At 46.4% G+C, this 288,358-nt stretch overlaps 3 protein-coding genes and 4 pseudogenes across 4 annotated transcripts; 3 read left to right on the top strand and 4 right to left on the bottom strand.

The window, feature by feature from the left end:
* Positions 1-5,004: 5,004 nt before the first annotated feature.
* On the bottom strand, positions 5,005-9,024 carry LOC149354340 (serine/threonine-protein kinase PLK1-like). The gene is made up of 4 exons (XM_089575965.1): positions 8,914-9,024; positions 7,606-7,713; positions 6,037-6,149; positions 5,005-5,281 (listed from the first exon to the last, which is right to left on the bottom strand). Exons 1-4 carry the CDS (start codon positions 9,022-9,024, stop codon positions 5,005-5,007), a joined length of 609 nt encoding a protein of 202 aa, XP_089432091.1.
* Positions 9,025-25,298: 16,274 nt separating this feature from the next.
* On the bottom strand, positions 25,299-43,078 carry LOC149354339 (serine/threonine-protein kinase PLK1-like; annotated as a pseudogene).
* Positions 43,079-44,532: 1,454 nt separating this feature from the next.
* On the bottom strand, positions 44,533-54,273 carry LOC149354338 (NFATC2-interacting protein-like; annotated as a pseudogene).
* Positions 54,274-55,726: 1,453 nt separating this feature from the next.
* Positions 55,727-63,319, bottom strand: LOC149354337 (uncharacterized; annotated as a pseudogene).
* A 10,309-nt stretch (positions 63,320-73,628) lies between these two features.
* Positions 73,629-115,791, top strand: LOC149354336 (cytochrome P450 4c3-like; annotated as a pseudogene). The gene is made up of 9 exons (XR_016289337.1): positions 73,629-73,675; positions 83,958-84,157; positions 90,019-90,085; positions 99,527-99,653; positions 105,091-105,273; positions 107,847-108,020; positions 109,678-109,744; positions 111,261-111,440; positions 114,236-115,791. The product of XR_016289337.1 is annotated as a cytochrome P450 4c3-like (transcript).
* Positions 115,792-124,675: 8,884 nt separating this feature from the next.
* On the top strand, positions 124,676-190,810 carry LOC149354335 (cytochrome P450 4V2-like). The gene is made up of 10 exons (XM_089575964.1): positions 124,676-124,798; positions 159,271-159,353; positions 160,397-160,596; positions 166,328-166,394; positions 173,234-173,360; positions 180,175-180,357; positions 182,993-183,166; positions 185,785-185,851; positions 187,350-187,529; positions 190,641-190,810. Exons 1-10 carry the CDS (start codon positions 124,676-124,678, stop codon positions 190,808-190,810), a joined length of 1,374 nt encoding a protein of 457 aa, XP_089432090.1.
* A 7,916-nt stretch (positions 190,811-198,726) lies between these two features.
* On the top strand, positions 198,727-273,430 carry LOC149354334 (cytochrome P450 4c3-like). Its single transcript, XM_089575963.1, has 11 exons — positions 198,727-198,795; positions 207,323-207,707; positions 238,907-238,986; positions 239,554-239,636; positions 240,691-240,890; positions 257,478-257,542; positions 261,966-262,148; positions 266,268-266,441; positions 268,459-268,525; positions 270,037-270,216; positions 273,261-273,430. Exons 1-11 carry the CDS (start codon positions 198,727-198,729, stop codon positions 273,428-273,430), a joined length of 1,656 nt encoding a protein of 551 aa, XP_089432089.1.
* Positions 273,431-288,358: the final 14,928 nt, after the last annotated feature.

The following is a 288,358-nucleotide window of genomic DNA, read 5'->3' as shown; positions in this document are numbered from 1 at the left end:
TAAGCTCGTACTTCTGGCCTTCATTCATGTTCTCGAGTACTATCTTGCACTCCATGGGCAGATCGTAGATGATCTTCTCGAGGATCCTACACTGACATCTGTCCGATGTCTCCGGTCCTTCTCGCTGTGTTCCAACCTTTGTTTCAAATCAGATACGGCGCGCGTGGTGGCAATGCAGGCCTCGTTGAGGGACCTCGATGCATACTCCGCTGCGCGGAGCGGTGAGTGCTGGAACTCTTTTTCAAGGTTTAGCCACGAGATTGCCAGCTGAAGAATGGCGACCTCCTGCCTCAAATTCTCCACTTGTGCGGTAGCCTCCTGGAGTAGAACCTGCCCAGCACGCAACTGGTCCTTGCACGCATCTGCAAGAGTCCAAGCTGGCATTGCTGATCCTGAGAAGTCATTCTCGCGCATCAGAAGCAGCATTCTTAGCCTTAACTGTGGAAACCTCGTCCTGCAGGGCAGTTCAAAAAGCGGTCTTCTCCTACAGCTCCGGCTCGGCTGTTCACTTTTCTGCAAGTGTAGCATTGAATTTTCTCTTGGTGTCTTCAAAATGGCTGGGAAGCTCAGAGTTGCCTCGAGCCATTTCTTGGATGTCTGTTTCGAGGCACTTTGTTTTTGTACCGGCGTCCTGCAAAGCATCCTTCAGTGCCACGTTTTCGGAATAAGGCCCTTCATGCAAGGAAGCTTGCTCACCACACTTTTCTTCCAGTTCACGTGCGGTTTTCTTTTCCTGTTCCAAATGAGCCTCAAGTGCTTTATTTTGTGCAGAGTCTTTCAATGCACTGCCGAAGCCGGCCACATTCCTCAGCCATCTTCTCACTTTGTTCATTCTATGCACCCAACCCGCTTTTAAGCTCTTTGTGAGACTGAGAGCGCAGCCAATTATCTTCCAAGTTGAGCATTTTGCTCGCGAAGATTCGAGGCACTCGAGATTCGAGAACAGCCGTCTTCAAAGCCAGCGCCTGCTTCTCTTCCCACAGCCTGCCAGAAGCCACAGAGAAACTAGCATGCTCTCGTTTGCCCTGCGGTTCCGCGTGCTGTACCAGCTGGTTACCTTTTTCCTGCTCAATTCGGCTGAACATTTCCTGCAACTCCACACCAGAAGAAACAATCTCTACCAGCTTTGATCGTGTGGCAGCGGCGAACTCTTGCAGCTTTGCATCTTCTTCTTGAAACGCTGAGAGTTGAGACGGCAGGGACTGCCCTCTCTAAACTTCTTCGCACAGCTTCGCTGTGCGCTGCTTCGTCGCCTCGTTCAAAGATTGCGAAATTACACGCTCCTCGGACAATGCTTTGTGGTGCCTCTCATTCACGCCGCTATCTCGCACAGCTGGCTCACGTACTCCCCCTTCTCTACTTATGACGAGCTCAAGGCTTCGTTCAGCTCCTCGGTAGACATGAGCAACACTGTTCGAGGCGTCGCAGCTCTAGGACTTTGCATCGAGCATGCATGATCTCTTAGTGTTTACTCACGAGCTCCAGCCTCACATTTTTCGCCTGGATTGCTTGGATGGAAAGCTGAGACTCAGGCTTGGCAGCTGCCATCTTCGACGCTTGCAGATCTGCCTCCAGTCCGGCAACGTGACCCTCTAGTTATGAGCATTGGTGTCCGTCTGGAACTGCGTGTTGACTGCTTCGAGCTCATTCTGTGAAAAGTGAAAAAATTGGAGAAACAGCAGTATTTATACTGGCATGAGGAGAGTAACATCCCAAAGCACAACAAGTCTGCTGTGAGGTGCCCCGTGGTGAAGGGCTCCGGAACAATTCAGACCAGTAGGGGTTTAATATGCATCGCCATCACAGTGTTTGTGTTTTCCTCTATCAAAATGTGTCTGCCGCAGCCTAGATGTTGCCACATCCTAAATGTGTTTGTCACAGCCACGAGGCGGCAATGAACGCTTGGTGCGTTGTTGAGCAGGACGATACGTGTGTTGTCAATGAAGACCAGTCCAATGCTGCCGTCGCATAGCTGGTAGCCCATGGCATACTTGTCGGTGTAGTCCGCCCATTTGCTGATCCAGAAAATTGGCGCGGAGGCAGGGTCCTCCGCCTCGTCGGGCCGATCGAAGCAGGCACACGTTCTAGAGTTTCCAGATGACGAGGCTATTCTCGTTCAGTGATTATTATTTTGGTCGACTCACCTCGTTCGTCGTTTTTTGCCATAAGAGGCGGGCGGTCGGCGATGGTCCTGGCGGTATCAAGAGTGTCAAATCGTGGTGGTATCACCAGGTAGGACGTAGGGAGGCGGGAATGCAGGGGCCCTGCACATAATAAGAGCACTGCAACGAAGAGCTCCATCTTCCTAGCGCGATGGTCGAAATTTCGATTTTGGTGCAGGATCGCAATTAAGAAAAAGAACAAGAAATCAAGAGAACAGTCTATGCCGAGATGACCTTCATGCAGAGATGGCATTGCTATTGGCACAGTCTTGCTACAGAAGAGAACAGCAAGACACCGGTTGTTTTGCTCAAGCGGCGAACACATCCCCGTTTTCCGTGTTACGCGCCTATTATATATTTCTCTTTGGTCTCACTGTTTGCACAGTAATAGCCACAATGGCGCGCCGTTCACTCCTGGTGGCAGGCCCACCCTCAGTATCGCTAGACCCACGGTGCTAAATTTTTGGAATAGGTGTATTTTTTCTAAGTATGTCAGCCTGGCACAAACGTGATAACACGTGGTACCAGCTTGATTGTGAGCTGCTGGTATGTGTATTCCTTTCATCTGAACACACGCATTTTCATATCAGGATAAATATATTTCAAGCATATGAGGTTACGAAGTGATACACGGCATGAGCAGTACTTAACTACCCTCCGATTTCCTCAGAGCAGGTATAGTGACAATCGTTGCGTCGGGGACAAACTACAACACATTCATCGACGTCCCAAGCTACTCCCACCTGTAGCTCCGAAGAGGCGAAAGAGACTCCCTTCCTTTTCGGACCACGTGCTTATTATTTTCAACCTTGCCTTTTTCTACTCACTCGTTATAAGCACTCTATTTCATTCTTCATTTGGTGTTTCATACATTTAATCGCAGTGTTTTATTATATTTCTATGGTGCTCCACATACACCTCCTCTAGTGACATTGCACAGAACCTTCAAGAAGTAATTTTTGGTTGAGGTAGCTTTAGAACACGTTAGACAGAAAGCATCTACCGCCTATTAAGGACGAAACATTTCTCAGAACACCTAAAACCTGTGGTGCCAGAATTAAAGCGCCCTAATATGTACCCGTACATCTACGTTTACGGCAGCAGTGACGCTCACTTCCGCGCAAAATATCCCTGCAATGAGAATGCGCATTAAAATACGCACCGGAGGTAATGAAACCATCCTCCAGGATGTCCTCAATGGTGGGTCTCCTTTTTGGATTGTGCTGAAGGATGCTTAGGATGAGTGCACGGGCTTTGGAGCTCATCGTCGGAGGCATGCTGTATCTGTTCTGCTTTATCCGGGCGTAAGTTTCCTCCACACTCGAGGCCTCGAATGGAGGGTGCCCCACAAGCATCATATACCTGCAGAGGACAGTACCTCAGGGACCAATGACGGCCGTGCACTTCATTTGCAATACCTTACGTGCACTGCATGGTTTTCTTTGGAAGGAAGCACATCAGTGATAGCCCGGAAAACTAGTAAATATAAACACTCTACGCAAGCGTTATTCGCTTAAAATGCAGTGTATCGAAGAAGACAGATTGTGACGTCAGAAATATGAAAATTGTGTCTCTTGAGCGACCCTAGGCGCGCGGTTATAGTTGCTTTTTTACTGCACAGTGACATCCAGTGCAGTCTGTTATAGGAATGGGGCGGTTGCTCTGCTTGTCGCCTGCGAAAGAAAAGCTCTTTCGAGACCATTTTCAGTCACTCTACCATCCGGTCTTCCTGTTCCTGCTTCACATTTTCATTGCACCACTCTTGGTGAGATACTGGAGCATTGCTCCGGCGCGAGGTCGCTAGCAGGAAATAATGCCTAAGACGCCAAGAATCCGAGTGCAAATTGAATATTTTCTACAGTCGCAGCTCGAACAATGCTCTGCCACTCACCTTTGCAGGGAGCTGACGCTTTAGAGTCGGAAGGGCCTGATATTTTTACTTCTGCGCCCGCCGGCATTTGCCGGGAAAACGCGCGAACACCTGTCGACATGCAGTCTGAGTCGTCCAGATACGCTCCTTGTCTTCTCCATCTTCCTTTGTGGTGTGCCACGTGACTCAATCCTTAGGTTGGCCGTGCGACCCGCGAGAACCCATAGTCGTCTTAGCTCCGCCGCAAACGCATGCAGTCATTGCTTTGACCGCTGGGTACAGCTGGTCTGCTGTCGCATAGAGTTGCAGAGCTATATGTTGTACTGAGGTGTGGAGGTTTGTGCAGTTTTTGTAATGCAGCTTTCCGTCTAATAAACACTTGTGCAAACATTAACTACGCCTTCCTTCTATAGAGCGCGGTTACGCGGCAAGTTCTGGCGATGCCTTCAGCTTCCATTGGCTTTAGAATACACGTCATGTGAGCAACGCATATTATCACCGGTGATTATCCTTCAATGACTGCACTAAACTTCTCTACGCAGTAGTTTTCAGTTCTGAGTCACTACAGTTTAGATATTTGTGACATTTTTACAGTCCAAGAAAGACATACTCTTTAGTTACACTCCTTATCCCAATCACATGTCAAACTCAATAAGGTTTTTGTGTACTTAAGCTTTTTTTTAATAGTAAAGTGTTTTTTTTTACTTATATGAACACGCGAAGATGTTCCGAAAGAATATTCGAGAATTTTTTGGCGGAGGGTGAAGCATGATCCCGAAATTTCCTGTGATACTGCCGGTGACAACTGAACTGCAAATCATCTTGCGCAAACAGACATCTAAAAGTACTTGTTCAGAAGTCGATCTCGTTTCAGATTTTTCGTCTGGCTTTCACCGGTGCTGAGCAGTGTTTATAAAGCAGTGGGGAGGCCTCTATGGCGACGTAGAAAACTCACAGGATGCATCCGTTCGATCAGACGTCCACTTTGAAGCTGTGCCCCTTCTTCAACAGTACCTCCGGGGCGATGTAGTTCGGCATTCCGCAAAGAGTCCTCTTGCGCTGGCCCTCATAGTTGACGCGGGTGGCAAGACCAAAGTCTGCCGCCTTCAGCTCCATCTCCTCGTTCAGCAGTAGGTTTCCCAACTTTAGGTCCCTGTGGACGACCCGCTGCTCCCTCAGATATTGGCAGGCGAGTAGAAGGTGATGGATGAAGTACCTTGCCTCGCCCTCTGTAAGCTTGCTCGAGTGACTGGAAAAAGAATTCCGCAAAACAGTTTATCTAGCCCCGCGCAGCGCTCCACTTTAGGCATTCGGCTCTAAATGACTGCCCATTGCAACACCCGAGCTAAAGAGTTATCCAGTGGTACTGAAGTAAGCAGTCGAATTTTCTCACTAGAGTCAAATATTCGCTGCACTGCATTGCATTGACAACTCACGCGAGCATGTGTTATTTTTGACGCAAGAGCGTTATCGAAATCGTTCCGCAGAATATCCCGCGTCGTCAGTGTCGGCGTTGTGAGCTAGAAATCCCCGGAAATAAAACCTCGGTGCGCCACCTAGGTCGTGTGACATGGTAACATCAACACAACCTACCCGCCAGATTGTGAGCAAGCTGACCATCGTGGCAGGTGGCGGCTAAATTAACGACTATAGGTCGCGAGCGGTTGCTCGGGAACAGTAACGTAGTTAGCCGAATCCCCACACGTGGCAGCACCTGCCGTTGCAGGGCAGTGGCACACCGCTTAACCACTGCACCACTTCGCAAGGAGGGGCATGAGGACTCCAAGGGATGTAGAATGTTAAGTCGAGAACGAGCAGTTCCATATATATGGGCATTAACCCATTAACGCTATCGCATCCTATTTTTAAGGCGGAGCTAAGTATCGCCTCCAATTTTTCTTATGGCCTGTTTACTTGCGCCGCTAAATATAAGATTGGTACCAAACTAGACCAAAGGTCTAAAGATTCTATCCGCGAGAAACAAAGGAAGCTGTTCATACCCGCCTGCAGCACAGCTCAAGGACGATGTACACGTTGTGTTCATCCTCCAAGTAGGTGTGTAACCCAATAATATGCTTGTGATTGAGGTTCTTCTGGATTAGGATTTCCTGGGAGATCTGTGGAGAACGAGCATAAGATATGAATCATAAGAGGAGACGCACTACACAAATGCAGGGCGATGACAAGACTTGAAGACAGACATTTTAAAATATAATTGTCTAAGCGCGGACCAAAGGACCAATAACAGTAGCTCGAGGTAGATATTACAACCCCGTTTTGAGGCAGAACGCGTCCGTTCTTTGTGTGTTACTGCCCGAGAAAGAAGGGTCGAAGTGTTTGAGAGCTGCGGGCACAGCAAAGTAATAGTATACAGGCGAAGCAGAAGCCGCTCCTCCGCCTTTGAGAGTCTTTTGCATGGGCGGGGATAAAGGCCGTGGTCAGATTGATAAAGAAAAAACAGTGTTTTTGAAGGAGTAAGCTGGAGTGAATTCGAGTTCCTGATCGTTGGGGTTGGAGGGGAATGTCGGGTGAGAGAGCGCGCGGGCGGCGGCGTCAGCTGCCTCATTTTCCTCAAGGCGCGTGTGAGCAGGAGCCCAAACGATACGCCGGTGAGCGGGGTCCTCGGTGTAGACGCTGTTTTGGAGAATGCGGTAGGCTAGATACGGTACCCAGCCCTGCTCGACGTTCCGACATGCAGACTAGGAGGAACGCCGTAGTGGTCTCCGGAAATTTCGACAAACTGGGGTTCTTAAACGTGCAGTGAGATTGCACAGTGCACGGGCCTCTAGAATTTCGTCTCCAGCGCAATTCGAAGGACTGTACATGAAAAACTAAATCCGACGAATTTTTTTGTGTGTAGGGAGGGGGGGTGGATATGCTTACATAAGTACTGTCAGTTAAAAATGAAATGCGATCAAGAAAATTGAAAGGCCAACTCTAATACACGAACATATCAGGTCCTGGAGAGAAAATAAAAGCAACGTTGATTACCACTTCTGAAAGATAAACTTCTGCTTTCGAACTGAAATTAATCTGCGCTAGAAATAAGCTTCCTGCGGGGAAGATATTCTCATTTCATTCCTTGCTGATTGTACATACGGACCGCAGCACATCGATGTTGCTGTAAAATATTCTACCGTTCTTTACTGCCTTGCCAAAATATGCCTTAACTGTACTGTTATCCTTATTGTATGGGTCATAGGGACACGTCAGTAAATAGATAGTAAATAAGCAATGTAACCCATGCCTTGGTTCGGTTTGATTTATGTGGTTTAAGCGGCTCAGGCTATGAGGGGCACCGTAGTGAAGGACTCAAGAAATTTCGACCACCTGGGGTTCTTTAACATGCACTGATATCGCATAGTGCACGGTTTTCTAGCATTTCGCCTCCATCGAAATGTGACTGCCGTGGCAGGGATCGAACCCTCGTCTTCCGGGTCAGCAGCCGAGCATCATACCCACTCAGCCACAGCACCAAGAGGCATAACGTACTTAATCATGTACACGAACAAGATAAGGAATTATCGCCATATCAAAACAAGAAAGAAAGCTGGCTCAGTACATAATACCAACCTTTGCTTTATACCAAGGTTTCACGAGAAGCGCCTTGGAAACTACCTTGCCCGCGAAAACTTCGTTGTTCTCCTTGTCCACAAACTCGTAGCATTTGCCAAAGCCTCCCTGGAAATTAGAAACAGACTTCTGTAGGATACTTTGTAGTCCACTCATTTAGCGGGAACATTGAAGGTAAGAAAAAGTTTAATGTTGCGTTTGCAGCCACGTTTAAGGAAATAATTTTCTGTCAGAACAGGAATAAGCACGAGCACAGCATTTCACTACTAATCATGGTAGACGTAAGTGTAACGCACATTTTATGCACCTTAGATCTATTGAAGCACTATACCACTCCATCTCTCTACTCAGATAAAAAAGATGTGCTAAATACAATTCCGCGGCAACTGGCTCCGTGGAATTGTTTCCAAACAAGTTTGGAAGGAACTGCCGTCGTATTGTATCAACAGCGAGCATCATAAGGGGAAAAAACTTTGCTGAGGCGCTCAAGCAACAGGTGTCGAAAGAAAAAAATTGGAGGCTTATCAAGGTTAAGCCCTGTGGATGCGAAGCTAGTCCTTAGCGTTTGGAGCATCTTGACCGCATACACGCCCGGCGCAAAGACGCTGGCGCGGTTACGGGCACAGAGACTGACGCGACGGCGGGCGCGCGCCGCCTCATCCCTGGCGTGACGTCACATATCACGTGATGCAGCGATGGTGGCGCCTCCGCCGCGTCGCGCGCGACGGCGCGAACCGAAGCGTGGAGGCCTCCGCCAGGCGACGTCCGACGGCGCGATATGAGGCCCCATCTGCAGCCGGTGTGACGTCATCACGTGACGTCACATCATGTGATGTCACTTCAAGGTCAATGGTGGCCACCGCAGGGAGACGACCGACGGCGCGATATGAGGCCCCATCTGCAGCCGGTGTGACGTCATCACGTGACCTACTTGAAGGTCACTTGAAGGTCAATGGTGACCACCGCCCGGCGTCGCGCGAAGGCCCGAAACCTACATTAATGTGCTTCGCATAATAAAATCCATTGGTAATCCTTCAGCTGGACCGCGGTAGCAGCTCAGCGACACGGGGTGATGTGCAGTACGGGGCTCAAGAAGTAGAATGCGAAGCCCTAAAGCACAGATATCTGCCAAGAAAATGGACTTACTAGAAAAAGACACCAGCAAGCACTATGGCGTCACACAACCTAGTGTAACCACAAACGTGGCACTGCACAGGATTATTGGTCGTTTGCATTCTGGGTGCCGCGAACTAAAAGAGCATGGTCAGTGGTATCGACCACTTCGGTGCAGGTTGTCAGAGTGCTTACTTTTCCGAGGAATTTGCCTCGGACGTACTCCTTCTTGGCTCGAGTGTCGATGATGACGTCCGGAACGTCCTTGTTGGTGTCAGAAGACCTTTCCGGAACTGCGGATGCCATCGTGTGCTAGTGAACCGCTTCTCGCAGTTCAATGCACCAGCGACCACAGGCCAACGGTTTTCGAACACTGGTTCACCGCCTTCCGCGAGCGCTTTTGTCACCGAGGCATCAGGCGCATTCGCCGCCGCGTGCGCTTCAACTTTTTCGAAGCAAACCAGCGACCCTCCTCCCCTTTTCTTTTACTGGGACTATTTTCTGTAGGGTGGTGGATCGGGCTAGTTGGTGCGTATACGGGATTTCAAAAGCGCTGCAATCTGACACGAACACAAGCCGACAGACAAGGATGGCCGCTACTTTCAACTGTTTTATTCAGTGATGCCCTCACGCGTTTCATGCGTGTCCTCAAGACCAGGATGCTAGCGTCAAAAAGAAAACAAGTGACAGGTAACGTGACCTCTTAGCACCAAGCTCCTTCCGACGAACAAAATATTTTACAATACGTTAAGTCATATGAAACCTAAAACCAACACTAAAACACAAGCTCTTTTCTTGATAATGGACCGTGAACCGACGCAGTTTCTCCCAAATTATGTTTCTTCGTTTAATACGGTACTGATCTGAAATGGGGATTACTGCTGAACATTCTAACTTTACTGCAGGAGAAACCCCTGTTTCAAATAAAGCTAAGCTGAGGTATTGCTACCTTTAAAGAGAAATAGCTATTTACCACTGGCAACCAAGGCGGCTGCATAGGCGTGGCATTCGGCTGATGAGTTCGTTAAACTTGCAAGTTCATGAATGAACCCCTTTATTGATCTCCGAATGAGGGGTTAGGGGAATGAGGGTCTTGAGCACGTTGGCTGTGTTCCTTGGTTCAAGAATCCGTTGGCCTCAGCTGCAGCCCTGACCCGTTTCACCAGACAAAACTGCTCTTGCAGGACTGAGCTAGTTAGGAGGACCTCCCACTGCTCTAAACTATGGCTGAGAATTACAGCCGTTAATGGGCTGTCTAAGGTAAAGTCTTGTAGGGAAGCTGTGGCTCCGCCCCGGACACATTTGTTATTGTATTGTAAGGGCCGTATCGTGCTGTACAGTGCTTTGTTTGGGTATGTATATGTGTGTACGCTCCTAAGTCTAGTGGCTTGCTGTCGGCTAAGTTCTTTGCGCGCGGGTGCGTAAACTCTACGTTTAAGCTTCCGCAAGTTTATGGCCTCCACATACGTGTCTGGTGTCTCGAAAGCTTCCGCAATCTTCGCCGTCCTCCTGAACGTGTATCCTCGGACTAAAGCGTCGACTTCGACGTTGCGATCGATCCCTGAGTGCGCAGGGGTCCATAAACTATCTTGCTGGTCGTTCGTGTTTTAACGCCATAGCGTTAAGGAACTCGCGTCGCAGAACATCAGGCCAGTTTCTGTACTTCATTAGCAGGCTTGTCTTTATAATGCCATAGTTGTCTGCGTCCTGTTTAGTCAAGCGGGAATCACATCAGCGGCCTGACATCGCAATAGGGTCAGCAGGCACTGTGGCCACGTTACTTTGCTAAACCATATCTTCTCTGACGCGCGCTAAGCGGTTAGCAAAAACAGATCTATGTCCTCTCCTCTGCGATAGGACATAATAACTTGCTTCAGTTTGAATGACGCGTTCTCCTTCACTAGATGCTACGCTGCCCTCACCACTATTCAGAGCGTGTGCATCCGAAGGTTCGAGGCGCTTCGTCTCAAGATTGTGCTGCTTGCACTTTAATCTTGGCGAGCCTGAGTGGGAGGGAGGATGTCGGCCGCACTTCCTGCCGTGTTTTATAGTGATTTTCTTCGCTAAAAACTTTAGATGGAGGCCGAGCCGGCCGACGAAGGGGTCCCCTTTTCGCTGGCCGTACTGTATTTCTTGGTGGCTTCAGGCCTGTCGGTGGCATCAAAAGTGGCGCATAGCCCGCATAGGATCGCGAACGCGCAGTGCGCTCTGTGCCTCGTTCGCGTGCAGCCGCAAGAGTATTGAACTCAGCGCTTTTTTCGGCATAGCATTATCAGTGGTGCAGTACCTCTGAATGCAGCGTTGCCGCGCTATCTAGCAGGGTGGTTAAGCGACACTGAGCAGTTAATTTTCTAACTGTCACTGTTAGACTCATTATTTATTGACAGGCGTGTAGCCCACGTGAAGTAATACCCATATAAGTTATTAGAATTTCGAAACTGCAGTTACCCTCGACGCTCTCGCCGAACAAATTTTGGCTAAATGGCGCCAAACATATGCGCTTTCGAAAAGCTCGAGAAGACACCTCTCCATTTATTTATTTATTGCAAATAGCTGCAGCGCCCGTAGGCGCTATTGTAGGAGGGGGAGGAGGGGGTGAGGATACATAAAAGAAGAATAGGCCAGAAAAAAGAGAAAGAAAGAAAAATAAAAAAGGCAATTTACAACAAGGCATGACACAGCAAGTAAAAAATGAATGAATATGAAGAAACAACAAGTAATGACAAAAAAAAAGCCAACTCCGCACTCATACATCCAACAGCAACGAGCAGAACATAGGTTCCGAACGGCACTCAACAATTTCATCGGGCAGGCGATTCCAGTCATGAATGGCAGAAGGGAAAAATGCATTTTGATAAGTGTTAGTTTTTCATTTTATTTCACTAATCTTCCATCCGTGGTCAAATCTAATTGACCTGAAATGCTGTGGAAGAGAATAATTTTCTTTATCTATTTTTATTTTTCGGTGCAAGATTTTATACTACATTTCTAACCGCGAGTTCCTACGGCGTTTTTGTAACAGCTCCCATCCCAGCGTTAGTTTAATGTTAGTAACACTGCTGTTAAACTCGTAATTACTTGAGACAAACCGAGCGGCAAACTTTTGTATACGCTCAAGCATGTCGGTTAAATTTAATATTGGGGGTTGCCAAGCAACACATGGATACTCCAATATTGGCCGAATATAGGTGAAATAAAGAAGCTCTTCAACTTTGAGTGTTTCCATTTTAAAATTTCTTCTTACAAAATTTAGCATGCCATAAGCTTTAGCAGAAACGTGCTCGACGTGCTCGTTCCAGGTGAGAGTGGGCGAAAAGAAAACGCCGAGGTATTTATAATGAGAAACTCTAGAAACTCGTGTAGAATCTTGTTTTTGTATTCAGCCAGGAAGGGGTGATGCTTGCGTTTGAAGGAAATAAACTTTCATTTTATTGGGTTGAGAAACATCTGCCACTTCACACACCTTTGTTGTATGTGGTCCAAGTTGCACTGGAAATGATAAGAATGTAAAGATTTATTAATAGCATGGTAGATAACAAATCGTCAGCATCTAAACGTATTTTAGAAGCCATATCAGTGCACGTAAATCATCGCATTGTTGCACCACACGGCCTAGCGCAACAAATTTTGCCTCAGCGGTGGCCTTCTGGAAGAGCATCCGCCTCACATTCGTAAAGTTATGGTTTCGATCCCCAGTTCCGCCAGGGACTCAGCAGTTTTATAATGGGTGCTGGATTTACCCGGCCTGGTGCTCGGCTTTTCTGGGGTGGCCAGCTTCGAGAGGAAGACGCGTGAGGGAGGGCGCCTTGGCCAGCGTCTCCAGCGCTCTGCTGATTAGGTAGTGGTTTGCCGGCTCCACGGCGTACTCAGTGGCCAGGCGGCGCTGGCGTGCTGCTGGCAATCTGCCCTCCACCTCAACTGTTCATCGATCTCGGAGCTCCTACGTGACGACAGGTGCTGCTCGATCAGGAATAACTCATGCTTCACGTGGCGCGACCACGGATCCAGGTCGCCCCCCCCCCCCCCCCCCCCCCGCGTGGAAGCCCCCTCGTCCACGTCGTCCAGCACGAGCGCGCAGATCCACTCAGCAGTGGTACAGTGCCTTGACACACTTCGAATCCAGCGTGAGTGCTTGACGGGCGCACTTCACGGCTCGCTTAGGATCGCGAATTGAACTCAGCGAATCTATATTGGCACGCGGACAACGCCTTCGATGCGATATTATTACATAGCTGGTCGAGTCCACCTTCTGCTGCTTCTGTCTCTCACTGGGGGAGTTGACAGCCTTGTCAGTCACTGGAGGAAGCTTGAAGTCATCGAATCGATGTTGTCAACAGGACAGTGCCTTACATGCGATATTGTTGCATTGCTGGTCGAGTGCTGCTTCTACTGCTTCCCGGTATGGGACTGGGGCCTTTGACTGCCTTCTCAGTCACTGGAGCAACCTTGAAGGCAGCGAATTGTCACGCGGACAACGCCTTCCATGCCATATTGTTGCATTGCTGGTAGTGTCCAGCTTCTGCTGCTTCGCAGTGTGTGACTGGGAGCGTTCACAGCCTGGTCATTTGCTGGTAGGGGCTTGAAGTCAACGAATCCATTTTATCACTTGGAAAGTGCCTTACATGGCATATTGTTACATGGTTGACTGAGTACTACTTCTGTTGCTTCCTGGTATGTGACAGGGGCCTCGACAGCCTTCTCGGTCGCCAGAGGAGGCTTGAAGTCGACGAATTCATACTGTCACGTGAACTGCGCCTTTCATGACATATTGTTACGTGGTTGGGGAGCCCTACTCCTGCTACTTCCCCGTATGTACTTGGGTTCCTGAGAGGCCTGTCAGTCGCCAGAGGAGTCTTAAAGTTAACGAATCCATATTGTCACATAGACGGCGCCTTTCATGCCATATTGTTACCAGGTCGGTTCAGTCCAACTGCTGCTGCATCCCCGTATGTTACCGGGGGCCTTCTGATTTGCCGGAGGACGCTTGAAGTCACTGAATGCGTAATGTCACGTGGAGAGGGCCTTCCATCTCATTTTGTTACGTGGCTGCTCCAGTGCTTTTGCTGCTGCTTCCCCATATGTGGCTGGGGGCCTTGAGAGCCTTCTCGGTGGTCGGAGGAGGCTTGGAGTCAATGAATCTGTACTGTCACGTGGACAGCGCCTTACATGTGTTTTTGTTACATGGTTGGTCGAGTCCTGCATCAGCTGCTTCCGCGAATGTAACCCGGGGTTCTGATTTTCTTCTCAGTCGCCGGAGGAGCCTTGAAGTCAACGAATCTTTATTGCCAAGTGGCAGGGAGAACGCCTTAAACAATGCCTGAGGCAGGCTGGCCAGGAATTCAAGCTATTTATTGGACTGACTTGCACAGATAAAAAATTCAACGATTCGATGGCGGCGGTAGGAACAAGCGTGCTTTTCGATCTTCGAACAACAGTAACACCATTCCGGTCGGCGTGCCTCAATTTAAAGGTGACGAAGAACTTTCAAGATGAAGCGCGGAAATCAGGTACTGAATTCTCGAAAAGTGTAAAAGCAGTTGTGCGCAGCTTCAGTGAAAACAAACAAATCTGCTTTCATCATGTGTTACAGAGAAACATTACAAATCTTCGCGTCATTACACCCGCTTCTTAAAGCAGCATCTCCCGATATTTAGAACAAAAAGGAAGGGGGCGAGAAGTGAACGCGTTGAACGCAAGAAGAGAGAATGAAAATGCTTCACTTAGTGTGGCATAATGAGGGTTAGGTGCACAACATGCACAAATGGGCGTGCGCGGCGCCTCTGGGCTGCTGTGAGTGCTCTGGAAACGAATTTGTGGTCAAGTTCTCCTATTCGACGGTGGATCTTGCACGGGCCGAAGTAGTAGCGCAAAAGCCCGCGTCGGAGAATGCGTGGCGAACAAACACGCGGTCACCCCTTTTTTATGCCGTGTTTTGTCTGCTTAGTTTGTAGCATCAGGTGTCTGAGCTTCCTCTCCGCGCTGGAGGCAGGCGGGGACTACCAGGTTCTTCGTTATTGAACGCTAAATTTTCCACACGGCTTAAAAGGTGCTTTCACTAAGTAACGATAGGAAGCGTTACAAAAAAATCTGCAGTCTGGTTATATGTAAAAAGTCACATATTGATTGAACATAAATGTTTCTCTTTAACACGGGGAAATGTGAGTAATCAGGAGAAAACAGGCCTGCCTTGCGACGAACCCGAGCGCGCACCATCGAAGTTCCTGTGCATGTCCACAGTAGGTTGTGCGCAGTGGTTTCGGAAACGGCTACTACGCAGTGAGGGCATTTGTTTCGCGCTGGGATCTTACTTCACCACTGGCGCAGAACTGCAGGTGTAAGGGCCACCCGACTTTCCGCCGCCTTTGAGAGACCTTCGAGAGGAACACGTATAGCGTCCGCAACGCTATTTCTATTGCAACTTCCCAATATTTTTCCGACTGTCGCACTCGATTTCGAGATAGCACTTTTTTTGTCGCAGATTATTCTGGCAAGTGGTATTGCCATCTCCTCTGTCAATCTTAACGAGTTGACCTGCCCTTTGGCCAGGGCCAGTCTACTGTGGTCTAACCCACGCACCATACAGGCAAAGCAGTAATTTCAACTTATTTTTGCGGCAAACACATAAGCCACTCGTGCATCCCATTTATCTTCATATTCTATGGCTTTCACTACGGCCACTGTATTACCACTAATCCGCACTTGCTGGATCTTTTGGAGGGGTTGCAGAATTTGTAGTCTCTGGCCCAATTTAAAGCACGAGTACAGAAAAACCCTCTGCAGTATTGATATAGAAGTATTTTTCATGGAGAGCCTTTGTTTTTAGGCTGTTGTGTGAGCCTCTATGAGCTAATTTAGGGCCGTAATAGATACTGTGCTTGATTTATCTTAATCAGTTGTCCTGGCTACCTTTACAGTACGGCGGGTATAGTACTGTCCGGGGTACAGCGGACACTCTTTCAGGTAGGGTCAGACTCGGTGTCTCCAACACTAAGCGCCGCTTGGCGGGTTGTTAGAAGCGTTCTGAAGTTCTGTGTTGTAAGTTGATGTTCTTGTAAGTAAGTGTTCAAGAGTTTGGAAGCTTCTGTTGTCGGCGAAAAACTGTTTCATACCTAACATCATGAAATGGACATCCGCGCTTCACAACACGCACTGAAATTCTTCCAATATATCCAATCACTCTTTTTGGGTGCTGATTGCGCGACAGTAGTAAAAGCTGTGCTCTCCTTCTGCAGGACGGTAGTGACTGTATCCAGCACATCACGATTAATTAAACTAATTCCACGTCGCAAGGTGTTTGGTTGATTTTGACTGCACTCAGGGCTGCTGCAGCATGATCGAGCTCGACGTCAGTGGCAGGCTCATGATTAGGCATCCATGCTTCTTTTCTCTCGTAGGTGCGCTCCAATCGCGTCCAGAACTGAGGTAGACTGGTAACAGGTAGCGCGGAAGGATACGGAGGGGCCTGGCTTCATGTCTTCAAGTTTTATGTCCTGTGTAACCTTTGCATCATGTTTCCATGCTTCTGGGGCGGAGACATTCAGTAGGCTGGTGTGGGTGATGTCACTGATGTTCAGGTTGATGTTGGGACTGTAGCATCCGCTCCTTTCATCAACCAAGCTATTTAAATCGATGCTTCACGGTGGCGAATAGCCCAGCCCCATCGGGAGGCTCCCTTCTGCTTTCGCGGTTTAGTGGCGTGTACACAGGCTGTCCGGTGGCAGAATCTCGGTAGTCAGTCGCCTGCTTAGCAGGTTGGTACGAAAGCTGCATTCTTCGCAGGCACACTGCGTCCTCCTCTTCAGTGCCGTAATCCATCAGCTTTGGCGCGCGCACAGACATCACGTCCTCCTGAGTTTGAAACCAGACGGAGACTATCGCCGTATTTTTGGTTGAGTAACGAGCCCTGGCTATCCCGGTGACAGACGCAACCCGCACAAGAGTGCAACACAACACTCCTTTTTTAACAGAAAATCTTCCACACAAGACAAGAAGTACGCTGCCACTACTACGCGGGCTAAATCCTGCATGATTATATCGCCCAGGCCGAGGAGAAATTCTTCGCGCTTGCTACTGCTGTTGCTTAGCCTGTCCATTCTAGACTACGCCAGCCAACTGCCGTCTTTCCGCTACTAAAGGAGACATGTGCCTACTATCGTAGCGGCAACCGTGGGTGTGTGGCCGGGTGATTTTGCGGGACAACGCCTCTTTGTGGACACATATGCTGTCTGCTAACGGGTGAAACCGCATAAAATACACCAGGTCCCCCTTACTCCACTGCGAAGTGTTCGAAGTCAAATTGCGCTCGCATGTGCACATACGCACTATTGCTCACATATAACACTCACATGTTTGAGTGTAGTATTAAGACGTAAACACACTAAGAAAGTACAAAGCACGGAGAGTCGAAATAAGCTAGCTGTGTGAAAACTCAGCCGTGGAAGGAGGATATGAGGGCGCAGTCGCATACCGTCTTGCTCGAACAGTGCTCCCACTTTAGGGTCTTCTGCAGAGCGCTCTTTTACAATATCTTGATCATTGTTAGCTGATGCTTACAATACGAGCACGGCTTATACAAATACAAATGTTCTCGTGTTGCACACTCTGCCCCGTGTCGCTACGGGCTATCTACGAATGCGTGACCACAAATGCTCGCAGTGACGCGTAGAAGAGGTCAGGAGAGTTAAAATTTCGTGGCAATGCCGCAGCTGCGAAGCAAGCTCAGGTTTTGCTCTCGCTGCGCTCCAGGTTATGTGTGTACGATGACGGACTAAACGGACGTTACACGCACTGGTTATCCCTCCTCCGAAAAGTCCATAAATATATTAAGGTTTAAACTTTTAGCAAAAAGTTTATAAAAAGTAGTACGTACTAGTACGTAGTAGCATTATGTTGTAAGTAGTAGTATGTTGTAAGTAGTAGTTATACGAAGCAGTAGTACTTTGTAGTCTTAGTAGAAGCAGCACACTAAGATATGCAGCACTGAACGGAGAAAGATATAAAGGGTGTTTCACACACCAATCATACAAATGTTGAAAGATAGGCTTTTTGGTTAGAAGAGCGCTTTTTTCGGCATAGCATTATCAGCGGTTCAGTACATCACAATACAGCTAAGACGTGCTGACTAGTGGTCTTGTTAACTAATATTGAATAGCTAACTTTTGAACTGTTACCCTTAGTCTCCTTAATTGTTGAGGGCCGTGTAGCATACTGTAATATTCTTTGGAGTGTTTAGAATTTCGAAAACGCAGTTACCTTCGGCTGTCCGGCCCATCTTATTTTGGCTATTACGACGATTTACGTGCTCTGGAGATGTTGCTTTGCCAGGAAGCTTCTCGAATGCTCATGGATTTCATGCCACGTAGTCAGAATTTATTGGCCCAGAGCGCCGAATTTAACTCCGTTTTCGAATTTCTAAGAACTAATATCGATGTTACTTACGGTGGGCAACAGGCCCCTAAATAATAATGGAGCCTTATGGTAATAGTTAAGAAGTTAACTAATCTACATTAGTTAATGAGCATGCTAGTTAGCGTGTTTTAGCTTTAATCGTATGCACTACAACGCTTACAATGCTAATGCGAAGAAAGCGCTCTACTAACTAAAAAAGGCTATTTTGAAAAATTGTATATTATCTTAGGTGAGACACCCTGTGTACATAAACGAAACATCACGACCAACTGTTGCAGTTCAAATCTGAGAGGGCTCGGCTAATTGAAAGAAAATACAGTTTTAAACAACACGGCACATAAATAAAACTGGACATTCTACAGAACAATACACATGTTCCAAGCTGCAAGTCCACAAAATGTAGCGTTTTTCATACCACGTGTGAATGACAGTATACCTTCCACTTGGAAGAAATCGTCGGATTTCATTGTTTATAATGCCTTCTGTCGTATGTTTTCATCTTAATACTAAATTTTGCGATATATAGATGCTAAACATACAAAAGTAAAAGGTCAGTAACACTGGAAATCGTTGAAGACCTTAAAATGGTTGGCCTTTTTCAGAATAAGAGTGTTTTGAGAGAAGCTTGCACAATACTCACTTGGCGTTACCTATGTCAAATGTCCATCAGGATAAACAATTGTCGTGGCAGTCGTTGTCCTCTGCGTCAACTACCTGGCCACCCCAGATGTACATGCGGGTTCCGATAGCGGACGCCGCGTGGAAGAAACGCCGAGCCGGGGCCTCTCCACTGGTCGTGACGCGATGCCACTTCATGCTTTCCAGGTCTAGAAAACATACATGTTGCGAGGAATCCATGCCGAAGCCATCAAAGACGTACATCCGCTGACCCAACAGGCATGCCGAGTGGGCGATGTACGGTCTAGGCGCTTGCCCGTGCATATATGGACGGCTCCATGCCATGGCATGGGTGTCGAAGCGGTATATGCCGTTAATCCATGGCCTGATGTTCGATTTGCCCCACACGTAGGCGCAGTGGCCGTAGGCTACAACGCTGTGGATTACGAAGTCAACCGGCCCACCGTCAAGGGGCGACTTGGTCCGCAGCATATCCCACCGGTACGATGCGGGGTCAAATATGCCGACGTCGATGAGGTAGCCCGAGATTCCATCCAAGACCGCGTGGTGGCTGTCGAATGAGTAGACCTTCCCTTCGATGGTGACAGACTTGCGGTTGACGCAGTTTGGAATGGAGCTTAGCCGCACCGTCCACATAGTGCGATAGGAGCCACTGTTTTCCGATGGTGCGTCCGCCTTCTTTCTGTGTTATACTTAACGCGCACGCATGCACTGGGTTCCAGCAAGTCGGGTAAGTGTTGTCTTGCGTTCCTCAAGCCTTTCTTAGTTTTAGTGTGGTAGCTGCTAATGCACCGTTGGACGCTACCACGGCGTGGCATCTGTTCCTGGGTTCACGCGCAGGAGAAGGAAAGCGCGTTAGAAGGCTGTAATGGTGAGAGGGAAAAGGCGAGAAAGGGAACACGCTGAGCACTTGGTGCGTGCGAGGGGAGACTTTTTTTCTTCAGCGCTGCTGAACGCATCGTTTCATGTAAGTGTTTGACGCGCTAGAAATAACTTGCCGCTTGACTGATAAACAGTTTTATGACTGTTTCAGAAGACACGGACATTTCGGGCGCTGTGTACGACTAAAAAACTGTGCCTCTCCCGTAAACGAGAGTAGAGTAAGCATGAAATGTTTACGGGCCTAATGTCATCTCGGTGGACACCCGAACCGCACCGTACAGGAAGGGAGGAACGCCACCACCCGTTCGGCGCGATGTCTTGCCCTTTGAACGCAGCGCTTCTCCCCCGGATCACGTATCACAACGAAGTGTAACATGGCATTTATGTGCTTTTTGCACGCGTTATTAGAAATCGGAAATTATAATTCCGTGCATTATCAAACCCACAGCTCCACTGATATCTTGATAAACATTGAGAAGGCACTGGCAGCAGTTATTTTTTGTCTCGTTTGGAGACCAACCGGCGCTTGCATGCCGGTCGCGTAGGAGGGCTTAGAGAGTCTCGTTATCTCGTACGGTGCCCGGATGTTCTCGTTTCAGAGCCCGGATGACTGGAATTCAGTGCCCGGATGAGTGGATTTCAGTGCCCGGATGAGTGGATTTCAGTGCCCGGATGACTGGAATTCAGTGCCCGGATGACTGGATTTCAGTGCCCGGATGAGTGGATTTCAGTGCCCGGATGACTGGAATTCAGTGCCCGGATGACTGGAATTCAGTGCCCGGATGACTGGATTTCAGTGCCCGGATGATTGGATTTCAGTGCCCGGATGATGGCTCTCGGTCTCGGCGTGACGTCACCACATTGCCGACAACGGGGGCTAAAAGCATTTCATGCTTAAAACATGCAAATATTTAATAAAAATCTTATAAAATGCTGTTCACCGTCTTCTTGTATAAGCGGCAGAGTGAAATCAGCTGCACTGAGCAATCTAACTGTACACAGACAAAACATCAGGGCTGTTAAGTTTAGTCCTTTGTTTAATGCAAAAAAAAAACAGCGCGAACAAACGGGTACGAGACGAAGAATACACAGGAACAAGCGTATTCTTCGTCTCGTCCCCGTTTGTTCGCGCTGTTTTTTTTCATTATGTATCACCAATTCGCCCGCTTATCTATCCCATTGTTTAACTTCTGCGTGATCCCAGAAATGCGCTGTTACGGGTCTCTGGCTACCTTGCCGGCCGAGACGATGTATACGAGCAACTGAGTTGCATTGCAAAGCGTATTTTTTCTCGAAGACATCAGAATGAAGTGCGAAATACCTTCATCTTCACAGGAGGTCCATCTATGTTTATTTGCGCACTTCGATCTTGAAGATTAAAAAATTTCTTTTTCTGCCATGCCAACGGATCTTGCACGGACGTGGTCGAGTCAACCAGAAAAACTGCCTGGGGGATATTTACGCTAACGTCTTTCAAAAGTTCATCCAAAGAACGCCGGCGCCGCGGTGGCTCAGCGGCTATGGTGCTCGGCTGCTGACCCAAAAGACGCGGGTTCGATCCCGGCCGCGGCGGCTAGAATTTCTTTGGAGGAGAAATTCTAGAGGCCCGTGTACTGTGCGATGTCAGTGCACGTTAAAGAACCCCAGGTGGTCGAAATTTCCGGAGCCCTCCACTACGGCGTCTCTCATAGCCTTAGTCGCTTTGGGACGTTAAACCCCATAAACCAAACCAAACCAAAGAACGCCGATTTGAATGAAAATAGCGTAAATGTTCCCCGGACCCACTAAGACGGGTTTTTATTTCTAGTCAGCCATTAAGGATGTCAGCCTGTTTCTCCAAATACTGCGGCACCTACTGGAAGTGACAATCCACCTCAGCAGTGGGTGTGGAGTTTCATGTGTTCAGAAGTCAGGGCAAAATCCTGCTTAGACCTCGTGGAAGAAGTCGGCTTGCTCTTGTTGGCGTGGGTCACACGGGCGGCCGCCATTCGATCCGTCAGTTTGCACAGTGTTGACGTGAGAGAGATACGCCTGAGGTTGGCCGTTATGTTGAGGTACATTATACGCCTTGGAATTGGCGTTACTTCTTCGCGTATTGACTCTCCAGATGTTTTTTTAAAAAACGGAGAGGCGAAGGTCATCTTTCTGGATCAGCCAGAGGTGACGGAGCATTCTTCAGGCCAAGCGCTCCTTCTTTCCCCATAGCACTGAAACATGAACCTGCACCAAGGCGTTGACTAGCTCGGTGAAGGTGAAACTGTTCTCGGAAGCGAGTGTGGTGTCAAGGGGCTTACATTTGTAAGCAAAGGATGAAGATGTCCCAGCCTTGTTGCTACGAGGCGAAAAGACTGCACTCGCCGATAAGTTGAGAGCTACGCTTGTCACCTTTGTACATCGAAACCACCCTGGAATTGTACGAACTAAGCATAGGCTGCGTGACCTTTATTGCGGGCCTCGCATGGAAGAACAAGTTGGACAAGCTATAAGCCACTGTCACATTTGCCAGACACTTCGGCTTTTGTATCGGTTTCAGAAAGAAAGCGTTTGCATCTCAACTCTGGAATGCTCACGCATGGTACGCGGGTTCAGGAGGACAATTTGTACCGTGATAGTGCGTGGAAGGTTATCTATAGCCTCCAGGGACCTGTGTTCTTTGATAATGATGCACAATTCTCTCTCCAAGCCTCCATCAACACCTCTAGAACATGGGAGAACTCTGCACTTTCAGAGCGAGAAGTTGCGAATTTTTGTCAAACATAAATGCACACTGTTCTTGCACCACTTTCTGGTGAGGATCTAGAAATGCCGTCTGCTCTGCATCTTTTTGCTGATATGAAAGAGGTCAGTGACGTGAAGCCTGCTTTGGCGTACCTGGCATGGAGCTGCCCGCGAATAATCTACGAATAACAATGAGGTGGTATGGAGCACGGCCGTCCGCCTCCACCTCTGCCGCCCACGATATGCCTCTGACCTCTACACCGACGCACTCAGTCGGGGTGGCTGCCTTCCGGTCAGCCATGTATAGAATGTAACAATCATATGCTAGTTACATGTATGTGAACACTGTGCAGAACTACTAATATTACTTTGTCACCAGCCCTCATTTTAGGGAAAGTGCAACTGATCTGTGGAGAGAAGAAAATGGTTGGAGACTTGAATCAAGCAGTTTCTCTCTGACCACTCTTTAAGCAGACAGCGAATGGTATTTCATTTTAGAGAGCACCCCGGGCGTCAAAGTCATGCACAATTTATGCAGGGGTGGATCCGGTCTGTTTTCCGGGAACGTAGATGGCATTTGAAGTCATGAGTCGCGAGTCATGGGTGATGATGACGGGCGCACATAAGGTGTCAGTGCAGGGTTCGTATCCACTGATCGCTGTGAGCAGTGGAAAGATTCGCGCCATTCATGCCTAGAGTAGAATGTGTCGAGGTGTTTTCGTCTTATTACGCGTCTGTAGTACAATAGATGGGTTCTAGATGGTCTCCAAATACATGAATTTAGGAAAAATCCCGAATCCAATAAGAATTCATCACAAGAAGGCGCATCCATGGGTTTTTTAAATCATAGTCCGGGTATGATTCACGTCCCTAAAGTATAATGCGTTATGCTGATCTGTAGGACAAAAGGTGGCTTCTAGACTGTCTCCAAATTTGTGAATTTTGGAAAAATCCAGAGTGCAATAGGAATTCATCATAACATAGCGGTTCTATGAGTTTGTTGATTACACTCTGAGTATTACTCACCTTTTGCTTTATCGGAGTTGTGAAACTTTATGTTAGAGTGTTTCCGCTGACTTTGAGTACTAGATTAGCAGGGTTGTCTTTACAATGCCATAGTTTTCTGCGTCCTGTTTAGTCAAGCGGGAATCACCTCAGCGGCCTGACATCGCAATAGTGGCAGCAGGCTCTGCGGCCACGTTAGTGTACTAAACCATATCTTCTCTGATGCGCGCTAAGCGGTTAGCAAAAACAGATCTATGTCCTCTCATTTGCGATAGGACTTCATAACGTGCTTCATTCTGAATGACGCGTTCTCCTTCGCTAGAAGCTACGCTGCCCTCACTACTACTTCGACCTTGTGCATTCTAAGGTTCGATGCGCTGCGTCTCGAGATTATGCTGCTTGCACTTAATCTTAGTCCCACGATGGTGTGGGATTTTCTGCGACACGAGCTCCCTAACGCTATAGCGCATAAAGGGTACCGTAGCGATGACCTAGTAGTTTTAGCATTTTCATCGCATGCAGGATGTGCGGGGTTCGATCCACAGCACCGCCGGGTAGCCACCGGTGATAAAATGGATACAATCTTTCCCCCAGGCCTGGTGCTCGACTTCTTTCTGGTGAATTGCATGGGAGTAGACGAGTAGACGAAAACGTTGAGTATACGACCAAACCTCGTCTGGCGCGCTTTGGCCACAGATGCGCTTGCGACATAAAAATTCATCATCATCATCAAAAGGGTACCCTGGCACTGACAAGAAGGCGCCGTAGCCAAGCACGGTGGGAGTTAACTCCTCGCCTTCTTGCTCGTGGCAATACCTAGCTAGCTTAATACACAGCCTATCATAATTCTCTCCCATTTTTGACAGTACAACAAAAAGGTAAAGATACATTTCTCTGGCGCTGTGTTGTATTCGTCGCTCTTGCGCCTATAAACTCCTATTTAGCACCTCAGTCGTGCGACTCGCCTCCGCTGCACCCTCTAGTTTCCCGTGTTTGGCTTCAGCCTTGCGCTGCCGCAGCTTGGCGTCTACCTAGCGCTTCCATGGCATACACTCAGCGTCCTTCGCCTTCACTGTGGAGTCACACTGCTAGGTCTCGTTCATCCACGCAGGATTCTGACAGCATGCACCGTCGCTTCCGTTCAGCAGGTGCCGTACCCCTCTTCATCGTTGGAGTCAGATCCCGCGACGAGGTTGGCTCCAGTTTCATGAGGGGTCCGTACTTAACGAAGATGGGAAGAAGGCTGGCTATACGGCTCGCTCTCCGCACGCTCATCAGTTGCGAATGGCTCGGAAGAGCGCCGAGAGCTTTCTGACTGGCTCTTAGTATGCTCCGGATGGATTCGGATAATGGCGTTTTGTGACGTCTTACCTCAACAATAATTGCTTTTGTGTCCACATGCACTGCTAAGGTATATATTCACAGTCTGCTTTTTGAAGACACAATTTTATATCATTCGGTGTTAAATCATCATATTTCGTGAAACTGTGTGGTGGTGTGACATCAAAAGCGTTTGTTGGCTTCCGGTTTTCTGTTGCAGGGGTCTTGTGTGGCCTTCAAACCCTCAAGATGTGCATAAGAGGACAATGTCCCTGTGGTCGGAATTGCGCAAAATTTCACGGGGCTGCCAGAGTTTGGGGTACCCTCCCGGCTCGGATTTTCGTTCGCCTGATGTTATATTTTTGTTCTGCGTAATGAAAGTCTCTCACCGTATTTAAGCTAATGAAAGAATGTCAATATATTTAGTGTGCTTACAATCAAGTCGTCAAGTGCAGAAGCTATTGCCTGTGTCTACATCTCCTTAACAAGTATGAAAATAAAAGAAACATGCGGTAGAAAAGCATCCTTACAGTAAATCTATATAACACGTGAAACCACGGTCGGTCCATTGCATCCCACCAGTCTAGTAAAGCAGCGGCCCTGCCCAACTAGCATGACTGAGTGGCCATTTTGTCCAGGATAGTGCGGGTGTACTGAAGGAGCGAGAGCAGCTTCGGCGGGCAGCCACGCTGAAGTGTTTTGAGCCTGTATGTGTGAAATGTGCCGGTGGGTTTGACATGCGTCACCGCGGCCATGCGAGGACGCAGAATGAGCTTCGAATGCTCCTGAAGAAAGTTGACCTGCAAAGATGACACTCTTTGAAAAGGATGTTGTGCTTTAGGCGATGAAAGCCATCTTTGACAGAAATATTTGTCACGTATAAAGTAGCGTCGAAAATTCGCAGCTTGTATAATCTAAGACACAATAATAAAAAATACACTTTGCTCTAAGCACGACCGATTTAGCGGAAACGAGCTGTGACGTGCCATGGATTGCCCTTTCGCATCTTCTTATCCAATCCACCTTTGATGCTTGCACTCTCCTGACACATTTTCACGAGAATGGAAGCAGAAATAAATCCACGAGAATACAAGTGAAATTTTCGCATGAAAGTTTACACAAAACGTCGTGCACGTGACGAGGCTGGCGTTTCATCTTCTATATATTGCGTAGTTGGAGTCTTAAGCGGCTTTCACTGCGTCGAAAACCTAAAAAAATACGTACGATCGAAAAGGTAAATGTTACTACGCAAATTTACATGAAAATGCGATTGGACAGAAATCGCGTCGAATTCAGCCTCAGGCTTGCTGGCTCGTTCGCTCGCGCCTTGGATACAGTATGCCACAGCGGTAACGTGGCTAACCACTCATGCAAATAAAATGCTTAGTCGCGCGGCGACTCACGCTTTTGCCAAACTCATTGTATGCATCAACTATACATTTGCAAACATGTCACCCCGTTCAGTATTTTTTTTTTACTTTTTATAATAACTGCGCGATACAGTAATCTAAGGAGACATAAACGTGGCCACGCCTACCTGTACGATCCCATTAGTGAGGTAGAAAGACATGGCTGTACGGGTGCGGAGCCACGATCCCAACACGGGCAGTCTGAACAGATTGTCGCACTCGCGCGGACTGACGTCCCGACCCTGTCTTCTGGAGCTTCGACTCCATGTAAGTCGAGAAGTAGTTCAGCAGTTTGGTCTTCTTCTCAAGCGATGAGGGGTAGTCTTCCACGGTGTGGTAGTGCTGAGTACCGTCCTCATCCACGTACATCATACTCCTGCAAAACACGGGTGACAGCATTACGGGCGTAATATTGCATAAATGTGCAAAATTTTCCTCAACAAAATGAGCAGTTTGCTTTTTAAGCTTCCAGAAAGTAGGAGTGGGGGATGTTTATTATTAAGTACAAACACGCCGTATTTCTCATAATCAAATTACGCAACCAGCGGTTCCAGGAAACTATAGTACAGTTCTCTGCCGTTGGCAAATACATCACTTTTTCACGAGAGAAATAGGGTGAAGCCGTCTACATCGCAAGATCCGGAAATCTAGCCATTAATATTGCATGCCCAAGGTCCACAACCTTTTACCCTTTTATTGGTCCTCTCAAAAAAGAGGTAAAAAACATAAAAGAAAGAGAGAGGATGCCTGGACCAGCAATGCTTTGCCAGGCTTAACGCAAATTCAAAATAAATAAAAATAACTAAATGTTCCAAAGAAGAAAAAAAATAAACGAAAAACAGAGCATTAAAAAAAACTCATAAGAAAAGAAAAGAAAAGAAAAGTCTCGTCATAATAAGTTAGACGCAGGCAGATAGCCAAAGCACAGAGTGCAGTCCGCGGAATAAATAATAGTAATAAAAAAAGAGAAAATCCAAGTCACTGCAAAGTCATTATCACCGTAACAGTCAAAGAAAGCACTGAGCACTGAGTCTTCGAACACCTGAAATGAAGCTTGCCTGCCATAATGCTCAACGTACTTGTTAACACCCATGACTTAGGGCTTTTTGGCAACATTCTTGTGACACTGAAGTTGAACCCCAATGTACGGAGCTCAATCAAGAGTTAATCGGGCGACAAGGCCTGGTGAATATGAGCCAGAAGACACCCGTCTCAGTCTGGGTGGAGGGACCAACGGCTTGGTGCCACGGAGATGTAATATAACCGAAGGATTTTACTCCGCTACCGCTAAGAAACGCTGAGTTCTGAATGCGTTGTGACACTATTTAGCAGCACTGCATATCCTCAGCCATTTGATGCCTCTTTTTTTCTTGTTTCGAGCACCTAGAGCAAGCATTTTTGCCGTCAGTGTTGAGAACAAGCATTGCAATGGGGACAGGGAAGAATATGAAGCAGCACATTGACAAAATCATTAGCAAACACAGATGAAGGCGCGTATCTACAGCATAGATAGTGCTTTGGAATAAGGAAACAAGCTGATAAATGCAGTACATCCGCGATTACAGGTCTATTAATACCATTACCACTTTAAAAATACGTTGAGATTACAGTTTATCAAGATCACGCCAATGATATCAAGAATTGAATATAGAAGAACAGTGAGAACAGTGAGAACAGTGTAGGTCAAATGTTTAGGGGAATCCCCCAAAGTGGAGTAAATTCGTAATAAGTGAGTAATTACCCATTGGCATCCACCCGAGCGCAGCCATACGGCTACAAAGGAAAGCTAGACAGCTTTCCCAGAAAGCTGTTTAGCTTTCCTTCGTGACCGTATGGCTGCGCTGGGGTGGATGTCAATAAGTAATTACTCCCTTATTACGAATAAGGGATGCATACAAATATTTTGTACCCTATAAATGAAATCATTAATTCAACTTGAGCAGTGCATGTAATATGGACACCAGAGCGTTTCTGGCTTTCTGGGATAAAAAAGCGCAATAAACGGAAAAGAACACAAAAACGTCAACGGCAGATGGCGAGCTGAAGACAAGGTTAAGAAATTTCTTGGGGCAGTCCAGCCCCGTTGAAAAGAGCATTGTCATTTTTTTCATTCGTTGAAATTTCGTTTCAGACAGTAATTATTAAAAAAGTTAAACATTAAAAGTTAAAAAGCGGAAACCAATACCTTAAACGAAACTGACGATATTATTAAGGTATTAGCTTCAAACCCAACGTGACACAATAGTACAGTTGACAGCAGCGCTGCGCACGCAATAGACGCTTTGGGGCACAATGAGAAAAATAGGCCTAATCCTAAAGCTTAAGTATGCATCACATAGGCCCGTTTCTTCACCGGATCAGTATGAAAAGGCCAAAGGGTACAGTACATGCAATACTCCGATTATATGTTTTCGCGGGAAATAAATTGTCGTCCCATTTTATAATTACCGGAGCAACAGGCTGCTCCATAACTGTGCAGCTAGAGTGGGACCAGAAATGTTACTTACGTAGCTTCGACTTCACGCTCTGGGCCGGTTTTTCATCCTTTCCCTGACGCTTCTTCAAAGGAGTAATCGTGGCCTCCAGCTCTGCAAAGCAAAGGCGCGCAATGGAAGTGATATTTTCGTAAAAGGTTAGCTGGCCAGAAGTACGACTACATTTCTTTTTTTCTTCTGTTGCCCTGCTTCAGCACGCATTCCTAAGTCAATAATGGCTTGTTCTAAAGGGAAATATTCTATTCCAGGAATGCCAAGAATGTGGCTAACAGGAACAGATTGAGAAATTTAGCGAGGAAATGTTCACAAAAGACAAATATCGTAAGGGTATTCTATAACTTTGAGATACAGCTCAAAAACATTCTTAGAAAATTCCTTCACAATATTCTCAATACCCTTTCGCAAATTTGAAACAGGCCCACCAATATTATTTACTGGTCCTGCGACGCCCATGAATCACTTTCTAGAAGATTTGATCCCTGTTTCAGCTTTCGTAAGTCGCAGAACTGACGTATTGAGCCCGTTAGCATAAGTTTTCGTGCTTACAATCACTGACATCAATTAGCGGTGGACACGCCATAGCAAATGGTAGTGACCTACAGCAATTGTGTGCACTCTTATGACTTCGGTTGTGAACGTTTGGGCCGCAGCGAGTACTGTTTCATCAAGACACGCGTGCCCATCCAGTTGACCGGCACACGTTCTAGAGTTTCCGGATGACGAGGCTATTCTCGTTCAGTGATTATTATTTTTGGTCGACTCACCTCGTTCGTCGTTTTTTGCCATAAGAGGCGGACGGTCGGCGATGGTCCTGGCGGTATCAAGAGTGTCAAATCGTGGTGGTATCAACAGGTAGGACGTAGGGAGGCGGGAAGGCAGGGGCCCTGCACATCCCCTTATAAAAAATACCAGAATACCTGCTCCGCAATATCGATAGGAGATAAAGAAATTGAAGAAGTTAAAACTATTCAGTACTTGGGTGTAACCTTAGACGCTGCATTAAACTGGAAACCGCATATCGAAAAATTGCGCAGCAAACTATCTTATGCATGTTTCGTTCTGGCCAAAGCTCGGCGACATTTCGAAATACACACACTAAAAACAATATACTTTAGCTTTTTCCAGTCCCAATTAACTTACTGTATAGAATCATGGGGGTTCACTTACATCACTTACATTGAACCTGTTTTACGCCTGCAGAAGCGGGCACTGAGAATAATGACTTGCACAACACCGTATACGCCTTCTCGTCCTTTGTTTTTTAGACTCCAAATAATGCCGGCATTGCAGCTTCGAGATTTTCGCGTTGCACTACTTGTACTAAGAGTCCTCTCCGGCACCTCCCCCTTTCCTTTGAACACATTCCATAGAGCCCCAACTAACAGCCGTTCAGCAGCACAGGGAAGATTTCTGGTTCCTACATCTCGCAATGACTATGGCCAGCGCCGCTTCGAGTATCAAGGGGTAAAAACTTGGAATAAAATCCCCTGTGCAGTCTTTGCAACGTCTAATCCTTATATTTCACTGAAGACCTTTTTTCTGTCACAAATAATTACCTGATTTACAATGCAAATCGCTTTGTGATTGTTTCTTATTATTCTCTGTAGTGTCTATGTTGGGTTTGCCATTTCTATGTCATTGAATAATCACTTCTAAGGCAACTGCGTTTATTTTGTATAAAGAATGCTGTTCCTGCCTTCGTGTTTTTTTGCACACTCTTCTATTTTTTTGTAGTGAGCCCTCTTGTATTTCTGTAATTTGAACCCTCTTGCTTGTACGCTTTTCATTTTTCCACCATTCTTATGTGTATTATTTTGGCATGCATGTAGAAAGCATTTGTCCTCACTAATATCTTTGCTTTTATTGCATGGATCCATAACTAGCCTTTGGCTAAGGATCCAGACAGTGATGTTATGTACTGTGTTGAAGAAATGATAATAAAAAGAATTGAAAGAATTGAATTGAATAATAAGAGCACTGCAACGAAGAGCTCCATCTTCCTAGCGCGATGGTCGAAATTTCGATTTTGGTTCAGGATCGCAATTAAGAACAACAAGAAATCAAGAAAACAGTCTATGCCGAAATGACCTTCATGCAGAGGTGGCATTGCTATTGGCACAGTCTTGCTACAGAAGAGAACAGCAAGGCACCGGTTGTTTTGCTCAAGCGGCGAACACATCCCCGTTTTCCCTGTTACGCGCCTATTATATAATTCTCTTTGGTCTCACTGTTTCCACAGTAATAGCCACAATGGCGCGCCGTTCACTCCTGGTGGCAGGCCCACCCTCAGTATTGCTAGACTCACGGTGCTAAATGTTTGGAATAGGTGTATTTTTTCTAAGTATGTCAGCCTGGCACAAACGTGATAACACGTAGTACCAGCTTGATTGTGAGCTGCTGGTATGTGTATTCCTTTCATCTGAACACACGCAGTTTCATATCAGGATAAATATATTTCAAGCATATGAGGTTACGAATTGATACACGGCATGAAGGTACAGCACTTAACTACCCTCCGATTTCCTCTCAGCAGGTATAGTGACAATCGTTGCGTCGGGGACAAAGTACAACACATTCATCGACGTCCCAAGCTACTCCCACCTGTAGCTCCGAAGAGGCGAAAGAGACTCCCTTCCTATTCCGACCACGTGCTTATTATTATTCAACCTTGCCATTTTCTACTTACTCGTTATAGTTTGCTCTATTTCATTCCTCATACGGTGTTTCATACATTTAATCGCAGTGTTTTATTATATTTCTATGGTGCTCCACATACACCTCCTCTAGTGACACTGCACACAACCCTCAAAAAGAAATTTTTGGTTGAGTTAACTTTAGAAAACGTTAGACAGAAAGCATCTACCACCTATTAAGGACGAAACATTTCCCAGAACACCTACAGCCTGAGGTGCCAGAATTAAAGCGCCCTAATATGTAAACGTACATCTACGTTTACGGCAGCAGTGACGCTCACTTCCGCGCAAAATATCCCTGCAATGAGAATGCGCGTTGAAATACGTACCGGAGGTAATGAAACTATCCTCCAGGATGTCCTCCATGGTGGGTCTCCTTTTTGTATCGTGCTGGAGGATGCTTCGGATGAGTGCACGGGTTTTGGAGCTCATCGTCGGAGGCATGCTGTATCTGTTCTCCTTTATCCGGGCGTAAGTTTTCTCCACACTCGAGGTCGCGAACGGAGGGTGCCCCACAAGCATCATATGCCTGCAGAGGACAGTACCTCAGGGACCAATGACGGCCGTGCACTTCATATGAAGTTTGTGTCTCTTGAGCGACCCTAGGCGCGCGGTTATAGTTGCTTTTAAATGGGGCGGTTGCTCTGCTTGTCGCCTGCGCAGAAAAGCTCTTTCGAGACCACTGTTAGTCACCCTACCATCCGGTCTTGCTGTTCCTGCTTCACATTTTCATTGCACCACTCTTGGTGAGATACTGGAGCATTGCTCCGGCGCGAGGTCGCTAGCAGGAAATAATGCCTAAGACGGCACGAATCCGAGTGCAAATTGAATATTTGCTAGAGTCGCAGCTCGAGCAGAGCTCTGCCACTCACCTTTGCAGGGAGCTGACGCTTTAGAATCGGAAGGGTCTGATATTTTTACTGCTGCGCCCGCCGGCATTTTCCGGGAAAACGCGCGTACACCTGGCGACATGCAGTCTGAGTCGTCCAGATACGCTCCGCGTCTTCTCCATCTTCCTTTGTGGTGTCACACGTGATTCAATCCTTAGGTTGGCCGTGCGACCCGCGAGAACCCATAGTCGTCTTAGCTCCGCCGCAAACGCATGCAGTCATTGCTTTGACCGCTGGGTACAGCTGGTCTGCTGTCGCATAGAGTTGCAGAGCTATATGTTGTACTGAGGTGTGGAGGTTAGTGCAGTGTTTGTAATGCAGCTTTCCGTCTAATAAACACTTGTGCAATCGTTAACCACGCCTTCCTTCTATAGAGCGCGGGTACGCGGCAAGTTCTGGCGATGCCTTCAGCTTCCTTTGGCTTTAGAATACACGTCATGTGAGTAACGCATATTATCACCGGTGATTATCCTTCAATGACTGCACTAAACTTCTCTACGCAGTAGTTTTCAGTTCTGAGTCACTACAGTTTAGATATTTGTGACATTTTTACAGTCCAAGAAAGACATACTCTTTAGTTACACTCCTTATCCCAATCACATGTCAAACTCAATAAGGTTTTTGTGTACTTAAACTTTTTTTTAATAGTAAAGTGTTTTTTTTTTACTTATATGAACACGCTAAGATGTTCCGAAAGAATATTCGAGAATTTTTTGGCGGAGGGTGAAGCATGATCCAGAAATTTCCTGTGATACTGCCGGTGACAACCCACAACAGTTATTCAAAATTATTTAATGATAACGCTCCAAAAGTCTCTATGCTCGAACAGTCAAACAGTACATGCAGGGACACCTGAACTGCAAATCATCTTGCGCAAACGGACATCTAAAAGTACTTGTTCAGAAGGCGATCTCATTCCAGATTTTTCGTCTGGCTTTCACCGGTGCTGAGCAGTATTTATAAAGCAGTGGGGAGGCCTCTATGGCGACGTAGAAAACTCACAGTATGCATCCGATCGACCAGACGTCCACTTCGAAGCTGTGCCCCTTCTTCAACACTACCTCCGTGGCGATGTAGTTGGGCGTTCCGCAAAGAGTCCTCTTGCGCTCGCCCTCATAGTTGACGCGGGTGGCAAGACCAAAGTCTGCCGCCTTCAGCTCCATCTCCTCGTTCAGCAGTAGGTTTCCCAACTTTAGGTCCCCGTGGACGACCGGCTGCTCCCTCAGACATTGGCAGGCGAGTAGAAGGTGATGGATGAAGTACCTTGCCTCGCCCTCTGTAAGCTTGCTCCGTCGCCTGTGCATTTCCGCGAGTGACTGGAAAAAGAATGCCGCAAAACAGTTTATCTAGCCCCGCGCAGCGCTCCACTTTAGGCATTCGGTTCTAAATGACTGCCCATTGCAACACCCGATTCGCTGCACTGCACTGCAGTGACAACACACGCGAGCATGTGTTCTTTTTGACGCAAGAGCGTTATCGAAATCGTTCCGGAGAATATCCCGCGTCGTCAGTGTCGGCGTTGTGAGCTAGAAATCCCCGGAAATAAAACCTCGGTGCGCCACCTAGGCTTTGTGACATGGTAACATCAACACAATCTACCCGCCAGATTGTGAGCAAGCTGACCATCGTGGCAGGTGGCGGCTAAATTAACGACTATAGGTCGCGAACGGTTGCTCGGGAACGGTAACGTTGTTTGCAGAATCCCCACACGTGGCAGCACCTGCCGTTGCAGGGCAGTGGCACACCGCTTAACCACTGCACCACTGCGCCAGGAGGGGCAAGAGGACTCCAAGGGATGTAGAATGTTAAGTCTATAACGAGCAGTTCCATATGTATGGGCATTAACCCATTAACGCTATCTCATCCTATCTTTAAGGCGGAGCCTAAGTGTCGCCTGCAATTTTTCTTATGACCTGTTTGCTTGCGCCGCTAAATATAAGATTGGAACCAAACTAGACCAAAGGTCTAAAGACTCTATCCGCGAGAAACAAAGGAAGCTGTTCATACCCGCCTGCAGCACAGCTCAAGGACGGTGTACACGTTGTGTTCATCCTCGAAGTAGCTGTGTAACTCAACAATATGCTTGTGATTGAGGTTCTTGTGGATTAGGATTTCCTGTGAGATCTGTGGACAACGAGCATAAGATATGAATCATAAGTGGAGACACGCTACACAAATGCAGGGCGACGGCAAGACTTGAAGACAGACATTTTAAAATATATTTGTCTAAGAGCGGACCAAAGGTCCAATAACAGTAGCTCGAGGTAGATATTACCATCCCGTTTTGAGGCAGGAGGACTTGTGTCTGAGCTAGTTGGTGTGACATACTGGAAAACAATAGCCAACAGACGGACGCGTCCGTTCTTTGTGTGTTCCTGCCCGAGAAAGAAGGGTCGAAGTGTTTGAGAGCTGCCGGGCACAGCAAAGTAATAGTATACAGGCGAGATCGCGGTAGTTTTTTCGCGAATTCTGTTAGTTTTTTCTGGCAAAATGAGTGGCGGGGGAAAAATCGTCAGACACGGAAAGTTGTTTGCCACTTAGTTTAGTACGGAGGTCTAACACTTTCATTCTGTCTTTTAAGGAGGAAAATTTCATGATAATAGGGCGACATTTTGAGGGTGAAAAAGTGGCGAGACAATGAGCACGTTCAATGCTTAGCTGTGTGGAATCGTCGTCAAGTACTTCCGACAACACAGCAAGCGTTTTCTTTTCAGTCTCATTCCATGATTCGCTTTCATCAGGAATGCATGCAGGATGAGATTATTCGTTCTCGACTGGTCTTCCAGGCTGTCTAGACGAGACTGCAGTACCGCTTGGTGCGATGTCAGACGTCTAGTAGTGTCCTGAATTGAAACCAGCTCAGGCTGGATAGTATTAAGAATGTTAGTTATTGATTCAAGAACTTCAAAGCGATTGAATACATCTAGTATTTTGCTTACCAGTGATGCTTGATTGTCCGAAGCGTGGCCTTGTGGTGGAGCATCCGCCTCGCATTCTGGAGGTGCTGGGTTCGATCCCCAGTGCCGCCGGGTACCCACCGGTTTTCTTTAATGGGTACAATATTTCCGCTGGCCTGGTGCTCGGCTCTTCTAGGTCGAAATGCTTGGGAAAAGGGTCTGAGACCAAACAGTTGCCTTGACGGGTGAGTGATAAGTTCCCCCGCCAAGCAACCATAAGTCCACCTCGTGCGGCATAAGCCCAATTTGTGGCTCTTTTTTTCTTCTCCATTTCTTGCCCAAGGTTGGCGGCCGCGTGAATAAACTCAGAGAGAGAGAGAGATAACTTTTATTTTTCAGCTCAAGTCCGAGCCTTCTTATCGGCCCGTTTGGTGGGCGTTATTTATCGGCGGTGGCGGAGTGGGGCCACGTGTCCCTTGGATGTGTTGGATGTGGGCGGCGAGGAGCGGCCAGAGGGTGGGCTGCAAAGAGGTTGGTGGAGCAGTCCATCGGGTCCACGTGAGGTGAAAGGAGGGAGGCAAGGTATGCGAGGAAGGTATGGTGGGAGAGTTAGTGGCGCGGGGGCATAACCAATATGTATGAATGTTTGAGGGATGCTCTCCGCACACGAGACAGGCGGGTTTACCCGGTTTATGAAGGATATAGTGGGAATACAGTTCGCAGGGAAGGGAGTTATTCTGTGCCTGTCGAATTAGAGTGGCGTCAGCACGGCAAAGGAAATGTGAGGGTGACGGAAGGGTTCGTCGCATGTGCCGCAAATTGCGGTGGTGTTCGCGGCGGTCCTGTCGGTGAGTAGCGCGGTCTGCCTTGGGATTATAATGGGCTGGCCAGGCAGTCGGAGGGCCCGGTGGTATTTTTTCCCGGGCCAGAGCATGAGCAAGCTCATTCTCCGGTATACCTTGATGACCAGGAATCCATTCAAGGCGGACATAGAGCGTAGGGTGCGCTGTTAGGTATTGCAGCAAAGTGTCTAGGATATGGGGAGGGAGTTTTTGAGATACGAATGAGCGTACGGCAGCCTGAGAGTCTGCACGTATGGTGATGATGGAGGAAAGGTGGTCGTGAGGCGTAATCGCCTCTGCTATGGCCAGAGTTTCCGCGTCAGTTGAGGAGGGCACTCCTGTGTGGAGATGTGTGGAGGTGCTTCGAGGGCCGACTACTGCAGTAACTACTTGGTGCTCGAGGATATGGGCATCGGTATAGTAAGTGTCGTGGCCCAGTGCGGGTAAATGGTTCGCCAGTGCTTCACGCCGCCAGGGATTTATCGTTGGAGACATGTGGCGTGGAAGGGGTTTTGCAGTAAGACGCGGGAGGCTTATCCACGGGGGAGCAGATGGTTGAAGCCGGGGTAGTTGAGAAATGGTGTGTCCGAAAAGGCTGAGGAGGTCTCTGCCTTGCTCGGAGGAAGAGAGACGGTGTATCTGGGCTCGGTGGTGTGCTGCTGCGCGTTCTTCGAGGGAGTTGAAAATGGCGCCGTCTGCGATCAGAGCATTTGCGGCGTAGATGGGAACTCCCATGGCTAATCGAGTGAAGCGACGCAGAGAGGCTACCAGTTTGCTTACTTCAAATGATGTGAGGCGTTGATAGGGGTAGGCGTACATGACCCTCGAATAAACGAGTGCTTCTATAACTCGACGGAGCGCGTGTTCTCTGAGTCCATGCTTTTGACGAGATATACGGGACAGCATGTGGCGAATTTGGTTCAGTTGTTGCAGGAGTTGGCTAAGCCACACGTTGCGCTTGCCATCTTGTTGAAAAGTGAAACCAAGGATCTTGATGTGGCTCCGTCGGGAATGAGGGGTTTGCGCGGGAAAGAGTTGAATGAGTTCGCGGTAGGAAGAAGCGGTTTTTTGAGGAGCGTTAGAAACCACCATGTATTCCGAATTTCGGTGTATGCTCCTGAACGACGTCGAGGCCTTGCTGCAAAGTGGATTCTAGTTCCCCGGCGTTTCCTGTGGTAGACCAGAGAGAGATATCATCCGCATATATAGCGTGGCGTAGGCCAGGAATTTCAGCGAGTTTTCGGGGCAGTACTTTCATTGCCAAGTTGAAAAGCATATGTGAAAGAATGGATCCCTGTGGTGTACCTGCGGTGAGGGGAAAGGGGGCGGAAGGTGTGCCGTCGGGGCCAATGATTCGGAGGGTCCTGTCTGTAAGAAAGTCTTTGATGTAGTTGAACATGCGGACCCCAGGGCGAGTGCCTGCCAGGTTGGTGAGAATTGCGGAGTGGGCGACATTATCAAAAGCCTTTTTGATATCCACGCCGGTCAAAACTCGAAGCTGTGCGCTGCTTGGGAAGGCGTACAAATCCTCATAGATTTGCCGTCAAATGTCTTGTGTGCATACGTGGGTGCGGAATCCGACCATAGTGGGAGCAAGACAGCGATTCGTAAGCAGGTGCCTTTCGAGGCGGGTAAGGGCCATCTTCTCCATCAGGTTCCCTAGGCAAGAGGTCATGGATCTAGGTCGGAGGTTAGTGATGAGCGCAGAGGATTTTCCTGGTTTCGGAATCATAATTACGTGTGCCTCTTTCCATGCAGCGGGAATTTTCCCGGAGCGCCAAACAGTATGAATGATCTGAATAACTTCGTCTAGTTTTGAATCGGGGAGGTTACGGAGTATACCATAGGTAATTTTATCTGGGCCGGGTGCTGTGTTTCGCTCAAGGGAGCGTAGAGCAGCCTGAAGTTCAGCGAATGTAAAGTCGGAATTCATTCCTTGCTCGTATGCTTCTTCTTCGGTGTAAGGGTATGACGGGGAGCTGGCAGGAGAACTAGAGGATGGGTAAAATTGATTTCGGATTTGCTCAGCCAGCTCTTCTTGTGAGATGGAGAGGGCCAACTGTAGCTTTTGAAGTGTGTTACGAGGTTTACCCTGTCCAAGTAGGGTGCGCATAATGTGCCAGACTTTTGGAGTGTGGAGTCTCTCGACCATGTCATCGCAGAGCTGAAGCCAGTTGTTCGTGGCTAGTTAGTCAGCGTATTCTTGGGCTGCTTGTGTTAGTTCAGCAACTTTTCTTTTCAGTGCGTGGCTAGATCTACAGTTGCGCCAAGCTTATATGGCCCGGCGACGTTGTTTCCATAGCACAAGTAGGTGTGTGTCAATGTATGGATAGTCGGGAGATCGGTGGATATGTTTGGTGTGTTGGGAGACGGTCTCCATAATGTCGCTACACCATTTTCGGGGTCCTTGAGTGAGACTGATAAGGAGTCGAGGGCCGGCCGAGCCTTTGGCCAGTCTACGAGCATAGTGGGCGGTAGATGTGTTCCGGGTGATCTGAAGGGTCGCTGGGACGTGAGCGTTATCTGAAGAATGCAGTAATCACTCCCCATCGTGTCACCCGTATTACTTCAAGAAGCGCGGAGATCGCTGCGAATCCATGCAAGGACGGGGTTTGTGTCGGATTGTGCTCCACATCCTAGACGTGTAGGCATGAACGTGTCATTCAGGAAGGTGAAATGATGAATACTGGCGAAGCGGTCGAGTTTTCGTCCGGAGGCTGAAGTACGGTCGTATCCCCATGCAGGGTGTGGGCAGTTGAAGTCACCAAGAAGGACGAAAGTAGTAGCGGCATTAGAGGCAGGGAGGGCCATATGCAAAGGTGGGATGCTGGTTTTAGAGTCGGAGGGAGTCGAGCAGCAGTTTAAAATCGTGATACGGTGACCCTGATAGGTGGAGTGTGTCAGGACATGCTCTTTCGTCCCGGAGTTGAGGTGGGATGTATCTTCCTGAATGGTGGGCATCGTGCGCCGTATGTATGTAACCGTGAACATCGGCGGAGGAGGGGGCGTTTGATGTCCTTTTCTCTTCACGACTATACTTGGCTGAGTAAAATGGTCTTAACCTGGAAGAGAAAAGACACCGTGCGTTTGTTGCAGTGCGATGACGTCTGGGTTAACGCCAGTACTCCGCATGTGTTGCAAGAGGGCATTTTTCTTGCGACGAAAACCGCGGTAGTTCCACTGCCAAATAATTAGAGGGTTTTGGGGTGGGGATGTGTGTCGCATGATATCACTCATCATGCCGGTCTTCCTCCTTTGTGTCGAGGTTAGGCACTAGAGGGGCGCTTGCGTGCTTTCGAGGGGGAGCATTGGACTCTGCGTCGGGAGAGGGTGGGGCAGAGGACGCGAGGGAGAGGAGATGGTGCTCTAGTTGCTCGACGCGAGCCGTCAGTTGTTGTAAGGCCAATAGGACGGGAGCAAGGGATTGCTGTATGAGAGCAATAGCATTGTCGGTAGGGAGGGGTGAGAGTGGAGTATGTGTGGAGGGACGTGAGTAAAACCGGTTTTGGAAGGACGGGGGAGGGGGTGCGATGGATGTGGGAGATGGACCGCTCACCTGGTGACTTGGCGGAGTATGTGACTGCATCACGGAAGCTTGCGGTTTAGTAGACGAGGTGGAGGTACTGGTTGCCGCACCAGAAGTGGTGGACTGTGGCCGCTTTTCAGAGGGCTTGGTTCGAGATTGACTTCTTTGCGCGGTCTCGTGCCACGGGCTGTGACTGCTGCTGCTGCTGCAGGAGAGCTGAAGGGCCTCGTAGCGGTTCGAGGTAGGCAGGGGCGGCCAGACGGTCGCGTCGGCTTTAGGGGGTGGAGGGGCGGCGCGGGCGCGATGGCGTCGTCGGGCGCGGTGCCACTTTAGGACTGCAGCGTCGGCATCTTTCTTTGCGGGGCACTCAGGATGAGACGGTGTGTGGTCGCCCTTGCAGTTCCAGCAGTGTGGTTCACATTCATGTGGGGTAGTCATTCGGTCTTGGTCAGGAGGAAAAGGTTGGCTGCAAATCAAGCACCGAACAAGGCTAGGCTTGTTAGGACAGACGTCGGCACGGTGTGCTATGGCGCGACAATGCGTGCTTTGTTTTGCTGTGGGGCTTTTGCGGGTTGACGCGGTTCACTCCGCTGTAGAAGACAGCATAGCGTGGTAGACGGGGCCCTTCGACGGTGAGCAGAAGTGTGTTGGTACGTCCGAGACGGCGGGCGCTTAGGAGTCGGGTGCCGTCAACACGAAGGTTAGCGGCAAAGTCGTCTTCGGTAAAGTCCATGGTGATGCCGTATATAACACCACGGGCGTTAAGGGGGTCGTTAGCTACGTACAAGGTGACTTCGTACGGGGCGTTGTTCAGGGAAACTTGCTTGAGTTGGAGCAGCTTGTCAGCAGCGGGTCGGGCGGTAGGTATCGATGGCCAGGATGTTTTGCGAGGTGCGGAGTTTGATGTAGGTATTGTCACGTTCAGTATTGGTAAGGCGGGCGGAATACATGACGGACCGACAGAGCACAGGGAATAAAGTGTTGCCGAGGTTGAGGTGGTTCGCAAATTTCATGACGATCGTGGCTGCGGTGGCTTGCCGGGGCGCCGCGGGAGCACAGTGCTTGTGATTCAGCGCCTGGGCTGCTGACTGGCTAGGCGAGCTCCCCGCCGTTCTGGCTGCGAGCATGCTGGCGAGCGCGGGGGGCGTTGCCCCGGCGGTGCAGATGTAGGCTTCGCTTAGCGTGCCCGGCGTGGGCGGCCAGCCAGATGCTAATGTGTCAGAAAAGGCGCAGAACGCTTGAGATTTTGATTACCAGGCGTACAGGCGATGAAGTAGCACTCCTATAGACCGGTTGGTGGCGATTCGAGGTCAGGAACCTGGACGTAGACTTGATATTGCTGGAGCTCGGTGTGCCAAGAAACTCAGAATTCATCCACTTTCATAACATGCTTTCTATCCACCGGTTTACAAGTTCGTAAAAAATGAGCAGAAACAAAACTCATTCACTTCCATAACATACTTCCTATCCTCTCCGGTACAAGTTTACAAACAATCGAGCCGAAACAAAGGTCATTCACTTTATCATAACACACTTTCTATCCTCCCCTTTACAAGTTTATAAAAAATCGAGCAGGAACAAAGCGCGTTGTCACATTCAGCCTTGGCATAACAGTTACTGCTTTCGAACTGGCGTGAATGAGTGACACCAGGTACGACTGGTGTGCCAAGTAACCGACAAATGACTTCTACTCAATCCTGAATTGCATGTGTCAGAGTTGGTCGCACACCCCTGATGTGCGCACAAACAGGTGGCGTGACGAAAATGGACTGCCCTTGCTTTGAGAAATGGTCCGACTGCTTGTTACCGAGGCTTAAAACAGTTATGTATCTTCACGCAGAAACTGAAGCAGCCTGCAGCTCATGGCTATCAGCAGAGCACAAAACTCAAAGATCTAAAACTAAAATGACAGAAACAATGTGATTACTGTTACCTAAAAGTTTCTGTATCAAATGTGTGACGCGTACAAGTAAAAACATATATACATGACAAGCTACTAGACCTGGGACAGGCCACTCACTGCTTGGGACAAGCCACTAGACCTTGGACTTGCCAGTGAATTAATACATACGTACAAATAACACTACACACTAAAAACCTGAAATTTCTGACTTAAGCATTTCTTAAAGCATTTTGCAATCACAGCACACGGCAAAATAAGTAGACCACTTTTTTTTCTGAGACAAGTTCGATACGGCTTCAGAACATCGCCAACTCTAAGGTATTTGGCTATCTGACAGCAGCAATCATCATTAAAGGCATCTATCTGTGTGTGTGGTGTTGGAGAGCACTCGACTTCTCTCCTAACAACATTTGTTTGGAGAGACGATAATGATCCAGGACTTTTCAGGACACAAGTGTCCTGTTCCAACCACCAGTCTATCTTGATCCACCTGCAATTTTCCTTGCCATAAGCATGGCCACAAACTAAAAGGTCACAGGTCCAGTTACACAGAAAAATAAGTCAACCATTGACTCTTTTTCTGAGACAATCTCAATACAGCCTCAGAACACTGCTAACTCTAAGGTACTTCGCTATCTGATAGCAACAAGCATCATTCAAGGCGCCTATCTGTGTGTGTGGTGCTGGAGAGCACTCGACTTCTCTCCTAACAACATTTGTCACAACAAGGTAGTTGCAGCACAAGTTCTATTCTGCAGACACCAGCAGTTTACATGGGTCTGCTTGGGTGCCTTCAGTGGCCTCAGTTGCAAATGGGAGGGAGACTTTGAATAAAATAATTTACTAAGCCTCCGCAGAATCCCTCGTAAAGTACGACCCCAAAACAAACTGCACAGCCCAGGTCAACATCTGCATGTTCCACCGAAGTGCTTCACAAATACAGACGGATCCACTACCATGTGGCGGGTCTGCGCAGATCGTAATGTCCAAGATAACATGGTTCTCTTCTGTTGCAGTAGCTAGTGGCTCTAGGGCAAATGAACTTATGACAGCATAAAAGATACATTCAAGAAAGTGCAGAAACCAAACTATACCTTAAGTAAGGCAGCCCGGGACACACTCACTCTGGTTGTTGACCAATGTCGATAAGAAGGAAACACACTAACTGTACAAAGCACAGGGAGCAAATATTTATTGACTGAGTGAAAGCTCAACTGTGGGAGGATGATATTAGGGCACAGTTCCATGCCATCTTGCTCAAATCAGTGTCACCTGAGATGCATCCACACCGCACTCCTCAGCTACCTTCTCCACGATATCACACGAAGGTGCTTCCGGTGATGTGGAGAAGTTCAGCAAAGTGGCCTCGCATTTCACAATGATCACCAATTTTTCCCTTGTCACTGGTGAGACCACTTCGACAAAACATGAGGCGCTGTTGCATGACTCATACCATAGGTCAATGCAGCTAACCTTCTCTGCCTTCTGCAATATCTGCAGCGTCTCCTTCGTGTGTTGAACCTCATTATAGGAATGAACATGGCTGCAGCAGATTTCGCTGACCTTTGTGACATTTTGAAGGGACTTTCTGGACGTGTGCTTCCAGTGCTACCTTGCGGCAACACAACACAGTCCTTGTCTGAATCACACTCAATGGCAACAACTTTGTGCTTGCGAGTTTTTTTTCCTTTTTCTTGGATGATGGGTGACAGACCCACTGCACTGCTGGGCATTGTCATGAGATTGCTGCAACCACTTTGTCAATCGGGAAAGCAACTCCTCCGAAAAAATGTTTGCGCTGAACAGGCCCTTGCATAAATCCATGTGAGTTCAGCACCTGATTTTCTTAATTTCTTCCAAAACCCGTCCAAATCTCTGTGTTCTGCTTTTTAGCTTTAGCCGTCTTGAGAATTCCGGACCACAGCAAAACAATTGAATGTGGAATATAGAATACATATACATATGTGAAAAAGACTGACTGTCTTTGCTTTATAACTTTATAAATATGTAGACTGATTTATACCAAGTTGCAGGCATTTTGAAAACTATTATTTCTGTAGCACAGAGCCAAATTACCTACGCTTCCAGTGAAGCTGCTGGAAGAACAGAAAATTACTGTTTTCGTGAACAGCCTTCTGTTAAGGATGTTTAATACATTCTTTCTATAACAACCGAAATTTTGTGTAAAAAGAACTTTAGTGTTACACACATTTCTTACAATCAGGAGCAGAATCGCAGACAGCGCCCATGCGAGTGGTGCCATGTCAAGGTTAAAACTAGGTTCACTGCTCCGTTCTCTGCTCCAGAAGTGCATTGTCATGTGGTGCCTGTATGTAGTGCAACACAATTAGGAGCTTGGAGTGCCAGTCAATTACTTTTGTCTCCGAGATTGAGGAGAGTAGTAGACGAGGCATTAATTAATGTGAAGCATATTGAGGGCATATCCCTGCATATCCTCTGAAAATAATAATAAATATCAATAAATAAACAATAACTAAAAGAAACAACGTGACATGTGTCAAACATAAATGAAATAAAACCATAAAAATTGCAAATTTTACAGCAATACACTTAAGAGGGGAGCCTGGTATTGAAAAAATTTTGCAATAATCTAGTAATAATTGTGAAATCTTCAGTGGAAATGTATTTTTCTGTGCCGATTATAAATATATCCTAGAATATTATAAAAACAAATCCCCGAACACTTATATTCTTGTTATGCAGGCCCTTTGCAAAGAACTTCCAAGAAAGTTTGCCTTCGAGAACCTGCCAAAATGCATGCCACTAGTTTTCCCTGACACTGAGGAATGCAACAAGGGCAAAACTATCATCCTGCCTATCAGAGAACTTTAGCCACAGGGCACAGAAGCCGCCACCTCAGATACAGGAATACAAACTTTCATTTGCATTTTTGAACTGGCAACCCGAAAAACCCTCAACTAAACCACCATGATAGGCAGGAAGACCACCCCACAATCACTGCACTCCCCCATGTCAATAGAACACATAACATACACCCAAGCAAGTACTCTGCCCTCACCCCCCCCCCACCCTCCTCTAACAGCTCCGAACAAAAACTCAAGGAAAACTCTGAGGGAAACTCTGTACATGAAACTAAACCACATTTTTTCAAGACCCAACTCCTCCCTTAATGGAAACAGCGATAATAGCCATCCTCAGTGAATATTTACATCTGTGACCGAATGCAGACACTATCACAATCATTGTCCTAGATTCCGAGCTCTTTTTGTGTGCTACTCAAGTCTACACATTTGCCGTCAAATATGAATTTGAGCTCAGAGATATGAAGGCTCAGTTTCTTACCAAGCAGCATGGCTCGTACCCTTAGTGGTTCCATGAAACTGACTTATATGTGTTCTTTCTTCTGCTTGTTGGAGCACTGAAACTTGATGCATATTGTGTTCTTCCTTTAGCCTGCCTCCATGTACTTTGTGACGACACATTCTAAAATTTCCGCTGCTGCCAAATGAAGGCTCTCTGGAGTGTCTGCTGGTCTAACTGACCGGCCATTGAAAATCAGTGTCATCTGGGATGCATCCACACCGCACTCCTCAGCTACCTTCTCCACGATGTCACACAAAGGTGCTTTCAGTGATATGGAGTAGTTCAGCAAAGTGGCCTCGCATTTCGCAATGATCACCAATTTTTACCTTTTCACTGGTGAGACCACTTTGCCAAAACACGCGAGGCTGTCGGACGACTCGTACGATAGGTCAATGCAGCTGACCTTCCTGGCGTTCTGCAACTTCTGCAATATCTACAGCGTCTCCTTCGAGTGTTGCATTTCATCACAGGACTGGACCATGTGTTGGCTGCAGGAGACTTTGCTGACCTTCGTGACCTTTTGGTGGGACCTCCTCCAGGTGTGCTTCCAGTGCTACTTTGCGACAACACATCACGGTCCGCGTCTGAATCGCGCTCGATGTGAACAACATTGCCCTTGAGAGTTTTTTTCATTTTTCTTGAGACACAGTGACAGACCCACTAAACTACTGGGCATTGCCATCAGATTGTTGCATCTGCTTTGTAATCCGGGAAAGCAGCTCCTTCGAAAAAATGTTGCTTCTGAACAATCTCGGCCTGGTTCCTTTCATCAAATTCTTGATGTTGAGTAGGTGTGCCCACTGGGCCTTCCATCCATTAATGTCAGTTCAGTGCTTGATTTTCTCAATTTCTTTCAAAACACTTCCAAACCTGGTTTGTTAACTTTATCTGTCTTGAGAATTCCAGACCACAGCAAAACAACTGCAAGCATAGCATAGAACACAAAATCATCAGTGAAAAAGATTGAGTGTTTTCACTTTACAACTTTATAAATATGCAGACTGATCTATACTAATTTGCATGCATTTTAAAAACAAGTATTTCTCTAGCACACAGCCAAATTACTGGCACTTCCTCTGTAGCTACTGAGACATTCTTTCTATAACAACCGAAATTTTATGTAACAAGAACTTCAGTTTTACACATTTCTTACAGTGAGGAGCGGAATGGAAGACAGTGCTCGCAGGACTGGCACCGTGGTGAGGTTGAAATTAGGTAAACTGCTCCGGTCTCGGCTCCAGAAGTGCATCGTCATGTGGTGCCTGTATGCAGTGCGACGTGATTAGGAGCTTGGAGTGCCGGTTAGTTACTTTTGTCCCCGAGATTGAGGAGAGTAGTAGACAAGGCCTTAATTATTGTGCAGTATTTGTGGGCATATCCCTGCACACCCTCTGAAAATAAATAATTTCCAAAAATCTATGTACACAATAACTAAAAGAAACAAGCGTGACATACGTCAAACACAAATGAAATAAAACCATACCAATTGCAAATGCTAGACCAAGACCCTTAAGAGGGGAGCCTGGCAATGAAAAAAAATTTGCAATAATGTAGTCACAGTTAAAAGGTCCCAGAAAGGGGTATCTGAGGTTGGCAAAAAAATACTTGCATTATGTAGAGCATAGGCCACTGAACGTTCATGCCGCGTACAATAGACCTTATGCAAAATTGCTGCCATCTATCGGAGCTTCAGCGAACCACCTATGCGACGCCATGTTTAAGGGTCGAGTCTCCTGTGCTGCTGCCGTCGCGCTAGCAGCGTCTGTTTTGTGATAGCTTTATCGCGACGTATTCTTGCATTCGGAGCAGAAATAAGAAGCTCTCACGCTCTAAAATGACGGAGGAATGGAAGATAGACTTGTCAGTGCTGCCGACGTTTCCATTTGACTTTGTAGAGCGGTACTGCGCTTCTAAAACTTCTTCGGAACGGCAGCAGCAGCGCAGCTACAAGCTAGTGACAGAGTCATATGTATGTCTGCCGACGCTCAAAACGAAGAAGTGCAACGGGTGAGTAAACTTTGTTTATTACTATTTCATGCATTTCATCAAACATCTTTGGTCGTTGCTTTACGCCCGTGTTAAAAAGAGCCGTTTTTGCGGCATATGTGACGATCGTTGACCATCACGAACAGGTGAAAAGGCCTGCTTTGTTGATTCATAGCGTGAAACCTTGCTAGAAACGACAGAAACTAGTGTAAAGGAACAGCTTCTGGGTCATATTTTTTTCGTGTTCTGTCCTCTGCATTTTGTCGGCGATTACGCTGTTTCTTCTCAAGGGGCAAGCAGCCGCTCTCGTAGCAATCTGTTCGCCGCTCTCGTAGTCATCTGTTCTCCGTTGTGTGTTCGTGCTGGCGCCGATGCAGTAGGGGCGGAAAGAAAGAGTAGCAGGGTATCTGTCGTTTACCGCTCCTTTTGCATGGCTTTAGCGCTACGTCTCGCGCAATATTTAGGCAGTTCGAGCCGTTGCGACATCGTGGTACCTATGCCGTGGTGGTATGCCCAGCAAAAAATGCTTTGTTTATCCTTGCCTTTCACACAGTTTTCGTTAGGCGGCACGCGTTCTTTGCTACGTATTCGATACATTATGATACCATATGCTGCCGAGTATGTGATAGCGGAAGTATTATTTCGTCATTTGTTGAATCTTTGATTTAAGCGCACAATTTGATGCCAGGCATGTATCATGTTTTTCTGGTGTTTAGCTTGTTGTGAATACCATGCTTTGAATTAACTGATAAAATTGCGCTTACCAATTGACCTTTAAGGCAGTAATGAAGTCATGCTTATTCATTAATGGAACCTGTATTATTTTTTCACAGTTCAAGTGGACCTGCTGTTGCTGTGCAATGTGTTTGCAACAGGAGCAGAAAGAAAACTGCAAACCCATATAGTGTACAACTCGTGCTTGCGGCAGACTGTCTTGTGGAGAGAGCACATTGCAGTTGCCCAGCTGGATCTTCAGGATACTGCAGCCATTTGGTAGCTCACTCTCCGGTATACCTTGATGACCAGGAATCCATTCAAGGCGGACATGGAGCGTAGGGTGGGCTGTTAGGTATTGCAGCAAAGTGTCTAGGATATGGGGAGGGAGTTTTTGAGATTCGAATGAGCGTATGGCAGCCTGAGAGTCTGCACGTATGGTGATGGTGGAGGAAAGGTGGTCGTGAAGCGCAATCGCCTCTGCTATGGCCAGAGTTTCCGCGTCAGTTGAGGAGGGCACTCCTGTGTGGAGATGTGTGGAGGTGCTTCGAGGGCCGACTACTGCAGTAACTACTTGGTGCTCGAGGATATGGGCATCGGTATAGTAAGTGTCGTGGCCCAGTGCGGGTAAATGGTTCGCCAGTGCTTCACGCCGCCAGGGATTTATCGTTGGAGACATGTGGCGTGGAAGGGGTTTTGCAGTAAGACGCGGGAGGCTTATCCACGGGGGAGCAGATGGTTGAAGCCGGGGTAGTTGAGAAATGGTGTGTCCGAAAAGGCTGAGGAGGTCTCTGCCTTGCTCGGAGGAAGAGAGACGGTGTATCTGGGCTCGGTGGTGTGCTGCTGCGCGTTCTTCGAGGGAGTTGAAAATGGCGCCGTCTGCGTTCAGAGCATTTGCGGCGTAGATGGGAACTCCCATGGCTAATCGAGTGAAGCGACGCAGAGAGGCTACCAGTTTGCTTACTTCAAATGATGTGAAGCGTTGATAGTGGTAGGCGTACATGACCCTCGAATAAACGAGTGCTTCTATAACTCGACGGAGTTCGTGTTCTCTGAGTACATGCTTTTGACGAGATATACGGGACAGAATGTGGCGAATTTGGTTCAGTTGTTGCAGGAGTTGGCTAAGCCACACGTTGCGCTTGCCATCTTGTTGAAAAGTGAAACCAAGGATCTTGATGTGGCTCCGTCGGGGATGAGGGGTTTGCGCGGGAAAGAGTTGAATGAGTTCGCGGTAGGAAGAAGCGGTTTTTTGAGGAGCGTTAGAAACCACGATGTATTCCGAATTTCGGTGTATGCTCCTGAACGGCGTCGAGGCCTTGCTGCAAAGTGGATTCTAGTTCCCCGGCGTTTCCTGTGGTAGACCAGAGAGAGATATCATCCGCATATATAGCGTGGCGTAGGCCAGGAATTTCAGCGAGTTTTCGGGGCAGTACTTTCATTGCCAAGTTGAAAAGCATATGTGAAAGAATGGATCCCTGTGGTGTACCTGCGGTGAGGGGAAAGGGGGCGGAAGGTGTGCCGTCGGGGCCAATGATTCGGAGCGTCCTGTCTGTAAGAAAGTCTTTGATGTAGTTGAACATGCGGACCCCAGGGCGAGTGCCTGCCAGGTTGGTGAGAATTGCGGAGTGGGCGACATTATCAAAAGCCTTTTTGATATCCACGCCGGTCAAAACTCGAAGCTGTGCGCTGCTTGGGAAGGAGTACAAATCCTCATAGATTTGCCGTCCAATGTCTTGTGTGCATACGTGGGTGCGGAATCCGACCATAGTGGGAGCAAGACAGCGATTCGTAAGCAGGTGCCTTTCGAGGCGGGTAAGGGCCATCTTCTCCATCAGGTTCCCTAGGCAAGAGGTCATGGATCTAGGTCGGAGGTTAGTGATGAGCGCAGAGGATTTTCCGGGTTTCGGAATCATAATTACGTGTGCCTCTTTCCATGCAGCGGGAATTTTCCCGGAGCGCCAAACAGTATGAATGATCTGAATAAGTTCGTCTAGTTTTGAATCGGGGAGGTTACGGAGTATACCATAGGTAAATTTATCTGGGCCGGGTGCTGTGTTTCGCTCAAGGGAGCGTAGAGCAGCCTGAAGTTCAGCGAATGTGAAGTCGGAATTCATTCCTTGCTCGTCTGCTTCTTCTTCGGTGTAAGGGTATGACGGGGAGCTGGCAGGAGAACTAGAGGATGGGTAAAATTGATTTCGGATTTGCTCAGCCAGCTCTTCTTGTGAGATGGAGAGGGCCAACTGTAGCTTTTGAAGTGTGCTACGAGGTTTACCCTGTCCAAGTAGGGTGCGCATAATGTGCCAGACTTTTGGAGTGTGGAGTCTCTCGACCATGTCATCGCTGAGCTGAAGCCAGTTGTTCGTGGCTAGTTGGTCAGCGTATTCTTGGGCTGCTTGCGTTAGTTCAGCAACTTTTCTTTTCAGTGCATGGCTAGATCTGCAGTTGCGCCAAGCTTATATGGCCCGGCGACGTTGTTTCCATAGCACAAGTAGGTGTGTGTCAATGCATGGATAGTCGGGAGATCGGTGGATATGTTTGGTTTGTTGGGAGACGGTCTCCATAATGTCGCTACACCATTTTCGGGCTCCTTGAGTGAGACTGATAAGGAGTCGAGGGCCGGCCGAGCCTTTGGCCAGTCTACGAGCATAGTGGGCGGTAGATGTGTTCCGGGTGATCTGAAGGGTCGCTGGGACGTGAGCGTTATCTGAAGAATGCAGTAATCACTCCCCATCGTGTCACCCGTATTACTCCAAGAAGCGCGGAGATCGCTGCGAATCCATGCATGGACGGGGTTTGTGTCGGATTGTGCTCCACATCCTAGACGTGTAGGCATGAACGTGTCATTCAGGAGGGTGAGGTGATGAGTACTGGCGAAGCTTTCGAGTTTTCGTCCGGAGGCTGAAGTACGGTCGTATCCCCATGCAGGGTGTGGGCAGTTGAAGTCACCAAGAAGGACGAAAGTAGTAGGGACATTAGAGGCAGGGAGGGCCATATGCAAAGGTGGGATGCTGGTTTTAGAGTCGGAGGGAGTCGAGCAGCAGTTTAAAATCGTGATACGGTGACCCTGATAGGTGGAGTGTGTCAGGACATGCTCTATGTATGTAACCGTCAAAATCGGCGGACGAGGGGGTGTTTGATGTCCTTTTCTCTTCACGACTATACTTGGCTGAGTCAAATGGTCGTAACCTGGAAGAGAAAAGGCACCGTGGGTTTGCTGCAGTGCGATGACGTCTGGGTTAACGCCAGTACTCCGCATGTGTTGCAAGAGGGCATTTTTCTTGCGACGAAAACCGCGGCAGTTCCACTGCCAAATAATTAGAGGGTTTTGGGGTGGGGATGTGTGTCGCCTGATATCACTCATCATGCCGGTCTTCCTCCTTTGTGTCGAGGTTAGGCACTAGAGGGGCGCTTGCGCGCTTTCGAGGGGGAGCATTGGAGTCTGCGTCGGGAGAGGGTGGGGCAGAGGACGCGAGGGAGAGGAGATGGTGCTCTAGTTGCTCGACGCGAGCCGTCAGTTGTTGTAAGGCCAATAGGACGGGAGCAAGGGATTGCTGTATGAGAGCAATAGCATTGTCGGTAGGGAGGAGTGAGAGTGGAGTATGTGTGGAGGGACGTGAGTAAAACCGGTTTTGGAAGGACGGGGGAGGGGGTGCGATGGATGTGGGAGATGGACCGCTCACCTGGTGACTTGGTGGAGTATGTGACTGCATCACGGAAGCTTGTGGTTTAGTAGACGAGGTGGAGGTGCTGGTTGCCGCTCCAGAAGTGGTGGACGGTGGCCGCTTTTCAGAGGGCTTGGTTCGAGATTGACTTCTTTGCGCGGTCTCGTGCCACGGGCTATGACTGCTGCTGCTGCTGCAGGAGAGCTGAAGGGCCTCGTAGCGGTTCGAGGTAGGCAGGGGCGGCCAGACGGTCGCCTCGGCTTTAGGGGGTGGAGGGGCGGCGCGGGCGCGATGGCGTCGTCGGGCGCGGTGCCACTTTAGGAGCGCAGCGTCGGCGTCTTTCTTTGCGGGGCACTCAGGATGAGACGGTGTGTGGTCGCCCTTGCAGTTCCAGCAGTGTGGTTCACATTCATGTGGGGTAGTCATTGGGTCTTGGTCAGGAGGAAAAGGTTGGCTGCAAATCAAGCACCGAACAAGGCTAGGCTTGTTAGGACAGACGTCGGCATGGTGTGCTATGGCGCGACAATGCGTGCTTTGTTTTGCTGTGGGGCTTTTGCGGGTTGACGCGGTTCACTCCGCTGTAGAAGACAGCATAGCGTGGTAGACGGGGCCCTTCGACGGTGAGCAGAAGTGTGTTGGTACGTCCGAGACGGCGGGCGCTTAGGAGTCGGATGCCGTCAACACGAAGGTTATCGGCAAAGTCGTCTTCGGTAAAGTCCATGGTGATGCCGTATATAACACCACGGGCGTTAAGGGGGTCGTTAGCTACGTACGAGGTGACTTCGTACGGGGTGTTGTTCAGGGAAACATGCTTGAGTTGGAGCAGCTTGTCAGCAGCGGGTCGGGCGGCAGGTATCGATGGCCAGGATGTTTTGCGAGGTGCGGAGTTTGATGTAGGTATTGTCACGTTCAGTATTGGTAAGGCGGGCGGAATACATGACGGACCGACAGAGCACAGGGAATAAAGTGTTGCCGAGGTTGAGGTGGTTCGCAAATTTCATGACGATCGTGGCTGCAGTGGCTTGCCGGGGCGCCGCGTGAGCGCAGTACTTGTGATTCAGCGCCTGGGCTGCTGACTGGCTAGGCGAGCTCCCCGCCGTTCCGGCTGCGAGCATGCTGGCGAGCGCGGGGGCCTTTGCCCCGGCGGTGCAGATGTACGCTTGGCTTAGCGTGCCCGGCGTGGGCGGCCAGCCAGATGCTGATGTGTCAGAAAAGGCGCAGAACGCTTGAGATTTTGATTACCAGGCGTACAGGCGATGAAGTAGCACTCCTATAGACCGGTTGGTGGCGATCCGAGGTCAGGAACCAGGACGTAGACGTGATATTGCTGGAGCTCGGTGTGCCAAGAAACTCAGAATTCATCCACTTTCATAACATGCTTTCTATCCACCGGTTTACAAGTTATGTACCTTCACGCAGAAACTGAAGCAGCCTGCAGCTCATGGCTATCAGCAGAGCACAAAACTCAAAGATCTAAAACTAAAAGGACAGAAACAATGTGATTACTGTTACCTAAAAGTTTCTGTATCAAATGTGTGACGCGTACAAGTAAAAACATATATACATGACAAGCTACTAGACCTGGGACAGGCCACTCACTGCTTGGGACAAGCCACTAGACCTGGGACTTGCCAGTGAATTAATACATATGTACAAAAAACACTAGACACTAAAAACCTGAAATTTCAGACTTAAGCATTTCTTAAAGCATTTTGCAATCACAGCACACGGCAAAATAAGTAGACCACTTACTCTTTTTCTGAGACAAGTTCGATACGGCTTCAGAACATCGCCAACTCTAAGGTATTTGGCTATCTGACAGCAGCAAGCATCATTAAAGGCATCTATCTGTGTGTGTGGTGTTGGAGAGCACTCGACTTCTCTCCTAACAACATTTGTTTGGAGAGACGATAATGATCCAGGACTTTTCAGGACACAAGTGTCCTGTACCAACCACCAGTCTTTCTTGATCCACCTGCAATTTTCCTTGCCATAAGCATGGCCACAAACTAAAAGGTCACAGGTCCAGTTACACAGAAAAATAAGTCAACCATTGACTCTTTTTCTGAGACAATCTCAATACAGCCTCAGAACACTGCTAACTCTAAGGTACTTCGCTATCTGATAGCAACAAGCATCATTCAAGGCGCCTATCTGTGTGTGTGGTGCTGGAGAGCACTCGACTTCTCTCCTAACAACATTTGTCACAACAAGGTAGTTGCAGCACAAGTTCTATTCTGCAGACACCAGCAGTTTACATGATTCTGCTTGGGTGCCTTCAGTGGCCTCAGTTGCAAATGGGAGGGAGACTTTGAATAGAATCATTTACTAAGCCTCCGCAGAATCCCTCGTAAAGTACGACCCCAAAACAAACTGCACAGCCCAGGTCAACATCTGCATGTTCCACCGAAGTGCTTCACAAATACAGACGGATCCACTACCATGTGGCGGGTCTGCGCAGATCGTAATGTCCAAGATAACATGGTTCTCTTCTGTTGCAGTAGCTAGTGACTCTAGGGCAAATGAACTTATGACAGCATAAAAGATACATTCAAGAAAGTGCAGAAACCAAACTATACCTTAAGTAAGGCAGCCCGGGACACACTCACTCTGGTTGTTGACCAATGTCGATAAGAAGGAAACACACTAACTGTACAAAGCACAGGGAGCAAATATTTACTGACTGAGTGAAAGCTCAACTGTGGGAGGATGATATTAGGGCACAGTTCCATGCCATCTGGCTCAAATCAGTGTCACCTGAGATGCATCCACACCGCACTCCTCAGCTACCTTCTCCACGATATCACACGAAGGTGCTTCCGGTGATGTGGAGAAGTTCAGCAAAGTGGCCTCGCATTTCACAATGATCACCAATTTTTCCCTTGTCACTGGTGACACCACTTCGACAAAACATGAGGCGCTGTTGCATGACTCATACCATAGGTCAATGCATTTAACCTTCTCTGCCTTCTGCAATATCTGCAGCGTCTCCTTCGTGTGTTGAACCTCATTATAGGAATGAACATGGCTGCAGCATATTTCGCTGACCTTTGTGACATTTTGAAGGGACTTTCTGGACGTGTGCTTCCAGTGCTACCTTGCCGCAACACAACACAGTCCTTGTCTGAATCACACTCAATGGCAACAACTTTGTGCTTGCGAGTTTTTTTTCCTTTTTCTTGGATGATGGGTGACAGACCCACTGCACTGCTGGGCATTGTCATGAGATTGCTGCAACCACTTTGTCAATCGGGAAAGCAACTCCTCCGAAAAAATGTTTGCGCTGAACAGGCCCTTGCATAAATCCATGTGAGTTCAGCACCTGATTTTCTTAATTTCTTCCAAAACCCGTCCAAATCTCTGTGTTCTGCTTTTTAGCTTTAGCCGTCTTGAGAATTCCGGACCACAGCAAAACAATTGAATGTGGAACATAGAATACATATACATATGTGAAAAAGACTGACTGTCTTTGCTTTATAACTTTATAAATATGTAGACTGATTTATACCAAGTTGCAGGCATTTTAAAACTATTATTTCTGTAGCACAGAGCCAAATTACCTGCGCTTCCAGTGAAGCTGCTGGAAGAACAGAAAATTACTGTTTTCGTGAACAGCCTTCTGTTAAGGATGTTTAAGACATTCTTTCTATAACAACCGAAATTTTGTGTAAAAAGAACTTTAGTGTTACACACATTTCTTACAATATGGAGCAGAATCGCAGACAGCGCCCATGCGAGTGGTGCCATGTCAAGGTTGAAACTAGGTTCACTGCTCCGTTCTCTGCTCCAGAAGTGCATTGTCATGTGGTGCCTGTATGTAGTGCAACACAATTAGGAGCTTGGAGTGCCAGTCAATTACTTTTGTCTCCGAGATTGAGGAGAGTAGTAGACGAGGCATTAATTAATGTGAAGCATATTGATGGCATATCCCTGCATACCCTCTGAAAAAAAATAATAAACATCAATAAATAAACAATAACTAAAAGAAACAACGTGACATGTGTCAAACACAAATGAAATAAAACCATAAAAATTGCAAATTTTACAGCAATACACTTAAGAGGGGAGCCTGGTATTGAAAAAATTTTGCAATAATCTAGTAATAATTGTGAAATCTTCAGTGGAAATGTATTTTTCTGTGCCGATTATAAATATATCCTAGAATATTATAAAAAACAAATCCCCGAACACTTATATTCTTGTTATGCAGGCCCTTTGCAAAGAACTTCCAAGAATGTTTGCCCCCGAGAACCTGCCAAAATGCATGCCACTGGTTTTCCCTGACACTGAGGAATGCAACAAGGGCAAAACTATCATCCTGCCTATCAGAGACCTTTAGCCACAGGGCACAGAAGCCGCCACCTCAGATACAGGAATACAAACTTTCATTTGCATTTTTGAACTGGCAACCCGAAAAACCCTCAACTAAACCACCATGATAGGCAGGAAGACCACCCCACAATCACTGCACTCCCCCATGTCAATAGAACACATAACATACACCCAAGCAAGTACTCTGCCCTCACCCCCCCCACCCCCCTCTAACAGCTCCGAACAAAAACTCAAGGAAAACTCTGAGGGAAACTCTGTACATGAAACTAAACCACATTTTTTCAAGACCCAACTCCTCCCTTAATGGAAACAGCGATAATAGCCATCCTCAGTGAATATTTACATCTGTGACCGAATGCAGACACTAACACAATCATTGTCCTAGATTCCGAGCTCTTTTTGTGTGCTACTCAAGTCTACACATTTGCCGTCAAATATGAATTTGAGCTCAGAGATATGAAGGCTCAGTTTCTTACCAAGCAGCATGGCTCGTACCCTTAGTGGTTCCATGAAACTGACTTATATGTGTTCTTTTTTCTGCTTGTTGGAGCACTGAAACTTGATGCATATTGTGTTCTTCCTTTAGCCTGCCTCCATGTACTTTGTGACGACACATTCTAAAATTTCCGCTGCTGCCAAATGAAGGCTCTCTGGAGTGTCTGCTGGTCTAACTGACCGGCCATTGAAAATCAGTGTGATCTGGGATGCATCCACACCGCACTCCTCAGCTACCTTCTCCACGATGTCACACAAAGGTGCTTTCAGTGATATGGAGTAGTTCAGCAAAGTGGCCTCGCATTTCGCAATGATCACCAATTTTGACTCGTACGATAGGTCAATGCAGCTGACCTTCCTGGCCTTCTGCAACTTCTGCAATATCTACAGCGTCTCCTTCGAGTGTTGCATTTCATCACAGGACTGGACCATGTGTTGGCTGCAGGAGACTTTGCTGACCTTCGTGACCTTTTGGTGGGACCTCCTCCAGGTGTGCTTCCAGTGCTACTTTGCGACAACACATCACGGTCCGCGTCTGAATCGCGCTCGATGTGAACAACATTGCCCTTGCGAGTTTTTTTCATTTTTCTTGAGACACAGTGACAGACCCACTAAACTACTGGGCATTGCCATCAGATTGTTGCATCTGCTTTGTAATCCGGGAAAGCAGCTCCTTCGAAAAAATGTTGCTTCTGAACAATCTCGGCCTGGTTCCATTCATCAAATTCTTGATGTTGAGTAGGTGTGCCCACTGGGCCTTCCATCCATCCATGTCAGTTCAGTGCTTGATTTTCTCAATTTCTTTCAAAACACTTCCAAACCTGGTTTGTTAACTTTATCTGTCTTGAGAATTCCAGACCACAGCAAAACAACTGCAAGCATAGCATAGAACACAAAATCATCAGTGAAAAAGATTGAGTGTTTTCACTTTACAACTTTATAAATATGCAGACTGATCTATACTAATTTGCATGCATTTTAAAAACAAGTATTTCTCTAGCACACAGCCAAATTACTGGCACTTCCTCTGTAGCTACTGAGACATTCTTTCTATAACAACCGAAATTTTATGTAACAAGAACTTCAGTTTTACACATTTCTTACAGTGAGGAGCGGAATGGAAGACAGTGCTCGCAGGACTGGCACCGTGGTGAGGTTGAAATTAGGTAAACTGCTCCGGTCTCGGCTCCAGAAGTGCATCGTCATGTGGTGCCTGTATGCAGTGCGACGTGATTAGGAGCTTGGAGTGCCGGTTAGTTACTTTTGTCCCCGAGATTGAGGAGAGTAGTAGACAAGGCCTTAATTATTGTGCAGTATTTGTGGGCATATCCCTGCACACCCTCTGAAAATAAATAATTTCCAAAAATCTATGTACACAATAACTAAAAGAAACAAGCGTGACATACGTCAAACACAAATGAAATAAAACCATACCAATTGCAAATGCTAGACCAAGACCCTTAAGAGGGGAGCCTGGCAATGAAAAAAAATTTGCAATAATGTAGTCACAGTTAAAAGGTCCCAGAAAGGGGTATCTGAGGTTGGCAAAACAATACTTGCATTATGTAGAGCATAGGCCACTGAACGTTCATGCCGCGTACAATAGACCTTATGCAAAATTGCTGCCATCTATCGGAGCTTCAGCGAACCACCTATGCGACGCCATGTTTAAGGGTCGAGTCTCCTGTGCTGCTGCCGTCGTGCTAGCAGCGTCTGTTTTGTGATAGCTTTATCGCGACGTATTCTTGCATTCGGAGCAGAAATAAGAAGCTCTCACGCTCTAAAATGACGGAGGAATGGAAGATGGACTTGTCAGTGCTGCCGACGTTTCCATTTGACTTTGTAGAGCGGTACTGCGCTTCTAAAACTTCTTCGGAACGGCAGCAGCAGCGCAGCTACAAGCTAGTGACAGAGTCATATGTATGTCTGCCGACACTCAAAACGAAGAAGTGCAACGGGTGAGTAAACTTTGTTTATTACTATTTCATGCATTTCATCAAACATCGTTGGTCGTTGCTTTACGCCCGTGTTAAAAAGAGCCGTTTTTGCGGCATATGTGACGATCGTTGACCATCACGAACAGGTGAAAAGGCCTGCTTTGTTGATTCATAGCGTGAAACCTTGCTAGAATCGACAGAAACTGGTGTAAAGGAACAGCTTCTGGGTCATTTTTTTTCGTGTTCTGTCCTCTGCATTTTGTCGGCGATTACGCTGTTTCTTCTCAAGGGGCAAGCAGCCGCTCTCGTAGCAATCTGTTCGCCGCTCTCGTAGTCATCTGTTCTCCGTTGTGTGTTCGTGCTGGCGCCGATGCAGTAGGGGCGGAAAGAAAGAGTAGCAGTGTATCTGTCGTTTACCGCTCCTTTTGCATGGCTTTAGCGCTACGTCTCGCGCTACATTTAGGCAGTTCGAGCCGTTGCGACATCGTAGTACCTATGCCGTGGTGGTATGCCCAGCAAAAAATGCTTTGTTTATCCTTGCCTTTCACACAGTTTTCGTTAGGCGGCACGCGTTCTTTGCTAGGTATTCGATACATTATGATACCATATGCTGCCGAGTATGTGATAGCGGAAGTATTATTTCGTCATTTGTTGAATCTTTGATTTAAGCGCACAATTTCATGCCAGGCATGTATCATGTTTTTCTGGTGTTTAGCTTGTTGTGAATACCATGCTTTGAATTAACTGATAAAATTGCGCTTACCAATTGACCTTTAAGGCAGTAATGAAGTCATGCTTATTCATAAATGGAACCTGTATTCTTTTTTCACAGTGCAAGTGGACCTGCTGTTGCTGTGCAATGTGTTTGCAACAGGAGCAGAAAGAAAACTGCAAACCCATATAGTGTACAACTCGTGCTTGCTGCAGACTGTCTTGTGGAGAGAGCACATTGCAGTTGCCCAGCTGGATCTTCAGGATACTGCAGCCATTTGGTAGCTCACTCTCCGGTATACCTTGATGACCAGGAATCCATTCAAGGCGGACATGGAGCGTAGGGTGGGCTGTTAGGTATTGCAGCAAAGTGTCTAGGATATGGGGAGGGAGTTTTTGAGATTCGAATGAGCGTATGGCAGCCTGAGAGTCTGCACGTATGGTGATGGTGGAGGAAAGGTGGTCGTGAAGCGTAATCGCCTCTGCTATGGCAAGAGTTTCTGCGTCAGTTGAGGAGGGCACTCCTGTGTGGAGATGTGTGGAGGTGCTTCGAGGGCCGACTACTGCAGTAACTACTTGGTGCTCGAGGATATGAGCATCGGTATAGTAAGTGTCGTGGCCCAGTGCGGGTAACTGGTTCGCCAGTGCTTCACGCCGCCCGGGATTTATCGTTGGAGACATGTGGCGTGGAATGGGTTTTACAGTAAGACGCGGGAGGCTTATCCACGGGGGAGCAGATGGTTGAAGCCGGGGTAGTTGGGAAATGGTGTGTCCGAAAAGGCTGAGGAGGTCTCTGCCTTGCTCGGAGGAAGAGAGACGGTGTATCTGGGCTCGGTGGTGTGCTGCTGCGCGTTCTTCGAGGGAGTTGAAAATGGCGCCGTCTGCGATCAGAGCATTTGCGGCGTAGATGGGAACTCCCATGGCTAATCGAGTGAAGCGACGCAGAGAGGCTACCAGTTTGCTTACTTCAAATGATGTGAGGCGTTGATAGGGGTAGGCGTACATGACCCTCGAATAAACGAGTGCTTCTATAACTCGACGGAGTTCGTGTTCTCTGAGTACATGCTTTTGACGAGTTATACGGGACAGCATGTGGCGAATTTGGTTCAGTTGTTGCAGGAGTTGGCTAAGCCACACGTTGCGCTTGCCATCTTGTTGAAAAGTGAAACCAAGGATCTTGATGTGGCTCCGTCGGGGATGAGGGGTTTGCGCGGGAAAGAGTTGAATGAGTTCGCGGTAGGAAGAAGCGGTTTTTTGAGGAGCGTTAGAAACCACGATGTATTCCGAATTTCGGTGTATGCTCCTGAAGGACGTCGAGGCCTTGCTGCAAAGTGGATTCTAGTTCCCCGGCGTTTCCTGTGGTAGACCAGAGAGAGATATCATCCGCATATATAGCGTGGCGTAGGCCAGGAATTTCAGCGAGTTTTCGGGGCAGTACTTTCATTGCCAAGTTGAAAAGCATATGTGAAAGAATGGATCCCTGTGGTGTACCTGCGGTGAGGGGGAAGGGGGCGGAAGCTGTGCCGTCGGGGCCAATGATTCGGAGGGTCCTGTCTGTAAGAAAGTCTTTGATGTAGTTGAACATGCGGACCCCAGGGCGAGTGCCTGCCAGGTTGGTGAGAATTGCGGAGTGGGCGACATTATCAAAAGCCTTTTTGATATCCACGCCGGTCAAAACTCGAAGCTGTGCGCTGCTTGGGAAGGCGTACAAATCCTCATAGATTTGCCGTCTAATGTCTTGTGTGCATACGTGGGTGCGGAATCCGACCATAGTGGGAGCAAGACAGCGATTCGTAAGCAGGTGCCTTTCGAGGCGGGTAAGGGCCATCTTCTCCATCAGGTTCCCTAGGCAAGAGGTCATGGATCTAGGTCGGAGGTTAGTGCTGAGCGCAGAGGATTTTTCTGGTTTCGGAATCATAATTACGTGTGCCTCTTTCCATGCAGCGGGAATTTTCCCGGAGCGCCAAACAGTATGAATGATCTGAATAAGTTCGTCTAGTTTTGAATCGGGGAGGTTACGGAGTATACCATAGGTAAATTTATCTGGGCCGGGTGCTGTGTTTCGCTCAAGGGAGCGTAGAGCAGCCTGAAGTTCAGCGAATGTGAAGTCGGAATTCATTCCTTGCTCGTCTGCTTCTTCTTCGGTGTAAGGGTATGACGGGGAGCTGGCAGGAGAACTAGAGGATGGGTAAAATTGATTTCGGATTTGCTCAGCCAGCTCTTCTTGTGAGATGGAGAGGGCCAACTGTAGCTTTTGAAGTGTGTTACGAGGTTTAGCCTGTCCAAGTAGGACACCCTGTCCAAAGCATAAAGGATACACACGGTTGCTTCGCAGCCATTCTTGCACAAGCAGCTTCTTGTGAGCATGTTGAAACACAAGCTGGGCCAACTTTTGTTGGCTCAGCAAAGTCCATTCATTTGCCCCTTTTGCCAACCGCATTTGACTGCTTAATACCATGGAGTCAGATTGCCACATCAGATACAGATCTGCTGGAAAATGCTGAACCGTACAGGTTTCGCCCTCTTGACCATGGCTGGTGTCCACCTCCAGAACTGGCAAACAACCAAATCATCGAGGTTGGGCATTTTTTTATTTTCAGCATGTTTGTTACTCTTGCATGTCATAATGTGAATTTGATGCTTATGATGGCTTTTTATTGTTGAAAATGAAGATAGTAGTTGAGAAGTTCACCAGTTAATATTTTTGCAACCATATGTTGCATCTCCAGCGGTTGCAGATCAGTAACGCAGATGCTACAGCACTGGAGCTGAACTCCAGGCAACAAGTGGGCAGTTCTACCTGGAGAAAAGAAAGGCTGAACAGGCTGACAGCATCAAAATTTGGTGCCGTGTTAGCAAGGAAGGCTGCCTGGACAGAACGTGGTGTCGCAAATGTCATGAGGCCAAACGCGTTTAGAAATCCAATAGTGAGGTGAGCCCATTTAATATTGATTACATGTGTACTTAGCATCCAAAATAAGAGTGTTTTGTACCACTGAGTGTTGTTCTTTGCCATTCCCTGACTGTTAATTGCCAACAAGATTTACCTTGCACAGTAACCTTCTTGTACTGTCCTTAGCATTAGTATCCAAACAAACACATGAGATGGTAGCTTTTTTGAAATTAAAATGGATGCAACCAGGAAGCAGTGGCTATTTAACCTCAAAGCGGGCCTTCTTTTTGTGCTTGTTTACATGCACATTTGGGTGTATCCTAGCTTCTCTTGCCCCTTGACCAGTTACAGAAAACTAATGAAAATTATTTGCCTTTTCGTAGCAACAGTTTTCTTAGAGAGAGGTTTAAAACCCGTGTGTTCTTTTGGCCCCTAGTCCTACACAGTTAAAAAGTATTGCATATAAATTACCTTATAGTCATGCAAGTTTCTGGATTGTAGGCTATTTCAGCATGGTTTCATTACTATTTTGAATTAGCTTCTGGAGCACTTGGAGAGCAAATGAAGGACCCATTTAATAAGAATTATGAAAAAAATTCATCCATGCAAGCCTTGCAATTTTGTCCACTCTTGAATATTTGCAGGTACGGAACAGCAAATGAGCCACGAGCTGTGCAGCGCTACATACAGTGCATGGAGCATATCGGCCACAATGTCACTGTAAACACGTGCGGGCTCATGGTGCGTCCTGAATCTCCATGGCTAGGTGCAACACCTGACCGCGTCGTATACGATTCCCAAGAAAACCCTCCCTGTGGGCTCATTGAGGTGAAGTACCCATGGAGCAAGGGGACCACTACCCTTCAAGAAGCAGTAGCATGTGAAGACTTCTGTATTGAAATTGTAGACACTGTTCCACACCTAAAGCAATCAAGTACATATTACGAGCAAGTTATGGGGCAGATGTACTGCTCAGGGTTACAATGGACTCATTTTGTAGTTTTTGCAGAGGCCTGGATTGTAATTTGTGGAGTAGAGTATTCTGAGAGGGCCTGGATGGCAATGAAATCAAAGTTGGATGCTTTCTACTTCCAGCAGGCTGTGCCATATCTAAATTCGCTGCAAACATCCCAGCAAAATTAGCTTTTTTCCTCAATGCATCGTGTGGCAACTGCCTAGGTGTTTGCAAGAAACATACAGAGAAGTGGTTTTCAACTTACTTGTGTTCCATGCTAGTTCCTACAGGGCATCTTTTAGTTGCGGTGCCAGGAGTTCACCGAAAGGTACAGCCTTTGTCAGAAGTTTAGAGCCCAGGGGGTTTGCTTCTGGGCCACACTGCTTTGCTCGTAATGCGCGCTCAGCGTCCCAAATCTCATGAAGGTAAGAAGATTTTTCGTCCTGCTCCCTCCGATGCGTAGGACTACCATGAGTGCTACAGGAGCGCCACAATAATGCTTTGAAGCAAACCCCCTGGGCTCTTAACTTTTGACAAAGGCTGCACATTGATGAGCTAAGCTAAGTCCACTGCACGACAAAAGCATCTCCCATACCGTGCCAATTAACCGTTTTGCGCAACCTGCAGCTGACTTAGCTAAGCAAACTTCCCAATGTTATCCACCCTCTGCTTCACTTTCCTTCTCCTGGAATCCATTCTGTACCATAAAGGACCGCAGGTCACCTTACTGTCTCATTTTCCTTTCCATAGCTTGCTGCATTGTCAATTCTACTTCAACCCTTTTCTTTGGCCTCCAAGTTTCAGCCTGTATATGTGAACTAGTAAGCTTTAGGTTATATACCTTCCTTCCGAGTAGTACTGGTAGACTTCGTTTTTATCGAAATGCACTCCACCCAATTGTTATTCTCCTAATTAGTTCTTTCATGGTCTGCATCTCCAGCGTCTACCTTCTTTAAGTAGACGTATTCTTTTACCGCTTCCAATGGTTGTCTGCCTATGTTACTGTCATTCCCTTCCTGAAGCATTGAACATTATTCTAGTTTTCTACCTGCTAATTTTTGCCTGTCTACGTTTCAATCATGCTCTCATTCCAAAGTCATTGCATAACACCCAGGCCCAGACATATCGGACACACTTCTGTCTTAAAACTGTACGCATGTTCATTTATGATCATTACCAAAAGTTTCCAGGCGACTACCTTTGCATCTAGGTTATGTGGTGGACTACTTTTAGCACATTCAGCACTAAAGTTGCAAAAGTGTCTGGAAAAACTACTTTCGCTAAAGGTTTGTTTGATTTGCTGGAAATGCTGCATGATGAGCATTGAAGAGCCCAAATATAGGTGCTGTGGCTCGGTAACTGCAGAGAATAGCAATAAATTCTGGCCTCATTGTTACTGCTTTTCATTGTTTGCAACAGCTCAGTTGTGCAATGTAAATCCGAACACTCTTAGAGGAACTATTCATTCTTTGTAGGAAGCACAATGTGAGTTGAAGTTTTGGTATTTATTGACACCTGAAACAGCATTCAGAAGTACCTTCAGACAGGATTAATGAGCACCAATTACAACGGCTTCATCAGAGGTGTTTGGAAGTTTGTCAGAAGTGCACACACTGTCCAAACTTGATTAATAAGTGGTGCAATAGTTATGGGGATCCTCCTATCAAATATATGAAAGCTCTTTGTCCTCTGAATGTGCCTCTCAACGTGGATGCGTAGTGATGCTATTGCTTCTGTCACTGCAACCTGCTCCTCGGTGAACTGGCCATTAGTCAGAAATGGCGGCATGTTCAGGTGTACTCCTATGGGCTCCAGGAGGTCCGAGACGCATCCTGTTACTAGTGGCGAAACAAATGTCAGTGTACCATCTGGGGTAACACCAATCAAGCCCTTAAAGGTGTTGCTCGATTTGTAGTTGGCATCAATAATTATTCGAGTCTTGGGGTACTTCAGCTTGAATTCTTCAGGCATGTAGTGGTCAACCACTTCTCTCGATGCCCATAAAGGCATGTCTCCTAGCCGCATGAACAAAAAGTTGATCCACTTGTTAAATATGCGGCTCACTGTGCTTTGGTGGATGCTGAAGCGGTGGCCGATGTCATTCTGAAACAATCCCAGTCTCAAGGTCACAAGAACTAAGCATAATTCGTTCTCAGTGCTCAGAATAGCAGGGCGGCCAACTTCTCTTTTTTGGTTGCATGTGTTATCATCGTGCTTCATTGTATTGACCTTCAAATAACACAGAAGCTTCTGGAACACATCGTACGATGGCAAGCCGGTATAAAATTGAATGTCGTCATCATTGTCTCTGAATTTTTCGACTGAAAACTGTGCTAAGGAAGCCGCCAGGTAAGCACAGTGCTTTTGAAGAACAGCAATTCTACTCTCCAATGCTGCATTTTTTTCTTTTGCTTCCTTCAGTTCTTGACGGAGTTGAAGAATTTCAGTCTCTTTTTTCATTATCAATGTTGTGGATGAGTTCAGGAGTGGTGCAGGCGTCATCCATTGAAGACTGCTCAGAGTCTGTCCCAGTTTCTAGTACTGGAGACAAGGTCGGTGACTGCACTAAGAAAACAGGAAAATTCTTTTGCTTGGCTGGGGCTGAACGAGGCTTTGGTGGCTTCCTTTGCTTGTGAGGTTTCTTGAAAGCAAAAACTGATGGCACTGCATTGTCGTTCAATATTTGACGTCCACTGGCAACATTCTTCACGAAATCCTTCTCTGCAAAATGTTGCGAATACACACGGGCTGTCCTAATGTTAAACGGCGGCTCTCTCTTGATGGCCACCAACCATGCTTTGCGAAGTCCACTGTCGTTGGGAATGCAGTGAAATGACACCTGAAAGAACACAGATGTCATGAGTGGGGACTTCGCATGCATGAGATTCTTTTTGGACATGTTGCAGAAGATCAAACATTACATGCTAGCAGCAATTCAGTGAAGTAATAACTGTACACTGTACCTGGCATCATGGGTATTTATGCCCAAAATAAAGTCTCAAAACACACGCGTGCGCTCAGCCTTGTTTCTCCTGCTGGTCGCAGCAGCAAACCTCGCAAATACTGCTAAGCACGGTAAGTCTCCCTACAAAGGATTGCTCTTTGAGTGGTCGTAAACGGTTCACAGTTTCAATCCCTACCGCGACGACTCTGTTTTGATGGCGCGCCGTGGAGGTGAAACGAAAAACCGACCTTATTTCGGCAATATACAGATTGCAGGAAGCAAATCTGGCGCGATCCAAATTAATCCTAAACTCCCTACGAGGTTCCACATAACGCACAGGAAAAATTCCTCTCGCACTGGTTTGAGAAACCAAAAGTAAACAACACGACGATCCTCAGTGCATCTATGGCAGTCATGCGAACTTGCGCTAGCCGAGTGCAGCTGGCTGGCAAAAGCAGTCGCGGCCACCTACATCTGGGTTTAGTGCTTTTGCAAAGCATGTTCTTGAGAAGCACTTCAGTAGCTGAACCCCAGCTTATAATCGATGATATCCGATTCATCGATGTGTCAGATGCGTGAAGCGATAAAAATTTCACACTCGCTTTTAAGTGAACAGCTTAGCGCATTTTAAAGTGCCGCAGCTTGTTTTATTTAGATGTATGTAAAGAATTGTTACATATGCTCGACAGCATGTATGATTCAATACAAAGTGAGCGCAGTAAGCAAATCAAGGGCAACTTTCATTCAATGCTCTTGCAGACACTCCGCTGTATGTGAAAAGCAACGTTACTCCGTCTTCACACCAACGTAACACAGCATTGGCGATATATTTCATTTGCCTCGACACCGAACACAATTTCCGATCTTTTGAAACAGGCTGGATTAGATACCGCTGAAGAATTTAAGCACGCCGTTGTTCGAAAGTGCGCCTACATCACGAGAACCGAGCGACAACAAATTGACGCAAAATAAAGAGAAAAAAGAATGCAGGAATGGATATAGCTTCCTGCTTACCTTTTTTCTTTTGGCATCCTTATTTCCACTTTGCGTACAGCACGGAACACAGCAGTACGTCGGCATTATCGGCGACAACGAGCGCGGCCACACAGCTTTCTACTGTGACGCCTCCGCTGCTCTGTTCAGCTACGCTTAAACATGGCGCAAACGTGCGCGGCGGCCACTAGATGGCAGCACTTTTGCATAAGGTCTATACATCAAAAGTGAGTACATAATTTAAAATACATTTTCAAAAACCACCGCTCGCGAGGCTCGCAGCAACCAGCGGTGCTGAACTTCCGCCCGAATCCGCGCTCATTACATCAGATTAGTGCTCGTTATGTCACCAGCACAGGGCTATCATTGGTTCATCGTGCAACGTGAAATCACGCATTTAACAATCTAAAAGCTCTAGATACTTCACATTCTTACTTTTTTGGAAATATTTTGCATTTCAGCAAGGAGAGTTGTCGTTTATATGCATGTTTACGCGGTTATTGTGTGTTCGGTGTCAGAAATTAGTACTGCACTTCTGGTTTACAATGTTGTCATCTGCTCGTACCGCTTGTGTCACTCCGCCGGCACCGCCGTCGAATCGAATTGAGAATCGAGGTGCTATTCGTAGTCACCGCGGTACTGATTTCTGTCGTTACCTCCGTCGTATGCACAACCAAAATGGATCGGCCATGCTGTGTTGTTGGTTGCAAAGCCCGAGACCGGCAAGATGTTGCCCTTCGGCACTGTCTGCCGAAAGATGGAAGCGAGCGAGCTGTCTGCCTTCAGCGCATCGGATTGCTGCATTCGGACAAACGCCAGCACCTTCGCGTCTGTGGCCATCATTTTACGCCTGACGACTATAACTACAACCCCGAGCTCATACGGCGGTCAGGTGTGGGATTGATGAAGCTGAGGCTGAAGCTGAGAGCCCTGCCCACACTGTTTCTGCCAAGCAGAAAGGTAAGCAATCCTGTGCACAAAATGCAATGCGACACTTAGCACGCCACGTGGCCACGTACAGTGCAGGTTGCTCAGACCAGTACATCACCGCATAATGATGCATGGTTAAAAGTATGCCTTGTGGTATAACAATTAAAACATCGAGCCCGCTGTTGTGCGTTTGTGACTGTCAGAAACGCACAACACAGCGCACCGCTAGAGCACTCGACATGGTCCGCGAACTTTGTACAGTCATGGAAAAAAGTTTGCTGGATGCAGATTCGCGAAAAAAAAAATTTATTGCATGGAGGTAAAGCATAGCAGATCACGGAAATGCATATGCACATGAGGAGACATGCGTGCTCCATCTGCTACAAAAATACAATCTGCCTGTCTGCTGAGGCAGCGCAGAAATAATTTTTGTTCCCGCAAATCCGCATCCCACAAACTTTTGTCCTTAACTGTACCTATTGCATCTATGCAACTGAATTTTCAGTAACTAACAAATATTTTATTCACTGCAAACGTTACGCAAAAATTGAGGTGCAACGCACTGCATCGTTATTTGCATGATCCATGTGTGTTATTCATAACAGGAATACAACATTACACAAGGGGATAATTTTTTCTTGCATGATTTGGTGTTGGTCCACCTCTCTTTCTGATATTTTTGGTCTACTGTGTTGTCAATTTCGTCCTAGTTTGCAAGTTTTTGACTATGTGACAGAGATTGAGTAGCGTACCTTTGCTAAATATGTGCATATAGAGAGTATATGAATGAACCATTTTGACATATGGTGCTGCAAATGAGAGTTGCCATTTTACTTACAGCACCCCACCTGACCACAGTCTGCAGCAGAAAGCAGTGAAGCTTCCAGTGCATCTGCTAGCCAGGTACGAACAGCAGTAAGTAGCAACACACATTGGTTGCCATGTGATGCAAGCTGTGTCCTAGCTGGTAGAACTTTTTTTAATCTGCTGCTTGATGCATCAGAGTTCCATTGTTTAGCATCATTATAACACATTATGTGCTTCACGCACAACAAATAATTACATTTTCATTGCCTCTGTGCTGCTGACAGTTGTTTCATGGCATGAGGTAAACGCAGTGTAGTCTCACTGGAATGGCCCCCATCAGGCAAACCATGTTGGTTTGCCTGATGGGGGCCTCTGGCTTCTCCGAACTGCAAAGTAAATCACGCCGGTATTCCACAAGAATTTTCACCGCTCAGGAAAGCTGACTGTTCCCGCGTGTACCGTGTGAGGAATGTTTCAGACGAGGGCAGTGAGCTCGCCGTATACTTACTGCGAGGCTGCGTTTTTTGGACCCAATTTCAGTGAGGTTAATCCTGTGACGCTGGGCGAATGACTCTGAACGCGAGTGTCGCTCGTTTAAAATGATTATTTGGCCGTGTCGCAGGAGTATTACGGCCTCGAAAGTTTAGGAGCTTTAGCGATTAATTTTTGATGCGTTAAAGTACAAGCTACGAATCAGTCGCTGTGAAAACGCTGCACATCACTTCGTGTGAGTGCGGTTGCGCGTGTGAAAGGAGTTTTGAGGCAATGAAGATTTATTTAGCACTGTAAAAATCAGCTGTGCTAGTCTTGTACAAAACATAAAATGGAGGATGTTTGGACTAGTGGTACCCTGGAAATAAAACCTACCGTATGTTAATTCGCTGTTCCGAAAAAAATCGATTGTCTTCGTATACGTGCGACTATTAAATCTATTACTCCGCTCTAAATAAACACTGCCACGTATGAAGGGAAAGATAGTTAAGCACGTATGATATTTAGTGCTGTTTATTCCGCTCCATAGACGGATGTAGTACATATGTTGTTCGTATTCTTCTCTTAAGTTTTACCTATCAGGAACAATGAGCTTAGGCGGGAGAACACTCGCATTTAACCGAGCACCAACGGCCGACAATGGCGTACCTTTATCTGTAAAGGCACAAAAAACCACACACACACACAAGACAAGAGAACGGGACAGAGCTGGACGGGGCGCTCTGTCCCGTTCTTTTGTCTTGTGTGTGTGTGTGTGTGGTTTTTTGCGCCTTTACTTTACAATGAGTTACCAACTAGCCCAGCAAGAAGTTCGCTTAACCTTTATCTGGTTTGACCCGCTAATATTTGCTGTTTTACTTAAGTGCTCAGCATGGCGTGAATCCTAAAGTGGTTTCGCAGTTTCGTGGGGCATATTTTCTTATTGTTACGATTTGGCGGGTGCGCAATAACATTAATCTTTAAAAATAATAAGGAACATATAAACCTGTTGCGAAACCAATTAGCACAGCAAGAAGAAAAAACTCAACTGCTTCATGAAGATGGAGGGCATAAAATGACCCGTTCAAACTGCTGACTGCACTGTACAATTGTTGGGCGGCTGCGATTACAGCAGCGACCTGTTCGTAGTTGTGTAACACGGAACTTAACGCCATCGTCACTATGTTTAAGTTCTCTGAGTGCTTATTTTTTCTTTATTCTTTAAGAAAGCCCTGCTGAGGTAATCATTCAGACTAGAGCACTCATCGCATTTCATTTTTTCTTTCAAACGTAGCGCTGTTAAAATTTTCTTGAAGAATCTTCAAAGGGAAAGTAAGGAACATAGTTTTGAGCTGAAAGATGTTTTACAGCACCCGGAATGCTTTTGATTTCATCAGCGAAGGGAGAATAGGTTTGGTTTGGTTGATGGGGTTTAACGTCCCAAAGCGACTAAGGCTATGAGAGACGCCGTAGTGGGGGGCTCCGGAAATTTCGACCACCTGGGGTTCTTTAACGTGCACTGACATCGCACAGTACACGGGCCTCTAGAATTTCTCCACCAAAGAAATTCAACCGCCGCGGCCGGGATCGAACCCGCGTCTTTCGGGTCAGCAGCGGAGCACCATAACCACTGAGCCACCACGGCGGCGAAGGGAGAATAAATACAGTGTTAAAAAGAGTGAAGTTGTCTTGCTCTGACAGTAACGCTTTCATTGACTCCGTGCAAAGAAGTCACTAACCAAGACCTTTTTTGGCAAAATCGTGCTACTAAATTGATCCACTAAAGAAATATAGCAGAATGAAAAAAAAAACTAATTGATTTCATCGGTCACGCACTTAAAGGGTTACGAGGCTTTAAGGAACATCTTTATTTTTTGATTGATTGAAATGAAAATTTTTGTCCGTGTTAGCAATGATCTTAAGACTACTTGTACAAAATTTTAGTATTATATCAAAAGAGTATTTGTGCGCAATGTTTGCGATGTTTTGTTGTGAACCTTTTGCAAAGGCTAAAACACAATAAGATGCGTCAGAAATTTGGAGTAACATTCATTGTATTCGTGTACACATCCTACAGGGCCTGACATGCTTAGATTTTTTCCAATAATAAACCGCAACAAATAGGCACATTTCCTTTTTTCTAATGAAATGTCCGCAGACTAATCTCGACTATGAACAAAATTGGCTCTATCGGTCGGTTGGTTGGTTGGGTTTAACGTCCTAAAGCGGCTCAGGCTGTGAGGGACGCTGAAGTGGACGCCTCAGGATAATTTCGGCCGCGTGGAGCTCGTTAACACGCAGTGACATTGCACAATATACGACCTCTAGCAATTCGCCTCCATCAAAATGCGACTGCCGGGGCCAGAATGAAACCCGAGTATATCGGGTCAGCAGCCGAGCACCACAACTACTGAGCCACCGCGGTGGCAAGGAAAATAATTTCATAGGAGGAATGTGTAGTTCATAAAAATAGAAAATTAAGAACCTCTTTAGAACAGTTGTTGCGGAACAATATAAACGCGCTCTAAATAACAGAAACAGTCAAGAAGATATCGGTTTGCTAAACTATAGGCACATCACGTCGCATTACAGATTGGATCATAGACTGGTACCCCGCAGACACGAAATTGAACAGAAGACAGGTAGTCTCGTGGAAGCGACTGCAAACCTATACGCAAACGCACCCGGTTATGGTGAACCACAGGTTCCCCGAGTCCAGGATAGATAGGGGTAATCGTTATGGGGTCAGAGGGACCTTCGACCACTTAATATGGGAATGCCTGTATATGTACTCTACGGAAGGCGGGGGGGGGGGGGAGGAGGGCATAATATAGGTACCAGGGAAACCTGGGAGAGTTTGCTGCGCAGCTCAGACCCTGAGCTCCAGCTCCTGCCCGCCCATCTGGCTGAAGAGGCCGCCGGGACCTAAGACCTCCCGACCAGCGTCTAAAGTGGCACCCCCTGCCCTGTCGACCGCGCGCTGCGGGGGAGGGGTAGTGCAGTTGCCTTTTTCTGCTGGACAATAAAAGTTTTCACTACTACTACCACTCATCGAAAAGTGAGCACCAAGCCTCAGAAACGATACTGAGAAAAAGCGTTCAAAGCCGAGCACAACATTTGCTTCTGTAGCAGGCTGTACGGTACTAGTCCTTGGAGCCCTTTTGAATGCGAGGTTTTTTTCGCCCTTTTCTCCCCATGACATTGCTTTTCAACTGATTGCAGTCGGCTGTTACGTGATAGAGAGGGCGCCCGCATAGCTTGGCTGCTCAACCATCCATGAAGTCCACCTTGCGTTTCTCATCGCAGATCAAACATGCACTTTCTTTAGGCACGCCACCCGTTTAGCCTGGAGTACTCGGATGCGGGTCCGTGACAACCTCAACGACAATTTCACTCGCAGCAGCTCACATAGGGGCCTTCATTACCACTCTTGGCCGTTGGCGACTTTCATTCACGGCTGCTGGAATAGTGCGCCGATTACTACTTTTCTTTTTTTTAAAGCAGCGTCCGTCTTAGACCGCAAAAGTATGAACCACTTCAATACCAGGTGCTTTTTTTTAGGAGGCCCGAAATTCTTTAAGTATTCTTTTTGAGGTCAAGATAAGCTCTTTGGGGCATATTGATACTACCATTGGCAGAGGTTAAAAGCAGGCGAATCATGCTAACTGTTGAAGTGATTAACTCAATTCTAATAGTTAACTTGCTAACAATTATCGATAGGAACCATATTGCAATTATAAATTTGTAGAAGGCTGTTAGTAATAGCTATATCAGTTTTTAGATTATGAAAACTCGATTACGCTCGCCGTTGTGGTTTAGCTAATTTGGGCCTCTTCTCGCAACATTCGAACAGCGCCCGTTTTCGGGAGGGCTTACAGCGACGTCAGTCACATCGCACGCACACCGTGACATTCTCTGCCCTGCCCGAACTGGAGCAGCCAATTGGGAGCGGGTACTGCTGCAGCACGGGTGAGGCTGAAATTGTAGCGTGGCGCATGCTTCACAAGTCCTTGAGATAGTCAGCAAATAAATTTCATTGAGGAAAGGTGTCAGGCAGGGAGACATGATCTCCGAATGCTATTCACCGCCTGTTTACAGGAGGTATTCCGGGGCCTGAAATGGGAACAGCTGGGGTTAAGAGTTAATGGAAAATACCTAAGTAATTTACAATTCGCTGATGAGCTTGCCTTGCTAAGTCACTCAAGACATGACCTGCAAACCATGATCAATGAGTTAGACAGGCAGAGCACAACGGTGGGGCTAAAAATTACCGCGCAGAAAAGCAAAGTAATGTTCAACAGCCTAGCGAGAAAACAGAAGTCCACAATCGGCAGCGAGGTGCTGGAAGTGGTAAGGGAATACGTCTACTTAGGGCAGGCAGTGACCGCTGATTATGAGACGGAAATAACTACGTAGAAGAATAAGAATGGGGTGCAGCGCATATGGCAGGTTCACTGAGATCATGAAAGGCAATTTGCCAATATCCCTCAAGAGAAAAGTATACAACAGCTGTATCTTACCTGTACTCGCCTATGGGGCTGAAACATGGAGGCTTACGAAAAAGGTTCTGCTTAAGTTAGAACAACGCGCAAGCTATTGAAACAAAAAATGATAGGTGTAACGTTAAGAGAACGGAAGCTGGCGTAGCGGGTGAGAGAACAAACGCGGGTTAATAACGTCCTAGACAAAATCCAGAGGAAGAAACGGGCTTGGTCGGGGCATGGATCGGAAGAGTTAATGGATCGTCGCGTAGAGCACTTCCCAAAGGGTACTGGATACTCCTCAGAAAAGGAGTACCTGTTCTTATCCTCAGTCAGATGTATTCAGAGTTTTGATGGGTTAAAGTGCTACCGCTCTCTTGACAAGAGTTTATTTCGGAGTAAATGTTCCTACCACACAGGAGTTATTACGGCAACTAGTAGAACTATCATGCCCTCTTTTACAGCTGACTTGATAGTGCTTTTCAGGAGTATGTGTCCGTTCCTTTTTTAGTAGTAGTTTTTCCAGCAAATCTTTGGAGCAATTTATCTTGCTATATGCTGGCATTTATGACGTTGAAAGCAATACTCTTCATAATAGAGCTCATTTCATATGCACTACTCCACATGGCAGCCTCATTTCAGAGGTTTGAGTTCCACAGTGAATGCTCCAAGTGAGTCAAGGGTGACCGATTTCAAACAAAATTTTTATTAGGCACAAAACATTATAGCCAATTGTCCGACAGCTTGCTTTAGATGTTTGCCGAGGACCAATGCCTTGGTCCCAGTAGAAAATGAAAGGAGTGCCTCACCCACGTTCTCTTTAGATATTCAGTTAGAAATAACGAATGGAATTAAAATAGAGATGCCACCCTTGCAAGCAAGGAGGGTACTTCGAAAAGCTTTGTGGTCAACATACAGGAATTTCTTGCTATACCTGATTCCAAGGCACGATTTTGAACGAGGCTCCTTCTGAAGGAAAGATTAGGACAAAAATAAGCACATGAAAACAATTACACCTCTAAGCTTGAACTATGAAACTATGAGGAGCTTCAAGTGTAGTTTGATTCAAGTTCAGACAAGCAATTCAGACAAGACAGATTTCAATGAATAGGCATTGTTGAAGTTTAAACGTTTTTCACGGTAAAAGATTAGCTAGTTGTATAGAGTAGCTAATCAACTAGATAGTACACATCTGTATCCTGGCGGCTGATGGCGTGTAAACGCGTTTTTTTTTAAGGCAGTGCAAGTTGAGAAAGAGCCGCTATCGTTGCCGTCAATACAATACGGCGAATGGAAAGTAGGTCGATCGGGTACGTTTTTGTATAAAACATAAAACTGCAAAAAGAAAATGATCTTACTGAGCCGCTCACGCATTCGCAGTGCCTTCGCCTGCTTTCTTGGACTGAAATGAGCATTTCGACATAATTTTTTTTACTGCTCAGAAGGTTCCTCATGCGTTCCAGACCTCAGAACAAAAGTAATCATTGAAATCGGAGCATGCAAACAAAAATTGGCTGATGGTTTAGCATGGCTAAACCTGGTAAAAAGCGATAGCTTCATCTTCGGTCTCTTCTCCAAGGGCGGGAAAGAGCAACTTACAAAGCTGGGTGAGCTAAGCTTTATTGTAATTTCCTTGGCATTGTTTAGAATAGAAGGCCACCATCGACCCACATCGCTCGGGGTCGGCAGTTTGATCCGCAACGCTTGCCTCTGCGATAGTGTCATATCAATGGAAGGTATTCGGAAACTGGCAGCGAAGAGGAAACTGCTTCTTTTCTCATCTTTGTAATTTGAAGAGCTTACAAGATAGCACATTTTGGAACTATAGACGCCTAACGAACAAAAAGACAGCGCTCAGATTGATTGACACTTCATGTCAGCGGCTCAGGAATTGCTGCTACGTTTCGACACCATCAACCCGTAAATTGCGAGAAAAAAACAGACGTCGAACACTCAGAAAGATCGTTGTTGTCGTTTCGGCTTCCAGTACGGAATCCTAGTTCACAAAGACTGTGAACAAGACTTCCGGGCTGGAAGCCGAAACGGCAACAGCGAGCTTTTTTCCTGCCCCGCCCAGACGGGACTCCGTCACACTCTCAACTCCATAGGCCGTAGATTATAACAATTTAGGCAGTTTCCCCGGGCGCTAAGGTAGCGGTGTCCTATGATATGAGTACAAAGAATAAAACCGCTTGCTTTGTTTACATCGCAGGGCCCTCCTAAAAGACACGAAATGAAGCAACCGATTAGGGCAGACGAGACTTTGTTCTCATCGCTGTTCTTAATAACGTGACAAAAATTCATAGGCCCCAAAGAGTTCCGTGCATTTTCACCCTTCTCATTACATGGACAGCTTTTCCACATTCATGGCGTGTAAATGCATGGAGAAAGTTTGGTCCCCAGAAAAACTGCGTATACTTCCAGTTGTACAGTGCACGTTGACGTAACAAGCCACGACTACACTGCCATCAATTTTTTTCAGCTGGACGTAAAAATAAATTTATCAGATATTCGCTTACTGACCGCTGTGTGAATTGGCTCCTCGGGGTGAAAATAAAGCATTTCCCCTCGGCGTCCCCAAATTCCTTGCGAGGCTCACAGCATGTTGCCGCACACCGAAGATGGAGTGGTGTTTAGAGCATGCGCGTCAGTGTCATCAAAGGAGAGTTCAATGCTGCTTACCTCTGTACACAACGATGATAGTCCGGTATTAAGTATCCCTTCAGGCGCACGTGAACCAACAGGGAACGAACAAGGGGCCGTCGTAGTCAAGAAAATTGATGCGTCACACGCACACCGCCATGTTGACACGGAGAAATGGCAGCTGCTAACATTTGTATGATGCGCAGACAATGAATGGCCAGTTGTTGCTGCCGCACGTATAGACGGCTTGATTTCGACGTTCAGTGCACCACGTTGCTGCTACATTTAATATTTAATGCTGTCCAGTCTATTATGTCACGGCAAGTGCGCGTAAAGGAGCGGGTGGTAGGCTGGCGGCAGCATGGAGGCCGACGACACACCGCCATTTTGACCCTGCGGAGCTAGGCCTCTCGAGGACTCGCGGCGCAGGTGAAGCAGCGCCACGCGTTCCTGGAACATGCTGGCGGCTTCAGAGGCGGAGTCTGTACAGCGCACTACCGCGCAGAACAGCAGTGATCCGGTTCCTTGCATCATTACAAACGTGCGTGAAGCAACAAGAGCAGAGGCGAACAAGCAGCGACCAGGAAGCCGGCGTCGTCACTTGCAAGAGAGCGGCGAACCAGCAGCTCTCCCTAGGTGGCGCCCACACACTAAGAAAGGAGTTTTTTAAGTCTTTTAGGGTAGGAAAAAATATTCAAGCTTCCTTCCTCCCGTTGGGAAGAGTAGTAAAATCATGTCAATGTTCTGTTTGCCTCCCTGGTTTCGAGACGGCAGTAAAAAAAGGGGATTTCTTCATTTTCACCTCTTACTGCGGCTACACATTCATGATCATGAGTTTAAAGGTGGACAGAAACCATTTGTGCTCCTATTTGGGCTAATTTCTGTTTATGCTGCATTTTTAAGCATTTAAGACCTTTAAAAAGAAACACTCGGTATATCGCGTGTCGATCGAAGAGCGTAAACCTAGCTAGCCGAGTATGAGGTCAAATGCCACGAACATTCACGAACGGTCAAGAACATGTTCACGAACGGTCGTTCGCGAACATTCCGCCAGCCACTGGGTGTAACTGCGGGAGAGATCTATATGGCACCGCGGCTCCCATGGCGAGACCTCGAAACTTTTCTGCCTGTTCATGTCTGCACGTGGAATTGACCTGGAACGCCAGAAATCGCCGCTCCGTCGCTGCGCCGCAAGAATGGCATCTTTAACGAAATGCCTATTTTCCGACAATTGCAAGCATCACCGCGGCTCACAAGAAAAAAAAAATTTCCAGTACTTCCCGGCAAAGACTTCGGGACAGCATAAAAAACGAGCTACTCCAGCGGATAATTTGACCTTTGATGAATATAATTTTTTTGTGACTTTCTCTGATTTAAAACCCGCGTAGCGCCCCCCCCCCTCCTCAACTCCCTCTTAAATTTTTTTTTCTGCAGCTGATGTGTCAGCGTCCTTGTCCGCAAAATTTCCGAAGTGTCAGGCGTCTGTTCCCGTAATGGTCGCTGTTTTTGTCGCGCTATTTTTTCTTCAGCTTTCAAGAAGCATATAACTAACAGGAAGGCATAGAATGAACTGGCCTGTCACCCAAGTTCAGATTAATGGTTTGACACGTTCACACAAGTATTCCTACGACGGCTCAAGAGCCCAAAACGTGGAAGCAAAGTGGAAGCAAAATGTTCCCTTCAAAGATAAATTGTGGTCATTTCTGTGGGGCGGGCGAAAAGAGCAAGGTGGTTTGAAAGCTCGTGGTAGAATCACGAACAAAGAGGGGCCATCCGCAGTGAATCTTGCTGACCTCAGCTTTTTTAGCAAACGGATTTATGCCTTTTACAATCATGAATTTCAGCACAACAGAAGAAGCTACATATAGGCACATGAACGGAGTGATAACTACTCGCCTGTGTGGGCCTTGAAGTGTTATTAAAATTTTATCATTTCAAAGGATGAACCAACCAGAAGAAGAAGCAAACTATTGCTTCGTGTTCACTCTAAAAAGAAAAATCGAATTCATTCTGCTGTCCCAGAAAGTTTGAATGTTGGCCTACTTGCGCGCTGTAATAAGACGCCTTTAAACTTTGCCTAACTATGCCGCAGTAATTAGGTCAGTTAAAGTGTTCTAAAGTGTATCTTGCTTTCAAAGGATGTCTTTTAAGTGAGACCTTTTCTCCCTTCAAGTACTGCGATATTACCATCTTTCTTTACCAAAAAGCTTTCGAGGTGTCTCTTTCCTATTGATCCGAAATATTTAATAAAAGAAATCTAACTGTACTTCACTTCGAAAAAAAATGAGGGAGGGATGAACAAACGCGAACAGTCGCAATTATCAGATAGCTTAGGCACCAAGACTAGAAACGCAAAATGAAAGTTGTCAAATGGAGTTTTGCGAAAAGATGCAGTATCTTTGCTTTCTCGTCGAAAAAAGATAACCACGAAGAACTAATAACCACAATCTGTCCTGCCTTTGTCTAAACCATTCAGACTACATTTCATGCGACTACAAGAGCAATAAATTGGCCTCAGCTGTGTCCCTGTGGTTCACTCTGCGTTGCGTGGTGGCAGAAAACGAACCTGAGCGCTTTTTTATTCTCGCTATTTATTCGGAGCAACCTAGAACGCTATTTATTCGGAGCATAGATAGCCTGGACAGCGAATTTACCTCATGTGGCGCTTACATTGTTACGTGTTTCAAAAGTTGATTGCACGATAATTTTAACCATTTTTTAACAAGTTACCATTCCTATAAAGGCTGGCGGGTCATGGCTGTGAACAAAAAAGTGTTGGCGAACCATAAACATGCTGACCTTTCGCAAGTATGACGCATCTCGGGAAACACAAACCTCGCATTGCTATATTTGTCACTACTTTCACTATTTCAGGTGCCTTCAACTTTCTGCATGACTTGTTCAAGCAATACGAAGGGCAGACGTTCAAAACATACTTCGGAGTATCTCCCATCATAGGTATACACACGCCTGAAGCTGCACAGGTGATCGCATTCATTGTTGCTTTTAGCATTTTCAATAAAGTCAAAATAAACCAATTTTTTATTTTGAAATATACGTGAAAACGCAGAGTTGCTCAGCCGGAAGCTTCTAACGAAAGCCCAGAGGCTTAACTAGGTCTGCAAATTATAGACTAAAATGGTGGTATAATCTTTTTTTTAATCAGTAACAGTTTTCTGCGACTTTTAGCAAGCAAGAGAGAAAAGGTTGTTGCGTCCCCTTTCTTTCACACCATTCTTGTTGCATTTAAGTCCAATCAAATGCACCCTGCCACTTCGAAATTTCACGAGTGGCCTCCATTGCAAGTCTTAAAGCAGTGATGGTGATGTACTATTTGCCGAGTCCGAATAAGCATTGAAGCCGCATGCAGGCTCTAAGGATTTTAGGGTGTCTTGATTAAAATTTAAAATCTCGTTAATAGTTTGTAACACTTAAAACGTTCCAGGCCGTCCTCACCTGCAAGAGCAAGAAACCCTTATTCTACAGTTTTCTGGCCTCATGGATCGGTAGGAGAAGCATCCTGCTGAGGCGAGTAATTTCATGTGCGTTTTAACTAAATCTGTTTCATCTGTATCACAATGAAGTTCAAAAGCCTCCTTTTTAATGTTTTATGCTTTGAAACAACGCAACCTGCAGTCGTGGTTCAGAAAGATTAAAACAATGAGGTCACCAGAGTGGAGAAAATCGCAACTCGCGACTGCTGCGACGCCGCGCTTTGCGAACACACCTGGCACTTTCGTTATCGGCGTGTTCGCAACCGCAGCACCAAGCGTTGGCATCCGCCGCTCCTGTGGCACGTCACTAGTGTTACCCTTTTTGAATCGTGACTCTACTTCAGGGCAAAGTACATGTAAAACTGTTTACTAGGGGGGTTTATCGTCCCAAATCCAGTCAGTCTATGAGGGACGCCGTAGTAAAAGGTTCCGGAAATTTCGACCACCTGGGAATCTTTAACGTGCACTGACATCGCACAGCACACGGGCCTCTAGAATTTCGCCTTCACCGAAATTCAGCAGCCGCGGCCGGGATCGAACCCGCGTCTTTCGGGTGGTGGTGGTGGTGAAAACATTTATTATGAATGAACAGGAGGTATGTTTGGATCAGCCCGTAAGGGACTGATCCTTACAAACACTAGGTGGAGGTCCCTAGTATGGGACCCCAGTGGCGGTTGCCGCCGCCCGGGCGCGCCCGACTAAGGCTTGTTGGGCCTGTAAGTCGTGGCAGCCGAGCAGGGTCGCCTCCCAGTCCTCCCGGGTTGGGTTGGGGATGGGAGGAATAGCGGGGTTGGAAGGGCAGGCCCACACCATGTGATAGGTGTCAGAAGACACCGCACTACACTGTGGGCAGCTGCCGCTAAAGGAGGGGTCAAAATATTTTAGCGCTGCCGGGCACAGCAATGTATTGGTGAGAAGGCGGAGAAGGAGCAGCTCATCCGCCTTCTTCAGGCCTTTACATGGGCTAGGGTAAAGGCGATGACAATTTTGATAATATGTTGTAATATCTTTGAAGGTATAGATCGGATTGGGATCGGGTTCCTGATCGGCTGGGGAGGAGAAAACAGCCCGGTGAGAGAGCGCGCGGGCGGCTGCGTCTGCTGCCTCGTTTCCTGCCAACCCCTGATGAGCAGGGGCCCACATGAGGGAACGGTGTGCGGGATCCGTATCCCGTATGCAATTTTGGTATATTCGATAGGCTAGGAAGGGAGTGCAGCCTTGTTCGACGTTCCGACAGGCCCCTCGCGAGTCGGTTATTATGTATTTTGAATTGGAATGTGAGGCCGCGAGAGCAATCGCGACCTCTTCTGCTTGTGTTGCACTGCGGGCTCTGAAAGTTAGGCCGTTAACTGTGTTGCTGTTGTGAACTACCGCGGCCGTGTACCATCCCCCGTGGTAGAGGGCCGGAGGCGTCCACGTAGTATACACCTGTTTTGTTGCCATAATATCGGGCTAGCGCTTCTGCTCGTGCCAGGCGCCGACCATTATGGTCTTCATGTGACATGTTTGCTGGAAGAGGCCGCACGTGGAGGGCACGTCTCCACAGTTCCGGGATGCGAAACCTGTCTTCCATTGGGGGGGTGTGTTGGATATGGAGTCGAGCAAGAAGGCGGCGACCCGACTCCGTTAGCGACAAGCGCGTGTACTGGTTTGTAAGGTGCGCCTCCCGGAGCTCCCGGAAAGTATTCACCACCCCAAGAGCCATAAGCCGGCTGTTTGAAGTAGTGATGGGGAGATCAAGGGCACGTTTAACAATTTTGCGAAGGATGACCTCAAGGGCGTCCTCCTCTTGTTTCCGTAGGTGGAGATAAGGAGTCGAATAGAGAATTCGACTAGTTACGAAGGCGTTTGCCAGCCGCAAGGCATCCTTACTTCGTAACCCTCCGCGTTTGTTGGAAACCCGGCGGACCATGCGGCCCACCTGGTCCCCCACCTTACGGAGTTTGGCCAATGTAGTGTCTGGCCACCTGTGTTTGTGGATGTAGAGTCCGAGTACCCGTATCTCATCACTTTCGCGTATGGGACCACTCTCAAGAGAGAGAGATATTTTAGTTGTGCACTTCTGTGAGGGGCGGAGGTGCACAAATTCCGATTTTTGAGGGGAACATTGAAGACCGCAGCGGCGGGCGTAGCGGTCTACTATTGTCGCCGCTGTTTGCAGGCTGGTTTCAATGTCTCCTGTGCTGCCCTGCGTGGCCCACAGAGTGATGTCATCGGCGTACAGGGCGTGCTGCACGCCGGCGACACCACTCAGCTGGGCCGGCAGGTGCATCATGGCCAGATTGAAGAGCAGCGGGCCGAGTAGGTAAGGACCCCGCGTGCCGAGTAGGTAAGGACCATGGTCTCTATCTTGAATTCGAATGTAGGATTGACGATCCATTAAAAATTGGCTTATGTATTGGAATGTGTTGAGGCCACAGTCGGTGTGACTTAGGTTAGTGAGTATGATCTCATGTGTTACATTGTCAAATGCCCCTTTAAGATCCAAGGCGAGTGCTACCCGGTCATTATGGGGGCATTCGAGGGGGTCAAGGACTCCCGATTGAGTTGCAGGAGGACATCCTGTGCGGATCTGTGTGGGCGGAATCCGAACATGGTGCTCGCAAAGACCTGTTTGTGTTTAAGATATGTAGATAACCGATCCCGCACCATCGTCTCCATTAGTTTGCCCACACATGAGGTGAGAGAGATGGGGCGGAGGTTATCTGTGTCAATTGGTTTGCCAGCTTTAGGAATAAAAGTGACCAAAGCCGTTTTCCATTCGATTGGCAGGGGGGTGTCCCCGCGCCAAATCGCATTGACGTATTCCAGGAGGGACTGGTATGCCAAGTCGGGCAGGTTCGTCAAAAGCTTGACGGTGACCTTATCCCGTCCTGGCGCAGTGCCCCGCTTCATTTTGGCGAGAGCCGCCCGCAGATCATGGAGCTGGAAAGGTTGATCCAGCTCTATGTTCTCTCTGCCTGCATAAGAGTACGCAGATCCACGGGGGTCTTGGGCTGTACACAGATACTGGTCCCGAAGTTTCTGTGCCAGTTGAGTCGTGTTGCCAGGAAAAGCGTGCATGGCTTGCTGCAAATGTTTTTGTGTTTCGGTTCGTGTTTGGGTTGGGTCGATTAGGGCTCGAAAGAGACGCCACGTGTTTCGGCTGGACATTTGTCGCGCGGCCGTGTTGCATCTATCTACCCAGTTGGAGTCGGCGAGTTGGGCCGCGTACTCTGCCGCTTTCTGGGTAAGCTCGGCAATTCGAGCTTTAAGCTTTCTATTGTGTTTCTGGCGTCGCCAACGGCGGACGAGGCTGCGACGGGCTTCCCAGAGGTGTAGAAGGTGGTTATCCACGTCCGTGACCGCCTCTGAGAGCTGGATGTGTTTTTCATGCGAGGAAAGGTGTGCCAGCAGCTGTTGGGACCATGCTGTGTAGCCTTGTGCGGAAATGGGTGTATTATCAAGTGAGTTAAAATTTTGCCTGAATTTCGTCCATTCTGGGAAATGGGCTTGTGTTCTGGGACGCTTGAGGGGGCGTGTGCGTAGTGTGGTGTTAATGATGCAGTGGTCGCTACCGAGGGTCTCCTTGGTGTTGAGCCAGTCTGCGTGTCGTATGTTGCGAGTGAAGGTTAAGTCCGGACACGTATCCCGTGTCACGGAATTTCCTAGCCGGGTTGGGTGGACAGGGTCCGTGTGGAGGGTGAGGCCCAACGTGGAGGCAAGCTCCGCCAGCTTACGCCCGCACGACTCCTCCTTGCGATACCCCCACTGCTGACTGGGAGCGTTAAAGTCGCCCACAATCAGCAGGAGATCGCGGCCCGCTACTCTTAGCGCGCGGCTAAAGAGGTCCGCAAAAGTCACTCGCTTTAGTTTGGGAGAGCAGTACACGTTGAGTATATGCAACGGTGGGTCCCTGCGGCGGACTGGTAGGAGGGTCACCATTACATAAGAGTACTCTAGTTGGAGGTCGAGATCCACTAGGTTGGCTGTGTAGTCTTTGTGAACGAGAAGACAAGACGCGGGATCCTGTTGGAACGTCGTGTAATTTGAAATTGTGTTTCGGGTCAGCAGCCGAGCGCCATAACCACTCACCCACCACGGCGGGACGCATGTAAAACTGTATGTTCGTAGCGCATGATCCGAAGATGCAGGATATGAGGACATTATAGCATGATGCATTTCGTAAATCTGGTTTGTTCACATGGTAATGCTTTGGGAATAACCAAACAGTCATATCGCCTCTCTCCATTCCAGTATTGTCACTTCAGTTCGAATTAAGTTTTCCGGAACGTCTTCATAATTGAACGTTGTCGCTGTGGTTGCCTGATAGTAGTCTATGTTTTGCATGAGAGAAGCGACATTAAAAAAAGGTCTGCTCAGCTTAATACATTTGTTTCTATCTCGGCATAGAAACTTTCTTCCAGCTCGCGCTTTCTTTTAACGGATGCAATCCACCGTACATGACTGAAGCCGGCGGCATACCGGTGTTACGTTCTCCTGGGAGGCAGAACACTCAAACCATTTTAAATGTGACATCTTTCCATTATATTATATAACAAAATCTTTTCAACCCAGGGGAGAAAACACAAAGTAGGTCGTCCATATTTTGGTTCTCTTTCTCAAGCAAAGTTCATGTTTTAAATATGGCTGCTAACACTCACGCTCGGGCATACGATCTACCTAAAACCTTACTGCCGAAAGGTAAGGCATGGCATATGTTTGATTCCCTCTGAAGGCTAGATGTTTAGAGCGCTTATTGTTGAGCTCGTGGCATAATTAATGCCAAGTAAATCTTTCATGCCGTCTTTCTTGCTGAGCTTGCTTCTTTTCTCAGGACCGGCGATGACTGGAAGATCAAGCGCAAGAACATTCAGCAAGCATCACGAGGCAGACCTTTGGACGGCTATTTAAGCGTCATGCAGGAATGCGCAGACGCTCTGGTGGCCCGTGTCGAGCATTTGCTCGCAAAGTCATCGACCGAGCCTATCGACATTGCGGGGAGCGTGCACACCTGCAACTTGGACATACTTGGGCGTGAGCGTGTAACATACAAAAGAGACCTGTTTATTCGTATAAAAAAGTGGTCCGATGGAAAACACCGATCACTGTTTGTAAATATATCCAGGAAGACTTAAGGACCGTGTAGTAAAGGGTTCCCTGAATGAATAACTATGAAAACCAAACCGCTAGGTAGCGTGTGGCGTGGACGAAAATGCGTCACCAAACGTTAAAGTTAAAACTTATCGACTCTTTTGATGACTGCTGCTGCTCACGTCGGTTTTCCAAAACTAAATGCGGCGAAGTTAGATGAAGTTATCTCTAACATAGCGTTCCTAAGAAACGTTCGCCTCTAACGAAGAAACGTTCTAGTCAGATTTCTGGGCTATGAACGGCATCAGTGACCGTGACAGCATAGTCTGAACGATTTCTGGTTCTTTGAGACAAAACGTTCGTCCTTTTGGGGTCGAAGTGCGTTGCGAGAAGCATTTGTTCTTCAGGCGTTAGCCGTTTGTCTGCTACGAATGATCCCTGAGGGCTTAACTGTTCGTCCAAAGCGTGCTGCGTAGATGTGTGAATATTCGCCCAAAGAGAACTAGAGCTCTAAGAAAGAAAAATTGTACGCCCGTAAAGGGAATCGAACCGTTGTCTACTCCAGTAAGAACCGGGCACGCTATACACCAGAGCACGACTTCTTATGTTTATTGATGTGGTGTGCCATACAGTGATGCAAGTTCTGTGTACAGGTGCCGTCAGAAGTAAATGGAAGGCAATATTAAAGAAAAAAATTTAATCATTGCCCCCTATGTTCATGCATCCTTGGAAACTTATGTGCAGCCTAATTGTGATTTTGCAAATTGCACTGTGCACCACCAAACATGAACCATTAAGCTTTAGATTTAAAGAAACTAAATTCTTTTCACAAAGTCGCCTTCCATTTACTTTTGACGGCGAGTGTACATGATCTGTTTACAATGCCTATGACAACTGGCATCAAAGTAATTCAAAAAGCGAACACTTTGCGGCTACAAATCGCTAGAAGGAAAGCGAGGCCAAGCCTGACATCAAGAGGGAATTGCACTCAGCTTTGAATCTGTCTGATCATACAATTCTTGAAGATGAAGAACCACTGGGATGAAATTTAGTTTTGTGGAGAGAACGGGTTCACAATACCGGTCCATCATGCTAGTTTTCATAAGATGTATAGTCCAATGAGATAGAACATCTCCAAGTGTTCTTCGTGATATGGAAAAGCGGTAAGGTTCCATCCACTCTGAGGAGTCTCAATCGCTTTTTGACTGTCCGGTGTAGCACATTCCCTAGTATTTTTAATCTTTGGAATGAATGGAGCAGTGTTTAGTTGTTTCCAGTACGTCACATAGGCGGATATCAACGGATGGCGCGAAAATGCCCTTTTTTCTAAAGCAATGTCTTAAAACGCAAGATCTAGTGGTGCTTCTTTAAGAGAAAGTCGTGGTGTACACTGAAACTGACATATTTTACCCATCCGTACTAGTACGTGATGTCCAGCTAATTCAGAATACACAGAACGGTCAATTGGCGTAGGGAAAAGGATTGCGGCAATCCCCTATACCAGCGTTTTCGCGACACAAACAACAAAAATTCAGTTGAAAAATTAACTACTAGAAAAGATACATTTAATTGGAAGAACGCACGAACTATCGGGTGTGAGGCGTTTCGGAAGAAGATTAACCGGAAAACATACGCGCGTACATAGAGATGGACGAAGCCAAGCCCAGCAGCGCTAACATGTCGGAAAAGATAATCACGCCTCAAGGGACGAACCCCAAACAAACGTGGCAATTATTCTATAAATACGGTTGGTATAGAGCCCAACGTGATTGATCTGCAAAAGAATAGATTTTTCTTCCCAGAAACATGATACAGGCGGTAGCCTTGCCAAATATTTGTAGACCAAGTGGTACGAAGGTCTGAGCATGGCGTTGGAGAGTTAATGTGCGATCTTTCCAATAGATCGCACTGTGCTTGTATGCGCTTAGTGCGACTCCAAGGCATGCACATGGTCGCTACACACGTCCACACAACACTTGCGTATTGAGATGGCGAAGACCTCCCAAACCAAACCATAGGCCACTAATCTATGAACGGTTCATCTCCGTACAGGAAAACTGAGCCAAACTCCTCAGTGAATTAAATAACATCATCCATGCTTGATTTGTCCACGCAGAAAAACGCTTGACCATCTCCATATCCCAGTGCCATGAGTTCTTTATTCAAGACACGAAATACTCGGACAGAGCTACTCAGCAGAATGCTTGTACACAGCGGCTTTCAGTAAAGTGCGAATAGAAGCGAGGATAACGGACATTATTGCCTGACAGATGGTGGAGAAGTCGTTGAAAGTCTAGAATTCAGGATCAAGTGTACAGAGCAGTCATTGCAGCAAAGGCATAACCACGTGTAGGGAATTGAACCCACATTGACGCGTTCTAAAAGCAACGAAACAGAACTGTGACGGACACGATCAATGGCCTTCGCAAGGTCGATTCGAAGCATTGCTGGTTGTTCCTGTGAGTTGATGCTAAAGTGTAAAACTGTTGGCGCAGTATATGGGCTGGTTTGAATGCAACGGCCCTTCAAACCTAGTGTCTGGTGAGGTCCAATGACAGTAAACATCGCTAAATGATGCCGGACTGAAAAGACTTTTTCCAAAGTTTTTGCCAATATCTGATAGCATGATCGGGTTTGAGAGCACGGTTTTTCGTTATCATTGATTTTGGCATTAATTTAATGCGACTTTCTGCGATCGACTGTGGAGGAGCACCGACATCAAGGCTCGTCGTGAAAATCTGAAGTAGAAGAGCGTACTAGAAAGACCTGAAGACCTTGTAAAATTCTCCAGAAAGGCCATACAGCCCAGTCGTCTTTGAAAGTGGCAACTGATCAAGTACATGTTCTAATTCTGCCAAAGTTAAAGGGGCACTTATTGTCGAGCACTCATCCCCTAAAAGTTGATTTACAAGAGATACGAAGCGTGCTACATCCTTCTCATCGGCCCTGTGCGAAGTAGCGGCAAAAGGTGACATGTAGTATTTCTCATATTCTGATATGATTGCATTTGGGCTTGTGACTAAGGCACTGCTACAGTAAAGTTATGGAATGTGCTTGGAAACTGCTTGGAGGCTCTAATCAATCACGGCCTGCCGAGTCCGCTGCGCAGAGTACAGTGCGCTATTGGTGCTAGAGCGAACACGGGCAGCCGTGTAGTGTTCCGCGCCAAACGTTTGAAGTTGGCACTTCACACTCGCAACTTCCTCTGAGTACGAGCCAGGATTCTCATATTCCAACTGGTAAAGGTAATAAAGTAGTCGAAGGTTCGACGGCATACCGTCTGCTCAGGAATCATGGCTTGATGAGATTCACTGCTCACTGACAATGGACAAACCATGAAATTAACTGGGACGAAGCAGATATCGTGGCAACAGAAAAGAATGTATCAGCCCGCCGAAATCTCGAGGCACTAATCATCCAGGCTACGCCTAACACAATAAATAAGAATGATGGCACATTGCACCATATCTAGGCTAAATGTCTAAAAACGATACGAACCGCTACAAAAAGCCCGGGACGTCCAGCCGGTTGCTCATGGTGAACAAGGGAGCCGTAGCGCTCCAGAAACGTCATTTGTGTTTGACCATGGTCAGTGACCAGTGAATCTCCCAAAGGTAAAAAGGATTTTCGGCAACTTCCTCTTCAACTTTTTTAAAGTTGGACACTATTGAACGGATTACAATGGCTCTACGTCGGACCTCTTGCATGAATACCTGCAAAGCTGCGTGTAAATGCATACTCTTGGGGAAGCAAGACTGAAAGGCTGTATTGACGGGTGCTTCAAAATCATCGCTTATCAGCGCACCATTGGATTTTCAAGGAGCCCATCTGGGTTGGAACTTTAGGCGGGCGCAATCACCGATAGACAGGATAACCAAGAGGTGTTCAGAAAAAGAAACTGGCCTGCGCGATAAGCGACGGATAAGGAGTGCTACAGAAAAATACAATCGGTTTAGACGGGCATGGGAGTTGCCTCTGATACAGTTACAGAAGCAAGATGTCGGCCATGTAAACCCGGTATCTACACCTCTTTGATAGAAGATAGCCCTCCTGAACTTCTCTCTGTACTTTGTCTCGGCCCTGAACGATCATTGGGCTCTCAAATGCTGTTAAAGTTCCCCATCAGCACAACATGACATTTGCAATCCAAAGCAGCACCAATGTTTTCTAAAAAAAAAATGACCGCACGTTTCCCCCTATAGTTAAATACGCTTGCACGACTACACCACCGCTATTTTTTACTTTTTCCAAAATGGAATTCATTACAAGCTTTAGACCGCCACAACGTTTTATATTTTTCTTTATTGTCCACCGCTAGAACTGATCGAGTCTTTCGAATATGTGTGCTATGTGGTCCTTTTCAGTGTTTGCTACTTGATGAACGCACAGGCGTTCTGAGCTGTCGTGGCCATGTAGAGTAACGGGGCTCCGTGCAAACCGCCATTCGGAACGCACCGCGCACAGCCCAGTGACGATATGGTTGCGCTTAGAACGGTGGATGTGAACAGGTGCATATGAACTATGGAAGGGGGCCAGTCTGACCAGTCGCCATTTATCGCATGCATTGCTTTTATGTCCAGCAATACGTGTCTGATTTATTTTTATACGCTTCCGCGGCAGGCTAAGCCTTAAAACATAAACGATGCGCTTTTAACAGCGTTCTTCGCGCAAAAAATGGGATCGAGCCGCGTGTAAATTGACGCATGGTGCTTCGCAGTCGGCACTGCCATGTTAGTGGGAACGTTCATTCAATCCCTCTCGGTCCCGTGCCGGGCGGTCTTCTTTCCTTGCCGACGACGCGTGTGTATGGTTTCGTAATTCCGCCTTGCAGAGCTCTACTGCGTGCAGCGACGTCGTGTGCACGGTGACGCGACGACGACCATCCCTTTCTCACTTCAACTACGGCAACGCTGCCAGACTGTGTAATGCCATATACTTACAGCAACAAAATGAAACTTCATATATCCTTCACGCGCACTATGCCGCTCACCACCATACTCGTTTCGAAAGGTGCCCTCAATGTAAGGCACTGTTCTTATTCGCCGATCGCTCCGATGTAATTAAGCCTTTCTTGAAGCTGTGTTCTTGTTCTACGCACGGGTAGCGATGGGGGTGTTGTACGCGAACAACCTTATCTCGAACAACCTTATCTTTTTGTTTACTTGATGCGTACTCTCCCCGAGTCATATTACAAAAGGCTAGCATTTCATAGGCAGCTACGATGCCATCAATATTAAGAGTACGGGGACTAAAAAAAATGTCGTTTATCCCTCCTTCCACCTCCAGGGACTCAGGGTCGTCGTCACTCACGAAAAGACGAAAACTCGCTTAGAGGGAAGAAACAGCAAATGTTATCCTGCCTTTGATTCCTTATATTCCAGAGTTCCCCGCTTTCAAAGCGGTATAGTGAATTTCCCAACTACTGTATTTCACTCCTTACGCGGTAAGCTGCAGTACCGAAGTGATTACTAAGCAGGACCTTGCTAATTTTTGCTGAATGAGCGAACGTTAAGGCTCGCTCCGCAAGTTGAAGAAAACGCACGTGTTTCTTTTCCCCCTTTTTTCGGGCCACGCAATATAATTCTAGCGCCGAAATATATTAAGTGAAGTTTACTTTCATTACGAATAATCTGTGCATATTTTGCTGAGCTCGTGTGAACAGTTGTTTCTACTGATGAAAACACTCGCTGGAAGAATACAGCATTCTCGAATTAATGCCATTCTCGAATTAATGCTAAGCATGATGGTTGTATAGCCCCACAAAGACAGGTTTATTTCGTTTCACAGCTCAATTTTTATTGCAGGTTCTACTATGGGAGCAAACCTCGGCAGCGAAAGAGAGCACGGAAATATTGGCGCCTACTGTAAATTGTGAGTCACTTTTCCCTCTACACTGTTGTCACTTTTATGGCAGTGATAATTTGAAATTGCAGTCATAACAGTTGCTTATGTTATTGCTATAATTATATAGTTCTTACACTCACTCCTCTCGTAACGCTTAGGTCTAGCTCATGTGTTTTTACCCGAATTCTACAATAACTAAAGCTAGAAACCAGCACATGAGACGAGTAAAACTACACAACGTAATCTTAAGTGATCTTTCCTTCAGTGATCTTTCCTTCAGTAATCTTAAGTGATATTTCCTTCAAGTTGTCTTTCCTTCAGAGAGTGAAGCGCTCTAGGAAAAGTCCTGGAGGAAGGAGAAAGAGATGATAAACAAAAAAAAAACAATGCTGGCCTGGTGTGGTGCAGAAGAGCCGTAAGACCTTGCTCTTTCATTTCAACAAAGGAAACTGACATATCTGAAGCCATCAGATCGCTCAACTACCGATTGGAAAGGAAAATTATGTTACTTATTACTGCAATGTTGAGCGTTTTATAGCCTCAGTTTCCTGTCAGTCATTAAGCGTCCACGCTAATCTTAATTTTCTGGGATGTGGTTATTTCTTCCCGGTTTCTTTCGCACGCCATATGTTCAGGTAATCCAAATGGTCAGTAAAATTTAGGCTTTTTCAGCGGACACGTGATGATCGCTTTGCTAAAATAGGGTGAAGGGACCTGAATGTGTAGTTCTGAAGCACAGTTAGCTGCAGCTGTGAGAAATTTTCCCGGAGACCTCCACTATGGCGACTCTTTCTCACTTGCTTCTTTTTCCCCCACCTTCCTCCCTTAACTTACGGCAAGGTTCAGGTGTCCACCTAGATATGTGAGACAGATACTGCGCCATTTCCTTTCCTCAAAAACCAATTTACCAAACTTTAAAGAAAGAATATGGTGCATGGGGAAGACGCAAGAAGATGATGGCAGAAAGCTGCTCGCTTCAAGTAGTTACATAACAACAAAATGCTGGTGTAAAGTGGCATGCACGTGGTTTTAGTTCGACGGAACGTTAGCGACTGCATGCGGCTGCGCTTTACATTCTAGGACAGAATGACGACAAAGTATGGTCGCGCTGCTTCAGGCCGAAAGTTCTTGCATGAAGGTTCCTTCTGTACCACTCCTGTTCTGAACCACTAGATACGTGGATCGTTACTAAGAGACATAAATGCTCAACTGTGAAGGTAGGAAGAAACTGGCCTGTTGAAAGTCACAATCATTCCGCTATTAAAAGAGAAGCCACCTCTGCCCGCCAGCAAAGTTGTCCTTTGAATATTTGTTTAACCAGAGACTCTAAATACTTAAAAATGATAAAATTTGCGCACAATAAAAGAAGCAAATGATCTCCAGGCATTTTCAATGCAGAAAGATCACTGTATGTGGGAGCCCATTCCGGTTTTCCCTTCCACATGGACCAGCACTCCACAAGACTCTATCAAGTGTCTTTACTGATGTGCTACAAAAGTCGAGAGCGCAGTCTCGTTGTGCGAACTAAGGATAGTGTGATATGGGGTCAATCTGATAAGAAAAACACAAAGGCAAAGTGTATGCAATTAAGTAAAAAGGCTCACCTTACCCAAAAAAGAACGTGTCAAACCGAGAGCTGTCAGGTTAATGCTTAGAGTGTTTCGAGGCCAGCTGGCAAGGGTAATGGAGTATTTGTTTACATGGGATGCATAGTGAACACAAAACCATTAAGAAACTTGCTCTAGCTGTTCTCAAAGGAGGTGCGAAGTTTGCGTTGTGTTTGTTGACAATTTACGTCCAGTCTCGTATAACTGCATCGAGAAGAGGAAAGACAACGCTTTGGTTGTCAAGACACTGCGCACCTTTTCATTCCCAAATGCAAGTTTGTGAAGTTTGTGATTCTTCGCTTGGTATTTGTCATCAACTTGCCCAAACCATTACGCACCTTTGTGCGCAGGCCTAATCGTAAAGAGAAGAAAAACTTGGAGGATGTCTAAGCTTCGTCTTAAAGAGTAGAACGCGATAGCGCTACTGGGCCTGACTCTCCTATTGGTGGCAGCCGCGCGGGGGGAGGGGTTCGCTTTCTCCGCAGTAGGCCTACATTTACTCTATAAGTACCTAGAGTTGCGCGCTTGCTTTCCCTGCGCCGCTCGCGTCTCTATTGGCTAAACGCGATCACAAGGTTCAAAAGCATCTATGCATTGCGGAGAAGACAACTCCTTTGCATGAATTAGCACTAGACCGCCCCTTACAGTCCATGCGCGCACCTACTGTTCTCGTGCTTCGCGACATTTTATTTTGCCTCAATGCACATGTTCACTGTATATGCGATGTTTTCTTATCAATAACACGCAATTTTATTACAAGTGTTCGCCGATTGTTAAAGAGAAAACGTTATTGATTTTCGTTCTCAAAAGATAGCGCCACCCATCCACCGCATGGCGAGTATTTGGTTCTAACTCACTGAGACCTGCCTTGGTGCTGCCGACGCAAAACTGACAAGGTGACAAGGTATTGAATGTAACAAATATTACTGGAATAAAGCAAGTTCGGCAGCCTGAATCAAGAGGATTGACTCTGCATTCGCCGTAACCACCGCATTAAGCCCGCCTGTTGCATGCAAGAGTTGCGGCTTTCCCTCATAACTTGGATGCTTGGGGGAGCAATATGGCGGACCTACGCGCAACTCTAGGTACTATACTGTAACTCTAAGAAGGACGGGATCGCAGCGTCCCTCGGCGGGCTCTTCGACGGATGCAAACTCTCCACCAGACAGGCGAGACCTAATGCCAAATAAGTATCGCATCAGCACGTGGCGCCACGCTCGGCGGCCCCACGGCGGTTGTATACCTTTCTCTCTTTACCCGGTCAGTGATGCCCGAGTCAAACCTTACACATCGATACGTCACCGATACAGGCGCATCAAACCATTCCAGTACAATGAAGCATCTCGTAAAATGAATTAATTTGACTGATTAACCTAATTACTAATTAGCACACTGACAATTATTGATGCAAGCATCTGTACATCTCCTTAAGACACCACAGAGAGTCAAAGACCATAACGCACAACCAGGTCCAACGGTTTCGTACTCAAACCAACGAGCGTTTGTGGCCTTCGGGTGGCGTACCCGACTCGCTTTCTGAAGGTCGTGATTTCGAATCGCACCTAATTAAATCATATATTTTTCGCCGCAATTACTTTTGCCTGCATACATAAATGTTCCGAAAACGTTTGTGACCAATCCGAGCATGCTAGCAATTTTGACCGCGCCGGTTCCCCGCGTTGACTAAGCAGCATGTAGACCAGAACATGAAAAAAATTGGGTGCCCTCATCTTGAAAGCGGTGTGGTGCGATCTGTTGAACGCGGAGAGAAGCACAACTTTCGCGCTTGCAAGCGAGGCGACACGACATAAGGTCCATACAGGAGCGGGAGCAGCGGCAAACGGCACACGTTGCATGTTGAAGTAATTAAAGACATAATTTGAAGCGATCGAGTCCATAATCCGGCAACATTCACAGAGGCCGTTGTGTCCACTGGCGATCGCTTTTGCAGGCCCCTTGTCCGCCACCGGGCCAGATGCCTCCTGTGAGTGCAAGAACGTCGCATGCGATTTTCTCAAACCACGTGTTAGAGGACTGCGAAATGATGAGACAGGCTTCAGTAATGCAGCGAGCATTGCAAAAAAGTGCGTATCGGCATGCCTTGCCTTTGCGCGATAATTCGGGAGTACCTGTGCAGATAGTGTGCGATATGGTTTGGTCAAGCCACTATCTCAAATCTTCCGAGGATGACACTTGTTGCGAGCCAAGCATTACGGACATGCGTAGCCGCGATGTTACGAAATCCATGGTTTATGATAATTGGGGCACCCTGACATAGCGTTACCTATTTATCTAGCGTTTGAGCACTCGACATACAAATGCAAGCGAGGCGGTTCCATTGATCAAAATAAGCTCGTTGCGGATCGATCTACTCGCCCAAATTCATTCCCTTCTATTGCTCATACTGCTAGCGAACGCGTTATTTCAGTGCAATTACATAGACGGATTCCGAAAAAAAAAACAAAGCTGTAGCTGCGGCTGCACTCGTCGTTCTTGTGTCGCCGAGCAGCAGCATTGGTAGAGGGTTTCACTCGGTCGGTGTCGCTTATGGTTTGGTTTATGAGGGTTTAACGTCCTAAAGCGACTCAGGCTATGAGGGACGCTGTAGTTAAGGGCTCCAGAAATTTCGACCACCTGGGGTACTTTAACTTGCCCGGACATCGCATAGTACACGGGCCTCTAGCATTTCGCCTTTATCGAAATTCGACTGCCGCGGCCTGGGGTGGGTGTTCTATTTACTGCGGTGGATGCAGGCCATCAACCACCGTGGGTTGGAGCTTTACGCCAGCCGAAGACCTCGACCAGGCTTCACCGCATGTACACCAGGGGACCGCTGCGCGGCACAAGCAACCTCGGCAGGCAGGGAAGCGGGAGATCTGCTCGCAGCAAGGACGCAGGCTTCCAAGTCCACACAGGAGGCGTTTATTCATTTTAAAGAATAGGATTTAATTTTGCTGACTGTGGCCAAAGAAGGTGGGGTCAGCATTTTAAACGGGAAAGTGTAGTTGTCAAAAGCATCGAAGGCCTTCCGATCTTCCTTTGACTTACGCAGTGATGTTTCAGTTTGAAGGCAAAAAAGCAAGCGAAGAAAAAGTTCGAAAAAACGGAACTTTCAAAAATCTGAACCTAAAAAACATACACTTGGCATGTTCTTCACGGCAAAAACGCATAAACCTGGCATCCTACTTCGTGTTATATTCTCAGAAACTGGAACATGGCCAGATTGTGTAGGAACGTTTCTGGAGCAACATCTTCAAAAACTGCACCTCCAAGATCTTTTCTTAGCAAAAAATACGGGCTGCGTTGCTCAGGTTTTGACAGCACAGAAGAGCAAACCACATTTAGGTTTTTCAGTGGATGTTAAAGATTTATATTATTCCATTTTCGATGACGACCTTCTCCGATGTATCAATCAGTTTATAGAAAATTTCAATGCCCTTGCCTTTCGAAACGAAAGTGGCATTCCTATTGAAGGATTCATGGATCTCCTATCAACTTACCTAAAATCAACTTTTACGACGTGGAATGACCGTCTTTTTTTGCAGAAGGAAGGTACAGTCTAGCCCGGTTATAACGAAGTCGGCGGGAACCGGAAATCGCTTCGCTATATCCGCTATTTCGTTATATGTGGACTACGAAAAAAAATGCAAACATCGGCATACCGATTTATTGCCGCTGAAAGAAGTCGTCCAGCGTCCCCTGAACACGTTTCGCGAGCGCTGACTTCAGGATTGCGGCTTCCATACCATCCAACTGCGAACCAAAGATCTGGTCGAACTGCGCGATAACGCGATAACGATAAAAATGAGCAATGCTTCCAACATGCACAATGCTGCCGCGCTTTCTCCCTGCCTTGCGCATCGCGGCACCGACATAAAACAAAGCGCGCGCTGCCACACCTCCTGCAGACTGTAGTCCAGCTGTGGCGCCGACTGCCTGGGAGAAATAGAGAACCAAGATTGGCCAAGACGGCCGCTCTCTGCGACGTCATCGAAAAAAAAAAAATCGTCTCTGTTCTTTTTTCTATTTTCCCCCTGCGCGGCGTGCTCTACCGCTCTACGCCGTGACGCCGTTCAAGGACGGCGCAACACGAGACCGGCGTGCTTGGATGCAGTGAAGCAACCTTTCGCTTCGCAGGAGAGCAGACGACGCCACGAAAGGACGCCGTCAGCCGAATTTTGCTCTTATTTTCGCGGAAAAAATCGCCTCAAGGACGCAAAAATGTGTTGACTGGCAGATTATTTTTCGGTTGGTATTAAATCTCTTCGTTATATCCGCTGACGCGCTCTTATTTACTTCGTTAAAACCGGACCCAAAATGTATTGAAAATGCAAAAATGGGAATGGGAAATTGAAATCCCTTCGTTATAACCGCTATTTCGCTATAAGTGGCTTCGTTATAAACGGGCTAGACTGTATTTGCTTTGGTTCTGTCACTAGCCCCGTTTTAGGCAACCTCTATCTAGGTAAACAAGACAATTGTAATAAAGATGAAGTGTGGCAGGTGCGCTCCACGCACTCGCGCGCACGGGAGTAGAGAAGACGACGAAGTAGGAGAATACAGATCGGCTCGACCGTATGCTACGTGTACTGTTTAATTGCTAATTATCATTACTTACGATACAACATATTTTGGCGACGAGGATGCTGTTCAGGACCTTGACGTGGACAGCTCGACGTCCGTCATGAGCTTTTCTGGGCTTAAGCCACCACCGCCCTTCCTGCCGACTCCTGGTCGTCCTGCCCTTCCATGGGAGCAATGGGAGCTGGCGTTCCGGAATTATATGCTGGCCTCAGGTGCCTCTACTGTGGGTGCGGATAGGCGGAAGGCCATCCCGCTGAATTGCATCGGACTGGAAGGTCAGCGCATTTTTTATACATTGGCGCCGCCGTCGTCCACTCCAGCGCCTACAGCTGCTGCATCGCACTCCGGTGACCAGGCGCCCCGCCTTGACGAATTTGATGCGGCGATATCCATCCTGTCGAAGCATTACAAATCGTCCGTGAATGTAATCGCCGCACGTCATCGCTTTCGCCGTCAAGTTCAGGCTCCAGGTGAGACAACCGATGAGTACGTCGCTGTCCTTCGCAGCCTTGTCGGCGATTGCGGGTTTGGGAACATGGTGGACGATATGATCAGGGACCAGCTGGTGGAGAAGACCTCCAGTTGCCATCTGCGTGAGCGCCTATTCATGGAAGGCTCCTCTTTGACTCTGTCGCTCGCCGTGCTCCTTGCTCGACAGTGCGAGCAAGCTTCCCGTGAAGCCAGGGAATTGGCTGAGGAGGTCGCTCCAGTACAGCGTGTGGGATGCGAGCGCGGATCAAGACAAACACCACCTCAGGTCCATTGCTGCAAGTGCCAAAGTCAACCATCGCAACCTGTTGCTGCAGTACCAGAGTGCATGTGCTACCGTTGCGGTTCTACGGCCCACCTGGCGAACAACCCTGTATGCCGAGCCCGCAACCGCAAGTGTCGTCGGTGCGGCAAGATGGGTCATTTAGACTCTCTCTGCAAGTCGTCCGACCGTCCTGTTCAAGTCCAGCAAGTTGAAGATTCTGCTGACACATCGTTGATGCCGGATGGCTCCAGCAGTGCATCTATTCTCAATGTTGAAAGTAAAAAAAACGGAATTTTCACCTCGGTCCTAATACAACTTCAACACGATACGATGCAACAACAATGTTATCATTAGCCGGCTGAAACGAACGAAGACCATGGAAGTTTGTTAGTGAAGTTTGTTCAAGAGGTTTGTTCATGGCATTCTTGTGGGTGATTCCAAGAAAGATCAACTGCTCAGATGTATGAAATTTTTAATTTCCTATTTTATATAGAATGCACACATTATGCAGTAGGCCAAGAGTGAATTTCATTTTGGGAAAATGCTAATAGTTGAAAAGAAAAAAATATAAACGGCGCCGTTGCAGGGGCAGCGTTTTCTAGCATGGCTGAATTTCGCCAATTTGCAATGACTTTAGAATCGTGTATGAAAACCATGATCGATATATTTTTTGTGCGCTAAAAGTTCAGATGAGAAAGAATATCTCACGCTTATTTCTGCCATTGTGATGAAATTGTCGATTGCTAGAAAAATTTTCGAAAACGACATGTCTCAAATGCGGCTATTTTCAAGAATTTGTTCCTGCGCAGATATTAAGCACGTCCCTTTGAAATTTGCACAATATGTAAGCATCGAAGTGCTAAACGAGTGTACGGAATTGCATTGCTATGTAATATACGGAAGTGCAAAAAGTATATCTATAAATCTGGCATTTTTTAATATAGTAGTGTTTTTCAAGAATGAAAAGGAAAAAAAACCACGTCCCATATATATTTTCAAAACTCCTGAAACAAGCCTCTAGAAGGAGGCGAAAAAGAATAAGCGAGAACATGTTGCAGTATTCTGTTTCTAACAATGTTATCCAAGCTCAAACCTGTAGCTTCCTGAGCATTGGCAGGAGCGCCTAATTGAACTGGCGGATGCAGCAAACACGCCCTCCGCCGCTCTAGATTTTCCACAAATCCCAAGACTAACACGGTTTCCATCAAGAAGAGGATACCTACTTACTTTTTTATGGACGAACATAGATCTGTGACTTAAGCAGGTTTCGATGGCGCCGCTTTCGCCCGGTGCGGGTAACAGCTAGGAATGCGGCCCATAGGAAACAAATCCTCTCAATGCATTTGTGACTGCAAAGTTTACCTATGAGGTTGTCTTTCATTCAAAAAAAGCCGACTACATCCTAGAAGGAAACGTCGAAGTGTACAACGCAATTTTAAAGGCAATAGTTTTTTAAAACATCACAATATGTACTTGCCAGAGGCGTTTTACAAATACACATTTTGTACTATAGGCTCTTATCGTCGTTTATTAGTGAAGGAGGACCTCATTTACTCATTCTTAAATTTCTGTGATAGGCAAAAGCTTAAAGAAAATTGTAAATAAGTTGAGGGAATGACTTCTCCGGCATAGCTATAACCAGTCTAACCAATCAAAATTAGCCGCCGCGGTGGCTCAGCGGTTATGGTGCTCGGCTGCTGACCCGAAAGACGCGGGTTCGATCCCGGCTGCAGCGGCTGGAATTTCTTTGGAGGAGAAATTCTAGAGGCCCGTGTACTGTGCGATGTCAGTGCACGTTAAAGAACCCCAGGTGGTCGAAATTTCCGGAGCCCTCCACTACGGCGTCTCTCATAGCCTTAGTCGCTTTGGGACGTTAAACCCCATAAACCAACCAACCAACCAATCAAAATTAATGAACAGCGGCAGAAAAAGAAACCGATACAAATGCATTGGTTTCTTTTGCAATACAAAAAAAAATCTATACAAATGTCAAGCCAGGCGTTTGCTCTATTTTACGCTCTCACTATATATAGATTTCCTTCTTTATTGTCTTTCATTTCCCATTTTCGTCCTCAAATGGGGCTTTGAATTTGGCCTCTTCCATAACCATCGTTTCTTCCTGAAGGTAGTCTGCTCCGAAAAGAGCAAACTAATTGATCTGCAAGGAGAGATATGCCTGCAAGCGTTGCAATCATGAGAAGCAGAGGAATAACCCTCGCAAACTTTTCTTTGTAGTTAATTTAGCCCAGTTCCCCAACAACTACTCGTCCGCACTAAAACGAACTCTCGCTGGCAAAAACAGCCAAAGGCGCGAGATTCATGTCATGGACAGTGATAACAGGTATTGGACTCTTGTCTTGAAATGTTCGGTTTCCATCGTAGCGTTGATATCAGCACTGAGGATTTCTTTACTTCATTTCATCTGACTGAATTTTCTTCCTTGCGTAATTTTTTTCTGCATTCGTTTTTCGAGCAAGCATGCGTTGTCATTGTCTTGTAAAATTTCTGCTCCGTAATTTACAGATTGACGTGCCTGCTAACTATGCGAATATTTCAACTGTGGCTATGGTTGGACGCTGTCTACGACGTCACGCGCAATGGACACTTATTTCTGAAAACAGCGAGGAAGATTGATGGCGTCGCACGCAGTGTAAGTTCTACTCGCAGGATCATAGCCCGCAGTGGCATGCCATCTACCTCGCGTCCACACAATATGCGTCCTCTACGGCCAGTGGAATGACCCCGCATGTGTTTATCTGTATAAATCTATCCAAGTATATCAAGAAGTCACCTGTACTCAAAGAATGCAAAACGGAGGCACTAATACTGGCGGTGATAAAGCGCGAGCAATGGCATTTCTAATAGCTTCTTCACGATTGAACTAATTAAAAATCAAGGTAATCAAAATCATACTAATCAAAAACAGAAAAGCGAAGACAAGTAGGTATTTGTGTCAGGTAGACTCTTCGCAAATGGATAAAAAATCTGGAAATATGCTTGTGCTAGCGCCGCCGTCCTCATTGCATGCAGCGCCGGAGCAATCTTACCTGTCAGAAACTTCCCTAATTCCAACCACCTTACGCTGAATAATGCGTTCAGGTGGCAAGCTTAGCGCTACTCATTTTTGTTTTCGCATATCTAACTGAGATTGTTCCCCTGGGTAAATAACGCGCTTTTGCGACCTTTCTTGTTTTATGTGCAATTTCGCTCACAAATATTACCGAACTGTTACCTGCTATCGTCGCAATGCGCTCAGAAAATATAAAAATTCTAGCTGAATTGTAACACAGTGAAATTTCGTATTATTAAAATTTTCCAAATGCCTCCTTTTTCCTAGCCGTCGGGGCACAATCAGACACCGTTCATAATTTCACACATTCCTAATTTTTCCAACGAATGTAGAGAACGTGTGCTCCGTGGACAGCGCCACGATTTTGGTGAACCTACCCGCATGAGAAGCGCAGTATCCGGACAGAACCCGGAACTGTTTTGTTCTATAACCTGCTCACTAGGCAGCTGTTCAGACGGACTTTGTGTTTTGGCTACACGATCCTTTTGAATTTTCTGCCTTATCGTCAACATTTTTCCGTCTCATTGTCACAACTCTTGTACTGTCACTTCGGCCCTGTTCAAAGTACGTGTCCAAAGAGAAACTTTTGAAGGGTATTGTATGTCAGATCGAACAAAGGTTGCTCTGTTGTCAGAAAGTGTTGTACGATGCGCTGGTTTTACCCGCAGGAAAGAGCGTGCAATTTAGGGTCTAGAGAATTTTAAGTAGTTACCGACCTTCACATTCTTTGATTTTCTTTATTGTTACACAGTAAGCATCTCTAGGGGCATCAAAACGCTTGATGCCTCTGGTGCTCCTTGATAATTCCCAAAGCTTTAGTCACGTCTTCTTCGAGCCACTCGGCAACTTATGTTTTAGTTTTCTAGATTCGAATGACCCTAGAGAGCTACAGGCCATTGTCTCTATTTTAAGTCCTGTAGAAACTCAAGATATCGCCTTTTGCACCAGATGGAGCCTGCCACTAAAATAATTTACTTTTAATAACGCGAGGAGCAAACAACCTTTGTAGTGTGCCAACTGTGACAGGTTCCGCTACCGCCATGCGCCGACACTACGCTGCACCTGACGACGACGAATTTATGCGCCGACACTACGCTGAGCCTGACGACGACGAAGTTGCCCCCCGCTCTCTTGGTGCTGGCTACGCCCGTCTACGCTGCCAGACACTGCACGGCGGTTCGGTCTCTTGAGGACGCCTAATAAACGCACCCCTACAATTGGTGCAGGTGCTGGGCTCGTCATAGCTCTGGCAAAGCTTAATAACCTCACTGCCGGTGGTAGGATTTTTCGCGAGGAGCATCTGAAATGCGTCGTCAGCGATGCCTTTGAGGATGTGGTGGATCTTGTCCGCTTCTGGCATGGCGGCGTTGACACGTTTGCAGAGGTCAACGATGTCCTCAATGTAACTTGTGAAGGTATCGTCGGTGTGTTGAGTGCGGTCCCGTAAGCGCTGTTCGGCACGGAGCTTGCGCACCGCAGGGCGGCCGAATACTTCCGCAAAACTCTTCTTAAATACGGGCCAAGTGGGTAGGTCCACCTCATGGTTTCGAAAGCAGAGGTTCGCCACGTCCGTGAGGTAAAAGATGACGTTACTCAGCTTGATAGTGTCATCCCACTTGTTGTAGCTGCTCACTCGCTCATACGATGACAACCAATCGTCAACATCTTGGTCGGCAGTGCCACTGAACAGGGCAGGGTCACGCTGCTGGATGGCTCCAGAACAAATGACGGTGGTTGAACTGGCCGCCGGTGTTGGGGCAGTCTCATTTGGCATGGTTGACACAGGCGGCAGCGTACGGCTCCGGAGTTCCAGGTTGGTAGGGGACGAACCCAGCACCTGCACCAATTGTAGGGGTGCGTTTATTAGACGTCCTCAAGAGACCGAACCGCCGTGCAGGGTCTGGCAGCGTAGACGGGCGTAGCCAGCACCAAGAGAGCGGGGGGCAACTTTGTCGTCGTCAGGCTCAGCGTAGTGTCGGCGCATAAATTCGTCGTCGTCAGGTGCAGCGTAGTGTCGGCGCATGGCGGTAGCGGAACCTGTCACAGTTGGCACACTACACCTTAAACTTTGCACAAGATAAGACTGATAACTAATACCATGAATGAATACCTATGTTAATCAAGGACCTCAATACTCTGAGCTGCACAGTGAACAAAAATGGAGAGCGGAAAAATTGATGCCTTTATGACCACTTTCTCGTTCACCAAAACTCAGTTCAAATCTTTTTTTTACAGAGATAGCTGTTAAAAGAAGGTTCCTGGCATTCGCGTAATAGTAGTAGTAGAAGTGGTACTAGCAGTAATAGCAGCAGTTGCAGTAGTAGGAGTAGTGGTAGTAGTAGTAGTAGCAGCAGCAGTTGTAGTGGCAGTAGTAGCGGTAATATTAAGCAGTAGTAGTGGTAGCTGTGGTAGCGGTAGCAGGAGCAGTTGTAGCAGCAGTTGTAGTGGTAGCCGTAGTACTAGTTGTAGTGGTAGCGGTAGTATTAAGCAGCATTAGAAGTAGTAGCAGTACGAGTGTAAGCGAAAAATTGTCTACACTTCTTAGTGTCTACACTTTCTCCTTCTACAAGAAGGAGAATTTTCGGTCGTGTAGCCGTTTTTGAATCGCTTCCCAACCGTCTAGGTTTTTGGACAATCGACGACCTCTAAAAGCAACCTTGAGCCGCTTAAGCAGATGTAAGTTAGAAAGACAGAGGTCTGGACGGCAAGAAGCGTGTCACAGGGGCATAAAAGAAGGTGATGAATATCAACCCCTCTCACATCTTCAGACAAGAGAAATGGGCTCATTACTGGTTGTTACTCCTTGGTACAAACTGCTACCTGAGCGGACATGTTACACGAGTTGCGAAAGACGGGTCCGGGATAAAATTGCACACGTTGGACCACAGGCGTACCAACTCGATGTCTGCTTGCGCAGACGGCAGTATGACAACCGAAAACACAGTTGGAAGGAATACGCAAGTTTGGCCTACTGGTCCAAGTGCATTCAAAAGTCAGAAAACTGTCTAGAAGACTGATGTCCAGATGCTCACGATTCCATTGTATGTGCAATGACGCCTTCCCTATCGGCAATGAAGAAACATTGTTTGTCCATCAGAAAACCCACTGGCGTCCCCTACAAGCATGTAAGCACCTTAGCTGGCAATTTGAATTGGGCAACGTGCGAAAAATATCAGAAAGCAATACTGTGCTGCGCTTATTTTTTTTCGCACGTGTACATGTCTTCCACCTATCTTTATATGAATAAATTGTAGGAAGACAAGTGTAGATAATTTTGCCTTACTCTCGTAGCCGTAGCAGTAATAATAAGTTGTAGGGGTAGCAGTGTTGTAGCAGTAGTAATGTGAAGTAGCAGTAGTAAGAAGAGGAGTAGTATGTACTTGTAGCAGTGTTAGTGGGGGCACTAGCAGTAGTAGTGGTTGTAGAAATAGTAAGTAGTAGTAGTAGTGACCATACTGCGTCCGGGAGCACGTGGTCACTTGGCACGCACAGCCGGAGCCTGGCGCATGGCTATCAGGTGGGCGATTCTTCATCAGCTGATGCACGCCGAACGCCTTGAAACGGCGCTCATGCTCAAGATAACCTGAAATTACTACGTGACACGGCATCCTGCTCGCATAAGCAGTTCTGGTTCAGGGTGCTTTACCGTTCCAAAGCCACTGAGACTATGAGGGACGCCGCAGTGAAGGGCTGTGGAAATTGCGACCACCTGGGGTTGTTTAACGTGCACTGACACCGCACAGTACACGGGCTTCTAGAATTTCGCCTCCATCGAAATTCAACCACCGCGCCAGGGATCGAACCCGCATCTTTCGGGTCAGCAGCAGAGCGCCATTACCATTGATCCAATGCACTGGCTGCCTAAGCAGTTCTACAGATATTATGATAATGCCTCCAGCGCAAATGTGTCACATCAATCACGTGGCGGGATTTTCGTCGATTCAGCTGAGGTGGACAGTCGTGCTCTGAAGGCTGCCGGCACGCGGGTTATCAAGCGTGCCCATGACTGAACTGCAAAACATGTTCAAGCATGCTCCAAATGTTGCCGTAACATTTCTCACACCATACAACACCCGTTGCTACCCGCCCAAAATAGAAGTATCGAATATCAAGAGGTAAAAATTTGGAATAAAATCCCTTGTGCAGTCTTAGCAACGTCTAATCCTTCTATTTTACTGAAGACCTTTTTTCTGTCACAAATAATTACCTGATTTACAATGTAAATCGTTTAATGCTTATCTCTTATTATTCTCTCTATTGTCGATGTTGGGGTTTGCTATTCATATTTATCATCGAATAATTACTTCTGAGGCAACTGCGTTTATTTTGTAGAAAGAATGCTGCTCTTGATTTCATATCTTTGTTTTTTGTCATCAGCCCTTGCACACTCTTCTATTTTTTGTCATTATCCCTCATGTATTTCTGTAATTTGAACCAGCTTGCTTATACGCTCTGCATTTTTCCATTGCATTCATATGTGTATTATTTGACATGCAGTAAAAAGCGTTTGTCCTCAATAATCTCTTTGCTTTTATTGTATGCATCCACAACTAGCCTTGGGCTAAGGATCCAGACAGTGATGTCTGTATTGTGCTGAAGAAATGATAATAATAAAGAATTGAATTGAATAAAAACAACGTCATCAAACAATAACGCGTGGCAGCAGGTTTTAAAGTAAATTCAGTTGATAAAGCACAAGGTGGAGCAGCTAGCAATTATGGCCGCAATGCCAGGGAGGCCATTGCCGTATAATTTTTTTCTGTGCTTGCAAAATGCTGATGTTTTCTTTTCTAAAGTTGAGTTGCAGTGTGCTTAACGGGGCCAAGCCTGACAAAGATCCGATTTGATTACACGTATAAAATTTATAAGGAGTACCAGAATGTTGCACTTTTCCCCATAACTTGTTTCGCCCCACTCTGCCCTATGTTTCTGTTCTCATGAAAGAAAAAGTGAAAATATTGTGATTCATTGCGGCTTCTCAAGCTTTATTCTACAGTTATTTCATTTTTCTATGCAGGTGATCAAGGAAAGAAAGAGCACGTTCCACAGGCTTTACAAAAGCTACCCTGCAGGAGATGTCAGCGGGGGCGACGGGAATAACAGCTGGTTGTTGCTGGACGGTTTCCTGTTGGCCCACATGAGAACGCCCTCATACACGCTAGAAGACGTTGAAAAAGATCTGGCCTCCCTGTTGTTCGCAGTGAGCTTGAAGAATATGCATTCTTCCCATTCGCTTCATGCTTAATGCAATGTCATACGGATGCACAATCATAAGCAAAAACTATATTTACTCTGTCCATGGAACAGAGGCATCACCCATATTAGTCCAAATAACCGAATACTGCGGCAGCTGCAGCCATATTTTTCCACAAACTTCCATATCCCATTCGCCCACATACCCAGAAATTCTGAGCAAAAGCACTTTTCAACGGGAAATACTTTTAGAGCAATTTTTTACATATTCTAACATTTCACTTTAAGAATCAATATATCCATAGATATCCCCGTGTCAGGCTTGATATTTTTGCTATTAACGTTTTTCTATCGTCGGAAACGTTCTTTATTAGCTTTTAAGGCGGTCAACTACTCGATGCTAGCGATGAAAAAACTTTAAAAGAAAAACTTGGCTACTCATTGGAGGAACGGACCATTGCCTCCAAAATTTCTATAAGAGCACATTACACTATTTCAATATTAACAACTTTTGTCCAAGTATGCTGGAAATTCCTTACTTTCTGCCGTAGCCTGCTACGCTCGCGTTCTCACAGTTTGGACAACTTATGATTCTATTATTGAGGCTAGCAATAACGCATAAGCTACGCGAAAAGTCAAGAAAAAACTGCATCGCGTCATAGAAACAGGCATCTTGCCAAAGAAATAGTTGGTTTATTATCAGAGTGCAGCTACCTCCCTACTAAAAGGCACTGTGATAAATATCGGCTAAGGAAAGTGCAGGGTACCAGTTTGGGCAACGAAAAGCATACAACACCCATTTTTCTTGTTTATTTGTTTCTTCCAAAATCCTAATGCCTTCCTGTGGCTTCGACGATCTGATATTTTCAGGGCTGTGCATTTTTCCTTTTATATTTTCTATAGCACTGGAGGTAAAAACCTGGTGATATTTTTTAGTTCAAATTGGTGTTGAAATCAGGTTATTAAGCAAATATTTCTAACACTGGAGCATTTTCAGGTCATGTTTTTTGCAGCGAAAATCAGTTTCTTATCAGCGCTCATTTCCTCTGGGGAAAAAAATGCCCTATTTCTGGCTGACTATTTTACAAACTATCAGAAAATGACAGTTTAACGAGAAATTTTGCTCGCCGAAAGAAAATTTTTTTCCTAACATATTGTAAATATTTCATTGCCTACACTACTTACTATGCAACACTTACGCACGTGTGCTATAGACCTGCCTCTCTAGTACACTGCGAAACCACTCAATAAATATCACAGCGGCCGGTTTAAAAGCGCAAGAAATCTTCAACATGGCACCGTTAGCCTGAATAGCACTTGATAGAATGATGACGGTTAATTACCTCGTCAGTGCACACGTTTTCCTCTATCGCCTCTAAAAGGTATTTTTCTTCTTCAGATTAAACCACATCATCAATGAATGAATAAATAAAGCTTTTATTGCAAGGGAGGGATCGCACTCGGCCGCTGTTGAGGAATTCGGAGGAGGGATGGGGGCTTAGGTACGAAGGCTGCTTCTAGTTGGTCGTCCTCACAGCCTTCATAGATGTGCATCGTAATTCCGTCGATCTCTCTTGCACAGCTCGAAGCAGGCCGCTCTCAATACCCTATGCTGCGATGGCACATTGTGCTGCGGTGCTTGATCGTATCTGGAGTGCTAGGGTGGCCAAGGCGTGAAAAGCGGTTTTAGAGCATCAGTTGATCAAAGACACTTCTCTTAAATAACCAAAAGATATCCGGTACTTTTCGTGGTTCTCTTCCGCTTTGTCACGGAGAAACGTCTGTTGCGGAGGTATTTCCATTCATGTGTAGTATAACGAGCCCCTCATTCCCCTGCCCTAGTGTCTTCTCTAGGAGGTGCGTTTTCAGGTAGAAGCCACGTTTAACCCGATTTTTAGGGAAATCTGTTCGTGGTGCAAAATTCACCTAAAATCTCCAGGTTTTGCCCGAAAACGGCGGGCATTAGGCATGGTCCGGTTCATCCACTACACCATGGTGTCAGACGATGGTTTCTTTTTGAACGACTGTATGTGTTAAGACACCAACAAAGTATGAATAGATAACGCGTGAGGATAGGCCGCTTCTTCCTTGATGTTACTGCCTACTACGCTCTATAAATAATATTATAATATATATGAAAATATTATAGTAATACAGACTAATATTAGGGGATAAAACTAAACTCCTTCTACCAGAGTAAAATTCGAGTGAGCGGTCTCAGTGAGGGGTACAGAGGAGGTTAATTATGAACTGGAAGCTACTGGCTGCCCATTGAATGCACTACTGTATTACGGCAGTAATTTTCAGTCGGCTAAGCATGAAGAGCTGTGGCCGCGAAGATAATGCAAAATATACTATGAGGTCATAGGCGCCGCACACGTACACTTTCAGTTCTTTAAGCGCGTTACATCACTAGAAGTCGGTTTATGAAAAACAATGAACAATAATGCATGATAGAGCTTTACCTTCACTTACAAAATTAATATATCGCATTTCGACACGAAGTGCACCCCATTTAACAAGCTTCGGGCATTAACTCGCTAATGTTTCCTACTTCTACCGGTGTAAAAATATTTACAGGGCAGTGATTCCACTTCGTGCGCCCTCATCTGGTGCCTCTAACTCCTCGGCCTACATCAGGAAAAACAGCGAAGAGTGCAACAGGAACTGGATGATGTCATGGGTGTCGACGCCAACCGGGTTTATACAATGGATGACCTGAAGAATTTACAATACATGGAATTCTGTGTAAAGGCATGTATCATATATGCATCAGCTTGTCTCTGTCTCGAACAGTCCGTATTTTGCGTTGCGGTTAGCTGATCTGTCGCATAGCCGCGGAATGCACAACTGCTAAAACATGTATGCCATTAAAGCTGGTTTTACTTGTCATTCATGATTCTATATGGAGAATACGGTGAGTGACGGCATGTAAAACATAGAGAAATTCATCTTTATTAAATACTCATCGTTCTTGACGGGAATAAAAATCAATACAATCCATAATAAAAATTGTTTTGCACCTTTCGTACAGCAATTTGGCAAATTAATTCTATAAATTTTATCGATTATTTTATACCATGATTCATTACATTTAGGGGTTCGACTTTTCTGTTTTCATTTTTTTGAGAATTCGGAAGTCTTTTTTAGGCGCTCATGTCAGATCGCAGTCTTATTTCTTTTTTTCGGCGAATAATATTTCCGACACATTAATTCTTGTTCTGTGATATAATGTATTCCTGCGCGTTTAAAAGCAATTTGGAGTTTAAGTTCCCTTTTTTTTCAGCCAGAGCATTTGGTCTACAAGTGCTATACGCACAGCTGGTCGTATTTAGAGCTGTGCAAATAAAGATAACTATTATCCCCCTTTAAAAAAGTATCGGAATTTAATACATGGAACCTTCAGACAGCCTCAAGGGGAAATCGGGGGCTAAAAAATGATAGTTTTCATGTTATCGTTGGGTTGTTGCGCGGGCTTAGCTAAGGACGGGTCGTCATTTTACCTGCGTGTTGACGGCAGCAGTAAAACATCCACTTAACTGCAGAGGAACGCAGAACATGACATTTTTTTGTCACATCTATTCATGGTTTAGCAAGGAGGAAACCTACTCAACTAAGTAACTACCCCAAGCAGGTGATGACAGTGAACAGCGCTACGCAAGCTGACGGCGTTTTTCGCGGTGGTCGAGCCTCCCACGCAGCACAACCACACAACCTAGGACAGCAGTATACCTCAAAACGCTTGACTGCGCTACTTAATTCATCGGTACCACCATGCCATCAGTGCTCGTCTTGCGTACTTTCTTAATTATCTGCTTTGATTACTCCTACCTAACGGTGAGCTGCTAGTGGTCTAGGGTGTTGACCTTTTTTGGTTTAATTTCAATTCAGTTTGAAATTAAAAGTTTAAAATTGAATTCGCTGCAGTTACGTTTTTTCCGTTTAAGCAGAAAGTCCAACTCCTACATATAGTGTATTCGTAAGTAGATAATATTTTTCAATTTGCTGCATGAATCTAACAGCCAGTCAGCGAATCAATCAATGAATGCATGAAACTATCAATAATTAAAACAAAGAATAAATGTTATTAATTTTAATATGTGCTTGCACGGTACCAGGCCAATACAAGATATACAAGACTGGGACCCAAAAGTCTGATATTTTAAAACAATGGTCGGGAATCTACCGCGCTGTCTGGAAAGTGTGCCTGACGATTTGGCAAGATGTTGGATACGCCGTTCTGATCAAAGCATTGACGTATTGGTAGAGCTTGCTTAATATCTCAAGGATTACACACAATTGCATAGTAGAACCAAGAGGGTAGGAAATTTACGAGCTACGTTCCAGTGTATAAAGAGAACTTTTTTTTTTTAATTTTTCTTGGCGGTTACATGTGGGTCTTACATTCCAGGAGGCTATGCGGCTTTTCCCACCATTTCCGTTAATCGCAACTCTACTAGACGAAGATGTGACCCTAGGTAAGGTTCCGTTTGCTTACTGAGATCATTCGAATTTTAAGTGGTATCTTCATTATCACCAGCTGAACTGAAACATCAGACAGCTTCAATCGCGGCACGTTAGCAACAAGAAGTGTAATTAGCTTGAAAGAATAAACATTTCCAGTCCTATTTACCCCGTTTTGTTTATCTCCTCCAGAATGCATTTAAGAAATCCGCACCATCGCAGTGCTAGTACATGTAGTTGGTTCCACTGTCAGTTATAATCTTAGCACAGCACTCTTGGAGATCCACTCCGTAATACATGCCACAGATGAACTTTCAAAACTTGCTCTTCGCCTCATCAAAGCCATATCTTTCAGCAAATTCTGTGTGTCATTTCATTCGCGGAACAATGCAAAACCGATGCAGCAATGATAATTTACACTGCAACCTTACTAACGCCTAGGAAAACCTAGAGCACGTCGCACTCACAGTGCACAAGATATCCAGTCACAGAGCTCACAGGCAATCAGATAGCAGATCACATTGCCCGACGAGAAATTCACCCATGTCTACCTGTGATCCCCTGGCCAACGCAGACGACTTGTGAGCTGTGCCTGCATTAGATACAACTCAGAGGCCACTAATCACATCTACCAGGGCAACTTACTATGCACATTCCCAACTAATTGCAACACAAATAGGAATACTTCCTCGGTTTGAAAGAAAACACTTATGCCCATAGTTGATTCCGAGAAAATCTCCTATATAAAATAGATGGAGGGTAAAAACGATCACCCCTAAGATTTCTGTGGCCTGAGTTTTCGAAATGCATAAAGTTTTCATGCGTTCACATTTTTTCTGGAATCCTCGCTTGAACAGTCGTTGCACGCGCTACGTAGATTTGTTCTTCCAATTTCGTAAGAAGCGTCTCATGTTTCTTCCCCTTGGCCGCGATCATCTATATTTGCCGCCTGCTTGTTCCATATGTCATAGTCTGCTTACGTCGCATTCTTAGGTGCAAATGGCATTTGCCGTGAGATGAATAGAACATTTGAAAAGTAGCTCTCTAGCATTTACATTTACTTACACATACTAGAAGGTGACTACCGTCAGCACTGTTTTGTGGATTAATGGCACTTAAGATTTTTGTGGCCTCGGTGGCGAAGTGGTTCATATTTCCGTGTATCCACAGTACTGCTGGAAATCCTCGCCCGACCATTTCTCCCGAATGCGTAAATTTGTTCTTCCAATTACGTTATCGGCGTCAAATGTTCCTCCCTGTTGACAACGATTCTCTCCCTTATCCTCCTGATTGTTCCGTGTGTCATTGTCCGCTTACTGCGGCCTTGGTAACTGCACAGTGGAATTTTCGTTTAATGGAATACTAAGCATGAACCGTAACTCACAAGAACGGGAACTGCTATTTGCAGCAAGGTGGCTACCGCGATCACTGCCTGTGTGGATTACTGGTGCCAGCCAACATCTCTATTGTTGTCAAGCTTATACTGCATGATGGAAAGCTGTGCATGTAGTGCAACCATTTTTTTTTCAGACGGCATCACGTTGCCAAAAGGTATCTGCTGTATGATCAGCGTCTTCAGCTTGCATCGAAATCCGCAGCAATTCGAGAGACCAGATGAGTACATACCGGAGAGGTTTATGCAGGAGGAAAACAGTCGCCGGCACAGATTCAGTTACATACCGTTTTCAGCAGGTCCGAGAACATGCATGGGTGAGTTTTATTCCGAAGAAATAAAGGCAGAGCGGCCACCACTACCTGACCTTCTGGCCACCACTTTTGTACACGTCGTAGCGCCGAGGTGCTCACATGGTGACTGTAAGTCCGTGCTTTGGCATGTGCACGCGCCAAGGGAACTGGTATTGCGCCAAAATAGCAATGCCATCAACCATGCATGTCTCCAGGCAGTACCTAGGGAGGTCAAAAGTGGCGCCCTTCCTACCGAATGGAAGCAGTCTTTCTAGCCCTTCCTTTACCCCAGTCTCCCTCCGGAATGGCGCAGGTCAAAAGCGTGACTTAAAAACTTAGTTTGGTTTATGGTGTTTTAACGTCCCAGAGCGTCTCAGGCTAAGAGAGACGCCGTAGTCAAGGGCTCCGGAAATTTCGACCACCTGGGGTTCTTTAACATGCACTGACATCGCATAGTGCATGGGCCTCTACAAGTTCGCCTCCATTGAAATTAGACCGCCGCGGTCGGGATCGAACCCCCGTCTTTTGGGTGAGGAGCCGAGCGCCATAACCACAGAGCCGCCGCGGCCACAACGTGACGTAAAAAGAAGGATTGCAGTTATAGTGAACGGCGATTGTCGTTTGTCATGCACGTTCATTTTGTTCCTTCGCGATAACGTTTTTCCTCTTCAAATCAACTGAGCGCATCCATGAAATCAAGCCAGCACTAAGTAATCCGATTTCGCATGGTTTTCATCCCTTTCCATATGTCTTGCAGGCTTCAAGGAAATAGGTAAGAGCGAAGGCAGACCTGCTAATTTTGAGCTTACGGTCTTAAGTGCGCCGATATGCCACTTTTCGCACACACGAACTGCACAGTTCCTGACTGTGTGACTCCCATATGATCCGAGTTCACGTTAGAGGCTGCCGATGGAGCCTTAGGGTTTTGATCTTCTGAACGGAAATGAAAAAAATTGTTTCGTCACCCACCTCGGAAGCACGAGGAACTTCGAACGATACTGCAGAGCAGAAGGAAATTGAGTGTGTTGTTAAAAAGCTGTACGGAACAGTCGGATATACAGTTAAAAATGAAACGGATGGACGCTTTCCGGAAATTTGTTTCCTTCCTCGTCCGTATAGGCAAGCTGCAGCGCTCAAGTGATGCTGAAATTGTAGCACTGAGTGAATATAAGATGCTGCCGTCAGCCACTTGGGCAAGTACAATTACGAGATCACATTTTGAACGATTAGAGGCACGCGTTTGGCTCAAAAATTCGTAGCGGAGTTTCTATGTACATTGCCCAGTTAGTTGGCGCATGTCAAGAGTGGCTTGGGTACAGCGCAGAAGCTCTCGCTTATGACTGAAAGAACGTTACTGCGCCTAAAGACGTTGGCGCTACACGAAAAGAACACGTCATGTGCATGCCTTGTTCTGTTTGTGTTGTGTCTCGTGCTGCGTTTTTTTTTGTATTGTGTCTCGACGTATTGTAGCGCAGTGACGTTCCCTCTGTCACCAATTTGCCCAATTTGCTGGCTCATATTCTTTTTGCATCTCGCTCTGGTTTCTCTCTAATCCGTGCATGTCCTGTTTTTTTTTTGACAACACAAAACAAAGTGAACCATGGTTAAGGGGGCAACCTTGGTGTTGTTAGCCAGCGTTTTGACAGGAGGACTCGTCTCCATCTGTGCGGAGCGTTCATCTTTGGCGGGGGTTAACTAACGCCTTCACTAGGAGAAGGAAACCACGGTGAGGGGCAGGTGGGTGTGATGTGCGAAGGGTGGCGGGATGCACACTGTGAACTTGAATACCTGTTGTCGAGGCAGGATGGCTGCTAATAAGGATTAGGCCTACTGACATGCGAAAGTGTGATAAAGAACAATACCAGCTTAGCACAGCGAAATGTGGCGGGTGTGGACCGTGGACATACAGCGACCGTGGACTTGAAAGCCTTTGTGTCCAGGTATGGAGAGCTGCGAGCGGGTGGGTTACGGCTGTGTTTTACGGTTCTGCACGTGATACGGAAAACTTCTGCGCAGGTTGCTTCTTAATCTATTTCGCTGTTGCCAGGTTAAGCTCCGCAAGGCGGAAGATCGACATAGGGTGCGCAAAAAATAACTTTGCGGACTTTATTACGGCTTTCTTTGAAACTCATGATTAAACTGCGCGAAAAAAAACTCGGACTGAGACAGAAAATACATACACACATAGAGCGTAGATCACACATAGAGCGCAGTACACACATCTGCGCTCTATGTGTGTACGTGCTTTCTGTCTCTGTCCGAATTTTTTTTTCGCGCAGTTTAATCATGAACGCCAAGCACCAACTAGCCAGCCAGAAAACCCGTCTTTGAAACTTAAGGATTCTTAGAGAACGCTAAATGAAATTAGTTTATGCGTCATGCATAAACTAAGGCGTGAGTAGAGAGCGAGTACATTTGGAAATTGCCGCAATCGCACTAATACTCTCTTTGTTTTCTTTATCTCCACAATCCACCGTGGCTGGGCACCTACAGTGTCGTCTGTTTCAGTGTTCTCCGCTAAGCACAAGCTTTGACGCGGCAGGCGCATTTTTCTGCACGTGAAATAAAAATGCTTCTGGCTTACAGAAATTTCGGACCAGAGTAAGATACTGACCTTGGTAGAATTAACATCGAAGCTCGACATGGCAGCATTTTTTATTTCCCTACTATCACAGAATAGTAATATATAGAATATATAAATACTGTATTGAGTGAAGACACATATTCACTCTCAGAGTAATATTTACCAACAATATCCAAGAAATTTCTGGGCTGCATGCGATATATTTTATCCGAACTGTCTTCCTTCTATCTTTCAGGTCAGAAGTTCGCCATGATGGAGATGAAAGTTGTGCTGGCGAAGCTCCTCACCAAGTTCAGCATAGAAGCTCCGCGACCACTGGAAGAAGTGCAGATGACTTTTCAGATCGTTCTCAAACCAAAAGGGGGACTTCCAGTGTGGTTAAGGCCACGCGGTCATTCATAGTAATCGTGGGAATCCAGCTACGCCAAACTATAAATCTTTTGTTTGAAAGAAAACTATGTTTGGATATTTCGGTGCCTGGGCAAAATACAATTTCGCTGATGTCACTGGCGGCTTAAACATCGCTTATAACAGGTTTCAAACTCCAGCATTAGCGAACAATTTCTTTCTTCACAGAGCTGTCCTCCTTTCGTAGTTCAGTGCTTTAAAATTTAAAAACTAACTTAGCGCGAATCGCAATAAGTCAGAGTTGCCAGGGAAGCGACGCGCAATAATGTTAAGCAGAAGAGAAATCAGATTGGTAGCCTTGCATGTTGCGAAGGAACACAGAAATAAAAAGTGAAAGAATGAAGCGCAGTAGGGAATGCTTTGACGAAAGGCTGACGCAATCGACTGGCCGGGAACATTGCCATAACTGTACACAAGACGCAGAGCAGTTTGTAGAGAGACCTCGCTGCTGACGTTCCCTGAAACACAGTCCAGATATGCGGTTTTTTGTTTTAAGATAGTCAAATGCGCACCAGGGCTCTGTGTTTTTCTGTACAAATCCAAGCGCACCCACAAAGCGTGATAACGTTAGGCTACCGCAGGAGAAAAAGCCAGTGCACTCCGGTATAGTGATGAGAAAAGAACATTGTGGTTGTGGTTGATGCAGTTTAATGTCCTAAAGCGACTCAAGCTATGATGGAGGCCGTTGTGGAGGGCACTGGATAATTGCGACTACCTGGGGTTCTTTAACCGGCACTGACTTTGCACAATACTGACGTCTCTAGCATTACAACTCCATTAAAATGCGACCGCCATGTCCACAATCGAGCTCGCGTCTTTCGGTTCAGCAGCCGACCAGCATAACCACTTAGCCACCACGGCGGCCAGGAATGAGCATCGATCCATAAGCGAAATCTAGATATGAAGAAATAAGTGTCGTCATTTGTTGTGGTAAGGTAAGACGGTTTATTCCTCATGGTTTATTCCCCATTCCACATAGGAATGGCTCAGTGGTTTTGTAGACATGTGTATAACACATCTTGTCCTTCCATACGGCAGTCGTGCCATTTCGGAAATTCATAATAGAGTTTATAAGATCAGTGGTGTATGGTGTGCCTTGAAGGAGTTGGGCAGCTGACTTGATAGACAAAATGTGGTCTATTCTTGCCTGGGACCATATGAGACGGTTGTGCCACAGCCGCTCTATCTCCCTGTTGGAGCGGTCCGCCGAGTACGCCGCGCCGCTGCTGTCCGCGAAAATACCAGTTTGCGCCACCGCGGTGGCCGTGGCGCTAGCCATCGGTGAAGGAGTCAAAGCGCTCGCAGGGTACCGGCCGCATAAGTAATTGAATTATCGGCTGTAATTTAGGGGTATGCACAGCAATTTCTAGTGTACAAAATGTCTTTGAAATCCTGCCAGGTCGACGCCTGTCATTAACGTACTAAACGGGTTACAACGAAAGTACATTTCTGCGCGGAAACTGGTTTCCGTGGGTCGCCTTGTGCACTGAGATTTTGGAAATAAAATGCATTTGTCGGTTAAATGGTTTCCTGCGCATTAATAATACCTGCAATTATTTGTAATAAAGAACGAGCCGACTACTATCATTTCGTATTTTCGTAAGCTTAACACAAAAGAACCAAGACGCCTACGGCCACGGATGATATTTGCATGAAAAGATAATTTTTACAACACATGAACTTCATGAAATGTGATCAAACGCGTTCTATTTTTAATTGACGCTGTTTAGAGTACGCTCGCTAAAGGTTTGTCTTTTATATACGTTTCCATAAAACGTACTTATTTGCATTTATCGCGGGCAAAAGTATGTTATCAAAAAACTCGAGGCACCGTAACAATATTTGTGAGTATTGCGGGCGTCTGTAAAAGATGGCTAGTAGTAATTTAGCTTTCCGGAAAAAAATTCAGCCAAGTAAGCGTCTATGTTCGAAACAAAGTGTCAAGCTGTTGTTCATAAGCGCATATGTCTTTTTTTTATCATTTTCTTTTCCGTGATTTTAATGATTTGTATACCTTGTTTGTACAAAAAAAAGGAAAAATGCCTTTTGCAATTTTTTTTGCTTTACTTTGCACTGTTGAACTAAGGCGTTAGTTTGATGCTAAATAACGTACCAATTGTTTTAGCTTCAATTTTACTCACTGCCCTGTCTTTTGCTGTATTATTATTGCATACATTATATTTTTCCTCCCGGACCTCTCACTAGCTTTTGGCTATTGCTCCAGAAAGTATTTTGTAATTTGAAATGCTACAATGAGAATAAAATAATATAATTATGATAAAACTGTCAGTGGCACGAACAGATGAGCTTCGCTGACCACTGCGCGACAGCAATAGGCTATCGCCGCAGCCTCGTGTTAAACCGCAACACGCTCTAGCGCTCTACAATGCACATCGTCTTCTTCATGAACTAATACTACTATCAAAGTATTGAGCAATGGAGCTGTAGTGTCAGAATGATGTGCACTGCATGCTTTGGCGTGGACAACGCTGTGGCAGAAACACGGTGCTAGAGCAGTACACGTTGGCGTTGACAATATTGCTTCAGAAACACGCCACTGGAGCATAGGCCACCGGCGTACGCTGTCTAAATTTTCACTGACGATAAAAAAAGTGAAAGACGCACCTCGATGGCACTTTCAGTTATGCACGTGGCGGTGGTGCCCAGCTGCAAAAAACTGTGCTTTCGCACAATATTTCGTGCTTAGAAATGCTAAACCGCCAGACATATTTTTTCTAGTGCTTTATTTAGAACGTGTTCACTGACATCCTTTTTTTTTTCAAGCTCTTCATGCTGAAACAACCTACGGCCATCTGGTGAGCAGGACGTGAAGGCGGAGAGCCAAGACAGTGGGGAGGGATATATGACATGTGTAAATAGCCCTTTAAATAAATAGTCGCTGTAATGACCCAATGGCAATGGGTTTCGGCTGCTGAACCCAAGTCCACAGAATTCAGTCAAAGTTTTGGGATCTGCATCTTGGACAAAGGCAAAACGCAAACATGTCATGGGTTGACTGCTGCCAGGCCACGTTAAAGGGTCCTATGTAGGCGCAATTAATCCAGAGCCCTCCACTACCGCGGCAGCTTCAGAGTTTCGCACCCCGCATACCATACCACTTTTTAAGTGAGTGTAGAACCTACAGTATCCTTTTAGGTTTTTGAGAAGAAGGAGGCCTCCTCCTAAACCATCAATTTAGCATTGGGAATAACAATGTGCAAATGCCTCTGAAATGGTTTTCCTGAGTCAATCTCACCAGCACTTGACTCTGACGAGGTCTGTCGAGAAAAAAATCCAACTTTTTTATTAAGCATCAAATGCTTTTAGCGCCCGTTGTCGGCAGTGTGGTGACGTCACGCCGAGAGCCATCATCCGGGCACTGAAATCCACTCATCCGATCACTGAATTCCACTCATCCGGGCTCTGAAACGAGAACATCCGGGCACCGTACGAGACTTGTCGAGATTCAACGAGACTCTCTAAGCCCTCCTGCGGGACCGGCATACAAGCGCCGGTTGCTCTCCAAACGAGTCACAAAAAATAACTGCTGCCAGTGTCTTCTCAATGTTTATCAAGATATCAGTCGAGCTGTGCATTTGATAATGCACGGAATTATAATTTCCGATTTCTAATAGCGCGTGCAAAAAGCACATACATGCCACAATAAACTTCGTTGTCATACGTGGTCTGTTAGGGGCATTGAGAGAAGGCCGCTTAGAGGAAGAGGGGACCTCCAGGGCGAGAAGGGCTTTCGGCTGAAAAACTGCTTTCGCGTGCTCCCCAAGGATGGCGCTGCGGTCATAGACTCACACATGTAAAAGACCGGCCGCAGGGCCTTCATGCCCTTAGTATATATCTGTGGCATTCGGCTCGCGGCCTTCGGGGCTTCGGCGAGCGCGGCTTCGGCCACTTATCTGTTTTTTGAGCAGCGTACGCTCCGGCGGACGCAGTTGTTGCTGCGATGCACGTCTTTTCTTTCTTTTTTCACTTTCCTCTGATCTTTTAACTCTCCTCTATCTGCATGTGGCAGCGGTGGTGGCTTGGCTTGAGTCAGTAGGCAGGCCCGTGCAATTTCCTTTTCATCCTTCTCTCAGTCACAACAACAACAACAACAACAGCAGCCTTCGGGCTGCGGCCGTGTATCTGTTTTTTCAGCCAGCGTCCGTTCCGGCGGACGCGGTTGTTGCGACGCGCGTCTTTACTCTCTCTTTCACTCTGTCCTCTTATCTTTGAACTCTCTTCTATCTGCACGTGGCAGCGGTGGTGCCTCGGCAGGAGCCAGTTGGCAGGCCCGTGCACTTTTCCTTTTTATCCTTCTCTCAGTCGCAACCAACCAACCAACCAACCAACCTTCATGCCCTTTCCCCCTCTGGCAGGCAGATGTATACACGCTCGCGGAGTATTCGAACGCGCTGCATATACATTCTTGTCAGGCCTGCGTCTCGTCGTGTCCGCGTATGCTTCTGCATCGTCCAGGATTTCAATGCCGCCACCGTCAAGCAATATTTCGAACGCGCTGCATATACATTCTTGTCAGGCCTGCGTCTCGTCGTGTCCGCGTACGCTTCTGTATCGTCCTGGATTTCAATGCCGCCACCGTCACAGCTGCTTAAGCCGAGCAATGGAGCCTGTGTTAGGCCCGTAAACATTTCATGCTTACTCTACTCTCGGTTATGGGAGAGGCATTTTTTTTAGAAAAAGTTTGTAACCCATGAGGAGACTGCCTTACTGTCATTAATGCTGAGAGCTGACTTGCAAAAAGCCCTTTCATTCTTTCCACTTCTCAAAATGTACTGAAAAGCCTTCTAACGGGGTGTCCATGCTGCATGACCTTTCATATCCTTGGCAGTTTTGAAGCTTGGTCCTTCCAAACGCATGTTCTGCAAATGGATGAGTCATAAATTGCATGGAGACATGCATTTTCAAAAGGCTGGCCGATCTGGGGGTGCCATGCGTCCCAAAAATACTCCGCAAGAAAAGGTCAGTGGCCCGAAAGATTGATGTGGAGCAACTGCCGGCTTCTGCATTTCCGCAACAGCATTCAGTTTCCTGATGTAGCAGCCTGGAGGTATTACAACACTGTTCTTCTGGTTCCCTGACTGCCAACCACGAATTTTTTCTGCGTCGCAACTCTCAGTCATTCTGCAATGGACAATCTGCCGTGGAAAGTCTTACACTATGCCTTTCACTTCAAAATGCCTGCAACTGTCCCCCAACGAGCTGTACTGTTATTGTCCGCTCCTATGAACTTCGCAGCGATAATTTGGGGGAAATATAGTCGGAAAGCAGCAATTCCGCTTCACTTACGTATTGCTCCCCTTTCACAGCACGTTCCGCTGAGCGCTGCCGGACGATGACAGACGACTCCGACACACGGCACGACCATGCTAACGCCATATTCTATTCATGCTCCGTACAGGACGCGAACCTTTTTGTACTTGGTTTGCTTTTTGTTTTACGAAGTTCAGCATCCCAAGCGACTTCGGCTATGAGGGAACTTGGAGTGGAGGTTTATGGGCAATTTCGACAACCTGGGGATCTATAACATGCACTGCCATCGCACAGTACGCGGGCCTCTAGCAGTTCGCTCACATTGAAAAGTGACCGCCGCGGCCGGGGTCGAACCCAATTGTTTCGGGTCAGCAGACAAACACCATAACCACTCAGCCACAGCGACTGCAGTTTTATACTTGACTGCCTCTGCAAAGGCCGGTCTTATTATGGCATGCATGTAGGGCGAAATGGCGCTTCGTTATCCGCGCAGACGGAGGCGGGTGATATAATGGTTTCAATCGAAATCTATTTCATTCTGAATCCTTTCACAGTTCGTTATTGGCCCATGTTCTTGCCATCATCGGAATCGGTCACTCGAACAGGCGGGTAGTAAGAACTCAGGAGAATCGGGTGTCAAGATTTGTATCAAAGCGTAATCAGATTTATTCATGCTTTCCATCCCCTTCTTACGAGCAAACAGTTTACAAGGCGCGGTTAGTTGCTCCGAGAAAACAGTTCACGGAAAAAGATGTCCTCATTGCTCTCGCTTTCACTGCGCACTCAAAAGTAGTAACCTCATTCATAATTAAATTAACGCATGATTAATAAAACTCATCAACGCTATAGGTACAAAACACTAAAAGAAACAACTTTATCACTTAATATGCGAGACACAATAAGTGGCAAGGTTGCCTGATTTCAGCACAAGCAGCACGGCAGTCTCTACGCGCTGTTTACCTGTAGCGCAAAATGCGAACAATTGCGCTTCTGGTTGTATCGTTTACCTGATGTGCACTAAATTTCATTGTCGATATCATTCGTTTTGAAATACTCCAGAAAGCCTCCGTCGACTAGTAGTGCACTGCATGGGCCACATTATAAGCCCCGAGCACAAGCCTCGAAGATCCCGGTCCAGGCCGGCGGTTTCAAGCCCGGGACAGCTGCATCATCAATCTCCTAAGCACGGTTCGAGCTCTCCAGGTCCGAGCTCTCTTGTAAATATATGTTATTTACAAGATACTGCCGGCCTCAGTTTTAAGCCTTGGGCAGGTGTGGGCATATCAAGGAGGTTTCCTATAAAGACTTCTGGAGTGGAGATGACGTCCAAAAAGTGAAAAAGTGACGCCAACGTGCCGCCATCTTGGGAGGGGCAAAAGATACAGGCGGCCGCATTCACGGCAGCAGCCGCAGTCAAGCATGCGGCCTGTTTACGGATATTTCTTTACTGCATGGCGACACCGCTTGGATTAGCGTTAGTGTATGGCGTCATGAATGGTTCCTGAGCATATTAGTAGCATTTTGACAGATCATGGTCGGTTCCTGCGTCGCATGCGGCTGGGTTAACAAGAAGCAAAACGCACCACTCCGCGCACGCACCTGCATGGGTGCCGCCATTGACGCGAGCGACAGCGAGAATTCACTGTTGCAAGGTTCTCTCAGAGCGACCCGCCAAATTTCTGCCCGATATAGCCCAAAAGTAGTCAAATAGTGCCGCAAAAAAATCACCCAAAATAACCAAACCACAAAATTTCCCACCAACATTATTAAAACAGAACCATCTTCGTAGCTGTCATCCCGGTAAGCGGCTAGAGGTAGTCCTTGTGGACGTTCTGTGCGGGACGTTGATTCCGTCAGCTGGACGTTCGAGTAGGATGTGCCGTATGCCGGCGACAAGTTCGCTTCCTCAAGGACTACCTACTCATCACTTCTGGCACGGATAGAGGCAGGCGTCATCAGCTGAGTCGTTTCAAGGAGTGGACATCTACAGCGGAGAAAACCAGCGAGTTCCTATGGTTGTCAGAGCTTGCGCACCTAGACAGGAAGAAGATGGATGTGAAAGGCAGCCAGGAGGTTCTGGTGCTAAGAGATGCCCAGGTTCCACGGCAGCATAGCGACGCGCTTAAGTTGGGTCCAAGGTTTATCCTGGAGTTGTTGGTATCACCACCCGAGAAGTTCGCCCTCGTGAAGAGCATCACGTGCCGGGTAGCTGGGGAAGACCGACACCGGATTGCTGTGGATAGCGTCGGCGCGTTGAGAAGGTGTGTAGGTAAGCAGCGGAATTGTAAGAACTTGAGAACAAGAGTTGACTTTTTAGAAGAAAGTAACCTGCGCTTAGTAGTTTCGGATAAAGAAGCTTTTTCGTAGTCATTCTGGAAGCTGTCAAATTACACAAATCATGCGTTGCCTTTGATAAAAATTTCAGGGAGGTTGCAGTAAAATGTGACAAGGTAAGGGAGCGTGCTGCGGGTAAGGTTAATCAGTTTAAACCTTTTGTCGCTCGCCTCTAGTGCTAAGAATCAAGGGCATCACATTTAGAGGTGTTTTTTTTGCGGCAAAGACACATATGCCAGAAATTCCTTTTCGCACCGTAATTTCGGAGCATAACACTTGGCAACACGTGGTTTAGAGGTGTCTCCAAACTACATTGACCATTGCCTACCCATTTGTTGTTCGGAACTCCGGGAGCAGTAGTGCAATACATTCTAGATTGAAATCCAGGAATATGTTATGGGTTTTGTATTGATGTTGAGGATTTATATTACGCCCTTCCCCATGACAAAATCACGATCGCATGCAGTAAAGGAATGCATCACCCAACAGAACTACAAAATGCAGTTCGTTAGGAGGAACTGAGATGTTTATGGAGTGGCGCGGAAAAATCTTCCTGCAAAAACAGGGTGTGTACACTGGATCCCGAGTAGCACCGGTTCTCAGCACGATTTTCCTTGGAACAGTGGATGAGGCTAACTCCCAAAACCATAATGGTCTTACGTTACCAACCTGGAGGTACTTAGACGATTTTTTGATGGTGGCGAAAAATAGCATTAAGGCAAGACGCATTGTTGACGTCGTGAAAGTGTTTAAAGAGTCAAGCATGGACATGTTGTGTCAAGCATGGGCTTGAAGTACCTATTGGAAGTACCTGTGAATAACGAACTTCAGTTTCCGATATCATGGAGGTTACGGTTTAGGCAAGGGCATATTTCTTGGGTGAACAAAGCAAGGACAACAAAGCGCATTTTAAATTTTTCGTCTGAGCACTCAAAACTGGTTGAAAATAGTGGTTGTCTCTCCTGTTTACGCTCGGCACTCGTCCAGGTTTGCGTACGTTGCACCACAGAGGGTGCTTGTGGGCGGTGGGTTTCCGGACTCGGTAATTTCAAGGGTCTGCGAAATGCTTATTTCCTGGGTAAGGGCTGATTGTTTTAGAAACGCAGAGGATGATGATCATGGAGAGCGTAGGAGGAAAAAAACTGCGGCAATTCCTTACGTGCAGCGCATGACGCAAAATCTAAGGAACGTTAGGCGATGATTTGACGTCAACGGCGTGCAACATCTATGTGCAATGAATAAATACATAGCAGAACATAGGCGTAAGCATAACCCTTAAGTGTCTTCATGTTTCCGGCATCAGTATCTGCGCACGAGAGAAACCATGCAAGCGTTATTTATATAAAAGAAAAAAGAAAAAAAATGGTTGTGTTAGCAAACTGTCGACCTCCTTATATGACAGAGACAGCCTTTTTAGATAATTTCATGGCGTGTCACTTTTGGAGGTAGTGGCGTGATTGTATCTTTGTTGCTTTTGTTATTTACTTTTCATTTGTTTTTGCAGGTTGCAGGTCCTTTGCGTGTGTATATATACCTATCCCTTCACAATAAAAGCCTAATTGCTTGTAGTGTCATTTATGCCCTTGTCCTTCGTATGTGTGCGCTGAACTTTGTTTTCAAGATAAACTACATATGACTAGCGCAACTAGTCATTTTTCTTACGCACTCCCTCAGAAACGATCTGTCCAGGCTTTATACTGACACCGCCAGCTACTCCGACAAGCCGGCCATATGTGCATGACGGTCCCGAACGAGGACGGCCGTGTACAGGCTGTCGCATCGCCTCGACATCGAGCCAGTCGACAGAAGAGGGAGCCATCGCCTTCGCCACATCACGCCCACGTGACGGCCGAGCATAATACCCGACGCCACTGAATCCCAGGCCGCCTGCAGGGCGTATGCATCTGGACTGCTCACCCTTCATGCGCAACACACACTGAAGAATCTCCCTGATCCTAGCACACTTCCCATGATACACATCGTCTGGGCTCCAGGCAACGCGTAACTTCCTGGGAAGGAGTGCTCACACGCGCTGGCCCGAGAACTTACTGGCCGGGCAGGAGGCGATGGGCGGGTACATCTAAACAACGCTCTGCCGACAGAGCCACTCACATATTCGCACACCTTCGAATACTATAGACTGCAACGAAGACAACTTCCAAAACCGAACCCATTCGCATCAAGAGCGGATGCCTCAGCGGGGCGCCAGCTTCACACGAACTATTTTCCAAACCTCCACAGCAAGCACACCTCATTCTCCTCACAATACTCCCCTTACTGCACGTGTTGGAACCGCGCCCAACTTCCTCTATACCACGTGGTAGTGTCCCCCCCCCCCCCCGAAAATGAAAAACGTTGGTAAGCAGCCTGAGGTTTTCCCTCCTTTGTTCACTTTGTGATCAGCTATAGCCAAAGCAATCATCAAGGCTGAATGCGCGGGTCCATAGGCTACCAGAAGCTATCCGTTTTCTGGGCTGAGGACCCCGCCCTCGAGGATCGGTCTGCCAGTCACCCTTTCTAAAAATAAATCTTTTCGCCACCACCGTCCACTGAACGGCACCACGCGAGGCAGACAGCGCGTGCCTCAGCGAAGAGATGGCACTGCATCGTAGATATCGCAAGCGAGAGCAAAAGAAGACGACGAAGCAGTTTTATTTTAGGAATGGCCAACCTTCCCGAGATCAGCGTTACAGACCGTACCGACACCGACGTTCCAGACGAAAAAGCCCTCGACGGACCGGCGATGAGTGTTGCTGAAGACGCTGCTGACGAATACGGGCGGCTCGTAAGGCCGTCTGCTTTCAGGCGTTATACCAGGATGCAGCTCGGGGCAGGCGCGAAACCTTCGGAGTCGTCTCCCCCGTCACCTGCGTTCGTGACCCCGTGCTATTGCGCGCAGAAGTCGACCATGCACTTAAACGCAACAGAGCCCTGTTCTTGTTCTCGGCCCAGTCCCGGAGACACGACTATTGAAAGAGTGGAAACAGTTCGAGGTGGCCACTTTGAACGAAGTCTTCAAAGAACTGGAGGTCTCTACCAGCTGCCTCACAAGGTAAACGGAAATGTGTTTTTTAAGAAACTCTCCTTCCGGCCCTCTGCCAATGTTCTCATATGTTCAAAGTGGCCTTCTCTCGCGCAGCCTGCACGCGGTGCACAGCACCCCGAGAAGTCTTGCCAAGAAAAAAAGACGGCTGACTGCTGACGAGGCGAAGGCTGAAAGTGGCAGTGGTGTCAGTTATTGTCAGGCAAGCGGAGAACAAAATTCGCTGCACAGATACGGAGGGCAGGAAACTCCGGGCCATGGACGAAACAAGTTCTGTGAGGTAAAGCACTGGTCACCTACTAATGCTTCTCTGGCAAGCGTAACTGACCCTGTAATCCCTGCCCGGTGCACTATGAAGCCTTCGGCGCACGCCATCGCGCACTTAATCGTATCACTACGTGAAGAGCGCATGAAACAAGCTGCTGATTCCTCGGAATAGCAGAATAGTGAAATCTTCGAACCCACAGTGACAAACACCACGTGGTGAATGCAGTTGTGAAGACGCACTGACTAGTGTTCTTGACACGGTTCTAGAGGGATGTGGACACGGTGTACAATCGCTTCTTGCTTGAGTGCCTGGGACTTTTCTTACGCTGCGAAATATTGGAAACTTGGTAGTACATGAAGGAGCTCGCATGCGGAGGCAGCACTGCAGTTTGGAATATGGAGGTCATGCATGTTAGCAGGATCGGCAACTGCTAATTTGTACACCCGTCCTGATGAGGATAACACCAACTTAGCTAAGTATTGGACATGCATCACCTGCCATGGAAGATGGTGTAAAGACTTTGCAGGCCTGCTTTTCAATTGTTCCTAGTTTGTCTTTCTCAGTGTGAAAACCTGACGGGCCTTCCGTTCATTAATGTTAATCTAAAACGCCTGGACACCGCTCAAATAAAGGATTGTCATCGCGAATGTTCTCATACTGTCGGTTAAGTTGCTGTGTAAAAAATATGCCTTTTGCCGTATCTCAGCCTCAGGTGGCTAGGGAGCCCTGAGCAAGCTCCATGAAAGTGATGGCTCCGATATGCAAGCAGAGCCTACTCCTGCGAACACCTGCACACATCCCCCTCTTAAAATGCGCGATGAACCATCAGCTAGAGCACGATACGAGCGAACTCTTGTGTTGTCGTTTGTCGCGTTGCTCTGTTGCCTGTGATCATGCGCAAACTCGCCAAGTGGTTTATCGTTTTGAATCACTGGCTCAGCGGCTTGCACTGCTGGCTTAGCTCTAATGAAGTGATCCTGCACGAAGCAGATCAGCGGGCTTGTTTTTGAAAGAGTAAGGGTTCATACTCTTCATGATGGTTTTATGTTACACTAAGGGGGTACTAAGACACTGTTGTGACAGACGCGCGTTCATGAGCGCGCGTTCATGTGAAGGAGCAGACAAGTTTCCAGGGGCGAACGCGGTGTTTATTCCCGCATGTTCGTCGGTGCGTGGCTGGCCGAGAATAACCCACGCGTAGGTTGCGGCGCACGCCTTTTATTAGTTTTTGGCTCGCATGCGCATTAGCGACGGCGGCGGCGATAGCCGGACACCACGGACATAAGCCCTGTTTACATGAACCCGACAGGACCGGGTCGAGTCAGCGTCGGGTTACGCGACTCGCCACTGACTCGCCCCGCTTGGTGTCTACATGAACTCGGTTCAAGCGCGTAAGCATCGCAGCGGCACCTAGCGTCGAGGTTCGCAGTTATCGTGCAAGCTTCCGGCAATTCCGGTTTCAGTTCTTGACCCGAGTTTTCCCGCGCGTTCGCGATGGCCGCGTCGACTGCTCTCTTGATCGCAATCCTTAATCTCCATCAGCTTTATTTCATGACCCTTTTGATTCCGCTGCCGTCGGCTGTCGAACGCCTCGCTGACTTTCTTTTCGTTGATCAGGCCAAGGAAGCATTCCACTACCCGGTCGGTCCAAGAAGCGCGAGTAGACATTGCGCGGGGGCTGACGACGGCTGCCTTTTTGGTCGACTGAGCGCATGACCGGAAGCTTTCCGAGAGTTACCCGACATGCTTTTAGAAAGGCGGGTCAAGCGAGTTAACCTACCCCCTGCAGGCGAGTTAACTCGACTCGCTCCGCCGCTTATTTTACTCGACCCGACAGCGTTTACATGAACCCGACAACTGGTTTTTTACTTGACAAGCAAACTCGACTCGACTCTGTCGGGTTCATATAGACGTCCTTATATACGTATACAGGGGTACGAAAACGTGAGCTGGAAGTCGTTTTGGTTGTCCTGCTGCCTTCGTAGGGCCACAGAATGCCATCATGACGCTGTGCTGTTGGCCAGCTCCAACTTTCTTTCCTATGCACACCCAATTTTTCTTTATGTGTTTGGAACGCCACGTACGGCGCTACACATTGGTTACCACGCAAAATTGGTCTGCGCTCAATGAATAATCTGTCATTGTATTTTTCTCAACTTGTAGCGCTTTGCCCACGTTGTGCTTTTCTCATGTGACATCAAGCTGAACGGTGGCTTGACACCACATGTGAGTTACGGTCATCTGAGGCTCACAAAAACACAATGTAATAGCTGTTTAATTATTTAATTGCACTTAAACAATTACACTAGCATGCGGCAAGGGCGGGACAGACGAAAAGAAATGAACTAGCTACTATTTAGCACAGTTCCAGGAAGCCTCACATGTCTCCAGTTCTTTCTACCATCATAACCGCTGTCAGATAGTTGACACTGATACTACACGAGAAAGTGCAGCGTATCGTTCGAGCATCCCACATGGCTGCGGGAAGTGCGGTGTTGGACCCCGTCAGCTGCTGGGTACCCCTTGGTTCTCAATGGGAAAAAGCTTTCCCCTGGCCTAGTGCTCGGCTTCTCGTGATTGAAATGCCAGGAAAATTGTTCTATTATCTCAACTTCACTACAATAAAACACCTTGTACCAAGGCGGTCTACGCCTTAGCTGTCCTGGCACCATTAAAAAAAAACGTTTTGGGAAAAAAAAATTCGGTACTAAATTATTTACTTAGGCGAATTTCGCGTAGCGATCATGGTGTATAGCGTTCTAAAGGAGTAACACACAACCAAAGCTTGCAATCCCTGTGAAGGGGCAACGAGATATTTTGCAAACATAATGTATGCTTTCCAGCATGTTTTTCGTGCAGTGTCAATATCAGTTCGTAAAGAATTTCATGAGTCGGTGCGCTAAACTGTTGCCAGAAGCAGACACAAAAAAGGCACGCGACACTGACGTAGAGCAGGCTTTTAAGTGTCAGCTACTATGCAGGTACCTGCGTTAAAAAAAACTGCTTTAATGTGGTAACAAGGCTTCCAGAGTCGGGAATCGACACCTTTCAGAGCGAAAGCTCTATTACCACAGGTCTCCCAAACTCAATCTTGACGCGAGTTTGACCTTGAGGCCCGGAGCGCCGGCAAACCACGTGACTCATAAAGCAGAGGCGCACCTGCTAGCGCTCGCCGGCTCCGCCGCTGTGATACCACGTGATTAGGAGAGGGCAGGCCGGAGAAGGCACAGTTGCGTGCTCTAGGCGGCTTCGCCTTTGTGATACGCACTACGTGACTAGGAGATGGTGGGAAAGCTGCTATGTCGGCGCTCCGCACTGAGATCAAAGACATTGTATACTGCTCGCGCGACATCTCTTGATGGCAGCGCCGTGCATCAGATCGCGGGGTTTTCTAGTGATTGCCACACGCCAGAGTCGCTACGCCACATAAGGCAAAGAGGATTTTCAATCACGCCGCGGATTTTTTCCTAACGCCATTGGATTTCCGCTCATGCCGCCGAAGCAGGATTTTCTGCGACATGGGACCTTTCGCTATCGCGTAAAACGCACAGTGCCATAGAAATATAAAAGCGAGAAAACATCGCAATACAGTTCTATTGGGCGGAGAAAATATGAAAGGACAAAAACCGTTTTGTTTTGTGCGTCGCTTATATGAAGGAAAAAATAACCCCAAAGAAACAAGTAGAGTAAGTTCTTGGAAGACACAGAACAGATTCTTTCGCTACACCAAACATGTTCAGGGTTGTCAGCAATATGTACATAAGCGTCTGAAAGACTTTGTTTCTACTTGACATCATCTGCCATATTCATGATGCCGTGTTTTGTAACAAGATTGTTTTGTTGTAAATCCGTGGTTGCCGAGACAAAACGAACATTTTGCTGTGTCTCCAGAGATTTAGAATACATTACGCAAACATATGAGTTAATTTCATGGTTTGGAATTGCGAGAAGATTTTCTCTGAAGGTAGTACCCACAAAACTCCAAACATCTTAGCAACGTCTTGAAACAGTTCGAAGAAGCTATTGACGCCTTGCGTTGGATCGAATCTATTGTGAGACATTCCAGCGGCTAAAAAGGCACGGACGAAGGTAGACAAGGCAGGACGAACCTTCGTTCGTGTTTTTTTATCCGCTGGAATGTCTCACAATAGTACTAGCAGCCAACTAGCCCAGCTTTCTACGCTTAATGGATCGCAACGCCGTAGATTAAACATGATGGAGACCATGGCACGCATTTTCAACCTTGGCATGTTTTATTCTAGCCACTGAAGAAAACATGCAAGTACGTTGCATAAACTATGACGTGGTTCTGCATTACTCCGATGTTTTCACTTCACTTTTCGAAGAGCAGTCGTACCGGTGCAAAAACCGGGCTTTGTACTCAAAGCATGACCGGCGGTATACTTAAGCATGTCCGGCGGTTTATCCCTTGTGCGGAAGGGGTTGTGTATCAAGTGTCGTTCTCGTGCGGGAAGACCTATATAGGTCAAACAGGAAGGTTCTTGAACACCCGCTTAAGAGACCACAACACTTCATTAAGGGGGGCTCCGTCGTCAAACTTGGCCTTGCATTATAGGAACTGTTCCCAGAATAACCAACCTGATTCTTCTCAAAAATCATGTACCCCCATTTTTAATGAAACTAAGATTCTGTACAAACACAAAGATAAACTAACACGGGAAATCAGTGAAGCCTTTCATATTCAAAAAAACAGTGACTCGTGCGTGAGCATCCCCTCTGTAACAGTTCACGACTGTGAACTGAAGTATCTTGATCCAGGTGATTGATGTATCATTGTAGCTTTTGGTGTTGCCATGCGTTCTTGGTTGTCATTGGAGTATATATTGCGTGTTGTTCCTAATAAAGCCTTCAGTTGATAGACAGCGCCGGTCCTGTTGTACTCTTTTTCGTTGTCCTTTCGTTTAGCGCCCTTTCGTTTAGCGCTGTTTTTTCCAAGTACTCAAACTCTTAAGCATGCACTAAAGAGCAATCTGAACTCGTCTTTTTCCCGCGAGAACACAATCTACACGTTTCCAGCATTCTTAGAAACTTCGAATTATTTCCCTGTGCGGCCGATTTCCATAATTTTGATCGGTTTGACGTCCGGCTGTCACCCAACATCACGCACTATTGCGTGTGTTCCCAGACACCCTTAGAGCGTGTGGGGGTAGCGGTCACGGACTCAAAGGAGATGCCCTCGACTCAGCGTGGCAAGCTAAGCGGAGACCATCTACGAAGTGACAAGAGGTTTTTGGTCATTTGGTGCCCAGCTTTCCCCGTCGCAAGCCAGAGAATGGGTGGTAGCCAAAGGTTCACAAACAAAAAGTTTATACAGCAATGAGACGATACAAAGGATTTCAGAATCACTAGTACAAACACATACAAAGTGATTAACAAAATAATGCAACTCGTGCAAAGTTACACTCAAGAGAGAATACAATACAAAGGAAATATTGCACCTAAAGTGCACTAACACAAGAAAGAGGCAAAAAAACAAAAAATTCAGGGGGGGGCACTTTGCTGACCTTAAGTGCAGTGAGGCAAAAGCCTTAAGCGCGATGTTGCTGCTTAAGATGTTAAGATTTTAAGATGTTAATAGTGGATGTTAAGATGTTAAGAGTAGAACAACTTAAGATGTTCCACACTTAAGATGTCAAGATGTTAAGAGTGGAAAGCAACAGCGTCTTGCAGCGCTGCCGGGAAGTGCACAGAACGCCATCGCCCGTTCGGCTGTACGCCTTGCTCGTCGGTAAATTGGTTTTTGAGGAAAGGAAATGTATCTGTCTCGCATATCTCTGTAGACACCTAAACCTCGCCGTAAAGGGAACGGAGGAAGATGGGAGTGAACGAAGACACTGTATTCACTAGACGCGCCTTTGTTCATTTCAAACTATCGAGCTGGCATGGCGGCGTGGTTAGCGTGCTCGTCTCGCACTCCGGAGACCCTGGTTTTGCATTGTCTGAGTGGAAAGGTTACTTAGGCTAATCGCTTACTATTACTAGACATTAATTATCATGCAATTATCATTCCGATATCATTCGAGTGCCATCGATTAAGCATCGATTAAGTAATGATTGGCTTATGCCCATATAGGGCACGTAACCGAAACGAGGACACATCTGCCGACACGGCTGCTAACGACATTATGAGGCATTAAAGGCTTTCGCCTTAAAACAGTTTGTTCAACGGGCACTGCGACAGCCCGACGACCAGAGGTCTACGACGATACCGTCCCGCAGGCTGGCGCGCGCTGCCTCGTTGCCACCGGATTGGAAGACATCATTGGTAACCTTTATCCCAAAGGCGGGGAAACCGGTAAACACAGACAAACTCCAGCCCATCTCCCTCACTTCATACGTAGGAAAACTGATGGAAACGATGGTCCGTGACCGCCTCTCAGAATATCTCGAGAGCAAGAACTCCTCTGCCGACACCATGTTCGGTTTCCTACCCAGTAAGTCTGCACAAGACATCCTTTTACAGCTTCATCACGAGGTTTTCGAACCCATAGAACACCCACACAACGACAAAATAGTCCTAGCACTCGATCTCAAGGGTGCGTTTGACAATGTTAAATACGGCGTCATACTAAAGCACCTTAGCGAGACCAACTGTGGTCCTCGTACATTCAATTACATCAAAGATTTCTTAAGAGACCGCTTGGCCTATATACGAATACAAGAGACCGAGTACGGCCCGTTTGACATGGGAACGCGGGGCACACCACAAGGCGCTGTGTTCTCCTGTGTCTCTTTAACATTGCTATGATGGATCTCCCGGCACAGCTGGCGGCTATCGGCGGTGTTCAGCATGCGCTGTACGCCGATGACATCACCATCTGGGCCACTACGGGAAACATAGCAGAGATGGAGGAATGCCTGCAAGCAGCGGCGAGCATAGTTGACCACTATGCCACGTACTGCGGCCTCCAGTGCTCCCCGTCCAAGTCTGAATTTGTGCATATTCGATCTTCTCCGAAATGCAAAATCTCCGTTCAGCTTTCTCTCGCAAGCGGCCCCATCCGTGAAGCGAAGGAGCTACGAATACTCGGTCTCTTCATTAATCAACATCGTAAGGCAGACACAACTCTTGCCAAACTCCGCAAAGTCGGCGACCAGGTGGGCCGAATGGTTCGCCGCGTTTCCAACAAGCAAGGAGGGTTGCGAAGTAAGGATGCGATGCGGCTCGCCCATGCCTTCGTAACTAGTCGAGTACTGTACTCGTACCTCCGCTTACGGAAACATGACGAAGATCACTTGGAGCTTATACTCCGCAAAATTTTCAAGAGAGCCTTCGACCTCCCGATATCCACTTTCAACGCTCGACTCCTCGCGTTGGGGGTGGTGAACACCTATCGAGAACTCCGCGAGGTGCATCTCGTTAACCAATAAACGCGTCTCGCCCAGACCGTGTCCGGTCGCCGCCTCTTGGACCGTTTACATATCAGACATGATCACCATACCATGGAACGGGTTCGAGTGCCAGAACTGTGGAGAAGCACCCTCTACGTTCGACCCCTTCCGACTGAGATGAACAAGGAGGACCATAATGGCCGGCGCCAGGCGCGGGCGAATGCCCTGCACCGCCACTATGGCTCAAAGAAACACGTCTTCTACGTCGACATTGCAGGCCCCTACCGCTCCAGGGGGAAATGGTACACGGCTGCAGTCATACACGAGGGAAAACAGGTGGACGGCCTCTCGTTCAGAGCGCCCAACTCAACGCATGCGGAGGAGGTGGCGATCGCCCTCGCAGCCTCCCATCCCGACTCTAAATTCATCCTCACAGACTCTCGCGGAGCCTGTCGTAACTTTGAGTTCGGTTGGATCACTCCACTCGCTCACCAAATTTTACACCTCAGTACTCGCGACGGCGATCCAACTCATCGCTCAATCATATGGGTGCACGGCCACCAAGGCATGCCAGGTAACGAAGCCGCCCATGAGGCAGCCCGCGGACTCACTCACCGGGCACCAGGCGCCCCTTGGGAGGAGCTTAACCCAGATCACAGCCCTCTCCTTTCTTTTAAAGAAATTACCGAGCACTATCGTGCGGAACACCGGCGATAATCAGTTCCTATGAAAGGACTGGGTAAAGCTGGCGAACGAATTCTCCTCAGGCTCTTTACAAACACCCTGCTGTGCCCGGCGGTTCTCAAGCACTTTAATCCTTCTTTTGACGGCCGCTGCTCATTCTGTGGGGTGGTGGCCGACACCTTCCACATGGTTTGGGCACGCAGAAAAAATCCTTCTCTCCCCCCAATCACCCCTTCCCCTACCCGAGAGGACTGGGAGGCGGCCCTGCTCAGCTGCCAGGAACTATCGGCCCAATAGGCCCTGGTTCGGAGGGCATGTGCAGCGGTCTCGACCAAAGGGATCCCGGAATGAGGGACTCCGCCTAGTATTGCAAGGGGTGAGACCCATTAGGGGCCTCTCCCCGAGCACCTCTCTGTAAATTACTAAATAAATGCTTTTCGCCACCACCACCACCACCTCGTTGGTCCATGGCTGGGGCGAGTGGCGTTGTCCCGGGAGTGGAGCGGGCGCGCGTCGTTGAAGCTTAAACGGCAGCTCGGGCTAATCGACAGCGGTCAGCGCGCTTCTTATATAGTCTTGCTCACGTCTGCCTGTTCTTGGCGCCAAGGCAGTCGCGCACATACACACAGTATTGGCCGTGCAGTCTCCTTCTCTTTCTCGCACCGGGCGCGCGTCCCTGATTGGCCAAAAGCCGAGAGTGGCTTCCAGGAGCATCTGTAAATTTCTGTCGTGGCGCCGCCGCTGACGTGCGAGTGAAGAGGAGGAGGACATGTCTTAGCACACGCAAGGCTACGCCATCTCCGCCGGTTTCGAGTAGAAGCATCTCCGACATTCTAGAAAAATCGGCGTCAGGGCTGACTCAGTCTCTGCCCGCGCGCCGTGTCGGCGAGCGGTGGTGGAGGGGGCAGCCAGGCACACAAGGCTAGTCGCTCACCAGGGTTTTCTTCTCCCCCGTTTTACGACTCACGCTGGCGAGATGTGCCCGCGCGGCGCTGTGTGTTTCTTTTTTTTTCAAACTTTCGCCGAATTATGTGACACCGGCTCCCGCTTTCTTTTTTTGAATTCCCCGCATACGGTGGGATGGGTCGACCAACCCATGGAGTGCCTTTCAGGCAGTGGCGTGGCGGCTTTGCTTTCGCTTTTATTTTGTTTTTTTTGTTTCCATGAATAAATAGATCTAGCCAGAGACTACATAGCTGCCAATTAAGCCCACGGAAATAAATATACGCGTGGACTCTGCTCTGCTTTTGCCGATCAATAAGTATCACTCCGCCAATGGCAGAGCGGGAAGCCGCCAGGAGACTGGTTGACAGGTTCGTCGACTCCCCCCCGTCTATGGGAAATTCAAAAAAGAAAAGCGACAGCCGGAACGTTTAATCGGATTTGAAGTAAGGAAATCGGCTGCACAGGTCAAATTCGAAGTTTCTAAGAACACTCGGAACGTGTAGATTGAGTTCCGGCGGTAAAAATACGAGTTAGAATCCTCTTCTGTGCACCTTTAAAGCGCGTTTTCTCCTACGCAATCCGAGATAACGTCAACCCTGATCCACATCGAGTACAGGCTGGACTCAGCTAGCCTGCGGGTCTTTAAAGCCGACGGTAGGTACGCGAGTGAAGAGATATGTTTAAGTTGCGAATGGCTCATCATGCCGGCTGTGCTGGCCGGCGGCAGCGCCCGGCCTGTCAGCGGCAGTGAGTGCTACACACACGCATGCAGGGGCTACACACAGATCCTTTTTCGTGACCTTGAGGCGTCTGTAATCCACGCAGAACCGCAGGGTACCATTTTTCTTTGCGACGAGAAAAAAAAAAGTTGCCCAGGTGCTCGTCGACGCTTGCGTGATGTCGTGAAGCATTTCTCTAACATGGCGGTGGATGGCATTATGTTGTTTAGATAAAACCCGATAAGGGGGTTGATATAGTGGGCTGGTAAATCACTGGTAACTCAGTTTTTTAGTCGACGCTCGTGGCGCGCTTGGGGTGTCCGCCGACAAAGTGAACTAGCTATATGTCTTTCCTTTTCTCAAAACCGAAAGAAGATTTAGACCGTTTGGCCGAGGCTTCGAACTTCCATCGGCGAAAGCCGTGAGCGCTGCTAGAAGTGTTGCGAACTAAATGAAACGTGGAGAAGAGAAACGGTGAAAGGAAGCGCTTTAGGCCGAGAAAAAAAAACAGTTGAAGAATTGAAAGGAAGTGCGGAAAGGAAAAATGGAACCGAGAAAGCGCGTGCTTAGTTACAATGCTATAATAAACTGCGAGTCATATTTGTTAAAAATTGTTTTAATTTAAAAAACCTCACGTTTCAGAGCCGTCTCGGGTCTTTTTTATGGGGTGACAGGGGGCTGCTGGCTTGCTTTCTTAAATAAATGGTTCCAAGCCGGCTGTGAACCGTCGCGATTTTTAAATAGAAACGTTTTGTTAGGAGATGTATCTCAGCTTACTACAAGTTATCAAACTCAACAAGACTGGCAATTCTGTCGGAATATTTACTTTACTCTGCAGAAGGCGCGACGGACGGGGAGGTAGCACGGCCGCCTGCACTGGTGGGAAGAATAGGGGCTTTTACTTTCAGCATGACGAAACAAAAGCAGCGAGCAGAGGCGGAGAGGTAAAGAGAGCTCCGATAGATGATGCAAGGACGAGGATGGGCAAAGGCGAGCCCCTCTATTCCCTTCTCTCGTCTGCTCAAGAGCTTAACGAGGGCTTCCTTTTTTGGCAGTCTTAATGACATAGGCAGCATAAGGGGGTTCTCGCGCAGCTTTTGCCCTCAGCGTTTTATCACGTTTCACGTGACACTCACGCTAATAGAGGACGTACTGCCTCCCCCGCTTTGGAGGAGGATGGCGCTGGTGAGCACTCTCCAGGTTAGGTTGCGCGCCTCAATAATGCCCCAGAAAACAGAAGTTAGGACAGCCGTCGCCGTAACTCAGTTGGTAAAGCACCAGACGCGAAATTTCTAGGTCCTTGGTTTGGATCCCACCGGCGCCAAACGTTGGTTTTTTCCTCTGCTTTCTAATCAATTTTCATTAAGCGATAAAATAATTACACAATTTAGCTCTCGTTGCTCAACAAAAGTTATTAAAAAAAACGGTACACTCCCCTATGCTCTTTCGTTTCGATGACTGCTGTCTTCATTCATATACGTCATAACGAGCTCCTCTTTTCTCTTGCCTTGTCTGCTCAAGACCCATGTTAATGAAACATGTGGCGCGATTCTTTGTACGTTCGTGAATGAGCTCTGGTTTTGCTTAGTTGATTGCTTTACTGTAAAAAAAAATGAAAAGTTGACAGAAGCAGGATGGGTAGTAATGCAGATATGCCGTCAGAGAAAACGTGCAAAAGTAACGAAAAATGAAAAGAAACAGAAGATGCTGGCAGCAGCTAGTTGAAGTGTAATAAAATGTGTCCAAGTAAAGCAAATCGTGCGTGTAATTTGAACCGCGAAAGGCCAGACAGCGAAATGTCAGAGATCATGGGAATTAGTCACGCTCTATATTCCCATCGGATCGAACCATGAACAGCTGTCAAATTTTTTCCACTGCTTAAAATGATACATGTTCTTCAGTAGAAGTAAACTAAGTAAAGATGTCTATGTTCTAAACCCAACTTAAATTTTACAGCGGAAAGATAACCCTGTCAAAATTTTAAAAAATAAATTCAGGGCCACTTTGACTCCCTAAAGTGCTTAGAGGCGAAAGCGTTTTCCGCACCACTTTGACTGCTTCTGTGGCACTGGTGGCGTCACATGTGATTGAGTACTAATTACTAAGTGATGACAAATCACTAATTAATGGTTAATTACTGATTAATGCCTGAATTCTATTTAAATGCTAATTAATGACGCTTAAGCTTCGCCTTTAGGAGTGGAACGCGACAGCGTGTTGTAGCGCTGCCAGGGAGTCCACGGAACGCCACCACCCGTTCGGCGCGATGCCTTGCCGTTTGGACGCAACGCTTTTTGAGGAAAGGAAATGGCACAGTAATTCTCTGTCATCTGGGTGGACACCTGAACCGCACCGTAGAGGAAGGGGGAAGTGGGAGTGAAAGAAGAAAGACAAAGATGGCCCTGAAGAAGTTGAAAATTGTATTTGAGGAAAGGAAATTACGCAGTAACTGTCTCACATATCTCGGTGGACACCCGTCAAAATTCAGGGGGGGGGGTGCGGTTAAGATGTTGAGCTTCGCCTCTAAGAGTGGAACGCGACAGCGTCTTGCAACGCTGCCAGGGAGTCCATAGAACGCCATCGCCCATTCGGTTCGACGCCTCCCTCGTCGGTAAATTGGTTTTTGAGGAAAGGAAATATATCTGTCTCTCATATCTCGGTGGACACCTAAACCTCGCCAGAAGGTAAGGGAGGAGGATGGCAGTGAGCGAAGACACCGTATTCACTAGACGCGCCTTTGTTCATTCCAAACCACCGAGGTGGCATGGCGGAGTGGACAGCGTGCTCGTCTCGCACTCAGAAGACCGGCGTTCGATTCCGAGCTCGACCAATTTCCTGCTCGGTTTTATTTATTTATATGGACTGACTAGAAAAGCTAATTAGGCTAATTTGGTAATTAAGCAATTAACTAAGCTCAGTCCCACTTACTTGTATCATCACTATATGATCCCTTATATTGGTTGCATGGTAACTAGCCAAAGTGCAATTGGCCCCGTTTGAAATTGGCGCACTGTGACGTCACGACCGTTCCGACTAACTGAAAAGCGTGACATTTCTGTCGGCAACTGTTGCTTACAACGATGAGACATTAAAGGCTTTCGCCTTAATATCGACTTGTACCTCAGCTTTCGCACATTCGTTTTTTCCATGAACGGAATCAATTGGCCCGCGACATAGGTTCTGAATTTTCCGCATCGTTAAAGGCTGCCCTAATATCGCTAATCCTAATATTGCTAATTCCTAATATCGCTAAGTAATAATATCACTAATCTGAATGTCAACTTTTGTGGCGAAACTGTCCTCTTACACCATGGTTGAAAATTTGTGTGTGCCGTGATATTATGATGCATCGTGGTTTTTTTTTCAAGTGGTCATTTACGCCGACAATTTGGGCAGTGCTGTTTCTATGGTCTTACTGAAATATTTGAATTGTCCTGTGTTATCCCGGGCACTATTATGTATATTGTTTTCCTCAGCGGGAAAGGTACGAAAAATATTCTGTTACGCCCCGCTACTGTAATGCTTCTGCTGTAGAATGGATATAAATTGATGAATAAAAAAAGAAACAAAAATGCTACCTCCTGTTTAGACGAGGTCCAGGATGCAAACCCATCACCATACGGACTGTACGGCGCGTGCAGTATAATAGTGAAAAAGCAAGTCGTTATCCTATATCTGCTGACATGACTTGTCGTGACTGCCTAGATAATATCCTAAAAGGCAGCATGTTCATGCACGCTTGATATGTCGCCTGTACTGTACATACACCTGCCCACGTGAACAATGCGTCAGTCGCCTCCCAAGCATTCCGCTTTTTCTCGCGGTCCATGAAGTCAGGGTCCGGCTTTCGGTTTAAAAAGGGCTAAACTTTACAGCGCTTCTGAGAGAACTGTGGCGAAAATTCAACCACGACTACACAACGGCTCTCTTCATATAACAAATTAACTGCAAACGCAGCAAAGGGTGGACATGCGAACATGCGCCCTTGCTATTCCCGGCGGAAGTAAATAATCCACGTCTCGTGGTATCACTTCGCGCGGCGCCGCGGATTGGTTGAGGAGCTTTTCGACTTGATGCTACTTACTTCTGTTACTACTCTTACTCTTACTACTCTTATTTTCTACGCTAGTACGAGCACCAAATAATGCCGTAGTGCGCAATCTTCGCCACAAACCCCATCAAGTCTTTCCGAGAGCAGCAACGTTGAATTCTCCGACCGGAACTGTGGCCGGTACGGCAAAAAACAAGCACGCACACGTAGCCGACGAGAATGTAGCAGGAAGAAAAAAAGGTAACGAAGCAATTTAAATGAACGCTGATAAAACGAGAACAGACCCACGTAGCGAAATCGCGAGATGACGAGACCTATACAGGCGTGCCAAAGCCGGCGGCTAGCGGCATAACAGCGGCTGCAATAAATGAGCTCAGTTAAAATAAAAAAGAAATGATGAAAACAAAAGCGTCGTTCTGTCAGGTCAAGTGGATATGACTAAAATGTTTTTAAGTTGGGCTAAATGGTATAGCATTTTAGGGTATGGATCACAAATACATGCTAAAAAAATTATTTCATTTGGATGTTTGTCTACTACCTTCATTTTGGCGCTTCAGTTCGACTGCCGCCGATTCCCGCTAACTGATATCGCTGGAACATTGTTCTGGACCGTTGTAGAGAAACGCCTTCGCGACCCATGTGGTTTAATATTACGGGTGACGTCGCTGAGTGTGCGACATGGCCTGATCCGGCGGACGAATCGCGGTGTGGCGCGTAGTACTCACGCGGTCTCCTCGTTGAGGTCGCGCGGCGACGTCATTGCCCAAGAGTTTGCCCGCGTGCCGAGCTCCGCATTATGCCCGCCTGAGTCGCACCGCGAGCCGGATACTGTATGGTTAATGTAACTCAATTAGTGCCATAATTTTGTCCCGAGAAGTTTGAATGGCATCCTCTCAAGGTCAGCCTGTGTAAGGTCACGGCAAGGACTCCCGCGCTGAATACTCCGGCTTCTTTTGTCTCGCCGAGCAGTTGGTGTTTCCTGCTGTTCTTCGTTTCTGACTAGATATCAATTATGAAAACGGCATTGTTAGAAGCTCAGGTAAGCAAAAATTTATTCAGCCATGGTAACTCTTGCATTCGAAGCACCAGCAACGGAACATGCCGCGGCTAGGAACAGGGGCTTCCGGAATAGCCTGTGGGGTAGACATACTTAGAAGATGATAGTGTCTGCGGGCACTTGTGCCAGTTTTCTTCATATCCCTCTCTGCGTTCCCTTTATTTCCTTTCAGTTGATGTGTTAGCCATACGATATATATTTGCTTCATGCTGATGTGTGATCGCGAAGTAAAAAATTGCGCTGCTGCAAGCCCTCAGGCTTAGTTGAGTTTGGCGCTTTGACACCTGCTACGAGCATTTTCATCGAAAGAAAGCTTTCATTTCAAGATGAAAAAAGTGGTCTTGTTTCACGCGTGTTTTCGTGTGTCAAGAAAAGCATGAGCGCTGCGCCACTGCACGTAAACTAACGAAGAAAATACCTGTGCACTATACTGTTCCACCCGCTCATTGCCGCGATGGTTGTGTATACGTTAGCGGATGAACAACTTGCCCGGCTATTTATTCAGCTCCGCGTCCTACGTAATAGCCAAAGCAGCAGTGCTCTTTCAGGGGTACTGCTGACTTGTGAACTGTATATCTTTGTAGTCGCCCTACCACAAAGCAGCATCAATTCAAGGAACCTACTTTAAAATTTTTAACTCTTCGAAATAGCGATTCGACGAGTTCCATGCACCCGGCAGCGACAAGGAATCCGACGAACCGCCAAAGCTGCTGATGAGGTTTACCTTCCCCGCCCCTGTCTAAGCAGCAGTGATCGCCTTTGAATACCCTAGGGCTGCCATGAAGAAAGCCATCATCACAAAGCATCCAGACCACCGCTGGTGTCCGCTTTAAATGGCTACCTGATAAGCTCACTTCAGGAAAACGCTCTCTCCTCCACCTACGCATCGGGCATTGTTTGACAGCGGTCAGGCATCACTTCCGCGAGAGAGCCGAGTCACCTAGATCCCAGTCTGCCACTGTTTTCCAGTCTTCCACTTATCCATTTACCATACTCGATATACCGTACCGTTTCTACCCTAAAACAATCCTTAAATCTCTTCAAACATAGTGGAAGACGGAAATTAAGTCCCCTATCTTTTTCCGCTCCCTTTACTACAGCAACACCTCCTTCGCGTGCAAGCATATCAGCGAAGCACACCACATATCGTCTCGTAGCAACCACGCGCATAAAATTTACCCTGTCTATGCCCGCACGAAAAAATATCAAAATTACACATTAGTTATTTCTATTGTGGAATTAAATGCTCTATCTTCTAGCATTGTGGCTATTACTGAACTGTTATCTTTCTGCTCTTCGTTACTAACATATCTTGAATCATACGTAGCATTCCAGTTAACTTGAATTTGCCGCATTTAGACGTATTTTATTTCTCTTTGTGTTATCTGTTCGTAGTTCTATGTTATAGTGTGTTTATTGCATCCAGCTCCATGCCCAAAATCTACTACATTAAACCAATTGAATAATGTATTCTATGTTCTTTCGTTCTTGTTTTCCTTATATTTGCATTGTTAAGATCAGAACAAGTGCATTTATGCAATCATTTTGCCCCTTCTGTTTCTTGGTAAACTGCTTTTTGAGGGAAGGAAATGGCGATGTGTGTTTCACATATCTCTGTGGACACCGCAACCACTCCGTAAAGGAAGGGTGGAAGGTGGGAGTGAAAGAAGAAAGAGAGAAAGAGGTGCCGTAGTGGAGGTCTCCGTAATAATTTCGACCACTTGGGGATAGTTGACGTGCACTGACATCGCACAGCACACGGGCGCCTTTTGCGTGCCGCCTCCATCGAAACGCGGCCACCGCGGTCGCGTTCGAACCCGGGTACCCCTGCTCAATAGACGAGCGCTTTAACCACTGAGCCACCTTGACCACCTTGAAATTGTGTTATCCGCTCACGACACTTATTCAATGCCCAAATTGGCCCTTAGGATACCTAAATAAATAAACAGTATCCGTATGAAAGAAAAAAAGGTATGGGGAGACCGAATTACATTACTTGTTGGAAATACGATAGCATTATAATCAATGAATTTTAGGAGAGATCGGAACGCCAGGTAAGGGCGGAGCGAGGTGGCAGGAGTCACACTTTACCTGGGCACGTCATAACTGTCGCGTGCAATTAGCGAATTTTATGACATCAAAGCGCCGGATTTTTTCCGCGATGAGGCTTCTCTTTGCAGCGATGCAGGTGGAGAATAAGAGTAGAGAGACGGCGAGGTGGAGGTGGGGCAGGGGGCAGTTCTCTTGGCGTGATGACGCAACTACTGTCCTGACAAAGGAGCGAATTTTATCACAGAAAGGTGCTTCTGTTTGCAGCTATGCAAGCAGAGATAGGGGTATGTAAATGTCTTCACTAAATAGAGAGAAGCCAACAGCCACAGAAACCAAGGAGCACAGGGGATTTTTTAATTAATTTATTTTTTGTGGTGTTGATCAAGTAAGAATATTACTGAATATGTTATCGTTTAAAGATAACTGATTAGAAAAGCAGAAGAAACAACAACCACAGGCCGCCGGTGGGATCCGAGCCCGACCTCCGAATTCCGCGTCCGGTGCTCTACCTCTGAGCTGCGGCGACGGCTGTCAAACCTTCTGCTTTCGGGGTATTTATGTTTACATGTTACCTAACCTTGAGAGTGTTCATCAGCGCCACCCACGTTCGTAAGCGGCGGACGTGGAACGTCCTGAGTTACCGCTGGTGTGACGTAGAACGCCATCGAACGGCGAGGGTGGAAGCTGTGTGTGAACCCTCTTATGCTTTCTATGGCGTCAAGCTTGCCAGAACCGAGGCCCTCGCTAAGCAATTAAGCAAACAAGGTTAGGGTAATGAGGGGCACAGCTCACACAGCTTCCACCCTCGCCGTTCGATGGCGTTCTACGTCACACCAGCGGTAACTCAGGACGTTCCACGTCCGCCGCTTAAGAGCGTGGTGGGTTCGGATCCCACCGGCGGCATGTGGTTGTTTTTTCTTCTGCTTTTCTAATCAATTAGCTTTACGCGATAACATATTCAGTAATATTCTAAATTTATCAACACCACAAAATAAATAAATAAAAATTAAAAAAAAATCCCCTGTGCCCCTTGGTTTCTGCTGCTGTTGGCTTCTGTCACTCTCAAGGTTAGGTTATTTGTACACATAAATACCCCCGAAAGCAGAAGGTTTGACAGCCGTCGCCGTAGCTCAGAGGTAGAGCACCGGACGCGTAATTCGGAGGTCGTGGGTTCGGATCCCACCGGCGGCATGTGGTTTTTTTTTCTTCTGCTTTTCTAATCAATTAGCTTTAAGCGACAACATATTCAGCAATATTCCTACTTGATCAACACCACAAAAAATAAATAAATTAAAAAATCCCCTGTGCTACTTGGTTTCTGTGGCTGTTGGCTTCTCTCATATTTATAACGAGCCCCTCATTCCCTTCCCCTTGTTTGCTTATTCACTAAATAGAGAATTTTATGACAGACCGCAACGTCATTCCTTTTTCGTGATGCGGCCTCTAGTGCTATCCAAACAGCCCAGACAACAGCCGTAATGTCGCCAATGCGGGTGACGTTTAGCCGCTCTTCTCTGTGGCGCCGCCACCGCACGTGACGAATCACACCTCGACCGGAGTCGCTCGCTGGCCGTATCCGTAACTGGCCTCACACGCCTCGCACGCACCGACTTCCTCCACGCAATTCCCCCGGCTCGCGTTTTTCCAACCGCTGCGTCTTCGTAAGCAAATAAATGCTATCTAAAGGAACGGCGCGCAAACGCCAAAGCTCGACCTCGAAAGGAATGTCCCCAAAATTTTTGCGGCCTGCGATCTCGGAAAAATTTAGGGGGGCACTTTGTTGACCTAACGTGCGGTGAGGCGATAGCGTTTAGCACGGTGTTGCTGCTTATGTCACTGATGTGGGGTTAAGATGTTAATAAAGTACGCAATTGTTTGAGAATCTTCAATGCTGGAGACACTGGAGGGCGTTTGGAAGGCATCCGTCTGATTCGACGCCTTTCTGCAAACACTCTCCAGCGTCCTAGACAAGGAGAACTACATATGCGTTGGCAGGAAGCTATTAGCACGCTCGGCTGCGGAACGGAAGGATGGTGGCTAAAATCCCATCGTGCACAAAGATTTTTTTTTCTGGTCTGACTAGAAAAGCGTGACACCTCTGCTGACAACCTTCTGTCGACAACGATGAGGCATTAAAGGATTTCGCCTTAATAGAAACGTCGTTGAAGCCGTAGCAACTACACTTGTTTTTATGAACACGATGTTCTGGTTGAATTCACTGCCCCACTTGACTTGTTTGTATATAGAAGAAACGCAAAAGCACCGCTTCATTACGTAGTACGTGTCTGAATACCCCAGTTGTCTTAAAACAATACGATCTGCTTCAATGCCAGTTCTTGTAGCTTAGAGATGTGTTTTGAAGAGGCGAAGGCACACAATTAGACTGCAGATTGCTGCCGGTCGGGCAACCGAATGAGTACCTTCCTCTAATGGTTCTAAAGAGGCTTGAATTGTCTAGTCACCAGCGGTAAGAAAAACTCCAGCAAATACGGACCGCCTAGGAGTAGATCCAGCGGCGTGTGGTAGCTATTAGCTGAAACTGCCGAAGCCAGAGGTGCTGGGTACATTAGTAGGCGAACGCACGCGTACAAATCAACCGTGCGTCAGGCGCTTCAACGTTCCATTTTAAACGTCGTAGTGCAGCCCGCTGGTGTATTTTGCGCTTTTTTTTATCAACTTCATCTCTTATGTCCTTCCTCGAAGCCAGCCGTGCGCGACCGAAGTTACTTGGTCATATCACTCCGGGTGACGCTGATCAAACTCCGTCTACAAATGAGCTTTCTCTCATTCCGCATCAACAGAAAATGAAAGGTAGTGGCTTATTACTAAACCAACGGGAATATTTGAGCTCTGTGATTTCTCAATTTCATGGGCGTTGTTATGTTTCTACCCCCCCCCCCCCCCCTTAACTCTCTTTGTGTGTTCCCGTCACACCTGTGTCCACTCGGACCACGTGGGCCCGATCATGCAACTACCGTGAACATTCATCGAGGTCGACAACCTCGCGACGACCATGGGAAGTTGGATGCTTGGAATGCCCCTCCGAGCCTCAGCGGATTAGTGTAGCAGGAATGTCAAAGGCCATTGTCAGCAGTAATCCCAGCGAAATTCCTTGAGCAGAGTGCAGCGGCGACGAAGGCAGGCGAGGCCCAGGAGCTATTGTCCGAGCAACCACCGTGAATGCGGAGGCGACCTGGCGGCGCCGGTCACGCTGGCGGATAATTGAAGAATTCTGTGTCCCCGACTCGCGTTCTGGGCAATCGGCGGGGAGGTAAGTTCATTCCCCTGCTGGAGGACTTCGGGAGATTCCTTTCCCGCAGTGCTGGATGAGTCAGCATTCTCCCCCTCTCATCGGCCCAGCTGTGGGAGAGTGGAAAAGCTCGCACCTGCCCAGCCGTGGGTGGTGACAAGAACGTCCCCTTCGGTCCATCGGATTGGACAGTGCTCGTCGACCATTATTCCCCAGCCAGGGATCTGGGGAAACCGGACGATATTTAACTCGGCCGTGAGTGTGGCCGAGAAGCCTGCTAGCTCCAGTCGACTACGGTTGACGAAGACGTTGCCCTTCCACTGAGAGCCATTCTCAGTCCCGCTCTTGTAAATATTGTAAAAATGTGAATACAGTTTTTTCCTTCTCTTCCCCTACTCCCAGTCTCCGGCACACGTTTCCTTCCTCCTTCGGCAATGCGGCGGTGATCCTGGACTCGATGCCTGGTGGGACGCGCTTCTAGCATCGACAAATATATCAACTGGTTGGCAGCGGCGGGATCTTCCACGCTTGGTCCTGGCTTCAGCAGTAGTGAGCGCTTGACTTTCTTTAAGAATCTGCCAGGCTTGATAACTCTGGAAATTTATCACTTCCTGTAGATTGTTTTCTGCACGTGCTCGCTTAAGCATTTCACGTAGCAGCTTATTGTTGAAAGTCCTCGTTCGGAAGTTGCCATGGATTTGAGCAAACTAAAGAAGCCAGATTTGATTTTGCTGTGTGAAGAGCTGGGTATTGAGGTCGGGAAAGGTCGCAGAAAGCCGCAGCTGATTGAGGCTATTGAGGAATGTGGTGTCAAGGATGACAAAATTTTGGAGACCTGGGAAGTCATTCAGGAGGGAATCAGGAACGCTAAGGAGGAGGCCGACAGGGTTGAAAAGGAACGCAAGGAGAAGGCCGTCAGGGTTGAAAAGGAACGCAAGGAGGAGGCCGACAGGATTGAAAAAGAACGCCTTTACCGCAAGGAAGCCGCTATGAAGGAGGCTGACAGGATTGAAAAAGAACGCTTTTACCGCAAGGAAGCCGCTAAAAAGGAGGCCGACAGGGTTGAAAAAGAATGGCAGGAGCAATGCCGTAAGAGACTCGCTGATCTCGAGGAACTACGAAAACGAGAACAGCAGGAGCTCATACGTACTACTCAGTTTCTCAGACAGCGAAGGGCCCGAGATCGGTTGCGGACTTTTCAGAGAGGCGAGAGCTTCAGAACGTTCCTCGCGAGTTTTGAACAGGTATGTGCGGAGGAGGAACTAGATCAGGGCGAATGGTCAATGATGTTGCTGGCCATCCTTCCTTGCGATGTCAGCGCCGTATTAGCGCGACTGTCCGATGAGGATGCCAGAAACTACGACAAAGCCAAAAGTGCCCTCTTCCGATACTTCGGAATTCGCGTGCAGACCGAGTCTAAAAGCCGAAGTGATAGCAGCGGGCCGCGCTCCCGTCAGTGCGTCAGTGACCAGCCAAAGAGCCTCGCTTGGTCAGCTACGCACAATGTAGTTGCTAAGGAGAACAGTGACAGTCGGGAAGTTGACGCGATAATCTACGGCACAGAGCGTCGTTGTCAGTCACCTGACAGCGACTGTGGCGCTCCAAGCCAGAGCGCAGCGTTAGCTGAAAAGCGCGATGCCGAGCAGATTGTCCTTGCAACCCAGAAAGGCGTAGGCGCAGAGCAAAAATGTAGTCCTCCAGAAAGCAGTCGCGCGCTGAAAGCGGCAACTGCAAGTTCTATTGTAAGCGAGGAATGCGCCTCAGCGCTGCCTCGAAACAATGATCAGTTCAACGATCAGGGAACGACAGCCGCTCGCGACCAAACACCCGAAAATGAGTTATGCTCCACTGAAACCAGCGTGTCTTTGCCCATTGCCCGCGTCGCGATCGAGAGCCCGCTCGAGGTGCGTCTGACCGGTGCAGCCGTCTCCCAAAACCTGCCTAAGCAGCATCCCTCGATTTTCTCTAATCGCTTGGATATGCTGCCCCAAGAAAAAGGCCTTTGTTTTGGAGATAACGCTGCGAAGGTCCTTACCATTTCGAAGGCTCGTGAGGTCGCGGCGCCAGCAGAGCACGTGGTTGAAGAGGGCAAACCTGAACCTGTAAGCCCGAAGCCTGTAAATTCTCACGGTGATGAGCTAGAGCAGGCTTTATTGCAAACTGGCGATGAGGCGAACGCCGGCGACTTTACCCGTGACGGCTCCGCGCTACCTAATGACGAGCCAGCCCAGGACTTACTCACCTCTAGCACAGCGGTAAAGAGTACCGACAGTAGTGCAGGCTATAGTGAGTCTTCCGAAGCAGGCGCATGTGATGAGCTGGGGCTAGGTGAGGAATTGAATACGAATCTAGTGTTGCCCCACTCAGATGGCTTTCTCGAACTCCTTCGCGTGGACAGAGAAACGTTCACCGCTGAGCAAGAGAAAGACCAGACTCTACGAAATTTGAGTCACCAAAGTGACATAGGTGTGTCACGGAAGAACATACCTTTCCAGCTCCGTTCTGGCCTGCTGTACCGCCAGTATAAGGATAGGAAAGGTATCCAACACGACCAACTTACTGCCCGCGTCGCGATCGAGAGCCCGCTCGAGCTGCGTCTGACCAAGGCAGCGGTCTCCCAAAACCTGCCTATGCAGTATCCCTCGATTTTAGCAAATCGCTTGGATATGCTGCCCAAAGAAAAGGGCCTTAGTTTTGGAGATAACGCTGCGCAGGTCCTCACCAGTTCGAAGGCTCCAGAATTCGCAGCGCCAGCAGAGCACGCGGGTGACGAGGGCAAACATGACCCAGTAAGCCTGATAAACTCTAACGGTAGTGAGCCAGAGCAGGCTGGATCACAAACTGACAATGAGGCGAACGCCGACGACTTAACCTGTGACGGTTCCGCGATGGCTAGTGACGCGCCCCGCAAACCAACAGCGAGGGTTTCCACGGTGCGGAAGCGTATAGAGGTGGCCAAACGGGAAGAGGTAATCAAGGGGAAAGTGCGGCTCTTGTTGACTGCTCGACTGAAATCCGAACCGCGTAGCCGCCCCAATTTGGCACCTCGGTGCTCAAGAGTTCGCACCCGCCCCGTGGGAACACAAGCCAAGAGAACGCAACGCGCGAACCCGATCCGAGAGAGACGGATACGCTGGCACGGCATTCGCACTCGTCCGTTCCCTTCTCGCGTTCTGCTTTCTGAGCGTCAGCCAAACTTCAGAACTACGAGACTTGGACGAGGAACAGTTAAGGGTCCTAAGCTGAAATTCCTAGTCTTGTGTCCTGTTGCACCTGCTAGAGCAGCTATCGGACCGCGGCCGCGAAGGGGGCGGCTGAAAAATAGGAACCAGTAAATTCCTTGAGTCGCACCGCTGTTTGCGGGCAGATTCGAGGAATAATCCGTTCTTGAGTTGAATGCTTGTTTCTTTTTGTTCATTTAACTCGCCTGTACAGAAATGCAAGCTGAAATTCCTAGCATTATGCAATGTCTCATCTGCTAAAGCAGCTGTCGGACCACGGCCGCGCAAGGGGCGGATATGACGCATAATCTCATATTGAGTTTAATGCTTGTTTTTTTTGTTTTTTTTTGTTCATTTAACTCTGATACAAAAATGAGAGCGAAATTTTGGAGCTTGGCATTGCGGGACTCAGTTTACATGCGTTTCAGAAAATTGCGAGGTAATGACAACGCTGATGGCCTCAGCCGAAGCTCTCCCGTGTAATGCCCTTTCCTGACTCCCCAGACGTTAATCCGCTATGCAAATTTGTATTTTGTTTTTTTTTTGCTTTAGCGGGAATCATTTTTGTCTGTTTTGTATGTGTGTTCAGCAGCTCCACCTTCCCTTCGTGCTCTCACGGGCGGTGGCTTTCTGTGACATAAACCGTGCTACGGCACCCCCCCAAAATTTTAGAAAATTTTCCTCCCTTTTGGCAAAACAAGCTCTGTGTATTCTGGTTTGGTCAAACATGTCAACTTTCGGAGGAGGACGTAAATTTCACGCTACAGCTCATTTTCTCTAAAGAGATTTTGTTGACCGAAAACAGCTTGGCGGTTCTTGAAGTCAGTTTGGCGCTTTCTGCTTGTTGGGCTTTGGACTTTGCTGGTTGAGCTCGTTACAGCTGTCAACGAAGCAAGAAGAACCTTTGGGCCCAGCTGTGACCAAAGGCCGAACGGACACAACTCCAGGTCTCTGCGCGCAGCAGCGTTGGCTGCAACCACTACGAGACCTCTTCGGGCGGCGGACGTGCTGTTATGTTTCTACCCCCCCCCCTTAACTCTCTTTGTGTGTTCCCGTCACACCTGTGTCCACTCGGACCACGTGGGCCCGATCATGCAACTACCGTGAACATTCATCGAGGTCGACAACCTCGCGACGACCATGGGAAGTTGGATGCTTGGAATGCCCCTCCGAGCCTCAGCGGATTAGTGTAGCAGGAATGTCAAAGGCCATTGTCAGCAGTAATCCCAGCGAAATTCCTTGAGCAGAGTGCAGCGGCGACGAAGGCAGGCGAGGCCCAGGAGCTATTGTCCGAGCAACCACCGTGAATGCGGAGGCGACCTGGCGGCGCCGGTCACGCTGGCGGATAATTGAAGAATTCTGTGTCCCCGACTCGCGTTCTGGGCAATCGGCGGGGAGGTAAGTTCATTCCCCTGCTGGAGGACTTCGGGAGATTCCTTTCCCGCAGTGCTGGATGAGTCAGCATTCTCCCCCTCTCATCGGCCCAGCTGTGGGAGAGTGGAAAAGCTCGCACCTGCCCAGCCGTGGGTGGTGACAAGAACGTCCCCTTCGGTCCATCGGATTGGACAGTGCTCGTCGACCATTATTCCCCAGCCAGGGATCTGGGGAAACCGGACGATATTTAACTCGGCCGTGAGTGTGGCCGAGAAGCCTGCTAGCTCCAGTCGACTACGGTTGACGAAGACGTTGCCCTTCCACTGAGAGCCATTCTCAGCCCCGCTCTATGTAAATAATGTAAATATGTGAATACAGTTTTTTCCTTCTCTTCCCCTACTTCCCGTCTCCGGCCCACGTTCCTTCCTCCTTCGGCACTGCGGCGGTGCTCCTGGACCCGATGCCTGGTGGGACACGCTACAAGCACGGCAAAACATATCAGCGTTCCGGGAAACAGTCCAATCACAAAAAATTACTAGGGGTTTTATATTTTTTCACTACCGGAAAATGAAACTATAGCGGGGACCAAGAATAAGTGAATAAACGCTGAGTGAGTCTTTGCTGAGCCAACACCATGGCCCCAGTTCATTCGTTTCGTTGCAAGAGCGCCCATGTGTGTTTTACCCTTCAATACTGAATCGAAAGCCGCGCATAGTTCCTCTATGTACGGTCCCAAGACCAGCCCGGACCTGTAACGTCAAGCCCGGGCCGCACCCAGGCCTGACGAAAGAGTACAGTTGCCTGGGCCGGGGCTTTCGGGCCAGCCCGAGCCCATGTTGTGTCATATTGCGCCGTACTGCAAGCCCTATGATGAGCCCGTAACGGGAAGCTACCGCATTTCGACGGCTATGCTCAGTTTATGTCTTTCTGCCTGCCTGGAGATTTGCCAACTACACTTCTCATGCAAAAATGTCTGCGGTCTTGTAAAAGAATAAATCAAATTCCAATTATGATCTAAGCAGCAACTTCGGCAACAACATTATTAACGTCGAAGGTGATAAAACTAAGCCTATTTATGCAGTCCTTCCGATGCAGGAGAGGTTAGTTGCAGATCTAGAGATTTTTGTATTCTAGCCGATCAGATAGGTTGTTGTTTATTATTAAGATGACACATTTATTCTAGCCCGGCAGCGTGCTCACGTGGACAGCAGCGCTGCTGACCGTGGCGTGGTTCGTCAAGCGCTGGTATCTGCCGTGGCTGCGGACTTGGCTGGCGCTGAGGCCCTTGCCAGGACCTTGGGGTGGGATACCGATCTTGCATGCGGTCAGTGCGTCTTGGCTGCACATGAAGGCCCTCAATTTTGACTCCTTCCCAGAAGGTGAGCGCTACGGCGGATAATAGGCTCGCTTAAAGAAGCAACCTGACTAAGTTTCAGTGAGCAATGCGGGCAATGATTCCAAACTCTCTGCAATTGAAAAATCTATAAGTTATCTCGCGCTGACTTCGCTGCAGGGCAAAAAAACTTTGCGGACTGCTTAAGCTTCATCGGGCCGCCGCCGCCGCTTATTGTCAGTTGCTATCGGCAGCCGCGCGTGGGGAGTGGGAAGGGCGTGCCGTTTGGAAGCAGCTGCATGCGTGGAAGCAGCTGCTTGCTCAAGGCCGGCCCCGCGGGTGTTCCTGTTGTTTTTCGCCACGAACGATGCGCCGGAGCCCCGGCAGCCAAAGGTGCGCCTCGTCAGCCATAGAAGACGAAGACGACGCCGCCTTTTGTGCCTCACGAGCGCTTTAACGCTTTCGCATCATAAAGAAAAATAAACAACAGCACAGTAGCAGCAGCTGAAGGCGCGTTTGCACTCTGATGTAGCGCGCGGCGCAGCTAATGATGCTGGCCCAAGCGCAGCCGTATACACTCAACAGGGTTCGAGTGCCAGCGCATTCGCCGGAGCCCGGCCCGGAATCGTATCATCTCTATTTCGCGCCGAGCTCGCCTGCCGCCGCCGGCCCGACCAGACCGGTTCCTCCTCTTGCCTGGGCTGTGCTTCTCGAATCTACGACAGATGGCGCGTCGTCCTTTCTGCGCATGCGCTCTTCCAGACATAGCCGCTACGCCGCCTCGGAGTGGTTAAACACTAGACGGGTCGAACTTGCGCCTGGCGTGGCGTCGCAAACTTGACGTGCTCAACCACCACCGGCGTTCGCCCGCGCGCCGAGAACGTAGGCGTACAAACGCGATTAAGGGTTGGCGAAAGTTTCGTTGCGCTGGAGTGCAACGATGTTGCCATTTTTCTTTATTGTTTGCCACACCCTGATGTTTAGTGAAATAAACTGCAAGCATCCATGCTTTTCGAATTTCGACTCAGTGTTGCTGAGCTGGATGCTAGCGAGATTCTGGAAGTGTTTGATGTATTTCTGCCTCTGGTTGCTTACAACACGTTGTCATGAACATATAACAAAAACTCGTTCTGAATAACTAACACAGGGAAAAAATAAAAACTGCGTGTCATATGCTTGGTTTAATAATCCCCTGAATGCTTCTTTTTTTTATTCTTTAAGAAAGCGCTGCCGAGGTAACTCATTCAGACTAGAGCACTGGTAGCGTTTTATTTTTGCGAACGTAGTGCTGATAAAATTTGCTTGCACAATTATCGAAGAGAAAGCAAGGAACATGGTTTTGTGCTGAAAGATGATTTTCACAGCATCCGGAATGCTTTTGATTTCACCTGCGTTGGGCGAAGAAATGCAGCGATGAAAGGAGCGAAGTTTCGTTACTAACGCTTTCAATGAAGAAGTCACTAAACAAGTTGTGCTACTAATTTGATCCATTAACGGAATATAGAAGGAGGAAAAAAAGCACGCATTGATTTTAACGGTCACGCACTTAAAGGGTTACGAGGCTTTCAGGAACATATTTATTTTTTGATCGACTGGAATGAAAATTTTTGTCCATGTTAGCAATGACTTGAAGACTACTTGCACAAAAAGTGTTATATCGAAGAAGAGTATTTGTGTGGAGTGTTTGCGATATTTGTTGTGAATCTTTTTAAAAGCCTAAAAACACAAAATATGCCAGAAAACTAGAGTAACATTCATTGTATTCCTGTATGCATACTACAGGGCATGGGGTGCTTAGATCTTTTCAAAAAAAAAAACGCAACAAGTAGTCAATTTTAATTTTATTTAGTGAAGTGTCCGCAGATGAATCTCGACCATGAACGAAGTCTGCTCGGTCGCTCGGTCGGTTGGTCGCTTGATTGGTTGGTTTGGTTTGCCGTCCTAAAGCGCCTCAGGCTCTAAGGGACGCTGTAGTGGACGCCCCAGTATAATTTCGAGCACCTGGAGTTCGTTGACACGCACTGACATTGCACAATACACCGGCCTCTAGCAATTCGCCTCCATCAAAATGCGACTGCCGCAGCCAGAGTTAAACCCGAGTCTATCGGGACAGCAGCCGAGCACCACAACTACTGAGTCACCGCGGTGGCGAAGAACAAAATTTCATACAAGTTTAGTTTAGCTTAGTTTAGTTTATGGGGTTTAACGTCCCAAAGCGACTAAGGCTATGAGAGACGCCGTAGTGGAGGGCTCCAGAAATTTCGACCACCTGGGGTTCTTAAACGTGCACTGACATCGCACAGTACACGGGCCTCTAGAATTTCTCCTCCAAAGAAATTCAACCGCCGCGGCCGGGATCGAACCCGCGTCTTTCGGGTCAGCAGCCGAGCACCATAACCACTGAGCCACCGCGGCGGCAAAATTTCATACAAGGAATGTGTAGTTCATAAAACTGGAAACCTAAGAACCTCTTTAGAACACTGGTTGTGGAGCAATATAAACGCGCTTCAAACAACAAAAACTCTCGAGAAAAAATCGGTTTGCTAAAATATGGGGAGATCACACAGCATAACAAATTGGATTGTAGACTGGCACCACCGCCAGACACGATTAAACAAGTGACAGGCAGTCACATGGAAGCGCCTGCAAACCTATATACGTAACCGCACCCGGTTATGACGAACCGCAGGTTCCCCGAGGCCAGGAGCGATAGGTGTGATCTTTGTGGGGCGAAAGTGACCCTCGTCAACCACATAATATAGGAATGCCCGTACTCTCTCGCGGCAGGGGGGCAGGGGGGGGAGGCATAATATAGGTCGTAGAGAAACCTGGGAGACTTTGCTGCGCAACACGGGCCCCGAGCTCCAGCTGCTGCCCGTCCAACTGGCTGAAGAGGTCGCCGGGACCCAAGACCGCCCGGCCAGCATTTTAAGCGGCACTCCCTGCCCCGTCGGCCGCGCGCCGCGGGAGAGGGGGGGGGGAGTTGCCTTTCTCTGCTGAACAATAGAAGTTTTCACTACTACTACTACTACTACTACTACTACTACTACTACTACTCTCAAAGTGAGCACGAAGCCTCAAAAATGATATTGAGAAAAACGCGTTCAAAGCCGACCACGACATTTGCTTCTGTAGCAGGCTGTAGGGTACTAGTCCTTGAAACACTTTTGAATGCGAGGTTTTTAGTAGTCCTTTCGCGCTGATGGCATTGCTTTTCAATTGCTTGCAGTCGGCTGTTCCGCGCTAGTGAGAGCGTCCTCAGAGCTTGGATGCGCATCCATGACGTTCACCTTGCGGTTCGCATCTTAGATCAATCATGTGCTTTCTTTAGACGCGCTGCCAGTTTAGCCTCAAGCACCCGGGTGCGCGTGAAGGGCCTTCTTACCATGGCCGTTGGTGACTTTCATTTACGGCTGCTGTAAGAGTGCGCCGTTTTCTATTATTTTAAGAAAGCGTCAGTCTTCGACTGCACAAGCATGTACCAAAACAATGCCGGGTGTTTTTTTCTTTTAGAAGGTGGGAAATTTTTTAAATGTTGTTTTTTATGTAAACAGGAGCTTTTTAAGGCATAGTAATACCACCGTTGGTGGACGTGAAAAAACAGGCGAATCATGCTAACTAGTGAAGTGGTTAACTAAATTCAAATAGTTAACTTTCTAACAATTTTCTATAGGAAGCAGATCGCAATTACATATTTGTAGCCGGTGTTAGTAATAGTCATATCAGTTTTTAGATCTTTTAAAACTCGATTACTCTCGCCGTTGTGACTGAAGTAAGTTGGGCCAGTTCTCGCACCATTCGAACACCCCGCGCGCTTGCGGAAGGGCGCAAAGCGACGTTAGTCAAATCGCGACACACCGTGTCGCACTCACACCGCGGCATTCTCTGCCCTGCCTGCGCTGGACAAGCAAAGTGGGTACGGGGGAGCACCGCAGCACGGGCGCGTAGTCAGTCCTTCGCGTAGTCAGTAATAACATTGCAATAATTAAATGTGTTAGGCAGGGGGACACGATTTCGCTGATGCTATTCACCGCCTGTTTACACGAGATATTCCGAGGCCTGTATTGGGAACAGTTGGGGATAAGAGTTAATGGAGAATACCTAGTTATTTGCGATTCGCTGATGACATTGCCTTGCTAAGTCATTCAAGACATGACCTGCAAAGCATGATCAGTAAGTTATACTGGCAGAGCAGAAGGGTAGGTCTTAATTTTAACATGTAGAAAACCAAAGTAATGTTCAACAGTCTCGCAAGGGAACAGAAGTTCACAATTGGTAGTAAGGTGCTTAATGTGGTAAGGGAATAAGTCTACTTAGGGCATGTATTGGCCGCTGATCCGGATTACGAAAGGGAAATTACTAGAAGAATAACAATGGGGTAGAGCGCATATGGCAGGTTCTCTGAGATCATGAATGACAGTTTACCAATATCCCTTAAGAGATTAGTATACAACAGCGGTATCTTACCGGTACTCACCTATGGGTCAGGAAGAAACGTGGAGGCTAACGAAAAGGGTTCAGCTTAAGTTAAGGGCAACGCAGCGAGCTATGGAAAGAAAAATGATAGATGTAACGTTAAAGACCGGAAGCGGTCGTAGCAGTGAGTACAAACGCGGGTGAATGACATCGAGAGTCGAAACCAAGAGGAAGAAATGGGCTTGGGCAGGGCATGTAATGGGAAGGCAAGATAGCCGCTGGTCCTTAAGGGTAAAGGAGTAGGGTCCAAGAGAAGCCAAGCATAGCAGGGGCTGGCAGAAAGTTAGGTGGGCGGAGGAGGTGAAGTTCGTGGGGATACTGTGGCCGCAGCTGGCAAAGGGCAGGGTTAATTTGGCAGACATGGGAGAGGCCCTTCAGTGTGAGTAGTCACGCTAATGATGACGATGGCGTGCTTCACGGAGTGTAATAATTTTATTACATGTCGCAAGACGTCGCTTTGCGCCGTCCCGCAAGCAAGCGCTTTTCGAGTGTCGCAAGAAATGGCCCAAATTAGTTGAGCCGCAGTGGCGAGGGTAATCGCATTTTCGAAATTCTAGAAGCTGATATGGCTATTACTAGCACCCGGCTACAAATCTCTGATTGTAGTCAGGTGCCTAGCGGTAAAAGTTTGAAACTTGGAACTATTAGAATTTAGTTAACCACTTTACTGGTTAACATGATTCGCCTGTTTCTTGACGTACGCAAACAGTGGTATTACTTTGGCGCCAAATACTTTTCTTTCACTAAAAATATCACACTCTAAACAGAAAACCACCCGGATAGGAGTAGCTAAATGGCTCATCGCGTAGCGCACTCCTGAAAGGGCAGTTCAGATACTCCTCAGAAAAGGAGTACTTCTTCTCCTGTATTAGAAGATGCATTCAAGGAGCTTAGAAGGGTTAGTGTTACCACTCTCTACGAAAGACTTTATTTTGGAGTATTGTTCCGACCACTTAGGAGTTAGTACGGCAACTAATTGAAGTATATGTACACTCTCTGCAGCTGTTTTTATAGTACTTTTCGGGAGTGTGTGTCCGTTCCTTTAGTAGGTAGGCATTGTTTAAGTTTAAACATTTTTCATGGTAAAAGATTAGCTAGTAGTATAGAGTAGCTAATCTACTAGATACTACACATCTGTATCCTGGCGGCTGACAGCGGGTGAACGTGTTTTTTTTTTAAGACAGTACAAGTTGCAGAAAGCGCCGCTTTCGTAGCCGTTAAGGCAATACGGCAAATGGAAAGCAGTTTGATCGTGAACGTTTTTCCTATAAAAAATAAAACTGCAAAAAGAAAAGGATCTTACTGAGACACTCTAGCATTCGCACTGCATTCGGCTGCTGTCTTGCACTGAAAGGGGCGTTGCGACATAATTTTTTTTTACTGCCCAGAAGGTTCCTCATGCGCTCCAGAAATCAGAAGAAAAGTAATCATTGAAATCGGAGCACCCAATCAAAAAGCAGCGCTTTCCACACTCGCTGTGGAAACTTGCTTGCAATTTTCTTGCTGAAAAAACCCGCAGCCGTGCAATTCTGAGTACAGGTCTCAGGGAGGGCAAGAGCGACTTGCAAAGCTGGCCAAGCTAAGCTTTATTCTAATTTCCCTGGCATGCAGAATGCTACCACCGACCCCAACTCGTCGGGATCGGCAGTTTGATCTGTAACGCTTGCCTCTACGATAGTTTCACATCAATGGATGGCGTTCGGAAACTGGAAACGAAGAGGAAACTGCTTCTTTTCTCATTTTTTCAATACGAAGTGCTTTCACGATAACACATTTTGGAACTATAGACTCCTAACGAGCCAAAAGGCAGCGCTTAGTTTGTTTGACACCTCATGTCCGCTGTCCAGAAATTGCTGCTGCGTTTCGACGCCATCAAACCGTAAAATTTGAGAACAAAAGAGACTCCGAACAGTCAAAAAGATCGCTGTTGTCGTTTTGGCTTCCAGCGCGGAATCCTAGTTCACAAAGACTGTGAGCAAGGCTTCCGAGCTGGAAGCCAAAACAGCAACAGCGACCTTTTTTACTCGTCGGCTTCTCTTTCGTTTTCAAATGACCGTCCCAGCCAGACGGGATTCCGTCACACTCTCAACTTTATAGGTTGTTGTTTCCTTTTCGTTTCTTTTTTTGCGTATAAGGCGGTCTTATAACCTATTTTGAGACCTATTCTCCCTTTAAGTAACGCGATGCTACAGTCTTTCCTTGCCAAAAAGCTTTCGAGGCGTCCCTTTCCCAACGATTCGAAAAATTTTAAAAATAAAATCTAACTATACCTCTCTATAAAAAAATGAGGGAGGGATGAACAAACGCGGACAGTCGGAATTATCAGATAGCTCACGTATCAGCACTAGAAATGCAGAATGAAAGTTTTGAAATTAAGTTTTGCGGAAAGATGCAGTATCTTTGCATTCTCGTCGAAAAAAGATAACCATGAACAACTAATAACCGCAGTCTGTCCTGTCTTTGTCTAAGCCTTTCAGACTACATCACATGCGACTATAAGAGCAATAAATTGGCCTCAGCAGTGCCCCTGCGGTTCACTCTGCATGCGTTGCGTGGTGGCTGAAGACGAACCTGAACGCTTTTTTATTCTCGCTTTTTATTCGGAGCAACCTGAACGATATCGAGCGGAGACAGCGTGCGCAGCTAATTAACCTCATGTGTCCCCTACATAGTCACATGGTTCAGAAGTTGGTTGCGCGATAATTTTAACCATTTTTTTACAACTTACCATTCGTATAAACGCTAGCGGGGCATGGCAGTGAACAAAAAATTGATGGTGAACCATAAACCATGCTCACATTTCGCAAGTATGACGAATCTCTGCAAACACTAACCTCGCACTCCTATATTTGTCACTACTTTCACTATTTCAGTTGCCTTCAGCTTTCTGCGTGAATTGTTCAAGCAATACGAAGGGCAGACGTTCAAATCATACCTCGGAGTATTTCCCATCGTAGGTATACACACGCCTGAAGCTGCACAGGTGATCGCATTCATTGTTGCTTTTAGCATTTTCAATAAAATTTAAATAAACCATTTTTTTATTTTGAAGTATGCGTGGAAACGCAGAGTTACTGAGCTGGAAGCCTCTGTTTGAATACGGAAGCCCAGTGGCTTGACTAGATCCCCAAATTACAGTCTAAAATGGCGGTGAAATCTTTTTTTTAATCAGGTTTTTGCGTCCCCTTTTCTTCACACCATTCTTGTTTCAATTAAGTTCAATCATATGCACCCTGCACTTTGAAATTTCACGAGTGGCCTCCACTACAAAAGTTAAAGCAATGACAGTGACGTAGTTCTTAAATGCGTACATGTTCAATTTGCCGAGTCTGAATAAACATTGAATCCGCATATAGGCTCTAAATATTTTAGAGTTCCTTCAGTAAAATTTAAAATCTCCTGAATATTTTGCAACGCTTACAACGTTCCAGGCCGTTCTCACCAGCAAGAGCAAGAAACCCTTATTCTACAATTTTCTGGCCCCATGGATCGGTAGGAAAAGCATCCTGCTGAGGTGAGTAATTTCATGTGTGTTTTAACTAAATCTGCTTCACATTTTCTGACAATGAAGTCCAAAAGCCTCCTTTTTAATGTTTTATAGTTTGAAACAACGCAACCTGCAGTCGTGGGTCAGAAAGATTAAAACAATGAGGCCACCGGAGTGACGAAAATCGCAACTCGCGACTGCTGCGGCGCCGCGCTTTGCGAACACACCTGGCACTTTCGTTATCGGCGTGTTCGCAGCCTCACCGCCAAGCGTTGCTATCTGCCGCTTCTGTGGCACGTCACTAGTGTTAACCTCTTTTATTCGTGACTCTACTTCAGGGCCAAGTGCGTGTAAAAGTGTATGTTCGTAGCGCATGATCCAAAGATGCTGGATACGAGGACATTTTAGGATGGTACACTTTGTAAAACTGGTTTCTTCACATGGTAATGCTTTCTGATTAACCCAGCAGTGATATCGTCTCTCTCCATTTCAGTGTTGTCACTCAAGTTCAAATTAAGTTTTCCCGCACGCCTTCATAATTGAACGTTATCACTGTGGTTGCCTTATACTAGACTACGTATTGCATGAGAGAGGCGACATAAAAAACGCCTACTCAGCCTAATATATTTTTGTCTATCTCGGCATAGAAGTTTTCTTCCGGTCCGCGCTTTCAATTAACGGATGCAAGCCACCGTACATGATTGAGCCGACGGCATACCGGTGTTATGTTCTGCTGGGACGCAAAACAGTAAAACCATTTTAAATGTGACATCTTTCCATTACATTATATAACAAAATTTTTTCAACCCAGGACAGAAAACTTAATGTAGGTCGTTCATATTCTGATTCCTTTTCACAAACGAAGTTCATGTTTTAAAGACGGCTGCTTACACTTATGCTCGAGCATACTATCGAACTAAAACAGTACTGCAGAAAGGCAAAGTATGACATATGTTTGATTTCCTCTGAAGGTTAGACTTTTAGAGCGTTTATTGTTGAGCTCGTGACATAATTAATGCCAAGTAAATCTTTCCTGCCGTCTTTCTTGCTGAGCTTGCTTCTTTTCTCAGGACCGGCGATGCCTGGAAGATCAAGCGCAAGAACGTTCAGCAAGCATTACGAGGCAGCCCTTTGGACGGCTATTTAAGCGTCATGCAGGAATGTGCAGACGCTCTGGTGGCCCGTGTCGAGCATTTGCTCGCAAAGTCATCGACCGAGCCTGTCGACGTTGCGGGGAGCGTGCGCGCCTGCAACTTGGACATACTTGGGCGTGAGCGTGTAACATATAAAAGAGAACTGTTTATTCGTATACAAAAGCCGAGCGGTGTATAACAGCGATCACTGCTTGTAAAAGGGTTCCCTGAATGAGATCGAAAGGGATAACTATAAAAACCAAACTGCAAGGTAGCGTGTGGCGTGGAGGAAAATGTGTCACCAAAGGTTAAAGTTAAAACTTATCGACTCTTTTGATGACTGCTGCTGTTCACGTCGGTTTATCTTAAACGTAGCGTTCCTAAGAAACGTTGGCCTCTAACGAAGAAAAGTTCTAGTCAGATTTCTCGGCTTTAAAAGCAATCATTGACCGTGACTAAACACTCTTAACAATTTTTGGTTCTTTGAGACAAAAAGTTTCTCCTTTCGGGGTCGAAGTGCGTTGCCACAAGGAATAGTCCTTCAGGCATTGACCGTTTTTCTGCTAAACTGTTCGTCCAAAGCGTGCAGCGTAGATGTGCAAATATTTGTTCAAAGAGAACAAGAGCTCTAAGAAAGAAAACTTGTACGCGCGTAAAGGGAATCGAACGGTTGTCTACTCCAGTAAGAACCGGGCACGCTATACAAGAGCACGACTTCTTATGTTTATTGATGTTGTATGCAATACATTGATTCAAGTTCTATGTACATGATCTATTTACAATGCCTCTAACAAGTGGCATTAAAATCATTCAAAAAGCGAACACTTTACGGCTACAAATCGCTATAAGAAAATCGAGGCCAAGCCTGACATTAAGAGGGAATTCCACTCTGCTTTGAACTCTGTGCGATCATACAGTTCTTACAGTGAATGAAGAACCACTCGGATGACATTTAATTTTGTAGACAGAACGGGTTCACAATGCCGGTCCATCATGCGAGTTTTTCATAAGCTGTATAGTCTAATGAGATGGAACATATCCTAGGGTTCTTCGTGATATGGAAAAGCGGTAAGTTTCCTTCCACTATGACGAGTCCAATTCAATCGCTTCTTGACGTTCCAGTGTAGCACATTCCATTGTATTTTTTTTTAATTTTTAGAATGAATGGAGCAGTGTTTAGTTGTTTTCGGTACGTCACATAGGCGGCAATAAACAGACTGCGGAAAAGTTTTCTCAAAAGCAATGTCATAAAACGCAAGATCTCGCGGTGCATCTTGTAAGAGAAAGTCGTGACATACGCCGAAACTGACATATTTTATCCACCCGTACTATTACAGGATGTCCAGCCAATTCAGCATACACAGAACGGTAAATTGGCGTAGGGAGCGTTTTCGCGACACAAAGAACAAAAATTCTGTTGAAAAAAAGAAATGCTAGAAAGGATACATTTATCTGAAAGAACGCACGAACTTTCGGTTGAGAGGCATCTCGAAAGAATATTAACCGGAAAACAGCTGCGCGCACCTACAGATGGGCGAAGCCAAGCCCAGTAGCGCTAACATATCGAAAAAGATAATCACATGTCAAGGGACGAACCCCAAACAAACGTGGCAAATACTATATAAGTACGGTTGGTATAGAGCCTAACGTGATGAATGATCTGCAAAACAGTAGATTTTTCTTCCCAGAAACATGTTACAGGCGGTAGCCTTCACGAATATTGATAGACCAAGTGGTACGAAGGTCTGAGCATGGCGTTGTAGAGTTAATATGCGATCTTTCCAATAGATTGCACTGTGCTTGTATACGCTTAGTGCGACGGCAAGGCATGTGCATGGTCGGTACATACGTCCACACAACACGTGCGTATTGAGATGGCGTAGACCTCCGAAACCAAACCATAGGCCACTAATCTATAAACGGTTCATCTCAGTACACGAAAATTGAGCCAAAGTCTTCAGTCAAGTAATTAACTTCATCCATGCTTGGTTTCTCCGCGCAGAAAAACGCTTGACCATCTCCATATGCCAGCGCCATAAGTTCTTTATCCAAGACACGAAATACTCGGACAGAGCTACTCAGCAGAAGGCTTGTGCACAGCGGCCTTAAGTAAAGTGCGAATAGAAGCGGGGATAACGGACACTTTTTCTTGACAGAAGAGGAAAAAGTTTTCGAAAGTCTAGAATTTTAAATCAAGTGTGTAGAGCAGTCATTGCAGCAAAGGCTTAACACCGTGTAGGGAATTGAACCCGCATTGACGCGTTCTGAACGCTTAGGTAAGAGAACTGTGACGGACACGATCAGTGGCCTTCGCAAGGTCGATTCGAGGCATTGATGGTTGCTCCTGGGAGTTGACGGTAAAGTGTAAAACTGTTGGCGCAGTATATGGGCTGGTTTGAATGCAACGGCCCTTCAAATCTTATATCTGGTGAGGTCGAATGGCAGAACACATCGCTAAAAGATGCCCAACCGAAAAGGCTTTTGGAAAAATTTTTGTCAATATCTGATAGCGTGATTGGGTTTGAGAGCCCGGTTTTCTTTATCATTGCTTTTTGGCCTTAATTTATTGTGGCTTTCTGCGAACGACTGTGTAAGAGCACCGACATCAAGGATCGTCGTAAAAATCTGAAGTAGAACAGCACACAAGAAAGACCTAAAGACCTTATAAATCTCTCCAGTAAGGCCATAAGGCCCAGGCGTCTTTGAAAGTGGCAACTTATCAATTACATGTTCTAATTCTGCCAAAGTTAAAGGTCCGCTTACTGTCGAGCACTCACCCTCTGAAAGTTGATTTCTAAGAGAAACGAAGCGTGCTACATCCTCCTCATAGGCACTGAGCAAAGTAGCGGCAAAAGATGACATGTAGTGTTTCTCATATTCTGATATGATTGCATTTGTGCTTGTGACTAAGGCACCAGGACAATAACGCTCTGGAGTATGCTTGGAAACCGCATGGCGGCGCTAATCAATCAGGGCATGCCGAGTCTGCTGCGCAGAGTACAGGGCACTATTGGTGCTAGAGCGGAGGCGAGGAACGGTGTAGCGTTCCGCGTCAAATGTTTGAAGTTGGCACTTCACACTAGCAACTTCTTCGGAGTACGCGGTGGCTCAGTGGTTATGGTGCTCGGCTGCTGACCCGAAAGACGCGGGTTCGATCCCGGCCGCGGCGGCTGGAATTTCTTTGGAGGAGAAATTCTAGAGGCCCGTGTACTGTGCGATGTCAGTGCACGTTAAAGAACCCCAGGTGGTCGAAATTTCCGGAGCCCTCCACTACGGCGTCTCTCATAGCCTTAGTCGCTTTGGGACGTTAAACCCCATAAACCAAACCAAACCGGAGTACGAGACAGGATTCTCATATTCCAAATGGTAAAGATAATAAAGAATTTTCTGTAACTTCCTCTCCAATTTTTTTAAAGTAGGACATTATCGAAGAGATTACAATGGCTCTCTACGTCGGACCTGTTACTTGGATACCTGCAAAGCTGCGTGTAAATTCATACTCTTGGGGAAGCAAGACTTAAAGGCTGTACTGACGGGTGCTTCGAAATCATTGCTTATCAGCGCAGCATTGCATTTCCAAGGAGCCTATCTAGGTTGGGACTTAATTAAGGCGGACGCCACCACCGATAGTCAGGATAACCAAGCGGTGGTCAGAAAAAGAAACTGGCTTAACGTTGCGCGCTCGGCGACGGATAAGGAGTGCTACAGAAATATAGATTCGATTTAGATGGGCCTGGGAGTTGCCTGTGATACGGTTGCAGAAGCAAGATGTCGGCCATGTAAACCCGGTATCTACAAGACGTGTCATCTTAATGGTAGAAGATAGCCCTTCTCAACTTCTACCCGTACTTCTTCTCGGTTCAGACGAATCATAGGGCTCACAAACGCTGTTAAAGTCCCTCATCACCACAACATGACATTTGCAATCCAAAGCAGAATCAGTGCTTTCTAAAAAAAAAAAATAACGGCACGTTTCGCCCGATAATTAAATGCGCTTACACGACTAGACAACCGCAACTTTTTTCCTTTTTGCAAAACGGAATTTATTACAAGCTTTAGAGCCCCACAACGTTTTATATTTTTTTTTATTGTCCACCGCTAGAACTGATCGAGGCTTCCGAATAGGTGTGCTATATGGTACTTTTCACTCTTTGCAGCTGGATGAACGTACAGGCGTTCTGAGCTCTGGTCCCCATGCAGAGTAACATGGCTGTGTGCAAACCGCCATTCGGAACGCTCCGCGCACAGCCCAGTGACGATATGGCTGCGCTTAGAACGGTGGATGTGAAGAGGTGCATATGAACTATGGAAGGGGAAAGTTCGGGCCAGTCGCCATTTATCGAATGCATTGCTTTTACGTCCAGCATTATGTGTCTGCTTTATTGCTACACGCTTCCGCAGCAGGCTTTTCATAAACCTTAAAACACAGACGATGCACATTTAACAGCGGTCTTCGCGCAGAAAATGGGATCTAGCCGCGTGTAAATTGACGCATGGTGCTTCGCAGTTGGCGTTTCCTTGTCAGTGGAACATTCATTCGATCCCTCTCGGTCCCGTGTCGGACGGTCTTCTTTCCTCGCCGACGCCGCGTGTGTATGGTTTCGCATTTCCGCCTTGCACAGCTCTACTGCGTGCAGCGACGTCGTGTGCACGGTGACGCGACGACGACCCTCCGTTTCCCACTTCAACCACGGCAACGCTGCCAGACCGTGTAATGCCATATACTTACAGCAATGAAATGAAACTCCATATATCCTACACGCGCACTATGCGACTCACCACCATACTCGTTTCGAAAGGCGTCCTCTATATATGGCACTGTTCTTATTCGCCGATCACTCCGATGCAATTAAGCCTTTCTTGAAGCTGCGTTCTGGGTCTACGCACGGGGATAGTGATGTTGTACGCGAACAACCTTATTTCATTATATCTTTTTGTTTACTTGATGCGTACTTTCACCGATTCATATTACAAAAGGCTAGAATTTCATAAGCAGCTCACATGCCATCAAGATTAAGAGTACGGGGACTAAAAAAAAAATGTCGTTCATCCCTCCTTCCACCTCCAGAGACTCACGGTCGTCGTTACTCACGAAGAGACGAAAGCTCGCTTAGAGGGAAGAAACAGCAAATGTTATCCTGCCTTTGATTCCTTATATTCCAGAGTTCCCCGCTTTCAAAGTGGTATAGTGAATTTCTCAACTGCTGTATTTCACTCCTTACACGGTAGGCAGAAGCACCGAAGTGGTTATTAAGCAGGACCTTTCTAAATATTGCTGAATGAGCGAACGTTAAGGCTCGCTCCGCAATTTGAAGAAAACGCACGTGTTTCTTTTACTCCTGTTTTCGGGCCACACAAAACAATTCTAGCGCCGAAATATATTTAGTGAACTTTCCTTCCGCCGCCGCGGTGGCTCAGCGGTTATGGTGCTCGGCTGCTGAAACGAAAGACGCGGGTTCGATCCCGGCCGCGGCGGCTAGAATTTCTTTGGAGGAGAAATTCTAGAGGCCCGTGTACTGTGCGATGTCAGTGCACGTTAAAGAACCCCAGGTGGTCGAAATTTCCTGAGCCCTTGAGAAATTTCCTGAGGCTATGAGAGACGCCGTAGGCGTCTCTCATAGCCTTAGTCGCTTTGGGACGTTAAACCCCATAAACCAAACCAAACTTTCCTTCCATTCCGAATGATCTCTGCATATTCTGCTGAGCTCGTGTGAACAGATGTTTCTACTCATGCAAACACTCGCGGGAACAATATAGCATTCTCGAATTAATGCCCTGTCACTTAGAAATCTAGGAGTTTAAGCAGGATCGTTGTATAGTCCCATAAAGACAGGTTTATTTCGTCTCACAGCTCACTTTTTATTGCAGGTTTTACTATAGGAGAGAACCTCGGAAGCGAAAGAAAGCATGGAAATATTGGTGCCTACTGTAATTTGTGAGTCACCTTCCGCACTGCGCGGTTGTCACTTTTATGACAGTGATAATTTGAATATGCACTCATAACACTTGGTTATGTTATTGCTATAATTACATAGTTCTTACAATCACTCCTGTCGTAACGCTTAGGTCTAGCTTATGTATTTTTACAAGAATTCTACAATAACTAAAGCTAGAATCCGGCACATGAGAAGAGTAAAACTACACAACGTAATCTTAAGGGATGTTTCCTTCATTGGAATGATGATCTCTAGGAAAAGGCGGGGAGGAAGTAGAAAGAGATGATAAACAAAAAAAACCAATGCTGGCCTGGTGTGGTGCAGAAAAGACGTAAGCCCTTACTGCTTCATCTCAGGAAAGGAAAGTGACATATCTGAAGCCATCAGATCGCTCAACAACCGATTGCAAAGGAAAATTATGTGACTTGTCACTGCGATGTTAAGTGTTTTACAGCCACAATTTCCTGTCAGTCAATAAGCGTCCGCACTAATCTTAATTTTTGCCGCCGCGGTGGCTCAGTGGCTATGGTGCTCGGCTGCTGACCCAAAAGACGCGGGTTCGATCCCGGCCGCGGCGGCTGGAATTGCTTTGGAGGAGAAATTCTAGAGGCCCGTGTACTGTGCGATGTCAGTGCACGTTAAAGAACCCCAGGTGGTCGAAATTTCCGGAGCCCTCCACTGCGGCGTCTCTCATAGCCTTAGTCGCTTTGGGACGTTAAACCCCATGAACCAAACCAAACCAAACCTAATCTTAATTTTCTAGGATATAGATGTTTCTTCCCGGTTTCTTTCGCACGCCATATGTTCTGGTGTTCCAAAGGGTCTGTAAAATTAATTTAGGCTTTTTCAGGGGGCACGTGATGATCGCTTTGCCAAAATAGGGTGATGGCACCAGAATGTGTAGTTCTGAAGCACAGGTAGCTGCAGCTGTGAGAAATTATTCCGGAGACCTCTACTACGGCACCTCTTTCTCTCTTGCTTCTTTTTATCCCACCTTCCTCCCTTAACTTATGGCACAATTCAGGTGTCCACCGAGATATGTGCGACAGACAGTGCGCCATTTCCTTTCCTCAGAAACCAATTTATCAATTTACCAAACTTTAGAGAAAGAATATGGTGCATGAGGAAGACGCAGGAAGAAGATGGCAAAAATCTTTGCTTCAAGTAGTTACATAAAAACAAAATGCTGGTGTAAAGTGGCATACACGTGGCTTTAGTTCGACGGTACACCAGCAACTGCATGCTGCTGTGGTTTACAAACTAGGACCGAATGACGACCAATTATGGTCGCGCTGCTTCAGGAAGAAAGTTTTCGCATGAACGTTCCTTCTGAACCACTTCTGTTCTGAACCACTAGATACGTGGATCGTTACTGAGAGATAGCAATGTTCAACTGTGAAGGCAGGGAGAAACTGGCCCGTTGAAAGTAACATTCATTCCGCTATAAAAAGAGACACCGCCTCTGCCCGCCAGCAAAGTTTTCTTTTAATGAATTGTTTAACTAGAGGCTCCAAAGATTTAAAAATGATAAAATTTGAGCACAATAAAAGAAACAAATGATCTCCAGGCATTTTTACTGCAGAAAGACCACTGCATGTGGGAGCCCATTCCAGTTCTCCCGTCCACATGGACCACCAGTCCACAAGACTCTATCAAGTGTCTTTATTGATGAGCTCCAAAAGTCGAGAGTGTGGTCTCGCTGTGCGAACTGAGCATAGTGTGATATGGGCTCAATTTAATAAGTCAAACTCGAAGGCAAAGTGTATGCAATTAAGTAAAAAGGCTCACCTCAAAACAAAAGAGCACGTGTCAAACCAACAGCTGCCAGGGTAATGGTTAGTGTGTTTCGAGGCCAGCTGGCAAGGGCAATGGAGGTATTTTTTGACAAGGGATGCATAGTGAACAAAAAACCATTAAGAAACTTGCTCGAGCTGTTCTCAAAGGAGGTGCGAAGTTCGCGTTCTGTTTTTTAACCATTTACGTCCAGTCTAGTATAACTGCACCAAGAAGAGGATAGACAACGCTTTGGTTGTCAAGACCCCAGCACTTTTTCATTCCCAAATGCAAGTTTGGCAAGCGAAGAATGGCGAGCAGAAAAAGACGCGGACGGGAGGGTAACGCAATCACAACTGCCACCCTGTCGTTACCCTTTCGTCCTCGTCTTTCTCTGCCGCGCCATTCTTCGCTTGGCATTTGTCATCAACTTGCCCAAACCATTAAGCAAGTTTGTGCGCAGGCCGAATCGCAAAGAGAAGAAACATTTGGAGGATGTCTAGGCTTTGACTTTAAGAGTAGAACGCGATAGCGTTATTGGGCCGCCGACTCTGCTATTGGGCTACTGGTGGCAGCCGCGCGGGCGGAGGGGCTCGGTTTCTCCGCAGTAGGCCTAGATTTACTCTATAAGTACTTAGAGTTACGCGCTTGCTTTCCCTGCGCCGCTCACGCCTCTATAGGCTAAACGTGATCACATGGTTGAAAAGCATCCATGCATTGCGCAGAAGACAACTCCTTTGCATCGATTACCACTAGACCGGCCGTTACAGTCCATGCGCACATCAACTGTTCTCGTGCTTTGCGACATTTTATTTTCCCTGAGTGGACATGTTCACTATAAGCGATGTTTCCTTATGAATAACACGCAATTTTTTACAAGTGTTCGCCGATTATTAAAAAGAAAAAGTTTTTTATTTGTGTCCTTTTCAAGAGATAGCGCCACCCATCCACCACGTGACGAGTATTTTGTTCGTAACTCACTGAGACATGCCCTGGTGCCGCCACCCCGCCGCGGTGGATCAGTGGTTACGGTATTCGGCTGCTGACCCGAAATACGCGGGTTCGATCCCGGCTACGGCGGCTAAATTTCGATGGGGGCGAAATTCTAGAGGCCCGTGTACTGTACGATGTCAGTGCACGTTAAGGAACCCCACGTGGTCGAAATTTCCGGAGCCCTTCACTACGGCGTCCCTCATAGCCTGAGCCGCTTTGGGACGTTAAACCCTAATAAACCAAACCAAACCTTGGTGCCACCGACGCAAAACTGGCAAGGTGTCTTATTCAATGCAACTAATCTTCCTGGAATAAAGCAAGTTCGGCAGCCTGAATCAAGAGGGTTGAGTCTGCATTCGCTGTGACCACTGCATTAAGTCCGCCTCTTGCATGCAAGAGTTTCGGCTTTCCCTCATAATTTGGATGCTTGGGGGAGCAATATGGCGGACCTACGCGCAACTCTAGGTAAAATACAGTAATTCTAAGAGGGACGGGATCGCCGCGCCCCTCAGTGGGCTCATCAACGGATGCAAACTCTCCTCCAGACAGGCGAGACCTAATGCCAGATTAGTACCGCATTACAACGTTGCGGCACACTCGACGGCCCCACTGCGGGTTTATACCTTTCTTTCTTTTACCGGTCAGTGATGTTGAGTCAAACCTTACACATTGATACGTCACCCATACAGGCGTATCAAGCCACTCAAGTACAATGAACCATCTCATAATTCGAATTAATCTGATTTAATTACCTAATTACTATTTAGCACACTCATAATTAACTATGCAAGCATCAGTAAATGTTTTTGGGACACCACTGAGAGTAAAACACCATAACGCATAACCTGGTCCAACGGTTTCGTTCTCAAACCAACGAGCGTTTGGGGCCTTCGGGTAGCGTACCCGACTCACAATCCAAAGGTCGTGATTTCGAATCGCATCTAACTCAATCAAATTGTCACGTTGTAGTGACGGCAGTCCAGCGGTCAGGAAGACAGCAAGAAGACTTGCAACAGAAGCTTTTTATTTGGGCTGACTTGCGCCCGCAAAAGAACTGAATCACTCGGCAGCGCCGTAAGCAACAAACGTGCTCGTCAGTCGTCGAACTACGAATGCCCGCCGCTCGCGGCATCGCTCAATTGAAAGCCGGCAAGAAAACGTCGAAATAACAGGTCAATATCATCTATTTCAATCTGGAAAAACGTAGACGCAGCTCTTCATGGCTGTGATCAATCGAGATTAGTCCGATCGCTTCTCGCGTCACGAAAAAAAAATGATAACACCCCTTTCCTGCGGCCTTGAGCGCCAACGAACGGACACTATAATGATACGTGGCATTATACTTTTCGCCGCAATTACTTTAGTCTAAACGTCCTGAAAACATTTGTGACCAATCCGAGCATGCTAGCAAAATTTGTGTTTTTGACCGTGCCGGTTCCCCGCGTTGAATAAGCAGCAGGTCGACCAGAACAAGAAAAAAATTAGGTGGCCCTATCTTGAAAGCGCTGCAGCGCGATCTGTTTTGCGCGAAGAGGAGGACAACTTTCTGGCTTGCAAGCGAGAGGACACGACATACGGCTTATACGGCAGCAGCGGCAAAACGGCACTGAATAAACGTTGCACGATGCAGTAATTAAAGACATAATTTGAAGCGATGGAGTCCATAATCCGGCAAATTTCATAGAGGCTGTTCTGTCCTCTGGCGACCGCTTTTGCAGACCCCTTGTCCACCACAGGGGCAGATGCCTCCTGTGAGTGCAAGAACTTCGCATACGATTTGCTCAAACCACATCTTAGAAGACCGCGAAACGATGAGGCAGGCTTCAGTAATGCAGCGAACATGGCAGCAAAGTGCGCATCTGCATGCCGGGTCTTTGCGCGATAATGAGGGAATACCTGTATTCCGGGGCCTGAAATAGGAATAGTTGGGGTTAAGAGTTAATCGAGAACACATTAACTAATTTGCAATTCGCTGATGACATTGCCTTGCTAAGCCACTCAGTACATGAACTGCAAAGCATGATCAATGAGTTAGGCAGGCAGAGCAGAACGGTGCGGTTTAAATTAGCATGCAGAAAACCAAAGTAATGTTCAACAGTATAGCAAGGGAAGAGCAGTTCGCAATTGTTAGGGAGATGCTGGAAGTAGCAAGAGAATAGGTCTACTTGGGGCAGGTAGTGATCGCTGATCCAGATCATGAGAGGGAAATAACTAGAAGAATCAGAACGGGGTGGAGCGTATATGGCAGGTTCTCTCAGATCATGAATGGCAGTTTGTCAATATCCCTCAAGGGAAAAGTCTACAACTGCTGTATCTTACCGGTACTCACCTATTGGGGAGTAACTTGGAGGATAACAAAGAGGGTTCAGCTTGAGTTAAAGACAACGCAGCGAGATATGGAAAGAAAACGATAGGTGTAACGTTAAGAGATCGGAAGCGGGCGGAGTAGGTGGGGGAACAAACGCGCAGGTGCAGGTGAGAAAGAATATTTCACGCTCATTTCCGCCATGGCGAAGAAGTTGTCGCTTGCTAGGAAAAAATTTCGAATACGACAGGTCTCAAAGGCGGCTATTTTCAAGAATTTTTCCTCCGCAGATATTTAAGCGCGTCTCTTTGAAATTTGCACAATATGTAAGCATCAAAGTGCCAAAAGGGTGTACCTAATACCATTGATATGTGACGTACGGAAGTGCAAGAAGTGTTACTCTCAATCTGGCATTTTTAATATAGTAGTCATTTTCAAGAATCAAAGAGAAAAAACCCCATTCCCCAATATTTCTGAAAACTCCTGAAACAGGTCTCCAGAAGGACGCGAAACAGAATAAGCGAGAACATGTTGCATTATTTTGTTTCCAACAATGTTATCCAAGCTCAGACTTGTAGCTTCCTGAGCATTGGCAGGAGCGCCTAATTGAAGGTGCGGAAGCAGCAAACACGCCTTCTGCTGCTCGAAATTTTCTACAAATCCCAAAACTGACATGTTTTCCATCAAGAGGAGCATATATAGGGTACCTAGTTTCTTTTTTATGGACGAACACTGATCTGTGACGTAGGCAGGTTTCGGTGGCGCCGATATCAATGGGTGCGAGTAACAGCTAGGAATGCGGCCCATCGGAAACAAATCCTCTCAATGCATTTGTGACTGCACAATTTACCTATGAAGTTGTCTTTTATTCAAAAAAGCCGACTACACCTTAGAAGGGTTGGTGGAAGTGTACAACGTCATTTCAAAGAAAATATTTTTTTAGAACATCCCCATATGAGCTTGCCACAGGTGTTTTACAGACGCGCATTTAGTACTAGGCTCTTATCGTCTTTTATTAATGAAGGAGGACCTCGTTTATTCATTCTGGAGTTTCTATGATAGGCAAAAGCTTGAAAAAAATTGTAAATAAGTTGAGGGAATGAGTACTCCAGCATAGCTTTACCAGTCAAGCATATAACCAGCCTAACCAATCGGTAATAATGAACAGCGGCAGAAAAAAGAAACGAATACAAATGTATTGGTTTCTTTTCCAATACATAAAAACACATATACAAATGTCAAGCCAGGCGTTTGCACTATTTAACGCTTTCACTATGCGTAGATTTCCTTCTTTATTGTCTTAGATTTCCCATTTTCGTCCTCAAATGGGCTTTGAATTTAGCCTCTTCCGTAACCATCGTTTGTTGCTGAAAGTAGTCTGCTCTGAAAAGAGCAAAGTAGTTGATCTGCAGGGTGAGATATGCCTGCAGGGGTTGTATACATGAGAAGTAGAGGAGTAAGCCTCGCAAAATTTTCTTTGTAGTTATTCTAGCCCACTTCCCAATAACTAGTCGTCCGCACTAAAACGAATTCTCGCTGGCAAAAACAGCCAACGCGCGAGCTTCATGTCATGAGCTTCATGTCATGACCAGACTCTTGTCTTGAAATGTTCGGTTTCGATTGTAGTGTTGATATCAGCACTGAGGATTTCTTTAGCTCATTTGATCTGAATGAATTTTCTTCCTTGTGTAGCTTTTTTCTACATTCGTTTTTCGAGCAAGCATGCGTTGTCATTGTCTTGTAAAAATTCTGCTCCCTAATTTACAGATTGACGGCCCTGCTAACTATGCGGATATTTCAACTGTGGCTATGGTTTGACGCTGTCTACAAAGTCACGCGCAATGGACACTTATTTGTGAAAACAGCGAGGAAGATTGATGATGTCGCACGCAGCGTAAGTAATACTCGCTGGATCACAGCCCGCAATGGCATGCCATATACCTCGCATCCACACAATATGCGTCCTCTACGTTCAGAGGAATGACCCCGCATGTGTTCATCTATATAAATATATCCAAGAATATCAAGAAGTCACCTGCACGCAAAAAGTACGAAACGTAGGCACTAATACTGGCGGTGATAAAAGGCGAACAATGGCATTTCTGATTACTTCTTCACGATCGAACTAATTAAAATTCAAGCTAATCACAATCAAACTAATCAAAAACGAAAAAGCGAAGTCAAGCAGGTATTTGTGTCAGGTTGACTCTTCGCATGTGGGTAAAATATCTGGAAATATGCTTGTGCTACCGCTGCCGTCCTCATTGCATACAGCGCCAGTCTACCTTACCTGTCGGAAACTCCGCTAATTCCAACCAGCTTACGCTGAACAGTGAGTTAAGGCGGTAAGCTTAGCGCTACTAATTTTTGTTTTCGCATATCTAACTGAGATCATTCTGATATTGGTGAAAACAGCGCGAAACAAGAAGCCCGAAGGCGAAACGAGGAAGTGACAGGAAAGAGCGCTGACTGACAACTGAATTTATTGAGCGAAACTCGCGCAATTGCGCGAGTTTCGCTCAATAAATTCAGTTGTCAGTCAGCGCTCTTTCCTGTCACTTCCTCGTTTCGCCTTCGGGCTTCTTCTTTCGCGCTGTTTTCACCAATATCAGAATGGACCAACTAGCCCAGCAAAAAGTTCTGAGATCATTCCCCTGGGTAAATAACGCGCTCTACTGCACTGACGAACTGTATTCGTTCGCCGCACCAAATAGGGTACCTGCTACTCTGGGGTACAGCTCTAGCTGTCGCAGCTTCTGAGAAGTCTGCGAGTTGTGTTGTTTTATGCGCAATTCTTCTCAAAAATATTACTGTATTGTTGCGTGCCATCGTCGCATCGCGCTCAACCCGCCGGGGCACAATCAGACACCGTTCATAATTTCAGATATTCCTATTTTTTTTCAACGAATGTCGACAAAGTGTGCTGCGTGGACAGTGCCACAATTTTGGTGAACCTACCCGCATGAAAAGAGCAGTACCAGACAAAACCCCGAACTGCTTTGTTCTATAACCCGCTGACTATGCAGCTGTTCGGAGAGACTTTGTGTTTTGGCTACACGATCCTCTTGAATTTCCTGCCTTATTGTTAACATTTTTCTGTTTTATTGTCGCAGCTCTTGTACTGTCATTTCAACCCTGCCCAAAGTGTGTGTGATTCAGTTTCATTCGCTGCACGTGAAGAGAAACTTTTTAAGAGGATTGTATGTCAGACTGAACAAAGGTTGCTCTGTTGTCAGAAAGTGTTGCACGATGCGCTGGTTTCGCCCGCAAGAAAGAGAGCGCAATTTGGGATCTAAAGAATTTTAAGTAGTTGCTGGCGTTCACATTCTTTCATTTTCTTTATTGTTATACAGTAAGCATCTTTAGGGGCATCAAAACGCTTGATGCCTCTGGTGCTGCTTGATGATTCCCGAAGGTTTAGTCACGTCTTCTTCGAGCCACTCGGCAACTTATGTTTTAGTTTTCTACATTCGAATGACCCTAGAGAGCTACAAGCCATTGTCTCTATTTTATATCCTGCAGAAATTCAAGATATCGCCTTGAGCCCCAGATGGAGCCTGCCACTAAAATAATTTACTTTTAATAACGCGAGGAGCAAACAACCTTAAACTTTGCACAAGATAAGACCGATAACTAATACCATGAATTAATACCTATGTTAATCCAGGAGCTCAATAGCCTGAGCTGCAAAGTGAACAAAAATGGCGAGTGGAAAAATTCGGGCCTTTATGACCACTTTCTCGTTCACCAAACTCAGTTCAGTTTTTTACAGAGATAGGGGTTCAAAGAAGGTTCCTGGCATTCGCGTAATAGTAGCAGCGGTAGTAGTAGTAGCAGTAATAGCAGCAGTTGCAGTTGCAGTAGTAGTAGTAGTAGTAGCATATTAGTGGTAGTAGTAGTAGCAGCAGCAGCAGCAGTTCTAGTGGTAGTAGCAGCGGTAGTATTAAGTGGTAGTAGTAGTAGCTGTAGTAGTCGTAGCAGCAGTTGTCGCAGCAGTTGTAGTGGTAATCGTAGTTGTAGTTGTCGTAGTAGCGGTAGTATTAAGCACTATTAGAAATAGTAGCAGTACGAGTGTAGGCGAAAAATTGTCGACACTTTTCATTCTACAAGAAGGTGGATTTTCGGTCGTGTAGCCATTTTTTAATCGCTTCCCACCCGTCTAGGTTTTTGGAAAATCGACGACCTCGCAAAGCAACCTTGAGCCGCCTAAGCAGATGAAAGCTGGAAATAGAGAGGTCTGGACAGTAAGGAGCGTGTCAGAGGTGCATAATAGAAGGTGACAAATTTCAACCCCTCTCACATTCTAAGACAAGAAAAATGGGCTCAATACTTGTTGTTACTCCTTAGTGCAAACTGCTACCTGAGCAGACATGCTACGCGAGTTGGAAGGCGAATGACGGAACCGTGATAAAATTGCACGCGTTAGACCACAGGCGTACCAACTCGACGCCTGCTTGCGCAGATGGCAGTATGACAACAACCGAAAACCTAGTTGGAAGGAATACGCAAGTTTGTGGCCTAGTGGACCAAGTGCATTCAAAAGGCAGAAAACTGTCTAGAAGAATAAAGAGCAGGTGCGGATATAAGTAAACGGCGCAAACGATTCCGTTGTATGTGCAATGAAGCCTTCCCTATCGGCAATGAAGAAACATTGTCTATATACAGCCCACTGGCGTCCCCAACTGGCATGTATGCACTTTAGCTGGCAATTTCAATTGGGCAACGTGCGAAAAATATCAGAAAGCAATGCTGTGCTGCGCTTCATTTTTTTCGCACGTGCACATGCCTTCCACCTACCGTTATGTGAATAAATTGTGTGAAGAAAGGTGTAGATAATTCTGCCATACTCTCGTAGCCGTTGCAGTAGTAATAAGTTGTAGGGGTAGCAGTGTGGCAGCAGTAGTAGGAAGAGGAGTAGTAGGTACTTGTAGCAGTGTTAGTGGTGGCACTAGCAGTAGCAGTGGTTGCAGTAATAGTAAATAGTAGTAGTAGTGACCATACTGCGTCCGGGATCACGTGGTCACTTGGCGCGCACAGTCGGAGCCTGGCGCATGGCTATCAGGTGGACGCTTCCTGATCAGGCGGGGCACGCCGAACGCCTTGAAACGGCGCTCAAGATACCCTGGAATTACTATGTGACGCGGCAACCTCCTCGCCTGACCAGTTCTGGTTTTGGTGGCTTACCGTGCCGAAGCGACTAAGGCTATAAGGGACGACGTAGAAGGGCTGCGGCAATTTCGATCACATGCAGTTCTTTAACGTGCACTGACACCGCGCAGTACATGGGCCTCTAGAATTTCACATCCATCGAAATTCGAACACAGCGGCCGGGATCGAACCCGTCTCTTTCGGGTCAGCAGCAGAGAACCATAACCACTGATCACCTGCGGCGGCTGCGTAAGCAGTTCTACAGATGTTATGATAATGCCTCCTGCGGCAATTTGTTACATCTATCACGTTGCTCCCCGCAGGGGGGCGTCTGCAGCATACAGACGTTGGTGAGTGGCGACACCACGGGTTCCCGAGCATCTGCAGGGAGATCCCCGCGGGGGGTTGGTGGTGAGCAGTGCGCCACCACGGACCCGAGCATCCGTGCTTAGTCGTGCGTGGCATCGCCGTGTCCTGGGAAAAGGGGACCCTGGTGGTTGAGCCGATGCCGAGCGTTTGTACCTTTAAGGTCCCTTGGCGGAGGCAACACACCACTTTGGCCCCAGCTTCCTGTAGACGGCACGTCCGGCCTGACCCGACCGGGCGAAATCGGCAGTCACCTTTTCCTATCCTCCCCTCTATCTTTGACTTTCCTATCTCTTTTTCTTACAAGTCTCCTGTCTCCTCCTCTCTTCTCGGTTTTTTCACTTTTCAAAGGCAGCTAGGGTTAACCTTGTGTGGCCAACTAAGCTGTGTTATGCTATATTTGGTTATAGTTGCGGTGTACAGCTGGCGTCGGCAAGACTAGCTTGCAACTTACTGTCCCGTGCCCGGGTTGGACTCTAGGGCGGGCGGCTGCCACCGCAGCCAAATAGCAATTTTTTTATGGATTTATTTTCTCCAACAAATGGTCGCCCTCAGAAACGAGGGCAGACAGATGTCACAGCACAGTTCCTGCAAAAAAAATCTTCCCCAGATACCACGTCGTACATAGTGAGGTAGCAGAAAAACAAGCAAGAATCATCTCTCCTTTCATAGCATCTAAATCTCTCACAGAATCATTGGGTCTTAGCCACAAGGTTTCAAATCTGGCAAACGGTGACCTACGTCTCCAAATCAAAGACGGAACACCGTATTTGTAGAAATACTTAGAGAAATACTTGTTTCCGTTAGTGCCTACAGATACTTGAACACTGTCAAAGGCGCGATTTCAGAACAAGATTTCCTCACCCTGATTGAAGCAGAAATGCTGGAGGATCTCAATGACCAGATTTTCACTGATGTCCAGCACATAAAAATTTTTAAATATGACAAAGACGAACAAAGCACTTAGCTTTCACTTTCGCCTCCAGCCAACTCCCCGATACCATAGAAGTAGATTACATGGAAATAGCAGTCCGACCATACACCCCCAATCGTCGCTGGTTTTTCAAGTGCCAGAGATTTGGTCATGGATTCTTGAGCTGTTATGGCCGCAAAACCTGTGTCAAGTGTGCATCTAATGAACATAAATCCAATGTCTGCAACATGGTGCCAAAGTGCGCTAACTTCGAAGGGTATCACCCCGCGGATTCTAGGTCATGCTCATCCTGGCAGAAAGTGAAAGAAATAATAACCATTAAAACAAAAGAAAACATTACATTCCAGGAATCACGGAAAAGATTTGCGCAAACCTAGGGAACACTCTTGTTCGCAGCAAAAACAAATTTCGCTGATGTGGTGCGACGGAGCGGGGCATCACACCAGGCCACGCAGAGTGAGCCTGAGGCAGGGCCATCCGCGCCCCTGGCAGACGCAGCGATGGCTGCCCTGCCACCCTCGAAAAAGGGCCCGCCGGCCTCTGGGTCGGCCGGCCGCAAGGCTTACCCCAGCCGGGAGAGGTCTACACACATTACACCCGTGGGTTCTCCACGGCGCTCCATAGTAAAGGCTGAGGTCTTTACTCGAATGCTGGGACCCTCGACATCCTTGCCGAGCCAAGTATGGTTTCACAGGTTTCCCGACTTTCTTTAAAGCTTTTACTAGTGGCCATTTTTAAAATATCGTTCTGTTGACATCAATAGATATTGAAAATTACGTTTTAGGCCCTCTACACCATCGGTCTTTTCATTTTTCTAAAATACTGCAAGAAACGTTTCTATACCTTGTGCTTTGAGCATGATGGCCTTATTTGCCTATGTGCCATTAAACCCAACACAAAACACACACCAACAATCACGTTGCGGGACGGTCGTCGATTCAGCCGAGGTGGACAGTCGTGCTCTGAAGGCTTCCCGCACACGGGGTGCCAAGGTGCCCGCGACTGAACTATACAACCCATCCAAGCATGCTCTAAATGTAGCCATCACATTTCTCACACCATACAAAACCCGTTGTTACCCGCCCAAAATAGAAACATCGAATATCAAAGGGTAAAAACTTGGAATAAAATCCCTTGCGCAGTCTTAGCAACGTCTAATCCTTCTATTTCACTGAACACCACTCTTTCTGTCACAAATAATTACCTGATTTACAATGTAAATTGCTTAGTGCTCATCTCTTATTATTCTCTGTATTGTCAACGTTGGGTTTTCTATTCGTATTTATCATTGAATAATCACTTCTAAGGCAACTGCGTTTATTTTGTACAAAGAATGCTGCTCTTGCTCTCATATCTTTATTTTTTTGTCATCAGCCCTTGCACACTCTTCTATATTTTGGTTGGTTGGTTTATGGGGTTAACGTCCCAAAGCGACTGAGGCTATGAGAGACGCCGTAGTGGAGGGCTCCGGAAATTTCGACCACCTGGGGTTCTTTAACGTGCACTGACATCGCACAGTACACGGGCCTCGAATTTCTCCTCCAAAGAAATTCAACCGCCGCGGCCGGGATCGAACCCGCGTCTTTCGGGCCAGCAGCCGAGCACCATAGCCACTGAGCCACCGCGGCGGCTTTCTATATTTTCGTCATTATACCTTACGTATTTCTGTAATTTGAACCAACTTGCTTGTACGCTTTGCATTTTCCCACCATTCATATGTGTATTATTTCGACATGCAGTAGGAAGCGTTTGTCTTTACTCTCTTTGCTTTTATTGCATGGATCCACAACTAGCTTTTGGCTAAGGATCCAGACAGTGATGTTGTGTATTGTGCTGGAGAAATGATAGTAATAAACAATTTAATTGAATAAAAACAACATCATCATGCAAACACGCGTGGCAGGAGCTTTCAAAGCAAATTTAATTGAAAACGCACAAGGTGGAGCAGCTAGGGATTATGCCCGCATTGCCAGGGAGGCAAATGCCGTATAATTTTTTTCGGCGCTTGAAAAATCCTGGAGTTGTTTGTATTAAGTTGAGTTGCAGTCTGCTTATTGGGGTCATGCCTGACAAAGATCCAATTTATTTGATTACACGTATAAAATTTATGATGAGTACCGGAATGTCGCACTTTTCCCCATGACTTGTTTCGCCCAACTCTCCCCTATGTTCCTGTTCTGATGAAAGAAAAAGTGAAAATATTGTGATTCATTACGGCTTCTCCAGCTTTATTCTACACTAATTTAATTTTTCTATGCAGGTGATCAAGGAAAGAAAGAGCACGTTGCACAGGCTCTACAAAAGCTACCCTACAGGGGATGTCAGCGGCAGCGATGGGAATAACGGCTGGTTGTTGCTGGACGGTTTCCTGTTGGCCCACATGAGAACGCCCTCATACACGCTAGAAGACGTTGAAAAAGATGTGGCCTCGCTGTTGTTCGCAGTGAGCTTAAAGAGTATTCGTTGTTCCCATTCGCTTCATGCTTAATGCAATGTCGTACGCATGCACAATCATAATCAAAAACTATATTTACTCCGTCCACGGAACCGAGGCCTCACCCATACCAGTCCAAATAACCGAAATCTGGGGCAGCTGAGGCCACATTTTCCCACAAACTTCCTGATCCCATCCGCCCACATACCCAGCAATTCTGAGCAGAAGCACTTTTCAGCGGAAAATAGTTTTCGAGCAATTTTTTGCATATTCTAACACTTCACTTTAAGAATCAATATATCCATAGATCTCCCCGCGGCCGGCTTGAAATTTTTGCTATTAACGTTTTGCTATCGTCGCAAACGTTCTTCATTAGTTTTTAAGGCAGTCTAACTACCGGATGCTAGTGATGGAAAAACTTTAAAAGAGAAATTTTGGTACTCATTGGAGGAACGGACCATTGCCTTCAATATTTCCATAACAGCACATTACACTATTTCAATATTAAAAACTTTTGTCCAAGTATGCTGGACATGCCTGACTTTCTGCCGTAGCCTGCTATGCTTGCGTTCTCTTGGAATCTGGCCCGTTGCCCTACACATGACTTCAATGCAAGTTTCATTCCTTTATGCGCAGTTTGCACAACTTCTGATAAGGCTAGCAACACCGCATAAGCCACGAGAAGAGTTAAGAAAAGCTACATCGCGTCATAGAAACATGCATCTTGCCAAATAAATAGTTGGTTTATTATCAGAGTGCAGCTAGCTGCCTACTCAAAGGCACTGTGATAAATAGCAGCTTAGGAAAATGCAGGGTAGCAGTTCGAGCAACGAAAGGCATAACACACCCATTGTTTCTTGCTTATTTGTTTCTTCCCAAAAGCTAATGTCTCCCTCTGGCTTCGACGATTTGATATTTTAAGGGCTCTGCATTTTTTAGTTTTATATTTCCTAGAGCTCGGGAGTTAAAAACCTGGCAATATTTTTTAGTTCAAACTGGTGTTCAAATCAGGTTATTCAGCAAATATTTCTCTCAATGGAGCATTTTCGGGTCTTTTTTGCAGCAAAAACCAATTTTATATCAGCACTGATTTCTTGTGGGCAATAAACATGCCCTATTCTTGGCTGACTACTTTACGAACTATCTAAAAATGTCAGATTAACCAGAAATTCTGCTCATCGAATGAGACTTTTGTCCTAATATATTGCAAATATTTTCTTGTGTACACTACTTACTATGCAACGCTTACGCATGCGTGCTAGGCCTGCCTCCCTTATACCCTGCGGAACCAGTCAATAAATAACACAGCGGCCGGTTTAAAAGCGGAAGAAATCTGCAACCTGGCACCGTTAGCCAGGATAGCACTTGATAAAATGATGGCGGTTAATATCCTGGTCAGTGCACACGTTTTGCCCTCTCACCTCTAGAAGGTGTTTTTCACACTTATCCTCAGATTAAGACACATCATCAATGAATGAATGAATAAAGCTTTTATTGCAAGGGAGAGATCACACTCGGCCGTTGTTGGGGAATTCGGAGGAGGGATGGGGGCTTAGGTACGAAGGCTGCTTCTAGTTGCTCGTCTTCACAGCCTTCATAGCTGCGCGTCGTAAGTCCGCCGATCTCTCTTACACAACTCGAAACAGGCCGCTCTCAATACCCTATGCTGCGATGGCACATTGTGCTGCGATGCTTGATCGTATCTGGTCTGCTAGGGTGGCCTAGACGTTGAAAGCGGTTTTCGAACATCAGTTGACCAAAGACACTTCCCTTGAATAACGAAAGATATCCGGTACTTTTCGTGGTTCTCTTCCGCTTTGTCGCGGAGAAACGTCTGTTCCGGAGGTATTTTCATTCAAGTGTAGCATAACAAGCCCCTCATTCCCCTGCCCTAGTGTCTTCTCTAGGAGGTGCGTTTTCAGGTAGAAAGCAGGTTTAACCTGATTTTTAGGAAATCTTTTCTGGGTGCGAAAGTCACCTAAAATCGCGAGGTTTTGCCCGAAAACGAAGGGCATTAGGTATGTTCCGGTTCATCCACTACACCATGCTGTCAGACTTTGGTTTCTTTTTGAACGACTGCATGTGTTAAGACACCCACAAAGTATGAATAGATAATGCGTGAGGATAGGCCGCTTCTTCGTTGATGTTACTGCCCACTACGCTATATAAATATATTATAATATATATGAAAATATAGTAATATTGAGTAATATCATGGGACAAAGTAAACTCCTTCTACCAGAGTAAAATTCGAGAGAGCGGTCTCAGTGAGGGGTAAAGAGGAGGCTAATTATGAACTGGAAGCTACTAGCTGCCCATTGAATGCACTCATGTATTACGGCACTAAGTTTCAGTCGGCTAAGCATTAAGAGCTGTGACCGCGAAGCTAATGTAAAATATACTGCGAGGTCATAGTCGCGGCAAACGTGCACTTTCGGTTCTTTATGCACGGTACATTACTAGAAGTAGCTTTATGAGAAACAATAAGTATTAATGCGTGATAGAACTTTACCTTCACTCACAAAATGAACACATCACATTTCGGCATGAAGTGCACAACAATTATACGCTTTTGGCATTAACTCAATAATCTTGGCCACTTTTACGGGTGCAATCTAAGAAAACAAAACAAAAATATTTACAGGGTAATGATTCCACTTCGTGTGCCATCATCTGGTGCCTCTACCTCCTCGGCCTACATCACGAAAAACAGCGAAGAGTGCAACAGGAACTGGATGATGTCATGGGTGTCGACGCCAACCGGGTTTATACAATGGCTGACCTGAAGAATTTACAATACATGGAATCCTGTATAAAGGCATGTAGCATATATGCATGAGCTTGTCTCTATCTCGAAACCGTCCATATTTTGCATTGCTGTTAGCTCATCTGTCGCACAGCCGCAGAACGCAGAACTACTACAAAATGTATGCCATTAGCAGGTTTTACTTGTCATTCATGATTCTGTATGGAGAATACGGTCAGCGAGGTGTCGCGATTTAGGTGACGCGTCCGAGACTGGGGAACGGGAACGCTTTAACGTGCAGGTTCGGAGAAAAAAACAAACGAATTAAACAAAGCAAAACGAAGCCGCGTTTATCCTTTAAAGGAAAGGAGCCAATTAAAAAACGAAAACACCAAGAAAAAACACACTCGACACACGTACAACACTACAGATCAAAGGAAAGAGTTCGCTAGATAGAGAGCATCCCAGGTGAAGCGGAAATGCCTTGCAGGCAGCAAGGAGGCGGGTTGATGAGATGCGTCGCTGGCGTTGCGTCGAAGAAAGCGTTGGTAGAGAGCCAGGAGGGGAGGAGCGGTGATGAACACGGGAGACGCTGATGAACTCCTGCCAGCCGCCCCCAAGAACTTGGCAGCTGCAGCAGGAAAACCGCAGCCAGGTCCCGTCGACGGCGTCCCGAAACACCGTAGGCTTGTGCAGCCCCTCCATGTAAAACATAAAGAAGTCGATCTTTATTAAATACACAGCATTCTTGTCCGGAATGAAAATCAATCCAATCCATCAAAAAATTGCCTTGCCCCTTTCGTACACTCATTTGGCAAATCCATTCTCGAAATTTTATCGCTTTTTTTATACGCAGATTCATTAAATTTAGGGGTTGGACTTTTCTGTTTTCATTTTTTCGAGAATTCGGAACGCTTTTTTCGGCGCTCATGTCAGATCGCAGTTTTCGTTTTTTTTTTCGGCGAATAATATTTTCGACGCACTAGTTCTTTTTTTTGTCATATAATGTATTCCTGCGCTTTGAAAAGCAATTTGCAATTTACCATGCCCCTCTTTTTTAAACCAGAGTATTTGGTTTACAAGCAATTTACGCACAGCTGGTCGAATTTAGAGCTGCGCTCGCAAAAATGTCTACTATCCCCATTTAAAGATGTATTGTAATTTAAAAGACGGAACCTTCAGCCAGAGCCTAAAGGGAGATTTGGCCGCCAAAAAATGATAGTTCTCGGGTAATCGTTAGGTCGTTGCGCTGGGCTGAGCTCAGGACGGGTCGTCACTTTGCCTGCGTGTTGAAGGCAACAATAAAACATGCACTTAGGTGCAGCGGAACGCAGAACATGACATTTTTTGTGACATCTATTCATGGTTTGGCACGGAGGAAACCTACTTAACTAAGTAACTACCCCAATCAGGGGATGACAGTGAACAGCGCTACGCAAGCTGACAGCGTTTTTCGAGGTGGTCGAGCCTCCCACGCAGCACAGGCACATAGCGTAGGAGAGCAGTATACCTCAAAACGCTTGGCTGCGGCTACTTAATTCATCGGTACCACCATGCCATCAGCAATTGTCTTGCGTACTTTGTTAATTAATGAAGTCAAGAGTTCGACGAAAACTCGTCTGGTCGGGGACAAACATACTGACGATGAAGAAGGAACGCCGACCAAAGAAAAAAAAACAAAAACAGACGTTTCGGCTCCCGTACGCATACATTGGCGAAACCGGAAACTTCGAGAGGCGGCTAAAAGAACATAGTAACGATGTACGTAACAAAAAAGTGGATTCCAATGCTATCGCCGAGCACGCAGTATCTACAGGCCATGACATCGACTGGGGTCGGGCACACGTGCTTTCAACGGTAAAGAAGCTACGCCCTCGCCTGCACTTGGAATCATTAATCATCCAAACTGCTAGTCACACCCTGAACTGCAACGATGGAAATCTTAACCCAATCTACGCACGCTCCCTGCGCCCTCTTTTCAAGCATATGTAATGCCACTGAGCTGCTTGCTTTATTTGAATGTGAACAAGGCTCCTGTACGGGAGCCGAAACGTCTATTTTTGTTTTTTGTTTTTTCTTTGGTCGGCGTTCCTTCTTCATCGTACTTTATTAATTATCAGCTTTGATTGAGTGCAACTCTTACCTAACGGCGAGCTGCTGTGGTCTAGAATATTGACCTTTTCCGCTTCAATTTCAATTCAATTTGAAATTAAATTTCGAAAATTGAATTCTCCGTACTGTTACGCTTTTTGGTTTAAGCGGAAAGTTTAGCTCCTACTTATATTGGATTCGTAAGTAGATAATATTTTTTAGTTTCCTTTATGAATCTTTATGAATGAATGCATGAAAGTATCAACCACTAAAACGAAGAATATTCATTTTTAATCTGTGCTTGCACGATGCAAGACCAATACAAGATATACAATACCGGGTCCAAAAAGTATATTTTCAAGAAGTCCTCGGAAATTTACCGCGCTGTCTGGATAGCGTGCCAGACGACTTGGTAAGATATGGACACGGCGTTCTGATCAAAGCATCGACATATTGGTAGAGCTTGCTGAATAGCTCAAGGATTACACACAATTGCATACTAGAACCAAGAGGATAGGAAATATACTTGCTATGTTTCAGTATAAAGAAAAGTTTTACATTTTTCTTGGTGGTAACAAGTGGGTTTTCTTACATTCCAGGAAGCTATGCGGCTTTTCCCACCATTTCCAATAATCGGAACTCTTCTAGACGAAGATGTGACCCTTGGTAAGGTTCGGTTCGCGTACTGAGACCATTCAAATAAGTGGTATCTTCATTATCACCATCTGAATTGAAACATCAGGCAGCTTCAATCGCTGCAAGTTAGCAGCAAGAGATATAATTAGCTTGCAGTCTATTTGCAGTTGCAGTCTATTTGCCCCCCCCCCCCCCCCCGTTTAATTTATCTCCTGCAGAATTCATTTAATAAGTGCCCACCATCGCAGTGCGAATACATGTACTTGTTTCCTCGGTCAGTTATAATCTAAGCACAGCACTCTTGGAGATGCACGCCGTAATACATGCCGCAGATGAACTTCCAAAACCTACTCTTCGCCTCATCAAAGCCGTATCTTTCAGCAAATTCTCTCTCTTATTCTCGCAAATATTCAACACCGATACAGCAATCAGAATTTACACTACAACCTCAATAACGCCTAGGAAAACCTAGAGCACGTCGCACTCACAGTACATAAGGTACCTAGTTGCACAGGGCTCGCTGGCAATCAGATAGCAGATCACATCGTCCGAGAAATTCACCCATGCGTACCTGTGATTTCCTGGCCAACGCAGACGTCTTGTGAGCTATGCCTGCATTAGATATAACTCAGAGGCCAATACTCGCATCTACGAGGGCAACTTGCCATGTACATTCCCAATTAACTGCAGCACAAATAGGAATAATTGCTCGGTTTGATAGAAAGCTCGTATGCCCTTAGGTGATTCCCGGAAAATCTCCCAAATAAAGGGGAGGAGGGTAAAAACGATCACCCCTAGGATTTATGTGGCCTGGGTTGCGAAATAAATAAGGTTTGCATGTGTTCACATGTTCCCTTGAACAGTCATTGCACGCGCTACGCAGATTTCTTCTTTTAATTTCGTAAGAGGCCTCTAATGTTTCTGCCCCTTGGCCATGATCATCAATATTTCCCGCCTGCTTGTTCCATTAGTGATAGTCTGCTTACCTCGCATTTATAAGTGCAAATGGCATGTGCGGAGAGGTAAACAGATCATTTCAAAAGTGTGTCACTAGCATTTACATTTACTCACATATACTAGAAGGTGACAACGGCCAGCACTGTATCATGAACTAATGGCACTTAAGATTTTTGTGGCCTCAGTGGTGAAATGATTCATATATCCGTGCATTCACATCACTGCTAGAAATCCTAGCCCGACCAATTCTCCCGCATGCGCAAATTTGTTCTTCCAATTTCGTTATCAGCGTCAAATATTCTTTCCTGTTGACGACGATTCTGTCCTTTATCCTCCTGATTGTTCCATGTGCCATTGTCCGCTCACTGCGGCCTTTGTAACCCCTCAGTGGAATTTTCGTTCAGTGGAATACTACACCTAAACCGTAACTCACAACAAGAAAGATAACCGCTATTTACAGCAAGGTGGCTGTCTGTCAGTGTGGATTGCTGGTGTCAGCCAACATCCCTATCGTTGTCAAGCTTGCACTGCATGAAGAAAAGCTGTGCATGTTATGCAACCACTTTTTTAGACGGCGTCACGTTGCCAAAAGGACTCTGCTGTGCGATCAACACCTTCAGCCTGCATCGAAATCCGCAGCAATTTGAGCGTCCCGAGGAGTACATACCGGAGAGGTTTATGCAGGAGGAAAACAGCCGGAGGCACCCATTCAGCTACATACCCTTTTCAGCAGGCCCGAGGACATGCATGGGTAAGTGAATTCTATTCCGAAGAAATATAGGCAGGGCGGCCACCACTCCTTGACCTTCTGACCACCGCTTTTGTAGGCGTCCTAGCGCCAAGATGCTTACATGGTGACTGTAAGTCCGTGCTTTGGCATGTGTAGGCGCCAAGGGAACTGGTATTACGCCAAACTAGCAATGCCATATACTTTCCAACCAATCATATATCCAGGCAATACCCAAGGAGGAAGAGGGTAGTGCCCTCACTACGGAACGAAAGCACCCTTTCTAGCACTTCCCTTACCCCAGACTCCCTCCGGAGTTGCACAGCTCAAAAGCGTGGTTAAAAAATATGGTTTGGTTTACAGTGGTTTAACGTCCCAGAGAGTCTCAGGCTATGAGGGACGCCGTAGTCAAGGCCTCCGGAAATTTCGACCACCTGGGCTCTTTAACATGCACTGACATCGCATTGTACACTGGCCTCTAAAATTTCGCCTCCATCGAAATTCGACCGCCGTGGGCGGGATCGAACCTGCGTCTTTAGGGCTAAGAGCCGAGCGCCATAACCACTGAGCCACAGCGACGGCAACGCGACGTAAAAAGTGGTATTGCACTTATAGTGAACGGCGATTGTCGTTTGCCATGTACGTTCATTTTGTTCCTTCGCGGTAACGTTTTTCCTCCTCAAATCAACTGTGCGCATCCATGAAATCAAGCTAGCACTAAGTGATCCGATTTCACATGATTTCATTCGTTACCACATGATTGGCAGGCTTGAAGAAAAGAACAGGTTAAGAAGGAAGGCAGACAGACTGATTTGGAGCTTACGTTCTTAAATCCGCCGATATGCCACTTTTCGCATACACGAACTCCACAACTGCTGAGTGTGTGACGGCCATATGATCCGAGTTCATGTTATAGGCTGCCGCTGGAGCCTTTGGGTTTTGATCTGCTAGACGGCAATGAGAAAGTTGTTTCGTCAGCCACCTCGGAAGCGCGAGGAACCTCGGACGTTAGTGCAGAGCAGCTGGGAATTGAGTGTGTTGTTCAAAAGCTGGGCGGAACAGCCAGATATATAGCTAAGAAGGAAACGAACGAACGCTTTCCGGAATTGTGCTTCCTTTCTCGTCCGTATAGGCAACCTGCAGCGCCCAGGTGATGCCGAAATTGTTGCACTATGTGAATATAAAATGCTGCCGTGAGCCACTTGGGTGACTGCAAACGCGAGACCCCATTTTGAACGATTAGAGGCGTGCGTTTGGCAGAAAAATTCGTTGCGAAGTTTCTCTCTACATTGCCCAGTTAGTTGCCGCATGTCAAGTGTGGCTTCGGTACAGTGCGGAAGCTCTCGCTTATGACTGAAAGAACATTACCGCGCCTCTAAGACGTTGACACAACACAAAAAGAAGACGACATGCGCATGCCTTGTTCTTTTTGTGTTGTGTCTCGTGCTGTGTTTTTTGTATTGTGTCGTGACGTGTTGTAGAGCTGTGACGTTCCCTCCGTCACCAATTCGCCTAACTTGCTGGCTCATATTCTTGCATCACGCTCTGGGTTCTCTCTAATCTGTGCATGTCCTGTTATGTTTTTTTTCGTGACAACAAAAACAAAGTAAACCATGGTTGAAGACAACCTTGGTGTTGTTAGCCAGCATTTCGACAGGAGGACTCGTCTCCATCTGTGGAAAGCGGTCATCTTTCATCATCATCATCCTCATCATCATCATCATCATCATCAGCCTGACTACACCCATTGCAGGGAAAAGGCCTCTCCCATGTCTCTCCAATTCAACCTGTTTTTTGCCAGTTGCGGCCACTGTATCCCCGCAAACTTCTTAACCTCATCCCCCCCATCTAACTTTCTGCGTCCACTGCTACGTTTGCCTTCTCTTGGAATCCACTCCGTTACCCTTAAGGACCAGCGGTTATCTTGCCTTCGCATTACATGCCCTGCCCAAACCCATTTCATCCTCTCGATTTCAACTAGGATATCATTAACCCGCGTTTGTTCCCTCACCCAATCCTCCCTCTTCCGATCTCTTAACGTTACACCTATCATTTTTCTTTCCGTAGCTCGCTGCGTTGTCCTTAACGTAAGCTGAACCCTCTTTGTTACTCTCCGCGTTTCTGCCCCATTGGTGAGTACCGGTAACATATAGCTGTTGTATACTTTCTTTGTTGGCTATTGTATCTTTGAAGGGGGTTAAATAAGGCCTTCACTGCGAAAAGGAAACCACGGTGAGGGGGTGGTGGGTGTGATGTGCGAAGGGTGGCGGGATGCACAGTGTGAACTTGAATGCCTGTTGTCCAGGCAGGATGGCTGCTAATGAGGGTTAGGACTGTTGACATGCAAACGTATGATAAAGAACAATACCAGCTTAGCATAGCGAACTGTGGCGGGTGTGGAAGGTGGACATACAGCGACCGTGGACACAGCCTTTGTGTCCAGGTATGGAGAGCTACGAGCGGAATGTCTTGTGTGTTGCGGTTGTGTTTTACAGTTCTGCGCGCGATACAGGAAACTTCAGCGCAGGTTGGTTGTTAATATATTTCGCTGCTGCCAGATTAAGCACCGCGAGAAGGAAGATCGACATAGGGTGTGCAAAAAAATAACTCCGCGGACTTTAATACGGCTTTCAGTGCAACGTAAGGATTCCTAGAGACAACGCTGAATAAAGTTAGGAGTAGGCATCAATTCCATCACGCATAAACTCAGGCATCAGAAGAGACCGAGTACATTTGGAAATTCTCACAATCGCACAAAAACTCTGTTTTTTTTTTGTCTTCACAATCTACCGTGGCTGGACACCTACAGTGTTCTCTGTTGCAGTGTTCTCCGCTGAGCACAAGCTTTGTCACGGCAGGCGCATTTGGCTGCACGTCAAATAAAACTGATTCCGGCTTACGGAAATTTCGGAGCAGAGTAAGGCACTGACGATGATCGATTTCACATCGAATCTCGCCATTCCAGCATTCTTTGTATCCCTATTATTACAGAATAGTAATATATAGGATATAGAAATACTACTTTGAGTGAAGACACATATTCACTATAAGAGTAATATTTAGCAAAAATCTCTAAGCGGTTTCTTGGCTGCATGTGATATATTTTATCCCAACTGTCGTCCTTCTATCTTTCAGGTCAGAAGTTCACCATGATGGAGATGAAAGTTGTGCTGGCGAAGTTCCTCACTAAGTTCAGCATAGAAGCTGCGCGACCACTGGAAGAAATGCAGATGACTTTTCAGGTCGTTCTCAAACCAAAAGGGGGACTTCCAGTGTGGTTAAGGCCACGCGGGCATTCACAGTAATCATGGGAATCCAGCTACGCAAAACAATAAAGCTTTTATGTTAAAGAGAACTATGTTTGGATATTTCTGTGCCTAGACAAAATATAATTTCGCTGTAGCCACTGGCAGGTTAAACATCACTTATAACAGCGTTCAAGCTGCAGCGTTAACGAACGATTTCTTATTTCATCGAGCTGACTTGCTTCCGTATTTCAACGTTTTAAAATTTAAAAACTAACTGGGGAAGTCTTGCCTTTGCCTTGCTTCTTGATGTTACCGACGAGATAGAGCGAATCGCAAGAAGTCAGAGTTGTCAGGGAAGCTAAACGCAATAATGTTAACCTGAAAAGAGTTCAGATTGGTAGCCCTACACATTGCGAAGGAACACAGAAATAGAAGGAGAAAGAATGAAGCGCAGTAGGGAAGGCTTTGACGAGAGGCTGACGCAATCGACTGGCCGGGGACATTCCTATAACTGTACACAAGCCGCCGAGCAGTCCGTAGAGAGACCTCGCTGCTGACGTTCCCTGAAACACAGTCCAGATATGCGGTTTTTTGTTTGATGATCGTCAAATGCGCACCATAGCTCTGTGTTTTTCTGTAGGAATCCGAGCGCACCCACAAAGCATGATCTCGTTAGTCTACCAAAGGAGAAAAAGCCAGTCCACTCCGGCATAGTGATTAGGAAAGAACAATGTAGTTGTGGTTTATGTGGTTTTATGTCCCAAAGCGACTTAAGCTATGATGGACGCCGTAGTGGAGGGCTCTGAATAATTGCTACTCCCTGAGGTTCTTTAACTTGCACTGACTTTGCACAATACTGACGTCTCTAGCATTACGACTCCATTAAAATGCAACCGCCGTGGCCACAATCGAACTCGCGTCTTTCGGTTCAGCAGCCGACCACCGTAACCACTGAGACACGACGGCGGCCAGGAATGAATATCGATCCATAAGCGAAATCTAGATATGAAGAAATAATTGTCGCCATTTGTTGTGGTAAGGTAAGATGGTTTATTCGTCATGGTGCCACACAGGATTGCCTTAGTTCTTTTGTAGACATGTGTTTAGCACATCATGTCCTTCCATACGGCCGCAGTCGTGCCATTTCGAAAATTCATGATAGATTAGATGAAATCAGAGGTGTATAGTATGCCTTGAAGGAGTTGTCCAGCTGACTTGATAGACAAAATATGGTCTATTCTTGCCAGGGACCATATCAGATGGTTGTGCCACGGCCGCTCTATCTCCCGGTAGGACGGACGGACGGACGGACGGACGGAAGCGCCCCCTTTGAAACGGGGTGGTGATAATTGCCACCATGCTCAGCTTTTCTTTCTTTATTTTTGTTCAACTGTGTTGTCAATTCTCTAAGTTACGCCATCTTCTTTACCTACGGTTTCCTACACTCTTAACCTTATGCCACACCTCTGCTTTTCAGCCACCAATCCTCCAGTCGCTTTGTGCTAACTTCTACTGCAGATTTATTTACATGACCATTGTTATCTTTAAATCCTAGGGCCTCGTGAAGAGTGACTGTGCCTGCATCGACATCCGGATGGATACCATCACATTTGAGTATGAGGTGTTCAATTGTTTCCACAGATCGACCACACACTGCACATGTGTCATCATCGTTAAATTTCTTTTTGTAGCTGCGCGTTCTAAGGCACCCTGAGCTAGCTTCAAAAAGTAGGGCACTGCCTCTTGAGTTATCATAGAAAAATTCTTTCCTGATCTGCCTTTTCCAGTATCGATACAGTTCTACACTATGTTTCTTTTCCATTGAACTAATCCAATTTTTAACTTCCGCGTTTTTAACCTGTCGTTTAATGCTCTTTCTTTCTCCATCCTCATGACCGGCATACTTACTGGTTAGTTTTCTAGTTCTCTTCCGCCACTGCGAGTCAACGCTCTTTCTGTATAAATATTTAAATACCTTAGCTGCCCACCTGTCATCGTCCAATTTCCTCAGGCGTTCTTCATACAGTATTTTACTCTTAACTTCCCGTGCTTCCCGGAGCTTCCCGGAGCGGTCCGCCGAGTGCGCCGCGCCGCCGCTGATCGCGGAAATACCAGTTTGCGCCGCCGCGGCGGCCGTGGCGCTAGGTATGGATGAAGGAGTCGAAGCGCTGGCGGAGTACCGGCCGCATATGTAACGGAATTATCGGCCGTAATTTCGCGGTATGTGCAGTAATTCCCAACATGGTTTGTTCTGGTGTACAAAATGTGTTTTGAAACCCTGCCAGGTCGATGCCTGTGATTAATGTACTAAGCAGGTTACAATCAAAGTGCATTTGTGCGCGTAAACTACTGGATTGCGTGGGTCGCCTTGTGCCCTGGGGTTTTGGAAATAAAATGCATTTATCGTTTAAATGGTTTCTTGAGCACTAATAATACCAGCAATGATTTGGATTAAAGAACAAGCCGACTACTATCATTTCGTATTTTCGTATGATTAACAATAAAGAATCAAGACGCATACGGGCACGGATGATATTCGCATGAAAAGTTAATTTTTACAGCACATGAAGTTCTTCATGAGATGCAATCAAGCGCGTTCTATTATTTATTGACGCTGTTTAGAGTATGCTCGCTGAAGGTTTGTCTTTTATTTACTTTTCCATAAACCGTAGTTATTTGCTTCTTTCGAGGGCAAAAGCATGTTATCAAAAAACCCGAGGCACCGTAACAATATTTTTGAGTATTGCGGACGTCTGTAAAAGAGGGCTAGTAGTAATATAGCTTTCCAAAAAAAAAAAATCACACAAGTAAGCGCCTATGTTCGGAACAAGGTGTCAAGCTGTTGCTCGCAAGCGCATATGTCTTTTTTTTCTCTTTTTATTCTTTTCTAAATTTGAGTGTTCCACCGAAACTCCTCTGATAGCGAAACATTCATCTACAGCATGGCTTTCCCCTACATCCAGCAACATTCTACGATATTCGCTTTTCCCCATTTCCACAGTCACAACTGTACGTCTAAATTTCTCCTCAGCCTTCAGTGCTTTCGGTGTATACCCCGTCCTGACATGCACCGCCCGCATGAGATGTGGGAGTGTCGGATCTGTACTAGTAGTAGTGGTCTTATTCAAAATATTAAAAAGGAAGGAAAAGATTTTTGCTAGATTTGCCTTCGCTACAGCACCTGAGCTGAAGCAGCGCAAATAAAGGGATTGCGGGCACACTGGAGAAATGAAATGAAAGAAGTCAATTCTCTAGTTCTTGTAATGCACCAGTTTTTTATGTCGGATACAGATTGAAACTGTCATAACCGCTGTTGGCTACAGCATCTTACGTTTCATTCCTTTCCTGTAGCCTTCCTCTTTAAAATGCAGCTAGTACATAGCAGCAGTGGAGCGTTGCAGCCTCCGGGTGGCTTTGTGTCTGCTCTGCCGCGAAATTTTGCGTAGGCACACATTCTGAACGTTTACGGTGGACGGCAGTTCGTGGTAAGAAATTTAGAAGTTCCTAAGAGCATTAGACTTTCAACATATCCGACGAGCAACGGTTTTTGGGCACTCTCAAAAAGCCTGTGTAGCTCTACACGGCTTAAATGACGAACATATTTAAAAAAAATAGCATTTACCGCTTATAAGTGGGCATTAAAGAAATAAGCATGAACAAGACACAAAAATAGCAACTATAGTCGGATATAACTCAAGAACTAAGAGACAGGTACCCCTCAAAGAAGATCCTCAGTCAATGGGGCCAACCGATTTTCATTACGTCACAGTCAATCCAATTGAGCCGTGGTGAATCCCCTTTCAACTGCCACACACTGGGATGTCACCCTATAAATCCAAGGGGATTATAACCATAACGTTATGAGAATCGGTCGATGCCATTGGCTGGATGACCTCATGGGAGGGGGGCATCTGCTGCATGTTTCTTGAGTTCGGGGATTAATTTTCATGAGGATCTTCGCAAATAAAATCCACCATCTCTTCTAGAAGTGCTCTCCTTGCTTCTCACGGTTCGATACTGGCTGGTATACGCTAGATTTTGTCCCTTTCTTTTCTGTTTGGCTGCAGTTTCATCGCGTCTGTCTCTCCTTTCACCAAAATTTTTTGAACCGAACGTTGAACTGAAGAGGATTCTGAACTTTTGTCGACTTTTGTGGGGATAATGTTCTCTTCTGTCCAAGTGAGCGATGGGAGTTTACCAAAAAAATGTACATTTGGTTTCAGCGAGGCTGCGGATTCCAGAGTTGTCGTCTTAAAAAGGGCACCAACCATCAGTGTGTTTTCTTTTTGCGTACTGCTGAATTCGTGGTGACGTGGGCTCCGCATGGGTCAAGCACCATGTGCAGTCAGCCACATATCATCCTGTCAGCGCTAGGAAGCTTGCAGACAGCCACACTCGTTTCGTGATATTTAGTGCTCGCAAAATATAAGTTGTTTGCGCAACTCAGGCGTGCGAACCTTCCGAATGTACAGCCGGCCAGATCTTTAGCTGGCGTGCGTGATGGCCGCGTTTTCCGCTCTCCTGCACCTTATGACGGATGAACGTTGGGAACGTGTCGAATCTAAGCACAGGCTCACTAAGCCCGTGCTTAATATCGAGCTTTCCGCAAGTTTGCTTCGTCGCAAAGCGCAGTAGCGCAGAAAAAGCGGCCGTCGCACAAGCTAGCTAAAGATTTGGCCGGCTGTACGTGCTTTCAACACGTGTGCATGTGCACAGTGAAACTTGGAAGAAAACACTAAACAAACGCGAGGGCCAGAGCTTCCAAACCGCTCCCCGCACCCGCCTTCCGGGAGCTTCATGGACGGACGGACGGACGGACGGACGGACGGACGGACGGACGGACGGACGGATGGACGGATGGGAGCGTCCCCTTTAAATTGGGGGGGGGTAGCAATTGCCACCATGCTCTGCTTTTTTTTCCTTTATTTTTGTTTAACTGTGTTATAAATTTGACAGAAGCCAACAGCCACAGAAACCAAGGGGCACAGGGGATTTTTTTTTAAGTTATTTATTTTGTGGTGTTGATCAATTTAGAATATTACTGAATATGTTATCGTTTAAAGATAACTGATTAGAAAAGCAGAAGAAAAAACAACCACCTGCCGCCGGTGGGATCCGAACCTCATTAAAATGTGCCATTTTTTTCACTGTGGTTTCCTACACTTCTAACCTTATGACACCTGTCTGCTTTGCAGCCAGCAATCTTCCAATCGCTTTTTGCTAACTTCCACCACAGATTTATTTACATGACCATTGTTATCTCTAAACCCTAGGGTCTAAGGAAGAGTGACTTTGCCTGCATCGACATCCGGATGGATACCATCACTCATCGTGTTGACGCAATCACGTCGCTCTCGCAGTCGTCAGTCCGTCCGGTCCCGGTCACCACGCGTGATCCCAAGAGCGCCTAAACATGGATCCGCACCGCACGGCTGTCAGCTTGGCGCCCCTGGCGGCCGCATATGCAAACTGTGGCGTCACACACCGCCTATTGTCCCCTTCCGCGACTCGGCAGGCCGCTCCTACGGGAGATCGAGTGGCCGTGGTTTTGCGACATATTGCTGTTTTACGCTTTAGTAAATAATGCGAAAGGCTCTTACTCTGTTCCTAATGTTTCAGTGCCATAGACAAGGTGCATATTTGAAACAAAGCGATTGAAATTTGGAGGACAAGAGGATGAACACCGCATTTTGTTTGCCAGCAGGAAGCTTACGGCACTATTTAAAAAAAAACGCGCCTTCCTGGTGTGGGCTGTCGAGAAGCTTCGCTGTTACCTTTTGGGTTCTGAATTTATTCTAATTTCTGATCATCGACCGTTGTCACGGCTCCAGCAACTGTCCCAGAAGAACGGCAGATTGCATATTGAGAAAAGTACGAAGCATATCTACTGTTGTGAACACAGTTCAGGGTATCTGCTGCACGATACTCCGTAACTCGTCTTGCATGAAGTGCTTCGCAAAGCAGCCGTTCTTATCCGGCACTAGACGGTTGTTCTGGCACACGACGGCGCCTAAATTCAGGCCACCTTTTCGAGCCTCACCTCGTGTTCGTCGGGCGGCTGCGGCGAGTGCGCGGTACTTCTCGGGCTTCGCGCTCTCCAAGCGAGCGCTCGTAGATGGATACATACATCGCGAAAGAGGGGTAAGGTAGGCAATGAATACTTCGCATGAAAATACTGTGAATTTCACAGCATCTCCAGGCATCAAAAAGTGCTCTGCAGACGACGCGGAGTAGGTACGATTTTCTGACATCAGGGATCACAGGCTGTCAGATCACCGAACTGTTCAAAAAAGAAACGAAAAAAAAATTAATTTTCAAATATCTAAAGCACTATGTGAGCTCAAATTACGGCGATATACCGTTTGAAGAGGTATTTCATCGAATGTTAAGAAAAGTCTGTCGGCGCGAAACAGGCGGGGGACGTGCTACAAAGGTGACTGTTTTCAGCAATATTGATACTTCGTTCTCTAGTTCACGCAAAAAGCTCAGAACTTGTGATATGAAGGATGCTATATTGACTGGGAACTAAGAAGTTGCTGGTTGTGCCTCACAAACCACTTTTCGTGCGTTCCACCATCCTCCTCCATCCTGGAATTAGGGCCCCACCCAGGATGTGGAAGCACCACGTCATCAGAATCAAGTTAAGGTTTATTTCTCTTCCTCCCGCCCTCCTCCTCTGTCCTTCCTCACCCTCTTACAGGAGACGCCAACGCCCTCCTCGTTTCACCTTTACTCCTCCCCTTACTGGCCGCGCCCGTTGCATTCCATAGACGTAATTCCGCTTCTTATGTCTTGCTGCTCCGGCTTTTCTTCTTCGGAGCTCTTTCACTACCTCTACGCCTTCTTGTTTTGAACTTTCACCTGAGAGCAAAAAAAAACAGTTGATGGCCCTAAAAGGGATGCTGAACATTTTCCATGTTTGAACCTGCTGGATCACATTACTGGAAGACAAATTCGGGAGAGGTGAACTATTTATTTACATTAAAAAAAAGCAAGACAGCCCGTAAGAACAACAAAAAGGAAGAAATTTAGAGTTAATTACCTCGCAGAAAGATCTGACAAACCCAGCCCCCTGTTCCCCCAAACGTCCTCTTTTAATTCCCATGTCGCCGCCCTCAGTGAGGATAACATCAAATTGGGTAATTACCTAAACGCTCGTTCAATAAAAGCTGGGGAAAAGACGATGATGCAAATCATTAATTTCAAAAAGCTAAATGTTCCTCATCCAGTACTACAAAGGCAATTTTGCTCTGCACTAGCTTATCGAACACCCTCGCTAAATTGGTTGCGTTCGGTGCCTTCATCTCAGGGTTTGTATTTTTTTTAACCACCACCTGTTTTTCCGTGTATATGTATCACTCAGTCAACAATCATGTCTTTAACACACTAGTCCTAGTGTTCTAAAGGTAATAAGCTGCTGTTTGCTTTCTTTTTTCCTCACTGTAAAGGACTAGTTTATCAATATGTTATCAACAAGAATGTAAAGATGTAGCATGGTGTCATGATTAGCTGAGCTTTGAACGCATTTCGCTTCCTGGTTTCGTTTCCGTCAAACTTCTGTAGAAGTAACAATCCTGGGAGGAAAGGAAAAGTGTGAAACAGACACCATCTTTATTAAGGAATCGCATAGGGGCCCTCAAATAATTGAATCAATCTAAAAAATCTCCGTCAGTTGATATCAACCCGTGACGTTGGTTACCATGACAGTATAATAATGTGATTTTCTCAGGGCCTAGAAATGAAGTCATATTATCAGAAATATGTAGGTATCGGTAAAAAATACAGCCTGAAAGGAAACACAGTTTTATTCTTTCTTAATTTGTACACTGATTCAGGAGATAGGGTTCATGATGATCTGCAGGTTTATTCCCAGAACTTCACTGAGCTGTCTGCTTTGGAATGCATAAGTCCTTGCTCAAGGCACAACTCAGTAGCAGAGCTCAGAGTGCATTGTAGAACATAGAGGGTATGCTATGTCGGCAAGTGCAGCAGCCATTATCAGGGTCGGATTCTTGGCCTTCACCTTTAACATTGAGTCTGAGGTCAGTAATCCAAGCAACAGAAAAAAGCAAGATTATTGTCTCGGATGCTCAAGTAGTGTGCTGATGGTCCAGGGCTAATTTCAGAGAACCTTGCGTTTGTCAAGGTCTGATCACTGTTCTCTTATCAAACTGCTCCTGTGGGGATGAGGTGAAGCATTTTGAGATGCCAGCTTTTAGTGTGCGTTCTGGTGACATGAACAGTACGGCGAGTGGAATATTGCACCACTGTCCCTAATGACCTGTCATCCCTGCGTAGAGTCGCCTGTGTGCCCGCTTGCCAGTTCAAATATTCTGCTGCAGCGCAAGACACTGCTTGTAACTTCGTGAAGTGTCACGCACTGCTACTCTACTTAGCACTTTCTGGCTGCTCTGTTTTTAAAAGTTTCATTCCAAAATTTTTATTAGCTCCGGCTGTATCGTCGGTCACGTATTTAGCTTACATTGCATCATTTCACCACTTCCTTGTCAGAGACATGTTCTCGTATTCCCTATGTAGCATTGCATGTGGCATGCTAGAATTTTTTAGTTTTATACCATTATTTCTGGGAAAGCACTATTCCGATGGGTAAACCCCGAGCAAGATCTTACGATGTTTGTGTGCTTGCGCTGTTTGTGGGTATCTGCCAAGCAAAATAAATAAAGAAAAATAAAGAAGTATATATCTGCCACTAGGATTCCGAAAATATACCATCCGCAATAAAACACTGTCACAAATTTTCTAAGCAACTTGAAGAACGTTATCTCTAATTACTTTCCCTCCCGTAAATATGTTTCTTCGTTTACACAGTACAGATTATAAACTTCATATGTATTATTTTTCTTTTCACCAAAGTCACAGATAACTATTTGTTGCTGTCTTGATGACAATGCCTTTTTGCTATCAGTACCATTTTGAACTGCGACCATTTTTGGCACTTCCTATTTCTTTCCTTTCTTATCTTTTGCACGCCCGCGCATTCCACGTTTTCATCCACACGTGCGATAAAATTTACCGTGATTTTTTTTATTTGGGTACCTTCTTTGTAGAAAAAAAAAACAAAACGGAAAAATACCTTTTGCCATTTTTTTTTGCTTTACCTTCTCACGTTGAGCTAAAGCCTTAGTTTGACGCTAAATAACGTACCAATTGTTTTAGTTTCAATTTTGCTCACTGCCCTCTCTTTTGCTATATTATTATTGCCGGCATTGTATTTTTCCTCTCGGACTTCTCACTATCCTTTGGCTATTGGTTTAGAAAGTCTTTTGGAATTTGAAATGCTACAATGAGAATAAAATAATATAATGATGATAGTGAAAAACTCGTGTTGGCACAAATAGATAAGCTTCGCGGACCACTGCGCGACAGCATGTGGGCTATCGCCGCAGCCGATCGCGCCTCGTGTTAAACTACAACACGCTCTCGCGCCCTACAATGCACATCGTCTTCTTCATAAACTAATACTACTATCAAAGTAATATTCGCGCTTTGAGCAACGGAGCAGTAGTGACAGTGTGATGTGCACTGCATGCGTTGGCGTGGACAACGCTGTGGCAGAAACACGGCACTAGAGCAATACGCGTTGGCGTTCACAACATTGCTTCAGAAACAAGCCCTTGAGCAAAGGCCACCGGCGTACATTGTCTATATTTGCAATGACGATAAAGAAGGTGAAGACACGCATAACTGGCTCCCTGGGTCAATGGACACCTCGATTGCACTTTCAGGTATGCACGTGGCGGTGGTGTCCAGCTGCAAAAAACTTTGCTTTCGCACAATATTTCTGGCTTATAAATGCTAAACCATCAGCCATTTTTTTTCTAGTGCTTTATTTATGAACTTGTTGCCTGACACCCTTCTTTTTCAAGCTCTTCATGCTGCAACAACCTACGGCCATCTGGTAAGGAGGACGTGAAGGCGGAGAGCCATGAGTGTGGGGAGGGATATATGACCGGTTTGAATAGCTTTTAAACAAACAGTCACTTTAATGACCCAGCGGCAATGGTATTCGGCTGCTGAACCCATGTTCACAGAATTCAATCACAGTTTTGTTGTCTGCATCTTGGAAAAAGGGAAAACACAAACATGCTATGAGTTGCCTGCTGCCAGGGCCCGTTAAAGGATCCTATGTAGGCGTAATTAATCCAGAGTTCTCTACTACCGCGTCTCTCTTACGCGATAGGCAGCTTCACAGCTTCGCACCCCGCATACCATACCACCTTTTTAAGTGAGTGTGGGACGTACAGTATCTTTTTAGGTTTTTGAGAAGGAGGCCTCCTGCTAAACCATCAATTTAGCATTAGAAATAACAATGTGCAAATGCCTCTGAAGTGGTTTTTTTAGTCAATATAACCAAAAACCGAGCCAAGTAAGTTTTGGAATTATATTAGTGAAAAAAAGAAAGCAGTTACACAAATTTTGGTGAACAACACTGCGGTATGTGATCCAAAGGCTATTGCTCAGCATTTTAATAGTTATTTTCAAAGTGTATTTTCTGCCCCGAGCTCATGTACCGACAATAGCCGAGTGTATTATCCCGCCGAAGTGAATTTTATTACTTACCCTGGTGTCCTTTCCATGCTGTTGAACCTGAAAACCAAAACGTCATGTGGCCCTGACAACATTCCAAACGCATTTCTGCGACGCTATGCTGAAACTCTGGCTAAATTCCTTGTAATAATTTTTCGCGCTTCAATCTCAATAGGTAAAATACCTGATGACTGGAGGACAGCCCGAATTGTTCCCGTTTATAAAAAAGGAGACCGTCTTCTCTTGCAGAACTACCGCCCCATATCATTGACGTCCCCGTGCTGTAAACTATTAGAGCATATAGTTGCACATTGTATGAACGAATTTTTAGAAAAAAATCGCGTGCTAACTAGCTTCCAGCACGGGTTCAGAAAAGGATTCTCGACGGTAACACAGCTAATTACAGTAATAAATTCATTTGCTTCTTGTATAGATAATAAAGGCCAAATCGATGCAATATTTTTAGATTTTAGCAAGGCATTTGATAAAGTTCCTCATGATAAACTAATTTTTAAAATGAAAGAAATTGGCATTCCTGGTATTTTAGTGACATGGATTACTGCATACTTAAAAGACCGCAAACAGTTTGTTGAAGTGGGTGGACAACTTTCGGGCTCTCTTCCAGTTTCATCCGGTGTTCCCCAAGGAAGTGTTTTGGGTCCTCTGCTTTTCCTTTTGTATGTCAATGATATTGTTCAAGTTGTTAAGCCACCAGTGCATATTCGATTGTTTGCTGACGATTGCATTCTATACCGAGAAGTTACAAATAAGGAGGATCAAAGTGACCTGGACAGTGCCTTGAACAACGTTTTTGAATGGTGCGACCGATGGGGCATGGTTCTGAATGCTGACAAAAGTGTATATATGCCGATAACCCGAAAAACCATACTTCATAGCTACACATATAAATTAGGCTCTCTCCCTCTTCAACAAGTATCCAACTACAAATACCTAGGAGTAACAATAAGTAGCAATCTATCGTGGAACTTGCACATAAACAATATCTGCTCTGCGGCATTTAGGAAATTGTGCTGCTTAAGACATAAACTAAAAAATGCTCCTTCTAAAATTAAGCTACTTTGTTATTCTTCAATAATTAGACCTAAACTCGAATATGCATGCATAGTGTGGGACCCGTATACTAAATCTAACGTAAAAAATCTTGAGAGAATACAGAGAAGAGCTGTCAGGTTTATCTTTAATAAATATGCAAAGTCTGACTCCCCCACCACTTTAATGGAGATTAATAAAATTGAACTACTTGAACATCGGCGAAGAAAGCTTAGGTTAGAATTTATTTCTCTTTTATTACATAACAAACTTGGTTTGGATCTCTCATCATACTTAACGCCGGCACCAACCAGACAAACTCGTCAACACCATCCCAGTTCTCTAACCCCTATATTCGCTAGAACAGACACTTACAAGTTTTCGTTTTTTCCACGCACAATAACAGATTGGAATGAGCTAGTTAAACCATTATCCCAAGAGTTTTAACTAATTATTTTTTCTATATTGTGTTGTTCTTTTTTGAAATGTTGCGTTTTTTTTGTCTCTTGATTGACTTTGTTCGCCCACCCTGCTTGGACTGAGTGTCCGCAGTATTTTGTAAATAAAAAAATAAAATAACACTTGACTCTGTAAGACAGGCTGAATGCCAAATATAACGAGGTCTGTCGAGAAAAAATCATACTTTTTTTTATTTTAGAGAAAGTTTGTAACCCGTGAGGAGACTGCCTTGCTGTCATTATGGCTGATAGCTTGCTTTAAAACAAGCCCCTTTCATTCTTTCCACTTATCAAAACGTACTGAAAAGCCTTCTAACGGGGTGTCCATCATGCATCATGCTTCAAGACCTTTCATATCCTTGACAGTTTTGAACCTTGGTCCTTCCAAACGCATGTTCTGCAAATAGATGAGTCATAAATTGCATGGAGACATGCATTTCCAAAAGGCTCGCAGATCTGGGGGTGCCATGCTTCCCAAAAATACTCCACAAGATAAGATCAGTGGCCCGCAAGATTGATGTGGAGCAACTGCTGGCTTCTGCATTTGCGCAACTCCAGTCAGTTTCCTTATGCAGCATCCTAGAGGTATTACAAAACTGTTCTTCTGGTTCCCTGACTGTCAACCACGAATCTTCTCTGCGTCGCAACTCTCAGTCATTCTGCAAGGGACAATATGCTGTGGAAAGTCTTACAGTATGCCTTTCACTTCAAAATCCCGGCAACTGTCCCGCAGTGAGCTGTACTGTTATACCGCTGTCACGCGGCCAGTTTCAACGGCCATCGAGTCGAGGGCCTTCGAGATTTTCGATCGCCATCGAACTCGAGGGAGTTATGTTGCTGCTTCACGGCGAATCTCAATGGCCATTGAAATGGTTCTCGCGTCTTGCGCCAAGCTCTTGTGGCGCCACAATCGCTACGGTCAGTTTCGCGCAAATAACAAATATATATTTATAAAACCTAACTAAATATTGAAATACACTGTTTTTGCAGTCATAAGGCGCGTTCTCGCGTCTTGCGCCAAGCTCTTGTGGCGCCACAATCGCTACAGTCGGTTTCGCGCAAATAACAAATATATGTTTATAAAACCTAACTAAATATTGAAATACACTGTTTTTGCAGTCATAAGGCGCGTTCACATTAGTCGAAAAATCCGGCGCATGACGCGGATTCGCTCGCCGCAAAAACGAGGACTTGTTCTCATCTGTTGACCCCCGGAAGAGGTGGAACTGCCGCGCCGCTGCTGTTTCTCGCTTTTGCACACCACGTCGCCGCTCGCAGAGTACACAGATACAGTGAGAAAAGAGCATAAATTCACGCTGTCTACGTACCACAAGCGTATATATATGCTTAGGTACGCCAAACGCAAGCGCATTCCCACTTTTAGTTCAGCGTATGCTAGCACAGACGCAAAAATAAACTCAGCCTATAGTGACGCCATCTGGTAGCCAGGACGGGAACCATTACTGTCAAGAAACAGATCCTCCTCTTAAGCCTAGCAGCGGCAGAATCGTCACTCTAAATGAAATATAAAGCAAATTTATCAATTATACGTTTTCTTATAGGCAAGGTGAGACGAAGCGAAAGACCGGTGCCCCCTTTATGACCAGTAAACGGACTGAAAAGGGCAGCAACAACGAGAATTCAGTCCGAAGCGAGGGGACCGGCCTTGAAGGGCGCCGCCATGTTTGTCGTTCGAAGCAATGCTACTGGAGCAACATGGTGGTTTGAGCTAGTTGGTACATCTTCAAAATTTCACCAGCGCTGCCAGTCCTTGTCTTCCTTCTCTTTTAGATAAATTTAGATAAAGGCAATGACCAATCTTATCTTGTTACCCACTGTAAGGGGTGCGCAGTGATGAAAAGCAAGAAGAAAAAGTGCACTGCTTTGTTAAGCCAAGCAAAGGTGTTGTATTCTCACAGAGATCAAACCACGCGGGAAGTAGCAGAAGCATACTTCATCGCAACGGAGCAACGGGGCTGCGTTAGCAAACCTTCGGTTGCTTTAAGTGATAACGAGATCACGTTTCTTGGCAGATTGTGGGCTTCGGGCGCACACTAGTTTTATCATTGTCATAGTTTTGTTTGTTCAATTTTGTTTTCATGATTATGCCTTCCTTATATACCCAGGTTTTCGCAATAAAGCCTTAGTTGTGAGTTCAGCGCTTGTCCTGTCGTCGCCTTTACTCTTGTGTTTAGTCTTTTGTGCGCTGTTTTTCAACCATGAACCTATACCAACTCGTCCAACTTAACGTTCTACTAATTCCTTCTCTGTTCTTGTTCCTAGTCGCAGCACTGGTGAAATTTTGAAGAAGCAATGCTAGCAACACTAACGCCAGAAGGCCCTGCAAATCTCGATAGAGTTCCGCGTTGCTCCGTGGACTCGGTAGACTATTGAATCGATGGCCACTCAAACTGCCCGTGTAGCAGCGCTCGATCGCCTTTGAGTCGATAGACTATCGGTTCGAGGGCCTTTGAAACGCCCATGTGACAGGGGTATTAAGTTCAGCTCCTCCGAACTTCGAAGCGATAATTTGGGGGAAAAATAGATGGCAAGAAGCAATTTCGCTTCACTTACGTATTGCTCCCTTCTCACTGCACGTTCCGCTGGGCGCTGCCGGACGGTGACAGACGCCTCCGACGCACGGCACGACCATGCTAACGCCATATTCTATTCATGCTCCGTCCAGGACGCGAACCTTTTTGTACTTGGTTTGCTTTTTGTTTATATGGAGTTTAGCATCCCAAGCGACCTCGGCTATGAGGGAACTTGCACGGGAGGGTTATGGGCAATTTCGACAACCTGGAGATCTATAACATGCACTGCCATCGCACAGTACGCGGGCCTCTAGCAGTACGCTTACATTGAAACGTGACCGCCGCGGCCTGGGTCGAACCCACTTGTTTCGGATCAGCAGCCAAAACACCATAACCACTCAGCCACAGCGACTGCAGTTTTATACTTCACTACCACTGCAAAGGCCGGCCTTATTATAGCATGCATGTACGGAGAAATGGCGCTTCCTTATACGCGCAGAGGGAGGCGGGTGTATAATGGTTTCATTCGAATTCCATTTCATTCTGAATCCTTTCGCAGTTCGTTGTTGTCCCATGTTCTTGCCGTCATCGGAATCGATCACTCGAACAGGCGGGTAGTAAGAACTCAGGAGAATCCGATGTCAAGATTTGTATCACGGCGTAATCAGATTTATTCATGGTTTCCATCCCCTTCTTACGAGCAAATAGAGTTTACAAGGCGCGGTTAGTTGCTCCGCGAAAACAGTTCATGGAAAAAGATGTCCTCATTGCTCTCGCTTTCATTGCGCACTCAAAAGTAGTAACCTCATTCATAATTAAATTAACACATGGTTAATAAAACTCATCAACACTATAGGTATAAAACACTAAAAGAAACAACTTTATCACTTAATATGCGAGACACAATAAGTGGCAAGGTTGCCTGATTTCAGCACAAGCAGCACGGCATTCTCTACGTGCTGCTTACCTGCAGCGCGAAATGCGAACAATTGCGCTTCTGGTTGTATCGTTTACCTGATGGGCACTAAATTTCATTGTCGATGTCATTCGTTTTGAAATACTCCAGAAAGCCTGCGAGGACTAGTGCACTGCATGGGCCATTTTATAAGCCCCGAGCACAAGCCTCGAAGATCCCGGTCCAGGCCGGCGGTTTCCAGCCCGGGCCAGCTGCATCATCAATCTCCTGAGCATGGTCCGAGCTCTCCAGGTCCGAGCTCTCTTGTAAATATACGTTATTTACAAGATACTGCCGGCCTCAGTTTGAAGCCTTGGGCAGGAGGGGGCATATCAAGGAGGTTATATATAAAGACTTCTGGAGTGGAGGTGACGTCCAAAAAGTGAAAAAGTGACGCCAACGAGCCGCCATCTTGGGAGGGGCAAAACATACAGGCGGCCGCATTCACGGCAGCAGCCGCAGTCAAGCATGCGGCCTGTTTACGGATATTTTTTTACTGCATGGCGACACCGCTTGGATTAGCGTTAGTGTATGGTGCCATGAATGGTTCCTGAGCATACTAGTAGCATTTTGGCCGATCGTGGTCGGTTCCTGCGTCGCATTCGGCTGTGTTAACCGTGTGAAGACACCAGACAGTTTTTATATATATATAACTTCTTTGGTCTGGACGTACAGCTTTCGATACACAAAAAACAAGAAGCTCAACGCACCACTCCGCGCCGCACCTGCATGGGTGCCGCCGTTGACGCGAGCGACAGCGAGAATTCACTGTCACAAGGTTCTCTCAGAGCGACCCGCCAAATTTCTGCCCGATATAGCCCAAAAGTAGCCAAATAGTGCCGCAAAAAAATCACCCAAAATAACCAAACCACAAAATTTCCCACCAACATTATTAAAACAGAACCAGCTTCGTAGCTGACATCCCGGTAAGCAGCTAAAGGTAGTCCTTATTGAGGTTCTGTGCGGGACGTTGCTTCTGTAAGCTGGACGTTCGAGTAGGATGTGCAGTATGCTTTGACACAAGTCGTGGCGACAAGTTCGCTTCCTCAAGGACTGCCTACGCATCACTTGTGGCACGGATAGAGGCAGGCGTCATCAGCTGAGTCGTTTCAAGGAGTGGACATCTACAGCGGAGAAAACCACCGAGTTCCTATGGTTGTCAGAGCTTGCGCACCTAGACAGGAAGAAGACGGATGCGAAAGGCAGCCAGGACGTTCTGGTGCTAAGATATGCCCAGGTTCTACAGCAGCGTAGGGACGTGCTGAAGTTGGATCCAAGGTTTATCCTGGAGCTGTTGGTATCACCACCCGAGAAGTTGGCCCTCGTGAAGAGCATCACGTGCCGGGTAGCTGGGGAAGACCGACACCGGATTGCTGTCGATAGCGTCGGCGCGTTGACAAGGTGTGCAGGTAAGCAGCGGAATTGTAAGAACTTGAGACAAAGAGTTGACTTTCTAGAAGAAAGTAACCTGCGCTTAGTAGTTTCATATAAAGAAGCTTTTTCGTAGTCATTCTGGAAGCTGTCAATTACACAAATCATGCGTTGCCTTTGATAAAAATTTCAATGAGGTTGCAGTAAAATGTGACAAGGTAAAGCAGCGTGCTGCGGGAAAGGTTAATCAGTTTAAACCTTGTGTCACTCGCCTCTAGTGCTAAGAATCAAGGGCGTCACATTTAGAGGTGTTTTTTTTTTTTGCTGCAAAGACGCATGTGCCAGAAATGCCTGTTCGCACCGTAATTTCGGAGCATAACACTTGGCAACACGCGGTTTAGAGGTATCTGCAAAACTACCTTGACCATTGCCTAGAGCAGTGGTGCAATACATTCTAGATTGAAATCCAGGAACATATTTTGGGTTTAGCATTGATGTTGAGGATTTATATTACGCCCTTCCCCATGAAAAATCACGATCGCTGTAGAGGAATGCATCACCCAACAGAACTACAAAGTGCAGTTCGTTAGGAGGAACTAAGATGTTTATGGAGTGCGATGTTTATGGAGTGGCGCGGTAAAATCTTCCTACAAAACAGGGTGTGTGCACTGGACCCTGAGTAACACCGGTTTTCACCACAATTTTCCTTCGAAAAGTGGATGAGGCTATCTCCCAAAACAATAATGGCCTGACGTTACGATCCTGGAGGTACTTAGACGATTTTATATGGTGGTGAAAAGTAACCTTAAGGCAAGGCGCATTTTCAACGTCGTGAAAGTGTTTAAAGAGAATTGCATGGGCTTGAAGTACATATTGGAAGTACCTGTGAATAGCGAACTTCAATTTTCGATATCATGGAGGTTACGGTTTAAGCAAGGGCATATTTCTTAGGTGAACAAAGCAAGGACAACAAAGCGCATTTTCAATTTTTTGTCTGGGCACTCAAAACTGGTTATAAATAGTGGTCGTCTCTCCTGCTTACGCTCGGCAGTCGTCCAGGTTTGCGTTCATTGCACCCCAGAGGGTGCTTGTGGGCGGTGGGTTTCCAGACTCGGTAATTTCAAGGGTCTGCGAGAAGCTTATTTCCTGGGTAAGGGCTAATTGTTTTAGAAACGCAGAGGATGATGATCATGAAGAGCGTAGGCGGAAAAAAAACTCCATGAAAGTGATGGCTCCGATATGCAAGCAGAGCCTACTCCTGCGAACACCTGCACACATCCCCCTCTTAAAATGCGCGATGAACCATCAGCTAGAGCACGATACGAGCGAACTCTTGTGTTGTCGTTTGTCGCGTTGCTCTGTTGCCTGTGATCATGCGCAAACTCGCCAAGTGGTTTATCGTTTTGAATCACTGGCTCAGCGGCTTGCACTGCTGGCTTAGCTCTAATGAAGTGATGCTGCACGAAGCAGATCAGCGGGCTTGTTTTTGAAAGAGTAAGGGTTCATACTCTTCATGACGGTTTTATGTTACACTAAGGGGGTACTAAGACATATACGTATAGAGGGGGACGAAAACGTGAGCTGGACGTCGTTTTGGGTGTCCTGCTGCCTTCGTAGGGCCACGGAATGCCATCATGACGCTGTGCTGTTAGCCAGCTCCAACTTTCTTTCCTATGCACACCCAATTTTTCTTTATGTGTTTGGAACGCCACGTACGGTGCTACACATTGGTGACCACGCAAAATTGGTCTGCGCTCAATGAATAATCTGTCATTGTATTTTTCTCAACTTGTAGCGCTTTGCCCACGTTGTGCTTTTCTCATGTGGCATCAAGCTGAACGGTGGTTTGACACCACATGTTAGTTGCGGTCATCTGAGGCTTACAAAAACACAATGTAATAGCTGTTTAATTATTTCATTGCACTTAAACAATTACACTAGCATGCGGCAAGGGCGGGACAGACGAAAAGAAATGAACTATCTGCTATTTAGCACAGTTCCAGGAAGCCTCACATGTCTCCAGTCATTTCTACCACCATAACCACTGTCAAATAGTTGACACTGATGCTACACGAGAAAGTGCAGCGGTGCATTATCGTTCGAGCATCCCACATGGCTGCGGGAAGTGCGGTGTTGGACCCCATCAGCTGCCGGGTACCCATTGGTTCTCAATGGGAGCAAGCTTTCCCCTGGCCTGGTGCTTGGCTTCTCGTGATTGAAATGCCAGGGAAATTGTTCTTTTATCTCAACTTCAGTAGAATCAAACCCCTTGTACCAAGGCGGTCTACACCTTAGCTGTCCTGGCGCCATGAAAAAAAAACTTTTTGGAAAAAAAATTCGGTACTAAATTATTTACTTAGGCGAATTTCGCGTAGCGATCATGGTGTATAGCGTTCTAAAGGAGTAACACACAACCAACGTTTGCAATCCCTGTGAAGGGGCAACGAGATATTTTGCAAACGTAATTTATGCTTTCCAGCATGTTTTTCGTGCAGTGTCAATATCAGTTCGTAAAGAATTTCATGAGTTGGCGCGCTAAACTGTTGCCAGAAGCAGACACAAAAAAGGCACGCGACACTGACGTAGCGCAGGCTTTTAAGTGTCAGCTACTATGCAGGTACCGACGTTAAAAAAAACTGCTTTAATGTGCTAACAAGGCTTCCAGAGTCGGGAATCGGCACCTTTTAGAGCGAAAGCTCTATTACCACATGTCTTCCAAGCTCAATCTTGACGCGAGTTTGACCTTGAGGCCCGCAGTGCCGTCAAACCACGTGACTCATTAAGCAGAGGCGCAGCTGCTAGCGCTTGCCGGCTCCGCCGCTTTCATACCACGTGATTAGGAGAGGGCAGGCTGGAGAAGACACAGCTGCGTGCTCTAGGCGGCTTCGCCGTTGTGATACTACGTGACTAGGAGATGGTGGGAAAGCTGCTATGTCGGCGCTCCGCACTGAGATCAAAGACATTTTATACTGCTCGCGTGCCATCTCTTGATGGCAGCGTCGTGCATCAGATCGCGGGGTTTTCTGGTGATTGCCACACGCCAGAGTCGCTATGCCACATAAGGCAAAGAGGATTTTCAATCACGCCGCGGATTTTTCGCTAACGCGATTGGATTTCCGCTCATGCCGCCGAAGCCGGCTTTTCAGCGACATGGGAGCTTTACGCTATCGCGTAAAACGCACAGTGCCATAGAAATATAAAAGCGAGAAAACATCGCAATACAGTTCTATTTGGAGGGGAAAATATGAAAGAACAAAAACCGTTTTGTTTTATGCGTCGCTTATATGAAGGAAAAAAGTAACCTCAAAGAAACAAGTAGAGTAAGTTCTTGGAAGACAGAGAGCAGATTCTTTCGCTACACCAAACATGTTCAGGGTTGTCAGCAGTATGTACATAAGCGTCTGAAAGACTTTGTTTCTACTTGACTTCATCTGCCATATTAATGATGCCGTGTTTTGTAACAAGATTGTTTTGTTGTAAATCCGTGGTTGCCGAGACAAAAGGAAGATTTTGCTGTGTCTCCAGAGATTTAGGATACATTACGCAAACATGTGAGTTAATTTCATGGTTTGGAATTGCGAGAACATTTTCTCTGAAGGTAGTACCCACAAAACTCCAAACGTCTTAGCAACGATTGAAACAGTTCGAAGAAGCTATTGCCGCCTTGCGCTGGGTAGAATCTATTGTGAGACATTCCAGCGGCTAAAAAGGCACGGGCCAAGGTAGACAAGGCAGGACGAACCTTCGTCCGTGTTTTTTTAGCCGCTGGAATGTCTCACAATAGTACTAGCAACCAACTAGCCCAGCTTTCTACGCTTAATGGATCGTAACGCCGTCGATGAAACATGATGGAGATCATGGCATGCGTTTTCAACCTTGGCATGTTTTATTCTAGCCACTGAAGAAAACACGCAAGTACGTTGCATAAACTATGACATGGTTCTGCATTACTCCGATGTTTGCACTTGACATTTCGAAGAGCGGTCGTACCGGTGCAAAAACCGGGCTTTGTACTCAAACTCTTAAACGTGAACTGAAGAGGAATTTGAACACGTCTTTTTGGCGCGGGAACACAATCTACACGTTTCCAGCATTCTTAGAATCTTGAAATTATTGCCCTGTGCGGCCGATTTCCATAATTTTGATCGGTTTGACGTCCGGCTGTCACCCAACATCACGCACTATTGCGTGTGTTCCCAGACACCCTTAGAGCGTGTGGGGGTAGCGGTGACGGACTCAAAGGAGATGCCCTCGACTCAGCGTGGCAAGCTCAGCGGAGACCAGCTACGAAGTGACAAGAGGGTTTTCGTCATTTGGTGCCCAGCTTTCCCCGTCGCAAGCCAGAGAATGGGTGGTAGCCAAAGGTTCACAAACAAAGTTTATACAGCAATGGGACGATACAAAAGATTTCAGAATCACTAGTACAAACACATACAAAGTGATTAACAAAATAATGCAACTCGTGCAAAGTTACACTGAAGAGAGAATACAATACAAAGGAAATATTGCACCTAAAGTGCACTAACACAAGGGAGAGGCAAAAAGAAAAAATTCAGTGGGGCACTTTGCTGACCTTAAGTGCAGTGAGGCAAAAGCCATAAGCGCGATGTTGCTGCTTAAGATGTTAAGATTTTAAGATGTTAATAGTGGATGTTAAGATGTTAAGAGTGGAACAACTTAAGATGTTCCACACTTAAGATGTCAAGATGTTAAGAGTGGAACGCAGCAGCGTCTTGCAGCGCTGCCGGGAAGTCCACAGAACGTCATCACCCGTTGGGCTGTACGCCTTCCTCGTGGGTAAATTGGTTTTTGAGGAAAGGAAATGTATCTGTCTCACATATCTCTGTGGACACCTGAACATCGCCGTAAAGGGAACGGAGGAAGATGGGAGTGAACGAAGACACTGTATTCACGAGACGCGCCTTTGTTCATTTCAAACTATCGAGCTGGCATGGCGGCGTGGTTAGCGTGCTCGTCTCGCACTCCGGAGACCCTGGTTCGATTCCCCAACTCTACCAATTTCCTACTCGGTTTTATTTATTTATGTTGTCTGAGTGGAAAGGTTAATTAGGCTAATCGCTTAACTATTATTAAACATTAATTATCATGCAATTATCATTCCGATATCATTCGAATGCCATCGATTAAGCATCGATTAAGTAATGATTGGCTTATGCCCATATAAGGCACGTAACCGAAACGAGGACACATCTGCCGACACGGCTGTTAACGACATTATGAGGCATTAAAGGCTTTCGCCTTAAAACAGTTTGTTCAACGGACAATGCGACAGCCCGACGACCAGAGGTCTACGACGATACCGTCCCGCAGGCTGGCGCGCGCTGCCTCGTTGCCACCGGATTGGAAGACACCATTGGTAACCTTTATCCCAAATGCGGGTAGGCCATTAAACACAGACAAACTCCGGCCCATCTCCCTCACTTCATGCGTAGGAAAACTGATGGAAACGATGGTCCGTGACCGCCTCTCAGAATATCTCGAGAGCAAGAACTCCTTTGCCGACACCATGTTCGGTTTCCGACCCAGTAAGTCCGCACAAGACATCCTTTTACAGCTTCATCACGAGGTTCTCGAACCCATAGAACACCCACACAACGACAAAATAGTCCTAGCACTCGATCTCAAGGGTGCGTTTGACAATGTTAAATACGGCGTCATACTAAAGCACCTTAGCGAGACCAACTGTTGTCCTCGTACATTCAATTACATCAGAGATTTCGTAACAGACCGCTTGGCCTATATACGTATACAAGAGACCGTGTACGGCCCGTTTGAGATGGGAACGCGGGGCACACCGCAAAACGCTGTGTTGTGCCCGCTTCTCTTTAACATTGCTATGATGCATCTCCCGGCACAGCTGGCGGCTGTCGGCGGTGTTCAGCATGCGCTGTACGCCGATGACATCACCATCTGGGCCACTACGGGAAACATAGCAGAGATGGAGGAATGCCTGCAAGCAGCGGCGAGCATAGTTGACCACTACGCCACGTACTGCGGCCTCCAGTGCTCCCCGTCCAAGTCTGAATTTGTGCATATTCGATCTGCTCCGAAATGCAAAATCTCCGTTCAGCTTTCTCTCGCAAGCGGCCCCATCCGTGAAGCGAAGGAGCTACGTATACTCGGTCTCTTCATTAATCAGCATCGTAAGGCAGACACAACTCTTGCCAAACTCCGGAAAGTCGGCGACCAGGTGGGCCGAATGGTTCGCCGCGTTTCAAACAAGCGAGGAGGGTTGCGAAGTAAGGATGCGATGTGGCTCGCGCATGCCTTCGTAACTAGTCGAGTACTGTACTCGACTCTTTACCTCCGCTTACGGAAACATGACGAAGATCACTTCGAGATTATACTCCGCAAAATTTTCAAGAGAGCCCTCGACCTCCCGATATCCACTTCCAACGCGCGACTCCTCGCGTTGGGGGTGGTGAACACCTATCGAGAAATCCGCGAGGCGCACCTCGTTAACCAATACACGCGTCTCTCCCAGACCGTGTCCGGTCGCCGCCTCTTGGACCGGTAAAATATCAGACATGATCGCCATACCATGGATCGGGTTCGAGTGCCAGAACTGTGGAGAAGCGCCCTCTACGTTCGAACCCTTCCGACTGAGATGAACAAGGAGGACCATAATGGCCGGCGCCAGGCGCGGGCGAATGCCCTGCACCGCCACTATGGCTCAAAGAAACACGTCTTCTACGTCGACATTGCAGGCCCCTACCGCTCCAGGGGGGAATGGTACACGGCTGCAGTCATACACGAGGGAAAACAGGTGGATGGCCTCTCGTTCAGAGCGCCCAACTCAACGCATGCGGAGGAGGTGGCGATCGCCCTCGCAGCCTCCCATCCCGACTCTAAATTCATCCTCACAGACTCTCGCGGAGCCTGTCGTAACTTTGAGTTCGGTTGGATCACTCCACTCGCTCACCAAATTTTACACCTCAGTACTCGCGACGGCGATCCAACTCATCGCTCAATCATATGGGTCCCCGGCCACCAAGGCATGCCAGGTAACGAAGCCGCCCATGAGGCAGCCCGCGCACTCACTCACCGGGCACCAGGCGTCCCTTGGGAGGAGCTTAACCCGGATCACAGCTCTCTCCTTTCTTTTAAAGAAATTACTGAGCACTATCGTGCGGAACACCGGCGATAATCAGTTCTTATGAAAGGACTGGGTAAAGCTGGCGAACGAATTCTCCTCAGGCTCTTTACAAACACCATGCTGTGCCCGGCGGTTCTCAAGCACTTTAATCCTTCTTTTGACGGCCGCTGCTCATTCTGTGGGGTGGTGGCCGACACCTTCCACATGGTTTGGGCATGCAGAAAAAATCATTCTCTCCCCCCAATCACCCCTTCCCCTACCCGAGAGGACTGGGAGGCGGCCCTGCTCAGCTGCCAGGAACTATCGGCCCAACAGGCCCTGGTTCGGAGGACTTGTGTAGCGGTCTCGACCAACGGGATCCCGGAATGAGGGTCTCCGCCTAGTATTGTAAGGGGTGAGACCCATTAGGGGCCTCTCCCCGAACACCTCTCTGTAAATTACTAAATAAATGCTTTTCACCACCACCACCACCTCGTTGGTCCGTGGCTGGGGCGAGTGGCGTTGTCCCGGGAGTGGAGCGGGCGCGCGTCGTTGAAGCTTAAACGGCAGCTCGGGCTAATCGACAGCGGTCAACGCGCTTCTTATATAGTCTTGCTCACGTCTGCCTGTTCTTGGCGCCAAGGCAGGCGCGCACATACACACAGTATCGGCCGTGCAGTCTCCTTCTCTTTCTCGCACCGGGCGCGCGTCCCTGATTGGCCAAAAGCCGAGAGTGGCTCCCAGGAGCATCTGTAAATTTCTGTCGTGGCGCCGCCGCTGACGTGCGAGTGAAGAGGAGGAGGACATGTCTTAGCACACGCAAGGCTACGCCATCTCCGCCGGTTTCGAGTAGAAGCATCTCCGACATTCTAGAAAAATCGGCGTCAGGGCTGACTCATCCTCTCCCCGCGCGCCGTGTCGGCGAGCGGTGGTGGAGGAGGCAGCCAGGCACACAAGGCTAGTCGCTCACCAGGGTTTCCTTCTCCCCCGTTTTACGACTCACGCTGGCGAGTTGTGTCCGCGCGGCGCTCTTTGTGTCTTTTTTTTTCAAACTTTCGCCGAATTATGTGACACCGGCTCCCGCTTTCTTTTTTTGAATTCCCCGCATACGCTGGGATGGGTCGACCAACCCATGGAGTGCCTTTCAGGCAGTGGCGTGGCGGCTTTGCTTTCGCTTTTATTTTGTTTTTTTGTTTCCATGAATAAATAGATCTAGCCAGAGACTACATAGCTTCAAATTAAGCCCACGGAAATAAAAATACGCGTGGACTCTGCTCTGCTTTCGCCGATCAATAAGTGTCACTCCGTCAATGGCAGAGCGGGAAGCCGCCAGGAGACTGGTTGGCAGGTTCGTCGACTCCCCCCCCGTCTACGGGAAATTCAAAAAATAAAAGCGACAGCCGGGACGTTTAATCGGATTTGAAGTAAGGAAATCGGCTGCACAGGTCAAATTCGAAGTTTCTAAGAACACTCGGAACGTGTAGATTGAGTACCGGCGGTAAAAATACGAGTTATACTCCTCTTCTGTGCACCTTTAAAGCGCGTTTTCTCCTACGCAATTCGAGATAACGTCAACCCTGATCCACATCGAGTACAGGCTGGACTCAGCTAGCCTGCGGGTCTTTAAAGCCGACGGTAGGTATGCGAGTGAAGAGATATGTTTCAAGTTGCGAATGGCTCATCATGCCGGCTGTGCTGGCTGGCGGCAGCGCCCGGCCTGTCAGCGGCAGCGAATGCTACACACACACATGCAGGAGCTACACACACGTCCTTTTTCGTGACGTTGAGGGGTCTGTAATCCACGCAGAACCGCAGGGTACCATCTTTCTTTGCGACGAGAAAAAAAAAAGTTGCCCAGGTGCTCGTCGACGCTTGCGTGACGTCGTGAAGCATTTCTCTAACATGGCGGTGGATGACATCATGTTGCTTAGATAAAACCCGATAAGGGGGTTGATATACTGGGCTGCTAACTCACTGGTAACTCAGTGTTTTAGCCGACGCTCATGGCGCGCTTGGGGCGTCCGCCGACAAAGTGAATTAGCTATGCGTCTTTCCTTTTCTCAAAACCGAAAGAAGATTTAGACCGTCTGACCGAGGCTTCGAACTTCCATCGGCGAAAGCCGTGAGCGCTGCTAGAAGTGTTGCGAACTAAATGAAACGTGGAGAAGAGAAACGGTGAAAGGAAGCGCTTTAGGCCGCGAAAAAAAAAAAACAGTAGAAGAATGGAAAGGAAGTGCGGAAAGGAAAAATGGAACCGAGAAAGCGGGTGCTTAGTTACAATGTTATAATAAACTGCAAGTCATATTTATTAAAAATATTTTTAATTTAAAAAACCTCACGTTTCAGAGCCGTCTCGGGTCTTTTTTATGGGGTGACAGGAGGCTGTTGGCTTGCTTTCTTAAATAAATGGTGCCAAGCCGGCTGTGAACCGTCGCGATTTTTAAACAGAAATGTTTTGTTAGGAGATGTATCTCAGCTTACTACAAGTTATCAAACTCAACAAGACTGGTAATTCTGTCGGAATATTTACTTTACTCCGCAGAAGGCGCGACGGACGGGGAGGTAGCACGGCAGCCTGCACTGGTGGGAAGAATAGGGGCTTTTACTTTCAGCGTGACGAAACAAAAGCAGTGAGCAGAGGCGGAGAGCTAAAGAGAGCTCCGAGAGATGATGCAAGGACGAGGATGGGCAAAGGCGAACCCCTCTATTCTCTTCTATCGTCTACTCAATAGCTTAACGAGGGCTTCCTTTTTTGGCAGTCTTAATGACATAGGCAGCATAAGGGGGTTCTCGCGCAGCTTTTGCCCTCAGCGTTTTATCACGTTTCACGTGACACTCACGCTAATACAGGACGTACTGCGTCCACCGCTTTGGAGGACGACGGCGCTGGTGAGCACTCTCCAGGTTAGGTTGCGCGCCACAATAATGCCCGAGAAAACAGAAGTTAGGACAGCCGTCGCCGTAACTCAGTTGGTAAAGCACCAGACGCGAAATTTCTAGGTCCTGGGTTTGGATCCCACCGGCGCCAAACCTTTGTTTTTTCTTCTGCTTTCTAATCAATTATCACTAAGCGATAAAATAATTACACAATTTAGCTCTCGTTGCTCAACACAAGTTATTAAAAAAAAACGGTACACTCCCCTACGCTCTTTCGTTTCGATGACTGCTGTCTTCATTCATATATGTCGTAACGAGCCCCTCTTTTCTCTTGCCTTGTCTGCTCAAAAGCCCCGTTAATGAAACATGTGGCGCGATTCTTTGTACGTTCGTGAATGAGCTCTGGTTTTGCCGAGCTCATTGCTTTACTGTAAAAAAAGTTGACAGAAGCAGGACGGGTAGTAATGAAGAGATGCCGTCAGAGAAAACGTGCAAAAGTAACGAAAAATGAAAAGAAACAGAAGATGCTGGCAGCAGCTAGTTGAAGTGTAATAAAATGTGTCCAAGTAAAGCAAATCGTGCGTGTAATTTGAACCGCGAAAGGCCAGACAGCGAAATGTCCGAGATCATGGAAATTAGTTACGCTCTGTATTCCCATCGGATCGAACCATGAACAGCTGTCAAATTTTTTCCACTGCTTAAAATGATGCATGTTCTTCAGTAGAAGTAGACTAAGTAATGATGCCTGTGTTTTAAAACCAACTTACATTTTACAGCGGAAAGATAAACCTGTCAAAATTTTAAAAAATATCGACTTGTACCTTAGCTTTCGCACATTCGTTTTTTCCATGAACAATCAGTTCATGGAACCAATTGTCCCGCGGCATAGGTTCTAAATTTACCGCATCGTTAAAGGCTGCCCTAATATCGCTAATCCTAATATTGCTAATTCCTAATATCGCTAAGTAATAATATCTCTCATCTGAATGTCAACTTTTGTGGCGAAACTATCCGTCCTCTTACACCGTGTTGGAAAATTTGTGTACCGTGATATTATAATGCATCGTGTTTTTTTTTTTCAAGTGGTCATTTACGCCGACAATTTGGGCAGTGCTGTTTCTGTGGTCTTACTGAAATATTTGAATTGTCCTGTGTTATCCCGGGCATTATTATGTATATTGTTTTCCTCGGCGGGAAAGCTATGAAAAATTTTCTGTTACGCCCCGCTACTGTAATGCCGCTGCTCTAGAATGGATATAAATGTATGAATAAAAAATAAAAAAATGCTACCTCCTGTGTAGACGAGGTCCAGGATACAAATGCACCACCGTATACGGACTGTACGGCGCGTGCAGTCATGAAAAAACCCGTCGTTATCCTCAATCTGCAGACATCACTTGTTGTAACTGCCTAAATATCCCAAAAAGCAGCATGTTCATGAACGCTTGATATGTCGCGTGTACATACACCTGCCCACGTGAACAATGCGTCAATCGCCTTCCGAGCATTCCGCTTTTTCTGGTGGTCCATGAAGTCAGGGTCCTGCTTTCGGTATAAAAAGGGCTAAACTTTACAGCGCTTATGAGAGACGTGTAGCGAAAATACAACCACGACTACACGACGGTTCACTACATATAATAAATTAACTGCTAAAGGCAGCAAAGGGTGCTCATGCAGACATGCGCCCTTGCTATTCCCGGCAAAAGTAAATAATCCACGTCTCGTGGTATCACTTCGCGCGGCGCCGCGGATTGGTTGAGGAGCTTTTCGACATGATGCTACTTACTTCTATTACTACTCTTTCTTCTTCCGGTAGTAAGAGCGCCAAATAATGCCGTACTGCGCAATCTTCGTATCAAACCCCATCAAGTCTTTCCGAGAGCAGCAACGTTGAAATCTCCGACCGGAACTGTGGCCGGTACGGCAAAAAACAATTAAGCACGCACACGTAACCGACGAGAACGTAGCAGGAGGAAAAAAAGGTAACGAAGCAATTTAAATGAACGCTGATAAAACGGGAACAGACCCTCGCAGCGAAGTCGCGAGATGACGAGACCTGTACAGGCGTGCCAAAGCCGGCGGCTAGCGGCATAACCGCGGCAGCAATGAGTGAGCTCAGTTAAAATAAAAAATATGTATTTTATTAAAACAAAAGCGTCGTTCTTTCTGGTGAAGTGGTTATGACTAAAATGTTTTTAAGTTCGACTAACCGGTATAGCATTTTAGGTTATGGGTCACAAATATATGCTAAAAAAAAGTTTATTTCATTTTTATGTTTGTCTACTACCTTCATTTTGGCGCTTCAGTTCGACTGCCGCCGATTCCCGCAAACTGATGTCGCTGGAACTTTGTTCTGGGCCGTTGTAGAGACACGCCTTGCCGATCCATCTGATTTGATATTACGGGTGACATCGCTGAGTGCACGACGTGGCCTGACCCGGCGGACGAATCGCAGTGTGGCGCGTAGTACTCACGCGATCTCCTCGTTGAGGTCGTGTAGCTGCGTCATTGCCCAAGAGTTTGCCCGCGTGCCGAGCTCCGCATTACGCCCGCCTGAGTCACACCGCGCGCCGGATACTGCATGGTTAATGTTACTCAATTAGTGCCATAGTTTTGTCCCGAGAAATTTGAATGGCATCCTCTCAAGGTCAGCCTGTGTAAGGTCACGGCAAGGACTCCTGCGCTGAATACTCCGGCTTCCTTTGTCTCGCCGAGCAGTTGGTGTTTCCTGCTGTTCTTTGTTTCTGGCAAGATTTCAATTATGAAAACGGCATTGTTAGAAGCTCAGGTAAGCAAAATTTTATTCAACCATGCTAAATCTCGCATTCGAAGCACCAGCAACGGAACATGCCGTGGCTAGGTACCGGGGCTTCCGGAATAGCCTGTGGTGTCGCCGTGCTTCGAAGATGTTAGGGTCTGCGGGCACGTGTGCCAGTTTCCTTCATATCCCTCTCTGCGTTCCCTTTATTTCCCTCCAGTTGTTGTGTTCGCCATACGATATATATTTGTCTCATGCTGAGGTGTGATCGCGAAGTAAAAAATTGCGCTGCTGCAAGCCCTCAGCCTTAGTTGAGTTTGGCGCTGTGACACCTGCTACGAGGATTTTCATTGAAAGAAAGCTTTCATTTCAAGATGAAAAAAGTGGTCTTGTTTCACGCGTGTTTTCGAGTATAAAGAAAAGCATGCGCGCTGGGCCACTGCACGTAAACAAACGAAGAAAACATCCGTGCACTATATTGTTTCACCCGCTGATGACCGCGATGGTTGTGTATACGTTACCGGATGAACTTGCCCGGCTCTTTATTCAGCTCTGCGTCCTACGTAACAGCCGAAGCAGCAGTGCTGCTTCAGGGATACTGCTGACTTGTGTATATCTTTGCAGTCGCCCTACCACAAAGCAGCATCAATTCAACGAACCTACTTTAAAAATTTTAACTCGTCCGAATAGCCATTCGACGAGTTACTTGCACCCGCCAGCGACAAGGAAGCCGACGAACCGCCAAAGCTGCTCATGACGTTTAGCTTCCCCGCCTCCGTCTCAGCAGCAGTGATCGCCTTTGAATACCCTAGGGCTGCCATAAGAAAGCCATCATCACACAGCATCCAGACCACCGCTGGTGTCCGCTTTAAATGGCTACCTGATAAGCTCACTTCAGGAAAACGCTCTCTCCTCCACCTACGCATCGGGCGTTGTTGGACATCGGTCAGGCGTCACCTCCACGAGAGAGCCGAGTCACCCAGATCCCAGTCTGCCACTGTTTGCCAGTCTTCCACTTATCCAATTCGATAGAATCAGCGCAAATTAGGACAGTACGCTTTATTTATTGTCGAACTCGATATACCAGAAAGTTTCTTCCCTATAACAATCCTTAAGTTTCTTGAAACATAGTGGAAGACGGAAATTAAGTCCCCTGTCTTTTTCCGCTCCCTTTACTACAGCAACACCACCTTCGCGTCCAAGCATATCAGAGAAGCACACCACATATCGTCTCGTAGCAACCGCGCGCATAAAATTCACCCTGTCTATGCTCACACGAACAAATATCAAAATTACACATTAGTTATTTCTATTGTGGAATTAAATGCTCTATCTTCTAGCATTGTGGCTATTAGTGAACTGTTAACTTCTTTCTGCTCTCCGTTACTAACATATCTTGAATCAGACGCAGCATTCCAGTCAGCTTGAATTTGCCGCCTTTGTATGTATTTTACTTCCTTTTGTGTTGTCTGTTCGTAGTTCAATATTATATTGTGTTTATTGCATCCATACCCAAAATGTACTACATTAAGCCGATTGAATAATGCATTCTATGTTCTTTGTTCTTTCGTTCTTGTTTTGCCTTATATTTGCATCATTAAGATCAGAACAAGTGCATTTATGCAATCATTTTGCTCCTTCTCCCTTACAAAAATGGGCGTTGAGTTTCTGGTGTCATGTTCATGCATTCCTTGTGACACATTAGAAAGTCACCACGAAGTCAGGTATTCATGTCTTTCGACAATAAAAACTCAGCAGAGACTCTTTTTCGTTAACACAGAAGATTTCCTTATGTCATCGGCCATCAGACACTCAAGTGACTTTTCTCGCCGTTAACCCCCATGCAGAAATATACCACAACAGATTCAGATGTTATTTCACACGAATTTCTCTCATGCCATTGCCTTTGTGGTACTCACAAAGGCATGCATGAAATAAATGCAGCAAGCGCCGGAGGCACTAAGAGGGAAGGGGGTGCATGGGGGGGGGGGGGGCTATAATTTACGCTTTTATGAGTGTGTCGGCACTCTAGAAAGAGAGAGGTTGTTTACTGGTCAGTGAAGGTTGTTTTGAAAAAAAAAAATATGCTTGTCGACAGCTATTGAAACATTCATTACACGGAAAGTTCGATTTTTTTTTTTTTGCTCTTTAGTGTCCAGATTAGTGGTCGTTACCTGTGATCATTATTCAATGCGATGAACGTACCGCGCGGTATCGTTAATACGAGTGACCAAAAAACGTGCTACCAGCAAGGGTGAAAGGAACTTTTCTTTTTGTCTGCAAAGTGCAAAATATAGGCTAGAAGACGCTGATACAGCAACGAACAACTTAATATCAAAGGCTAGCTCAATCGCAGGCTCCATATAGTGCGTCACATCGAAAGCGTAAGCGCGCGCTGTTTTCAATATAACTCCGAACAGTGCAGAAAGGAACGCAACAAGAAAAAAAAAAAAACAAGTGACAAGCATGCGATGTACCAGTGTACAAGATAAAAAAAAGAAGACAGCGCAGTCTCTCGATCTTCAGTCACCTCCTCATGTGTGTTCACAACATTCAAACGTTTAGCTGGATTAGAAAGATGTGAGTAGCTAATATGCTCGCAGGTTTTGAAGCTACCTAGCGCATTATTCGAGTAATTTGGTCCCCGGAGTGCAGTTTTGCACAACGCTGTTGTCTGTACCATGGATTAGGAGCGCTAAGACAGTAAAACGGACAGCTGTCGCCCTGAGACTTGTAGTTTCCCAAGCGGTTTGATACGGCCAATGCGCTGTATGTCAAGGCTCAGAAGACGTTGGCACTTCCAACAGGCCTGAAAGGTCCTTCTGAACAACGTTGTTGTCCCGTGCGAGCATGTAGATGCTCGCAATGGAAAGAACAAGAAACAACTATGGCTGCGCATATGACGCCACATAAGCTGACTAGTTAACGTCTGGTGGCGTGGTGTAGTATTCTGCTTCCGGCAGCCGAGCTGAACGGATCGCAGGGTCATGGGCTCCAGCGGAGCAGCGATAGCGGCCTTTGACGGCCGCGGAAACAGGATCGATGACTGCGGTGATAAGGATTACCAGATTATTTTGCCGACACTGCCAACAGGACGTGTTGTTTTCAACACCGTTTTTCTTCACGGCAACGTGCGAGCGAGGCCGTTCCGGGTCGAGGATTTCCGTGACGCCCTGGCCGAGACTGGTACGCTCCCCGACGTAGTCGCGTTGGGGGCGTACCAAATCAACCACGTGTGGGCGGTTACCCTGCGGAGCACGGAGGCAGCAAAGAAGTTGCTCGCCTTCAATGAGCTGCAAGTTAAGAAACGCCGCTGCCTCATTATTGACCCAGAAGACCAGCAGGTAAAGCTGCGGCTACACTGGATGCTTCACGGCGTGGCCGACGACGACATCCGGACGGCATTCACGGCGTTTGGCAAAGTGACCGACGTTACGCGTGAGCGGTGGCGGATACAAGGCGTCAATGACAAGAGCTCAACGACAAGAACGGTCCTACTGAAGTTGAAGCCCGGCTTGAAAGTGGATGACCTGCCACACCAGGTACGTGTCGCCGGAGAGTTGGCTCTTGTCGTAGCGCCTGGGCGTCCAATGCAGTGCTTGCGCTGCCATGGTACAGGCCACGTGCGGCGTGAATGCAAGGTTCCCCGCTGTACGAAATGCCGGCGGTTCGGCCACGTGGATAATGAGTGTGTCCGCACTTACGCGGTGGCTACGGGCGGGGCGTCGAAAGACGACTCTGCGGAACTCCTGATGGATGTAGTCGAGGCTGAAGAATCTGCGAAAGGCATAGAGGAACCCGAAACGCAAGCAGGATCGACGGGCTCTTCGATGCCGGACGCAAGCCGATGCCGGACGCAGCAAGCCGATGCCGGACGCAGCGATGCCGGACGCAAGCCTGAGGGGGCAGAACCTACTAGAAAGGAGACGGAGGCGTCGAGCGGTGAAGTAAGCGTGCCAGCGCTCCAAGAAACCGAGCCAGCGACTCTGACCGAGGAGAACCTTGACCAGAGCGGCGCCCGCACGACCGGCGTCCCTGCCCCAGCGAAGCGGCCACACGCCCAGACCGGAACCGAAGACGACAAGGCGGAAGCCCCCAGCGTCGAAGAGCCGCCGGCAAAAACGACCCAAGGACGGCGGTCGTCCATCCGGACACGATCAAATGTGTCGACAGAGAGGAGAGCCCGTGACAAGCCGCCCCCGCTGCCAGGCCTGGCACCAGCACCGGATGGCTCCGGTGTCAATGATGTCGTCTAGCCAAGCGCTAGACGTGAAGGGTAAGCACCATGTTCCCGGCCTCTTTCTTCTGCATTAAAATGGCTCATGCGTTCCCCATGAAAGTCGGTACACTTAATGTCAGGGGAATGGCAAGTAAGAAGATGCAGAGCCAGGTGTACCGCCTTTTAACTGAGCACGACATTGACGTCCTGGCAGTGCAGGAAACGAAAATTGAGGGGGAAGAGGAGACCGGGAGCATGGTGAGACTTTTCACGTCTAGGTTTTTTGCAGTTGTCGCTCACGCTGTAGGAACGTCTGCGGGTTGTGTCATCTTTGTAAAGAATGTACCGGGACTTGAGGTTCAGGCATATACGGCGTGTCCTTCGGGTCTATTTGTTTTGGTTGACCTCCTGTACGACAAAACATATTGGCGCATCATTTGTGTGTACGCCCCAAATGCGGTGGATGAGAGGACAGCGTTTTTTCAACGCGTACAAAAGCACATCAGTTGTGAGAGATGCCTGATCGTAATGGGTGACTTCAATTGCGTCCTGAGGGGCTGTGACAAAACCAGTGCAAGGGCATTTAGGGACAGAAGCACTGAAGTACTCTCAGAAATTATAGACACGTGCAACCTCGATGATGTGGCCGAATGTTTAGAAGGCGAGCGTTGTGTGAGACTCACCCATTTTCAACGGTCAAGCCATGCACGGCTAGATCGCATTTATGTGTCACAGAACGTTATTTCAAAATGCAGTAGCTACAATGTAGTACCGGTATCATTTTCGGATCATTGTTTAGTGAAGTGTGGGATAGGGACAAAGAAACGAGGAAATCAGTTTTCTTGGGAGATGTGGAAATTAAATAATAAGCTCATTACAGACGACATCTTTAGCAGGAAAGTAAACGAAGAAATCAGTAAATTAAAGCCGAGCGAGGAACTGAAAGTATGGCAGCAGTGGGAACTTTGCAAACAACAAATAAAAATAGCAGCAATCGAAAGGTCAAGCTGCATACGACAAGAGGAGAAGCGTGCGGAGGACAATTTAAGATCTTTACTAGCTAGACTTCTCGAACGAGAAAGCGAAGAGCCGAGCAAATGGATGGATGACATTAGGAAAATAAAAAATAAGATTGAACTCTTTGAAGAAGAACGCTATCGTGGCGCACTGGTGCGGGCTAGGGCGCAAGATATAGCTGATGGGGAGACACCTTCAAAACGAGCGCTAGGAATGGAAAAAACGCATGCTCAACGAAACCACATTGAACAGATTGAATGGGGCGGGGCGTTATCTGGAGAAAGCGGGCATATCCAGCAGGCATTTCTTGAATATTATCAGGCGCTGTTTGCAAAGCAAGAAGTGGATGTGAGCGCATTCAAGGAAAAGTTTCTTGGCGCTTTGCCGCGATTAGATGACGAACAGAAAGAAATGCTGGAGCTGTCGATAACTGCGTCGGAGGTCGAGCAAGCGATAGAAAATTTGAACCTGGGAAAATCTCCTGGACCTGATGGGTTAAGCGCCGCTTTTTACAAAGCATATAAACACGAAATAGTGCCAGTACTGACAGTAGTTTTTAACGAAGCCTACAAAGAAAATGAATTGCCCCCGTCTTATGGTAAATCCCATACAGTGCTAATTCCTAAATCCGATGACGCAGAAAAGTTAAAGCAGGTCACAGCATATCGTCCTATCGCCCTCACAAACGTGGATTATAAAGTGTTCATGAAGATTTTAGCCCGTAGACTACAGTCAGTAATTCAGGATATAGTCGGTCCCCACCAGACGTGTGGGATCAAGGGACGCTCTATTGTTTCCAATATTCATAAAGCGAGGTGTGTGCTGGAATGTTGTGATTACACAAATAGCTGTGTAGCCATCCTTCAGCTAGATCTTGAGAAGGCATTCGATTGTGTTTCGCACGATATCCTGTTCTGCATACTCGACCATGTGAATTTAGGGTCCATTATTTGTGAGGGAGTGGCCTTGGCGTACCGGAGCTGCACGACAAGATTAATTGTAAATAAGAGTTTGGGGGCCCCCATTAGCCTGCAGCGTTCGGTGCGCCAGGGTTGTCCCCTCAGCCCTCTGCTATTCTGCATTTACATTGAAGCGTTGTGTTTGAATATCATGGAAAGTGAAAAAATTCGAGGATTCCAGCTACAGGCAGCAGAAGTTAAGCTGATGGCTTATGCGGATGATGTCGCGGTGTTCACAGTGAACCGGGAAGGTATAACCGAGGCCGTGGCATGCGTAAAAGAATTCACCAAGATCACCGGTAGTAAAGTGAATTGGTCAAAGTCCCTGGGGCTTTGGCACGGAGGATGGCCAACGAAGCCCGGCAATTTTGCAAACGTGTCCTGGGTGACGACCCCAGTAAAGTACTTAGGCGTCCCACTGGGCGGTTATCGCGATAGCGATTCGTACTGGAAAGCACAGACGCAAGCCACGCGTGAAAAGGTGGAAAGGTGGAAAGGGCGACACCTTTCAATTTTCGCAAGGGCCACAGTGTGCAATCTGTTTTTTATGTCTAGGCTGTGGTACGTGATGCAAGTGTTGCATTGTGCAAGGATGAACGTACAGAGACTGCACCGGATCTTTGCCGTTTTTGTGTGGGCTGCGGACTGGGAACGCTGCAGCCGGACCAATTTGTTTAGGCGGGTGAAGGATGGCGGCCTGAGTCTGGGACACTTATTTCTGCGGCAGATTGTAAGCAGATTTTGTTTTGAGCGCGATGTAAGCGATCCGTTTTTGCGCACTGTGTGCCAATTAAGGCTCGGAAATGCACTGCCGGACTTCGTTGTCACAACCGAAAGTTTCTCGGGACGTATTTTTGGTTACTTTAGAGAGGTTGTCGCGAGTGTTCGATTCCTGTCTGTTCGATTTTCGTATGAATATTTATCTTCTGTTAGCAGGAAGAAGTTGTATAAAGATTTGTGCGATGTAGTTCTTCCACAACCTATGTACAGGGCCTTATACAATGGAGGCCAGGGACGCGACGTACTTAAGCGTGTGAAGGCGATGCAGGTGCCGCCAAGTGCAAAAACTTTTTTCTTTAAATTACATACCGGAACACTACCAGTAAAGGAATTCTTGGAAAGGAAGCAGTTATTTCTACCTTGGGGATCACATTGTTTAATTTGTAAACAACCAGAAACAATAGACCACGTTTTTTTGCACTGTTGGGAGGGGGTATACTTTTGGGACATCTTGCAACGGACTTTAAAAAAGGAATTTCCGCTCGACGCTCATGGTATTCGGTACTTGCCTGTAGAGAGTGAGGATGGGACACCATTCGACCTCATTATGCTAATGGGCCTCCATTGTATTTGGCGCTCCAGAATGGCAGGATATCATTGCGATCCTGATGCACGGCCAGCACGGATCTATTTTCGGGAGTGCATGCATAAGTATATTGAAGTTCAGAAACTTGCTCCTGAAGCTCCCGAGTGGCTCGAAAGAGTCGAGCCTTTGGTGACGCTTAAGGAGTTTTAATATGATGAAGCCACGCACCCCCGGACGGATAGTGTTGTTAATTATTGCTCATTGCGCTCTGTAAGTGTATTTGTGTACTGTGGTTCTTGCCGAAGTCAGGCAATAAATAAAAAAAAAAGGTGGCGTGGTGTAGTGGTTAGTGTGGTAAGATGGGGAGTCTGAGGTTAGTGGTTCGAATCCTCGTGAAGGCCGGCAGTTTTTATTTAACTTTTTTTTTGTTTTTGTTTTTGCTCCACTTTTTTATTTTGGCTCTTATTTTGCATTATTGATCCCCATATTTGGATCAGGTTTCGCAACGGCAGGTAGGACACGAGAGAGTCAAGAAAAAATCATCAGAAAAGCATACATTAAGAACACACTAGAACCACGGTGGCCAATTTGTTTTAGAAAGCCATTAGGAATTCATTAGGAAAATCACCAGAAAGTCATGAGAAAGGCATAAGATCCTAATGTCAAAAGTCACTAGACTTTCTAAAGAAAGTCATTAGATTTTTTCTTAAGGGCTGTTTCTTGATAAATTGCTTTTTTGAGGAAAGGAAATGGCGCAGTATCTGTCGCACATATCTCGGTGGGCACCTGAACCACTCAGTAAGGGAAGGGTGGAAGGTGGGAGTGAAAGAAGAAAGAGAGAAAGAGGTGCCGTGGTGGAGGTCTCCGGAATAATTTTGACCACCTGGGGATCTTTGACGTGCGCACAGCACACGGGCGCCTTTTGCGTGCCGCCTCCAACGAAACGCGGCCGCCGCGGTCGGGTTCGAACCCGGGTACTCTGGCTTGGTAGAAGAGCGGTTTAACTACTGAGCCGCCTTCACCACCTTGAAACTGTGTTATCCGCTCACGACACTTATGTAATGCCCAAATTGGCCCTTAGGATACCTAAACCAATAAACTTGATCCGTAAACTTGATCTTTTCCATTGCCCTTTTAACTTTATTGCTTTTACCGCTTTTATTGGTTTTTACCTTTTTGTTTTTATCGGTTTTTGTTATCAGTATCAATTTTCATCTTCACGAGGACTGGCGTTTTTTCCCTGTTGTTTTTCTTGCCTCCATTGAAACTTCTCACCTTCACGTGTTATATTAGTTAAGATCTTTGGTTTGCTTGTGCGGCTTGTGTAATCATGACCTTTAGATTCCACTTGTTCTTGCTTTCCTTGTGTGGTACGCCCCCCTGACATGGCTGTATATATACGTTGCATCCGTACTTCCGAAATAAAGTTGTAAGTTCAGCGCTCCTGTCCGTCGTGTTCCGCCTTTTTCTTGTCTGTTGCGTTTTTTTGCGCTGGTTTGTTCACAAGCATGTCCTACCAACTAGCCCAACAACAAGTGTTGATCCGTAACAAAGGAAAAAGTATGGGTGCACCAAATTACATCACTTGTTGGAAAGACGATAGCATTATAATCAGTGAATTTTAGGAGAGACCGGAACGCAGGGTGAGGGCGGGGCGAGGTGGAAGGAGGCACATCACTTTACCTGGTGACCTCATAACTGTCGCGAGCAATTATCGAATTTTATGACATCATAGCGCCGGAATTTTTCCGCGATGCAGGTGGAGAGTAGGGGTAGAGAGGCGGCGAGGGGGAGGTGTGGCAGGTGGCAGTTCTCTTGACGTGATGACGCAACAACTGTCCTGAGAAATGAGCGAATTTTATCACAGAAAGGCTTCTGTTTGCGGCTATGCAAGCAGAGATAGGGCGATGTAAATGCCTTGACTAAATAGAGAATTTTATCACAGACCGCAACGTCATTCCTTTTTCGTGATGCGGCCTCTAGTGCTATCCAAATAGCTCAGGCAGCAGCCGTAGTGTCGCGAATGCGGGTGACCTTTAGCCTCTCTTCTCTGTGGCGCCGTCACCGCGCATGACGAATCACACCTCAAACGGAGTCGCTTGCTGGCCTCATCCGTAACTGGCCTCACACGCCTCGCACGCACCGACTAACCTCCACGCAATTACCCCGCTCGCGTTGTTCCGACCGCCGCGTTTTCGTAAGCAAAGAAAAGCTATCTAAAGGAACAGCGCGCAAACGCCAAAGCGCGATCTCGAAAGGGATGTGCCCATAATTTTTGCCGCTGCGATGTCGAAAAAATTAAGGGGGGCTCTTTGTTGACCTAAAGTGCGGTGAGGCGATATCGCGGTGTTGCTGCTTGTGTCACTGATGTGTGGTTAAGATGTTAATAAAGTACACAATTATTTGGAAATCTTAAATGCTGGAGACACTGGAGGGCGTTTGGGAGCCGTCCGTCTGATTCTACGCCTTTCTGCAAACACTCTCCAGCGTCCTAGACAAGGTGAACTACATATGCGTTGGCAGGAAGTAGCGCAGCTATTAGCATGCTCGGCTGCGGAACGGAAGGATGGTGGTTAAAATCCCATCGTGCACAAAGATTTTTTTTTCTGGTCTGACTAGAAAGGTGTGACACCTCTGCTGACAACCTTCTGTCGACAACGATGAGGCATCAAACGCTTTCGCCTTAATAGAAACGTCGTTGAGGCCGTAGCAACGACACTTCTGTTTTTATGAACACGATGTTTTGGTTGAATTCACTGCCGCACTTGACGTGTTTCTATATAGACGAAACACAAAAACGCCTCTTCATTGCGTAGTACGTGTCTGAAGACCCCAGTTGTCCTAAAACGATACGATCTGCTTCAATGCCAGTTCTTGTTGCTTAGAGATGTTTTTTGAAGAGGCGAAGGCAGACAATTAGACTACAGATTGCTGCCGGTCGAGAAATCGAATTAATGCCCCCCTCCTCCGGTTCTTAAGAGACTTGGAATGTCTAGTCACCAGCGGTAAGAAAAAATCTAGCAAATACGGACCGCCTACGAGTATATCCGGCGGGGTATGCTAGCTGTTAGCTGAAACTGCCGAAGCCAGAGGTGCTGGGTACATTAGTAGGCGAACGCACGCGTACAAATCAGCCGTGCGTCAGGCGCTTCAACGTTCCATTTTAAACGTCGTAGTGCAGCCCGCTGGTGTATTTTGCGCTTTTTTTTTATCAACTTCATCTCATGTCCTTCAATGAGGCCAGCCGTCTGCGACCAAAGTTACTTGGTCATATCACTCATGATGACGCTGTTCAAACTCCGTCTACAAAAGAGCTTTCTCTCATTCCGCATCAACAGAAAAGGAAAGGTAGTGGCTTATTACTCAACCAACGCGAATTTTTGAGCGCTGTGATTCCTCAATTTCGTGGGCGTTCCGGGAAACAGTCCAATCACAAAAAAATGCTATTGGTTTTATATTTTTCTCACGTCAAGAAAATGAAACTTTAGCAGGGAGCAAAAATAAGTTGCGAGTGTTTCCTCAGCCAACACCATGGCCCCAATTCATTCGTGTCGTTGCAAAAGCGCCCCAAGTGTGTTTTACCCTTCAATACTGAATCGAAAGCCGCACATAATTCCTCTATGTACGGTCCCAAGACCAATTTGGGCCTGCAACTTCAAGCCCGGGCCACACCCAGGCCTGACGAAAGAGTACAGTAGCCTGGGCCGGGGCTTTCGGGCCTGCCCGAGCCTGTGCTGTGTTATATTCCGCCGCACTGCAAGCCCTACGATGAGCCCGTAACGGCAAGCTGCCGCATTTCGACGGCAATGGTCAGTTTGTCTTTCTGCCCGCCTGCAGCTTTAGGTCATAGTTGTTGTTACCCGTGGAGAGTATGTATAATGTGTTTTTTACCTTTTCACTGTACTGATTGCTCACTACCCTTCTTATGCGAAAATGTCGAGGGTCTTGCCAATAAGTAAGTCCAATTTCAAATATGATCTAAGCACCAACTTCGGCAACAACGTTATTAACGGCGAAGGTGATGAAACTAATCTTATTTATGCCGTCTTTCGGATGCAGGAGAGGTTAGTGGAATATCTATAAATTTTTGCCCTGCAGCCGATTAGATAGGTTGTTGTTGATTATTAAGATGATACATTTATTCTAGCCCAGCAGCGTGCTCTCGTGGACAGCAGCGCTGTTGATCGTGGCGTGGTTTGTTAAGCGCTGGTACCTGCCATGGCTGCGGACTTGGCTGGCGCTGAGGCCCTTGCCAGGACCTTGGGGTGGGATACCGATCTTGCATGTGGTCAGTGCGTCTTGGCTATACAGGAAGACACGCACTATTGACTCCTTCCCAGAAGGTGAGTGCTACGGTGGAAAATAGGCTCACTTAAAGCAGTAACCTGACTGAGTTGCAGTGAGTAATGCGGGCAGTGGTTCCAAACTCTCTGGAGTTGAAAAATCTATAAATTATGTCGCGCTGACTTCGCCGCCGAGCAAAAAAACTTAGCGGACTCTTAATCGTCGCCTTTAAGAATAGAACGCGAAGGCTTCAACAGGCCGCCGCCGCTGCTTATTGTCAGCTGCTACCGGCAGCCGCGCGTGGGGCGGGAAGGGCGTGCCGTTTGGAAGCAGCTGCGTGCGTGGAAGCAGCTGCATGAGCAAGTCCGGCGCCGCGGGTGCTACGACTCTGTCTGTCCGTCTGATACATCTGAAGTGAAAGACGTAACGAGTCATTACTAGGCACAATTAAGTCGTGACTAACTAGTTATTAACCAGTAATGACTTGTTAGTCATCAGCCAGTCATGACTAGTTAGCCATTATCCAATCATGACTGGTTAGTCATCAACTACTTAGTCATGACTAACTATTCATTAGCCTGTCATGACTCGTTAGTCATGACTGGTTAGTCATTAACCAACCGTGACTAGTTAGTCATTAACCAATAATGACTAGTTAGTAATCAACCAATACTGAATAGACAGTCACCAACTAATTAATCATGATTAACTAGCCATTAACTAGTAATGAACTAATTAGCAATGACTCGTTCGTCATTAACCGGTCATGACTAATAAGTCTAACCAATCATGACTAGTTAGTCATGGCTGACGACTAATTAGTGATGACCAATTAGTAATTACCCATGACTAACCATGACCAATTAGACATGACTAGCCAATCCACTCCGCCCCATAGCAGCCTCGTGTGTGCCTACGGCCGTCGTCTCGTTGGTGGCAAGGCTTTCGCCTCGCGCACTTTAGATCGTCAAAGTGCCCTCAGAATTTTTCGCCACGAACGACTCGACGGAGCCAGTCCTCTCGCCTCTTCTCTTCAATCTGGCCATGATGAAGCTCCCTACCCTGCTGGGTGAGGTCCCGGGTGTGCAGCATGCCCTGTACGCGGAGGACATCACCCTCTGGGCAACACACGGTTCAGTTGGAGAAATCGAGGCCAACCTGCAGCAAGCGGCGGCTATTGTGGACGATTATGCACACCGCTGCGGCCTTGAGTGCTCCCCGAACAAATCGGAATTCGTGCACATACGTCCCAATCCAAGGTGCACAACCAAAATTGCCCTCTCCCTGCTTAGTGGCCCGATACCTGAACACGATGAAATCAGAGTATTCGGACTCTACGTACAAAAGAACCGCAAGATTGACACCACGCTGAAGAAACTCCGCAAGGTGGGGGATCAGGTGGGCCGTATGGTCCGCCGGGTATCAAACAAACGAGGGGGGTTGCGATGCAAAGACGCCCTGCGGCTGGCGAATGCATTCGTAACCAGTCGAATCCTGTATTCGGCACCGTACCTCCACCTGCGCAAATGCGATGAGAACGCTTTCGAAGTGATTCTCCGAAAAATCTATAAGAGAGCTCTCGACCTCCCAATTGCAACATACAACCAACGTCTCCTCGGCCTGGGGATGACGAACACCTTTGGGGAGCTGCGCGAGGCTCATCTCAGCAATCAATACTTGCGGTTAAGCAAAACACGTGCGGGTAGCCGCCTACTGACCCGCCTCCACATCAATTACACAACCCAAGAGGAGAAGCGGGTATCCATGCCCGAGGCCTGGCGCTTCGCACTAAAGGTTCGCCCCCTCCCCAATAACATGACAAAAGATGCCCATGATGGCCGCCGCCTCGCGCGAGCGGAGGCCATTTCCAAGCAGTACGGTGCTCGACCAGGGGTATTTTACACGGACGCGGCAGGTCCACACCATGGGGGTTGGTACACGGCTGCCGTTGTCCACCAAAACAACCCAGTTCAGGGCCTCACCTTCCGTGCCCCCAACATTACATTCGCGGAGGAAGTTGCTATCGCACTTGCAGCTGCGGATCCAGCGTCCCGAGTCATTATCACCGACTCAAGAGAAGCTTGCCGCAATTTTCAACAGGGCCAAATTCCAGATCGTGCTTTCCAAATTTTACGCAGATGTGAGTACCGGGATTTCCCAACCCGGCGCACCATCATCTGGGCCCCAGCACATGCGGGGATAGAGGGAAATAAGGTAGCGGACACTACCGCCCGCGCGCTTAACCACCGGGCATCGCCTCTCTCGCCGCCTGATCCGGCTACTGATTTTAATCCGGCTATTACTTTTCGGGAGATCTCTCTCCTGTATCAAAACGCTCACGGCCGATACCCACCCCCCTGTAAAGGCCTCAATAAGGCAGAGGAGCGTTGGCTACTTCGCCTCTACACCAACACGGTACTGTGCCCGGCAGTGCTCAAACATTTCAATTCGGCCTTTTCGGGCGAGTGTCCACACTGTGGGGAAGTGTTTGCGGACACGTATCACATGGTGTGGGCATGCCCTGCCAATCCTGCTTTCCCACCCCACCCCCACCCCACCCGAGAGGACTGGGAGGCTGCCCTGCTCGGCTGCTCAACTCTCCAGAACCAACGAGCCCTGGTGACAACAGCCCGGGCCGCCGCGGAGGCCACAGGGGTCCCGGACTAGGGATCCCTCCTAGTGATTGTGAGGGCCGGGCCCTTCAGGCACGGTCCAAGCAATACCTCTCTTGTATATAGTATAAATAAATGTTTTACACCACCACCACCGGCAGTCCGAGGTTAGCCGCGGCAACCTCAGAAGACGCAGGCGACGCCGTCTTTTGCGCCTCACGAGCTCCTTAACGCTTTCGTGTTAAAAAGAAAAATGAAGTAACAGCACAGTATTATATAAGGCGCGTTTGCGCTCTGACATAGCGCACGGCGCAGCGACATCGCGTTGGCCAAAGCGCGACCGTCTGCACTCCAACAGGGCTCGAGTGCCAGCGCATTCGCCGGCGCCCAGTACGGAATCGTACCATCTCTATTCTGCGCCGAGCTCGCCTGCCGCTGCCGGCCCGACTAGAACGGTTCCTCCCCTTGCCTGGGCTGCGCTTCTTCGCGAATCTACGACAGATGGCGCGTCTTCCTTTCTGCGCATGCGCTCCTCCAGACATAGCCGCTGTGCCGCCTCGAAGTGGTTAAATTCTAGGCGGGTCGAATATGCGCCTGGCACGGCGTCGAGAACGTCGGCGTACAAACGCGCCTTAAGGGTCGGCGCACGTTTCATTGTGTTGGACTGTAACGATGTTGCCAATTGTCTTTATTGTTTACTAGTCCCTGATGTTCAGTGAAATAAAGTGCAAGCAATAATGTTTCTGGAATTTCGACTCAGTGTTGCTGAGCTGGATGCTAGTGACATTCTGGAAATGTTTGATGTATTTCTGGCTCTGTTTGCCTACAACACATTGTCATGAACAAACAACAGAAACTCGTGCTAAATAACTAACACAGAGTGGGAAAAAATACAAACGTCATGTCATATGCCTGGTTTAATAATCCCTGAATGCTTCTTTTTTTTTTACTCTATACGAAAGCGCTGCCGAGGTAACTCATTCAGAGTAGAGCACTGGTAGCGTTTTATTTTTTTGCGAACGTAGTGCTCATAAAGTTTTCTTGCATAATTATCAAAGAGAAAGCAAGGAACCTGGTTTTGAGCTGAAAGATGATTTTTACAGCATTCGTCAATGGTTTTGATTGCACCGGCGAAGAGCGTGGAAATGCAGTGACAAAAAGAGTGAAGTTGTCTCACTCTGACAGCAACGCTTTCAATGAAGAAGTCACTAACCAAGCCCTTTTTGGCAAAATTGTGCTACTAATTTGATCCCTTAACGGAATATAGCACAATGGAAAAAAAAACACTCATTGATTTTATCGGTCACGCACTTAAAGGGTTACGAGGCTTTCAGGAACATCTTTATTTTTTGATCGATTGAAATGAACATTTTTATCATGTTAGCAATGACTTTAAGACTACTTTCACAAAACTTTCGTATTATATCGAAAGAGCATTTGTGTGGAGTATTTGAGTGTTTGAGGAGCGATAGGTATGATCTTTGTGAGGCTAACGGGACCCTCGTCAACCACATAATATGGAATGCCAATACTCCCCACTTCCCTTTTAATTTTTTTTTCTGCAGCCGATGTGTCACCGTCGTTGTCCGAAAAATTTCCGAAGTGTCAGACGCCCGTTCCCGCAATCCCTTACAAAAATGCTTCTTGAGACAATGTTGGACTTCTCATGAGCAGACTCAACATGCCATGCTGAATTTTTGTTGGGACCAGGATGGCCTCGCGTTAATGAATTACTGAGGCCGAGTTGAAAGTCTACGGAAAAGTGGCCACTGCGCTAGAGTTGACCATCCTCAACAGAATTTCTGCATTGCTTTCATGTTTAGTTCATACTGAAATTACTGAGACGATTCAACGCATCATTCTGAATCTCGGTTGTGGTAAAAAATAAATCCTAGGAATACATTCGTATTGCATCAGATGGGCCTACCGATGCAATTTTCGGTGGTATATTCACATTTATTGCTACAATTTCTCGTTAACTTGACGCTGACATCCCCAGCCGTGTAGTACACCACACATACGCACGAACAAACATGTGTTAACATAAATACATACACTTTCGACTATACAACCATGAGATAAAGAACATAGAACAGCATTGCATATGAGTATACAACATGACCTCACTAAGAGTTCACAACTTTTCCATCTTGGGGGCCTAGCTGTGCGCAGGTAGTGGCTTGCCGATCAGCAAAGTTATGACAATCATAACTATTGCTATTTATTTATTTTATGTGTAGTAGAAGGACTCAAGTTCGCATGCAACGTTCTGTTAGTTGAAGACCTTGATTCATTCATAAACAACAAAAATAAAGCACTAATTAAGCGCCCTTTTTTATGGGCGCACATACGAATCCTCCGAAATAATGTATGCCTGAAAGAGCATATTGCACCACTAGCACTTCTTTCTATGCAAGAACATGGTTTAGAGCTGTTTACGAGAGTATTAACAGGTGCTGCATTCGTTGTTAATATCTATAATACGATAAGGTTCTGTTTACACGACGCATGTCGAAATGATTTAGTTTAGTTAGGCTTAGAAAAGGCTGATGAGACTCAATTCAATGTAAATCAACAGAAATTACTCAACAAATAATGGGGTCACTGCGTTCAACAAACATTTTGTTTAGCAGATGTTGTGTAGGCTAAACATACATTCGGTTCATGTTGGTTTTTAGTTGCTTCAACAAGAGCTGAATAAGGCGTCAACTGAAGGTCAAAAGTCATTTTTTTAAGGGATGGTCGCTGTTTTTGTCGAGCTATTTTGTCTTCACCTTTCAAGAAACATGTAACTAACAGGAAGACATAAAATGAATGGGCCTGTCTCCGAAGTTGAGATCTAATGGTGTGACACGTTCACACAAGTATTCCTGCAATGGCTCAACAGCCTAAAAGGCGGAAGCAACTTGGATGCAAAATGCTCCTTTCTAAAATAAGTTGTGGTCATTCCTGTGGGGCGGGCGGAAAGAGCAAGGTAGTTTGAAAGTGCGAGGTAGAATCACGAACAAAGGGGGGCCACAGTGAATCTTAGTGATCTTAGCTTTTCAGCAAACGGATTGATGCCTTTTACAATCACGAATTTCAGCACATCCGATGAACCTACATATTGGCATATAGACGGAGTGATAACGACTCTCTTGTGTGGGTCTTTAAGCGTTAAATAAAATTTTATCATTTCAAAGGATGAACCAACCAGCAGAAGAAGAAAACTATGGCGTCGTGTCCACTCTAGGAAGAAAAATCGAATTCATTCTGCTGTCCATGAAAGTTTGAATTTTGGCCTACTTATGGGCTGAAATAAGACGCCTTTAAACTTTGCCGAACTATGGTGTAGTAATAAGGTTATTTCAAGTGTTCTAAAGCTGATCTTGTTTTCAAAGGATGTTCTCTAGCTGAGACCTATTCTCCCTTCAAGTAACGCGATGATACCGTCTTTCTTTGCCAAAAAGCTTGCGAGGTGTCTCTTTCCCATTGATTCGAAATATTTAAAAAAAAAGAAATCTAACTGTACCTCTTTATAAAAAATGAGGGAGAGATGAACAAACGCGGGCAGTCGGAATTATCAGATAGCTTACGTATCAGCTACAAGAAATGCAGAATGAATGTTTTGAAATGAAGTTTTTCGAAAAGATGCAGTATCTTTGCTTTCTCGTCGAAAAAAGATAACCATGAACAACTAATCACCGCAGTCTGTCCTGTCTTTGTCTAAGCCATTCAGACTACATCACATGCGACTATAAGAGCAGTAAACTGGCCTCCGCAGTGTTCCTGTGGTTCACTCTGCGTTGCGTGGTGGCAGAAGACGAACCTCAGCGCTTTTTTATTCTCGCTATTTAATCGGACCAACCTGAAAAATATCGAGCAAAGACACCGTGGGCAGCTAATTAACCTCATGTGGCGCCTACATTGTCACCTGTTTCAGAAGTTGGTTGCGCGATAATTTTAACCTTTTTTTACAAGTTACCATTAGTATAAACGCTAGCGGGGCATGGCAGTGAACAAAAAAGTGATGGCGAACGATAAACCATGCTCACATTTCGCAAGTATGACTAATCTCGGCAAACACTAACCTCGCACTGCTATATTTGTCACTACTTTCACTATTTCAGTGGCCTTCAGCTTTCTGCGCGAATTGTTCAAGCAGTACGAAGGGCAGACGTTCAAATCATACTTCGGAGTATTTCCCATCGTATGTATACACACTCCTGAAGCTGCACAGGTGATCGCATTCATTTTTGCTTTTAGCATTTTCTAAAAATCGAAATAAACCGATTTTTTATTTTGAAGTATACGTGGAAACGCAGAGTTGTTGAGCTGGAAGCCTCTGTGTTAATACGAAAGCCCAGTGGTTTTAGTAGGTCCCCAAATTACAGTCTAAAATGGCGCCGTAATCTTTTTTTTTAATCAGTAACAGTTTTCTGCAAATTTTTTAAAGCAAGAGACACGGAAAGGTTTTTGCGTCCCCTTTTTTTCACACCATTCTTGTTTCATTTAAGTTCAATCATATGCACCCTGCACTTTGAAATTTCATGAGTGGCCTCCACTACAAAACTTAAAGCAGTGACGGTGAAATTTCATGAGTGGCCTCCACTACAAAACTTAAAGCAGTGACAGGGACTTAGTTCTTAAATTCCTACATGTTCAATTTGCCGAGTCTGATAAACATTGAAGCCGCATATAGGCTCTAAAAATTTTAGGGTTTCTTCAGTAAAATTTAAAATCTCCTGAATATTTTGCAACACTTACAACGTTCCAGGCCGTCCTCACCTGCAAGAGCAAGAAACCCTTATTCTACAATTTTCTGGCCCCATGGATCGGTAGGAAAAGCCTCCTGCTGAGGTGAGTAATTTCATGTGTGTTTTAACTAAATCTGCTTCACATTTTCTGACAATGAAGTCCAAAAGCCTCCTTTTTAATGTTTTATAGTTTGAAACAACGCAACCTGCAGTCGTGGGTCAGAAAGATTAAAACTATGAGGTCACCGGAGTGGCGAAAATCGCAACTCGCGACTGCTGCAGCGCTGCGCTTTGCGAACACACCTGGCGCTTTCGTTATCGGCCTGTTCGCAACCGCAGCCCCAAGCGTTGGTATCTGCCGCTCCTGTAGCACGTCCTTAGTGTTAACCTTTTTTATTCGTGACTCTACTTCAGGGCAGAGTGCATGTAAAATTGTATGTTCATAGCGCATTATCCGAAGATGCTGGATATGAGGACATTTGAGCATGGTACACTTTATAGAACTGGTTTGTTCACTTGGTAATGCTTTCTGATTAACCCAGCTGTCGTATCGTCTCTCTCCATTCCAGTATTGTCACTTAAGTTTAAATTAAGTTTCCCCGAACGTCTTCATAATCGAACGTTACCGCTGTGGTTGCCTTAAACTAGACTACGTATTGCACGAGAGTAGCGACATAAAAACACGTTTGATCAGCCTAATAGATTTTGTCTATGTCGGCATAGAAGTTTTCTTCCGGTCGGCGCTTTCTTTTAACGGATGCATGCCACCGTACATGATTGAGCCGACGGCATACCGGTGTTATGCTCTCCTGGGAGGCAGAACCGTAAAACCATTTTAAATGTGACATCTTTCCATTACATTATATAATAAAATCTTTTCAAAAGCAGGAGAAAACAGGAGAGAAAACTAAATGTAGGTCGTTCATATTCTGATTCCCTTTCTCAAACAAAGTTCATGTTGTGAAGACGGCTGCTTACACTTATGCTCGAGCATACTATCTAACTAAAACAGAACTGCAGAAAGGTAAAGCATGGCATATGTTTGATTTCCTCTGAAGGCTAGAAGTTTAAAGCGTTTATTGTTGAGCTCGTGGCATAATTAACGCCAAGTAAATCTTTCATGCCGTCTTTCTTGCTGAGCTTGCTTCTTTTCACAGGACCGGCGATGCCTGGAAGATCAAGCGCAAGAACGTTCAGCAAGCATTACGAGGCAGCCCTTTGGACGGCTATTTAAGCGTCATGCAGGATTGTGCAGACGCTCTGGTGGCCCGTGTCGAGCATTTGCTCGCAAAGTCATCGACCGAGCCTATCGACATTGCGGGGAGCGTCCGCACCTGCAACTTGGACATTCTTGGGCGTGAGCGTTTCACATATAAAAGAGACCTTTTTATTCGTATACAAAAGCCGTGCGGTTGATAACACCGATTACCGTTGGTAAAAGGGTTCCCTGAATGAGATCGAAAGGGATAACTATGAAAACCAAACCGCTTGGTAGCGTATGGTGTGGAAGAAAATGTGTCACCAAAGGTTAAAGTTAGAACTTATCGACTCTTTTATTGACTACGGCTGTTCACGTCGGTTTTCCTGAACTAAATGCTGAGAAGTTAGATGAAGATATCTTTAACATAGCGTTCCTAAGAAATATTGGCCTCTAACGAAGAAAAGTTCTAATCAGATTTCTGGGCTTTGAACGGCATCAGTGACCGTGACGAAACACTCTGAACGATTTTTGGTTCTTTGAGAGAAAACGTTCGTCCTTTCGGGGTCGAAGTGCGTTTCCACAAGCATTAGTCCTTCAGGCGTTGACCATTTGTCTGCAACAAATCATCCCGTAAGGCTTAACTGTTCGTCCAAAGCGTGCTGCGTAGATGTGCACATATTCGCTCAAAGAGAACAAGAGCTCTAAGAAAGAAAACTTCTACGCAAGTAAAGGGAATCCAACCGTTGTCTACTCCAGTAAGAACTGGGCACGCTATACACCACAGCACGACTTCTTATGTTTATTGATGTGGTATGCAATACAGTGATGGAAGTTCCATGTAGATGATCTATTTACAATGCCTCTAACAAGTGGCATGAAAATCATTCAAAAAGCGAATACTTTGCGGCTACAAATCGCTGGAAAGAAATCGAGGCCAAGCCTGACATTTAGAGGGAATTCCACTCTGCTTTGAAGTCTGTGCGATCACACAGTTCTTGAAGATGAAGAAACACTGGGATTAAATTTAATTTTGTAGACACAACGGGTTCACAATGCCGGTCCATCATGCGAGTTTTCCATAAGCAGTATACTCCAATGAGATGAAACATCTCCAAGGGTTCTTTGTGATATGGAAAAACGGTAAGGTTCCTTCCACTATGAGGAGTCTCAATCGCTTCTTTACTGTCCGGTGTAGCATATTCCCTAGTATTTTTAATCTTTAGAATGAATGGAGCAGTGTTTAGTTGTTTACTGTACGTCACATAGGAGGATATGAACGGACGCCGCGAAAATTCCCTTTTTTCTAAAGCAATGTCTTAAAACGCAAGATCTAGTGGTGCTTCTTGAAAGAGAAAATCGTGGTGTACGCTGAAACTGACATGTTTTACCCATCCGTACTAGTACATGATTTGCAGCCAATTCACAGCACACAGAACGGTAAATTGGTGTAGGGAAAAGGATTGCGGCAATCTCCTGTACGAGCGTTTTCGCGACACTAAGAACAAAAATTCAGTTGAATAATGAACTGCTAGAAAGAATACATTTATCTGGAAGAACGTACGAACTATCGGGTGTGAGGCGTTTCGGAAGAGCATTAACCGGAAAACATACGCGCGTACATAGAGATGGAGGAAGCCAAGCCGAGCAGCGGTAACATGTCGGAAAAGATAATCACGGCTCAAGGGACGAACCCCAAACAAACGTCGCAGATATTCTATAAATACGGTTGGTATAGAGCCCAACGGGAATGATCTCCAAAAGAATAGATTTTTCTACCCAGAAACATGATACAGGCGGTAGCCTTGTCGAATATTCATAGACCATGTAGTACGAAGGTCTGAGCATGGCGTTGTAGAGTTAATATGTGATCTTTCCAATAGATTGCACTGGGCTTGAATGCGCTTAGTGCGACTCCAAGGCATGTACATGGTCGGTACACACGTCCACACAACAATTGCGTATTGAGATGGCGTAACCTCCCAAACCAAACCATAGGCCACTAATCTAAGAACGGTTCATCTCCGTACAGGAAAGCTGAGCCAAAGTCTTCAGTCAAATAAATAACTTCATCCATTTTTGGTTTGTCCGCGCAGAAAAACACTTGACCATCTCCATATGCCAGCGCCATAAGTTCTTTATCCAAGACACGAAATCCTCGGACAGAGCTACTCAGCAGAAGGCTTGTACACAGCGGCTTTAAGTAAAGTGCGAATAAAAGCAGGGATAACGGACGCTTTTGCTTGAGAGAAGATGGAAAAGACTTTCAAAGTCTAGAATTTTAAATAAAGTGTGTAGAGCAGTCACTGCAGCAAAGGCTTAGCACCGGGTAAGGAATTGAACCCCCATTGACGCGTTTTAAAAGCAAGGGAAGAGAACTGTGATGGACACGATCAATTGCCTTCGCAAGGTCGATTCGGGCATTGCTGATTGCTCCTGGGAGTTTACGGTAAAGTGTAAAACTGTTAGCGCAGTATGTGGGCTGGTTTGAATGCAACAGCCCTTCAAATCTTATGTCGGATGAGGTCCAATAACAGTTCACATCGCTAAATGATGCGCCAACCGAAAAGGCTTTTGCAAAACTTTTTGTCAATATCTGATAGCGTGATAGGGCTCGAGAGCGCGGTTTTTCTTTATCATTGCTTTTTGGCATTAATTTAATGTGACTTTCTGCGAACGCCTGTGAAAGAGCACTGACATCAAGGCTCTTCGTAAAAATCTGAAGTAGAAGAGCACACAAGAAAGACCTAAAGGCTTTATAAAATTCTCCAATAAGGCCATAAGGCCCAGCCGTCTTTGAAAGTGGCAACTGATCAATTACATGTTCTAATTCTGCCAAAGTTAAATGTCCGCTTATTGTCGAGCACTCATCCTCTGAAAGTCGATTTCTATGAGATACGAAGCCTGCTACATCCTCCTCATAGGCACTGTGCGAAGTAGCAGTAAAAGGTGACGTGTAGTGTTTCTCATATCCTGATATGATTGCATTTGGGCTTGTGACTAAGGCACCACGACAATAAAGCTCTGGAATGTGCTTGGAAACCGCATGGCGGCGCTAATCAATCAGGGCCTGCCGTGTCTGCTGATCAGAGTACAACGCGCTATTAGTGCTAGAGCGGACACGTGCAACCGTGTAGCGTTCCTCGTCAAACGTCTGAAGATGGCACTTCAGACTAGCAACATCCTCGGAGTACGAGACAGGATTCTCATATTACAACTTGTAAAGGTAATAAAGGATTTACTGTAACTCTCTCTTTTCAACGTTGTTGAAGTACTGCATTACATTGGCTCTATACGTCGGACCTGTTGCTTGGATACCTGCAAAGCTTAGTGTAAATGCATACTCTTGGAGAAGCAAGACTGAAAGGCAGTATTGAAGGGTGCTTCGAAAACATTGCTTATCAGCGCAGCATTGCATTTCTAAGGAGCCCATCTAGGTTGGGACTTAAGGCGGGCGCAACCACCAGGATAACCAAACGGTGGTCAGAAAAAAAAAACTGGCTTAACGTCGCGCGCTATGCGACGGGTAAGGAGGGCTACAGAAATATAGATTCGGTTTAGATGGGCATGGGAGTTGCCTCTGATACGGTTGCAGAAGCAAGATGTCGGCCATGCAAACCCGATATCTACAAGACCCGTCAACTCAGTGACAGAAGAGGACCCTTCTGAACTTCTACCTCTACTACTTCTCGGTCCAGAACGGTCATAGAGCTCACAAACGGTGTTAAAGTCCCCCATCAGCACAAATTGACATTTGCAATCTAAAGCAGCATCTATGTTTTCTAAAAAAAATAACGGCACGTTTCGCCCCATAATTAAATAGGCGTACACGACTAGACCACAGCTACTTCTTTTAGTTTTCCAAAATGTAATTTATTAAAAGCCTTTAGACCCCCACAACGTTTTATATTTTTCTTTATTGTACACCTCTAGAACTGATCGAGGCTTCCGAATAGCTGTGCTATATGGTCCTTTTCACTGTTCGCAGCTGGATGAACGCACAGGCGTTGTGAGCTGTGGTCCCCATGCAGAGTAACATGGCTCCGTGCAAACCGTCAGTCGGAACGCTCCGCGCACAGCCCAGTGGCGATAAGGTAGCGCTTATAACGGTGGATGTGAACAGGTGCATATGAACCGTAGAAGAGGAAAGTGCGGACCACTCGCCATTTATTGAATGCATTGCTTTTACGTCCAGCAATATGTGTTTGCTTTATTGTTACACGTTTCCGCGGCAGCCTTTCATAAACCTTAAAACATAGACGATGTAGTTTTAACGGCGTTCTTCGCGCAGAAAATGGGATTTATCCGCGTGTAAATTGACGCATGGTGCTTCGCAGTCGGCGCTGCCATGTTAGTGGTAACGTTCATTCGATCCCTCTCGGTCCCGTGTCGGGTGGTCTTCTTTCCTCGCCGACGCCGCGTGTGTATGGTTTCTCATTTCCGCCTTGCACAGCTCTACTTGCGTGCACCGACGTCGTGTGCACGGTGACGCGACGACAACCCTCAGTTTGCCACTTCAAGGACAGCAACGCTGCCAGACAGTGTAATGCCATATACTTACAGCAACAAAATGAAGCTTTTATATATCCTTCACGCGCACTATGCCACTCACCACCATACTCGTTTCAAAGGCGCCGTCTATGTATGGCACTGTTCTTATTCGCCGATCGCTGCGATGTAATTAAGCCTTTCTTGAAGCTGTGTTCTTGTTCTACGCACGGGTAGCGATGGTGCTGTTGTACGCGAACAACCTTATCTCATTATATCTTTTTTTTACTTGATGGGTACTCTCACCGAGTCATATTACAAAAGCTTAGAATTTTATAAGCAGCTACGATGCCATCAATATTAAGAGTACGGGGACTAAAAAAAATGTCGTTTATCCCTCCTTCCACCTCCAGGGACTCAGGGTCGTCGTCACTCACGAAAAGACGAAAACTCGCTTAGAGGGAAGAAACAGCAAATGTTATCCTGCCTTTGATTGCTTATATTCCAGAGTTCCCCGCTTTCAAAGGGGTATAGTGAATTTCCCAACTGCTGTATTTCACTCCTTACGCGGTAGGCAGAAGCACCGAAGTAATTATTAAGCACGACCCTGCTAAATTTTGCTGAATGAGCGAATGTTAAGGCTCGCTCCACTAGTTGAAGAAAACGCACATGTTTCTTTTACCCCTGTTTTCGGGTCACACAAATTAAGTCTAGCGCCGAAATATATTTAGAAAACTTTTCTTCTATTCCGAGTAATCTCTGCGTATGTTGCTGAGCTGATTTGAACGGATGTTTCTACTCACGAAAACACTCGCGGGAACAATATAGCATTCTCGAATTAATGCCCTTCCACTTAGAAATCTAGGAACTTAAGCAGGATGGTTGTATAGCCCCACAAAGACAGGTGTATTTCGTTTCACAGCTCACTTTTTATTGCAGGTTTTACTATAGGAGTGAACCTCGGCAGCGAAAGAAAGCATGGAAATATTGGCGCCTACAGTAATTTGTGAGTCACGTTCCGCTCTGCGCTGTTGTAACTTTAATGACAGTGATAATTTGAATATGCACTGATAAAACTTGCTTATGTTATTGCTATAATTATATAGTTACTACAATCACTCCTGTCGTAACGCTCAGGTGTAGCTTATTTCTTTTTACCTGCATCCTACAATAACTAAAGCTAGAATCCAGCACATCAGATGAGTAAATCTACACAACGTAATCTTAAGTGATGTTTCCTTCATTGGAATGATGGTCTCTAGGAAAAGGCGGGGAGGAAGGAGAAAGAGATGATAAACAAAAAACCAATGCTGGCCTGGTGTGGTGCAGAAAAGACGTAAGCCCGTACTGCTTCATCTCAGGAAAGGAAAGTGACATATCTGAAGCCATCAGATCGCTCAACTACCGATTGCAAAGGAAAATTATGTGACTTGTCACTGCGATGTTGAGTGTTTTATAGCCACGATTTCCTGTCAGTCAATAAGCGTCCACACTAATCTTAATTTTCTAGGATATGGATGTTTCTTCCCGGTTTCCTTCGCACGCCATATGTTCAGGTGTTCCAAATGGTCAGTAAAATTAATTTAGGCTTTTTCAGGGCGCAAGTGATAATCGCTTTGCTAAAATAGGGTGATGGGACCAGAATGTGTAGTTCTGAAGCACAGTTAGCTGCAGCTCTGAGAAATTATTCCATAGACCTCCACTACGGCACCTCTTTCTCTCTTGTTCATTTTATCCCACCTTCCTCCCTAACTTACGGCCCGATTCAGGTGTCCACCGAGATATGTGAGACAGATACTGCGCCATTTCCTTTCCTCAGAAACCAATTTAGCAATTTACTAAACTTTAGAGAAAGAATATGGTGCATGGGAAGACGCAGGAAGAAGATGGCAAAAAGCTGCTTGCTTCAAGTAGTTACATAAAAACAAAATGCTGGTGTAAACTGGCATACACGTGGTTTTAGTTCGACGGTACACCAGCAACTGCACGCTTCTGTGCTTTACAAACTAGGCCCGAATGAGGACAAACTATGGTCGCGCGTCTTCAGGACGAAAGTTTTCGCATGAAGGTTCCTTCTATACAACTCCTGTTCTGAACCACTAGATACGTGGATCGTTACTGAGAGATAGAAATTTTCAACTGGGAAGGTAGGGAGAAACTGGCCCGTTGAAAGTCACATTCATTCCGCTATTAAAAGAGGCACCGCCTCTGCCCGCCAGCAAAGTTGTCCTTTGAAGAATTGTTTAACAAGAGACTCCAAAGATATAAAAATGATAAAATTTGCGCACAATGAAAGAAACAAATGATCTCCAGGTGTTTTCACTGCAGAAAGACCACTGCATGTGGGAGCCCGTTCCGGTTCGCCCTTCCGCATGGACCACCAGTCCGCAAGACTCTATCAAGTATCCTTACTGATGTGCAACAAAAGTCGAAAGCGCGGTCTCGCTGTTCGAACTGAGCATAGTGTGATATGGGGTCAGTTTAATAAAATAAACACGAAGACAAAGTGTCTCCAATTAAGTGAAAAGGCTCACCTCACGCAAAAGAGCCCGTGTCAAACCAACAGCTTTCAGGGTAATGCTTAGAGGGTTTCGAAGCCAGCTGGCAAGGGCAATGGAGTATTTTTTGACAAGGGATGCATAGTGAACAGAAAACCACTGAGAAACTTGTTCAAGTTGTTCTCAAAGGAGGTGCAAAGTTTGCGTTGTGTTGGTAACAATTTACGTCCAGTCTAATATAACTGTTGTTATGAAGGTGTAGGTTGCGCAACCTACACCTTCACGACATCATGTACCAACTAGGCCCAACCCAATTTTTATTGTAGATAACTGCACCAAGAAGAGGAAAGACAACGCTTTGGTTGCCAAGACCCCAGCACTTTTTCATTCCCAAATACAAGTTTGTCAAACGAAGAATGGCGCGGCACAAAAAGACACGGACGAGAGGGTAACGCGCTCACAACCGCCACCTTCTCGTTACCCTCTCCTTCTCGTCTTTTTCTGCATTTGTCATCAGCTTGCCCAAACCATTACGAAATTTTGTGCGCAGGCTGAATCGCAAAGAGAAAAAACTTGGAGCATGCGCGAGCTTTGACTTTAAGAGTAGAACGCGATAGCGTTACTGGGCCGCCGACTCTGCTATTGGGCTACTGGTGGCAGCCGCGCGGGGGGAGGGGTTCGCTTTCTCCGCAGTAGGCCTAGATTTCCTCTATAAGTACTTAGAGTTGCGCGCTTGCTTTCTCTGCACCGCTCACGCCTCTATTGGCTAAACGCGATCACATGGTTGAAAAGCATCCATGCATTGCGCAAAAGCCAACTCCTTTGCATCGATTTGCACTAGACCGTCGCTTACTGTCCATGCGCACATCTACTGTTCTCGTGCTTTGCGACATTTTATTTTGTCTGAGTGCACATGTTCACTGTATACGATGTTTCCTTATCAATAACACGCAATTTTTCGCAAGTGTTCGCCAATTATTAAAAAGGAAATGTTTTTTATTTGTGTCGTTTACAAGAGATAGCACCACCCATCCACCACATGGCGAGTATTTTGTTCGTAACTCACTGACACGTGCCTTGGTGCCGCCACCCCGTCGTGGTGGCTCAGTGGTTACGGCGCTCGGCTCCTGATCCGAAAGACGCGGGTTCGATCCCGGTCGCGGCGGCTGAATTTCGATGGAGGCGAAATTCTAGAGGCCGCTGTACTGTACGATGTCAGTGCACGCTAAAGAACCCCAGGTGGTCGAAATTTTCGGAGCCCTTCACTACAACGTCCCTCATAGCCTGAGCCGCTTTGGGACATTAAATCCTAATAAACCTGGTAATAAAACTTGGTGGCGCCGACGCAAAACTGACAAGATGTCTCATTCAATGCAACTAATCTTAATGGAATAAAGCAAGTTAGGCAGCCTGAATCAAGAGGATTGAGTCTGCATTCGCTGTAACCATCGCATTAAGTCCGCCTCTTGCATGCAAGAGTTTCGGCTTTCCCTCATAATTTGGTTGCTTGAGGGAGCAATATGGCGTACCTACGCGCCACTCTAGGTACAATACAATAATTCTAAGAAGGACGGGATCGCCGCGCCCCTCGGTGGGCTCTTCGACGGATGCAAACTCTCCACCAGACAGACGAGACCTAATGTGAAATTAGTACCGCATCACCATGTGGCGGCACACTCGACGGCCCCAATGCGGGTTCATACCTTTCTCTCCTTTGCCGGTCGGTGATGCTGAGCCAAACCTTACACATAGATACGTCACCAATACATGCGTATCAAGCCACTGAAGTACAATGAACCATCTCATAATTCGAATTAATCTGATTGAATAACGTAATTACTATTTAGCACACTGATAGTTAACTATGCAAGCATCAGTATATGTCCTTAGGACACTACAGAGTAAAACACCACAACGCAAAACCAGGTCCATTGGTTTCGTTCTCAAATCAACGAGTGTTTGTGGCCTTCGGGTAGCGTAACCGACTCACAATCCAAAGGTCGTGATTTCGAATCGCACCTAATTCAATCATATTGTCACGTTGTAGTGACGGCAGTCCAGCAGTCAGGAAGTCAGCAACAAGACTTGCAAAAGAAGCTCTTTATTTGGGCTGACTTGCGCCCGCAAAAGAACTGAATCACTCGGCGGCGTAGTAAGCAACAAACGTGCTCGTCAGTCGTCGAACTACGAATGCCCACCGCTCGCGGCATCACTCAATTTAAAGGAGCAAAATGGTGGTTTGAGCTAGTTGGTACATCTTTAAAATTTTCACCAGCGCTAGCCGGCAAGGAAACTTCGAAATAGCAGGTCAATATCATCTATTTTAATCTGGAAAAACGTATACGCAGCTCTTCATGGTTGTTGTCAATCGAGATTAGTCCGGTCGCTTCTCGCGTCACGAACAAAAATCCTAACACCCCTTTCCTGCGGCATTGAGCGCGAACGAACGTGCACTACAATGATACGTGGCATTATACTTGTCGCCGCAATTACTTTTGTCTAAACGTCCTGAAAACCAAGAGAGGAATAAGCCGGGCTAGTTGGTACATCATTTGAATAGAAACAGCGCATTAGACGGGACCAAGAAGAGAGAACACACAGACACAGGTGCTGACTGTCAACTCACAGTCAGCGCCTGTGTCTGTGTGTTATCTCTTCTTGGTCCCGTCTAATGCGCTGTTTCTATTCAAAAGTCCTGAAAACGTTTGTGACCAATCGGAGCATGCTAGCAATAATTTGTGTTTTTGACCGTGCCGGTTCCCCATGTTGAAAGCAGCACGTAGACCAGAACATGAAAAAAATTAGGTGCCCCCATCTTCAAAGCGCTGCAGCGCGATCTGTTGAGCCTGGAGAGAAGCAAAACGTTCTGGCTTGCAAGCAACGCGACACGACATACGACTTATACGGGAGCAGCGGAAAAACGGCACTGAATAACCGCTGCACGACGCAGTAATTAAAGACATAATTTGAAGCGATCGAGTCCATAATTCGGCAACTTTCATAGAGGCTGTTCTGTCCACTGGCGATCGCTTTTGCAGACCCCTTGTCCACCACCGGGGCAGATGCCTCCTGTGAGTGCAAGAACTTCACAAACGATTTTCTCAAGCCACGTGTTAGAAGACGGCGAAACGATGAGGCAGGCTCCAGTAATGCAGCGAACATGGCAGCAAAGTGCGCATCTGCATGCCGGGTCTTTGCGCGATAATGAGGGAATACCTGTATTCCGGGGCCTGAAATAGGAATAGTTGGGGTTAAGAGTTAATCGAGAACACATTAACTAATTTGCAATTCGCTGATGACATTGCCTTGCTAAGCCACTCAGTACATGAACTGCAAAGCATGATCAATGAGTTAGGCAGGCAGAGCAGAACGGTGCGGTTTAAATTAGCATGCAGAAAACCAAAGTAATGTTCAACAGTATAGCAAGGGAAGAGCAGTTCGCAATTGTTAGGGAGATGCTGGAAGTAGCAAGAGAATATGTCTACTTAGGGCAGGTAGTGACCGCTTATCCGGATCATGAGAGGGAAACAACTAGAAGAATCAGAATGGGGTGGAGCGTATATGGCAGGTTCTCTCAGATCATGAATGCCAGTTCCTCAATATCCCTCAAGAAAAAAATCTACAACAGCTGTATCTTACCGGTACTCACCTATGGGGGAGTAACGTGGAGGCTAACAAAGAGGGTTGAGCTTAAGTTAAAGAGAACGCAGCGAGCTATAGAAAGAAAAATGATAGGTGTAACGTTAAGAGATCGGAAGAGGGCGGAGTGGATGAGGAAACAAACGCGGGTTAATGATATCCTAGTTGAAATCAAGAGGAAGAAATGGGCTTGGGCAGGGCATGCTGCGAAGGCAAGACCACCGGTGGTCCTTAAGGGTAAGGGAATAGATTCCAAGATAAGGCAAACGTAACAGGAGGCGGCAGAAAGTTAGGTGGGCGGATGAGATTAAGAAGTTTGCAGGGATACGGCGGCCACAACTGGCAAAAGACAGGGTTAATTGGAGAGACATGGGAGAGGCCTTAGCCATGCAGTGGGAGTAGTCAGGCTTATGATGATGATGATCTGTGAAGATAGCGTGCGATATGGTTTTGTCGAGCAACTATCTCAAATCCTCCGAGGCTGACACTTGTTGCGAGCCAAGAATTACTGACATGCGTAGCCGCAATGCTCCTAAATCCGTGGTTTACGATATTTGGGGTAATCTGACCAAGCGTTACCTATTTATTTAGCTCTCCAGCATTCGACATACAAATGCCAGCGAGGCGGTTCCAACGATAAAAATAGCCTCGTTGCGGATCGCTCTACTCGCCTAAATTGATTACCTTCTATTGCTCATACTGCTAGCGAATGCGTTATTTCAGTGCAAATACATAGCCCGATTCCGAACAGGAAACCAAAGCTGCAGCTGCGGGCTGCACTCGTCGTTCTTGTGTCGCCGAGCAGCATCATAGGTACATGGTTTCACTAGGTCGGTGTTCATTATGGTTTGATTTATAACGGTTTAACGTCCCAAAGCAACTCAGGCTATGAGGGGCGCCGTAGTGAAGGGTTCCGGAAATTTCGACCACCTGGGGTTCTTTAACGTGCACTCACATCGCATAGTACACGGGCCTGTAGCATTTCGCCTTCATTGAAATTCGACTGCCGCGGAGGGGTGTCGGTGTGGTATTTACTGCGGGGGATACAGGCCATCAACCACCGTGGGTTCGACCTTAAAGCCAGCCGAAGGCCTCGACCAGGCGTCACCACAAGTACAGCAGGGTACCGCTCCGCGGCACAAGCAACCTCCGCAGGCAGGAATGCGGGAGAGCGGCTCGCAGCAAGGACACAGGCTTCCAAGTCCACACAGGAGGCGTTTATTCATTTTAAAGAATAGGATTTAATTCAGTTAGCTGTTGCCAAAAAAGGTAGGGTCAACGTTTTAAACGGGAAAGTGTACTTGTGGAAAGCATCCAAGGCCTTCCGAAATTCCTTTGACTTGCGCAGTGATGTTTCAGTTTGAAGGCAAAAAAGCAAGCGGAGAAAAAGTGCGAAAAAACTAAACTTGCAAAAATCTTAACCTAAAAAACATAGACTTGACATGTTCTTCACGCCAAAAACGCATAAACCTGATACCCTACTTCGTGTTATATTCTCAGAAACTGCAACATGGCCAGATTCTGTAGGAACGTTTCTGGAGCAACATCTTTAAAAACTGCCCCTCCAAGATCTTTTCTTAGCAAAAAATACGGGCTGCGTTGCTGAGCTTTTGACAGCACAGAAGAGCAAACCACTTTTAGGTTTTTCAGTGGATGTTAAAAATTTATATTATTCCATTTCGGATGACGACCTTATCCGATGTATCAATCAGTTTATAGACAATTTCAAGGTCCTCGCCTTTCGAAACGAAAGTGGCATTCCTATTGAAGGCTTCATGGATCTCCTATCAGCTTACCTCAAAATCAACTTTTGCGACGTGGAATGACCGTCTTTTTTTGCAGAAGGAAGGTATTTGCATTAGTTCTGTCACCAGCCCCGTGTTAGGCAACCTCTATCTATCTAAACTAGACAATGTTATCATTAGCCGGCTGAAACGAATGAACATAGAAGTTTGTTCATGAAGTTTGTTCAAGAGGTTTGTTCATGGTTTTTTGGGGGTGATTCCAAGAAAGATCAAACTGCCACGATATTTCAAATTTTTATTTTCCTAGATTATTTTGTATAGAATGCACACATTATTCAGTAGGCCAAGAGTGAATTTCATTTTGGGAAAATGCTAATAGTTGAAAAGAAAAATATAATTCAGGGGGCACTTTGACTGTCTAAAGTGGGTAGAGGCGGAAGCGTTTTCCGCACCACCTTCGCTGTTTCTGTGGCACCGGTGGCGTCACATATAATTGACTACTAATTACTAAGTGATGACAAATCACTAATTAATGGTTAATTACTTATTAATGCCTGAATACTAATTAACTGCTAATTAATTACGCTTAAGCTTCGCCTTTAGGAGTGGAACGCGACAGCGCGTTGTAGCGCTGCCAGGGAGTCCACGGAACACCACCCGTTCAGCGCGATGCCTTGCCCTTTGAACGCAACGCTTTTTGAGGAAAGGAAATGGCGCAGTAATTCTCGGTCATCTCGGTGGACACCTGAACCGCACCGTAGAGGAAGGGAGGAAGTGGGAGTGAAAGAAGATAGATAAAGAGGAGCCGTAATGAAGAAAATGAAAATTGTATTTGAGGAAAGGAAATTACGCAGTAACTGTCTCACAAAATTCAGGGGGGGGGGGGCACTTTTTTGGCCTAAAGTGTGGTCACTGATGCCCCTAAGAGTGGAACACGACAGCGTCTTGCAACGCTGCCAAGGAGTCCATAGAACGCCATCGCCCATTCGGTTCTACGCCTCGCTCGTCAGTAAATTGGTTTTTGAGGAAAGGAAATGTATCTGTCTCTCATTTGTCGGTGGACACCTAAACCTTGCGGGAAGAGAATGGAGGAGGATGAGAGTGAGTGAAGACACCGTATTCACTAGACGCGCCTTTGTTCATTCCAAACCATCGAGCTGGCATGGCGGAGTGGATAGCATGCTCGTCTCTCACGCCGAAGACCGGGGTTCGATTCCTGAGCTCGACCAATTTCTTAATGGGTTTCATTTATTTATATGGACTGACTAGTAAAGCTAATTAGGCTAATTGGGTAATTAACTAAGCTAAGTCCCACTTAATTGGAGCATCACTATACGATCCCTTCAAGAGGTTGCATGGTTACTAGCCAAAGTACAATTGGCCCCGTTTAAAATTCGCGCACTGTGACGTCACGACCGTTTCCACCAATCGAAAAGCGTGACATTTTCTGTCGACAACTGCTGCTTACAATGATGAGACATTAAAGGCTTCCGCCTTAATATGAACGACGCCGTTGCTGGGGCAGCGTTTTCTAGCACGGCTGAATTTCGCAAATTTGCAATGACTTAAGAATCGATATATGAAAGGCGTGATCGATATATTTTTTGTGCGCTGAAAGTACAGATGAGAAAGAATATGTCACGCTTATTTCCGCCATTGTGAAGAAGTTGTAGCTTGCTAGGAAAAATTTCAAAAACGGCATGTCTCAAATGCGGCTATTTTCAAGAATTTGTTCCTGCGCAGATATTAAGCACGTTCCTCTGAAATTTGCACAATATGTTAGCATCAAAGTAATAAAAGACTGTACCGAATTGCATCGATATTTAATATATGGAAGTGCAAGAAGTATTGCTCTAAACCTGACATTTTTTAATACAGTAGTCTTTTTCAAAAATCAAACGGAAAAAACCCCATCCCCAATATTTCCGAAAACTCCTGAAACAAGCCTCTAGAAGGAGGCGAAAAAGAATAAGCGAGAACATGTTGCATTATTTTATTTCCAACAATGTTATCCAAGCTCAAACTTGTAGCTTCCTGAGCATTGGCAGGAGCTCCTAAATGAAGGAGCGGAAGCAGCAAACACGCCCTCCACTGCTCGAAATTTTCTACAAATCCCAAAACTGACACTGTGGAGCATATATTGGGTACCTGCTTTCTTTTTTTATGGACGAACACTGTTCTGTGACGTAAGCGGGTTTCGGTGGCGCCGCTATCGCCGGGTGCGGGTAACAGCTAGGAATGCGGCCCATCGGAAACAAATCCTCTCAATGTATTTGTGACTGCACAGTTTACCTATGAGGTTGTCTTTCATTCAAAAAAACCGATTACACCCTCGAAGGGCTCGTCGAAAGGTACAACGCCATTTCAAAGGAAATATTTTTTTTAAACATCCCCATATGTGCTTGCCACAGGCGTTTTACAAATACATATTTTGTACTATAGGCTCTTATCGTCTTTTATTAATGAAGGAGAACCTCGTTTATTCATTCTGGAGTTTCTATAATAGGCAAAAGTTTGAAGAAAATTATAAATGAGTTGAGGGAATGACTACTCCAGCATAGCTATAACCAATCAAGCATATTACCAGCTTAACCAATCAATATTAATGAACAGCGGCAGAAAAAGGAAACCAATACCAATGTATTGGTTTCTTTTATAATACATAAAAGCGCCTGTAAAGATGTCAAGCCAGGTGTTTGGACTATTTAACGCTCTCACGATGTGTAGATTTCCTTCTTTATTGTCTTACATTTCCTATTTTCGTCCTCAAATGAGGCTTTGTGTTTGGCCTCTTCCGTAACCATCGTTTCTTGCTGAAAGTAGTCTGCTCTGAAAAGAGCAAAGTAATTGATCTGCTGGAAGAGATATTGCTGCAGGCGTTGCATACATGAAATAGAGAAGTCAGCCTAGCAAAATTTTCTTTGTAGTTATTCTAGCCCACTTCCCCAAGAACTAGTCGTCCGCACTAAAACGAATTCTCGCTGGCAAAAACAGTCAACGTGCGAGATTCATGTCATGGCCAGTGATAACAGGTATTAGTAATGTTCGATTTCGATTGTAGCATTGATATCAGCACTGAGGATTTCTTTAGTTCTTTTGATCTGAATGAATTTTCTTCCTTGTGTAATTTTTTTCTGAATTCGTTTTTCGAGCAAGCATGCGTTGTCATTGTGTTGTAAAAATTCTGTTCCCTCATTTGCAGATTGACGGCCCTGCTAACTATGCGAATATTTCTACTGTGGCTATGGTGGGACGCTGTCTATTACGTCACGCGCAATGGACAGTTATTTCTCAAAACAGCGAGGAAGATTGATGACGTCGCACGCAGTGTAAGTTCTACTCGCAGGATCATAGCCCGCAGTGGCATGCCATCTACCTCGCGTCCACACAATATGCGTCCTCTACGGCCAGTGGAATGACCCCGCATGTGTTTATCTATATAAATCTATCCAAGTATATCAAGATGTCACCTGCACGCAAAAAGTACAAAAGGTAGGCACTAATACTGGCGGTCATAAAGCGCGAGCAATGGCATTTCTGATTACTTCTTCGCCATCGAACTAATTAAAATTCAAGTTAATCACAATAAAACTAATCAAAAACAGAAAAGCGAAGTCAAGTAGGTATTTGTGTCAGGTTGACTCTTCGCCAGTGGCTAAAATATCTGAAAATATGCTTGTGCTAGCGCTGCCGTCCTCATTACATGCAGCGCCAGAGCGACCTTACCTGTCGGAAACTCCGCTAATGCCAACCAGCTTACGCTGAATAATGTGTTAAGGCAGCAAGCTCAACGCTACTAATTTTTGTTTTCGCATATCTAACTGAGATCGTTCGCCTGGGTAAATAACGAGCTCTCCTACACGGACGAAGTGTATTCGTTCGCAGCAACAAAGAGGGGTATCTGCTCCCCTGGGGTACAGATCTTGCTGTCGCATCATCTGGGAAGTCTGCGAGTTTTGTTGTTTGATGTGCAATTTTTCCCACAAATATTACGGAATTGTTATGTGCCATCGTCGCATCGCGCTCAGAAAATATAAAAATTCTAGCTCAATTGGAACACAGTGAAATTTTGTATTATTACAATGTTCGAAATGTCTCAATTTTTCCCAGCCGCCGCGGCACAATCAGACACCGTTGATAATTACCCCTATTCCTAATTTTTTCAACGAATGTAGACAACGTGTGCTCTGTGGACAGCGCCACAATTCTGGTGCACCTACCCGCATGAGAAGCGCAGTATCCGGACAGAACCCGGAACTGTTTTGTTCTATAACCCGCTGACCAGGCAGCTGTTCAGACAGACTTTGTGTTTTGGCTACACGACCCTTTTTAATTTCCTGCCTTATTCTCAACATTTTTCTGCCTTATTGCCACAGCTGTTGTACTGTCACTTCGGCCCTGTGCAAAGTACGTGTCCACAGAGAAACTTTTGAAGGGGATTGTATGTCAGATCGAACAAAGGTTACTCTGTTGTCAGAAAGTGTTGTACGATGCGCTCTTTTTACCCGCAGGAAAGAGCGTGCAATTTAGGGTCTCAAGAATTTTAAACAGTTGCTAGCCTTCACATTCTCTGATTCTGTTTTTGTTCTACGGTGATCATCTTTAAGGACATCAAAACGCTTGATGCCTCTGGTGCTGCTTGATCATTTCCAAAGCTTTAGTCACGTCTTCTTCGAGCCACTCGGGAACTTATGTTTTAGTTTCCTAGATTCGAATGACCCTAGAGAGCTACAGGCCATTGTCTCTATTTTAAGACCTGCAGAAACTCAAGATATTAAATTTTGCCCCAGATGGAGCCTGCCACTAAAATAATTTAGTTTTAATAAGGCGAGGAGCAAACAACTTTAAACTTTGCGCAAGATAAGACCGATAACATATACCATGAATGAATACCTATGTTAATCCACGACTTCAATAGTCTGAGCAGCACAGTGAACAAAAATGGAGAGCCGAAAAATTCATGCCTTTATGACCACTTTCTCCTTCACCATAGCTCCGTTCAAATTTTTTTTATAGAGATAGCTGTTAACAGAAGGTTCCTGTCATTCGCGTAATAGTAGTAGTGGTAGTAGTGGTAGTGGTAGTAATAGCAGCAGTTGCCGTAGAAGTAGTAGTGGTAGTAGTAGTAGCAGCAGCAGTTGTAGTGGCAGTTGTAGCGGTAGTATTAAGCAGTAGTAGTAGTAGCTGTAGTAGTGGTAGCAACAGCAGTTGTAGCAGCAGTTGTAGTGGTAGCCGTAGTAGTAGTTGTAGTAGTAGCGGTAGTATTAAGCAGTATTAGAAGTAGTAGCAGTACGAGTGTAAGTGAAAAATTGTCTACACTTTTCATTCTACAAGAAGGAGGATTTTCAGCCGTGTAGCCGTTTTTGTATGGCTTCCCAACCGTCCACGTTTTTGGAAAATGGACGACCTTGCAGAGAAACCTTGAGCCGCCTATGGAGATGAAAGTTGGAAAGAGAGAGGTCTGGACGGCAAGAAGCGTGTCAGAGGGGCATAAAAGAAGGTTAAGAATGTCAACCCCTCTCATACCTTCAGACAAGAGAAATGGGCTCATTACTGGTTATTACTCCTTGGTACAAGCTGCTACCTGAGCGGGCATGTCACGCGAGTTGGAAGGCGAATGACTGGACCGGGATAGAAATGCACACGTTGGACCCCAGGTGTACCAACTCGATGCCTGCTTGCGCAGACGGCAGTATGACAACAACCTAAAACATAATTGGAAGGAATACGCAAGTTTGTGGACTACTGGTCCAAGTGCATTCAAAAGGCAGCAACTGTCTCGAAGAATGATGTACAGGTGCGGATATAAGTAAACGGTGCTCACGATTCCGTTGTATGTGCAATGACGCCTTCCCTATCGGCAATGAACAAACAATGTTTGTCCATCAGAAAGCCCACTGGCGTCCCCTACAAGCATGTACGCACCTTAGCTGGCAATTTGAATTGGGCAACGTGCGAAAAATATCAGAAAGAAATGATGTGCTGCGATTTCTTTTTCGCACGTGTACATGTCTTCTACCTACCTTTATGTGAATAAATTGTAGGAAGAAAGGTGTAGATAATTTTGCCATACTCTCGGTGCTGTAGTAGCAGTAATAAGACGTAGGGGTAGCAGTGCAGTAGTAGTAGTAATTGGCAGTAGCAGTAGTAGGAAGAGGAGTAGTATGTACTTGTAGCAGTGTTAGTGGGGGCACTAGCAGTTGTAGTGGTTGCAGAAATAGTAAGTAGTAGTAGTAGTGACCATACTGCGTCCGTAATCACGTGGTAACTTGGCGCGCACAGTTGGAGCCTGGCCCATGGTTATCAGGTGGGCGCTTCCTCATCAGGTGATGCACGCCGAACGCCTTGAAACGGCGCTCACGCTCAAGATAACCTGAAATTACTACGTGACGCGGCATCCTGCTCGCATAAGCAGTTTTGGTTTATGGTAGTTTACGGTTCCAAAGCGACTGAGGCTATGAGGGACGCCGTAGTGAAGGGCTGCGGAAATTGCGACCACATGGGGTTCTTCAACGTGCACTGACACCGCACAGTACACGGGCTTCTAGAATTTCGCCTCCATCGAAATTCGACCACCGCGCCAGGGATCGCATCCGCATCTTTCGGGTCAGCAGAAGAGCGCCATAACCATTGATCCACTGCGGTGGCTACCTAAACAGTTCTACAGATATTATGATAATGCCTCCAGCGGCAATGTGTGACATCGGTCACGTCGCGCGATGGTCGTCATTTCAGCCGAGGTGGACAGTCGTGCTACGAAGGCTGCCCGCACGCGGGGTACCAAGCGTGCCCGTGACTGAACTACACATGTTCAAGCATGCTCCAAATCTTGCCATCACATTTCTCACACATATAACACCCGTTGCTACCCGCCCAAAATAGAAGGATCGAATATCAAGAGGTAAAAATTTGGAATAAAATTCTTTGTGCAGTCTTAGCAACGTCTAATGCTTCTATTTCACTGAATACCTTTTTTCTGTCACAAATAATTACCTGATTTACGATATAAATCGCTTAGTGCTTATCTCTTATTATTCTCTGTATTGTGGATGTTGAGGTTTGCTATTCATATTTATCATCGAATGATCACTTCTGTGGCAACTGCATTTATTTTGTGTAAAGAATGCTGCTCTTGCTCTCATATCTTTGTTTTTTTGTCATAAGCCCTTGCACACTCTTCTATTTTTTTTGTCATTATTCCTTATGTATTTCTGTAATTTGAACCAACTTGCTTGTACGCTTTGGATTTTTCCATTGCATTCATATGTGTATTATTTTGATGTGCAGTAGAAAGCGTTTGTCCTCAATAATCTCTTTGTTGTTATTGTATTGATTCATAACTATCCTTTGGCTAAGGATCCAGACAGTGATATTATGCATTGTGCTAAAGAAATGATAATAATAAAGAATTGAATTCAATTGAATAAAAACAAAGTCATCATGCAATCACGCGAGGCAGCAGGTTTCAAAGTAAATTCAATTGAAAAAGCACAAGGTGGAGCAGCTATCAATTATGCCCGCTGTCACCCAACTTCGCCGCACTTTTACGTGGGAAGTTCCCAGACACCCTTAGAGCGTGTGGGGGTAGCGGTCTCGGACTCTAAGGAGATGCCCTCGACTCAGCGTGGCAAGCTCAGCGGAGACCAGCTACCAAGTGACAAGAGGTTTTTGGTCGTTTGGTGCCCAGCTTTTGCCTGTCGCAAGCCAGAGAATGGGTCGGAGCCAAAGGTTTACAAAATAAAACAAGGTTTATACAGCGATGAGACGATACAGAGAATTTCACAATCACTAGTACAGACACATACAAAGTGATTAACAGAACAATGCAACTCGTGCAAAGTTAAACTCGAGAGAGAATGCAATACAAAGGCAATATTGCACCTAAAGTGCACTAACACACTAGGGAGAGGTAAACAAACAAAACACAATTTGTTCACCGGGCACTGCGGCAGTCCGACGACCACAGTTCCACGACGATGCCGTCCCGCAGACTGACGAACGTTGCCTCGTTGGTCCGATGCTGGCCGAGTGGTGTTTTCCCGGGAGCCGAACGGGCGCGCATCGATGAAGCTTAAACGGCGGTCCGGACTAATCTGTAAGCGGTCAACGTCCTTCTTTTATAGGCTCGCTCTCACGTCTGTTTGTTCTACGCGCCACAGCAGGCGCGCACATACACGCAGCATCGGCAGTGCTGTCTTCTCCTCCCCTTTGGTCAGAGGTCCCCATTGGTCAGAGGTCGGGGGTCGCATCTCGAAGGTTGGGGCTAGTTTTGGCGTGGCGCCGTCGCCGACGTTCGAGTGCAGAGGAGGGGGACATGTCAGTGCACGCAAGGCTACGCCCTTTTCCCCCGGTAAGCAGTAGAAGCGACTCGGATGTTCGAGAGAAATCTTCGGCATGGATGACTCATTCCCTCGGCGCACGCCGTGTCGTTGAGCAGTGGTGGAGGGGAGAGAGAGCCACGCGCTCAGCGGGATTTTTCCTTCTCCCCCATTCGGCTCACGCCGGCGAGACGCCGTGCGCGCGGCGGTGTTTTTCGTCGTTTCCAAAATTGCGTCGAATTTTGGGACACCCGCATGGTCAGGAAGGCAATTTCCGTATAGTTTTTTTTCTGTGCTTGCAAAATGCTCAAGTTGTTTGTCTTAAGTTGAGTTGCACTGTGCTTAATGGGGTCCTGCCTGACAAAGATCGGATTTGATCACACGTATAAAATTTATGGAGAGTACGAAAATGTTGCACTTTTCCCCATGATTTGTTTCGCCCACTCTTGCCTATGTTTGTGTTCTGATGAAATAAAAAGTGAAAATATTGTGATTCATTACGGCTTCTCCAGCTTTATTCTACAGTTGTTTAATTTTTCTATGCAGGTGATCAAGGAAAGAAAGAGCACGCTGCACAGGCTCTACAAATGCTACCCTAAAGAGGATGTCAGCGGGGGCGATGGGAATAACGTCTGGTCGTTGTTGGACGGTTTCCTGTTGGCCCACATGAGAAAGCCCTCATACACGTTAGAAGACGTTGAAAAAGATGTGGCCTCCCTGTTTTTCGCAGTGAGCTTGAAGAATATTCATTATTCCCTTTCGCTTTATGCTTAATGCAATGTCAGACAGATGCACAATCATAAGCAAAAACTATATTTACTCCGTCCATGGAACAGAAGCCTCACCCATATCAGTCTAAATACCCGAATCCTGTGGCAGCTGACGCCACATTTTCCCACAAACTTCCGAATCCCATCCGCCCACATACCCGGCAATTCTGAGCAAAAGCACTTTTCTACGGGAAATAATTGAGAGCAATTTTTTTACATACGCTAACATTTCACTTTAAGAACCAATATACGAGGGGGTACCCAAAAGAAACCGGACTTATTTTTGTTTGAACTTATTTGTTCATATTTTAAGCACAGACCTTTAATATCCTTCAAAGTACTCTCCACTTACAATAATACGTTTGTCGAATCTTTCATTCCATTTTTCAAAACATTGTTTAAATTCATCTTTTGTAATGCTTGACAGTCCCTCCGTCGTTTTTTTCTTCACCTCAGCAACATCAGCGAAACGCTTTCCATTCACCTGTCTTTTCATTCTACGAAACAAAGAAAGTAGCACGTGGCAAGGTCGGATGAGTATGAGGGTTGAGTAACAGAGGTCATGCCATTTTTGGTCCGAATTTGTCGTAGAGACAGGGCTGTGTGAGTAGGGGCATTGCCATGGTGGAAAAACCTGTCACCCGTCTGCCACAAATCAGGCCGCTTCCACCGGACACTGTTGCCCAATCTTTTCAAAACATCCAAGCAGAAAGCCTGGTTAATTGAGTGACCCTGCGGAACAAATTCTGAATGGACGACTCCTCTCACGTCGAAAAAACAAATCAGCATTGTTTCGAGGTTTCGTTTCACCTGACGAGCTTTCTTGAGGCGAGGTGAATTTGAAGTTTTCCATTGGCATGAATGTTGCTTTGTTCAGGATTTAATTCAGGAACACTTAAGTTGTCCCCATAGCATCGTCCTTGAACGTCTTTCTGAATATTTCAAGAGTTTCCGTTCCACTTTTTCCGAGAAAAAATCAGAATTTCACCGGCGCACGCTGTTCACGAACATCAGCCATTGCAAAAACGACGCTCACACAAAACAGCCGTCACTCTAAAACTCTGCCTAAACTAGTCTGACCTCCTTCAGCGACGGCACTCGGCTTACTGACTCTGAAATGTTCGTTCTATGCGCTCCTAGCGGCAAAACGCGGTACCACAGAAGCTTTGCAGATTCAAAAAATTATTCCGGTTTCTTTTGGGTACCCCCTCGTATCCATAGTTCTCCCTTCAATCAATATATCGATAGTTTGCTATCGTCGAAAACGTTCTTAGTTTTTAAGGCAGTCTAACTACTCGATGCTAGCGATGGAAAAGCTTTAAAAGAAACATTTTGCTACTCATTGGAGGAATGGACCATTGCCTTCAATATTTCCATAACAGCACATTACACTATTTCAATATTAAAACTTTTGTCCAAGTATGCTGTCCATGCCTGACTTTCTGCCGTAGCCTGCTACGCTTGCGCTTGCGCTTGGAATCTACGCTTGCGCTTGGAATCTGGTCCGTTGCCCTACACATGGCTTCAATGCAAGTTTAATTCTTTTATACACAGTTTGGACAACTTGTTATTCTTTTAAGAAGGCTAGCAATACCGCATAAGCTACGCGTCTTCAAGAGTTAAGAAAAGCTACATCGCGTCATAGAAACAAGCATCTTGCCAAATAAATAGTTAGTTTATTATCAAAGTGGTTTGGTTTGGTTTATGGGGTTTAACGTCCCAAAGCGACTGAGGCTATGAGAGACGCCGTAGTGGAGGGCTCCGGAAATTTCGACCACCTGGGGTTTTTTAACGTGCACTGACATCGCACAGTACACGGGCCTCGAATTTCTCCTCCAAAGAAATTCAACCGCCGCGGCCGGGATCGAACCCGCGTCTTTCGGGCCAGCAGCCGAGCACCATAGCCAATGAGCCACCGCGGCGGCTATATTATCAAAGTGCAGCTAGCTAGCTACTCAAAGGCAATGTGATAAATAGCAGCTTAGGAAAGTGCAGGGTAGCATTTCGGGCAACGAAAAACATACAAAACCATTGTTTCCCGCTTATTTGTTTCTTCCCAAAAGCTAATGTCTTCCTCTGGCTTCGACGATCTGATATTTTCAGGGCTCTGCATTTTTTTGTTTTATATTTTCTAGAACTCGGGAGGTTTGGTTTGGTTTGGTTTGTGGGGTTTAACGTCCCAAAGCGACTAAGGCTATGAGAGACGCCGTAGTGGAGGGCTCCGGAAATTTCGACCACCTGGGGTTCTTTAACGTGCACTAACATCGCACAGTACACGGGCCTCTAGAATTTCTCCTCCAAAGAAATTCCAGCCGCCGCGGCCGGGATCGAACCCGCGTCCTTTGGGTCAGCAGCCGAGCACCATAACTGCTGAGCCACCGCGGCGGCTCGGGAGGTAAAAACCTGGCAATATTTTTTTGTTGAAATTGGTGTTGAAATCAGGTTATTGAGCAAATATTTCTATTACTGGAGCATTTTGGGGTTTTTTGTTTTTTGCAGCAAAGATATATTTCATATCAGCACTCATTTCCTGTGGGGAACAAACATGCCCTATTTTTGGCTGACTATTTTACAAACTATCTGAAAATTGCAGGTTAACGAGAAATTTTGCTCACCGAATGAAAATTTTTTTCCTAACAGCTTGCAAATATTTCATTGCGTACACTACTTACTATGCAACGCTTACGCATGCGTGCTAGACCTGCCTCCCTTATGCACTGCGAAACCAGTCAATAAATATCACAGCGGCCGGTTTAAAACAGCAACAAATCTGCAACCTGGCACCGTTAGACTGGATAGCACTTGATAAAATGGTGGCGGTTAATTGCCTGGTCAGTGCACACGTTTTGCCCTCTCACCTCTAGAAGGTATTTTTCATACTTATCCTCTGATTAAGACACATCATCAATGAATGAATGAATAAAGCTTTTATTGCAAGGGACGGATCACACTCGGCCGTTTTTGGGGAATTCGGTGGAGGGATGGGGAAGTACGTACGAAGGCTGCTTCTAGTTGGTCGTCTTCACAGCCTTCAGAGCTGCGCGTCATAAGTCCATCGATCTCTCTTACACAACTCGAAACAGGCCGCTCTCAATACCCTATGCTGCGAAGGCATGTTGTGCTGCGGTGCTTGATCGTATCTGGTCTGCTAGGGTGGCCTAGACGTTAAAAGCGGTTTTCGAACATCAGTTGAACAAAGACACTTCTCTTGAATAACGAAAGATATCCGGTACTTTTCGTGGTTCTCTTCCGCTTTGTCGCAGAGAAACGTCTTTTCCGGAGGTATTTTCCTTCAAGTGTAGCATAACAAGTCCCTCATTCCCCTGCCCTAGTGTCTTCTCTAGGAGGTGCGTTTTCAGGTAGAAACCAGGTTTAACCCAATTTTTAGGAAATCTTTTCTGGGTGTGAAAGTCACCAAAAATCGCGAGGTTTTGCCCGAAAACGAAGGGCATTAGGTATGTTCCGATTCATCCACTACACCGTGCTCTCAGACTTTGGTTTGTTTTTGAAAGACTGCATGTGTTAAGACACCCACAAAGTATGAATAGATAATGCGTGAGGATAAGCCGCTTCTTCTTTGATGTTTCTGCCCACTACGCTATATAAATATATTATAATATATACGACAATATTATAGTTATATTTAATAATATCATGGGATAAAACTGCTGAACTCCTTCTACCAGAGTAAAATTCGAGTGAGCGGTCTCAGTGAGGTGTACAGAGGAGGCTAATTATGAACTGGAAGCTACTGGCTGCCCACTGAATGCACTCCTGTATTACGGCAGTAAGTTTCAGTCGGCTAAGCATTAAGAGCTGTGACCGCGAAGCTAATGTAAAATATACTGTGAGGTCATAATCGCGGCAAACGTGCACTTTCGGTTCTTTATGCGCGGTACATTACTAGAAGTAGCTTTATGAAAAACAATAAGTATTAATGCGTGATAGAGCTTTACCTTGACTCACAAAATGAACATATCACATTTCTGCATGAAGTGCACGCCATTTAATACGTTTTTGGCATTAACTCGCTAATCTTGGCCACTTTTACGGGTGTAATAAAAAAAAATATTTACAGGGTAATGATTCCACTTCGTGCGCCCTCATCTGGTGCCTCTACCTCCTCGGCCTACATCAGGAAAAACAGCGAAGAGTCCAGCAGGAACTGGATGATGTCATGGGTGTCGACGCCAACCGGGTTTATACAATGGCTGACCTGAAGAATTTACAATACGTGGAATCCTGTATAAAGGCATGTAGCATATATGCATGAGCTCGTCTCTATCTTGAAACCGTCCTTTTTTTGCATTGCTGTTAGCTCATCTTTCACATAGTTGCAGAACGCAGAACTACTACAAAAAATGTATGCCATTAAAGCAGGTTTTACTTGTCATTCATGATTCTGTATGGAGAATACGGTCAGCGAGGTGTCGCGAATGGCGTGACGGTTCCCCGACTGCGGAAGGGGAACGTATTAGCGTGCAGGTTCGGACAAGAAAACAAACGAATTAAACAAAACAAAACGAAGCCGTGTTTATTCTTTAAAGGAAAGGAGCCAATTAAAAAATGAAAACACCAAGAAAAAAACACACTCGACACGCGTACAACACAACAGATAAAGAGGAAAGATTTTACCCGATACAAAGCGTCCCAGGTGGAGCGGGAATGCCTTGCAGGCAGCAAGGACGCGGGTTGATGAGATGCGTCGCTGGCGTTACGTACAGGGAAGCGGTGGTAGAGAGCCAGGAGGTGAGGAGCGGAGATGAACACGGGAGACGCTGACGAACTCCTGCCAGCCGCCCCCAAGAACTTAGCGGCTGCAGCAGGAAAACCGCAGCCAGGTCCCGTCGAAGGCGTCCCGAAACACCGTAGGCTTATGCAGCCCCTCCGTGTAAAACATAAAGAAGTCAATCTTTATTAAATACATTAAATACATTAAAATATATTAAATCTTTATTAAAGCATTCTTGTCCGGAATAAAAATCAATCCAATCCATCAAAAAATTGCTTTGTCCCTTTCGTACACCCATTTGGCAAAGTCATTCTAGAAATTTTATCGCTTTTTTTATACCATGATTCATTAAATTTAGGGGTTGGACATTTCTGTTTTCATTTTTTCCAGAATTTGGAAGACTTTGTTCGGCGCTCATGTCAGATCATAGTTTTCGTGTTTTTTTTCGGCGAATAATGTTTTCGACGCACTAGTTCTTTTTTTTTGTGATATAATGTATTCCTGCGCGTTGAAAAGCAATTTGCAGTTTACGTTGCCCCTCTTTTTTAAGCCAGAGCATTTGGTTTACAAGTAATTTACGCACAGCTCGTCGAATTTAGAGCTGTGCTTGTAAATATATCTACTATCCCCATTTAAAAAAGTATTCTAATTCAAAAGATGGAACCTTCAGCCAGAGCCTCAAGAGGGAAGTTGCCGCCAAAAATTATAGTTCTCATGTTATCGTTAGGTTGTTGCGCTGGGCTGAGCTCAGGACCGGTCGTCACTTCCCCTGCGTGTTGACGGCAGCGATAAAACATGCACTTAACTGCAGCGGAACGCAGAACATGACATTTTTTTGTCAATCTATTCACGGTTTGGCAAGGAGGAAACCTACTCATCTACGTAACTGCCGTAATCAGGAGATGACAGTCAACAGCGCTACGCAAGCGGACGGCGTTTTTCGTGGCGGTGGAGTCTAACCTAACGGCGAGCTACTGTTGTCTAGGGTATTGACCTTTTCCGCTTCGATTTCAATTCAATTTGAAATTAAATTTCGAAAATTGAATTCGCCATACTGTTACATTTTTCGTTTAAGCGGAAAGTTCAGCTCCGCCTTATATTGGATTCGTGAGTGAACAATATTTTTTTAATTTGCTTTATGAATCTATCAGCCAGTCAGCGAATCAGTCAATGAATGCATGAAAGTATCAATCATTAAAACGAAGAATAAATGTTATTCATTTTTAATCTTTGTTTGGGCGATGCAAGACCAATACAAGATATACAAGACCGGGTCCCAAAAGTATATTTTCAAACAGTCCTCGCAAATTTATCGCGCTGTCTGGATAGTGTGCCAGACGATTTAACAAGATATTGGACACGGCGTTCTGATCAAAGCATCGACATATTGGTAGAGCTTGCTCAATAGATCAAGGATTACACACAATTGCATATTAGAACTAAGAGGGTAGGAAATATGCTTGTTATGTTCCAATGTACAAAGAAATTTTTTTTATATTTGTCTTGGCGGTAACGTGTGCGTCTTCTTACATTCCAGGAGGCTATGCGGCTTTTCCCACCTTTTCCAGTAATCGGAACTCTTCTAGATGAGGATGTGATCCTTGGTAAGGTTCGGTTCGCTTACTGATATCATTCAAATTTTAAGTGGTATCTTCATTATCACCAGCTGAATTGAAACATCAGACAGCTTTAGTCAGTGCAAGTTAGCAGTAAGAAATATAATTAGCTTGAAAGAATAAACATTTGCAGTCCTATTTACCCCCCCCCCCCCCCTTTTTATTTATCTCCTGCAGAATTCATTTAAGAAATGCCCACCATCGCAGTGCTAATACATGTACTTGGCTCCTCGGTCAGTTATAATCTAAGCACAGCACTCTTGCAGATGCACGCCGTAATACATGCCACAAATGAACTTTCAAAACTTACTCTTCGCCTCATCAAAGCCATATCTTTCAGCAAATTCTCTCTTTTATTCGCGCAACGATGCAACACCCATACAGCAATGAGAATTTACACTACAACCTCACCAATGCCTAGGAAAACCTAGAGCACGTCGCACCCACAGTGCACAAGATATCTAGTTGCACAGAGCTCACAGGCAATCAGATAGCAGCCCACATCGCCCGAGAAATTCACCCATGCGTACCTGTGATCCCCTGGACAACGCAGACGTCTTGTGAGCTATGACTGCATTAGATATAACTCAGAGGCCAATACTCACATCTACCAGGGCAACATACCATGCACATTCCCAATTAACTGCAGCACAAATAGGAATACTAGCTCGGTTTTACAGAAGTCACTTATGCCCTTAGTTGATTCCCGGAAAATCTACCTACAAAAGGGGAGGAGGGCAAAACGATCACCCCTAAGATTTATGTGGCCTTGGTTGCGAAATCAGTAAGGTTTGCATGAGTTCACATTTTTTACAGGAATCCTCGCTTGAACAGTCGTTGCACGCGCTGCGCACATTTGTTCTTTCAATTTCGTAAGAGGAGTCTAATGTTTCTTCCCCTTGGCCACGTTCATCAATATTTGCCGCCTGCTTGTTCCATGTGTCATAGTCTGCTTACGTCGCATTTATAAGTGCAAATGGCAAGTGCAGTGAGGTGAATAGAACATTTAAAAAGTTAGTCACTAGCATTTACATTTACTCACATATGCTAGAAGGTGACAACGGCCAGCACTGTTTTGTGAACTAATCGCACTTAATATTTTTGTGGCCTCGCTGGCGAAATGATTCATATTTCCGTGCATTCACATATTTGCTGGAAATTCTCGCCCGACCAATTCTCCCGCATACGTAAGTTTTTTCTTCCAGTTTTGTTATCAGCGTCAAATATTCTTTCCTGTTGACGACGATTCTCTCCCTCATCCTGCTGATTGTTCCATGTGTCATTGTCCGCTCACTGCGGCCTTCGTAACTGCACAGTAGAATTTTCGTTCAGTGCAATACTAAACCTAAACCGTAACTCACAACAAGAAAGATAACCGCTATTTACGGCAAGGTGGCTGTCTGTCTTTGTGGATTGCTGGTGTCAGCCAACATCTCTATCGTTGTCAAGCTTGTACTGCATGAAAAAAAGCTGTGCATGTTATGCAATTATTTTTTTAGATGGCGTCACGTTGCCGAAAGGACTCTGGTGTGCGATCAACATTTTCAGCCTACATCGAAATCCGCAGCAATTTGAGCGTCCCGATGAGTACATACCGGAGAGGTTTATGCAGGAAGAAAACAGTCGAAGGCACCCATTCAGCTACATACCCTTTTCAGCAGGCCCGAGGACATGCATGGGTAAGTGAATTCTATTCCGAAGAAATATAGGCAGGGCGGCCACCACTCCTTGACCTTCTGGCCACCGCTTTTGTAGGCGTCCTAGCGCCGAGATGCTTACATGGTGACTGTAAGCCCGTGCTTTGGCATGTGTAGGCGCCAAGGGAACTGGTATTACGCCAAACTATCAATGCCATATACCTTCCAACCAATCATGTATCCAGGCAAGACCCAAGGAGGAAGAGGGTAGTGTCCTCACTACCGAACGAAAGCAGACTTTCTAGCACTTCCCTTACCCCAAACTCCGTCCGGAATTGCACAGGTCAAAAGCGTGGTTAAAAATATGGTTTGGTTTATTGTGGTTTAACGTCCCAGAGCGTCTCAGGCTATGAGGGACGCCGTAGTCAAGGCCTCTGGAAATTTCGACCACCTGGGCTCTTGAACATGCACTGTCATCGCCCTCTACACTGGCCTCTAAAATTTCGCCTCCATCGAAATTCGACCGCCGCGGGCAGGATCGAACTCGCGTCTTTAGGGCCAGAAGCCGAGCGCCATAACCACTGAGCCACCGCGACGGCAACGCGACGTAAAAAGAGGTATTGTCGTTTGCCATGTACGTTCATTTTGTTCCTTCGCGGTAACGTTTTTCCTCTTCAAATCAACTGGGTGCATCCATGAAATCAAGCCAGCAATAAGTGATCCGATTTCACATGATTTCATTCGTTACCACATCACTGGCAGGCTCGAAGAAAAGAACAGGTTAAGAAGGAAGGCAGACAGACTGATTTGGAGCTGACGTTCTTAAATCCGCCGATATGCCACTTTTCGCACACAAGAACTCCAAAACTGCTGAGTGTGTGACGGCCATATGATCCGAGTTCACGTTAGAGGCTGTCGCTGGAGCCTTAGAGTTTTGATCTGCTGGACGGCAATGAAAAAGTTGTTTCGCCAGCCACCTCGGAAGCACGAGGAACCTCGGACGTTAGTGCAGAGCAGCAGGGAATTGAGTGTGTTGTTCAAAAGCTGGGCGGAACAGCCAGATATATAGCTAAGAAGGAAACGGACGAACGCTTTCCCGAACTGTGCTTCCTTTCTCGTCCGTATAGGCAACCTGCAGCGCCCAGGTGATGCCAAAATTGTTGCACTGTGTGAATATAAAATGCTGCTGTGAGCCACTTGGGTGACTACAAACGCGAGACCACATTTTGAACGATTAGAGGCGTGCGTTTCTCTCTACATTGCCCAGTTAGTTGCCGCATGTCAAGTGTGGCTTCGGTACAGCGCGGAAGCTCCCGCTTATGACTGAAAGAACATTACCGCGCCTCTAAGACGTTGACACAACACAAAAAGAACACGACATGGGCATGCCTTGTTCTTTTTGTGTTGTGTCACGTGCTGTGTTTTTTTGTATTGTGTCGTGACGTGTTGTAGAGCTGTGACGTTCCCTCCGTCACCAATTCGCCTAACTTGCTGGTTCATATTCTTTTTGCATCACGCTCTGGGTTCTCTCTAATCTGTGCATGTCCTGTTATGTTTTTTTTTCGTGACAACAAAAACAAAATAAACCATGGTTCAAGGGGCAACCTTGGTGCTGTTAGCCAGCATTTCGACAGGAGGACTCGTCTCCTTCTGTGGAAAGCGCCGTCATCATCATCATCATCATTAGCCTGACTACACCCACTGCAGGGAAAAGGCCTCTCCCATGTCTCTGCAATTAACCCTGTTTTTTGCCAGTTGCGGCCACTGTATCCCCGCAAACTTCTTAACCTCATCCCCCCATCGAACTTTCTTCCGTCCACTGCTACGTTTGCCTTCTCTTGGAATCCACTCCGTTACCCTTAAGGACCAGCGGTTATCTTGCCTTCGTATTACATGCCCTGCCCAAGCCGATTTCTTCCTCTCGATTTCAACTAGGATACCATTAACCCGCGTTTGTTCCCTCACCCAATCCGCCCTCTTCCGATCCCTTAACGTTACACCTATCATTTTTCTTTCCGTAGATCGCTGCGTTGTCCTTAACATAAGCTGAACCCTCTTTGTTAGTCTCCGCGTTTCTGCCCCATTTGTGAGTACCGGTAACATACAGCTGTTGTATACTTTCTTTGTTGGCTATTGTATCTTTGGAGGGGGTTAAATAAGGCCTTCACTGCGAAAAGGAAACCACAGTGAGGGGGTGGTGGGTGTGATGTGCGAAGGGTGGCGGGATGCACAGTGTGAACTTGAATGTCTGTTGTCTAGGCAGGATGGCTGCTAATGAGGGTTAGGACTACTTACATGCAAAAGTATGATAAAGAACAATACCAGCTTAGCATAGCGAAATGTGGCGGGTGTGGAAGGTGGACATACAGCGACCGTGGACTTGAAAGCCTTTGTGTCCAGGTATGGAGAGCTACGAGCGTAATGTCTTGTGTGTTGCGGTTGTGTTTTACAGTTCTGCGCGCGATACAGGAAACTTCAGCGCAGGTTGGTTGTTAATATATTTCGCTGCTGCCAGATTAAGCACCGCGAGAAGGAAGATCGACATAGGGTGGGCAAAAAGTAACTCCGCGGACTTTAATACGGCTTTCAGTGCAACGTAAGGATTCCTAGAGACAACGCTAAATAAAATTAGGAGTAGGCATCAACTCCGTCACGCATAAACTCAGGCGTGAGAAGAGACCGAGTACATTTGGAAATTCCCGCAATCGCAGAAAAACTCTCTCTGTTTTTTTTTTTTTTGTCTTCACAATCTACCGTGGGTGGACACCTACAGTGTTCTCTGTTGCAGTGTTCTCCGCTGAGCACAAGCTTTGTCACGCAGGCGCATTTGGCTGCACGTCAAATAAAACTGATTCCGGCTTACGGAAATTTCGGGGCAGAGTAAGACACTGACGATGACCGACCTCGCCATTGCAGCATTCTTTGTATCCCTACTATTACAGAATAGTAATATATAGGATATAGAAATACTATATTGAGTGAAGACACATATTCACTATAAGAGTAATATTTATCAAAAATCTCGAAGCAGTTTCTTGGCTGCATGTGATATATTTTATCCCAACTGTCTTCCTTCTATCTTTCAGGTCAGAAGTTCACCATGATGGAGATGAAAGTTGTGCTGGCGAAGTTCCTCACTAAGTTCAGCATAGAAGCTGCGCGACCACTGGAAGAAGTGGAGATGACTTTTCAGGTCGTTCTCAAACCAAAAGGGGGACTTCCAGTGTGGTTAAGGCCACGCGGGCATTCACAGTAATCATGGGAATCCAGCTACGCAAAACAATAAAGCTTTTATGTGAAAGAGAACTATGTTTGGATATTTCTGTGCCTGGACAAAATATAATGTCGCTGAAGCCACTGGCAGCTTAAACATCGCTTGTAACAGCGTTCAACCTCCAGCGTTAACGAACGATTTCTTACTTCGTCGAGCTCACTTGCTTTCGTAGTTCAACGCTTTAAAATTTAAAAACTAACTGGCGAATACTTGCCTTTGCCTTGCTTCTTGATGTTACCAACGAGATAGTCGCAAGAAAGCAGAGTTGTCAGGGAAGCTACACGCAATAATGTTAACCAGAAAAGAGTTCAGATTGGTAGCCCTGCACATTGCGAAGCAACACAGAAATAGAAGGAGAAAGAATGAAGCGCAGTAGGGAAGGCTTTGACGAAAGGCTGACGCAATCTACTGGCCGGGGACATTCCCATAACTGTTGCATAAGCCGCCGAGCAGTCCGTAGAGAGACCTCGCTGCTGACGTTCCCTGAAACACAGTCTAGATATGCGATTTTTTGTTTGAAGATCGTCAAATGCGCACCATAGCTCTGTGTTTTTCTGTAAGAATCCCAGCGCACCCACAAAGCATGATCACGTTAGGCTACCACAGGAGAAAAAGTCAGTCCACTCTGGGCATGGTGATGAGAAAAGAACATTGTGGTTGTGGTTTATGCAGTTTAATGTCCCAAAGCGACTCAAGCTATGATGGAGGCCGTTGTAGAGGGCTCTGGTTAATTGCGACTACCTGGGGTTCTTTACCTGCACTGACTTTGCACAATACTGAAGTCTCTAGCATTACGACTCCATTAAAATGCGACCGCCATGGCCACAATCGTACTCGCATCTTTCGGTTCAGCAGCCGACCAGCATATCCCCTGAGCCAGCACGGCGGTCAGGAATGAATCATTGAACTATAAATGAAATCTAGATATAAAGAAATAAGTATCGCCATTCGTTGTGGTAAGGTAAAACGGTTCATTCCTCATGGTGCCACACAGGAATGCCGCAGTGCTTTTGTAGACATGTCCTTCAATACGGCTGCATTCGTGCCATTTCGTAAATTCATGATAGAGTTGTTAAGATCAGTGGTGTGCAGTGTGCCTTGAAGAAGTTGTCCAGCTGACTTGATAGATGAAATATGGTCTATTCTTGCCAGGGACCATATGATGTGGTTGTGCCACGGCCGTTCTATCTCCTGGTAGGAGCGGTCCGCCGAGTGCGCCGCGCCGCCGCTGATAGCGAAAATACCAGTTTGCGTCGCCGCGGCGGCCGTGGCGCTAGGTATGTATGAAGGAGTCGAAGCGCTGGCAGAGTGCCGGCCACATATGTAACTGAATTATCTGCCGTAATTTCGCGGTATGTAAAGCGATTCCCATCATGGTTTGTTCTAGTGTACGAAATGTCTTTTGAAACCCTGCCAGGTCGACGCCTGCGATTAACGTACTAATCGGGTTACAATGAAAGTACGGAAACCACTGGATTGCGTGGTTCGCCTTGGGCTGTGCGATTTTGGAAATATAAAGCATTTGTCGATTAATGGTGTCTTGTGTACTAATAATACCCGAAATGATTTAGAACGAGGAACCAGCCGACTACTATCTTTTCGTATTTTCTTATGTGGAACAGTAAAGAGCGAAGCCGCATGCGCACCGGGATGATATTCGTATGAAAAGTTAATTTTTACAGCACATGAAGTTCTTCATGAGGTGTAATCAAACGCGTTATATTATTTACTGAAGCTGTTTAGAGTACGCTCGCTAAAGGATTGTCTTTTATTTACTTTTCCACAAAACGTACCTATTTGTTTTTATCGTGGGCAAAAACCCGAGGCCCCGTAACAATATTGTTGAGTATTGCGGACGTCTATGAAAGATGGCTAGTAGCAATATAGCTTTCCGGAAATAATTTCAGCCAAGTAGGTGCCTATGTTCAGAACCAAGTGCCAAGCTTTTGTTCTGAGCGCAGGTGTCTTTTTTTCTGTCTTTTATTCTTTTCTGATTTTAGTGTTTCACCCGAACTACTTCGATAGCGAAACACTCATCCGCAGCATGGCTTTCCCCTAATCCAGCAACATTCTGCGATGTTCGCTTTTCTCCATCTCCACAGTCACAACTGTACGTCTAAATTTCTCCTCAGCCTTCAGTGCTTTCGGTGTATACCCCGTCCTGACATGCACCGCCCGCATGAGATTTCGGAGTGTCGGATCTGTACTAGTAGTAGTGGTCTTATTCAAAATATTAAAAAGGAAGGAAAAGATTTTTGCTAGATTTGCCTTCGCTACAGCACCTGAACTGGGGCAGCGGAAATAAAGGGTTAGCAGGCAGACTAGAGAAATGAAATGAAAGAGGGCAGTTCTGCAGTTCTTGGAAAGCATCAGTTGCTTGTATGTCGGGTACAAATTGAAACTGTCGGAACAGCCGTTGGCTTGGGCATCTTACGCTTCATTACTTTCCTGTAGTTTTCCACTGTCAAACGTAGCGAGTACATAACATACATGGAGCGTTGCAGCCACCGGCTGGCTTTGTGTCGGCTTTGCCGCGAAATTTTGCGTAGCCACACATTCTTAACGTTTACCTTGCACGGCAGTTCGTGGTAAGAAGCTTCGTTAATTCTTGGAACATTTTATTTGCAACATGTACGCCACGCAACGGTTTTCGGGTACTCTCGAAAAGCCCGTGCAGGACTACACGGCTTATATGACTTACATAAAATTCTTTAAAATACCGTCCACCGCTAATACTACGCCATTAAGAAATAAGAATAAATAAAATTAAAAAATGGCAGCTATATAGTCGGATATAACTAAAAACGAAGCGACAGGTATCCCTCAAAGGAGGCATACAGTCATTGGCGCCAACCAATTTTCATAATATCACGGTTAATTCAGTTGAGCCGTGGTGAATCCCTTTTAACTGCAATCCCCCGGGGATGTCACGCTATCAATCCAAGGAAATTACAACCACAACGTCATGAGAATCGGTCGATGTCATTGGCCGGGTGGCCTCTGTGGGGCATCTGCTGCATGGTTCTCGATCGAGTTATCATTCTTGCAGGGCTTAATTTTCGTGAGGTTCTTCGCGGATAAAGTCCACGGTCTCTTCTAGAAGTTCTCTCCACGCTTCTTACGGCTCGATGCTCGCTGGCAAGAGCTAGATTTTATATGTATCAGCAGCGCAAACACAAAACAGGAAGAAGGAGAAGATAGTACAGAGGGCTGAACCAAACAGCTTTAGAAGATCAGGAGGGAGCACCTTGCGCCGAATGCAGAAGCCGTGAATTCTTGCCTGGCAGGAGGATGCCGCGGCTAGGTATACTACGTAACAGGGATCAGCTTGAGCTTGAGAAACAAGGAAAGGGCACGCAGAACAAGAAATTTACTTGAATAACACTATCTGCTGGGCTTGTCACTGCTGCCCGGTATAATGGGGGCTGCGGCTCAGCCAAGCTGTCTATGAAAGCTTTTTCTGCAGCTCCTCTGTCACTTTTTGAGGCAGAAATAAAATGATTGAAAATAAAAATGATTGATTGTTGGTTGCGATACAACTAGCCCAGTGCAGCAATGGGTACATACGCCACGAAAACTGGGTAAATTAGCAGAGAACGTTTCGCATTGATGCACCATGGTCCTCCGAGGTATGTCTGCGCGAAAAAACGTTCCAGGGGTCGTTTCGAAGAACACTGTGTGGTGTCATGTTTTTACCAAGGCCTGTTACGAGATACTTGCTCTCGTCCCAAATCACAGTCACGTGCTACGTGAACTAGTGATTCTTCTGTACAGAATCCACAAAGTCTGCATTCTCTTCGAGACCCTCCCTGGCTTCTGTCTCTTCCGACTGAGGCAACTCTTTAAAGCATTTGCTGAAGGCTGCCTCCGGTAACATCATGTTATAACGACAATACAGCGCACTGTTGCCGAGGAATTCCAACCGCGCACTCACGTCGCGCTTTTCACGATACTATAGGAGCATACACGGACTTCATCTTCTTCAGCTTCACGGAATAACCATGTCGTCGGTGACATTACGCGCTAGCGGCTTCACCATGTCTTCGACTTCAACTGGCCAGTTTACGTCCTGGGCGGCGGTCCCGAATTGCCCGCACTGCATGAGTGAGACAGCTCGCACAAGTTGAGAAAAGTACGAAGCACATCTGCACACTTCAGGGTATTGAAGAAGTAAAAAACAGCCCAGCGACGACGGACAAGACAGAAGAAAGAAGACGGGCAAGCGCTGACTAACAACTGAGGTTTATTAGAAAAAACACAGGTACTAATACCCTCCAAAAAAACAAACAGGACGCATGCTACTCCGCAATCACTTCTAATCATAGGAGTCAAGATACTTAATCTCACAGTCATGGAGAAGCACCGAGGCAGTGCTTACACACGTGTCACTGTTCACGTGGATGTGATATGCCTCACACAGTTCCCTTGTTAATTTATCTCTATGCCCGCCAACAACTTTTGTCTCATAAAAATTAGGAGTGCACATTTTCTTATCAGGAGAAAACAGGATATTCTTCGGGGGCAATCTCTGTTATGTAACGCTAGGTTGGACGATGGAGTACCTTTTGACGAGGTATTATGCTGACATAGACGGGTGTTCACACAATTTCCAGTTTGTCCGATGTATTTCTTGCCACACGAAAACTCAGTGTCATAGACTACTCTCTCAGCACATGACACGAACTTATTTTGGTGTTTTATCTTGCAGGTTCTACTACCAGTTGTATTTTTGTTTTTTAGCCTTTGCTTTCCTATCTACTATGGCACATACATGGTCTGTTCTGAAAGTAGTAGGACTCATTTTTTTAAACAAAACATATTCAAGAGAATAGTACCAACGATTACAATTTTTCAAGGTAGCACCCTTCCGCACCTACACGCTGCTGCCAATGAGTTTCACAGTTTTCGTACGCCTCCAGGAACGCCTGGACCGGAATGCTGTTTGGCTCCCTCGTCACGGCCTGTTGAACCACCTGTACCGATCCGTGATGTTTCCTCTCGAGCCTCGATTTTATTCTCGGGAATAGAAAAAAGTCTGGCGGGGCCAAGTCGAGGCTGTAGGGGGGCTGAGGCAGCGTTGCCGCCTTGTGCTGGGCAAAAAATCGGGGTCCTCATTCACATCATGAAGAAGATCCCACCGGTTGGCCTTTTCCTCCTCTGACAACACTCCCGGCACCAACTTCGCGCACGCTTTCCTCATGGATAAGTTTTTTACCATGATCTCAAAACTTGGGTTTGAGGAATGCTCAAGTCATCAGCCATCATTCTGATACTCATTCTACGATCACTGTTAAGTAAACGTTTCACTCGCTACACATTTTCGTTGGTCTTGCTGGTCGAAGGGCGTCTGGAGTGGTCGTCCTCCTCCTCTCTTTCCTTACCTTCTCGGAACAGCTTGTGCCACTCAAAAACCACCTGATCTACCCATGGAAGCCTCACCGTAGGCCTCCTTAGTCATGTTGTGAGTCTTTTTGCCCGTTTTACCAAGATTTACTCAAAATTTAATCGCGTATCGCTGATCCAGTAAACGCTCGATGATTCTGCGTGACGAGACGTTTGGACAGGGGTTCACAGTACAAGCGACCTCCTCTCTTCAACGGCCGAGAGCCGATTGCCGATTTTCCCCAGCATTCCCAATATCCCCCTTCAACGATCCTGCACGCGCAGACCACCTCTCGTCCGCCCGTTCGCCCAGGAAAAAATCAGTCCTACTACTTTCAGAACAGACCCTGTATTTTTTTCGGGGCTGAGAACAGCACTTGAATGCCATATTTGACGCCTACACTCTTCAATCTATATGACAAAAGATGAACATATGGTATAACCGCATGCCTCTTCATACCGGTCGGCTCGGATGGATGACAATTCTTAAAAGACTAGTTTCCTCAGAACTTTATTTCATGCAAGCAAGATTATCTCTTCCGGAAAGGCTGCCGATTGTAATCTCCTGACCTGCTGACAAAAACTATTTGCCATTCCCTGCACACAATATTTTGAAAGTGCTGATCCTAAATATGCAACGGCTATTCCACATTTGACTAACTTAGAATGGGCTGAGCGATAACTTAGCAATGGCTTCTCTGAGCGCTGCTGGAACAACTGGAAGAGATAATCTTGCTTGCATGCAATAAAACTATGTGGAAAATAAAGTCTTTTAAGAATTGCCATCCATCTGAGCCGACCGGTATGAAGAGGCATGCGGGTATACCATATGTTCATCTTTTGTACCATAGATTAAACAGTGTAGGACCCAAATATGGCATTCAAGTGCTGTTCTCAGCCCCCAAAAAACTTAGAAAAATATGTGGCATATTAGATAAGAAAGCAAAGGCTAAAACTAAAAAAAAACAACCGGTAGTAGAGCTTGCAAGATAAAACACCAAAATAAGTTCATGCCATGTGCTGAAAGGGTAGTCTATGATATTGAGTTTTCATGTGGCAAGAAATGCATCGGCCAAACCGTAAATTTTGTGAACACACGTCTACGTCAGCATAATACCTTGTTAAAAGGTTCCCCCATCGTCCAACCTTGCGTTACATGACAGAGATTGCCCCCTGAATAATATCCCGGTTTCCCCCGATAAGAAAATGTGCACTCCTTTTTTCTATGAGACAAAAGTTGTTTGCAGCCATAGAGATAAATTAACAAGGGAACTGTGTGAGGCATATCACATCCACGTTAATGGTGACACGTGTGTAAGCACTGCCTCGGTGCTTCTCCATGACTGTGAGATTAAGTATCTTGATTCCTATGATTAGAAGTGATCGCGGAGTGGCATACGTCCTGATTGTTTTTTTTGGAGGGTATTAATATATGTGTTTTTTCCAATAAACCTCAGTTGTTAGTCAGCGCTTGTCCTTCTTCTTTCTTCTGTCTTGTCCGTCGTCGCTGCGCCGTTTTTTACTTTTTTACTTCTTCAATAAGCACCAACTCGCTTAGTTTTCGGTTCTTCTGCACTTCAGGGTATCTGATGCCCGGAGTCAATCTCTTACAGGCGTTAGGTCCGACGGGAACCGCAATCTGTTGCACACTCTGTCGACACTCCTTAACTCGTCTTGGATGAAGTGCTTCGCAAAGCAGCCGTTCTTCGCCGGCACTAGACGGTTGTTCTGGCACATGACGGCGCCTAAATTCAGGCACCTTTTCGAGCCTCACGTCGTGTTCGTCGGGCGGCTGCGGCGAGTGCGCGGTACTTCACTGGCTGCGCGCTCTCCAAGTGAGCGCTCGTAGACGGATACATACATCGCGACAGAGGGGTAAGGTAGGCAATGAATACTTTGCATTAAAATACTGTGAAATCGGCTGTCGTCCACGGCATCCCAGTCCCTCAAGACTGCAGGACGATGCGGTGTAGGTATGATTTTCTGACATCCAGGATCACAGCCTGTCAGATCACCGAGCTGTTCAAAAAAAAAAGAAATTCATTTTCAAATATCTTCTGCAATATATGAGCTGAAATTAGGGCAATGCACCGCTTGGAGAAATATTTGAAGTAATTTTATGGAACGTCCGTCGGCGCGAAACAGGCGGAGGACGACTTACCAAGGTTACTGTTTTAGTAATATTGATACTTCGTCCTCTAGTTCGCGCAAAAACCACAGAACTTGTGATATGAAGGATGCTAAATTAACTGGGAACTAAGAAATTGCTGGTTGTGCCGCACAAGCCACTTTTTGCGCGTTCCACCCTCCTCCTCGTTCTTCTCCTCCTCATTCATCCTGGAATTAGGGCCCCACCCAGGATGTGGAAGCACCACATCATCAGAAGCAAGTTAAGGTTTATTTCTCTTCCTCCCCGCCCTCCTCCTCCGACCTTCCTCCCCAACTTACAGGAGACACCAACGCCCTCCTTGTTTCACCTTTCCTCCTGCTCTTACTGGCCGCGCCCGTTGCATTCCATGAACCTAATACCGTCTCTTATGACTTCCTGCTCCGGTTTTTCTTCTTCGGAGCTCTTTCACCACCTCTGCGCCCTCCTGTTTTGAACTTTCACCCTCCTAGTTGTAATCTTCCTTCGCTCTGTCAATGTTGCTGAGAGCAAAAAACTGTTGATGGCCCTAGATGGAATGCTGAACATCTTCCAGGTTCGAACCTGTTCGATCACATTACTTGAAGACAACTTGGATAGAGGTTAACTGTTTATTTACACTTCAAAAAAGGCAAAACAGAACGGAGGAACAACAAGGAGAAGGCTATTTACAAGTGACTGCCTCGCAGAAAGACCTGACGAAGCCAGCCCCCTGTTCCCGCAAACGCCCTCTTTTAATTCCCATGTCTCCGCCCAGAGTGAGTAAAACTCACTCAGAGTGATTACCGAAACGCTCGTTCAATCAAAGCTGGGGGAAAAACTACACAGAAAATCAATGATTTGGAGAAGATAAATATTCCGCATCCAATACTACAAAAGTAATATCACTCTGCGTTAACTTAGAAAACACCCTCGCTAAATTGGTGGCGTTCAGTGCCACCATCACAGGGTTTGCATTTTTAAAACCACCACCTTTTTTCCCGTGTTTCACACTTTTCCAAGTAGTATGCCACTAATATGCCAGTCGTAGTGTTCTAAATGTAATAATCTGCTGTTTGCTGGCTTTTTTCTTCTGTGTAAAGGACTAGTTTATCAGCATGTTATCAACAAGAAGCTAAGGATGTACCATGGTGCCATGATTGCCTCAGCTTTGAACGCATTTCACTTCCTGGTTTCGTTTCCTTGTAACTTCTGTCAAAGTTACAATGCTGGGAGGAAAGGAAAAGTCCGAGAGAAACAGACAGCACCTTTCATAAGGAATCACGTAGGGTCCCTCAAATAACGGGATAAATAAAAAAATCTCCGTCAGTTGATCATCGGCCGGCATCCGTGGTTACCATGACAGTATCAAAATGCGAGTTTCCCAGGACTTAGAAAAGCACTCAAGCTCTCAGAAATGTCTAGGGCTCGGAGTAAAATACAACTGAAAGCAAAGACAATTTTATTATTTCTTAATTTCTAGACTGCTTCCAGGAGATAGGGTTCGTGATTATCTGCAGGTTTATTCCCTGTACTTCACTGAGCTGTCTGCTTTGGAATAAATAAACCCATGCTCACGGCACAACTCCGTACCAGAGCTCAGAGTGAAATGTAGCACATAGAGGGTATGCTATGTCGGAAAGTACAGCCCCCATTATCAGACTCAGACTCTTAGCCTTGACTGTTAACATTGCATCTGAGGTCAGTAATCCAAGCAAAACAAGAAAGCAAAATTATTGCATCTGATGCTCAAGTAGTGTGCTGATGATTCAGCGCTAATTTAAACAACTTTTTTGTCAAGGTCTGATCACTGTTCTCTTAGCAAACTGCTCCTGTGGGCTTGAAGAGAAACATTTTAAGATGACATCTTTTTGAGAAGCATTTTGAGATGAACAGCACCGCGTGCGGAATATTGCACCGCTGTCCCTAATGACCTGTCGTCACTGCGTCCGATCGCCTGTGCGCCCGCTTGCCAGTTCAGATATTGTGCTGCAGCACAAGACACTGCTTGTAACTTTGTAAGCGAAAGAAACAAATAAAAATAACGAAATAAATATCAGCGACTAGCATTCGAACAACATAGCACTCGCAAAAAAACACTGTCATAAAATTTCCAAGCAGCTTGAAGAACATTATCTCTTTCTCCGTTCGCACATCACAGATTAGAAACTTCAGATGTACTATTTTCCTTTGCACCTACGTCACAGATGAATATTTGGGGCTGTCTTGATGACGATGCCTTTTTGTGCTGTCTAGTACGATTTTGAACAGAGACCATGTTTTGCACTTCTTACTTCTTTCCTTACCTTCTGCACGCTCCGCATCCCACGTTTTCATCCACACGTGCAGAAAATTTAGTGATTTTTATTGTTTGTGTACCTTGTTTATAATAGAAGAAGGAAGAACACCTTTTGCCATTTTTTTTGTTTGCTTTTTGCTGTTGCACTAAAGCCTTAGTCTGGTGTTAATGTACCAATAGATTTAGTTTTAATTTTACCCAGTCATGTTTTTTGCTATATTATTGTTGCCTGCATTCTATTTTTTCTGTCGGACCTGTCTTTGGTAATTTGGAATATTGCAGTGAGAATAAAATATGTGATGAAGATGATAAAAAAATAGCTGCGCTTTAACTACTGCTCAACCTGGTTTGAGAGCGAAAGCTATGGCGTATTGAGCAACTCTACGCGGCTTGGCGTCGGTAACGTTCAGTGCGTGCCGAACACAGCGCGCCCACCCTGCCACTCTGGCAGGTGGCAGTTAATGGTGATCGCAAGAGTTTGCTCACCCAATGATCGCTGCGGACTATTGCTGCAGTGCCTCGTGTCTGTCACAAAGTTGTCTGGGCTAACGAATGCAGCCCACATCTCTCGCTCATCACCCCACGTACCTCAAAGCGCGATTCAGGCGTCCACTGACCCAGGGAGACGGTTATGCGCACTTCCTTTCCTTCATATCATCAGAGTCTAAAACGTTGTCAACGCCAACGACAATGAACGTAATGAACGCCGACAGCCCAAGGCTTCAGTGCCGGGTTTCTGCCACAACCTTGACCTTGACCTCTGTGTCATGTGGTCGGGCACCATACTTATACCACGGCTGCTTCTTGGTTTGAGCTCTGGCTCAGTTCACGGTCATCGTCCTCCGGTCCCCGACCTTGGCTTACATGGCGTAGGGAAGCTTTCGCTTCAAACCTTCCGGCGGCACGAACAGATCAGCTTCGCTGACCACTGCGCGACAGCAATAGGCTATCGCCGCAGCCGAATACGCCTCGTGTTAAACTGCAACACGCTCTAGCGCTGTGCACAGCTCATCGTCATCTTCATAAACTAATATTACTATCAAAGTACTACTCGCGCTTTGAGCAATAGGGTGGTAGTGACCGAGAGATGTGCACTGCATGAGTTCGCGTAGACAACACTGCGGCAGAAACACGGAATTAAAGCAATACACGTTGGCGTTGACAACATTGCTTCAGAAACACGCCACTGGAGCAGATGCCGCCGGCGTACATTGTCTAAGTCTAAATTGGCACTGACGATAAAAAAGTTCAAGACGTGCATAACTGGCTCCCTGGGTAAGTGGACACTTTGATTGCGCTTTCAGATATGCACGTGGCGGTGATGTCCACCTGCAAAAAACTGCTTTCGCAAAATATTTCGTGCTTAGAAATGCTAAACCGCCAGCCATTTTTTTTTCTTCTGCTTTATTTATGAACGTATTCACTGACATCCTTTTTTTTTCAAGCTCTTCATGCTGCAACAACCTACGGCCATCTGGTAAGCAGGACGATAAGGTGGAGAGCCAAGACAGTTGGGACGGATACATTACCTGAGTGAATAACACTTTCAATAAACAGTCACCGTAATGACTCAGTGGCAATGGTTAACCAAAGTTCCCAGAATTGAATCACGTCTTTGTTGACTACATCTTGGACAGATGGAAAACGCAAACATTCCATCTGTTGACTGCTGTCAGGGCACGTTAAATGATCCTATGTAGGCACAATTAATCCAGAGCCCTTCACTGCCGCGTCTCTCCTTCGCAATAGGCAGCTTCAGAGCTTTACACTCTGCATACCATACCACTTTTTAAGTGAGTGTAGGACCTAGAGTATCCTTTTAGGTTTTCAGAGGAAAGAGGGCTCCAGCTAAACCATCAATCTGTCCAACACTTGACTCTAAGACAGGCTGAATGCCAAATAGAAAGAGGTCTGTCCAGAAAAAAATCCAACTTTTTTATGTTAGAAAAAATTTGTGCGCCACGAAGAGATTGCCTTACTGTCATTAAGGTTGAGTGCTGACTCGAAGAAAATTCCCTTTAATTTCTTCCACTTATCAAAACGTTTTGGAAATCCTTCTAACGGGGTGGCCATCATCTGTCATGCTGCATGACCTTTCATATCCTTGGCAGTTTTGAACCTTGGTCCTTCCAAACGCATGTTCTGCAAATGGATGAGTCATAAATTGCATGGAGACATGCATTTTCAAAATGCTCGCAGATCTGCGGGTGCCATGCTTCCCAAAAATACTCCACAAGACAAGATAAATGGCCCGAAAGATTGATGTGGAGCAACTGCCGGCTTCTGGATTTCCGCAACTCCAGTCAGTTTCCTTATATAGCATCCTGGAGGTATTACAACACTGCTCTTCTAGTACTCTGACTGTCAACCACGAATTTTCTCTGCGTCGCAACTCTCAGTGATTCCACCATGGACAATCTGCTGTGGAAAGTCTTACATTATGCCTTTCACTTCAAAATCCCTGCAACTGTTCCCCAGTGAGCGGTATGATCCGCTCCTCACAAATTCGCAGAGATAAATTGGGGACAAAATAGTCGGCAGAGAGCAATTCCGCTTCACTTACGCATTGCTCCCTTCTCACTGCGCGTTCCGCTGGACGCTGCCGGACGATGACAGACGCCTCCGACACACGGCACGACCATGCTAACATCATATTCTATTCACGGTCCTTTCAGGACGCGAAGCTTTTTGTAAATGGTTTGCTTTTTGTTTTATGGGGTTTAGCATCTTAAGCGACTTCGGCTATGACAGACTTCACATTGGGGGTTATGGGTAATTTCAACCCCCTGGGGATTTATAGCATGCACTGTCATCGCACAGTACGCGGGCCTCTAGCAGTTCGCTTGCATTGATAAGCGACCGCCGCGGCCGGGATCGAACCCACGTGCTTCGGCTCAGCAGCCAAACACCATAACCACTGAGCCCCAGCGACTGCAGTTTTATACTTGTCTGCCTCTTCAAAGGCCGACCATATTATGGCATGCATGTATGGCGAAATGGCTCTTCGTTATAAGCACAGAGGGAGGCGGGTGATATAATGGTTTTATTCGAATTCAATTTCATTCTGAATCATTTCGTAGTTCGTTATTGTCCCATGTTCTTGCTATCACTAGAATCGGTCAGTCGAACAGGTGAGTAGTAAGAATTCTGGAGAATCGGATGTGAAGAATTGTATCACAGTGGTCTCGTATTTATTCATGTTTTCCATCCACTGCTTACGAGCAAGCACAGTTTGCAAGGCGCGGGTAATTGCTCCGAGAAAACAGTTCACGGAAAAAGATGTCCTCATTGCTCTCGCTTTCCATACGTACCCACAGGTAGTAACTTCAATTATAATTAAATTAACACGTGGTTAACACACTCATCAGCACTACAGGTATAAAACGCTACAAGACACAACTCTATCACTTCATCTGCATGACCGCGCTGTATTGTTGTTATAACATGAAGTTGCCGGAGGCGGCCGTCAGCAAATTCTTCAGAGTTGCATAAGTCGGAGCAGACGGAGGCATGGCAGGAACTCGAAGAGAATGCAGACGTTTTGGACTCCGTGCAGAAGAATCACTAGTTTACTACGCATCAGGAGTCAGATTTGGGGCGAGGGCAAGTATCTCGTAACAGACCTTCATGAAAACGTAACACCACAGACTCTTCTCCGACACGATCCGAGGAACTTTTTTCCCACATACATACCTCGGAAGGCCACACATCGCGACGCATTCACTGCTACTTCACCCAAATCTCGTGCGGTACGTATTTATTTAAGAGCGTTCGCTCGCTGAGCGATCCGTCGGTCGGTCCATCATGCGTGCTTACCAGAGGCCGTGTAGTCCAGTTAGAAAGAACCCTCAGACATGTTCATTCTCATTAGACCACGACGCCAAAGGGCAAATCGACACTGGTTTGGGGCGTAAATCACCGTTGTATTTCTCTCATGCTCTTTATCAGGCGTAGAATTTCCATCGACAGGAAGACGCTTGTCCTTTAAAGTGCCGGAAGGTTCATGAAGGCTCCCTTGGATAGTCTAGATCTTAATCCGCCGTGTAATTAGCGTCCAACCCTCCAGCACTAACTTCAGGCGTCACTGCGCTAGCAGCTTTTGTTGCACTCGCAGCGCAAGCAATTCTTGCTGAGTAGAATGCTCTGCCAGAAAACTTTTTGCCACAATACGCGAGGCAACTTTCGTGTTAGCCAACGAGGCAGCGAAACAGGTAATTAACTTGCGACGGCAAATTTTACTTTTTTGAAATTTTTATTTTCACTTTTCTCAAACCTTGGATACCGCTTTTAGTGGACAGTTTGAGCCAAGTGGAGCCGTATTAGTTTAGAAGTGTACCGGATTACTGAACGCCTCTAGCACACGCCCAGTGTCAGCTGACTGCGCGTGCGCAGCTGGCATTCAATATATGTCCAATTAAATAGGGCTCCGCTGTGCTAAAAATTTCCGCGTTTCCTTCTTTTGAGCTCGCGTTTAAGCGTCGGTGGTGCGCAAATATTTGGCTCGCTTCTTACACTATATATATCCTGCCAAGATCCAAACCATTCATTAGTAATCTCAATATCTGCGCATCTTGAAACATAGGTTTAATTTTACCGACGAAAACTTAGGTTATTGCTTTCATTTTTCTGCAGCAACCTGTTCATAAATCATTCAATATGAGGAAGGAACACAACATAGATTGTGCAGGGGAAGGGCAACGAAGTGACGACGCGCGGGCATTTCGATATGGCGGTCACTTCAGGTGGTAGCAGCTTCCCGACGCAAAATTCAATTGCTTTGTCTGGAAGATGAAGCGTGGCCGTAGCACTCAAACTTCAGGAAAAGAATAACAGGCTGTATTATTATTCACTAAAATGGAAAACAGCAATATATCCCAAAACCATCCCTTATGGCCCCTGGCAAGTGTAGACCATATTCTGTCTATCAAGCCAGCTGTCCAACTCCTTCAAGGCGCTCTGCATCGCTGATCTTATCAACAACTCTATTATAGATTTTGGAAACTTCACTACTGTGGCCATATTGAAGGACACGATGTGCTATTCACATGTCTTCAAAAGCAGTGAGGCATCCCTGTGTACTACCATGAAGACTAAACCTACTGAA

The sequence above is a fragment of the Amblyomma mixtum genome, chromosome 3 (assembly GCF_055824585.1).
Source record: "Amblyomma mixtum isolate Tamu chromosome 3, ASM5582458v1, whole genome shotgun sequence".
NCBI lineage: Eukaryota > Metazoa > Arthropoda > Arachnida > Ixodida > Ixodidae > Amblyomma > Amblyomma mixtum.
Note: the sequence above shows the minus strand (reverse complement) of the source record. Positions and strands in the feature narration are given on the sequence as shown.

What these genes read in the sequence shown, in the direction of transcription:
- LOC149354334 (XM_089575963.1), top strand. Translation starts at nt 198,727, where the DNA reads ATGTCGGCAAGTGCAGCAGCCATTATCAGGGTCGGATTCTTGGCCTTC. An exon ending in CGCGTTGACAAGGTGTGCAG is followed by an intron (nt 207,708 to 238,906) that starts GTAAGCAGCGGA and finishes TCACTATTTCAG; the next exon opens with TGGCCTTCAGCTTTCTGCGC. An exon ending in AGGCCCGAGGACATGCATGG is followed by an intron (nt 270,217 to 273,260) that starts GTAAGTGAATTC and finishes TCTATCTTTCAG; the next exon opens with GTCAGAAGTTCACCATGATG.
- LOC149354340 (XM_089575965.1), bottom strand. Translation starts at nt 9,024, where the DNA reads ATGGCATCCGCAGTTCCGGAAAGGTCTTCTGACACCAACAAGGACGTT. An exon ending in GAGGCAAATTCCTCGGAAAA is followed by an intron (nt 7,714 to 8,913) that starts GTAAGCACTCTG and finishes TCTAATTTCCAG; the next exon opens with GGAGGCTTTGGCAAATGCTA. An exon ending in GTCCTTGAGCTGTGCTGCAG is followed by an intron (nt 5,282 to 6,036) that starts GCGGGTATGAAC and finishes TTCTTTTTCCAG; the next exon opens with TCACTCGAGCAAGCTTACAG.
- LOC149354335 (XM_089575964.1), top strand. Translation starts at nt 124,676, where the DNA reads ATGGCCAACCTTCCCGAGATCAGCGTTACAGACCGTACCGACACCGAC. An exon ending in AGGAAAAGCATCCTGCTGAG is followed by an intron (nt 159,354 to 160,396) that starts GTGAGTAATTTC and finishes TTCTTTTCTCAG; the next exon opens with GACCGGCGATGCCTGGAAGA. An exon ending in TTGATGATGTCGCACGCAGC is followed by an intron (nt 173,361 to 180,174) that starts GTAAGTAATACT and finishes TTTTCTATGCAG; the next exon opens with GTGATCAAGGAAAGAAAGAG.